Here is a 288,358-nt window from a genome sequence, read left to right on the forward strand (position 1 = left end):
TTAAGCACACATTCAGCCTGCTTGGCTTATCTGACACTTGCATTTGCTCGGGGAGCTGCGGAGAAAGTGTGAGAGCATGCAATATGCTGAGTGCTTCAGGAGTGCTGTGCATTTATGTAAAGTTTCTGATGTGCTGCTCCTTCTCTGACCTGAGGGTTGTAAAACATTCATAGGGAACGGAAGGAGAAAGAGGGTGAGAGAAGATTTAACAGGTCTGGGACATCAAATGCAGCTGATTAGAAAAGCCAAAGATGTAATGGGATTCAGGCCCAGGATATGTGTAGGCACACCATCAGGTTACTCCACAGAGTTAGTAAACCATTTCTTTAGAGCTCCCTTTCATGGTCGTGATGGAACCGGTAAAATACAGTTGATGTTCCAGCTCTTGGAAGTAAATAGCCTATAATGCGTTACTTGAACAGATTCATATGTAGTGCAAAAAAATGTGTAATTAATCCAGATAGAGACAAACGCTTTTAGTTTAAAACACTTTCTCCTATCTTGCCTCTACCTCTTCTCAGCCAGCCTGCCGTCACCCGTGTTTGTGAACTAGATCAGTTAGGCTGTCGGTTCACACTTTCTGCACAGGCGAGCACTATTACGTTTTATTTTTTTTCAGTGAATACGGAAAATGTCTCTGGGCGTTGTCTTGTCTCCTGAAAACCTGCTTGGAAAAAAGCTTACTCAGAACTGGTATCATAGCCATGTTCTTCAATGTACGGTATTCAGAAAAGGCCCAGAAACTTATCCGAAGAATCATTCTGGAAATGACTCTGAGCAAAAATAAAATAAACATATCACACAGATTTTATTTAATGTACAATTGTTGTTGCAACATTGTTTAAACATTAGGTCATTGTAAATATATAACAGATTACAAAAACTGGGCACAAAAAGGTTGCATTTAGACAGGCTGTCATGTGACATGTGCTGGCATGGGCTGCATGTTAACGTTATACACAATTTGGCAAAATTTAAGGAACAGTTCACCTAAAAATGAAAATTCTGTCATCATTTACTCACCCTCAAGTTGTTCCATATCTGTATGAATTTCTTTGTTCTGATGAACACAGAGAAAGATATTTGGAAGAATGCTTGTAACAAAACAGTTCTTGGCCACCATTGACCATATAGCAGGAAAACTTGCTTTATTCTGTCTAACATGAAGATATTTGGAAGAATGCAGGAAAGCAAACAGTTCTGGGGCACTTTTGACTACCATTACAAATTTTCCCACTATATTTTTTCCTACTCATTTAATCTCTCACACTCACAGCTTCTCTCAGCTGCATTGCGTCTGTCCAGGCTGAAAATTAAAGAGCCATGATCAGAATCTACACATGACTGAAGAGTTTCTGATGTTATTGAATTATAGTCCTATACATTTTCTGGGGGGTTCCAAAAGCAAAAGTCACTAGACAGATGAGGCACCATGTTGTCACCTTATTCCTGAGATGCTTTAATCTATAATGCTATATGACATATGCTATTATCACCCTCAGTTCTGCTGCTGGTAGTCTAGGGTTCATTTGTCACTTTACAGAAGCTGTTATAGTGTTGCTAAAAATGTCTGTTCTGATGTTCTTGTGCAGAATCTGCTACCTGTTTCAAACATCTGTGGGCTCCTGTAAATCCTCAGAATTATGTGTCAAGAAAAAATCCAGATATGATCTCTTAAAAGCAACACTTCACAGAAATATAAAAACTCTCATAAATTACTCACCCTGATGCTACCCCAAATATATTTATAACTTACTTCATATGAAATCATTTTACAATAAAACCCGCCATGTTATCTGATATGGATGCCAACATGGCGAAGCTCCAAAAAACACATGCATCCATCATCAAAGTAAATTAAATGATTCCAGTCGGTTAATGTCTGAAGCGAAACTGTATGTTATTGAGAAAAAAGCATTTTGAGGTTTTTAGTGATAAATTTTGTATCCATGGCAACATAATATCAGCACGGTATGTCTCAGTGGTGGTGTGTGTCTAGTATATAAACACAAATATGATAACTAGTCATAGATTGTGACATAGTCATAGATTGTGTGATATATTGTAAAGCAGACAAATGCTTGGTTCCTGTCAGATGCACACAAATTTTTAATCTTTTTGTCATTTAAAATAATTTTACAAACACAGTTAACCATTCCTCTGTTTGTTTTTGTGGGCAAAAGCTTGAATTCGCAGTAACTCCATTCAACACTCAACACGATCAAAAACATTATAAAAGTGTCATAGAAGTCAGGGCTCTTTTATTTCACACTGGTCGTGACTCAAGCCTGTGATGTCAAATGCAAATATACAGCAAATGTGTGTTTAGTCTGAATGAGATAAACATACATGGGTTCATTACCTTCTCGAAGCCATCAGGAGACGCTTGGCTTTCTAGGGCAGCTATAACAGTTCTGTCAACACTGACCCATTTGGATTGCGTTCATTTGTAATTCAGGAAGACAGCTGTGATAGCTTATCTGGTTTCTGCACCATTAATGTGTACAACGAGTGTTAATTACCTGAGATGCAGTATTTATTTTCTAGTGTTTATGCTTCTAGTGTTGTGCAGTGCATAGCATACTGTATTGTAAATCTGCAGTTTTCACAGGTTTTTGCTGTGATGTTGATAGTAATCACTCAGCATACCCAGTTAAAAAGTCACTGGCTGCCACTGTAATAGTATGTCACATAGTGTTCCTCCCAGCTTAAAGTGAGCGAGTTGTGTAAGGACAGTGCTTAAAGCAAAGAAACTAGTGAGACATGAAGACCCAGTCTGGTCATGAGATTTCATCACTTTAAAAAATACACCCCCCACAAGCCCAAAGAGCTTTTCTGTTCTCAAAATCTGTGTGTGTGTTGTGTGTGTGTGAAGTCCAGGTGAACTGGTAAACCAATAATTTTTACCTTGTGGGGACATTTTTGATTCAACTACACGTATGCAAATGTGCGGTCAACTTCATACAAATGTGTAGCCTTGTTAAACACCACTCATTTGCATTTGGCAACATTTTGGTCTGTACATTTTCATTTTTTGTCAAGATGTGTCCCTTGTGTGTCGAATCCATAACCTTTGCACCACTTAAGCAATGCAGACACACACACGCTCACACATAAACTAAACAAGTATGTTGCTAATAAGGAGAGGGTGAGATGTGCATGTGATAAAAGAACAAAGACTGCATAATTCATGTGTGTGGGCAGGTGTGATGTCATTTTCTTGATATTTTTAATGACTAAAAGCCTCACAACCTTACATTAACATTGATGACAAATAAAATGGGTGATGCTTTGTTCTGACACTCACACAGTTAATCCATGATGTGTGCATGCTTAGCATGAGAAGATTTTTTTCAGACTAATGCATATTGATACCCGGCAACAAAAAAACAACAAATAATGTCAATCTTACATTTATAGCCTGAGTGTATTTAAATACTACTTTTTTGCACTCCCAAATGTCCATAATAAAATGTGCATAATAAAAAGTTAAAGTTGAGCAAAAGACACAGCATGAAGAATACAGAATATACAATATAACATGTTATTTTGCATCTTGTTTAGTTTCCCAGAAATTATTCTCAAACTGAAGTGTGCTAATATTTGGCTGGACAGTGAATATCTCTCTTTGAAGTGTGAAAGTGCCATTAAGAGTAAACGGGTCAATAACCCAGCTATAATTATAGTCCTCGGTTAGGACAGATGGGTAAAGCACAGAGGTAACCAAACACTTGGCACTTTAGGGTAAAAATAACACACCTCACTGCAAAACAATGAGTATCTCATCTTTCAAGTGTACTATAACAATCTGATCAAGGATAAGAAATAATACTCAGCTGTCGAATAAACTGTCCAATCTTTTGAATCGCAAGCAGTCACAAGATGACAGACCAGATGGTGTGACGTCCTCCATATAATGTGGTTTTAAGAATATTACATTATCATCTATTTTGATAAGCATGCATCTATTTATTAACTTGTAAATAAATACTAGAATTTTAAACAATAAACTACAATAGGAACAGTTGCCAACTGGAGTACATAGTCCTATAATTTGAATGTGTATGAATAAATAAATACATACATTTACATAGTTCCTTGAAAATGTCATGCTGTAAATGTCAGTAATGCTGCAACTGATCTGTGCAACACTACAGTTGTGAGTGAGTAAGGATTTAGCCAGATAGCCACAATGTAGCATTAACTCAAGATATAATGGCATTACACGACAGGTGGTGTCATGATTCTGCCTCATCATGTCATGTCTTTCTTGGTCTAGTGGTAAGATCATGACAGAGCCTCATGTTTTGTGTGGAGAGAGACATGTTATTGTTGGTTCTGACATAACATGCGCTCTCTCCGGTCTCGTCTTTGGCCCCGCCCCTTCCTCGTTTGGCCTTCCATTAGTGTTTCATTCCCAAAACCTGTCCCTTGTTAATTATCCTTTGCTAGTCTCCCTATTTAATGCCCCATGTGTTTGCTGTCCTGTGCTCGTTCGTTTTGCTTCCATGTCCTGTTTACCTTGCCTCGTGAGTTACCGTGTTGAAATTATACCCTTTCTTGTTGTTGTGTTTATTTAGTCTAGTCCTAGTCGTGTTAAGTTTTATTTAAGTACCTTGTCCTCTTGTTTGTTACCCCATCGTGAGCTTTTGCTTTGTGTTTTTAGTAAAGTCTTTTTGTTGTCCCACCACCGCTGCCTGCAATTGGGTTCTTCCTCCACGTCACTCCCCGGTCGTGACAGGTGGGACAAAGCTCATATAGATGGGAATTTTACTAAGATTGTATACAAGCTTCCCCTCCACACACACACACACAACTGTCTCTCAGCCAAAGTCAATTTCCCTTTGCTCATTTTTGATCCTTTCATTTCTCTCTGTGCCCTCAGCCTCTCCCCTTCAAGGTCATAGTAAAGAACTGTAATGAATATATAATTTGATATATAATGCTGTATAAATCAAAATGATCAAAGTGAAAACAATAATTTGGAAAAAGTCATCTTGCCCACCCTACTTCCCTCCCCTGCATGTGCAGAAAATGTAACAGCTCTTATCTTCTCAGTTGGAGATGGAGATCACAGCATGTTATTACAGTAGATAAATAAAGCAACGGTTTAAGAATGAGGCACCAAAATACTCCCTACATTTGTAAAACCTGGCAGACAGCTTTAACCTTGACAGTAGAGTGCAAAGTAAGCATGACCCGCCGTTAAGAACCATGACGTACTCATCAATGGTATGACTGGCAAAATGTTCAACATTAACTCGTCTGTGTGCCAATCCTAAACAGAAGAGTCTGCTCCTATGCACTGCCCACAGACGTCTTTTCTGCCTTACTGTCATTTAAAAATAATATTAAGCACAATATTAATATAAGTTTTATGAGAGGCCTGTAATTACTGCTTAAAATGTATAAGACATGTGACGTGTCTATTTTTAGTTGGTTTCTAGGAGTTACCATAGAATTCCAGTTTTCCAGTCTCTCTCTCTCTTTTTCATTGTCATAGAGTCCATCAGTAGGGCAGTCGTGGCCTAATGGTTAGAGAGTCGGACTCATGACCAGAAGGTTGCCGGTTCGATTCCCAGGGCCGGCGGGTAACAACTGAGGTGCCCTTGAGCAAGGCACCTTATCCCTACTTGCTCCCCGGGCGCTGCAGTGATAGCTGCCCACTGCTCCCGGGGGTACGTGTGTTCACTACTCTCTGGATGGGTTAAATGCAGAGGTCACATTTCGTTGCCTTGTGCAATGCAATGACATGTGCAATGACAATAAATTGAATCCAAAATCCAAAATCCAAAAAATCCAGTAGTTGCTATGGAGACAGCCCCAGTTATCCCACGCCAAGTATTGTATTCTCCACAACCCTTTAGCAGGTGGGGGTTAGTGGTAGAAACCAGATAAAATTGTCCAGTTACACTGGTTCTGTTATTTCTTTACAGATTTTCCACTTAAAACGTTGAAAAACGGAATTGTACTGTTTTTTACAGCTTCTTTATGTATTTTTTGAAATACGGTGTATAGAAGACATGTGACATGGGTCTATTTTTAGTTGGTTTCTAGGAGTTACCATAGAATTCCAGTTTTCCAGTCTCTCTCTTTTTCTCACACACCCTCTCTCTCTATCTTTTTCATTGTCATAGAGTCCATCAGTAGTTGCTATGGAGACAGCCCCAGTTATCCCACGCCAAGTATTGTATTCTCCACAACCCTTTATCAGGTGGGGGTTTGTGGTAGAAAGCAAATAAATTGTCCAGTTACACTGGTTCTGTTATTTTTTTTACAGATTTTTCACTTAAAATGTTGAAAACAGAATTTTTACTCTTTTTTTTACAGCTTTTTTATGTATTTTTTTTAAAATAAGGTCAAAAACTATAAAATTACAGAACAACATTTACAAGAAAAATGGGGAAAACAATTTAATATATATCCTTATATTTTATAATGTTACAGTATATTTCTATATATTAACAGCTATTTTTTTTTTTTACGGATTTTGTTGTGCTATCAAAAGGTATTCGACTTTGGACACCCCGTATTTAAAATATAACAATTAACACGAAGAAACAAATTATTGATCATATTGATATATGAAGGTGGGCCCATTGCACACTCTTGTAGACACTATATATATTATTCAATTACAGTAATATACAGTCAAATATTTATTTTCTCTTAATGACTAGCATCAAGCAAAACATGTCATCCCATTCTGCTCACCACAGTATACTTTAAACCGGCTGTGAAAAAGTAATGTTAGTCAATTGCTGATCAAGCTCTGTTGTGCATTCCCTGAAAAATACTGCTGTTGTGGGAAAGTGGGATTCTTGGGCTGAAACAAATAGCCTTGTGGATGGATTTATGAATGGAAAACAATAGTCTAGCAGCTGTGTGTGATGCTGGAGATCTAGGTAGTATGTGTCGGCTTTAGTGTTCTCCAGACCGGGTTTTATGTTAGAAGCGTTAAGCTCATGCATATATCTTGTTCTGGATATCTTGATACAGTCAGACTAACTTTAACACTATAAACATTTGCCTGTCCAGATGCGTATTTTTGAGAGATAGGATATATGTGAAGCTTTCATCGCCATAGTGATGGAGGGCTGAGTAAACAGCGGGTCTGCTGACAGGGTACTAGTGACTAATGATGCCAATGAGGTCATTTGGGGAGGAACTAAAATACAATGTGTGTGTGTGTGTGTGTGTGTGTGTGTGCGTGCGTGCGTGCGTGCGTGTGTGTGTGTGTGTGTAGTCTCACTCATATGCAGTGTTTCTCTTCTGAGTGAAAAACTCAGACAGGTGAACCCTGATATCGATGCATAATCAAAAGTGATCGCATTCAGTAAAGTGGTTGTCGACTCAGAACCTGCAAAGCATCTGCTCCTGTGTTGATGTATCACCAATTCTGATACCCTCTGTTGGAGGAAAACTATTGCACACCACACATGCTTTCATATTTGATTATGCATGAGCTACCCCTGCCATTCAGTGTGCCTCTACGTGATGTGGTTTCCATGGTAACCATCGGGACTCAGACCTGAGGTTGGCAACAATAGGATTTTCCATGTGCGTAGTTGGTGTGAAAACAGAATGAAGATTCCACTGCGTCCATCTCGACACATCAAAAGCTGTATGTCAATGCTGGAAAGAAATAAAGGTGAATGACGTTATTGATGTCATTAATATTCCTCTATTACAGTAGTTTGTTCACAATAGAATACACAGTACTGTATATTCTTGTTCACATTTTCTTTCACACATTTTCTGTAAAGGACTAATTCCCCAAAAAATGTCACATTTTAAAACTTATATTTTGGTTTGTTCCTTACATAACTTTAACTGTCTGCAAACAGCAAATATTCCCTATAAGCAGGGAATTGAGCTCATAAAAACAGGGAGTATGATGTAAATCATTATGTTTGTGTTTGCATATTTGATTATTCACAATGTCTCTCTCTTCACTCTTAGATTACCTCACCGCTGACATACGTCACAGACGTCAGCATTCTAACACCAGAGAAAGCTGCCCACCAAGCAAGTGTGAGAAGGTGGGCAAAATTTAGTCAGGGTTGAGTGTTATGTTTCATAGTAAATGTTGTTTTTGGACAACCTCAGCTGCCGGTGACCAAGAGGAAGCTGAGTCGTGATTGAAAAAGGAGTAAGGGCATGTAATATTCATACAGATAAAAACCAAGTGAGAAAGGCACAGTATAATTTTCTCTTCACCCGAGCAGCGTAGCACACCCACAGCCTCCCACAATCTTTATCCTCCGCTTGTTACACCCGTGGAGGACGAGTGGGTATGAAACGTGTGTTTTAGTATGATGAATAATACCCACACCAGCAGTTACTGACTGTTCCTGATTTCCATAGACAACAATGCTGCGCTTTGCATAGAGAGCATGAAAGATTGCCTGCAAGGCACTAAACCATGAAATTGGCCCTGTGGTGCGAGAAGCAGCATCTTTAAAGGACTTTGTATGTGTGTGAGTGTGTGAAGGGGATTGCTGATGCACACACCTGAAAAAAGACACCTTATTATGACTTCAAAAAATAGCTTTCCATTAATGGTACTCTTGTATGCAACTCTTTATTTGTTTTACTTTTCACACAAGTCATCTGCACAAAAAAACATATTGTTGTCTTAGACATTCATAAATTTAATGCAGTTATTGTAGGAAGAAGAAATTACATTCTGTTCAATATGTACTGTATGCATTTACGAATGTATGCTATTAAAATAAGGTTACGTGTAGAAAGATTAAAAAATAAATATAATTTTAAAATCATTAAATAATATTCTACCATCAGGTTTTCACTGGTTCGGTGGCACTGTTGTCCACAATGTTATAATAATACAAACATACACTGTGCCCGCCTCCACTAAAACATGGGAAACTCTGTTTATAGATTGTGGCAAGTCTATAAAAAGTAAAAACGTATTTGCAAATGCAATATTTAACAATATATAGACAAACACTTTTTCTTTACTTATAAGTGTCTTTATTCCATAGTTTCCTTTAGTTTTTTCTATTTACCAATTGTCTACAACCTTTATAAGATAAGTCCATGTCTGGTCTGATCTCAAAAAATTAAAGGGACAGTTCACCTAAAATTAATGAAAGTAATGAAATCATGTTCTTAAATGTTTTGACAACCACAATATTTCTAATGCAAGGTGTTTGTGCTTTTTTCACAACTTTTCGCTATCCTATCCCTCATTCCTTCAGTTACCCAGCCCCACAAGGACCAAAAATCTCACTCCAAGCTGAACTGAAAAGTTGGCAGCCCTGCATGTATCTTGCATGTCTTGTTGAGGAACGTTAAAAGCTCAAACAGCCTCGTGGACACATACGCCATCTACTGTTTATTGTGCAAGACAATGTGTTACGTCATGTAGCATAACTAACATGACTAACATTGCTAATTTACCGGTATAGGTAGATTAATTTGCATTTAAATAACACACGAGCAGAACGACATTTCTGCTCTTTATAAATCGCCTTCATAAATCACACTTAAAAACGTTAGAGATTTTTCATATAAATTAATATGACGATTGAATAATAAGCAATATCGACTGTAATAAACAAAGAAAGTTTTACTAGTAACACTTAAGTTTACAATTACTTTCAGTAAATAAGTTGGCATGGCTGAGTTTCGTTCTCTGACTTTTATTATGAAATATATTTTCGCGGCCATATTGAAAATGTTAACTGCTTGATGAGAGCTAAGAACAGAAACAACTTGTTGTATACATTTTAATCGGCTGATGCTACCATGGACGAATATCTCACTGTGAGTGTGAAACGTTGAGCATGATATTTTTGCCTTTTCTCATAGCGATTTGTTTGGTGAGCAGAGTTGTAGCTGTTGATTTGCCTGTTGGTCTGTGCATTCAGGATGGATACAGTGAGCCATGCGCTCAGTGCGCTGCTGTTGACTGGGGAGTTTCAAACGAGGGACAGTTCTTCTGCAAAAACTGTTACAATGTGACCGAGGTTAGTCTATAGTTTAGCTATATATTAATTGTCATGAGTGTTACACCGCATTACTAGATGCTTACAACATCACTGTACTTGTACTCATATGTACACAATGACAGCGTTTATTAGGTTATTCCATTTGATAAACAAAACGTGTGAAACATCAAATAATAATACAAATAAATCATAATAATACGAATATAATGGCAAACTCCCTAGGCTAACATTTCTTTTATTATTCAAACTGGAAAGTGTGTTTTTGCAACAACAAAAAAACAGATTCAGACATCACACAATTCTTCTTGCACAGATTTAACAAATCACTGTGTCTTTATATTTTCATATGTGAAAAAATTATGTGATTGCTCCTAGAAAATGAGAGAGGTGACGGACGAATTCACCCTTTACATAAAGAACAGCAGGATCTCAAGGATTGCAAAACCCATGAAAACTGAAAAGAGTCAGTCAAAGGCTATGGTCCTTTATTTGCCTGTTGTTTACCTGAGAACTTTCTGTGATGGCTTCTTTTTGTATTTTCAGAATGTGCACGAGAGTGGATGGTCTGTGAGGGTTTTCAGGTCGTTCTGAAATGCCAGGCTGATGCTTTGGTTAGTCTTGGTGTTTGTTTGCAGTTTAAGGTCAGTTGCTTCAATTTGACAGTACAAGAGGTGCTGAGAATAGGACTGCCTGTTTTAAAAATAGTGTCTTTTTTATTCATAGACAGAAGTATTGTGGAATTTCTGGACGAGATACCTACAGAACACCAGGCAAGCTTTCGTCAGCAACCCGATTTCCACTGTGGTAAGTGTAAAAACATTTTTAATGATAAACCATGTATAATAAATAATGATGTCTTCCCCATCTTCTTCAGGATCAAAACTCTGAGTCGGAGAGTGAGACAGAGTCTGTGGTCTGTTCTGAGTATTCATTTTGGAATGGGGCTCCTTCAGAGGCAGGAGAGGTGAAAGACTCAGGTGAAACCTTTCTTCCCTGGTACCTCATTTAAAGCACTGCATTTTATTCACAACCAAACATGTTATTGCCGTAGGCAGCTCCACTGGTGGACGGTCAGGCTCTTTGGATGCTTTGTCATACAGTCACAGGGTAGACAGGAAAACCTATAATGTTATGACCATGCCACGGACACTAGCCCTGTGCTATCTGGCTCTGCTGTGGGTGCGAGAGGCCATCACTCTGGCTGATTTACTGAGGTGTGGAGTACGAACGCTATTTCATAAGTGCTATTAATCGGCAGATATATTTAACCGTTTTTTAGTCAGTTATTATAACAATAGCTCTAAGTTTTCTGTGACATTTTTGAGGATATTTGTATTAGATAAAAGACTATCTTTTGTGATTTTATTGCAGGCTGGTGAAAGAGAGACATGTTCCATACTTAAACATTCATGACAATTTTCCAGAAGATATGAAACTTTTTGGGAGAGATTCTCTAATCTTTCGAGTGGACGTGAGGAAAATTCAATCCATTTCTTTAGTCGTGAATGTTTTAAGGTGTATCTGTTGTGTTCTGATAACTGTGACTTCTGCTGTTTTTCTTCAGTCCATACCTTCATACTCAACGGTCCACAAAGAAGCTGTAGATCTGGCTCAGGTTATGAAATTGCCTGCCTTCCCAATGGTCTCTCAAGATTGCTTGCTCCACCCAATTCCACTTACTGTCCGCTATCTGCTGGAATCCAACCTACCTGGTAAGAAGTGCAATAGTTGAAGCTTATTTATGTGACTTTGAATTATTTTTTTATGAATGTACCCCCATCTAATCCAACCTACCTGGTGGGTTTTCTTGTAGGGTTAATTCAACCTTTTTTTATATAAAGTCACCTAACATCTAAACCCTCTGTTATGCTTTTCATGTTCGTTGTTCTTCAGATGGGCTTCTTGTTTGGGTCCACAAGGTTATAGATGAAGCTTCAATGGGAGATGACTCCTTCCTGACCTTTGACCCTGTCAAGCAGAAGCCTGCTCTCGTATGCTATGACATTCAGGCAGCAGCTGTCATTATTGTCACCATGAAGCTCCTTTTCAAGTTGGATGATCGGGTGGAGTGGTACGTCTCAACAAAGACCAAAAAGATTTATTTTTGTAACTAGAGCGTCACTGAAAATGAAGAATCATCTTTCAAATTTACTAACTTTATTAACTTGTTGCATACATTTCTTGTTGTGTTTTAAGGACTTCATCTGGGAAAGCAGCCAGTGAGAAGAAAAAGAAAGGTCTTAATTTGTGACATTTTGCTATAATATAAACAATATTTAGTTGCATACTTTGATGCGTATCATTTGTAGTTATTTACCTTACGATGTGCTCTTAACAGTGTTCAATGTAGAAAGGTGGTATAAAGTAATGCAGCCTGCCTTTGAGCGAGCTCGACAGAAGATGGAACGAGAAGAAGCCCGGTAGGTTGCGTGAAAGCTCTGACTGAGATGTTTGGCTTTGTGAGTGTTTCATATTGTAAACATGTCGTGGTGGATGTGGTGTCGTTTTTGCTTTTACAGACAACTATGGAAATCCCACAAACCTTTCATCACATCTCTAAAAGACAAGAGTTTGGTTTTCAAAAAGAGACGTAAGCAAATCTGATCAGATGTACACACCTCATGAGTGATGTCATTATCGCAGTATTTCGTATAATGATTTGTGCTTTGTCATCTTCAGGTGTGGTTAATCATCTGCAGCACAGATTTCAGAAGTTAACTGACTCCACTCCAGAACAACAGTGTTTCACCACAACCGCTTTCTCCAGCTTTCACTTCCACTGGGGAAAAGAACAGGGTTCAGACGGTCCCAGTTTGCATCAACACCGGCTGCACTGTACCTTCAAGAAAAAAGGGGTCAAGAGGCTTACCAACCGAAAATACTGGCATACAGTTCTAAGTGTCTGCCCACCGTGAGTCATTGAGTGCTCTTCTGGTATACCAGTTTGACACCATTTCTGTTAAATCTATTGGATGCTGCTTGTGGCACAGAAATTAAACAACAGTGGTTTCATAAATAAGAGTCATAGAAGTGACCATCACAAAGCATTACAAGACCTCTGGTTACAGAGATTAAATTATTGTGTATAAACTATTTCTGATTCTGACTAACCTGATCTTTTGTCCTTGTTTAGTACTTGTAGCAATCATTTCTCAGAAATTGAGGCCAGCCTGCCCAGGATGTACGTGTGGCTCCTTGATCTCTTCTCATTTCTGCTGGGGGTCAGTCAAGCACAAGTCCACAAAGAGGTCCTCAACGTAGAACGATGCTTAATGGAGAGAGAACTTCTGTCTGTGTCTAAAGAGACTCCTTCCCCCAAAAAACGGACAAAAAAACCTAGAAAAATCTAAGGCAGTGGAATTTTTTCTCAAATATACCTTTTTCACAATTTGATCTGTGGCATGATCTGTGATATGACCTTTGTAAGGTTTAAATAATGTAAAGTTTTGTTTTTATTTGGATAATTACCATGTCAGTGAACTGTACTGTATTTATTACCCATTTAGGCCACACCCACACCAGGGGAAAACAATGCAACCCTCTCCATTTCTATTGCGGGAAGCTGCCTCTTTATTTCTGACTTATAACCAGGTGTAAAGAGTACCTGAAAACCATACTTAAGTAAAAGTACATATACCTTGCAGCGAATATTACGCCATTACAAGTTACAAGTCTCCATTCCAAAACGACTTCAGTAAAAGTCTTAGAGTATCTGATTTTGACAGTACTTGAGTATTTTACTCGTACTGAATGTAGGCTCAAAGCAGCACTAGTCGTCAACACTTAAGAGACATGTCAGTGAAAAACAAGAAACAGTTGATTTGTGAGGAGAGAAATCGCATTTATTTTCTTAAATCATAATAAGACTGAACACCTTAAAATTGCAACAAATCATGGTCGACACCATAACCCACGTCTATTACAAACACCCAAGTCTCATTTAAGCTCAAGTAAACCTTCAAAAATGTCTCTTCAATATAACAGATAAATAAAATAATGTTAAGTCAAATTAAAAAGTCAAAGCCTTAATGCTGGTTTTGGCCTCATCGCAAGCAGCAGTCATGTTCTCATTTCACATATAAACTGCCAGCGATTGACAACTACCTGATAATGCACCCGTATTCACATAAAAAGCCATGTTGACAAGTTTTAGTAAGTAAGTGCAAAATCAACAAGATATAGTAGCTTCAATGCCCTGTAAATGGCAATATTAATTATTCTGTAGCAAAAATAAACTGCTGCAAAAAAGATTGGTGCCATGCAAAATGTAATGTGTAATTGCATTAGTCATTACAAATGTAGTGGAGTAAAGAGTACATATGCTTGTTCAAAAATGTAGTCAAGTAGAGAGTGAAAGTTGCTAATGTCTTTAATACTCAGTAGAACCAAGTAGCCAAAAAGATACTTAAGTACAGTAACTAATTACATTTACTCCAATACTTTACACCACAGCTTATAACAAAAAACAGAACGATGTCTAAAAGCTGCTGCGTGATAAGGTGTACAGTAAAGCTAAAAAAAAACAGAACTAAGTTTTATGAGCTACGGAACCAAAAGCCAGACTTTAAGGGGACAATAGTGGATACATGCAATAAGACGTGAAGCATCAGCAGGAAGAATCGGTAAATTGTAGGATCCTGACACACTCCGTATGCCTAACGATACGTGTGCACAGTAAACAGTTTGTCACTTGTGAATCAAATATCCAAACGTCAGTTTTATATATTATGTTTCTGTAAGCTAAGCTCTAAACTGTAACGTTAGCATTTTGACACTGTGCAACTTATTAGAATGTGGATAAAGCAAAAAGCTACGCAGTAACGTTATGTTTGCGAGTGCTAATATAAACAGCTTCTCCAACTACGACAATATGTCGCGCTCCACTTTTGTGTCCTTAAACGCTCGTTTTTTTGGGGTGGACAGCTTATAAAAACGTAGTTCTGTTTTTTTTAGCTTGTTTACTGTACACCTTGTCACAGCAGTTTTAAACATCGTTCAGTTTTTTGTTATAAGTCAGAAATGACAAGGAGGGTTGGAATGTTTTCCCAACAGTGGGAGTGTTTTTTACACAATGACGCGTTGCGCTCTGTCTCTATTCAATGCTTTAAGGTGAAACTGTTAAATTTTCACCATTGCTTGCTGGTGTGAAGCATCAACCTAGCAAAATCACATTAAAGGGAAAAAATCTGTTCTCAATATGTCTTGTTGATATGTGGTGTTGTCATAATTTGTATTTACAATATGATTTGGAGCAATCTTACTTTTTTTGACCAAGTAGTTGCAGAAAATGTAAAAGCTGTAAAAAAACATTTTTTAAAAATAATTGTAACAACATTAGGATTAGATTTTAAAAAAAATGGGGGGGGCATTATTGTGATGTCTGATCGGATATTATGTTCCGCATGTAAATGTAACGTTATGTGATATCTATAAATCACACGAAAAATATTATTATGTAAACAGTACACGTGACTTTAAATTGGTCAATTTGCATTATAAATTATTCAAATAAGGAATATTAACCGTGAAAACCAAAGAAAAGTTTATTAGTAACACTAAAGTTTTCATTAAGTCTCTATTTACATTATTGGCTAGTATGAAGTTCGTCCTCTGGCTTTTATTATGAAAAAAATGTTTTGCCGGCCATATTAAAAAACGTGAACGCTGCTTGATGAAGCTAGCGAAACAAAACTTGATACAAGAACTTTAATCGGCTGATGCTACCATGGACGAATATCTCACTGTGAGTGTGAAACGTTGAGCATGATATTTTTGCTTTTTCTCATAGCGATTTGTTTGGTGAGCAGAGTTGTAGCTGTTGATTTGCCTGTTGGTCTGTGCATGCAGGATGGATACAGTGAGCCATGCGCTCAGTGCGCTGCTGTTGACTGGGGGGTTTCTGTAGAGGAACAATTCTTCTGCAAAAAGTGTCACAATGTGATCGAGGTTTGTCAAATAGTCACATGTGATTAATTGTCATAAGTGTCACACTGCCGCGAATGATTATTTTTAGGGTCTTTCGCAAATCACACACATCACACAGTTAAAAATACGTCTGCACTATGCTGGTTAGACGCTTAGTGCATTTCATTGGATAATGGATGGTAACGTTAACAGTGTACCCACACAGTAATGCAAGTTAAAGACATGATCTTACGTAAAATGTGACCGAAATAATATTACAATGCCAAACTATCTAGGACAACATTTATTATTGATTTATTTTACAATTTTCAAACAGGCCACTCAAGTCATTCACTGAATTGTGAAACTTTTTTTCTAAATGCAACTGATCCAGAGATTGACACACATGAATCAAACAATTCGAGGACAGATTTAACAAATCGCCATGTCTTATCATTAGCCTATATCTTCACATGTGTAAATATGATGTGATTGCTTTTAGAGAACAATAGACATGGTGGGTGAGTGCAGCCTTTACAGCAACCACAGCAAAATCTCATACATCGCAAGACCCAAGAATACTGCAATGGGTCAGTCAAAGCCTTCTGTCCTTTATTTACCTTTGGTTTACCTGAGAACGTTCTGTGATGACTTCTTTTTGTATTTTCAGAATTTCCACAAGACTGGATGGTCTGTGAGGGTTTTCAGTTCGTTCTGAAACAGCAGGCTGATGCTTTGGTTAGTCTTGGTGTTTGTTTGCAGTTTAAGGTCAGTTACTTTCATTTACTAGTTGAAAGTACAGGAGGTGATGAGAAAACGGCGTGTCTCATTTACTGTTTTATTTTACAGACAGATGTAATGTGGAATTTCTGGAAGAGATACCTGCAGAACACCAGGCAAGCTTTCGTCAACAATCCAGTTTCCGCTGCAGGGTTTTCAGCGGTAAATGTAAAAGCATTTTTTGATAAAAATATATAGGAATTTTCGTGTAAGCCACTGCATGTTCACAAAAGTCTTCCCCATCTTCTCCAGGATCTGAACTCTGAGTCTAAGAGTAAGCCAGAGTCTGTGGCCTTTTGTGAGGAGTCATTTCTGATTGGAGCTCCTTCAGAGGCAGAGAAGCCAGCCTCAGGTAAAACCTTTCCTCCCACTGTCAGCAGATACCTTTTTTAAGCAATGCGTTTTGTTTACCATCTAAACATGTTTTTTTCTCCAGGCTGCTCCAATAAAAGACGGTCAGGCTCTTTAGATGCTTCGTTATATGTGAAAGGAAGGAAGAGCCGTAATGTTATGACCATGCCACGGACACTGGCCCTGTGCTATCTGGCTCTGCTGTGGGTGCGAGAGGCCATCACTCTGGCTGATTTACTGAGGTGTGGAGGACATACTCTGTTTTATGTTAAGTGCTGTTTGCTGAATGTTTTTGTCAGTTTCGTGACGACAGAAACTTTCCGTCATGTCATTACCATCATGTTGTTCTAAACATTTCTGCTGTTATTTCTGATTTGTGTTGACATTTTTTGTTGAGACAATTTGAAACCATTTTTTAATGCTTGTTTTATTTTTTTGCAGGCTGGTGAAAGAGAGATGTGTTCCATATTTGAACATTCATGAGTATATTCCGAAAGATATGAGAATATACGGACAAGATTCCAAAATCTTTCGAGTAGATGTGAGGAAAAATCAGTCTGTTTCTTTAGTCGTGAATCAGTGCAGCATGTTTTAAGGCGTTTCTGTAAACGTCTCTGCTGTTTTTCTACAGTCCATACCTTCATACTCAACGGTCCACAAAGAAGCTGTAGAGCTGGCTAAGGTCATTAAATTGCCTGCCTTCCCAACGGTTTCTCAAGATTGCTTGCTCCACCCAATTCCACTTACTGTCCGCTATCTGCTGGAATCCAACCTACCTGGTGGGTTTTCTTGTAGGGTTAATTCAACCTTTTTTTATATAAAGTCACCTAACATCTAAACCCTCTGTTATGCTTTTCATGTTCGTTGTTCTTCAGATGGGCTTCTTGTTTGGGTCCACAAGGTTATAGATGAAGCTTCAATGGGAGATGACTCCTTCCTGACCTTTGACCCTGTCAAGCAGAAGCCTGCTCTCGTATGCTATGACATTCAGGCAGCAGCTGTCATTATTGTCACCATGAAGCTCCTTTTCAAGTTGGATGATCGGGTGGAGTGGTACGTCTCAACAAAGACCAAAAAGATTTATTTTTGTAACTAGAGCGTCACTGAAAATGAAGAATCATCTTTCAAATTTACTAACTTTATTAACTTGTTGCATACATTTCTTGTTGTGTTTTAAGGACTTCATCTTGGAAAGCAGCCAGTGAGAAGAAAAAGAAAGGTCTTAATTTGTGACATTTTGCTATAATTTAAACAATATTTAGTTGCATACTTTGATGCGTATCATTTGTAGTTATTTACCTTACGATGTGCTCTTAACAGTGTTCAATGTAGAAAGGTGGTATAAAGTAATGCAGCCTGCCTTTGAGCGAGCTCGACAGAAGATGGAACGAGAAGAAGCCCGGTAGGTTGCGTGAAAGCTCTGACTGAGATGTTTGGCTTTGTAAATGTTACATACTGTATATTGTAAACTGTATCCCGGTTGATCTATTGGTAAATTATGATTGTAAACACTAAACGGTCTATTTTGAGATCAATTGGACCACATTCAGAGGTAGTGGTAATTGTATGTGACCACAATGCATTAATGTTCTTTTAAAAAAATATTCCACAGAACTTCTTTTTGTCTTTGCATACGTGTTCTTTATTGCCACTTTTTCTACAGTTTCTAAAAACACATCTTTTGCTTTTACAGACAACTATGGAAATCCCACGAACCTTTCATCACATCTCTAAAAGACAAGAGTTTGGTTTTCAAAAAGAGACGTAAGCAAATCTGATCAGATGTACACACCTCATGAGTGATGTCATTATCGCAGTATTTCGTATAATGATTTGTGCTTTGTCATCTTCAGGTGTGGTTAATCATTTGCAGCACAGATTTCAGAAGTTAACTGACTCCACTCCAGAACAACAGTGTTTCACCACAACCGCTTTCTCCAGCTTTCAATTCCACTGGGGAAGAGATGACGGTTCATACGGTCGCAGTTTGCATCAACACCGGCTGAACTGTACCTTTAAGAAAAAAGGGGTCAAGAGGCTTACCAACCGAAAATTCTGGCATACAGTTCTAAGTGTCTGCCCACCGTGAGTCATCGGGTGCTGTTGGGGATACCAGTTTGTTCGACACTAGTTAATTAGATGAAATCCATTAGATTCTGCTTATGTCACATACTTGCATGACTTGAAAAAGTTACATTCAAAAGCATTAGGAAGGCCTTTGGTTACTGTTATTGTGCATGAACTGTTGTTCTTATTCTGACAAGCCTGATCTCTTTTCCTTGTTTAGTACTTGTAGCGATCATTTCTCAGAAATTGAGGCCAGCCTGCCCAGGATGTACGTGTGGCTCCTCGATCTCTTCTCATTTCTGCTGGGGGTCAGTCAAGCACAAGTCCACAAAGAGGTCCTCAACATAGAACGACGCTTCCTGAAGAGAAAACGTCCGCCTGTGCCTAAAAGCACTCAACGTCCGTCTGTGACTAAAAAGACTCCACGTCCGTCTGCGACTAAAAAGACTCCACGTCCGTCTGCGACTAAAAAGACTCCACGTCCGTCTGCAACTAAAAGTACACCACATCAGTCTGCAACTGAAAGGACTCTGCGTCCTCGGAAAATAACAAAAGCGTAATAAAACAGGCATGCTAATGTATTCTCAAATATATATTTGCGAATCATTTCAAGAATTTTATAAGTTGTCTGTAGCCAGTGACATGATGTGTGATATGACCTTTGTAAGGTTCAAATAACATGAAAGTTTTATTTTAATCGGCTAATGAGCATGACATTGAACTGTACTGTATTTCATTTCAGTACAAGTATGTCCTATTTAAAGTTTTTTGATGAAATTGTTAAACTTTCACCTTCCTGATGTGAGCATCAATCTACAAAAATAACATTAAAGGGAACAAAATTAGTTTCTAAAGATACCGAATTGGTGTTTTTTTTGTCATTTTTATAATTTATATTCACAATATGCTTTGGAGCGTCTATGTTTTGCTTAAAAATATCTATCCCATTCGTGTCTCTTGAATGTATGTTGTAGCCAGAGCCATTGAGAGAGAGAGTTACGCCACCGGAAGTTCAAAATTTTTGCGCGTCACGTGATTCATAAAGGCTTCAGATAGTTCCAGGAAATTGTTTTCTCTTTAAATGCTTTATTTCTTTTGCTTTTTATTCATTAAATGACTTGCATCTTTAAATGGGTTAAAAGTTTACATCAGTTGGTCTGTTTAGCCGCAGCTCCATGCGTTACTGTTAACTTCCGGGAACTATTGAAAACCTCCTTGAACCATCAACGTTTGCCAAATTAACGTTTTTCACCGCGGAACTGGGATACTTTCAAACTATTGTTGCGTGTTGTTTTTTATTTTGCTACCGTAGAGTAAAATTTAATTTTAACTAAGCCAAATTGACAAAATAAACAGATCATTTTAAAGCTATCCAATATATAATAAACACATAAAAGTATTTTGAGCATGTAAATTAATTACATGGTCCTAATATGCAGGATGATTTAACACCTAAATACCCTGTCAGACCGTTGAAGCAGTATAAATTAACAGGTAGGCCTATGATGATTTTACAGCGCAAAAAATGGCGGAATATTGATGCGTGCATGCCTGGTAGGACCGGTATAGATGAAATTATTTTGTTTGCTGTTATTCTTAAAGTAAGAAAAGCTGTGCTGATTATTACTACAGTGATTTTAGGAAGAAATTGTGTGTAATGCAAAACGGTGACAGTAAAATATGTATTTTGGATGTAGGAGTTGCATATTTTGGTATTATTGAAGGGCTATAGTTTTGATTTGCCAATCTGGCAACCCTGCACTGGAGTTACCTCAGGATTAGGGTTTGTCTAGTTTTGTTCAGATGTTTTTTCCACAAAATATATGTGACCCTGGACAACAAAACCAGTCTTATGGGTCAATTTTTCGAAATTGAGATTTTTACGTAATCTGAAAGCTGAATAAATAAACTTTCGATAGATATATGAGTTGTTAAAATAAGATAATATCTGGCTGAGATACAACCGTTTAAAACTCAGGAATCTGAGAGTGCAAAAAAATCAAAATATTGAGAAAATTGCCTGTGAAGTTGTTAATCAGGGGCACTGTGGTAGACCATCCACTCACAAAAATTAAGTTTTTATATATTTAAGGTAGGGAATTTACAAAATATCTTCATGGAACATGATCTTTACTTAATATTCTAATGATTTTTGGCATAAAAGAAAAATCGATAATTTTGACCCACACAATGTATTTTTGTCTTTTACTAAAAATGTTCCTGTGCTACTTAAGATTGGTTTTGTGATCCAGGGTCACATATAATATAACAAAATAGGGTGAGTTTTGGTGTGTTTTGTTTTCATCTTGTTTAAAAAGAATGAAAGATTTTCTGCCCTTCCCCTATGAAAACCGTTATTTCTGTTGATGTGGGCAGTAATACAGATGCCTCCAATACACTCTTTAACCTAAAAAACAAAGCAAAACTTTTGTAAATGTTCCAACAATGTGTTTCTTGTAACGGTCTTGGACTAAGAAGTTTAAGTTGGCTTAAAGTGTACTTTTGCTGAAATTCCACCATGAATGGGCCAGAGAGAATCACACATCATCAAACATCAAAATAGCATGAGCACAGGGGCAGGGCTTGTGTGCTGTTATGGGTGTTTCTCTGGAACTATTCCCTAGCCAAACCGCCTGATTGTGTGCATGCAAACACTGTCCACATGTTTCCTGCTAGAAAAACCCTTCCCCACTTTATACACATACATACAAACGTATTGCTTTCAGCGAAATATTTCAGGGCAGATAAACAATTTACCCAGCATGGCTTTCAGGATCATTTCTCCTCTCGTGCATAGAGGGGCTGTCTTCATTTTCCTGGCATGTTTTCTGTTTATCTTGGGTTCTCCAAACTAGCCACACCTCTGCACTTTGCTGTGGTGTCAAATGAAAAATACTCTATGAGAATTGCACTGCAAGCATTTTCATGAATGTGATATCAGCACTGGATTTAACCTTGACTAACTGACCAGGGGTGTTAATACACAAACTATGCATACTGTAGGTATACGTCCAGTATCCAAAATGTAACTGTATTGGAAAGTTATTTTCACAATACTGTTCTCTTTCCCATTATCATCAGTTTCGCTTTTTGATTCTTTTTTTCTCGCCTTAGTTTGTGATCTCATATTCTTTTTCTTAAAACACCTTCAACCCTGTACTTTTATCATGTTATAATTGACATGAAACAACTTTTAAGAGTGAAAAGCCCCTGTTAGAGGGAAAACAATGTGTCCCTTTAGGGTTTGAATGGCAGCAGATATAATTTGGATAACATGCCTGTGACCCACATATTCTGTGCCCTTATATAGCCTTATATTCTGCTTTAACTCTTTTTTTTACCACATCACTGTTAAATATGAATTTCCAATGGATAAATCTTAATCTATATAAGAGTATAACACTAGAGTCATCTTGGAGCCAGATAAGTCTTACTGTACGTTTTAAACTTGTGGAAATGTTTATCATCCAGTCACATTTATAGCATTTATATTAAAACTTTTCTATCTTGTAAAGTTTTTTTAAAGGTAAAATACCAAAAACGGCAATACTCTTGTATTTGTTACTTATACTTACCATTTAAACAGGTGTATGCTTTGATGTTTTTGGGCTGTTTCATATTCAGACCTGTGTGAATAGCTAGAAATATTGTTTTGATATGTTTTCCATATCCTGGTTCATCAACTAAACTTTTATTTATGTAGCTCTTTTTACAATTTTAATTGTTACAAAGCAGCTGTACATGAAAACATGTTAACAATAAGCAATACATTAAATAACATGTAAAAGCCTGTGTGAATGGCTGGGTGTGGAGATGAGCTGTTTGCTTTTACAGTCTGAACCCATGTGACATTGATTAGGCCTCTGAGAATTCATGCGAGTTACGGAAATTGCTGAGTAAGTGTTTGTCATATTCCAGTACAGTATTTACACGCATACGGCACAACACATTTATTGTTAGAAATGAAAATGTAATTTATAATATTAAAAAAGTCATGAAATTTAACAACATTTTGCTTTGTCCTTTTCTAACAGCCCAGATGGAGAAGAATTGGGATACGTAACACGGAAAGCATGTCGCATCTTTATGGTTGAAAGTAAGCCCGTCCTTTTTTGGATGACCTACTTTTGAGGATCCCACCTATCTGAGCACAAGTCATTCGGTTCACAATGCTAAGCCAGCACATATTGGTTCCCCTTTCTCCGAAGTTCTGCCCATGTTTCCACAGGTTTTTTTTCCCTCATCAGCCCAAACATATCACATCTGTCACCCAGCCCTGCCCATAGCCTGTGTGTTTGCTCACCCTGATTGGCCTCTCTTTTTCTCTTCCACACACACAGTCTCCTCTGGCCCAGAGCCTTTAACCCTATACATGGCCTCACTACCCTCCCTAGATTCCTGTTTGAGTTTAAATACCATCTATCAGAAGCTCTGCTTGACCAAAACCCAAGCTATGATAATGACTCTAAAATGATGTTTAGATGTTATTTCTTTTCAGCTGACGCCTACAAGACTGCAAAAATTAATTTTGATGACGTTTTGATGTAGGTCTGAGGTTTTTAAATCCTTTTTAACATCCTCATAAAATCATCTCTTAACTTCACTAATATAAAATTCTCTGCATTTTAATCTGCAAGTTCATTTAGGCCTATCACAAAATAAAACCATGCAAAATACGTATTTTTGTAACAATGTCTCATAAATAAGTTACATATTATTTCAGTAATAATATTTAATATAAAAATATTTCAATAATATTTGCAGTAGCTGAGAAACAAAACCTATATAAATGTATTTGTTCTGCTAAACACAAATGAAGATATTTGGTTATTGACATTCTTACAAATATATTCCTTTGTGTTTAGCAGAACAAATACATTTATGTCGATTAGAACAATCTGAGGGTGAGTAAATGATGACAGAATTTTCATTTTTGTTTTCTTTAATGTAAACAAACATATATGTGATAAATAATGATACACCTTGAAAAACTACTATTTGGCAGCATTTGGTCTTTTTCTTCCATTAACACAGAAGCTGTACCTTTTTCCAGTCTCTGCATTGTTTTGCTAAAATAGAAAAGTGGTCCTTATTTAAATCAAGAACACTCCTGTAGTTTTACATACTACTTCTACAACTTTGAACAGATGCAAATGAAGCTGCTTGTAAATGTTCACGAAAAAGCTTTAACAGAACATGTTTCATTTATACAAAATCCTAAACATAAAATACATTAGATTGTCCACATATGCAGGATTAGGAATCGATTATCAGGCAAAAGCTCACTTTATTATCAGGAAAAAATGAGTAACCTCTTGTGTCTGTGCATAGTCAAACATTAACTGCCTCTGTTTCCATACCAGTTACCTCAAGGATCCCCCTCCTCCACACTAACCCCATATTTGTTTTCCAAGGATGTTGTTCATTTTCTCAAATAACATATTACATCCATGTTTAGATTTAGAGAGGTGTGTGCCTGTTTGTGTGTTCTTTTCAATCTATAGGAAATATATTAGTCAATTATCCAATTAATGTCTATTATTATGAATTTATTTTTTGCTTATTAAGAACATCAACTGTCTGATCAGCCTCAACTACACAAATCACAGACAAAGAAACTGAACCATCTACAGTTTTTTTCCTGAGTATCTGAAGAAGAGGGAGGGATTGATAAAGCCTTTTGTCTGCTCAGCCCTGCTATCCCAGACAGACGAAATCACAGACCTCCTGTAGGGACAAACAATCAGGACATCTATGAAATCTCCCGAACATTTACACCTCTTCTCGCTAATCATTTTAGCTAATTAACGACATATGCATTGAGCATATTGTGCTTTAACATGATAGGAACGTAAAGGTTGATGTATCTACAACAAAGAGATGCAGCACACTCCTAGGCTCCGCCCTGGAATTCTTTGGAGAAAGCTGCTCACTGAGGTTTCCGAGTTCATTTTAGTTCAGCGAAACCAGTGCAGGCACGTGATATAGATGTAATGATTTCCGGACCGCTATTGTGAGAACCCTGTCTTAAATATACATAAAAACTGTATGTCAAAACAAAGGGCAACCTAATGTGTATGCTTTTCTTAAAAAGGATTAGAATGATAGAAAATACATTTCGTCGATATTATTATTTCTCCCCAAAACCGCTGTGGTGTTCGTTCATAGCATAGCAGATATTTTTCTTATCCATTTGTTGGAACAGTTAAAAGCAGCGTCTTTTTGTCATTTAGCGATGTGCCCGTTTCCTCTTTATGCAACAGTCATTTGAGGTAAACGTTCAAAACACGCAAAATAAATCATTCCTTAAAAACAGCAATAGTCGTGTTTATATAATATGTGCACAGTAGTAGTATTGTGGTAGATTTTCGCTTTGTTTTTATTCCAAACAGGCGTTGGCTCACGCATTTCCAGTGTGGATTCGTTGTGCGTCGTCTGAGCGTGCCACACTGTGCTAGCACAGCGATCCAGACGCGTGCGAGTATCTCACGATTCCGTTCGTTCGCCGCGCCGACCTTTCCCCCAGTTCTCGAGCGCCGGGTTCACCGGGTTTACTCTGACACCGCTGACTCCTCCGTAACGCCTCCCAACAGCCACGCACCCTGTTTCCGCCAATCGCTGCGCGATCACGTACTGATCACGCGCTGCTTGCGTTCCCATTGGTTTTTATCCGCTACACCTTTGTTTTTGATTGGTTACATGTTACCACCCGCCAGAGCGCTCTGAATTTTGTTTCTTTTTTCTTCTGTTGTTTTTTTGCGCTTGTGATTCACTCAGCTGAGGTTGGACCTTGCTGTAAAAAAAAGTGGTTAGACTTATGTGTCCAGGGTTTGCTGAGCCGTCGTATCACCCCGTCTTCCCGTTTCGGCTCTGCTTTTGGGAGATTTACGCATGCTGAATTTTGACCCCAGCCGGGTAAGTTTGTAAGCTGTCAAAGTGTTTTTAATAATTGCTCATTTTTAAGTGTTTGCGCAGTGACCCGCTAATGACGTCCGCTCCCTGGTGTTACAAAGTTGCGCCCTATATAACATCATTTTGTACTCATGGTCGTAGTTATACCTGAAATATGACAGTGCTTATTATTGAATGCTTTTTAAACCATGCTGTGTAAATAAAACAGGCTTTAAAGAATTTTACGTCATGATAAGCCATTTGCCGCAATCTTGGTTGTTCATTACCCTCTTGTGCTCTTTGGTGTTGAGCTGCAGTGCTACTCGGGTACAAACTGTTGTCACTGTTTTTTTTTTTGCGACCTTATTTGCCCCTTGAACATACTCTCGTAAGGTGTTCTGCAAAACACAATTCGCCCAATAATAAGAATGATAGAAAACTCATTTGATTGGATTGACCTATGGTCAGTCATTTGAGTGCGTAGTACATTCTTTGTTTTATAACGTTTTGCACATTGTTTAGTGTTCGCTGACCTGTGTGAAGGTCTCAATTACGACAAAAAGAAACCTTACTGAAATATCTTGATGTGTTTAACTATCCATAGACGATACTCTGCATGGCACACTCACATGGCGCTTTGGTTGGCTGCACGTAACTCTTAATTCTATATTTGGCGATGGGAGGTTCCCAGCAGCTCACAGTTAACGCTATGCGAGGGGCTGGGTGGGTGTAGTCGACCAGAAATGGGGCCCATTTCTTCGCTCATGAATGGCAGTAGCTATTTACAGTTCAACACTCGGCAGATGCTTGGCAAACAGTGTTAATCCGTTGATATCGTCACTTGTTTTAGGACACGTCTAGTAGAAATGTATAACAGTTTTTGATGTCAATTGAGAAAATTGTTATTGTAGTTACAGGGACCAGCAGTCTTTTTACCCAATGGCCACATACATTAAGATTAAAAGTGCAGTGTGTGTTTTTATGTTCTGTAGTCCAGTCTTGTGGACATCTGTGAGGTGATGATGGCGAGAAACCGGCATGACAGTGAGAAGTCTTGCTCTTCCACTCTGGAATACAATGACCTGGAGGCTGCAGAGGCTTTGGTATGCATGAGCTCCTGGGTCCAGAGGACGCACAAGCCTCGCCCACTGACGCCCACCTCAGATTCCTGTGATTCTCTCCCATTGCAGACTGAAATCATTGAGTCCCCTAAAGACCTCGTCTCCCTCTCTTCACTGGTGAGTGACTCTGAAAAATACGAATAGAAAAGAATGCATAGTCAAGCATATAAATAAATGCATTTATCCAAAAAGAGGATTTAATAGCTTTTACTTTATTAGAATCTTCAAAACTTACTTTGAACACAATGCACATCTCTTTCACCCAACAGTGCATGACCCCTCCCCATAGCCCAAGCTTCACTGAAACTTCAGGCACAGCAGTTCTCAGTACCTCAGTGGCAGGCTTGGGTCTCAAACCCTTCCTGTCACAGTCCAGGCTTTGCTCACCCTTGACCAACAGGGCAACATGTCACGTCAGCCTGCATCCTCCTACCACAGTTATGCTCAACGCATCTCTAGACCAGCCCATAATCCGCAGAGCCACCAGCGTTATACGACACACTGCTGACAGCTCCGTAGACCACGACATTCCAACACCGACTACGGGGAAAGAAATGCAGTGTTCTAGCGAAAACCCTTTACAGCACACAGAACCTGGTAGCAACCCCACGGCAAATCAGAAAAACTGCAAAAGCCCTCATGATTCTGCAGAAACCGAAAGGACTGCCCCCTCCCCTGACTCCACAGTCCCTGTTATCCCCACATCACTGTCTGCCATCCCGCAGTCCCCCATCGCTAGCCCCCCTGTGCTCTGTCAGGTGTTTCCTGTTAATGGGCAGACTGGAATCATCTCTGCATTTGTTCAGACCCCGGTACAGATGCAGGCGTCTGGCTCGAAGCCCATTCTTCCACAGACTTCCACTCTTTCTCAGCCACTCCTGGTTGGCTCTCCTGTAGCTCAGGGCACTGTGATGTTTGTCGTCCCCCAGTCCCATGTTTCTCAGGCCTCCACCTGTCAGCAAAGTGTAGTTACTCTTGGGAACACTAAGCTTCTGCCCCTGGCTCCTGCTCCGGTCTACATGCCATCGGGTCAGAGCGGCGGAGTGACGCAGTCTGACTTCTCTCGCAGACGGAACTACGTCTGCAACTTCCAAGGATGCAAGAAGACTTACTTTAAAAGTTCCCATCTGAAGGCACATCTAAGAACCCACACAGGTTTGTATTCACTGTTTTCAGGTTACGATGTTATTAAATATTTGCAATAAGCTCGACGGTGGGCAATATCTTTGTGTGTGTGTTTCAGGTGAGAAACCCTTTAGTTGTCATTGGGAAGGCTGTGATAAAAAATTTGCACGCTCAGATGAACTCTCCAGACACCGCCGAACACACACGGGTGAAAAAAAGTTTGTCTGTCCCGTGTGCGACCGCCGCTTCATGCGAAGCGACCACCTGACCAAACATGCCCGGCGTCACATGACAACCAAGAGGTCAGCAACATGGCCTAATGAAGTTCGCGATCTTAACAAAGTGTCTGCGTCCCAGGCGCCATCTTCCCTTCCCCTTAGTGTTCTTCTTCCTTCCTCAAACTAGATTGAGACCACTTGCCTCAGGACAATATCCCACTGTCCATTTACAGGGGAAATACTAGAAAACCAAGGCTGCTACACATCCATGTACATAAAACAAAATGACATTGCACTGGATTTTTATTTTAATCATGGTTGTTTATAAGGGATTCTTGTTTACTTTTGTATAAGTTATGTCTCCCAGTATGTATTTACTCCTTTTGCCAAAGTCTTTGCATCGGTTCATCTGTTACTTATTCTTTACTCTTGTATATTTGTATATAAATATCCCTATCTATATGACTGTAACGTGTATTCAAACTTGCATTTATTGTTGATATATGAATAAATGTTATTGATGTTACTTCTGTTATTTGGACAGTATTCCTGTATGCGAAACTACCTGCAATATTCCATATTATTTAATAATAAACATTTCTAGTATAACTATATAATTTGTTATCTCTATATTTGTGACCTATATATACATATATAAAGAACTTCTAGATAAGAAGAAAACGGAGAAAAATAGACAATGAAATCGTTACACAACCATGTACTGATGACGACACAGTTACACAACACTAGCTCAACATAAATTCTCAACATCGTCACCCCACAGTACCAAGTAACACGACTCCTCCAATCACATCGCGTATTTGTGGAGCGTTTAGGGGCGCGACCAATCAGGGAGGTGACGAGATGTAAATATGGCAACAGCAGTCTGACTGACATCTTTTGGTCTCCGCCCATTTGCCTTACTGACCGATATAAACGAAATAATTCAAACTACTTTCATTGCATTAAAAACGATGTAAAATCCAATATTCTGTCTTCTACTGATGCTTTCCTAAATTAAAATAAATTAAAAGCACTTGACGAAAAGCACTTGACGATTGGATTAATAGGAACATAAATTTCATATGTATACTTACAGAATCATTTTTCGGGTCTAACGGATGTTTTCAAAATGAAAACAATTTCAAATATTCGAAAAAAGCGTTTGTTACGACACGAACACTGTGACGCAACACAATAGCTAACGTACCAAATTGCATTCTTGTACGTGTCCTTAAAGATCAGCAACATTTAACCGCCATGTTCGCGTGGTACCTTAAACTGCTTTTCATTAAAGTAAAAAAACGTATTTTCTGAACTTTTCGTCAATGCGGGAGATTCTCCAGAAGAGCCAGGTTTATTGCTGTTAAAGCGCGCCCTCCTCTGGATTCTCATTGATATTGCAGCCGTTTCCTTTATGCAACAAATATTTTTTACATCAGTTTGGTCTTTTTCAGTTCTCATGGCTGTACGTACTGCTTCTGGCGAGTCAATGTTGCTTGGTCTTTTTGTTGTGGTATTTTGTGCTTAGATTTTTCTTTTTAAAATATTTTTCATAATCAGTCATATAGAGTCAAATAATCATCTCTGAATACATTTTATTGCTAATGAAATGTTCATAAATCGTGTTCTTTTTTTTTTTTACAGATAAATATAGCCTTGTTTCTACGAAGATTTATACATACTATAAAATGTTCGAACAAAATTGTCCAGGCAGTATTATCCTCCTGCCACTAGATATCTCACAAGTATGCAGTTCTCTACTACCGTACTGTGACGTCTTGAGCGCCTGTTTCCTGTCCCGCGTCCTGTAAATGCTGTTGACAAAAGAAGCAAGTAATTTAAACATTTATGCTTATTCTGAAACACGTTTTCAACAGAATTTAAGCGATTGTTTTAATCAATGCTGATTTCAAAATAATCTGTCTTGTAATTAGTCATTCGTGTTCGGTTTTGATGAGCAATTGGCTGATCTTTGTTGTGGTATAAGTTATAAGTTAAACATGGTTAATAAAATGCATATAATCAGAATCGGTCCTTTAAGATATGAACGTCCTTTTTATATAAATGAACGATTTCATTAGCACTAAACTGTATTCAGAGATGATTATTTATTTGACCATATATTTGAAAAATAAATACAAATCTAAACACAAAATACCACAACAAAAAGACCAAGCAAAAAGCAGTACGTAAAGCCATGAGGACTGAAAAAGGCCAAACTGATATAAAAAATATTTGTTGCATAAAAGAAAAGTCTGTAATGTCAATGAGAATCTAGAGGAGGGCGCGCTTTAAAAGCAATAAACCTTGTGGACGAGAGAAACAAGAACAACAACAAAACATTTGGCGCCACGTCAAATAAATGTTTTATGAAGGTAGCAATTTAAAATGCCTTGCTAACGCCTTAGTAAGAATTAATATGTCAGCTGTTTTGTATAACAGTATATGGGTTGACGTTATGTCTTTTATGATCGTTTACTTGAATCTGTGGAAGCCATTGCTTCGTTTCTATTGGTGTTTTGTTGTAAAAAGAATAAAAGCGTCGAGTTGTGCCTGTATTACCAAGATTAACTTTTACCATTACATTTTTATACTTTCACTTGATGTTTAAAGTATTATTTATACAAGAGCAACAGTTATTGTCCTTTTTATACATGTGGCAATGCATTTATTGGCACTAGCACAATATGCTATTTTAAACGTACTTCAGTTCATTCCGAATGGGATTATAAATTAGATTTAGATAAATAGAAAGTGGAAACCAACATGCAAAAGTGTGTTGTACACGGAAGTCTCATAGCAAGTAAACGCAAGTCTTGTTGTTGTGTCTTATTGTAAACGTAAATGTATTTTGTTCAATCTAACTTTAGTGCAAAATATCAACAATACGTTGCTTTTTGTTATTTTCGCGCTTTTTAATCATTTTGTATACTTGTTTGTCGGGTTTTTGTGTTAAATTTCTTTTAGTATGGAGGGTTGCGAACGAACCCAATTGTGTAACATTTTACAACCCCCCCCACCTCACACCTTTAAATTTCCCGCGATCTGGAAACGTGTATAGTCCTCACGTGACGTCTTTTCGCATCCTGATTGGTTCAGCTGACGCAAGAATGAAAAGGGCAAGACAAAGCAGAAGGCTAGCCTTCTCTCCTATTGGGTGATTTTGAGCGCCAAGAAATGAATATAAGAGTCACCGGCACTCGTACTTCGTATTCTTCCCTCCAGCTGGACTGTAGATATTCAAGCTCGTATACTTAATTTATTTGTGTCTTATAATCTTCTTTGATTTTACTTTGTCGTTGCGTCTTAAGTGTAGCTATTTTTTTTGTATATTTTATCAAACACTCATTCACCATGCTGTCTACTCGCTCTCCACTTAAAACCAAGAATGAAAACTCAGTTTCTTCAAAAATGAGTAGCATGTCCTTGGTGGACAAAGAAAACACGGTAAGTGGATACCTATTTACTGACGGATTGCTGTTCAAAGTACATTTCTGAGTCTTTTTACGATTAGATGTTTTTGTTGAAAATGTGAATTTTGCTTCGTCTCCAGCCTCCCAGTCTGAACTCAACCAGAGTCCTGGCGTCCAAAGTCGCGCGTAAAATCTTTGATTCAGAGGTATGTTTGAATTCTCGCGTCACTCCATGTTACTTCAGGATTGATGTCAAACTACATGTAGTATTTTTCTGTATAGACGAGTTATTTCTGGATTTATGTTTTGAAAGCTGCACGTAAAATTTGGCGGATTCAAAGCGCGCCAACTTTGGCTGATTCAGCGTCATTGTGTAACGTTAGGTGTTTATTTCATGTTAACAAGGCAATCTTCCTGAATATCCTCTAGATTTAAATGGGGGTTCGTATCTCTTTGTGGGGTTGCAACAGAGTTTAGTCTATTTTCTTACGTGTTTTGGCGGGTCACTAGCTCGAGCACAGTTGCCCAACCCAAAAACACTTTGCTGTCGATTTAATGCCCAAACATGTTTGCCATGATCGTTGTTATTTAAGTAAACCGAACTATGAGATACGATTTATCAATGTTTTGTTGTACTTTTATCATATCAATTACTGTTTGGTATGGCTCGGCCACCAAATCAGACCTACGAAGACTACAACGGACAGTTCGTAGTGCTGAGAAAATTATTGGTGCTCCTCTGCCCACACTTCAGGACCTGTACGATTCCAGAGTGAAAAACAGGGCAAGAAAAATCATCATTGACTCCACACACCCAGCACACAAACTCTTTGATCTGCTGCCCTCTGGCCGGCGCTTTAGAGCACCAAACACCAGGACTTCCAGACACAGAAGCAGCTTCTTCCCCCAGGCAATCTCCCTCCTAAACAGATAACTGCTCCTTAAGAGCAATATTCCACTTCCACTACTCCTATAGTGTGCACTATAGTGCCTTATTATATCTACATCTTATGTATACATGCATATAACACTACCTCTACTTACTAAATTATCCATTTGCACAAGTGTACATACAATGTTTATTCTACTATATACTACCCTGTACAATGTCTCTTATATGTTATTATCCCCCATTTTCTGTAAAATAGTCTTTATTTTATATATGCACAATTTAGAATCTTTTAGACTGTAAATCGTATTATATTGTATTGTCATTGTGTTGAATGTCTGTACTAGAAGCTTCCAACACCAAAGAAAATTCCTTGTGTGTGCAAGCACACTTGGCAATAAAGCTCTTCTGATTCTGATTCTGATAACGTTAATAGGGAGCGGTCATTGTTTGTCTTGCTGGCGTTTTTTCTGCCCATAGAATCTGAGCTACTGATGTTGACCAAGAGATGAACTAACTTTATTACCGAAAATAAAATGGTATTTTCCATTTAAAATCCAGTCATTGTAAATTGACAAGAAAACATGAGGGAATCTTTATGCGTTTGGCTGATGCTTTTATCCAAAGTGACTTGCATGCTTTACGTGTTAGAATAACACTTTTAGAATATTTAGTGTTTTATTAGAACACGTTTTATTTCAGAAATGCTCAGTTAGCATGTGTTTTTTGTAACCTGTTACGCTTTAGTTTTCCGAACCATATTAAAAGTATTACAATTTTCTCTTAAGGAACAACCAAAAGCCAGTAAAGCAAATGTGGCGGAAGAGCCACTTCTCAAGGAGAACGCCCATCGCTTTGTCATTTTCCCAATTCAGTACCATGACATCTGGCAGATGTACAAAAAGGCAGAGGCCTCTTTCTGGACTGCGGAGGAGGTAAACTTAAAAAATATCATGCTATTTTGAAATATATTTTAGTCTTGGTAAAGACGTCAAATGTGACCTTACAGTTACAGTGTGATAAAATGATTTGTTTTTCCCCAAGGTGGACCTGTCCAAAGATATCCAGCACTGGGACTCTCTGAAAGATGAGGAGAAATATTTCATCTCCCATATTTTGGCTTTCTTTGCTGCAAGTGATGGCATTGTCAACGAAAACTTGGTTAGTTCAGATGCAAATGCATTCCAATTTGTTCAAAAGCTGTTATAAAATAGAAACCCCCCAGGTTCTCATTGCACATCTTCCTCTGTGCTCTAGGTGGAGCGCTTTACTCAGGAAGTCCAGGTGACTGAAGCCCGTTGCTTCTATGGTTTCCAGATCGCCATGGAAAACATTCACTCGGAAATGTACAGTCTGTTGATTGATACCTACATCAAAGTTCCAAAAGAAAGGCGAGTCTTTTGACATGTCCTGTGGGCGATGATGAGTGGCGCAGGGGTACGTACCTCAGCTGATGATGGGAGCTGAGTGCTGACTGCTCAAAGATCAGTGAGCATGTGGTTCGCTGGTTGTAGAGCGTCAGTACGAAACAGACGCCTTGACTGAGCCCTCTAAATGTGTACTTGCCTTAATATGGTGCGTTTCAGTTTTCGGACACTGACTGACCTTTTAAAATGTTTTATTCCTGTAGAGAGTTTCTTTTCAATGCCATTGAGACCATGCCTTGTGTAAAGAAGAAGGCTGACTGGGCACTCAACTGGATTGGAAACAAAAATGCACAATATGGTACGTTGAAGCTGCACTTCCGAATGATTTGATTGACAACTAGTTGGGCTAATGGAAGTCTGTTTACAGGAGAGCGAGTGGTGGCTTTTGCTGCTGTGGAGGGAATCTTCTTTTCTGGCTCTTTTGCTTCTATTTTTTGGTTAAAGAAGAGAGGACTCATGCCTGGACTCACCTTCTCCAATGAGCTTATCAGCAGAGATGAGGTAACTTTCTGAGAATCCCACCTCATGCACAAACCTAAATCGTATCAGCAGACCTGCCAACCTGTACTCATTTTGCGTAGCCGGTACGCATTTTGACCTCAAAGTACGCTGGTACGATTTGTCACTCTAAACTACGCAAAAACCTGATGACGCCTCTACTGCGTTCAGTACTCAAAACAAGCAACAGAAAAAAGAATATGTCCAATCATAGCACTGAGTTCTTCCCCCAAATGGAAAGCGGCGATGATTGACATGTCCTATGGCCTATCGATCAATAAGAAGAGTCAGCAAATCGGCAGAACCACAAAATCCCGCGTGATCCCCTTCCACACACACGTTCTGATGCATTGTTTTAAACGAAGAGTCAAGACGTCTTCTGAGCTCTAAGGTAAACGGATCGGGTGGATGTGGAAAGTTGAAATATTGAATTAGCTTAATCCTATGCAGTCGATGATCTCACGGGCTCATTTGATAACGTGCACTTGCCCGCAAGATGCGCTAACATTATTTCTGATTTATAAATAAGCGCTCACGAAAAGTTACCATGATTTTACCAAGTACCATAGGCGCCGATTGCGCTGGTGGATTCTCGCACTTATATCTGCGAGAGAGCATCAAGTTTTGGTCACATAAAAACGGCGTGCCGGCGCCGTTCTCTTTCAGTAAAGCGAATCCGCGTGACAGCGGAGCGGATTGAATGCGCTCTGCAAAATCGAGCTCTCGATAATTGTCAATAAAATAAAACGTCATATGCAAACTTTTGAGATTAATAATTATAAACGTGAATAAATAAGTAAAGTAGATTATGGCAGGCTGGCAAAAAAATGTAAGTGCATGTGTGCAGCATAGAAAGTTACCAAGAGGTGTTTGTTTGTGCGTGCGCGTGGCTGGAATGGGGACTAACTGCCACATGGAAAACTTTGCTGATGCTCTGCTCAGAAAGGCCAAATCAGCGACCTATGAAACAAAGCAGTCAAGAGCAAGTGCCACTGCAAGTAAATGTGATTGATATACATCAAGGGTATCTCACTGAAGATTATTTACACACACAATATACACAAATGTTTCCTAAATTTAAATACATGTGTTCAATAAGAAAAGTTATTTTCAAAAATGTGACTGATGCTTTTTTCACAACCAATATGTTATATGTTAAAAACCTGTGTTCTGTCTCTTCGGCTGATGGTACTCAAAAAAATATTCCAAGGTTGGCAGGTCTGTATCAGATATGTAGAATAAAATGCTAATTTGGTTTTCATTTTTGTTCATATTAACCAACAGGGGCTTCACTGTGACTTTGCCTGCCTTATGTTCAAGCACTTGGTCAACAAACCCTCAGAAGCAACTGTAAGGAATATCATCACAAACGCAGTTGAAATTGAACAGGTTTGTGTGGTTGCCATAAAATACAGAGATCTATCAATTGTACCATTAACCTAAACGGTTTAAACAAATACTGTAAGTTTCCTTCTAGTAAATGTTTTTTATTTGCCCTGTAGGAGTTCCTGACTGAGGCTCTACCGGTGAAGTTGATCGGCATGAACTGTGACCTGATGAAGCAATACATTGAATTTGTTGCTGACAGACTATTGCTGGAGCTGGGATTCAGCAAGGTAGGGGTTTATTTGGCACTTTGGTGGCTGTCACTATATCAGTAGCCAAAGCATTCACTTAATGCAAAATATGCTAAATAAACCACCGGGAGACTGCATTTATTAGATATTATTTACTAGAATAATCTTGATTGTTCTATAAACACCATGCACTGTGCTGTTTCTTACCTTTTTTGTGTTTTTCTTTTCTCCTGTAAAGCTGCTTTGGAACAATGCACATTGTGAAAAGCGCTATATAAATAAAATTGAATTGAAGTAGCCATATTCGGTTGATGATTCTAGATCTGTGACTTGTTCAGCATTACTCATTACATAAAATGAGGTATTAACCTTCTTAATTGTTTTCTAGATCTACAAGGTTGAGAACCCCTTTGACTTCATGGAGAACATTTCCTTGGAGGGCAAGACCAACTTCTTTGAGAAACGAGTGGGAGAGTACCAGAGGATGGGAGTTATGTCTGGACCTACAGATAACGCTTTCAGACTAGATGCTGATTTTTGAAACTGATCAGTGCTGGAAATGGACACTTTAAGGACTATTGACATGTAAATGGGCTTGGCCCTTACATTTGTACAGTATTCATGTCAGATGAATCTAATTGATTTGTAAGATGATTTTTGTTGGTTTAATAATATTAAAATAGTTTTAGTTTTTGCCCTTTTTAAATAAAGAAAAAAACTTAATGTGCTTGAATCTCTATTCTAACTGGTTGTTTTAAGATCTGTTAAAGTGGGTTCAGCTGTTTTTAAAACACCGCTCCATTGTTGCAGCTCACTTAACAATGGAGTATGTTTTACCTAAAATTTGACAAATGGCATTATTTTAAATGCACACCAAGTCTATAAATAGTTAGTTTCTCACGTCAAACACTTTAAAAAGTCTTAGTATTGCTTGTATGTGGAATTTAGATTCGCACATGGGGACCTCAGTATTTACTAATGCTTTCCTGTTTATGTATTAGATATAATATTATTGTTATGTTACAAAATGTGAATATCATTGAAATCTTGGGCATTGTGCTTTTAGTACAGTGACTCATTTTCTCAATGCACACCTGTAATAAAGAGCAACATTACTGACATGGAAACTTCTGAAGTGCTCAATATATTTATAGGACTCATTATCTGGGGCACTCTTGGTATGGGCTGGGTGACCAACCATTCTCTTAAAAGTGCTTTCAGGACATTGTGAACTTGGTAGTACACTCAAACATGTTTAAAATAAACTGGAACAAAGTTGTGAGAGATTATCCATCCCAAACACTTCAAAATATGCATGGTTACATTTGGTAATGTCAGGTTGCTACTCTGATGTATGGCACAAGTGTCTTTAATTTGCCAATTAAATCTGTACTTCTGAAACGATTATAGACTATTGTGAATATCAAAGTCATCTTATCAAAGCCATTGTGATGTATTAATGATTGACCCGTCCCGGACACAACTACATTACTATTGGTAATATATTTATATGGACATTTTGATTAGTATGCCTGTCAGTGGCCCATCTTTCTAAAGAGTCCTTATCTGACAACAGCTGCTTTTGTCCACACATCCACACACAATAGATCTTGTTAACATACATTATATCACTATGACCGCTCATTGTCACATCAGCACATGACATTGGGTATGAGATATACAAACTACTACACCAAAATAGTGCTAATGTCATACTTTTGTCGTTTGTTTATATTCAAGAAATAACAGAAGATATATATCAACAACATTAATATGCTCTTCTATTTGCGCACATTTTTCCTATAAACTATATTTTAGACATTCTGCTTTATTAAAGGTCTTATGAACACTATAGCAACCATTAGAACAGTTTTAGAAGCAGATATTTGGCTCAGCGTGGCATGGCTTATGCAGGAGAATGTCACTAACAGGTTGATAAACAAACAATTGATCCTAATATAATGAATGTTTAAAAGCTTTTGGGGCTAACAGTTGCCACATTCTGAGTGGGGGATATTGGTAAGTGCAGCTGTCTGAAACAGGCAAATCCTGTGTCCCGTTTGTGTCCTTTTAAGGAATGAGGGCCCTGTAAAATTCTTGTGTTGGTTTCCTTCTTTGTCTGACTGTTATTGTAGACCACCAGGCCTCAGACACAAATCAATTTAAAACTGTAAATGCTAACAGATCACAAATGAATAAATCTAACTTTTACTTTGTTTCGATGGCGCTCTCAAATTCCTTTTGTTTTCTGAAGAGATGATCATTCCCATATCTAACATTATCAATCCAATGAATGCACAATTTTTCTTAGTGTAGTATATGTTATAGTACATACAAGTAACTTAATCACAAAGCAAAGAGTTAGCCATGACCTCATTTTAAGCACTGGTTTCTAGACAGCATCATCATGGCTATAATAAGATGCTAGTATCGCCACAGTACACAAGGGTTCAAGGGAATCCTAAAGGATTGTGTTCTGTAGATACCTATGGGCCTAGTGTGAAAAATATCTAATAATAGCACATCTAACAGTCCTGCTTGAACATTACGGTGCTGAAAAAGGATAACACATAATCCAACTTTGGCACCAACTGACGGTCTATAAGGAAACCCCAGGAATTTGAAAAAGAGATAACAATAGGTTAGGAAATATTATCACGCTGATATCACAGATAGCTTTTAGGATCACAAATAGAACATTATCTCCACCTCTCTGAGATGATAAAACACAAGGTAACAATGAAACCTCCAGGGTGAAATGGTCAACTCCATACTAACAAGACAAATAATTCATGTACTCTACACTATTTAACCCAAAGCACCAAAGTACAGTATTTTCAAACAACAAGAAAAAAATGCTTTGTTTTCTAAGAGTGTTGAGTGAAAGAGATAGGGGGGGTGACAAATAAGGAGTTGGAGCCAGCACTGATGTGCGGCCTGGAGCACCTGTCACTCACCATGACCCTAAAAGGAAAGAAATGAGCCAATCAGAGAACAGCAGTACCGTACAGCATTTCAGAAGAGGGACACAGGCTCTTTCTCACTCCCTTGCTAACACCCCCACACCTCTCAGCTGTCTGGCATACTTTGAGCCCAATCGCATACCAGGGTCCAGGCCATTTGACAAAGGTGGCATTGCTCAGGTCTGGGTCTTGAATGTGACCCCACACATCTAGTGTTGCATCTCATACCTTCTGATTCTTTATGTTATCAAAGAGACTGTATGTGACAATGTAACTACACATATGGCATAATGATCTTTGTCTCTGTGTTTGAGAATTTTTAGGGCTGTCAAACGATTAATCGGGATTAATTGCATCCAGAATAAAAGTTTGTGTCTACATAATATATGTCTGTGCACTGTGCATGTACATTTTGTATTCATAAAAATACACATACATATTTAAGAAAAAAATAATAAAAAATAAACATTTATGTATCATTTCAATTATTGATAAATATAAATACATATAAACATTTCCTAAATATATACACTGTACATGCATGTGAGTTTTTGTGTTTATAAATACAAAACTAATATGCACAATATACAGACATATATTATGTAAACTTTTATTCTGGATGCGATCAATTGTTTTTGACAGCTCTTTTTTTTATTAGATTCCTTTCGGTGTGTGTGATATCAAAAATCCTAGTTACTATTTGAATATATTATTAGAGCAGTTTTGTATATGTAGTGTGTATCCACAAAAAAATTCTTAAAATATTTTGCATCTGCTGTTGTACTTCTGCATCAGTCGCATCTGTGTTGAGTTGAATAATGATGATTCATGATTTAATAGAGGAAGGGTTAACATAACGTTTACTTAGCTACATCCATAGAAAGAGTGAACATGTTTATTATGATTCAATCATTTCATGATCATCTATTTAACTACTTTGTAGTCTCATTACACATAATAACATATAAAAACATTATTTATTAAAAAAAGACATTATCCAATTTGATATAATTCGTCTTACCACCCAACTCTTCAAGCACATCCATAAAATTCAGAACAATGGCAGCACATTTCTGCTGTTTATTTTCGCACCAAAGAGGAACTGTCACCTTCTAAGAAACATCTGTCCATTTTTGTAATTACTTACTATGAGCCATTTTCTAACAGCTTATTTGGTGTTGTGTGAATGCCTGAGCCCGCCCCTGAACCCCAGCGACCCCCACCCAGATCCCTACCATATTTAAGGAGCATCCCTGTCCCATGCTCTTCATCCCAGCGGAAACTCCAGTCTTGTGCTACAACTTGGTGAGTGTATGCTCCTATTATGTCAATGGACTACAGCAAGGAAGAGTGAGATTTGAAGAGCGCTTTGTGCAGTATTAGGATCTATTACTTTACCAACATGAGAAGAAACGTTATTTGGAATTGAAGATTTTTGGGTTATGGGTGCAAATAAAGGATAATTGTACTTAGCAGATTCCACAAAACCACTCTTCTGAGGTGGAATAATTCATATAATGAATGAAAAATGAGTATAGATTGTTTTTGTAGCTTTAGTAAGTAAAATATTTAGTTAAAGATATGTTACAAACATTGTAAAGTACTAAAGGCGGTTAAAAGGGATTAGAAAAGGAGTTAGCCGTAGTAACTTGTACTTGTTTGAAAGTTCTCAAGCGTTTGATGTTCTTTGGATTACAATGTCATTGCCTGGGTTTTAAATGGATCACTTGAAGATCCCGTGATTAAGAAATTCATCAATAGTAATGAAGTGACACATGTTGTCAGCAGATCCCTTACAGTTTTGCAGACAGCTGAGGGGAAGAGCTCTGGGCCTGCTGTCATTTGTCATCAGGCAACTGTGAAATAGCTACAGATAAGCCACTCTGTAGGGGGGCCTCCACAAGAGCTGATGCCTTAAATAGTGTAAAGGGAATCTGCTGTGTCCCTTTTGGCATTTAATCGCTGCATTTGTTACTGCAGGCCGTTGACCAGAGGAACACTGGTGAATTTTGGTTGCAAGTTAAAATAGATTTTACAAACTTTGTGTGCTGCTGCAGTTTTTTGACCAAAATAAACCAAGTGTGGTCCTTGAGGTTACACCACAACTGTATTAAAAGTGTATATTATGTGTAAATAGTTGAATATGTGTGTGTGCATTTGTGTTGAAATTTAAATTGCAAGTTTTACAATGTTACAACCCCACAAAGGTTCTGAAATGGTTCTTTGCAGCAATGCCATAGAATTATTTTATTTATTTATTTATTATTTTAAAGTTCTTAAAAAAACATTTCACCTTTTTGAAAAGTGCAACTGTACAGCAAAACATTCTTACAGCAAAACGCTCTTACCCTGTACAGCAAAACTAATTTCTGTTTTTCTCCTATCAGGACCACCTACACCAGACCAATCATGTGTGACGACGATGAGACTACCGCCCTCGTGTGCGACAACGGTTCCGGTTTGGTCAAGGCTGGATTCGCCGGTGATGATGCTCCCCGTGCTGTCTTTCCCTCTATTGTTGGCAGACCCCGTCACCAGGTCAGCCAAAATATTTCACATATTTGACAATTGCAACATTTTGTAATTTTTCACAATTTTAAGTTGTTTGCTGTAATGTCTGAACCAGTATTGTTTTTACCCTGAAATAGGGTATCATACGCACAACATTTCCCCTAAAATATTAATAATGAATATTTGAAAGCACACTTATATTTTCTTATATTGAATAAATAAACATTAATATTATAAACAATGATGAAAGAACATTTCTAAGAATGCTCTGATTAACCCCGGGCTTCAAAATGTATCTGCAAAATCAGAACAGAGCAAAATATGAAGATAATGAGTTAAAAGAGAGCAAATTCTGAAATTCGTTATGTTGCTACACTTGACTCACACCGTACCTGTTTTTTCCCACAGGGTGTGATGGTGGGTATGGGTCAGAAGGACAGCTACGTCGGAGATGAGGCTCAAAGCAAGAGGGGTATCCTCACTCTGAAGTATCCCATCGAGCACGGCATCATCACCAACTGGGATGACATGGAGAAGGTAGCGATCGAAAAATCCACACATGATGCATAGAGACCACCCACAATGATTCCAAATTAATTCTAAGGTCTTTTATTCAATTCAATTCAATTCGCAAGTAAACCTACATCATCTAGTACGTCCTATCATCTAAGGATTGCATCCCTCTATCTATCTACTCAATTTGAACATTTTCTATAGATCTGGCACCACACTTTCTACAACGAGTTGCGTGTGGCCCCTGAGGAGCACCCCACTCTGCTCACTGAGGCCCCCCTTAACCCCAAAGCCAACAGAGAGAAGATGACACAGGTGAGCTGACTGACCCATTCTTGAGTGTTTGGTCAAGGTTTACTGTTACTGGTGATGAAAAACTGACCTTGTATTTTCCTGTTGCAGATCATGTTTGAGACCTTCAACGTCCCTGCCATGTACGTTGCCATTCAGGCTGTACTGTCCCTGTACGCCTCTGGTCGTACCACCGGTCAGTGTTTGTCAAATCTCTAGAAGCAATATATAACACATAGGCATTCATTTCTCTCTCTCTCTCTCTCTCTCTCTCTCTATATATACAGTAGTATATACAGTATATAGTATGCGAGCAATATTTGACAAACTGGTCAATGTGTAACAGGTATTGTGCTGGATTCTGGTGATGGTGTGACCCACAACGTGCCAATCTACGAGGGTTACGCTCTTCCTCACGCTATCATGCGTTTGGATCTGGCCGGACGTGACTTGACTGACTACCTGATGAAGATCCTGACCGAGCGTGGTTACTCTTTCGTGACCACAGGTGAGTTCTACTACAAGATTTTGAGTTCTATTTTAAACATCTAGTGCATCACATTGACTATATATGTTACATCAAGTTTGAAAACACGAATGATATTCTCTCACCAATAGCTGAACGTGAGATCGTGCGTGACATTAAAGAGAAGCTGTGCTACGTTGCTTTGGACTTTGAGAATGAGATGGCCACTGCTGCCTCTTCCTCCTCCCTGGAGAAATCCTACGAGTTGCCCGACGGCCAGGTCATCACCATTGGCAACGAGCGTTTCCGTTGCCCTGAGACCCTCTTCCAGCCCTCTTTCATTGGTATGTTTTTATTAGTGCTTTTTGTTTGTGATTTCATTACACTTCATGAATTAATCATTACCTTGACTGTAGGTATGGAGTCTGCTGGTATCCATGAGACTGCCTACAACAGCATTATGAAGTGCGACATTGACATCCGTAAGGATCTCTATGCCAACAATGTCCTGTCCGGGGGTACCACCATGTACCCTGGTATCGCTGACCGTATGCAGAAGGAGATCACTGCTTTGGCCCCTAGCACAATGAAAATCAAGGTGAACGTCAAATTCATTCGTGAGCTGTTGTGTTACAGTCCTAAACTCCAACTAAACAATCTTGTCTACTCTGTGTTCTCTAGATCATTGCTCCCCCTGAACGTAAGTACTCTGTCTGGATCGGTGGTTCCATCCTGGCTTCCTTGTCCACCTTCCAGCAGATGTGGATCAGCAAGCAGGAGTATGATGAGGCAGGTCCCTCCATTGTCCACAGGAAGTGCTTCTAAACTCTCAACAACCCCATCGTCTGAATTTATTCTGTGCCCTTTGCTGTATATAGCCTACATGTACCATTGTAATAAAAGTTGTGACGTGCTCTCTGGGATTTGTCTCAGTTTTTGGTGTCCAGACAGATATACTGTAAGGGGTAAAAAGTCCCACAACTATCTATCTATCTATCTATCTATCTATCTATCTATCTATCTATCTATCTATCTATCTATCTATCTATCTATCTATCTATCTATCTATCTATCTATCTATCTATCTATCTATCTATCTATCTATCTATCTATCTATCTATCTATCTATCTATCTATCTATCATTTATATATATATATATATATATACATTTTGTGTGTTGTTACTATTATTCTTCATACTATAATTTATAACACAGATACTGTAGATGCACAACACGAACACCTTGCTGAAAACAACACCACAGAATCTCTAATGTGTTCAAAGGTTATTGTATTGGTTTTAATGGAAACTATGTGATCTCTGTTGCGTTCTGGAAAAAAACATTAAATCATACTGTAATAAGGTTTAAAACACACTACATAAAATAATGTTGTAATGTGTTTGTAAACAACCTATGGTTTATAGCCTATTTGCAATAAAAACCAGAATTTCCAGAATTGATTCCCTTCAGGGATAAATGACGATGACGCAGACAGAATGACCACACAGCTCACTGGAATTAGCATGCAGGTGTTTCAGTTATATAGCCTACTGAAATTTTCACTTGTATTTATTTTCTGTAAATACATTTACTTGTATTTATTTACTGAAATTATAACTTTATTAAGTAATATAACACCGAAACACGGACGTAAAAAAAACATGTTTTAGCAGTGTCACACTACGTCAGCCAATGGTTATTTGTACAGGCAGATGATTCGGGCGCTTGGCAACAGAGCAAATGATGCGTGGAGGAGGACGGCATCTCTGTTGAGCGAGACCATCTCTCAATCCATATTACATGGTAAGTTATCTGTTTTATACGCCGTCATATTTTAAGGCTATATGCCATAACACGCTTGTTTTAGCTTTGCAAAAATACGACTACGATTATCTATTTTTAATGTGCGCATTTCAAATGATGGCCTGTGTTCTTTAGGAAGCCTGTTTACCTGTGACGTACACAACAGCGATCTGTTTTTGTGAGTATGTATTCTCTGTCAACTTTAAATGATACATCAGGATGCGTACGTCACATAAATAAACAGAAGTGTACTTTAAAAAACGTTTTTATATCATTTAGGCTACATCTATTATTTTCTGTTTATCGTTAATGTAGTAAACGTCAACGATGGGTTCAGCACCGAAAATGACACCCACGGTTCTTCTCAGTGTCTTGATAAGCGTGTTGGCCGTGGTTTCTGGTCGCAGTCCACGCACGGCAGATCAGGTGTCCGAGGCTGATCTCCAGCGCCTGCTCCACGGTGTGATGGAGCAGCTGGGCATCGCTCGGCCCAGGGTCGAGTATCCTGCGCACCAGGCCACCAACATAGTGGGTCCTCTTAGCATCCAAGGTACGAGCTTTGTATAAAACCCAGTTTTTTTTATGATTGCACGCTTCATTATACATACATGTTTATTATAAACGTAAATCAATGTTTTGTGTAAATGCAAAAGACTGTAGAATTTACAACATTTATCGAAACACGTAGCGGACCAACAAATATTTGCGATCATCTTAAAAACGGCCCTAAACTGCTTAATTTTATGTTTATGATATCCTGTGTTCAATGGCTTAGACACCACAATGAGGTTGCCTTCACGTTTGTTATTGTACACTTTGTCCACTAGGTGGTGCCCACGAAGGGCTTCAACATCTTGGACCATATGGGAACATCCCTAACATCGTTGCAGAATTAACTGGAGACAATGTTCCCAAAGAGTTCAGTGAGGACCATGGCTATCCCGACCCTCCCAATCCTTGCCCCCTGGGAAAGACTGGTAAGCATCCGAAAGTGCAGAAACTATCAGAATCCACAAATATACAGTGATACAGTTTATTCTAAAAAAAAAACAATCAAAAACTATAGCTGAGCCAGGAGAGCTTACAGATAACAGATCGACTGATTAAAGATGTTTACAGACAGGAATGACTACACAGATGCAACACTAAACTTCAGTGTTGATCTGGATATTCTCAGAAAATGACAATTATTTCTCCATATCAGTCCATATTTCTCAGTTTTTAAAATGTGATATTTTTCTAGCTGTTGATGGATGCATAGAGAACTCTCCAGACACTGCCGAGTTCAGTCGTGAGTTCCAGAAACATCAGCACCTCTTTGATCCAGAGCATGACTACCCTGCCCTAGCGAAGTGGGTGAGTTGGCACAGTGGAACCGACTGGGATTCCCTTAAAACGAATTTAAGTCTCGTTTCATTCAATAAAATGAGCTTTGAAGACACAATTCAGTAAATCAATTGAATTGAATGACATATGAGGTTATTTTAACCAAAGTCATGGTCAAATTTGTTTTATTCATAATAGACAAAAGTATACTAACCAAAACCTATTTCTGTGCATTACCGTCTATGTCATTAATGATTCTACAGTACATCTGTTTAGTTTTTTGTGTACTTATTCATGTCAACAATCTCTTTATCTACAAAGTACATCATAGTTCATTTTGAAGTTTATATAATGTATTACAGTATATTACATTCTGTAATACAGTATACTAATATTGTTTTACTTTTTCAGAACAAAGGGTTGTATGAAAAACTGAAGGGTGGGTCAAAAAGAAGAAAAAGGGTACGTTGTGAACATAACTAGGAATAATGTTCTGTGCCTTCTGGGTGGAATTTATGAGAGGCACATGAATGATAGATAGACCACTGATATTGACATGTATTTTATAGTGAGTATGTCACAAGACCTGCTACTGACTGTGTTTCAGAGCCCAAATCCATATCTGATGGGACAGCGGCTGGATAACGTGGTGGCCAAGAAATCAGTGCCACATTTTCCAGAGGACGATGAAGTTGAAACTGCTACCAGCAATATCAAAACCTGAACATTGTGTTGTTCAGGAATCTGTATAATAAAAATCACTTATCAGTATCACAGTAAAGTTAATATTAGATAATGTGCAACATTCAAATGAATCATGTTATTAAAAGAGCAGGAACGCGTGATTGTAACACAAGTAATTCTTCCCATGGCACAGACTTTGTTGTTCATTTTAATCAAATAAAAATGTATATGTACACGTGCACACGTTTTGAGTTGTGTTTTTAGTATTGTGTTTCACTGTCAATTATCGAAATCACAATACACATTCATATTTATCATGACTTCTCCCTCTTGTGGCAATGGAACATCCCCAAAATGCTGTGAATGATCTTAGGTTTAGGAGGCGTGGACCTCCCCTGGTATTCTGCCCCATCCTCTTAAATGTCAGAGCTCAGAACGTCCATACCTTATTTTGACTCTGAGATCTCGATCATTTGGAACAACTTATATCAACATATATTCTAGTTTACATCATTTCAAATTCTTTAAAGCTACATAGCCTAGCTGCAGTCCATGTGAAGAAATACGAACAAATATTAATCTGAGGTAAGTTTAAACATCTCATATAAAATTATTAATCATATAATAAATCTTAATTTTGCATTTTAAAGTCGTCATATAGACAATTAACTTTAAGTACCTCCAAATGAAAAATGTTAGTCAAAAATGAATAGATATTTAAGAAAATAAACAAACATAATTATAACTTAAACATTCATTTTACTATTAAACCTATTTTAGGCTAATTTTAAATTAGCCTATTGTTTTAATAATAAGTATAATTTGGTAAAAGTTTAAGTTTTCCGTATTTCTTCGTGTGAAAGGATGACTAAAGACGCATTAGCTGTCACTGTCGCGGTCTTGTGGCTGCTCTGCAACCCAGCCAGAATCAGAGGAACCGGGGGATTTCAAGGCGCCATTCCTCACCCAAATAAATACACCCCAAACGAGTCGGAACAGTCGCCGCAGACACCGCAGGGCACTTTCAGGGGAATGGGACCGCCTTCGGTCGGGGACGAGGTGCTGGACTCTAGCCAGGAGGCTTTATACGTAACGGAGCGCCGTTATCTGAAACTCGACTGGTGCAAAACGCAGCCGCTGAAGCAGACGATCAAAGAGGACGGGTGCCAGCCGCGCACCATCATCAACCGCTTCTGTTACGGACAGTGCAACTCATTCTACATACCTCGACACATTTATCAAGAGGACAGCGCCTTCGAGTCGTGCTCGGTGTGCAAGCCGAAGACTTTCACGACCGTCACTTATACCCTCTTTTGTCCGGGCCAGACCTCCAACACCAAGAGGAAGCGAGTGCGACGGGTGAAACAGTGCCGCTGTACCGCTATCGAATTGGATTGAACGCGCTGACGTCATTGCTTTACGTGACCGCGGCTACGGCATTGTCGTTTGTGGAAGTTTCTCCGTAAAACGTGTCCTTTATGTTGGGAATAAAATTTATGCAATTAAATGTACTTAAAATAAATTATAGTACTATAAAAATAGTGACGTGTTAGAAAATGCTTATGTTGTTATTCTCCACTGTGTGGAGCAAGATTTGCAGTTTACTCTGCGGCTTTCTTCGTAATGTGGGAGACATTGTGATACAACCAAAGTATTTTTGAGTCCAGTGCAATTTACACAAAAGTGCAGACATTTATTTTTCATGTTGCAATCAAAACATCTATTGGAATAATGAACATAATTAAAATAAAAATGAGATGTGAAGAAGCAACATAAATGTCTGTATTTTTAAAAAAAGTGTGTGAAAGTAAATAGTACAACTTTCAATGTAACTGTACATGAACATTGCCTTTGGAATATGACTTTTATGTTTAAATATTATCTAATGTATTAAACTTTGTTACTCAACAACTAAAATAAAGTTATTACTTTTTTTAAAGATAACTGTTTAGATTGCCATTTTTTACATGTTCGAATCCTTAACTGTTTATTATGCTAGAACAGGATGCGTTTGTTTTATTTGCAGATTTTATTTTATTTCATGAACATTTCATTTCAGAAATCACGATTCTCATTTCGAACAACAGCAGTGTAATTAATTAACAAAAAATAATAAAAAATCAAGTAAAACATTTTAATAAAAAAAATCTAAATTTTCAAAATTTAAAACATTTAAAACTTTCTAAATGTAATCCACTGTGGGATTACACACAAGACACCAATACAGTCTGAAGAAAAAAATGTCTTATCCTGCCAAAGGATGGGTCAGAGCATGTTGACTGTCCTGGATATAAATATACCTGGCCTTCTTTGGAAAAGGTAAAGAGCATTAGCTGCTGGTCAGACTTGCTTCTTTCATACGCAGTCTCTCTTTCTGTAATTAAAATAAAAACATGTATATCATTATGATGCATCATCCAGTTCTCTTAAGAAACACTATCCTGTTTAACAAGTTTGGTGTCAAAAATGAAGTTTAACAGTTACTATTGTTTGGACTGCAGTGCTTGCATATCTGCCACCTACAGTATCTCACAGAAGTGAGCACACCCCTGACATTTTTGTAAATATTTTATTATATATTTTCATGTGACAACACTGAAGAAATGATACTTTGCTACAATGTAAAGTAGTGAGTGTACAGCTTGTATAAAAGTGTAAATTTGCTGTCCCCTCAAAATAACTCAACTCACAGCCATTAATGTCTAAACCGCTGGCAACAAAAGTGAGTACACCCCTAAGTGAAAATGTCCAAATTGGGCCCAAAGTGTCAATATTTTGTGTGGCCATCATTATTTTCCAGCACTGCCTTAACCCTCTTGGGCATGGAGTTCACCAGAGCTTCACAGGTTTCCACTGGAGTCCTCTTCCACTCCTCCATGACGACATCATGGAGCTGGTGGATGTTAGAGACCTTGCGCTCCTCCATCTTGCATTTGAGGATGCCCCACAGAGGCTCAATAGGGTTTAGGTCTGGAGACACGCTTGGCCAGTCCATCACCTTTACCCTCAGCTTCTTTTGGGGTCGTTATCATGTTGGAATACTGCCCTGCGGCCCAGTCTCCGCAGGGAGGGGATCATGCTCTGCTTCAGTATGTCACAGTGCATGTTGGCATTCATGGTTCCCTCAATGAACTGTAGCTCCCCAGTGCCGGCAGCACTCATGCAGCCCCAGACCATGACACTCCCAACACCATGCTTGACTGTAGGCAAGACACACTTGTCTTTGTACTCCTCACCTGGTTGCCGCCACACATGCTTGACACCATCTGAACCAAATAAGTTTATCTTGGTCTCATCAGACCACAGGACATGGTTCCAGTAATCCATGTCCTTAGTCTGCTTGTCTTCAGCAAACTGTTTGCGGACTTTCTTGTGCATCATCTTTAGAAGTGGCTTCCTTCTGGGACGACAGCCATGCAAACCAATTTGATGCAGTGTGCGGCGTATGGTCTGAGCACTGACAGGCTGACCCCCCACCCCTTCAACCTCTGCAGCAATGCTGGCACCACTCATACGTCTATTTCCCAAAGACAACATATGACGCTGAGCACGTGCACTCAACTTCTTTCGTCGAACATGGCGACGCCTGTTCTGAGTGGAACCTGTCCTGTTAAACCGCTGTATGGTCTTGGCCACCGTGCTGCAGCTCAGTTTCAGGGTCTTGGCAATCTTCTTATTGCCTAGGCCATCTTTATTTAGAGCAACAATTCTTTTTTTCAGATCCTCAGAGAGTTCTTTGCTATGAGGTGCCATGTTGAACTTCCAGTGACCAGTATGAGAGAGTGAGAGCGATAACACCAAATTTAACACACCTGCTCCCCATTCACACCTGAGAACTTGTAACACTAACAAATCACATGACACCAGGGAGGGAAAATGGCTAATTGGGCCCAATTTGGACATTTTCACTTAGGGGTGTACTCACTTTTGTTGCCAGCGGTTTAGACATTTATGGCTGTGTGTTGAGTTATTTTGAGGGGACAGCAAATTTTCACAGTTATACAAGCTGTACACTCACTACTTTATATTGTAGCAAAGTGTAATTTCTTCAGTGTTGTCACATGAAAAGATATAATAAAATATTTACAAAAATGTGAGGGGTGTACTCACTTCTGTGAGATACTGTGTATATAGTGAGAAAATATGAAATTAGTTGTTACCACTCCGTTTGCATGGACCCTTTTGGTCTCAATATTCTTCTCTGCTGTGATGTTGCGCACTGACTGTTTGGCCTCTCTGAGCCTAAAGTCAAGAAAACGTTCAGACTGAATAATGATACTAGCTCTTTTGTTTATCTGAAAGCTGAATTCGATCAAAGTTTTTATGTAACTAAAATGTTTGAATTCCAGCAATGCTGGAACCCACTAAAACAATAATTGGATATGACATTATTTCCTAACTTCCTTCACATCAACTTAGCATTTAAAGTTATTTTGGCGTAAGCATGTTGCTAAACCAACCCCTTACAAACCAACATATATGGAATATACATTAAAATATCAAGCAATGTATTAAATAATAGTACATTTGTGCATATATATGAAGAGTGGCAATTCAAATGTATTATTCAATATATTGCAATACTAAAACATATTAACACACATGCACGCACACACACACACACACACACGCACACACACACACACACACGCACGCACGCACGCACGCACGCGCGCGCACGCACGCACGCACACACACACACGCACACACACATATACAGTGATTTAATATATTGACAATTAGTATATAGGAAAATGTATTTTCTTTGCCGAACTTCAGATGTAAACAGACATAAAAAACCAAACTAAAATATTGGGTGAACTACTTTTTATTCAATACTTTTTTAGTATTCACTGAAATACGAGTTCATATTCAATGTTGTTCATGTTTATTATTTATTATTTATCATCAATCGCTGTTCTTCTGACTTGGTTTGGTTTACTAAATACGTCACGTGAGGCAGAAAATTACGAGATGCAAGACCCTAGACATACTGGTTTGATTAATTCTCACCTCTGTTTTGATATTGTCTTGTTCTCTCTCTTCCATCTGATCTTGAAATCATTACAGAACTCAAACCAAAGTGTGAAAACATGGCCAGGCAGAACCTCTTGGTCCCCAGAACGGGGCTTTATACTTAAGTATTCCACCAGGTGACCAAAGCTGAGGAAGAAAAGATGAATCAAAGAAGGAAGTTGATGGAAACGTACCAGTTTTCCATAACCATTTTATACAAAGGTGATGTGCCTATACCTTTTACGTGCTGATATCACTTGGTGTTCCATAGTAATCACCTCTTTTTGTGCTTTAAAATAAAAATATGTGCATCAACAATTAGGACATTTGCATTTAGATCCTTATAACAAGTAGTAAGTTTGTGCACCGATAGTGCTATTGTCCCAAATTCATTTACATTTACGCATTTGGCAGACGCTTTTATCCAAAGTGACTTACATTGCATTATACTATACATTGTATCGGAGTATGTGCAACCCCCTGGGATCGAACCCATGACCTTGGCGTTGTTAGCGCCATGCTCTAACCACTGAGCTACAGGAAAGCATTCATAATCATGTTCCTGTACACGCCTGTACAACAAAATGTCTTATTTTCACGAAGTCTCCTTCATTGCTAAAGTCTGTCTGATTCCTATCTCTTCGTCTGCCTTCTGAACCTGACCAGCTATCTGTACAGGTAGGGAGTCACAGACACTTATCAGGTCTAACAGATAAGAAAGCACATTTCCTGCAGTCATGAAGAATATCTATGTAGCAATGACAAAAGCTTTCTTTTAAATACAGACATTTTTCATTGATGCTATACATTAATTACCAACAGAATTTTTTTTCTAGGTCTTTATTCTCTTTCTAACATTTTCTATTGCTTGCATCGTCTTATCCAGCCCTGTAGTAAGATATCAGTTTATATCACCTCCAAAACAAAGTAAAGCCAATCTAAACACTAAACAAAAACAACACATTATATATACACACCCACATAACCTAACCAGAACAAACATTTGTTCTGTTGTCTATCATTCATCTACAGAGTCCGATCATCTTACAGAGAAACTAGAGCTTATATCTGAACAATGTAGACAGAAAGGATTGGATGATGAGACAGAGAACATAAATAGAAGACTTACAAACTCTTCTAATGGTAAATTAGGCTAATCTTCACATCATGGCTTACCATTAGCAATAAAACAGTCCATTTTCTCCTTGAAGGGATGCATGTGTTCTTGGGCCGAATTGGTACACACGGTTAGGACATCTTTCTCACAAACTGTGAAAAAAAACCACAATAACACTGGGTTAGATTGATGCTTTTAAGGCCCTGGTCCCTGACCAGAAGCAAATTTCAAAAGCCAACCCAAAGTTTAGACTAGCTTTAAAACAATATTTTATCCAAAAATAAACAGTCCTGCCTTTTTCTGTTATAACTCTCCATCAGCACATACATTTTATGAAGCCAGCATTACAGAGCGAATGATTCATTATAATCACATTTATCATATTTGCAGATGCTTTTCTCTCCAAGGCGTTTACCAAAGTGTATACATGTAACTTACGGTAGTTACGGTAGGTCTCAAAAGCCAAAAAGAACATCAAAACAACACTAAATAGTGAGCTTCCACTCATGTCTCTGGTATTCTGCTATATACAGTACTAATACATAGCCAAGATGATACTTTGCAAGAACACTGTTGATAAAGATGAGTCTCTAAAGGTCATGCTTCAACTTGTTTGTAGAAACAATGGATGAGCCAAGAAAAAAATCCCACCAAAACATTAAAACACTATAAAGTCAAAGTTCCACAGAACTATAACAACAGCAAAATATCGATTTTAGTATGACAATTTCAGTTCAAAATACAATAAACAATTTCTGTTCAATATACAAATGAACAGATTATGTTGTTATTTCTTTTTCTGCAGAACACAATAATATATTTTGAAGAATGTTGGTTACCAAAACAATACTGGCCCCCACTAACTTCCATTGTATGGACAAAAAAGCACTGAGACATTCCTTAATATATCTTATTTTGTGTTCTACTGTAAAAAGAGTCATTGACAGATTTTAAATTAAATAAGGGTGAATAAATAATGACAGCATTTTAATGTTTTGATTGAACTTTCACTTTAAAGGGATAGATGAAAATTCCTGAATTACGCAATCTCAAGTTGTTCCAAACCTGCATACATTTCTTTTTCTGTTAAACACAAAGAAAGATATTTAGAAAAATGTTAGCAACTGAGATTTCTGGGGCACCATTGCCTACCACGATAGAGAAAAACATTTAATGGTAGTCAAAGAAGCCCCAGAACAGTTTTTTTAGCTAAATTCTTCAAAACATCTCATTTTGTGTTCAACAGAACAAAAAAATCAACAATAATTTCTTCCACTAAGGTAGTCAACGGTGCCCCAAAAATCTCAGTTGTTAACATTCTTCCAAATATCTTTCTTTGTGTTCAACCAAACAAAGAAAATTATATAGTTTTGGAACAATTTGAGTAATTCATGACAGAATTTTCATGTTTGGGTCAACTATTCCTTTAAGATTGTTTATTAATGATGAGCTGACTACATGGAAGCATTTTAGAGGATTATAATAATGTCTGGATCACACAGAGAGGCCTACAGTACAAAGCATGTGTGCAATCTGAAAGTAATAAAAAATGATTTCGGCGTAATATTAATGGATTTCCAGAAGTGTTCTCTCATCGTCAACAAGATTTCAAAATTCAAAATGACCTTTCAATTGCTGTATTTATGTGGTGATGCTTTGTGCAAAGCATTTCATGCTTTTCCTAGCGATTGGTGAATGGTGTGTGAATGTTTTTATGCAGGATGTCCTGTCCTGAGAATGAGTTCGCACAAACATCTCAGCAATAAATAAAAGTCACAAGTTTACAAGTGCACGATTAATAACTAATAGTGACATAAAGTTTATAGATGTCTCTAACCTATCCAAGAGCTGCGCAGTCATTCCTCTCTAATTTTCTTGAGAAATCACGTCAAAGAATTTCTGGAAGGAAGGGGAGTTGTTTTTGAGCTGGAAAGGTCAGCGGTTTCCAGATGTCATATCGTGGCCACGGTGCCGATCTGTTCCGAACCCCTGATATGATGCGCACGTACCAAGATTACATAAAATTCTTAACCATTGTGTTAGCTTATGTTTCTAGCCAATAGCAATGTATAAATACTAAAGCATGAGAGTCAAAGGTCATGGAAAGTCTTTTCTCTGGGTAAGATCTGTTCACATGCACCTCCGATATGAAACTTAGATAGCCACTGTGCCACCCGTGGACCAAGCAGCGCTGTTTGTTCACCGCCAGCCCCCCGTCCAATCAGAGGAGGATCAGAGGAGCCAGTCTCCTGCCCCAGTCATAATACACCCTGATGGGAACCCAGGACGCTTGAACACGCTCCATCTGCATCTCGCTTCAGATAAGGTTACACACACTACCGTTGTCATTGAGCATTTGTGTAAACTGTGAAGATGGCTGGCAACGAGGAAACAGTCAATTTAGACATCTACTGTATTTTGATTGAATAATCCTAATTTAAAGCAATTAAATTCTCAAAGATTTGGCTACATCCGTGAAAGTAGCTGAACTCAAATCGTGACTATATTCAGGTCTTCTCAACTGTGCACCGTGGCGAGCCAAACCACAGCCGAAATGATTACAAAGAGATCCAAAAGATGTCTCAAAAGCAAACCAGATGAATCAGCAGTGGAGACTAAAGGCATTAGATGTGCTCCACAACGTTGTCAAAGTTGTCGTTTCACGGGGACGCTCTCTTTCACGTAGGCACGCAGTGACCAATTCAATTACTCCAGCACTTTCTTGTTGTTCAAAACAACACTGCAGACAAACGTGGTCACCCCGAGCATCCAAAACCTCAGCGGGAAACGTACCAAAGACACCAAGATCCAACAGACGCAGCAAAAAAAAAAAAACATCCCGAACAAAAGACGTGGCTCTTTGGGACATGAGGGGAGTTCAAACGGCAAGGGAAAGGGAGAGCGTGATGGGCCAGATTTGCGAGTCTCTCCATCGTGCGATAAGAAAGGCTTGTTGAAAGGTAAAGAATAGAATCTCTGACACACATCTGTAAGGCCACACTGAACTTTGACTGATACAAGTGTAGCGGGAGAACAGAGATGCATCTATGCGGAGATAAAGCCCATCCCATTGCGATAAACCGCTCTTCTCTCAGATTACATAAGCGCACTGCAGCTTGTCGGCCCTCCAACGACATGAGCAACAAAACTGAAGAAGCACACAATGCCAGAAGCATCTGATGGGTAGGATTAAGTCATATCTAAAAGGCGCCAGGGCAGAGTCACTGTGCGTGCACATGCGTACACAAACAGCGGAAAGTCCGTAGGTATATTCAACCTGATCTCATGTGGTTTAATAATGAGTTCTTGCTTACAGATGTTGTAAAATCTTCTGAGAAGTCTGACAGTTCACATGATTCACTGTGATAGTGTCACAGACGGTCGCTGGAGGATTAAAGCCATCCATCCAAACCCATGTAATCTGGCTTGTTTGATGGTGTAGTAAATCATTCACACAGTAAAATCGTTTTTGAAGCCCTTGAGAGAGCTTTCGCTAATTCCTACCTGCCAAGTCTCTGCTTAACCTTCTGAGATCCCTTGAGAGGTCTTCAAACTTCACTTGAGAGGCCAGAAAAACATCTTGAGGTTCAGGCAGAGGAAAGACGCTCTTTTCCGTGCCGGCATTCTGAAGAGAGAGAAACAAGCGTATTGGATAAAGATCTGTGGTCCCTGACATACTTAAACCAGTATGATGGTCATGCTGGTTTACTGTTGCTGTGGTCTTTTTAAAGTGATAGTTCACCCAAAAATAAAAATTCTGTCAGCATTTATTCACCTTCCTGTCATTTCGAACTTGTATGACTTTCTTTCTTTCGCAGAACACAAAATAAGATATTTTGAAGAATGTTGTTAACTGGACCCCATTCACTTGCATTGGTTTTTGAATGAGTGCCAGCGCTGTTCGGTTATCAACTTTCTCCAAAATATCTTCTTTTGTGTTCTGCAGAAGAAAGAAAGTCATACAGGATTGAAATGACAAGAGGGTGAGTAAATGATGACAGAATTTTCGTTTTTGGGTGCACTATGACTTTAACAAGGGTGTGATAAAGTAAGTGGCTTATGAAAGTTTACCTTATCAAAGTGGTGCAGATAGTAGGAAACAACATAGTCCAACAGACTAATTCGATTATCCTGTAGATTCATACAGAAATGTGTTAAAAAGTACATATTATACATAATGCTATCAAAAAGATGAAAATGATATCTAATGAAAGGCATACAGGTGTAAAACAGCCTCGGGAGAAGTCTAACACATTATGCGAAAGAGTATTTGGAGAGTAACTTTACCCTGCTCTTGACATCTTTAAGCTTAGGAAGAATCTCAAGCCCAAAGCCGTCTGCCTGACCTCGAGCTCTACTACCTCCATTCATATAGTTTCCAAGAGCAAGAACCAGTCCCATCACCTCCCTCACACCGTCCTCCTCGGGCAGATGCTGCAAAAATTCAGTACATAAAAGACACATTAGTATTTTTGTCAGTCTTTATAGTGAAAAGAATTTTGATTTTTCAAGCACTTAGATGTTAACTTAACAAATGCCAACTGCTCAAAATGATAGGTTAAGAAGGCCAGCTTTGATACATTATCAAACCATTGATAACACCTGAGATCTGACCCGTAAAATTGCCTTTGTACCTTGCAGACGCGGAGAATAATCTCAGCCTTGTACTGTATGGCGGCAACGGCGTCTGTAAACTTCGACTGAAAAATGAAACAGTGAACTCGACTGGAGAATTCAGGAATCTGGGAGAGTTCATACAGGAACCTGTCAGGACAGATCGATGAAACATCAGAGCAAAAGTGAGTAAGAAATCGGCCTTCATTTGATCTCAAAAACTGAAAAATATACAAGTTGCTAGCTGTTTTCAGGACTAAATGGAAAGAAAACATGAGCTATGCGTTATGCTTCTGGAATATCTCACTGTTCAGGTTTGTCCAGTAGTTTGACCTGCTCCTCGTCCGAGGTTTCATAGTGTTTCTTTATCTTCTCCAACTCTTCAGGCTGGGCTCTCTAAAAGAAACAAACCAGATGAACACATACGACAACTGACCCAAATATACACCCATACACTTACGTAAATGAAAACATTAACAAAACTATAAATTAGGTAATGTTTGTACCTAAAACTGCTAATAAAATACGGTAATATAAACAAGAAGTGACGAATGTTGCAGAATACTTACGTTCTCATACAATGCTTCAATGGCATCCAGGTCAACCACTGAATTGTCCAAAGTCAAAACAGCTATGAGAAAGTATTTAAAACAAGAAATTGACCATAACTGTGAACAAAGTGTATTATTTGTATAGTTAACTATACAACATATAAGCTTATAGAGATATGTGCAACTTTACATCTTTAGCTATTTCTAAGAACTACTATTGCTTAGTAGTTTTATTCCTGTATCCGTATGTGATAATTGTTCCGGATTTAATACATTAGCAAGTGTGGCTCAATTTCCCCAAATCATTGAAAACAGCTGGTACTGTCTTTGCAAAGCTGGGCTGTGATGAATTCAGAAAAGTTTATGCGAAGGTTTCAAACGAATGTGACACGAGTTTATTTAAAAAACAAAGTCCTAATAAGAACTGGTTCCAATCCCATGGCTGAAAGCTCCGTCTCTAGAAATATGCATCATTTTTTAAACATTGTCTCTTGACTCGTCTCACGCTATCCAGACGGCACAAATATGCATCCATTTTCACATGTCTGTTCATTGTTAGCGGAGATAAAATTAATCTGGACAGGCATATCATTGTAATGGAACAAAGAAAACCTCAGCTGACTGGATGATGGAGTATTTCTCATAATGTGTGGAGTTCTTCAAAAGAAGTTTACCTTGCTGGATGTCCTTCATCTCTAGGTGGAGACTTGAGATTAAGATGCCCACTGCCTGTGAGCGCTTACCATCCAGTAACTTAATGACCTGGAAAAGTTCAACAATTCAAAAAATCAATAGCCAATCATATGATTTTATTTTAAAATCAAACATGCACAATAAGCATTCTATACACCATATCAATTAAAGATTCATTCTTGTTTTATTTTTATGTTATGCAATAGAGACAAAATTTGAAACAATAGAAACCTTGGAAAATCCCATACTTTCATTGTGAAATCTGACTGCCAAGATTAACAATGACATGGTCACATAAACAGTAGCAAATGTACTAGAGGGAAGCTGTTCCATACATTTTCAATTATTTCCTATAAATCAATGTAGTTATATAGAAAATAACGGCAATGGCAGCGGCACTTATTAAAATGAAACATCTAATGTATTAAGTTTTATTGTTATTCTGTATAAGCCTGAATGACCAACAGAGAAAAGTAAATAGAGGCATTAATAAATAAATAAATAAATAGTTATCTCTGTATTCCAGCCTTGCATATTTAATTGGAAAGATTGAAAACTGCTCCCTCTAGTGGACATTTCTTAAATCAGTATTTTATGAACGCAGATAAACGCTTGCTTATCTTGAATGGGACATTCATGCCAATCTCATATCACTTTATGCATTATCAGCTGTACCTTCCTGGCTTTGTTTTTCTTCTCGTAGGCTTCTGAGAGGGGCTTTCTTTTGGTGGTCGACGCGGCTTTCGCGAACAGTTCCGCAAACTCATTGGTGTTTATTATCTCTGGCTCCACCAGTGAACTCCACAGCATATTGTTTCTGAGAAAATACAGAAAGATGGAGATGAAGACAGATGTGTTGGGACGTCTTAATTACGGGGTTTTTCCTATTCTTTTGAAATATTGCATAATTTGACTATTTTTGTCCCCTCAAACGTTTTCGCTGATTTTACAGGCACATCAAGATTGAATCTTGAGGTACAGTACAGGCCTCCAACCAAAGCACTTACTAATTGTGGCATTTGTGAAAACCAAAGTAACATTTGTTGTTGCCGGGCAACCGTGTCTTAAAGCAGGGAATGGAAAATCAGCACAAGCTCAATGTGATCTGCAACGATTTCTCTCTCATAAAAATAATTAAGGAGCCGGGGCGACGGCGCGCAGTTAAGATTGACTGGGTTCGGATTTGGTTTGAATAAATGCTCAAAGAGAGAGAAGAAAGCTTTTATGGGGTGTCGAATAACATCGCAACAGCACAGAGGTGGCCGGGGAAAAGAATCCCACAGAAATCCACACCGCCACTAGAGGTCCTGGAAAGACGACTGCTCAGCCTGTGGCTGGCCCCTCATGCAGACAAATGTCTGCAGCGGTCTGTCTTAAACATCCTTTGAGGTCTAACGACTCTACTATGGCAAGCCGAATTAGCTTTTAATCAATCTCAGGATATGAATTTTTGATATCAACAATTAAATTTTTACTAGTAAAAATTATAATTCTTGATATCAAGAATAGAATTTCTACTAGTAACAATTACTATTTTTGATATCAGTAATACAATTTTCACTGGTAAAATTGTGAATTCTTGATATCAACAATGACGTCATCACCAGAGCATGTGAGCGGAGCTGAGCGGTGAGAATTTCCGCTCCCCGCTCACGTGGGTGTTCGCACCCCCCGCTCCACCGCTCAAAGTCGCACCAGACCGCTCCGCTCAATTCCGCTCCCCGCTCAGCTACAATTTCATCCCGCTCCGGTGAAATTGCTCCACGCTCGCTCAAATTAAAAATTCCTCTGCATGCCTAACACCTGCCGTTTTCAACCGAAGCCTTACCCCTCGTTTACACCGCACGCATCTGCGGCACGTTACGGCTCCCACTGCTTCCGGAACTGATCGCGGTCATTCTAGTCTATGCTTCAGCTGCGATCGGTGCCTCGATCATCTTCAGGGGAAGCTGGAATTCAAAATACGTGTTCAGCGCTTCACGTGAACCTATGTGCATCACGCATCATGTCAAAATACTTGCCTGCTGCAGATGCGTCGAAAGGGTTTATGATAAAAGAGACGTTCGCGTTCAGAAGACACTGCATTAACACTTAAATCTGATTACACATGAGACTAAGCAAGTATCTATTAAACGCGAGCGTCTCTTTTATTAAAAACCCTTTCAACACGTCTGCAGCAGGCACGTATTTTGACATGACGCGACACACACATGACTGGCTAAATACATGTTTTCCCGAGCTTTGCATTACTGCTTCCCCTGAAGAGGAGTCACGGATCACCACTGCTATGCTTGTGTTTACACCAGACATCTCTCCTTCACAACGAACGATTTTTGAAGTGTAGGCTGACAGTTTTGTTAATTGTTGAAGGCACAGGTGAATTCTGGGTGGATTTGTGGATGCCCTAGACTCGTGGTGTGAGCGGTATCGGAGCGGAACCGAGACAGAGCGATCGCTCCGGCCTTTGGATAAAAACCCACTCCGCGCTCCGACTATATTTCGCGCGCTCCACTCCCCGCCCGCTCCCTGCTCCGCTCCACTCACATGCTCTGGTCATCACTCGCAGATATGTGTTTTCTTGATATCAAAAATTGAATTTCAACTAGTAAAAAACGTAATTCTTGATATCTGTAATTGCATTTTTACTAGTTAAGTATCACAATAGGCTGCCATTCAAATTCAATTTCTGAAATCAATAATTCATTTCTTGCATGTTAAAAATCTGATTTCAGATATCAGAAATGCAATTCTTACTAGTAAAATAATTTTTTATATCAATAATTGTGTGGTTACTAGTGATAATGTATATTTTTGATATCAACAATTGAATTACTACATGTAAAAATGCCAATTTATGATATCAATAATTACATTTTCACTAGTGACAATGTTAATTCTTGATTTCAACAATGTGATTGTTACTAGTAAGAAAGCCATTTTAGATATCTTCAATTACTCTCAGATTTATTGATATCTGAAATCTATTTCCTGATATCAGAAATACTAAATGCAACATGTTAAAATTAATTTACAGCTATCAAGAATGAGCATATCAACTAGTGAAAATGGAATTCTAGATATCAGGAATTTCCTTTTTTTCTAGTGACAAGTTAATTGTTGATATCAAAACTTAGTTTTTACTAGTAAGAATTGCATTTCTGATATCTTTAACATGTAAGATATTAATTATTGATGTCTGAAATTGAATTTGAATGGCAGTCTATTTTGATATTTAACTAGTAAAAATGCAATTACAGATATCAAGAATTACGTTTTTTACTTGTTGAAATTCAATTTTTGATATCAAGAATACATATTTCTGCGAGTGATTGCCTGATTGTTGATATCAAGAATTCACATTTTTACTAGTGAAAATGTAATTACTGATACCAAAAATAGCAATTGTTACTAGTAGAAATTCTATTCTTGATATCAAAAATTATAATTTTTACTAGTAAAACTTGAATTGTTGATATCAAAAATTCATATCCTGAGATTGATAAAAACTAATTCGGCTTGCCATAGCTGCCTCACTTTTGAGATGCATGTGAGTGTTTCTGAGGAACGTAAAAGGGTCGTTCATCCAAAAATGACAATTTTTTGTGCCCATTTAAACCCTCAGACGCACCAATGCAAACTAACCAATCATCACAGACGACTGTGTCCCGTGACAGCACAGATGTCAACACTTGGTGGTTCAAATACCAATTCCAGGTCTCTCCAAGTTTTTTAAGCATTTGTTATATTTTTAGTGCATGATTTTCCATAGTCAGGTGTGTGCCATTTTCAGTGTCAAATCTATAACGGTCCATATTCCTCATGAATGGGCACATGAAAATGAAAAATAAAGTAAATATTTTATGTTCTGTGAAGAGACATACCTTCTCCATTTGTTGGGTATTATTGCTTCTGGTTTGTGGATCTTAATTCAAATAAATCCTACCAAAATTGTCGTCTCCCCCAAACCGTGTCCTTTTTTGTCACATCCATAATGCATGTTTATTTCCCTTTTTTGAAATAGAAAACTTGTGCATAGACTGATATTATTCTGATTCTGTCAACAAGGGTTTAGTAAAATATAAACAGGTGGTTCAGTATATTGGTAACAAATGAGAGTTAACTCTCTCTGAGAGTTAATATGTCACATCCACAACGCAAAATGTCACATCCATAACGCTGGAATTGCTCATAATATTTCTCCTAAGAAAAACTTTTCAAATCTTACAAATGTCTTCATTAGAATTTAGACGATGTCACAAATTGAGCACAGATTTGCCAAATCCGCAACCAAAATGCACTATTATTGAAGATTTCAAGGTGAACGCAAGCATTTCTCACCAATTTTACCCAAATACAGATTATTTTATCTCTACAATCTACATTAATTTGAAGCATTATATTTATGAGAAATGTCTGAGACAATAACAAGATCAACTTATAAGCACTGGCATTGTTTATATATTATCAATAGGACATTGTTTATATTTAATTAAAATATATAAGGCCATAATACCTGTTTTCTTGGATCTGTATGCGTGTCCAGTACAGTGGTTTCATTGGACAGACCGGCTCCACTGACTGTTTGCGAAGAGTATTGTCTGGCACTTGACTGAGGAAGACAGCGCCTCCTGGAGGGGGAAGGGGGACAGAGTGCAACACTGGTGGTGGCGGTGGCAGACACATCATGTCTGGAGGTGGTGGAGGAGGTGGAGGTATACTTCCTGGCACATCTAGAGGTTGAGCAAGAAGTGGAGATATAGTGGGAGCACAAGGGCCAGGTGGTGTTGGTGGTGGTGGAGGAGGAGGAACCTTGCTGTCCAATTCTAACTGAAGCAATGCAGGTGGGGGAGGCGGAGGAGTAACCATGTTCTCTTTGCCAGTGAAGTTAAGGCTTTTTGTCAAACTGAGATCTGCATTTTTGGACACACTATGTTGGGAGTCAAGTCTTGTGCACTGGGCTCCTTTGACCTCATCAGACTTGATAAATGTCTCACTGTCTGTCTGAATGCAAACAGAGCGAAAGACCCTTGGTCTGATGTGGTCTTCAGTGGACACAGCAACATCCCTGAGATCTTTGTGATGGTCTTTGCATCTCTTTTCTTGTAAGCTTGCGATGGTTGCTCCTAGTTTGGACAGAACCTCTTCATGTTCCTCGTGAGTCCGGAAGAGCTGAAGTTTGAGTTCGGCCTGTGTTCATGTAAAAGTGTCAAATCTCATGTGTTATATTAACATTAATATAAACAACGCTAATATGAAAAATATTTGCATAAGAAAAGAAGCCTTCCTCAAAAACAATGTGTAAAAACTGAGAGATTGTAACATATTTACATGAGCATGTACTGTATTTCTCCCAATGGCCTTCGATTAATGACTTTTGCTTAAATTCTGTGATCATCCTAATCCTAAAGTACTTTTATTTTCAGTTTATTTTTTACTTTCTGATGTCTTAATATTCAACATCATTTTAGTACACAGATAATTATAACATTGCCGAAATTAATCTGATCTGATGAAATACAACATGACAATGACAAAATAATTCAACATGAATGTGAAAAAATGTGCAAAATGAAAAATTTAATTATAATAAAACGGATTGGTTGAAAAATCAAAAGCATTACTAGAGGTGTATTAAATCATGCTTACTAAAATACATATTACTAATTTTGTAAACACGCTCTTAGTAGACACTTCAAGTTCTTTATGAGATAAGCAAGCTGCTGCCATTATGTTTTTGTCATTTTCTGTATTTTTCAGTTGTAAATTGCTGAATTAAAGAATGTTACTGTCAATGTTATTGAGATTCTCACCTCTATTTTCTCCTTCTCTTCGTCAAATTCTCTTTTCTGCTGCAGTAGAGCTGCCTGATGCTCTGAGAACATCAAACAAAGAGATGATTATTTCTGTACATATTTCAAAACCTGTAAACGTGTTCTACCATTAATCCGTTTTCCAAATACGGAAGGTGGATATTTAAATACTGCAGATGCGAAACATTCCAACAGATGGCAGTAGTGTGTTTGTTTGTTCTTTCGAGAAAAACGAAAATAATTTTCTAGATAATTTCCTCATGTGGGAGGGTTGTAGCTGTTATGGTTATATTAACACTTATAAATATGATTTTGAGTGTGTGTTTTGGCTCTCACTAAATCCTTGGTGTTTCGAGTCAGATCCGTGGGCGTGGCTTGTTGGTTTTGACTAAATCTTTGGTGTTTCAAGTCTTACGAAACCTTTACCCTAACCCTAACCTTACTCTAACCATCTAACCACTTCACCTAACCATCTAAACTACCTATGATTCTTAAAATTGACGAAAAAACACGATTGGGTGATGACGTCAGACTCGAAACACCAAGGATTTAGTGAGAGCCGTGTGTTTTGGCGTCTGTTTACTCCACACCCTGTTAACCCTTAAATCAACAGAATATGTGTGATGTAACGTGATGTGTGAGGGTCACGTGTTATTATAAAAAAGAAATATGGATGCAAAACATGTACGTAGTTTCAATATAGCAGGTGGGTCTTTAAAAACTTTTGTGCTGCATTGCTAGGAAAAAGAAAGCATTGTCTTGGAGTGACACATGCAAAACAAACATTATGATGTTGAAAAATATCTTATCATCTGCAGAACTGCCCTTTAGGAATACATTGAGGGTGGAGGTGTATTGGAATATGTTTGGAGAGCATTCTGCCATTAGGTACAAAAGCAAACATTTACACACCGCTTGTTTCTAAATGTACAATGAGGCCTCACCAGTACTGATGGGTCGTTCTTGAACGAATCTTTAATGTGACTCGAGAAGAACGAGTCGTCTCGGGGAGTGATTCGTCCAGTCGCGCATGCGCATTGCGCAACATTCTATGGGTCCTGTGACAAAAGAACGAACGACTCTAACCCGAAGACTCGAGAGGTGAACTAATCAATTCTCTTTCCGGCTCAGACTGCATTGGTTTAGCTTACGAAGCTGTCACGTCGTGAACGAACGAGTCAAACCCGAGGACTTGTCAGATAAGAGGTGTGGTGAGCTAATCATAGACTAAAGACCCAGAAACAATGAATTAATCTTTTCTGTTTCTTACAGCATTATAGTTTTGTATTGTTTGTAATGTGATCAACGTTTGCATAAGTAGTAGATGTGTTAGTAAAGTAACATGTAACATTTTAATTATATTTTGCTTAAATGAACGAAATGAACGATATGACTCGAAAAAAGATTCGTTCATTTTGCTGAACGAGACTCAAAGGTTTTAGTCAGTAAAATGATCCGAACTTCCCATCACTACTCACCAGCTTCTGTGTATTTCAGGCCTATCTTTTCCTCCTTGTCTTTGGGTTTGGGTGGAGGCCAGATGGTCTGAAGTCGCCTTGGTGTGCGTTCCTCACTCACATCAGACTAAAGGGAAGAAAACAGTTACAGTGCAATGTAAAACATATAGACATTCATATACTAGTTTCAAAATCTATAAGCTGTAGGTTTTTAAAAATGACTGAACAAAGTTAATGAACAAAAATTATTACAAAATTCTAACTGGATAAGATGATTTTAAAGCTGTTAACAATTAATGATAAACTACACATTCTACATTAATGTGCCATGTTACTTGCTTGCAAACCCAAACAGTTTTACTTAGCGGTTTTTGGTTATAGTTTTGGGTTTTTGATGATAGTGGTACAGTTAAAGACTTTCAAATAAACTATATTTGGAGGAGATGCTACCAAAACTTCATACTTTGCAATCAGTTCTTTTGTTATCTGGTGACTTTATCGGGCTCCGGTCAAAGAAAGCTCTGAGAGCCTCTTTGTCCTTATTCATCTTCTTTTTTCCAGCGTCCATGTCAATGTGAAGTGAAGTGTCTTTTTTGACGGGTTTAACTGTAAAGAAAGCTTTGAAGGCATCTAAGGCCGTCTCTGCATTTGGAGCTTTGTTCGTTTCCTCAGATGGGGAAATGACTTTCTCCTCTTCGGTTTGACGTTTCTCTGTCCTTTCTTCAGGCTTTTGGCTGACTGGAGACAGCGGAGGACTTGACGTGGTCTCCTTCTTTCTCTTTCCTTCCCCCTTGCTGCTGTTGAAGAATTGGGTAATCTGTTCCAGGAAGTCTCCCTTCACCTCCTTGTTCGACTGATCAGGGCTTTGGGGTTGGTCTGGGGTTTCTTTTTCCTCATGTCCTTCTTTCTTGGTGCCACGCATGCTGGGGAAGAGGAAGGAGAAATGGAGAGGTCTCTCTTTTACTGCGGTGGGGGACAGGACAGATTGGTTGGACTCAGATCCCAGATGAGGTTCTGTGGTCTTCTCAGGAGATGAATCATCTGGGCTTTCGAGCACAGAGGATGTATCTGCATGTTCTATCATTGTCTTTTCTTGTGTTGTTTCTTTATTTTTTATTTTCTCCATCTTTTCGTCTTCTATTTTTTCTTCTGTCTGCACAAGTTTGTCGGTTCGATCCTGCATTTTTATACTCCAGCCTTCTTCTCTCATTCGTCTCTTGCCTTTGACATCATCTCGCATCACCTCTTTCTCTAGCTGATCGGCTGAAGGTACTGGTTCCAGTGGGGCTGAGTCAGAATTTCCTGGTTTGGATATACTGGTAGCCTGTGGTTTAGTGTCAAAGATTTCAGAATCTTTTAAAAACTCACTTCCTCTCATGTCAGATCGTGTATTTTGGATCTCAGTCTTCTGGCTTGGGGTAGAAGAATGGACCTCCACAAAACTCTCCTTCTCTTGGATCTTTCCACCTCCGATACCAGATTCTTCAGAATGATCTTCCACTTGTGTAAGGGTGATAACTACAGTTCTGCTGTTCACAGGTGAGTTTGGAGAAAGAACCTTGTGATCAATGAGATCCTGATCTTCACAATGTGTTGATGTGGTGTGAACGTCCACATTTTTAGATGCCTGCTTATCTAGAGTATCTAAAGTTGTGTGTTGGTTTAAATCAAAAGTTCCAATTACATCTGGAGCAACATCTGCAATATTTTCATCTCCATTCATTTTGCTCATAATGGAAGATGCTTCCTGCTGACTTTGCATTGAAATGTCATTGTTGTCATACGAGGGTGGCTTCAGAGACAAAGAAAATTGTGAAAGATAACTTTTGGTTGTGTCATTTTGCACAGTACCAAATTCACTGCTGATGCTATCCAACCCATATCCATTATTGTCAGATATGTCCTGACTGATTCTGTATTTGCACATATTCCCATCATTACTCGCTGATACAAATTCTTGATCTCTCATGTTGACAGATCCCTCTGTATAGTCACCAAAAACAACCTTTTTAGTATCTGCTGAACCCACTGCTAAATCTTCCATTTGTTTGTACAGACTGCTCACGCTGTAACTGTCCAAGACTTCGCTAAGTGATTTAGACAGGGTGTCAGCCAGTCCATCTGTTACATCCTGGTTAGCTCGGCTTGTTCCTGATATTTTATTGTAATGATCTCTCTGATGTGCAACAGTCAGGTCTAAGTCCAGCTTCTCTTTTTCTGGAGCAGTGTTCATTTCATAAATCGGAATATTTGAGCTGTTTAGGTTGTCCTTAGTCTTCTTGTGTATCTGATCATTTGAATGTGGCGTCGCAAAGTCATCCCACCACCGAGAACAGTCTCCCAAAGAGGAATCTTTTTCAGTCAAAGATTGAAAAGAGGTCAAAGACAGACTATCCTCAGTCAATGTTTGAAGTTCATGTTTTTTATTGTGAGGAAAATTTTCTGTAGATTTTCCAAAAAATGAATTCATGGGATCACCATCCATTTTCTTTCTCCTATTCTGTCTATAAACTGGTATACTCCACAGATTTATACAAACCGAAAGCAAAGGTAAAATTAAAGTCTAGCGTGACAACTAAGATGTCTGTGTTTGCAGTTTAAAAAGCTCAAGGTTATTTCCATATGCCTTTCCAATCACATTCAAGTCGTCCAACTCTAAACAAATTATAATCATGAACTATCTGCCATTAAAATATGATTTTAAATACATTACATTCGGATTCACTGAGACAGCTCCAGATTTCCATGAACTTTTTGGAATGTGTTGCTCTTCAATAAAATTTCCAGAAAAAAGGATGCCAGGAAAATCTGCATGTAAGATTCCCAGAGAAGCTGTTCAGGTTGTCATTGCAGAGGAGCTGAAGGAATGGATAACAAAACTTTCCGTGTTAAACCAGAGAACAATGTTTTTCTCCAAATAGCACCAACTCTTCCCTCCTTTAAAATCTTTAGATTTGCAATGTCCACTCCTAATCCACAGTTCCTATCGAGAGTGAGAGCACACCAAAGTATTGAATCCTGAGATATACAGTGTGTTCTCCGCCTACATTCTGCCACACGATTTCTGGTCACACTCTGTTATCCAGGAGCCATAGGCATCAAGTCAGAACCACACCCAGAAGACACACACAACGCCTTCAAGAGGAACTGTCCCGTCAGAAACTTACTGTGCTTCTGTAGAGCTGGATATGTCCTTCTGTTCACTACAGATCGCCTTAATCACCATTATTAACCTGTTTAACTCCGACCACATGTCTGTGTTGCCAATCTGCTGTACTGTATATCCAATGATGACAACCTTGATCTGAACCTTAAAACCTTGATACAGTCTGACGAAGGCTTTGGCTAGATGTACAAGGAAACAAATGTTTTTAAAATAAAATAAATATATTTATCATTCACCTCACAAGTAGTCCACTTCTCTTCTGACGGCAACTGCCTCTCATTCTCCTCTGTGGAGAATAACACATTTTTTTTTGTTTCTTACCTGTACATCTCTCACAAGTTGCTTTGGATTTGGATTAGGACAAACATATCAGTGGGGAGTAAAATGCATCTATTTTGCTTTTTTATTTAAATACAATCTATTAATAGCAGCATTACAATTTAAGGATTCATTTAGATTTTAATTTGCAACCAACAGTCATATTTTGTAGCTACAGTGCGGTTTAATTCCAATTTGATTGTAAGAGTTATTTCTTGACATAATAAAATAGAAATATTTGAAAATCTACAAGAACCTGTTTATTCCCACCACTATAATAAAAACTAATTGTGTTATAACACTTTGATCTATTTCGGGAATGACACACATTGGACATTGAAATGTACTGCAATTCAAAGGCATAATATCAAGAGAAATTCAGGCCTCTGTTTATCTCCCTTTATGCCACTTCTAAACTATTTTTAAAATTAGTAGTAAAGTAAAGAAAAATTAAATGCCAACAATTAGATACTAGAAGAGAACACATCTCATCAAACAGACAAAATGGAAAACATCTAAACAATTGATTACATCACAGCATAATAGCAACTTTAAAATCAATAAAATCTTTTTGCATTAAATAAACACTCAATTGAGGTTGGCAGTGTGTTACAGCAGAATAGAGCACAACAAATTAAACAACAGTACCCAGGTTTCTCCCCCTGCAGACCAGGAAACAAACAATGAAAACATTGAACAACAACTGATGGACACATATTATTGAATATACAGCAAGATAGCAGGAATGTGTATAAATATAACATTGCTGTATAAAGTTACGTTTGTCTTTGTCCGTGGTGATTAAAAATTAATCACAGACTCTGTTAACAGTTATTAATGCAAAAGTAAAGTCATTAGCTCCATTGTGAGATATTTTTTCGAAAAGTGTGAGAAGCATCATGAGGGAAGTGGTGAGTGATTGCTTTGTCCAGATAACAGATTAACCTACTAGATATTAAAACAGGCATTGTCCTCATTTAAACCTCAGTATATACTCCATCGGCTGTTCCACAGAGCGAGACACTAACGTTAATTCAATAACTCAAACACTGTCACGCACACAACCTGCTGTCACACTATCTAATCTTTTTGTGAACCTTTAATCTCATTTAAAGAGGCTCAGCCTTGATTCAGCTTCAGGATTTCGTTTCCATTAAAGCTAGTTGTTGGGTTGAAACCTCAAACAGCTGTTGATATATGTATTATAACAACACAGTCTCATCTATTAATTCGAGTTTACTGACATGAATTTCCCCCTTTTTTCGTTTCAGTCAAGCACTACTTTTTTCGTGTCACCCAGCACGACTTTCAAATCTAATGTATTTTAATATACGATATCTCTCATACGTATAGAATAGAATAGAATAGAATGAGCTTTATTGGCCAAGTATGTTTCCACATACGAGGAATTTGTTATAGTGACAGAAGCTCCACAGTGCAACAGAAAGACAACAACAGGACAGAACACAGATGATAAAAATAAATAAAAATAATAATAATATACAATAATATAGAAATAGGCAATGTACAAATCAGCAAAAACACAATATACAATATAGACAATTATGTATGTACAGGTCTGATATGTGCAAATTTGGTGAATAAATAATGTAAAATAGAGTTGTGTGTTCCGCGTTTAATGTCAAGTGTTCATAAGATGGATTGCCTGAGGGAAGAAACTGTTCCTGTGTGTGGTCGTTCTGGTGCTCAGTGCTCTGTAGCGTCGACCAGACGGTAACAGTTCAAAAAGGGAGTGTGCTGGGTGTGAGGGGTCCAGAGTGATTTTACCAGCCCTTTTGCTCATTCTGGATGAGTACAGTTCTTGGAGAGTGGGGATGGTTGTACCAATGATACTCTCAGCAGTCCGGACTACCCTCCGTAGTCTTCTGAGATCAGATTTGGTAGCTGAGCTGAACCAGACAGTTATAGAAGTGCAGAGGATGGATTCGATGATGGCAGAGTAGATCTGTTTCAGTAACTCCTGTGGCAGGTTGAACTTCCTCAGCTGGCGAAGGAAGTACAGCCTCTGCTGGGCCTTTTTAACAATAGAGTCAATGTGAGTGTCCCACTTCTGATCCTGAGAAATTGTGGTGCCCAGGAATCTGAATGACTCCACTGCAGTCACAGTGCTGTTCATGATGGTGAGTTTGGGGAGAACAGGGGGCTTTCTCCTGAAGTCCACGATCATCTCTACAGTTTTAAGCGTGTTAAGCTCCAGGTTAAGACTGCACCTGTCATGGTTCTGTCCCACCTTGTCTTGCTTTTCTTGACCTAGTGGCAGAACCATGATAGAATCTCTTGTTTTATGTGGAGAGAGTCAGTTTTGGCATTCCATATACTCCCTCTCTCCGGTGTGGCGTCTCTGTTCCCGCCCTTTCGTCTCCTCGTTATTGTTTGATAATTAGTTCATGTCCTGCACCTGTCCCCTCTTGATTTATCCCCTTTATTATGCCCTTGTGTCTTCTGTCTCGTGCTGGTTCATTGTCGTTTGTCTGGTGAGTGCCTGTTCTGTGTTAGTCTAGTCGAGTGTAGTCATTTGTAGTTCATGTCATGTCATGTTATGTTTATCTTAGTCTTGTTAGATGTATTTAGTCTTAGTCCTGTCCTGTTGGAGATTCCCCTGTTTTGTTTTGTTACCCCCACGTGGGTCTTTGTTTTGTATTTATATTTTATTAAGTGTCTTGTTAACCCCTTATCCGCTGTCTGCGTCTGGGTCCTCTGTACTGTGTCCTTGTTCCCTCACCATTCATGACAGCACCAGACAGCCAGCTCCTTGACCACCTGTCTGTAAGCAGATTCGTCACCGTCCTGAATGAGGCCGATCAGTGTGGTGTCGTCTGCAAACTTCAGGAGCTTGACAGAGAGGTCAATGTATAAATATATATCAATGCAATCTGATGGGAATTCATACCTATTTTACAAGGTGGCTCATTCGTGTGAATTCCTATTTCCTACAATCTCATTGGTATGTTTTGTTATGATTTGACCTTTCCCCTGTGATGTTAGGTTTAGGGGCGCCACTTATCATTGTTTTGCCACCTCGAGAAACTCGCGTTTTTAGCTAAATTAGCCTTTGTGGCTAACCCTATTTAGGGTTTGGGGTGAAGTAAGGTTTCGGTTAGCCACATCCTAAAATATGTATGACTTCTGTTGATATCAGGTTATAAATATATAAATGTAAACACACACGCAGTCTGTGTATTGAAAGTCGTTCTGAGTGACATTAAAAAAAGGTCGTGCTCACTGACACGGAAAAATGTGGATATTCGTGTCCATGAACACAAATTAATAGATTTCAAATTTTGTGTCTTTGCCATGAACTGCCTTGAGACTGGGTTGATTATAAACAATACATGCAGCTGTTAGAGTCCCTACGTCTATAGACCAATTTGGAGTCGACGTCATGGTTACGTCACTGCCAGCTGCGTGCGCATACTGGTTGCAGAAAAACAGTGGAAACAAAGCAGCAATGAGTGAAACGGAGGAGACAACTCCTTCAAAAAAAGTGTTTTTGTGTTGTTGAATGTCAGAATAGGAATGGCAAAAATTATGGTATTATTTCCTATGGAATACCGTTGTTGAATATGCCATTTTAAGCTAAACAAGTCATTAAACGAACAGGCTGGACTGGCGAAATCATCTGGATCTGTGTTTATTTTATTTAAGGTAAGGTTTTCTATAATCTTTCTAAGTCTAACTATTTTGTATACCGTATCCGTGTAATTCTCTAGTCGTTATAAAGGCTATCTCTTCCGGGTTTTTCTGCAACCGAGATGCGCGCGCATCCCGAATGTTTACAAATTTATAATTAGCCTATAGGCGTGGCCGGCGCCAAAGTCACTGGTCGAACTCGGCGCTGCGCAAACCGATCGGCTTTTCACACATAGAAGTACCTGGAGAGCAACGGAAAGCATACGTCTTTAATAAAACATTTTATTTTTGTGCTACGTTAACGATTTATAATCTTATAGATATTGTTCATTTTGAAGTAATTTATAAATTCCCACTAATAAATTTTTTTCAAGAAAACGTCACTTCAGAGTTGTTAATGCAATTACGAACTTAAAACGATCCACGTGTTGTATGACTAAATAAATTACATTTATTTTTGAGCTAAGTTTTTGTTACTTCACACAAAGGATCACCGACAACTGCAGTGTGAACAACCGAATACAGCTCGTTGTATCACTTTAAAACCGCGCGTGTGTAATTTACAGAGATTGAGCATGCGTGTCATCCGAAGTGATGCTTGACGCTGTTTCGACAATAGCTCCTCAGTCTGGTAAAATCTAAGATGCTATGCATTCCAGTCAGCTAACTTTCTGCTGTAATGGGCGTCGCCATGTTTGATATTTACTTTCGTCGCTGTGGTAACAAGTGCTATTTCATGGCTAGAATGTAGGATTTACTACTGCTTTTCATTATTATGCAGACACCATTGAGTATAGTTGTCCGTTCCAAATACTGCTTGTGTAAATAGTTTACAAACACGAAACGAGATACTTTAAATCTTTTTTGTATCAGTCACTCATTTTAAATCCCATTTAAGTCACGTTAAAATTACCCCAAATGGAACAGTAGAATGCTTAATTTACATCGGATTTTAATGTCCATTTAACAAATCCATTAGAAAACTGCCACTTATCATTAAGTGGGGGCAAACACTGAAATCTAAACCTGTCCATAACTCTAAAATCTACATAACTCTAATTCTACATGCCACTGACCCTTTAAAATCACATGGTTGACTTGAAACACAACTATTGCAGCAGACACAGCATGCTTCAGGGCACAGGGTTTAGATCCCAAACACTGTGTCTCAGCTTCTCACTCGTGTTAATCTGTATCAGGACAACCATCACAATTTTCAGGTTGTGCATTCTTGTCCAACTCAGTGAGCATGAACCGCAGGAGTCATAGGGTTCTGCTGTATTCTTAATCCCTCATCAAAGAATTCATACCACACTGCATAAGGCATTGCATAATGCTGCCAAAATTCTTGTTTTAAAAGGTTGAATCCTACTTATGTCCTTTAGGTCCAACTTTTCTGAAAAGGTCTTATATGTGTACGGCGCAAACACGATTTATATAGTATAGATGTGCACAGGGTGTACAAGAAAACCTGTACACTCAGTATCTTGATCTATCTCACCATTGAGTGCAAGCATTTCAGCCAAATTCGTTATTTTTTCTAACCCCCTTTCAGACGTGTGAAGAACCACTGCTGAAATAGAAAGGTTTCATAACAATGTGTAAATCATGCATTTGTTTTTAAAATGAGAATTTCTTGCAGTTAATGTATAGAAGGTTTCAGCAGCAACATAAACAAATGGTATGTGGCCCAATCTTAACTTCCGGTAAACCTCTGCAAAGAATAAATAACTGTTGAGTAGTTTTAATGTAATACAATTAAATTATTAATATAAATTAAATATAAAATGTTATTATAACTGAACACAGACTGCAAGTTACCTTTGGGTAAAATCAGTAAGCAGCAGGTGTTTGTTATAATCTTGAAAACAGACAGGTCACACACCTTTAGGGTTCCATCTGAATCCCTGCTCATTGCGAATTGATACAGATCCATTACAAATGCTCTCGTCTGTGCCGCCCAAAAGATATTTTCCCTCCTGTGTTGTCCTGTTGTAGTCTTCTGCAACCTCTTCAGGCAACAGCTGTATACTATACTGTGGCAGAAGCCTGGAGGTGCATGATAAATGGGATAATGGTTGAGACACACTGACTCTTGTGGTTCTTGAAAGAAATGCACAGCCAGCATCTAAAGAAGCAGAGATGTCTTTCCTCCCTGATTTAACGTTTGTTTGGCTGGCTGAAAAGATACAGGATAAAAGATAAAAGATAGTACAGGACAAAAGCTATTGATACACTTGTTGTTTTTTTCAAATGGGCAACTCTGCACAATGTTGTTTTTCATCTAATGCACAGAATTCCAAAGGGAAAACCTCATCTTGTATATTTTTCTGTGTATCCTGTGTGGGAAAGTAATATTCTGTATGCAAAAACCCACCACTGGTTGAGTCATGCAGTGGTGATTGAATATGATCTCTCAAACCGTCTGAACTGGCACTAATAACTTGATGGATTATGTTCTCTACCTCGACTATCTTGGCTCTCGCTCTGGATAAAGCTTCCTGATGTTCCATAACCCCAAGCCCACACTGTTATGATGGAACCAGGTTTCTTATTTCTGGATTTTCTTGAAGAATATGTTTAGTGGTCTTTATCAGGTCCTGTAGATCATTTTGCATCCCATCTAAACGGATTCCAGCATCTCTAAGGTCATATCCATTAGTCATTATCTGAAAGATCACTTGATGAGTGTTGATCGTCCTCTGAACTCCTTGAAGTCTTGAAGTCAGACTGCTGGAGCAGCACAGACACTCTTTAAATCCCAGTTGTTGAGAAAATCTAAATTCTTGTTCTTCTGTTGATTTCCCATTACAATTTTGGCTTGGCAATAAGTGCACAGAACATGTCCTTTAATGAATGGATCTCAAAATGCCTTGTTTTGTTACTTCATTTGTCTTATCAAGACCCTCACTCTCATCATTGATGGTCCCACCTCTCTAATGCCACAGCCAATCAATGCCTTTGGGTGGAGCCAAAACTATTTTGTTTTAACCTCTGACTAGTTTGTATAGCTAAAGAAAACTGTATGTGCTCATGACAGCCTAGTTACTTATTAAATTTGAGAAAAATAACATTAGTTATATAACAATAACAATAGTTTTTACCTATATATGGCCATGAATTATTACTAGATTTAAATTAAACTTAAGTACATTAACAGGCTGCAAAATAAGGCAAGCCAACACTATTTATAAATTCCGATGTCATGACATAGATACATGCTTATGGAAAAATATCTTTTATGAATAACAACCTCAATAATTGGAATAAAAGTTAGAGTTTAATTCTAACCCAACTGTTACTTGTATTTATTCAACCTGCCTTATGTTTCTGTTCTTGTGTGATTTTTCTTCTGCTGCCTGTGATAGACAATTAATCAGCACTGGCTCTCCTCCAAAACACATTGCAGTTTCGCAAATTTAGTGTGAAATTATAAGATTTGTGAGACAACACTGCAACTCTACAGCAGTGACTGAGTACAATAAAAATCAGTGGTATTTGGAGGATCCTGAATTACACATGAGAAGTCACCTGAGATTATTTAGTTCCCCACCCTACTGACCAATGGACAAGTGAAACCCCTTAGGGTTGATTGGGCCAACTGTTGGATTGTTTTGGCAGTGGACGTGGGTGAGGCCCCTCATGATGTAATGTGTTCCCCACCCTAATTACAATGGATATGGTTGAAACCCCTAAAGGGTTAATGAAGCCCCTTTTTTGTCTAATACAGTTCTTTGCACAGTGCTCTTATTTAGCATTAAAATGTATATATACCCTAACCAGTTGATTGATTGAGGTGGTTTCAGTAAACATCATATTCTGCTCTATATAAACTGTTCACTTTGAAGAAATAAATGAGCGTGTTACAACCACACTTTGTTGTCAGTGTCTCTTGCTCCCAGAGCGCTGCTGAAGACATCTCCCACAACATGCAACCGTAATTGGCTAATAAATATTGAAGGATAATCCCAACACAGAAAGATACGAATGTCAAAATCTTACATCACCCATTTATAAAGGTTAAAATCTCAAAGGGTGCCAATGTATTGGTTCTTAAGTGAGGCAAACAAATGTAACTATATTCATGTTTTATCCATGTGCTTGGAAACATGATCCAGCAGAGGAAATTACTGATCATAACAGCGTGCCAGGACAGGCAGTTGGCACACAAGCCGTGGGAGTTGGGCTTCTTTACAGTAACAAATAGTGAAATTGAACGACGGCTATTCAGAATTGGACGCCAGATGACGCTGTTGCCACAACATATAAACGAGTGTCTCTCACCATGAGCAAAGTCAGGACACTTTTGCCCTGTCAAGTGGTATGTAACTAGAGCACAACGTTTTATATTAAATTTATGAATTAAAACGAGATTTTCCTGTGTTTTACAGTGTATATGCATAAATAACATTAATAAATCAAAGCTCGTGGTCTACAACTTCTAGATCATCTTTAGTCAGGTAAAATGCAATTTTACTGGTTGTCGAACTCGTGTATTAAAGAGTTTGTAAATGAAAAGTTTTTTATATCATGATTTTTAACCATTTAAATGTTTCTAACCGACAGCGCAGAATGCTTGTTGAACCGTTTTAACCCTTTATTTACGCATTTATTTATTTATTTTAGCATCTTGTAGCGTGCAAGGTGATGCAGATAAGATCGTCCTCACGATGGTGCTCCACTGCATATGGAATAAGAAGAGCGTGAGCGCGCTTGTGACACTGAGTGACAGGCGCGCAACAGTGGGCTTGCCCGCGCTCCCCTATATGGCTTTGGATGGAGCTCTATGCTAATATCGGCAGGACAGCAGAAGCGCCTCTCCGCTGCTCGCTGTCAGTGGTGGCTTTCGGAGTCTAGGCAGGCTCTTCTACAGCCATGGCCGAAGGTGGTGAAGGGGAAGATGAAATTCAGTTCTTACGAACTGTAAGTATTAAAACCCTTTTTTTTGCAAAGAAAATCTTTCGTGTCTTTTTGCGCATTCTTGAGGGGTAATTACAATCAAGACTATGCTGAGACATCAAAAATGTTGCCTTGAGTGCCTGTTTTAAAGCAACGATTTATTCCTCATAGCGGTCATTGTGGTTTATTTGCATTATGATTGTGTATAATCAATGTATGTTTCGCTATTAAGAATTATTTCCTTATTTGGAAGTTGCCTCAGGTGCGAGTTTGCGTTCGCGACGCACCTGTGGTCAAAGCTCGTGAAAGAGCTTTGAGAGCAGCAGCCACGTCAGGGTGCAGGTGCAAATTATGGATCTGTCACTGAGTTTTATGTGTATGGTTTGTCCAGTAGATGTAAAACATGTTTAATGAATTGTTGTATTGTTGTGTGAATTGTCGACGCGACTACTACATGAATCTCAGATTGCGCTCGTGCGCTATTTAGTCTGTGTATGTTCATAATATCTTGTCAGATGCGATTACATCTGATACGATCCCCTCACCTTCTTAAGGACTTTTCTATTTCTGTGGTTCGACGCAGATTGGTTACATGCCGTGGCGCATGGCAGTTACCTGTGTAAACGATATGACAGGACAGGATACCGTGGTGTGAATTACCGTCGCAGTTACGTTAGTTAGGAAAATTGAGGCGACCTGTTGTATGGATTGATTGCGTTATTTTTCTCTAATCGTTTGAAATCATAACTCTTTCTGATAATGTTGCCTGACTGGGGTGCTGCAGTGGCACACAGCGTAAATTCTCTGAGGCATGGGAATGGTCCACATTTTATTGGATGCATTTTATTTGACACATTTATGCTGGTGTATTAGCAGTTGTGTAAAATGTTGTATTTTTTTACAGTTACTGGTGAACAACAACAACAAAACAACTAACCAGTTTCAGCTGTGGCACAGTTTACCCAAACTCAAATGCCTTTGTAAATTTAAGCAGGAGCTTCTGTGATTTACGTCGTAATTATTGGTCAAGTGGATCTTGAAAGTGTCTTTCGTCCAAATCCAGATGTAGAGTCGCCAGTATAGTAGCACTAGGTTTATTTGGCTTTTATGTTTTTCTGGAAGCCTTCTGCATTCCCAGGTTTAAATTTAGCCTCTTAAAAGTTAATACTTCCACCACACATGCACACACGGTTCTCAAGCACCGGCTCTATACTTCATTGCGTCAGCTAGTTTAACAAGCCAGACCACTGATGTTTCAACACCAATTTTATTTGCACAGTATCATATTTTAAAGTCAACAACGACAACAACGTGCTAAGATATAAAAAAAATAAGAGATTACCTGGATTAGTATAACATATCCTGGCCTTGATTATCATTAGATTTACGGAAGACATGCTGTGTGAGAACTAAATAGCACGTATGACATTGTTCGTTAATTATATTCATCACTACTGTTTTATAAGCCTTTTTACACCTTTTGTATAATATATTCAACCTCATTTATTATTATCAGATGAATTTTGTCTTTCAATACTATTTTCAAGTAGCAAGTTCTTTGCTACTGTATACATCATATATCATATGAGTACACTCATAGGAGCATGTCATTTCTTATTTGAAACAAGTTTAATAACATTTACATTGATCATTTGGCAGACGCTTTTATCCAAAGCGACTTAAAAGTAGGAGAGCATATAAACATTTTGTCAACATGGTAAACAATACCGTTAGTTTACAATGCCATGCTAGGAGGATTAAAGCTGGAGTAAGCAAGGGAGAGAATGAACAACAAGATTTTTTTCAGACATTCTAAAAGAACTTCTAAAAGAACACATAATCACATAGTTTGGCTCATCTTCATTCAAAGCAGCCTAAAATGGGCTGCTGCTTACCTGTACTGAAGTGTAAGACATGATGGTAGTAGGAGCTGTATGCTGACATATCACAGTTCTACATACATCTTAAATTTCTTACTGAGAAAGTACATTACAGGAAGCAGCATGTCATGATATTGGTCATTAAAACTATGCTGACCATACATTGATTAGATACTGCTCCGAGATATTTCTGCGGCAGATGTAGGTCATCCATTTATGAGTCAGTACAGACACCATGTCTCAGCTGTAAATGTGTAATCAGTAGTTACTGTAGTAGCCATGGCTTCCATGTAATTATAATATTTCCGGTCACATTTTATTTTAAGTCCAATTCTCGCTATTAACAAACCCTTAACGACGACTTTTGCTTCAATTAACTTCTTTTTTGTGCTTATGAATAGTTAGTATGATAGTTGTTAGGTTTAGATATTGGGTAGGATTAGGGATGTAGAATATGGTCATGCAGAATATGTGCTTTATTAGTACTAATAAACAGCCAATATTCTAATAATATGCATGCTAATAAGCAACTTGTTAATAGTGAGAATTGATTCCTGTACTAAAGTGTTATATAGATAGGAGCTTGCACATATCATTGCTGTCCTTTCAAAACCTTGGATGTCCAAACTCACTTTTTCATGAAATGGATAAAACACTACTTTTTCAATGTTTAAATACTTTATCAAAGTTGATAAGCACTTTTTTAATACTTTTCATCGGTTAGACATTTGCAAAACCCAGTGACAAACATAAAGGATGACTAATAATAATGATCTATGGCAAATAATAAAAATGTCAAATTATGTAAGTTCATAAGACAGCAGCGATATATTTTGAAACATTGCAAAGTCAGAGTTTAGAGGGAAGTGAATTAGCTCAGCTGTTACGCTTTATGTTAAATGTTTTACAGTTTTAACACTTATTCTGAAATTTAACAAACTTTTCACAACGTCGTCTACCAAAATCATAGGAAAACGGAAATTGTGCATTATATATTATCAAAGCTGTTAGCCTTCCTATTAGATTGATCTACAATAAAAACAGCAATAATAGCAAGTATGATATTGTACTTTAAGATGCATCTTGCATATCACATTATTGTTGGATAGATAAAGTTTTTTTTACAAACAGACTGAATTGTAGACCAATACAACAGAGAAGTTATTTTGTTAGACATAACTTTGGACTTTTTTTGAGGCCTGATTTTATTTTTCCGGTGCTTCTACTCTATAAGAATGAAATCATTTTTTTTAAATGCCTCAAACAGCCTTCAATTTACACTAGTACAGTATATTTGTAGCCCACCTGTTTGTTTTGACAGCTCTTAGGGGTCTGTATCTTTGATCCGCAATTGAGGTGGAGACAGTGGATATTTTAAAGCTTTTTGTGTTCATCCGCTGTTGCTGTTCCATCACAGGGACTATGCCGAGTGTTGATAGCTCCAGCCAATGTGTAATGAGAGGTCCCCAGGTAAAAAGGTAAACCACAGAGCTTTGGGCCGGAGCCGAGACCGGCGGTACATAAATCGATTGAACTGCTGATGAGTGATGGTCTGTCCTCTGTGAGCTTCATGTGTCAGGTTTAGCTCAACGAGCTTCTTACAGATTAATTAAACCGAGAATGATGTCTCTGCTCTCGCTGCCCTCCAGCATTGGTTTGTCCCGACGGGACATAAGCCATCTGTGGTGAATGACAGCACAACTGCTCAGACCCATGTGTGTTTGTGGAGGTGTTTACGGCACTAACGTTTGTAAAGTATGTTTAGTATATAATTTATTGACAGGATTACATTAGAGCGGCAAATATGCTGAGCTCATTAGCTGCTAGAAAATTCACAAGCAATTAGCTAAACCTCTTCTCAGAACGTCACCACATAGGTTATATGTCTGATATGCATAAGGCCTCCTGGCACCAAGATGGCTAAGGGGGGCGCTGGAGCTGACAGCTTTGTCAAGGGCACACAAGCGTTGGTCCGAACAGGACCCTCAGTATGAGGTTAACCTGGGTCTCTCCCAATGCTCTTTGAACACCACAAGATGGTGAAGTTCGGAGTGCAGACCGAAACTCATCAGTATTTTATTCACTTTCAAAAAAATCTCTGTCTTCCGGGAGACTCTGTATTCCTTTTTTATGGTAAATGGAGGTCAGTCAGGCATGCAGGCTGGCTATTTTTTTGCGTGAGGCTATTTTTTGTAGCAGAATGTGTGCAAAGTAAGTCTATACTGCAGAGTAGTACAATTTGTCATTTGGATGTAGCCTATAGTGGAAGGCACGGTACTATAGCTGTCTTTAAATCTCTCTCTCTCTCTCTCTCTCTCTCTCTCTCATACACGCATAGCCATAAGCTTATTTCCTGACCCAAACGCATTTTTAGCATCAGTCCTTTTAAAACATCACAGCATTGCTTCTGTTGTGTCATTCAAGCACTTGAAACGGTCGCATCTCTGTAAGGATGCTTGACAGCACAGGTGAAATTACTTTTGCATTTTTAATACATTTCCTCCTGATGTCTTCTCATTGTATTTACTCATTGAGTACTCATTGAGTTAATTATCTTGTATGAATGATGTTGCATCTTTAACAACCTTACAAACAACCAACAAAGATGTTCAATATCAGCTGGATGTCAAAGACGAGAGTCACTTACAGTTGTAGCCTTTGGGAGTCTAATATGTCATTTATGTTAAATCAAAATATGTTATAATTGCTCATTCACAGACTGTGGAGCGAGAAACACTCTGGTTTTAATAAATGAATACCCTATTCAAACATGCCTCTGGAAAGAAATTTATTTAAAGTGTAGTTAAATTACAATCATTCATCCATAGTGAGACATACACTGTAAAAAAAATCCCGTAAAAAAACAGATAAAGTACTGGCAGAAAATTACCAGTACATTTTCCTTTATTTTACGGACATTTCCATTAATGCTAAAATGCAAATGAATGCAGTGCAAAATGTAAAATACAGGTAAAACAACTGTAAAAATGAACACGGAAAATTCCTTCATATTAATACAGTATATTGTGCCCTATTTTTATGGCTTTTTTTTAGAGTGTACATAGACTTTTATATAGAACAGTTTAAGTAATTTAAAGAATGCCTCAAGCTCTGTACATCTACATCAGCATTTCTGAGGTTTGTGTAGCCCTAGAGATCTTAAATAGCCTGGAGGTTTGTTTAAAATTGCTGAATTGTGAACAAAAATCACAGTGTTTTTAATACGTGCTACTCTTACCTCAGCAGCTGTCTGTACCAACCCACTCACCCCAGAGCTGAGCGTTAACTTTTTTTGGACATAGCATCGGTGCTACAGAGGTTTAAAGTTTTGTAGCACAGGCCAAACAGTTGTAGCACAAGTATACGTCTGTTATTATCTACACAAGTGCAGGTCATCACATAAATAGACAGGTAACTGAAAAAGGACATTAACATTATACAAATGGATAAATTAGTGCCATATAATTTTTAGTTTTTCACAAATTAGTTTTTTCGTTTTTAATTTTTCGGAGTTCTGCATTTTCAATGCTTTACTATACAGTAGTAAATACATTTGTCCATAAAAATAATGTAGTATACTATAGGAAAACTGCAGTAAAATTTTTGTGTACTAGTATATTTGAACCTTACTATAGTAAATATTAAAGCATACTATAGTGTTTACTACAGGTTATGAATTTACTACAAGTAAATATTTTGTCATCTGGTTGAAATTAACCAGCCTTTTATTTTGACGGGTTGTCGTAACATGTTAAAGTGTGCAACTCATTCACTCATAGACACGCAGAACAAGCAGAGGACATTTAAATAGTAGAATTCTGCTTTTGTGATTCCTTCCATGTTTTCCCACATCGTGCAGATCATAGGGCTCTAGATTAATGGACTCTATGCAGCCGGAAAACAAGTTTTAATTGCAAAAATTAAATAATTACGAAAAATAAATAGTGTTGCGCCATTAGTTAACATCACTCACGAACAAACGCATTTCACACAAACAGGCAGCTCTGTCTAATGCACCTGCCAAACTGTATCGCATGTCGCATACTACACTATTAAATTTAGTCTTAGCACAGACTGTTTTTTTTCGTAGCATGTGCCACACTGTACAGCCCTGCACCCCCATTTATGTTCTGTATTGCATGCCTGTCAACGCCTACTGTTAGTGGTCTGGGTAGTTCACTTGCTTGGAATGTTAAAAATATTATCTTTGAAGAGGCTTGAACTGAAGGGGGTCAATGGTTTTGGCTCATGAATAGGGTCCTTGGTCCAGTTCTGGAAATGCTGCTGTATGAAACCTCAGCTGCAAGTTCAAGGAGAACATATTTGTCCTACAAAACATTATACATTTGGGGAACCTGCAGATTAACCAAATGCTGATATAGAGGTGATAAAGATGGGAGCTCAGAGGATTCAGACGTATCATTATGGTGTCAGATACAGGGATATGAGCCACCTGCTTGGTGAAGGGCAGGAGCTGCTATGAAATTTGATGTATGAAAGTGATATTTCACCCAAAAATGAAAATTCTGTCATCATTTACTTACCCTCTTGTCATTCCAAACCTGTATAGCTATTGCTCTTCTGCAGAACATAAAAGAAGATATTTTGAAGAAAGTTATTAACCGAACAGCCCTGGCTCCCATTCACTTTTATTGTGTGGATACAAAACCAACGCAAGTGAATAGGGGCAAGTTAACAACATTCTTCAAGAAATCTTTTTTGAGTTCTGCAGAAGAACGAAAGTCATACAGGTTTGAAATGTCAAGATGGTGAGTAAATGATGACAGAATTTTTCTTTTTAAGAGAATGAAGGACCCTTGACCTCCAAAAATTCTCTGATTTGTTCAAAACGATTTGTTTTGTTTTCATACTGATCTTAAAAGGATAGTTCACTCCAAAATTAAAATATTTAATAATTTCTTCACCCTCATGTCATTCCAAACCTGTATGACTTTCTTTCTGCAGAACACAAATAAGATATTTTGAAGAATGTTTGTAAGCAAACAAGATTGCCCGCATTCACTTCCATTTGTAAGGGTACAAACTCACTGAGACATAGCTCAAAATATCTTTGTGTTTCACAGATAGCAAGGGCACATATAGGTTTTAAATAACATGAGGGTAAATCAATTATGATGACAATATTTTATTTTTTGCTGAACTATCCCTTTAATGAGCAGTATTTGTCAGCATTGATGAGCAGAACAAATGCTAAAAAACAAAGTAGCACTTATGTTCAGGAACAAGTGGAATCCAGGGTTTTTCCTGGCTCAAAATGAGGCGGAGGTGGTGCCATCCTGATCTTGTACACACGCGTAGGCCTACCGTACCTTTTAGTGGCTTAACCAAAGTGACTTCGAGTTTGACATATTAAAAGTTTTAATAAAATTCGATAAAAATGACGATTATTAAGTTATATAAAACATTCCTTTTATTCAACCAAACAGAAATGTTTTTTATCAAATAAAGCTTTTTTTATAATTTTCAACTAACTTTTCAGCCCACAACAGCCAACTGAATTAACCAGTCTTTCTAAATGAGCAAAGCTCATTCACATCTTGCATTCTCTGTGGTTCATTTTAAATGATTCAAGGATCTCTTATATTCGCTAGTAACTGAAAAGTTCAATAGTTTAAATGAATCGGTTCAAATGAGTCATTCGTGTGCGAGTCGTTCTGAACGCAATGTGCGTTCATACTGGCGAACTCGCTGTGTACAGTATACGCTGATTCAACGATCCAACTGCACAGCTAAAGACATTACAATGATGTGCGTCATGTTAATTTAATAAATTTCAAGAAATTAACACAGGCTGGCTCTTGTTCTGCAACTCTTTTTAGTGCCTCAGTGTGCTGATAACGAAACAGCGCCTCCACTGTGGCGTAATGTCGCAACTGCAGTTACAAATGACAGTCTGATAAATGCACACAGCATTTCTTGTGAAGACTCGCAACATAATTTTGGCGAGAGCCTGAGGCGGCACGACATTTGACGGAGGCGGCCGCTTCCAATTTCTCTATGCAGGAAAAACCCTGGAATCTGCTGTCATGATTCTGTCTTCCTTGTCACGAGTTTTCTAGCTCTGTGGACAGAGTCATTACAGTACCATGTCTTTGGTGATTCTTGTGTTCTGTGTGGAGACACGTGGCCTTTGTTATGACTTTGCGCCACGTGTCCTCCGGTCGCGTCTCTTAGCCCCGCCCTCTTGTTTCTCATAATCTCGCCCTTTGTGTTGATTCCCGTCACCTGCCCGATGTAATCATTCCCTCGTTAGGGTCCCCCTACTTAAAGCCCTCTTGTTTTTTGTCCCATGCTGGTTCGTTTTGTTTGATTGATTCCCTGTTACCTCGTCCGTCTTATTCCTGCACAGTCCTTGTAAAGAAGTAAGCCTGGTTAGTTCCAGTTTTGTTCTTGTTTTTCCCCCTTGCGGCAAGTGTTTATTTTATTGTTATTATTCTACCCTTGGTTCTTTGTTTATTTTCCTGTTTGCCCCTTGTGGGTTTTTGTTTTATAATTAACACAAGGATGGGCAGCACGGAGCGTTCCTGTCAAGCCCATCTTTTTTTGGCCTTTGGCAGAAGGACCCTGAGGTGCGCATTTTCACTAGGGACTTCCTGACAGCCGCGATGGAGATGGAGTTCCCCTCACCCCTTACCACCACCGAAATGCACATTCTTGAGTCCCTGGGCTTCGGTGACATGCTCCGGTACCTTGGCAAATGGGAGTAGCCCAGAACCTCGCCTCAAGCCAGGTCCCCTTCTCCATTGGCGGTGGTCCCAGAGGGTTGTACTCTGGGCATTGTGTCCCTGAAGAGGCGAAGAGGAGATGGAGGGGGGGACGAATCCAGTCCAGCCGGCATCCAGTCCAGCAGGCATCCAGTCCGGTCCAGCCGGCTTCCAGTCCGATCCAGCCGGCATCCAGTCTGGTCCAGCCGGCATCAAGTCTGGTCCAGCTGGCATCAAGTCCGTCCAGCCAGAATCCAGTCCGGTCCAGCCTGCGGTCCAGCCGGCAGTCCGACCTGCAGCCCAGCCTGCAGTCCAGCCGGTCCTCCAGCCAGCAGTCCAGCCTGTCCAGCCGTTGGTCCTGCAGTTGGTCCTGCCGGCGGTTCAGCCGGCTGTCCAGCCGGCAGCCCAACCGGTATTTTCCCAGCCGGTTTTCGGCCCGGTACCGGCATTGGGTGCTGGACACTTTCCCCAGTCTTTCCCAGCCATGTCAAGAATTTCCCGTCCTGTCCCTCCCACACCTTTTCGCTCTAGGAAGCGAGCCCCAGCCCCTCCCAAGCCTCCTCCCCCTATCCTACCAATGCCTAGTGTCCCTAAGTCTGGGCTACCCATTCCCCCCCCTCCCATTAATGTTATTTGTATTCACCCACCCCAACCCCTTTATAGTTTCCTTCATGTTACCCCTCCTTTGTTGTATTGTTTGTCTGTCGTGTTTGTCTTTGTGCCTGTCTGTCTTGTCCCGCTGAGGTTTCTCCCTTGGGGCGGGGGTACTGTCATGATTCTGTCCTCCTTGTCATGAGTTTTCTAGCTGTGTGGACAGAGTCGTGACAGTACCATGTCTTTGGTGCTTCTTGTGTTCTGTGTGGAGACACATGGCCTTTGTTATGACTTTGTGCCACGTGTCCTCCGGTCGCGTCTCTTAGCCCCGCCCTCTTGTTTCTCATAATCTCGCCCTTTGTGTTGATTCCTGTCACCTGCCTGATGTAATCATTCCCTCGTTAGTGTTCCCCTACTTAAAGCCCTCTTGTTTTTTGTCCCGTGCTGGTTCGTTTTGTTTGATTGATTCCCTGTTACCTCATCCGTCTTATTCCTGCCCAGTCCTTGTAAAGAAGTAAGCTTTGTTAGTTCTTGTTTTGCCCCCTTGCGGGAAGTGTTTATTTTATTGTTATTATTCTACCCTTGGTTCCTTGTTTATTTTCCTGTTTGCCCCCTTGTTGGTTTTTGTTTTATAATTAAAGTATTTTTTGTTAACCCTTAACTGTCTGCGTCTGGGTTCTGTACACAACCGTGACATCTGCTCATTTGAGTTGAGATGACTACTAGGGGTGTGACGAGATCTCATGGCACGAGATCTCGTGAGATCTGATTGGTCTCGGGAGAACACAATATCCTCACGCAATTGGCATGATGGGGTGTTGGGCTAGAAATCGCGAGCATTTTAATCGCATATGCTCGCTAAATTTAACCTGTGTGACCTCAAAATATATTTGTGAGCATTTATGTGAGTGCACATTTTGTTGTGAGTGCACATTTTGTTGTGAAATGTTTTAATTACTGTACCAGCACGCTAATAACTGCACAATATATGTGCGTACTGTGAGCTACAGTGACCGGCCCGGTCATTCGACAACGTGATTTTCCATTCTGCAGCGCTACTTTCCCACCATTTTTTCATGTAAACACGTGCTAGACAGACGGATTTCAATGATCGCGCGCGTCTGCATAAGCACGAGTGTTTATGGCGGTTCGCACTGCTAGCAGCGCTTTGGGACTGCGCGGCTGATCAGCTGACTGTACCACATGGACAGTATAGCTATTGCAAGTTCACATTACGTTATTTTAAATACATTCACAGGCAAACCTCTTCAAAAACAGATAATCTGTCTCTTACGTATGTGCAATGTAAGCACAAAACATGATGTGTTTATGTAGTTTTAACTGTTTCTCAGAAGGCTATGAGGGTTCAGTCAGTGGAGGAAGGAGGACTGACATTGTGATATGATCGGTCGCCACCTCTGCTAACACAAGCAGTCGAGCACTATGCAAAAGCATATAGGGAAAACAGCCACAGGTCTTTACTAAAAGCTGCACCTGTTAAGAAAACAAAGCATATCTTTTGTGCAATAACTGCCTGTCAGTTGAGTTTATGACAAAACATTTTGCAATATTTACATATTGTTTATTACTGCATAATAAAATTCTTTAAAATAGAAGTTTAATTTGTTTCATTAAGTACAAGTTGATTTTATAATAACTTTTTTTTTGCATTTTATGTTTTAAGGTGAATAAAATACTATTTTTCCCAATATATTTCATCATTGAGGATATCTTTAAAAAAGTCTAAAAATCTTCTTGTGGGATAAGTGTCTCTTCACACCCCTAATGCTTACACTTTTTGGTAGCTGTATTTGTGTCAAATTAGGCAAAATTTATTAAAACAAATATGCAGCGGGTAGGTCATGTGCAAATTGTTGCAAATAATGACCAAAGCCATTTTCTGTGCAAATTAAGTTTGTCCAATAGATATTACCAGTCTAGTTATTTGACACACAGTACTAAGAAGATGGCGTTTGGAAATACAGGAACATCATTTTCAAATGATTAAACAATTCAACTGGATTTAAATGGATCATGTGCGTACATTTCAAAATAGCATTGTGGGAGGGGCGGTTTGGTATATTCACCTTTCCACCTCTCAAGTTCACGTAAGTGGCAGGGCCGGGTGAGTTGTGAGCATTTATTTGGCACCAGAGCACATCAGGACCTCTCAAGTTACACCTTCTGGAGGCTTCAGGCTGCACACCCACACCTGTTCATGTCCTTAAAGACAGACACAGTGCATGGAGAAGGAGAGGGCATTAGAACCCTCTTTTTGCTCTGTTGCACCTGTGTTTGAACCCTCAGGGATGATAGCTTTAGGGAACGTGTTGGTCTGGTCTGCCCATGTGCCTCAGGTCGGGTTGGCAGAAGGTCAGGCGGTCTTGAGTGTGGAATATGGACAGATTTTGCGAGTTTGCTTGGTTCTTGCCCTTGAGATTTGGAGCAGACCCACCCCACCCATAACCCCCCCCCCCCGTCGTCCTTGCATACGCAACACCCCTATAGATAGACTGTGATTCTGCCTCTTAGCTGTTTTGCAGATGGCACTGCTGCTCTTCCCTGGATCACTTTGCTGCAGATTCACCAGATTCCTTGGCAGGGGATCTAGGTGGGACCTAGCGAGGGGAGAAAGGGAGATCTTTTCTTTTAGATAAACAGTACTTATAATAACTTGGATAATGCTGTACTGAGATAGATGCGTTATATGTCGATGCACTGTGTTGGTACTTAAACACAGACGCATGATTTACTTTACAGATTCTGTGGTTTAGTAAACTAATATCCATTTCAAAGTCTCCAAGTATGCAAGTCTTAACAGCTAACCATAAGATTTTTTTCAGATATAGCAACAACATTTTTATCTGACTTGGTTTTATCAATTTGCAGAAACATAACAGCAACACTGATATCTAGAGGGGGTGTTGTGTGGTTGGATCAAAGCCAACATTAGTAGTTTGGCTTACAAAAAAACCCCAGGAAAGATCCATTTGTAAACTGAAGGTCAGTTATACCTTCATATCGATGATGTCCTTCTGAAACCCTGTATCTCCATATTTCGTGATTTTAATTTATTTTTAGTCACGCTTTATGTTTAACCAATAAAAAGTATAAAAAAAGTGCTATTCAACTTTGTCAACACTATTGAATCATTTAAAAAGTTCAGTGTTTTTTCCATTTCCTGAAAAACAGCGAATTTGGACATCCAGGGTTTTGGAAGGACAGCAGCGGTATATTAGAGTTATTGTTTTTTAATAGTTGAATACAAAACATCTTCAAATTGTCATCGTAACATGCATTTGAAAGATTACAATATGCAGGGCTGTACGTTAACTTTTTTTGCACGTAGTACTGGTGCTAAAGAGGTTTAAAATCCCTGAAGTTGCGATCGTTTTTACTTCTGTATTCTGACACTTTTCAGAATTCAGAATCAAAATTAGTGGCCGTGGCTTGCGTTTTTCACTGCAAATTGAATGGATGTGTAAAAACAGCTGTTGCATTGATTTTGAAATGAAACTGACAGCAGACTGACAGTTGAAGGGGAGGAGTTAACAGATGCGCTGGCCAAACCGTCTAGTTTACGTCATTTGAGATGAATAGTCATTTCAGGACGGAAGTGCATTTTCAAATCTTAATATAATGAGGGTAGATGAATTTTAAAAAGAAAATGACCCACATTGATAGTCTATTTACTATAAATGCTGCAATATTTCATGAAAAAATAAGAATTGTCATTTTTTATTTCACTGGGACTTTAAAGTTTTGTAGCACAGGCCAAACAGCTGTAGCACAAGTATAAAACGTCTGTTATATTAGAAAAAATATACACATAAAAATATTTATGTGTAGTTTATCACATAAATAGGTAGGTAACAGATGAAGGACATTAATGTTACAGTTGGGTAAATTAGGGCCAAATAATTTAGTTTTTCCCAAGTTCCTTTTTCCGTTTTAATTTTTCTGAGTTCTGTGTTTTCCATTCTTTAACTATACAATAATGATATATTTGTCCACATACTGTAGTATACTATTATATTATTTACAATGGTAAAGTTCAGTAAAATTCCTCCTTTTGCAGATACAATGGTGTTTTAGATATATAATTTTATACTATATATTAAACACTAGAGTATACTTATATTTACTAAACTAATATTTATAGTTCAATTTACTGCTAAATAGTATCAATTTACTGATAGAATACTACAATTTATTATAGTAAATATTATAATACAATACAGCGTTTTTAAACTGGATATTCAAGTATACCAGACATTTATTTTGATGGGCCATTGCAAAGAGAGTGTGGTTGACGATATCTTTTCTCTAACAGTGAAATGCTTATGAAATAAACACTCAGATCGGCTCTGGAGATGGAGTTCATGTGTTCATGTCCTCATACAGAGACGCAGACAAGTGCACGAGCGTCACACGCGTGTAGTAATACGTTAAACTGTGCAGCTCATTCACATTCACGCAAAACTAGCAGTGACATAAAGTGACATATTTAAAAAGCCGTATAGTGCCTCCTTGTTTCCACATCGCAGAAATCACAGCGCTCTGAAATCATCTGGACTCAGTGCAGCAGGAAAACAAGTTTTAAACGCAAAAACAACTAAAATAGCGGTGCACCATTGATTTATACCACACACACAAACACACTTCACACAAACAAGTCTAAATCAAGTGTAAAACTGTATCGCACTTGTGCTACACTGGTAAATTTATTAGCACAGACAAATTTTTTCGTAGCTTGTGCGACATACATGTCGCACTGTACAACCCTGATGTGCTATTTGAAACATCTTTGCATCCGGTTTTGAGCTAATCTTTAGACCACTGTTGGCACCACAACAGGGTGCACAAGCCCTTCTGAGCTGTGACATCAAAGGCCAGCAGACTGAGAAAAACATCCCTTTCACATGTTTAACACTCCAAAAAGAGTTACTGAACCTTGCCAATCAGCCGAACCCTAACCTTTTAGGTTATTATCAAATATACTAGGTTTAAAAGTAGTTAAACATGCATCTGATGCTGATTTGGCTTCTGCATTAAAGTAAAAGTTCACCTAAATTAAAATGAAAAATCTGTCATCATTTACTCACCCTCTTGTCATTTTATACCTCTATCACTTTCTTTGTTCCTGGAACACAAAAGAAGATATTTTGAAGAAAGTTGGTAACCGAGCAGTTCCGGCACACTTTCTCTTTTATTGTATGGACACGAAACTAATGGTAGTGAATGGGTGCCAGTTAACATTATCCAAAATTTATTTTGTGTTCTCCGGAAGGAAGAAAGTCATAGGTTTGAAATGACATGAGGTTGAATAAATGATGACAGAATTTTTACTTTTTGGTGAACTATCACTTTAATTTACTCATTGTTACAGCACTTTACTGTCAGAGCAACACTCCTGTTGTTGAGTCTGACAACTCAATTGCGTAACTTGAGGCCAAATATACAAATATATACAGATTATAATGCATTCAGTGTGTATTCAGAAAGCTCTCATCTTATTAACTTCAACTTCCACATGTGGTAAAGTACTGCTATTTCTCTTATAGCAGTGTACTTTAGACCATGGCAACCATCAGTTATGATTAATTCAATACGTGATGTAGCAAACAAGAAATGGACTGATCAGGAAATCAATATATTGAGAGAGAGAGAGAGAGAGAGAGAGAGAAAGAATTTACAGAGATTCATTCTGGATTCTGGTGACATCAGCATCTGCAATCTGTTTTATATATGTGTGTATAATAAAAATGTGATCCAATATTTTTAATTACTTTGAACATTGTTAGGTTTAATGATGCTAATATTACCGTTTTAACAGATATGTTTGTAACAGTTTTAGTTTTAAGCTCTTCACACAACATTGAGTGTACACATCGAGTCATAAATCCAGCTGTTGTAGTGCTTTTGCTTTGCTTATAAAATCAAATCCTTGTTTTTGTGCTTCAGGATGATGAAGTGGTGCTGCAGTGTGTCGCCGCCATCCAGAAGGAGAATCGCAAATTCTGCCTCTCAGCAGAAGGACTAGGCAACCGCCTGTGTTATCTGGAGCCCACATCAGAGGCGAAGGTAATACTCCACGAGAAGCTAATCACAGCTTTAATGTACCTGAACCCCTACAAGAACCACAATGCCGATTGAAGCGGTTTGTGAAAAACAGCTGTATTGTAGTAGATGTGAAAGAGATTAACAAACGCAGTACATGTTTGGCATATTAAATGCTGCTTTAAGGAATACTGTTCTGTATAATAATGAATAAAAGTGCCAAGAAGATCACCTTTTTGTGAAAAGAAAATGTATGGTTAAATATACACGTGGAGTGGGGGAGGTAGAGTTAAAAAGATATTTGCCATTGATATGTCAGACTCTAGAAATACAATAAAGTGAATGGGAATAGAGTCATGTCATAAAACCATGGCAACTGCAATTGATCTTTGTTCTCTGAACCATATTTTCTATGCATAAGAGGCAAGGCAGAAGATGATGTGTGGGCATCTCTGTGGTTAGATACATTGTATCTGGTGGACCATGTAAAAAGGTGGACATATTTTTGGACAGCAGACAACTTATTGTTTTCATATTAAAGTGATGTATGTCAGTACATTAATGCTTATGGATTCACTTACAATGCATGTATGTAATGGATAGAATCACTCTGACCACTCACGTTTGAATGTAAAACTAAAAATGGAAGCACATTATATATGAAATACATCAATAAAGATAATGGATAATAGATATTCAAGGGCATTAAGTTTTCATACTTATTTATGTAAGTCTCAGTGGTCATTAGATAAGATCTGATTTATACATTTTTACACAAATCAGAACTAGACTTAAAGTGACAGTTCACCCAAAAATGAAAATTCTGTCATAATTTTCTTACCCTCTTGTCATTCCAAACCTTTATGACCTTCATTCTTCTAAACAACACGAAAGAAGATATTTTGAAGAATATTGGTAACCAAACAATGGCAGTAACCATTCACTTCTATGGAATAGACCCAAAACCAATGCAATTCAATGGGTACCGCCGTTGTTTGAAAGGAAGTCATACAGGTTTGAAATGACGAGGGTGAGTAAATGATTGTGACGTCACCTTTTCAAAGGTGTACTTTTAAGATTTTTAAAATAATTTCATGTATATATGCTCAAGAACAATATATAAATATAATATAACTGAAATATTATCTGAAAAATTCTGAATGCAGGGCATGTAGCATATGCACTGTTAAACTGCTTGAGTGTCGAATAAGAGCGTTTTTATGTGTTTATAAACTGTCACCACACAACCTAACAGAGAGCTGTAACTCATAACACCTCCACAGAGTGTTGTCTTTATTTTAAAAGGCTACAGAAGACTTTCACTCCGAGGCATCTATCACTCTGGTTAGCACATTCTCCCCACTCGCATTTCACATTAACCTCAGAGGTGAAAGGTCACCGTAACTCACCACTCATTTTTCCACTCAGAGGAAGATCTTAGCAAAGAAAGTGGCATATGAAGCATACTGTATACTCCGTGAAACTCTGTGAGAGTGATTCTAGTGAGTGCTAGTTATTAGAAGGTGATAGAATGTTCACTTTCTCTGGATAGCTGAACCAGACAGTCAAGGGGCTTTAAATAGTGCCCCGATAAACAGATGCAGGATGGGAAATGACTTCTCAAGACCAAGGGTGGAGCTCACCACTTGCTCATGCTAATCCTCGCTGGCCCTCCAAACTAATCCTAATGAATACAAATAAAAGAAACATCTATTAGGTCTAATGAAAGATGGTTTAATACCCCGACCAGTTACATGCTTTTATCTGTAATAAAAAGATAACAAAAAATATATTTTTCTCTGTCTCCTCAGTATTTTCCTCCTGACCTATGCATCTGTAACTTTGTGCTGGAGCAATCGCTCTCAGTGAGGGCTTTGCAGGAGATGCTAGCAGGGCAGAGCGGTGAAGGGGTAAGTTCATACATCACTGCGATTACAGGGTGTTTATACTCGATATATCTCTGCCTTTATCCCTGGGTATATCTTTTTGTTTGTTCGTAGTCACAATCCACGTCAGTAGAAAAAAATAGTGGTGTTAAAAAGCATTCAAGATGTTTATAAAAGCATTATTTGTGAGGGTCTTTTTAACATTCATAAGCAAATCCTTAATTCAGGGTTATGCTTTCTGTTAGTGCCTTATCACAGTATTGTCTAATGGGAGAATGAATCTAAATTAATTTACTACACTACATTTATGTGCATGAACAGAAAAAAACTATTCTTGGCAGAGACCAAATTGTTTTTCAATGCACTTGCTTATGAGCTGCTCTCTGGCAGTATTCAACTCACGTCTACACTGTGTAGCTGGAAAGATATATTGCAATGCTATCCAATCAGCTGTAGCTCCTCTGGATTCTGTATGGCTTTCAGGGTAAGTTATCAAGAATCGTGACATAGAAAAATACTGACAATAGATCATTCATCCCATGTTAATCTCCACTCAAATTCACACTTATAGAGTTGTAGAGGGATAGCTCTGCAAAAAACAAAAGTTCTGTCATTATTTACTCTCCCTCATGTCAATACAAACCTGTGTGACTCTCTTTGCTCTGCGGAACAGCTGGAAAAAGATACTGTTGGTATACTAGAGTATAGGGTTGTCACGGTACCATAAACATGTCTTACGATACTATCCCCGCGATGTATCTCGATACCAAGTAGTATCACGATGCTGTGCCACGTTCATAATTCAAATCTATACAAAAAACATAGATTTAGATGAAACATTTTGTATTTACTACAGTAAACTGTATTATACTTTGCACTAGAATATTTTGTTGAGTTAACTGTAGTAATTGGATAAATTGTAGCAAATACTGTAGTATACTTAAATATTTACTATGGTAAGACTCAAAAACACTAGTATCTATGAATTTTAGTAGTTTACTGTAGTAAATACTAAAGTGCACTAGATCATTTTTCAAGTGGGAACTAATTCAAATGTGGGACAAATTTAATTGATACAGCAGTCTTTATAAAGGGAAATATTAGGCTTACTTTAAATGCAGAACTAAGACGGCCAGTAGGTGGCGTCAATTTTCCACTGAGTTAGTAAATCATTTAACCAACTCGCTCAAAACTCTAATTTGAATTATTATCTCGTCCGAGTCATTAAAAACACACATTAATTTAGGAGATAAACACCGCAAAAAGGCAGATGTAAGTGTTCAAATGAATATTAATGCGCATATGCAACATTACCTACGGTACTACCGTTTCAAAAATAGAGAGGCATCGCGGGTATTTTGAAGCTTTAGCATCGCGATGCTACCGTAGCACCGGTACACCGTGCAACCCTACTAGAGTGTTGGTAACCAAACAACACTGGCTCCCATTTACTTCCATTGTATGGACACAAAACCACAGAGACACTTCACAGAGATATCTTCTTTTGTTATGCAGAAGAAAGAGTCATATACAGGTTTTGCATGACATGGTGATAAATAAATGATGACAGAACCTTTATTTTTGAGTGAACTATCCCTTAAATGCAAATACATGATCTCATGTTCATCTAAATATGTATTTACTAATGAAATACAGGCCATTAGTATAAAAGCATTCTCGTCAATGCTTATGATTGTACCTGTGGCTTTGCATAGGCTAATTACATTGCTCCATGTCACTTATGCTTAAAAATTATATTTTCTGTTTGTTTTGTAATGTTCCAAGTTTTTAATACAGAAATACTGTTTATATTTGCTCATGGGTTGCCTCATCCTTTGACATTACTCAGTTCATTGTTTTGTTGGCTTCACAAAGATACATTTTCAGCATTTATTTCCAGAACGAACATGGAGGATATTTTAATCCCACGCTTATTAAAAACAAGGCTGTTGAAAGTGTGCATTATAAAAATAGCGCGCTTCTGCTAGGGTTGCACGGTGTACCGGTGCTACGGTAGCATCGCGATGCTAAAGCTTCAAAATACCCGCGATGCCTCTCTATTTTTGAAACGGTAGTACCACAGGTAATGTTGCATATGCGCATTAACGTTCATTTGAACACTTACATCTGCCTTTTTGCGGTGTTTATCTCCTAAATGAATGTGTGTTTTGAATGACTTGGACGAGATAATGATTCTAATTAGCGTTTTGAACCAGTTGGTTAAATGATTCAATAACTCAGTGGAAAATTGACGCCGCCTACTGGCCGTCTTAGTTTTGCATTTAAAGTAAGCCTAATATTTCCCTTTATAAAGACTGCTGTATTAATTCAATTTGTCCCACATTTGAATTAGTTCCCACGTGAAAAATGATCTAGTGTACTTTAGTATTTACTACAGTAAACTACTAAAACTCATAGACACTAGTGTTTTTGAGTCTTACCATAGTAAATATTTAAGTATACTACAGTATTTGCTACAATTTATCCAATTACTACAGTTAACACAACAAAATATTCTAGTGCAAAGTATAATACAGTTTACTATAGCAAATACAAAATGTTTCATCTAAATCTGTGTTTTTTGTATAGATTTGAATTATGAACATGGCACAGCATCGTGATACTACTTGGTATCGAGATACTTCAGCTGGTGTAGTATCGTAAGACATGTTTATGGTACCGTGACAACCCTAGCTTCTGCATAATTTGACATCGGTACGCCGGGAAACGTAATGAACTGACTGTTCTGAAGTGGCGATGCTGTTCAAACTGCATTCTTTAATCATATCTGTATCTTTGTTCATCGTTGCAAGAATCCTGAACACGATCAATGGGTACGTTTACAATTTGTTCACCAACAAGTATGCATGAATACAAACTATAAAAAAATACACAAGTTACATCTATTGTATAATTTCCTGTTAATGTTAATGGTTGTCATTTATTTGGGATTAACTAAAGTGTGATTTTTAACTCCTGTCCTGATGTAACCCAACTAAGGTTATATTTAACAAATCTAACCGTCATTTTTAGACTAGTCTCCCCCATCCGTTTTTAGAGCGTAAAAATGTTCCTGTACCCCACAGAAGATAAATGAACTTCTCAAAGTTAGAAAGTCGTGCCCATTTTTTATGCCGCGAATGATGCAAATTCAAAAATAAAGTTTACCAGCTCATGTTGTGCATTGAGCCATTATAACGCTTTGTTCACTTTCCTCTCAGCATGCAAGATATTTTGTGTTTATTTTTTTAACTGCAGCTTTTTGAAATGAGATTGCCAGCATAAATTGGATTGGCTCGCTGCTGTGTGGCTGTTGTGCTAACATTACTGTTTAGGAGAAGCATTATACAGAGCCAAGTACATATATCACTATAAAGATGCCTTTCATAAAGATTTATGGGGTACATTAAATGAGTGCTGTACATTTCATGAATGCAGTGTTTGATAGTCCTTAAAGAAGTAACGGTTGTATTTAGCGGGCGATCACACAGAACGCGCCTTTTCTGTTTGAAAACGCAGTTTTTCCGGTTGGCTTTTTGAAAAAAGCAGCACGCAGCATTTTTTTTATGTTGCTAGGCAACAACCAAACCAGCTGTACTGCCAGTCAAGGAATATAGCGCGAGCTCTCTAGTTGCTGTTAACTGTCATATTAGCAGAAACTTTAAAACAGGTACAAGCAGAGGGTCGGTTAACCCCCGACAGCCAACACAAGTTTCTCCTCCATCATTGCAGTCTCCGGACGTTTCCGTCACCACAGCGGAAGCCCCGCCTCTCCATTCATTCGATTGGACAATGGAAAAAAGGCACATGACGTTAACCGCTTTCCTTTTCAGAGTTGAGTTTTTTCAACTTCAGGCGCTCGGAGCACTCTGTCAAAAACACGAGGTGCGAGGCGCCGGGCGTGCAAAGTAGCGCGCAAAACACTCTCTGCCAACTGAAAACAATTCAATAGAGGCACGTCTACAGCAAAAAACGCGTTCTGTCTGACCGACCCCTTTTATGTTTTTATTTTGTTGATTGTTGGTCATGTGAGATGTGTGTTTCTTCTTGCACTTCTAACATCAAATTTCAGGGGTACCAGTGACGAGGAAATGATCTGGAATGCTGATTCCAGAATGAATGTTTCTTGAATCATGTGTCTTGATTTTTTTCTTACAGTGCTTTTTCTTTCATTTTTTCTTCTTTGCCTCTGCCAGCTTGTTGTTTAGAACAAATGCTCAAACATGTTCTGTTAAAATTCTCAGCTCAAGTTTTGTCCAATGCAATAAATTCCTATGTTACGGATTTACCTGCAAAACTTCCTTTTTACAAGATGACATCTTGACCTTTTCACCTTCATTCCAGAGATTTTGTCACCTTAATCTGATACTGAACAGAGATGTTTAGTAACGTGCCAGGGAGGAAAACACTTTCAGAAACAGTCTTGAAGGTTCAGGTTCTGTAACATGCAGAGCTAAATGTGAAATAAAAGTATCTTTCAACCAAGACAGCAGAAATACTCTCACAGCAACAGCTGGAAACAAGTTTTATCTTGTGTTTTTGTGAAACTCATTTTAGACTGCTATTGATGGTTTAAAGCAACACTTTGTAGTTTTTCAACCTTAAAATAATGTCTCTAAAATAATTTCAGAGGTAGTACACATCTTAACTGGACAAATTCTACTGCCGCTGCTACCTGAGCAGCTTCATAGCGGCTACAACCACACTCTGAAAGTTCTGTGTTCGGGTCGGTATACACAGCCCCGCCCATCCCCTGCCTGCGGAAGAGTGTGACATGGTTTCCAAACAATGTTTCTGCATTAGCCTGTTTCATGAGCTTAGTAAATAAATTCACGTGTATTGCGCTGCCCACAGGGAATCTTACAGTGACATTATTTACGACACTGGTAACAGACAATTGCGCTTATCAACCAAGTGTTGCTTTAAAGGGTGTATGGAAAATATAGGGGCCATACAAAATGGCACTTATTGTTGCCCCTTTACATTTTCTGACATGTTCCATAAATGAATATTTCAGTCTAATCAACACAGTATCACGCCAAAGCGTGTAACGGACACGCCTGTCCACTCGAAAATGTGTGTCAGTGTCACGCTTTGACTCTAGGCGTGAACATGACACGCATGCATGAAAGTGGAGTAACGTTAGCAGAACGGGACGATTTTCTAATGTTTTTATCATTCACGACATGTACTGGGTGTACATGGTATTTTGTGTATGTTTATTACTTTGTGTGCACACTTGAGACGCATTATAGCACGTAACCCAACCCCACCCCTACACCTAAAGCTAACAGTTTGTATATTATAATATAAAACACAACACATAACAGGCAGATACGGTCACATATGCTATTTATTCAAAAAGTGCAATTATTTCAAGCAGTCAGTTTCCAAAGAACAGTGATCCCCTTCTGTGTCCGCAGTAGAAACCGGTTCTGGTTGTGTACAATTTCAAAAATTGCTGCCAGCTTGAATTGTGAAATGGCATTGACTCTCGTGTCTCGTGACTCGTTGCGTCATTACATTCGCTTACGTTGTGAAACGCCATTGGCTGTCCTGCTCCGATTGTGTCACACGCCAAACTTGAGCGTATACGTCACTGCGAACGTTCCTTCCTGGAGCTCGGTCGTTGTTGATTAAAACCTGCTAACTGTTGTGCTCACACAACTGCTATAAGAATCGTAATGCAACGCTAACTGTTAGTAATGTTTTTATACTGTTTTTGCTGCGTGTTTTAATAAATGCCCATGGCTGAATTCTTTTTGCTTGTTGCGTGTTTTTTAATCGTCGGGAGGTGGCTAGGTTTAGGTAGGAGTGGGGTTAAGTGCTCTAAAATATCTATATTTTATATAAAATAACAATTAATATGTATTTTTTAAAGTCGTTTCAGTTTTACAAGTGCAAAGAACTGAGACATTTTCGAGTGGACCGGCGTGTCTGTTTCACGCTTTGGCGTGATACCGGGTTGGTCAACTGCTAAATGCAACTGCTTATTGAACACGAATTGTAGTCAAAGAGCATAGCTGAAACTTTGAGGTTCTACATTATGAATTTCATATTTATCATCTTTTCCCAATGCTCTCAGAGGTTTATAAGACGGGTAAGTATTTTCCTCTATTCTCTTTTATGTTTCATCCCCCTTGATTTCTTGTGGGCTGACTTTTTTCTGTTTTTTTTCTCTTTACCCTCTACATTTCCTCATCTACGGTACAACAACGAAATTTTGTTTGCGTTCAAACATTCTTATAACATCCGTCCAGCATGCACTCTGATCTTGCCATCCTCTATGTTTTCATTTTAAAAGTTATTTTTGAGAGTTAACAGAACAGTGACCTTTCCCCCTAGCATCTCTAAAGTCCTGCCTTAAGTTTGCTAACACCATACCGCTCTCTTCCTCTGTAGGCAGCCCAGGGCGGCGGACATCGGACACTGCTGTATGGTCACGCCATCCTCCTTAGGCATTCCTTCAGTGGAATGGTGAGAATGCACCACACAAATTGAAGCCAATGGGGCGAGGGATTAGACAGCCTGTCACTGCTTACAGCTAACACACATCAATTCTGTGATCAATGAGTAAGTTGGGAACAGATGAAGTGAAAATTCTTCAACATCATGAACGACAACATGACTCATGTTTTAGCGGGATAATTTACATGTTTAAGTTTGGGGTTTGCTGAACTGACCCTCAGTAGGCATTTACCCATGCAGTGCAAGGAAATTACACCTGTTTCTGTTTGCTCGTAGTATCTGACGTGTCTGAAGACTTCCAGGTCTTTAACAGACAAGCTGTCTTTTGATGTTGGATTACAAGAAGTTTCAACTGGTAAGGAGGAACGAAATCTCGCTTAAAATACACAGCTTGCAGTATAATTTATAGGCATCCTTCAGGGCTGTTCCGATATGAAGGGTGGCTGTGATTGACATCTGAACCACAAATAACAGATGCAGTGCTGGGACTGCTTCCCAAGAGATCCAAAATGAAACATAGATATCTTACTATTTTTGTGTATTGTGCCACCTAGTTTAGAGGAACATAAATATCTGAATCAATATCTGAGTTAGCAGAAACCTACAAAATCCTATAGGCTGTATCTTAAAGCTAAAAGATGGCTTTTGCGATTAATAATAAGAATTATAGGTTTAAGGATTATTTCTTTATGGCATGTATTTGAGTTCATCACAGGTTGAATTAAAGGGATAGTTCACCCAAAAATAAAAATTCTGTCATCATTTACTCACCCCTGAGTTGTTCCAAATCTGTATAAATTTCTTTGTTCAGATGAACACAGAGAAAGATATTTGGAAGAATCTTATAAGCAAACAGTTCTTAGACCCCATTGACTACCATAGTAGTAAAAATTATTTTATAATCTTTTTTTTGTTCTGTTGAACACAAAATATATATTTTTGAAGGATGTAGGACAGCAAACATGTTTGGCATGTTTGACTACCATTGTAAGTTTTCCTATTATGGTAGTCAATGGGGTCCAAGAATTGTTTGGTTACAAGCATTCATCCAAATATCTTTCTCTGGGTTCAACCAAACAAAGAAATGTATGCAGAACAACTAGGGAGTGAGAAATTCATTACAGAATTTTCATTTTTGGTGAACTATCCCTTTAATTGGAATGCAGCACATTGATTTACATCCATAGGAAATTAATGAGCTGTCACTTTTTTCCAACCTGCCAGTATCCACTAACTAACTGATCATTTGTGTAAGCACAGGTGAGGCTTGTTGGTGGACAATTCACCCCGCATCCAAGCAGAGGTCAGAAGGTGAGAAGGTCCGCATTGGAGATGACCTCATCTTGGTCAGTGTGTCCTCAGAGAGGTACCTGGTGAGTACCTGATGTATTTTAGGTTAAGATTAATACACCTACATTATCCTTTGTTTCTGAACTCTAATCTCACTCTACTTTAATCCATATTCTTTATATTCTTTGATAGACTTGCACAAAAACTCATATTTAATATTCCCAGATAAACTTTTTAACTGTACGCAGTTCAAAATGTGATAGATAGATTGATGGTCTGTGGTCTGAAGAAGTTCCTATTACCATAGTTTCTCATTATAGTTTAATTTATGTCTGGCGAGATGGTTTTTCCAGATGTGCTGACAGTTAATATACCTCTTGTGAACAGAGGTAGACCATCAGGTTCGATCAAGTAAGCTGTCATGGTGACGTGCTCGGCATGCCGGTGGAAGTCAGAGTTCTCTTACTGTAGATGTGCAGGGAAAACGGAACACTCAGACGGAGAGATAGGGCAAGAAAGGTTTTTATGCCCTACTTACCATCTAGTTTGAGGATTACAATGTTGCTCTTTTGTTCTGACTAGGATAATATCACATCTTTGATCAGCTCATTTGCGCTGTTTTGTCTTGAAACTGGTCGGGAAGCTGCCAGGAAAGTTAGTGTTTGAAGTCAAGAGAAGGCCGTTCGCTGGTTGTGTTTTCTAGACGGTAATCTTTTAAAAACAGATTTGTTACTCAGCTTCCGGACAACACAGACAGGCTGGCAGATTCCAGGCTGTGCCAAGGAGTTGTAGCTCTTTTTCTGCTCTTTTGCTCCATATCAATGTCTCTTTCTCCCTCTAAATCTCTTTTATTCTCTTTCTCCCTTTCAATTCTTCAAGCTAATGCACATATCATTATCACACACATAAAGCACATATCATTAATAAATACATTTTTCTCTCTTCTGTAGCACCTCTCCATCTCTAACGGAAGCATTCAGGTGGATGCTTCTTTCATGCAAACACTGTGGAATGTTCAGCCTACCTGCTCCAGAGCTAACATAGCAGTGGGTGAGTTCACATTTAGTACCTCTAATACTGTGTTTTTCAGTAACGTATGGCTGTTTTTTATCTTGGAGTACTGGCTATAAAAGCACAATTACTGTTTACATCACTATTTCATTCCCTCTCTAGGGTATCTGCTTGGTGGACAAGTGATGCGTCTGTTTCATGGGCACGATGAGAGTCTCACTATACCAGGATCTGACCAAAGTGCAGAGCAACAGAGGTGAGTCTGTCTATCTATAGCCGTGGAAAAAATGAAGAGACCATTCCAAATTTTCATTTAATCAGCATTTCTGGATGTATTGTGGCCAGTCCAGTGTCTGTTGAATTTCAACAAAATCAAACCTCAGGAGTGACAAAGTCATCCAACAGCAATGTGAAAGACTGACAGACACATGAAAACTGTGATAAAAATTGAGGTCATCGCATACTTTTTTTAACTTTTCCTTAATACATGTACAAATATTACTGTTGTATTTCTTAAAAGTGAATATTAATTTGTTTTCTTTGCAGTATTTGAGGTCTGAAAAAATACAGAGCATCTTTTGTTTCTCCAGTTTTCATTTTCTGCAAATAAATGCAAATAGAAACAATATTTTTACTTGAAATCTGGGATAAATATTGTTAGCGGTTCACAGAAGGATACAAAAATGATCCTTTTTATCTATAAATAGTAAATTCAGATCTATATTTCCTGTGTGAGAACAACTTTCTATTCTCATTTGTTCCCACAGAGTGGTAAACTATGAAGCTGGGAAAGGGGGGTCTAAGGCCAGGTCTTTATGGAGACTGGAGCCTCTTCGGATAAGGTGAAATAACACGCACACACACGCTTACCTGCAGACCCTCACACTTCTCTTTCCTTGTCTGCGCACACAAACATACATTCTGGGTCGAAACGGCGATACATTTTTAATGACCCAGACTTGTTGTTCCTCTAGTGTCTTTTTCAATTATGCCCAACGGGGTAGGTGGAAGTCAAGTCAGGATGGAGCATGTCGTATCCATGAATGTGGATAGCAAGATTTTGTTTTTCTTTTTTGTGAAGAAAGCTATCAAATAATGAAGCAATAATATGGTCAACACTTATTTATATATTTGCTAATTGACAGAGCTATACTGTATCTCAATCTAAGCCTCACAGACTCATAGGGGAAACTGGGCTTTTCTCTGAATTGCAGTTGGAGCGGGAGCCACATTAGATGGGGTCAGCCCTTCCGTCTACGCCATCTCTCCACCGGTCACTACCTGGGTCAGACAGAAGATCACGGACTGATATTACTGGATAGAAAGAAGTCTGACACAGCTGCCACTGCCTTCTGCTTTAGGCCAAGCAAGGTCTGATTCACCTTTTAAAGTTGTCTATTGATTAATGTTGTGTTGCAATTTAAAGTGAAATGAATAAGTCAGATCAATGATCTTTAAAGCAGACAGCTATAGCTTGCAGGCAAACAGGCTTTATTAAAGTATACTATAGCCTTGCAATTAAGAGCAAGTAAAAAAACACAGTTTATAGCTTCCATAAAATCTATAAGAAACATGTCATCACACAAACAAGAAATGCAAATTCATTTAAGCTAATTCTCACGGCATTCTCACTGCATGAATTTATCATTACTGTATATTGAAGTTTCATTAGCCCTGCTGTGCTGTAACAAGCGCTTTACAAAGAGGTCATTAAACCCACTGCCCAACTGTCTATTTCATCTCAATAAAGCTTAAACAGCGCCCAAAATGATCGACCGCGACTGTCCCGACTGAACAGATGACAATGAGTTGGCACAGAAATCTCATGACTCACAAATTTGTCTTCCCTTGGTAGGAAAAGGTTGAGTCCGGTCCAAAGCGTGATATAGACGGCATGGGAGTGGCGGAGATCAAATACGGCGATTCCGTCTGTTTCGTCATGCACGTGTCCACGGGACTGTGGCTCTCCTACCAGGCACCCGATGCAAAATCCTCTCGTCTGGGACTGCTGAAGAGAAGGGTGAGCCTTATGTTTTTTTCTAGCGAAACCACACTCGCGCTCATGCTGTTTTTCAAGGCTGAAATTACTAAGCTTCCCCTCCAGGTCACACTTACATCATTCAACTTCAAATAACAGCCATGTCTTTGTAGACATCATGTGACGTCGGTTATGATCCCGTTAAAGATTATGGGGCTCACAGGATGGGCCCAGGCTTAACCGCGGTGGCTGCCGTGTGGAGTGTAGGATATACGAGGCCGTGCTTTAAATGTGATAATGAGGTGGGCATGGCGACAGTGTGTTTTGTGGGAGTGGTCAGGATAACACAGCTCTCTAGAATGCAGCTGAACTCTGGGCTAAAGGCCAAATAAAGCAAAGTCACCTTTACACACAGCTCAAACGGACACGGCCTTCGCTATGGTGACACTTTGTTCCATTTATACTTGGAGAATATTGAAGAGTGCCAAGTCGGCTGGCCAGGTTCGTCCTCTGCCCTTTTCCTGTGAGGACATGGATGCAAGATTGAAGAAAACTCCCACTTTAATTGTAAAAACACTGGTTGTACCCGTGACACCGGGGGTGGGGGGTTTGCTGTGGGGTGGTCGAAGATGCGGCCCTGCGCATGGCGCATTTTACTTTCAGTTTTGAATTAGCAGCAGTTCGGGAACGGCAATTGCTTGAATTAATGGTGGGTTCAATATCTTTCTTAATAAAAACACACAAAACTACAAAAAAGTACATTTGATTATATTAAACACAGACCTTACAAAACGAATAATCACAGCACACATCAAGCAAAAAATAAATAAGAAACAAAAACAAAAAACATTTACGTTAGATAAGTTGCCTATATTAACAAAACGAGTAATCACGGCACACATTGTGCAACAAATAATTCAATAAATAAGAACCGAATAAGAAGGGAATACGAAACGAAAAAAGTTTATGTGAAATAAATAAATAACAAACGAATAAGAAAGGAATACGAAACGAAAAACGTTTATGTTAAATAAATAAATAAGAAACAAATAAGAAAGGAATACAAAATGAAAAACGTTTATGTTAAATAAATGGCAAAGCTTTTGAAATTTAGAACGAAAAGAAAATTCAAACTTAACCGGCTCTTGATGACAAATGCTTACATATTCTACTACATGTTCTTTGCCAGAAAAGCTTCCGCCATCGTCTTGTCAGTCAGCACTTCACTCTCCTCAGATGATGAATAAAGTCTGACTCCTACTGCTGATCTTTGCTGCGACACTTGTTCTGCTTACGCTGAATGCAGCTGCCGCGTTCAGACGCGCAACTGTAGTTTGGTCTTTAACTAAACTTAGTGATTTATTATTATAAAAATTAAAAATGACAGTGGGGGTCGGTGCCTCGGTGGAGTGATGTAATCGGTAGGCGGGTGGATACCGTGTATTACCGGTGACACCAATTATCTCAACAAGCCTAATAGATATTTACATTTATTCATTTGGCAGACGCTTTTATCCAAAGCAACTTACAAGTAGGAGAGCATATAAACATTTTGTCAACACGCTAAACAGTACCGTTAGTTTACAAGTATACATATATATACAGTACTTAAACATTGCAGCCATTTTTGTTGCAGTGAGTGTTTAATTAAGTTTCTGCCGTGTACGCAGGCCGTCCTCTCTCTGGAGGGTCATATGGATGATGGGCTGATTCTGCAGCTCTGTCAGCACGAGGAGTCCCGGGCGGCTCGCATCATTCGGAACACCACTCATCTCTTCACTCAGTTCATCTGGTACAGCTGCCTCAGACTCTCGGGCTCAAACGCAATGAAGCCTCTCCTCACAACTCTGAGTGCTGTGGAAATCAAACATAATGAGTGCATTATTGTGTTTAATATTTTAAAACATTTTAAAATATTGAAGTTTTATGGTGCTCTCAGGGGTCTGGATGATTTGACTGGAGAAAAGGCCTCTGAGGTGAATCTGCCAGTGGTGGAAGTTCTGCAGACGCTCAATGACCTCATCGTTTACTTCCAGCAGCCGGATTCTGAGCTGGAGCACGAGGAGAAACAGAGGCAGCTCAGATCCATCATCAAACGACAAGATCTTTTCAAAGAGGAGGTGAACTAATGTATATTGAAGACCGGTTGCATTTAATTCACTGCTTGCCTTGTTGGACTGGTGATTATAAATGAAAAAAAAAAATAGACATACATGAATATATATGTCTTAATATTAATTTAAAAATCGAGCCTGTCTGGACATTTTCCATGACATCAGTACATTGTGTACTGAATGGAGACATTACAAAAACAACTTAAGTTGGTACTTTAGACATGCCTCAGTGCATGGGAAGAGGGCAAATGGGGCTAAATCACAAAACATACATGTAGTAGGATGATACAAGTCAGTTTAATCTTCTGGTTATTGGTTATCTAATAATAATGTTTTACACTATACTCTTCCTTGCTTGACCGTTTATAATATTATTTTAGGGAATGCTAACTCTGATCTCAATCTGCATTGATCGGCTAAACCTGTACAACAGTGCTGCTGAGTTTGAGGAGTTAGCAGGCGAGGAGGCTGGAGAGGCATGGAAAGACATTCTCAACCTCCTTTATGAGCTTCTGGGTAAGAGCTTTATCATACGTCCTTAACCTTCAGCTGACGGTCCTTGACAGTGACGGAGAGACATGACAGTTATTAGTGGCAGTTAAATAAGAATTCATTTCTCTTTTGTCATCATGTTGTGGACTCTCAACTTGATTTATGGGGGACCAACTTATACTTAGGGAAGGAGAACCTTGTTTGAAGAAGTTACCAAACAATGCAGATTTTGTCATGGCTTACTCAACATCATGTTGTTCCAGAATTTTCTTTTGTGGATTACAAAGAGATAAAAAGTTTTTTTTCTCATACAAAAGCAATAGTATGACTTCTGAAGCTTTTGTTTTTTCAGTCCCTTTCATTGTAGTTGAATGGAAAACAACAGCCAGTATAGGATTTCTTCTTTTCCACAGAAGACAGAAAGTCCTGTGTGTTGCAGACAACATGAGAGTAAATAACAAAGACATTTTCATTAAATGTAAAGTAAACGTACCAGAAATCTTATATGTAGAGGGTTGTATTTTAGGAGCAGGCTAACATTTATGACTTATTTTCATTTTGCTCCATAGCTCATATATTGTTCCCTCTGGTATTTTAAATATTTCTTTATTAAAGTAAAGTATTTTGTGGCTAGGCTTACCTGTTTTTAGTTTTATTTGGTATTCTGACTCGACATTTATCAGAGGCGCTATTGAGACTTGCTTAGAATTTTTACTCACGCCGAGTCACTGAGGTCACTTTCTGCAGAACAGTATGCATGATACAGTAGGCTGGTGACAACAGACACTTTTATGGCTCCATACGGATTCATTTAATGCCTCAGGAAGCATCTTTGCTCATGGGGTTTGGGCTTCAAAACCAGGCAGACAAATCACAGGAGTGTCTCTAATCTCCTTTCAAAGCACCTTTAGCTCTCAGGCTGGATTTGAAAAATTGCTCTCTGAGATAAAAAAAAAGGTTAGATTATTCCTATTTAGTATTTTATTCACACTAAAGATTCAGGTCAGGATAAATTCATTTAGTCAAGTAAACTTTAACAGTAATTTTGCACTCTTCCCATTTTATTTGTTGTTTATTTTGCCATACAAATTAGCCTTAATTATTTACTGTATTAAAAATATTAATAAGTAGTTTTGAATTCTGGTAATATAATTTCTGTTCATCTGCATAATGTATTTGGGAGGCATGTCATTTTTGTTTCCCCAGGAAAGTAAAGGGTTGTAAACAATTACTGTTCGTATGTACACAGTAAAAAACGGTAATTTTTCAGAATTTTCTTTTTTTTACAGTTCTGTCATGTGTTTTTGAAATGTGGTAAAAACATCAAATTACACGAAAAGACTGCAAATTTACAAGAAAAACATGATATTTTACGTGATTTTTATATTTTACGTGATTTTTCTGGTGCCCCATCTGCCAGAAAATGTCCCTTCTTTTACTGGATTTTTTACAGTGTATTATGAATTATAGTGGTGTTTGCAATTTTGTTTAGTCTTATATATGCTGTCTTGTGTTAAATTCTTATGGTTTATGGTTTAAAGTCACCATTTTTAATTTTCTATTTTTTAGCTAATGGAACCAGTTCTTGTTCACACTTGTTCAAGTTATATTTTGAGTTAAAATGAGTATCTTTTATTAATAATAAATTATTATTAATAATAATAATTAATAAGACGTATACTGTAATGTACCTAGTAATATTTTTCTGAAAAATAGATAAATCAGTGTGTTATTGCTGTATGAAAGTTAAAAGGGAATTTGCAGTATTAGACTGTCGTGTATAAGGAATAAAAGTGCTTTATTATATAAAAACAATTTGTTGTAATTGATTTCCGTCTATTAGCTGCTCTGATCCGAGGAAACAGGACCAACTGCACACAGCTCTCTCGCAAGCTGGATTGGCTAGTCAGCAAGCTGGAGCGATTGGAGTCCTCATCAGGTAAACACTGCTATTTGTCAAACGGGACATGTACATTAGCATTAATTACAGAGAGGTTATACATTAACCAGTACGTCTTACATAGCCATAAACTCTGTAATGTCCAATCAGAATCTGCCTAGATCAGTGATTTCAGAAGCTCCACATAACAGCGTTATATGCTGTAAAGTTCATAGCTGGATGTAGATAACTTTCATTGTGAAGTCAATAGCAATTTGCTTGTACAGCGTCTTTTCTGTTATCTGATTATGGTATGGGGTTATCATTCCTTGTGTTTACTGCAATACAATATTAATAATGCTCTTCACAGGCATTTTGGAGGTACTTCATTGTATCCTCATCGAGAGTCCAGAATCTCTTAACATCATCCAGAAGGGCCACATCAAATCCATCATCTCCCTTCTGTACAAGCACGGACGCAACCACAAGGTCAACATTCGCGGTGCTCACAAACACACGCACAGATGAGTGTGGAATATAAACCACTTTCTAGTGCTAATGCCATCTGAAGCCACACATTAGCTTCGTCAGCAGGAAAACAATGACCTGCAGTCACAAATATTGTAAATAAAATATGAAGTGCTAAGAATGCAGTTTTTTCAGATTCAGTTAAATGCAATGCATGTATACAGTGTGCGTCTCTGCAAGTGATATCATGTCTTGTATAAGTCTCAAACCATCTCCTGTTCGAGTAATAGGATTGCTACTATATCTCGAAGGCATCATTCATATTTGGGGATCTTTGCTTGATCGTATAGCTATAAAATGAAGCGAACAAGTGTAAATGCAACCATAGAGTAGGTGTAACAACTGGTGCAGACGTTCAGACATGTTAACAAGGTGCATGTGGCTCTCAGACTCATGCTACTGACTTGAGAATTCCTCTGTCTTATAAAATGTGGGTCATGTAAACTCGTAAACACATCTTTGGGGATGCACAGCATGCTAAGGTATCGATCCCTTCAAAGTATGCACTAGAGCATATGTGGGCAGAAGTGTGCACATTTTCGCATAGGTGAATGTGCAATTAATAGAAAGCATTCTAGAAAATGTTCATGGTATCCCATAATCCCTTGCAGATTCTAGATGTTCTTTGTTCCCTTTGCGTCTGCAATGGTGTGGCTGTGAGAGCCAATCAGAATTTCATCTGTGACCACCTGCTTCCCAGGAGAGACCTGCTGCTCCAAACGCGATTGGTCAATGATGTTCAAAGGTAGACAAACCAACTGTATCACTTTTAAATTATCCTGAGTGGAATTGTTCGTATTTGAGTTAATAAAGTATTTGTATCTTATCTTGCTTTACAGTATGAGACCTAACATCTTCCTGGGCGTGAGTGAGGGCTCAGCCCAGTATAAGAAGTGGTACTTTGAGCTGATCATTGATCAAGTAGACCACTATGTGACCAGTGAGCCCACCCACCTTCGCGTCGGCTGGGCCACCACCAAAGGCTACGCCCCCTATCCTGGGGGTGGAGAGGGTTGGGGAGGAAATGGTGTGGGTGACGATCTTTACTCCTACAGTTTTGATGGGCTTTATCTTTGGTCAGGTACGCTAGCCTGCGCTCTCATCTAAGTAGTAGTTTGGACAGTTTAAAACTTTAATGTTGTTAATTGCATTCCTGATAGGACGAATCCCACGAGCTGTGGCCTCTGTAAACCAGCACCTGCTGAACTCAGACGATGTGGTGAGCTGTTGTCTGGATCTCGGAGCCCCCAGTATGTCTTACCGAATTAACGGCCAGCCAGTGCAAGGCATGTTTGAAGACTTCAACGTAGATGGCTTCTTCTTTCCTGTCGTCAGTTTTTCTGCAGGGGTCAAGTGAGTTTCTCAATATTTCACAATGCAGTCAGGCAGAGGTACAGTTTAACATAAAGAGCAAGCAAGAATATTTTGACTTGAAATATACAAATCATAAAAACATAGAAGGGTTTCCAATCTCCATCATTTTGTATTTGGAATGTGCCAATCTGACACCTGCAGTAAATGTATTGGAGGTAATGTTATGTGGCTGGCACCTTTTCTTTATATCTTCCCCAAAGTACTTTTTGTTCAATCAACAAAGACAGGCCATTACTCACTTGACTACTCGACCAACTCCATACAAATTCAGTAGATTCAGGACATTTTAGACAACTCCGTGGTGCTTATCAGATCAATCAAGAAATCGATTGTGCGGTTAAATGCCTACTTCATGTTTTCTCTCAAGGGTTCGCTTCCTATTGGGTGGTCGCCATGGAGACTTCAAGTTCCTGCCTCCAGCAGGATACGCACCATGTTACGAAGCCCTGCTCCCTAAAGAAAAGATGCGTGTGGAGCCTGTCAAGGAGTATAAGAGAGATCTGGAAGGAGTGAGAGATCTTTTGGGCACTACAGAGTTCCTCTCTCAGGCTTCGTTCATTCCTGTTCCTGTTGACACCAGTCAGGTGAGATGCTATGACTTGAATGTGTCTACATTTTTATCCGTTATGGATCCATCATCTAGTTCTGCAATGGACTTGATTAATCCTTCTCAAACTTTGCATTGTAAATGGTGCATAAATGTTGTTTCTTTGTGATCCAGATCGTCCTGCCTCCACATCTTGAAAACGTGAGGGACAAGTTAGCTGAGAACATCCACGAGCTGTGGGGGATGAACAAAATAGAGCTTGGATGGACATACGGCAAGGTAAATAAACCTTTTAGCAGAGGTCACTGTAAAAAAATTACAGAATCCTAAATTATTAGAATTCCTCAGTCGATGCAAGATTATCTCTTTATGACGTGTTACATACGCTCTGATATCAGGATGATTTCTGCCGTCCAAGTTTAAAGTGGCCGTCACTTCTGCATATCTTATGTTAATCATGAATACTTACAGAATTGTATCGTATAGTCTTTAGTTTGATCACATTTACAAAAGACAGATACAGCTGTACGGTTATTTCCGAAAACATACGGCGCGTGCGGGGGTGGGGGGACGGGTGGTATTGGTGGTTTAGGCTGAACTAAAGCCACCCATTGCTAACAAAATATGTCCAGCATCTTTTAGCACTGGGACTGCGCCATCTATTAGTTTATAAAACATTCATCACCCAAATGCAGTGAACAAACAAACACAGCTGAACTTTGCGAACGTAGTGCTCTCTCTCTCCTGCACACAAGTGAAAGTGACGTGTACTCGTGCTCCTTCTCCTGTTCTCCTTCGTTGACGCATGGGCGTGCTCTTTCATCTCACTCTGGCTGGTTGATGCATGGGCGTGCTTTTCCGGGAGAATTGTCCAATAAGGGACTAAGAAAAGTTGTTACGAAACTGATTATCATGTTCGAAAAAAACATTCCGAAACCTATACGAACGCTGGGGGAGTGTATCGAGCACAGAAATACTACGTCGTACATCCAAGTTGACCATGTCAAGCATGAGAAGACAGCACGTTTAACATTGTAAAGAAGTCAGAATGCATGAAACACCGTTGCACATCCCCTTTAACCACACGAGGAACCCGAAGGAGGATAATTGAAAATGTCAACCTGAATTAAGAATCCTTGACTGCAGTTTAAATGAATTTTTAAGCATCCGAGCACAGGAGAGGGTGCTTTTTAAAAAAATCCGATTTCAGTCCCTTCACTGCTCACCGCAGGAGAGCGACTCCAGTATTGCAGAGCATGGTGGAAAAGCACACGGTGTCCGAGCTTTGCAGTATTACAGTACAATATCAATGAGCAGCGTGCCATCCAAGAGCTCGACAGACTAAATTAATTATGGTTCAGCGCAGCCATTACTCTAGAGGCCAGATCTTATAATTTATTACGGATAAATATTTCACAGGTTCAGCTGTTCACAGATTAATCTGATTTTAATAACTTTGTTGGCTCAGTTGTGCCGTTTTAGCGAGCAGGGTGGGCTTGCAGAACAAGAGGTTGTGTCGCGTAGCCAGATCTATGACTAATTGGGATAAGATTAATATTTTGCGTATTGTTCTGGCCCAGAAACACCCACTTAGACAGGAAGAGACTGTCCTTTGACATGTAAAACAACCAACCACCACAAAGCACAATGTACAGTTTGTTGATGTAATATGTCATTATTTAACTCTTATGGTGCTGTGTGTAATTTTTTGGAGGATCTATTGACAGAAATGCAATATAATATACATACAGTAACTATGTCTTCATATGTGTATAAAGGCTATTGTAAGGCTAAGTTCTATTTATTACCTTAGAATGAGCAATTTCTATCTGAATACATGGCGGGTCCCCTTGCATGGAATTCGCCATGTAGCCCTAAAAGGACAAACTGCTCTACAGAGCACGTTTCGTAAATACTTTATCTCCTTCAGCAAAGAAGCAAAAATGTGCTGACATGTTTGTCCTGTATCAAGCACCGTAGTGCTTCGAAAGGGAGAGGCGGAGTGAAATGTTGGTCTCAAATCGCGACCTCACCACTAGATGCCGCTAAATTTCATACACTGGGCCTTTGAAGTCCTGATTGTATAAGTTCTTTAACTTGTAAGCATGACTTTGTTTCGAAGTAGACTCATAAAAACCCCTTGTGCCCATACAAACAAAAAGGTTGACGTTGGCCAGTCAGATTAAATAAAAAAGAACTTGTTTGAAATATACATTGACGAGCAGATATTGACAAGATATGAATTTGATGAATTTTCAAAATATGAAATATTCAATTCAATTTTATTCATATCGCACTTTTCACAATGAGCATTGTTCCAAAGCAGCTTTACAGGAGAAAATAAGAAAAACAGAAAAACACAGAAAAGGTAAAACACAGCACAGTGCATGGTGTTTATAGAACAAGTAAGATTATTCTAATAAATAATATCTAATAAAAGCAGTCTCCCGGTGAGCAAGCCAACACGGCCCTGTGGCGAGGAACCCAAACTTCAATGATAAATAAATGGAGAAGAAAACCACGGGAGAAACTAGTCTCAGTCGGGAGGGCCAGGTCCACTCTGACGTGTCACAGCTGCACTTGGTGACTTTGATTAAAAGTTACTGAGTAAATATTTATGAAAAATAGGGAGAGCTTATTTGCTGTGATTTAGGAAACTGTTTAGATATAATTTTGTCTTATTTTGTGATCGATATCAGACAACAGAGGAATGTTAGAAGCAGGGAAAATAGTAATGGCATAATGTAACATTTAGTTAGTGCATATAATATTCTCTTGTAAAATATAAACTATGTATTAAAATATAAATGTAAACAACTCTTTCTATACAGAGTTTTACATGTTACATGTTAAATTTACACTGATTTTGTGTTTTTAAGGTTCGAGATGACAACAAGAGGCAGCACCCTTGTCTTGTTGACTTTTCCAAATTACCAGAAACCGAAAAGAATTATAACCTGCAAATGTCAACAGAAACTTTGAAGTAAGTTTTATTGCATCCTGGTTGAAGCTCCTAGGTGTAGAGCTGCATTTTAATTGTGTACAAGCTGTAGTTTGGTCCTTGCTTATTAAAATGTTTACGATAAGTGAGTGTGTGCCATTAAATCTTGATAGACCGTGGCTGTAAATTCATTTTTAATTCACAGTCTCTACACTCAGCAGTACAAGTGTATTTAGATCAGAAACAATAACCGGCTTTACTGACATGTTGAACAGATTTTGTTTTTGATAAATCTTGTGCTGCATTATTTATTCTTGAGACATTTTTTTGTGTGTTTTTAAAAATGTATTGCTTTTATTGATTTGATATGTTGTTTTGTCTCTTTTTCAGGACTCTGCTTACATTGGGCTGTCATGTTGCCCAAGTCAACTTAAATGCTGAAGATGACTTAAAAAGACTCAAGCTCCCTAAGAAGTAAAACCAAATGTTCATGTTGCATCTCATAGTGTGTCTGTTTAGATGAGCCTATTTTATTACACCATTTTTACATAGTAAGATATTCAGGCAATATGAGTTATTTTCATAATTTATTATTCAATCATTAATAATTATAGCTACATGATGACAAATGGATATAAACCTGCACCACTGGATCTTTCTGATGTGAGACTGACACCTGATCAGGAGATTCTAGTTGATAAACTGGCTGAAAATGCTCATAATGTTTGGGCTAAAGATCGCATCAAACAAGGTTGGACCTATGGTATCCAGCAGGTAACAATGTCCTGTTCATCATTCATTAAAATCATATTGGATATGTCTGTTTGCCTGAGGCACGTCAATTAAACTGTATGATTAAACATTTAGATTTAACTACAGTGACCTTTTGAACATCAATTTGCTAACCTGTTCTTATCTTTTTTCTTTTGCCTTAAAAGGATTTAAAAAATCGGCGTAATCCACGGCTGGTGCCATATGCTTTATTAGATGAACGTACTAAGAAATCGAACAGAGACAGCCTTCGGGAGGCCATCCGAACTCTGACTGGATACGGATATTACATAGACCCACCAGATCAAGAGAGTGAGTTATACACAGCAAAAAAACTAAAATAAATAAATATATACGTACGGTATATAATGTATTATTAATAATCAGCATTTTATTTTCGATTTCCAGCAGAAGTCACTGTAACAAATACATAATCTTAAATACCATCATTAGAATTTCTCAGCAGACTTAAAGTCCCAGTGAAATTAAAAATGACAATGCCTATTCTTTCATGAAATGTTGCAGTTTTTATTGTAAATAGTTTATCAATGTGGCTCATTCTTCAAAATCTGAAAATGCACTTCCGTCCTGTAATGACTATCCATCTTAGATTACGTATGTTAGACGGCTTGGGCTGAGCATCCGTTAACTCCTCCACTTCAACTGTCAGTCTGCTGCCAGTTCCATTTCAAAATGCAACGGCTGTTTTTATACATCCAATCAAATCGCAGAGAAAGACGAAAGCCACGCCCTATTTTTCTCAAACTATCGAAACTTCTGTTTCACAGGGACTTTAAGATCATCTCTGTATGATGCATTTATCTTTAATATTTAGATGATTTCTGTCATGCCAGTTAAATTGTTTGCTAGTAAAAATATCCTGAATAAATCTACTGTACTTTAATTTACTTAAATTACTTGATCCTGTTTTAATCTTAAATCTAAATATTTTTAGCAGCACACAAAGTGGAGCAGGGCATTGAGTCCATCCGTCTGTTCCGCGTGGAAATGACGTATGCGGTGAAGACAGGAAAGTGGTATTTTGAGTTTGAGGCTTTGACTGGAGGTGACATGAGAGTGGGATGGGCCCGGCCTGGCTGCAGACCTGATGTGGAACTGGGATTAGATGACCAGGCATTTGTCTTTGATGGCTACAGGGTGATTATTTGCTGTTCCCTTTCAGTCGGTCTCTCGACGTTGTGTTGAGAGACAGACTGGGGTTTGATCTTGAGAACCTATCATCTCCGAGAGGAATTTAAAAACGGCAATGAACTTGGCGAATGGCGCGCGCACGCCAGTCTCCGCCCCATGCATACGGGTATAAAAGGAGATGGCGGCCACAGAGCATCTAAAAGAGTAAATTTCTCACAGTTGCGGGCATGTCTCACAGCTGTGTTCTTGGGTGTCATCCCTGAGTCCGACGGCCATGACACCTGCACTGCATGTTTGGGGCTCAAGCATGCAGAGGCAGGGTTTGTCGATACGACATGTTCCGTATGCGAGAACATTTCAATTAAAGTGTTGCGGTCACGGCTGTCTACGTTCTTTCTGAATGCTGCCACAACCCCGTCTGCTTCCTGAGCGAGTTTGACTGCCGCTTCGGGGAGGTTGACCGCTTCGGCGAGCAGTGGGGTGATTTGGGGGTTCCCATGGATGTCGCTTCGTCAGCATTGGCTTCGCGGACCATCCATGCCCCAGCACGTTCACCTGGCTCGTCCGCGATGGGTTGCGGTGACCTGTCCTATAGCGGGCAGACTCGACAGAAGGATGAGGACGAACTTTCTGTCATTGCATCGGACAGCTACCTCCTGGCATCAGATGCAGAAGACCCCTTGGAGCTCCCACCCCCTGGCGGTAGAGCCCAAGATGAGGTCTACTATGAGATGTCTGCCATGCTTAACCGGGCAGCCAATTCTTGGTTCTTGTGGTCGGAGCCGCCTCGGTTCCAATTTTTCCGGAAGTGCATGCGGAGCTCACGAGGACGTGGAATGCACCGTTCTCGGCGAATTCCGGTTTGACGGGCTCTGGAGCTGTTACTTCCCTGGACGGTGGGGAATAAGGGATATGTAGACGTCCCCCAGGTGGAACGTGCAGTCGCGGTGCATCTTTGCCCGCAGACAGTTGCCACTTGGAGGGGTCAACCAAGGCTCCCTTCCAAGGCTTGTAAGCTCTCTTCTAAACTCGTGTCGAAAGCTTACAGTGTTACGGGTCAAGCTGCTTCCGCCCTCCACGCTATGGCGGTCCTTCAGGTTTTTAAGGCCAAGACTTTGAAAGACCTGGATGATGGGAAGGCTGACCCCGCTCGCATGCACAAGCTGCACACCGCCACTGACCTCGCTCCGAGCGACCACGCTAGTGCCCTGGTCGGACGATGTCCACGTTAGTGGTCTAAGAAAGACATCTGTGGCTCAACCTTGCGCAGATGAGTGACTCTCAGAAGGCCCGCCTTCTTGATGCACCCATCTTGCAAGCTGGGCTGTTTGGTGAAACCGTGGAGGAAGTGTCACAGCAGTTCTCTGAGGTGAAGAAGCAGGCGGAGGCAATAAAACATATCCTGCTCCGCCGCGACCCGGCCACCTATCGGTCGTCGAGGTCCCGAGCATCACCTGCCCGCCAGCAGCCCCGCCTCCCCGCGGTGGCTCTTTTGGCATTGGTGCCCTCCCAGTTGACGGCCCGCCAGAGATGTAGACCCCCGCAGAGGAAGGCTTCTGCCCCCTGTCAATAGTCCGCTAAAAAGACAACTAAGGGGCCCTGACGGGATGAGCCCAGAGAGAGTCCAACATCTGGCCCGACCCCTCCATCCATTCCATCACCGGCGGTCGGAACAGGACGCTTCCTGCCGCGTCTCCACTAAAGCCGGGCCCTTTTCAGGGCCTGGCGCCCACTCAGAGTTTCCTCTCGCTCTGGGTTTTCTTCTCCCTGCAGCACTCTCGACACGACAGTGTCTTGGGCGAGTCCACACTGCGCTGCCTTCCGCAACCTCCACTGGACGTTGCGTTGGCCGGCAACCACAATACCTTTGTGAGGTTTTACAATCTCTGTGTGGATCCAGTGTCAGCCCGTGTCTTACACACTACCAGCAGGTGAGACCAGCGACTGGGTGGGTGTACGCCTGCGAAAGTGCCTTCTTCCCCCTTCGGTGAGTCAGTGCTGATCGTGTGCTCCCTACTCGGGCTCGAGCATCATATCACATGTATTTCTCCCAACTGGTGAGACCATGTTGGTGTCTCCACATGTAACCTCCCCTTGCGGTAGGATGTGGTCTCCATAGCACACTCTTTCAGTGTTCCCTTATGGTACCGGGCGGCTATCTCGCTAAAATAGAGAACAACGCCACTGCCCATGACGGCCGTCGGTACGAGCCTCTCAAAGTATGCTACTAGTTACCGATCCCACTGGAAGATTATGTCTCACGGTAGCTCTCACTTGTGACTCACTAGTCCAGTCATTGTCACTCCGGTTGAGCTCGTGATACGGCTCAGCACCGTGGCGTGTCGTATAGGACCCCAGTCTGTCTCTCAACACAACGTCGAGAGACCGACTGAAAGGGAACATCTCGGTTACTACTGTAACCTTTTTTCCCTGATGGAGTTCTTCCGGCCACAACGCTTCGCCGGCCCGCTGCAGTGACCTGGAGATGTCTCTCAGGTTCCTCAGCCCAAAAAGATGAATGAATCGGCGCCGCCATTCGCCAAGTTCATTGCCGTTTTTAAATTCCTCTCAGAGATGATAGGTTCTCAAGATCAAATCCCAGTCTGTCTTTCAACACAACGTCTCGTTCCCTCCATCAGGGAACAAAGGTTACAGTCATAACAGAGATGTTTTCACATTACTCCGTTTCATGTTTGATTGAAGTGGTACTGTATAAGAAGATATTGAGGACAAATACTATAGTAAAGTGGGGTCCAAAAGGGTAAAAGTTTGGAGACTACTAATATAAATGTAAAGCGCTTTGAGTACCCAGAAAAGCGCTATATAAATGTAATGAATTATTATAAATATTTATTTTTTAATATGGTAATTTGTTCATAATTTGTTTTGGTTCTTTTATGGCAACACGCATTGAGCTGGCATGGACATTAGTATGTGCAACTTTTTTTGTGCCTGTACATCTGACTTTTTGTACTTGATTAGGAACTTAGAAATGGTGCACATCATGCCATAATTTGTCTTTTTTAGAAGATCCTATTCATCCTCACTCAGATTTGAAGTTTTAAATGAAATAAGATCCCAGATGCTCAATGTCACAACTTTTGGACCCCACCATAAAGTCTGCCAATAAAAAGAACCCTTATTTACTAGTAGCATATGACTGGTAAAAGAAAGGTGCATCATTTTATTGATTTTGTTCTAATCAATGAATGGCTCCCAGGGTCGTCGAGTGCATATGGGCAGTCATTTCTTTGGTAGGACATGGAATAAAGGAGATGTGGTGGGCTGTATGATCAATATGGAGGACAAGTCCATGATATTCACCCTAAATGGAGAGATCGTGATCACCAACAAGGGTTCTGAGCTCTGCTTTGCTGATTTTGAAACTGAAGATGGTAAACACACAATAAATAAACATGATGCATATGTAAAATAGACATGATTAAAAAAGTAAATCTGACCTTTCATGCCTTTGAATATTGTTACAAATTGACTTTTATTCTCCATAGGATTCATCCCAGTATGCAGCCTAGGTCTTTCCCAAATTGGTCGCATGAATTTGGGAAAGGACGCTAGTACTTTTAAGTATTACACTATGTGTGGCCTTCAGGAGGGCTTTGAACCCTTCGCCGTCAACATGAATCGAGATGTCACCATGTGGTTCAGCAAACGCCTACCTACGTTTGTTAATGTGCCAGAGGACCATCCCCATATTGAGGTATAGTTTAGTGTTGCAGATTATATTTTTCAAGTTTATCACACCCTTTTGTAGGCAAAATTAATTCCAGCTAAAAAATTATAATTTAACCTGAATTGTGTTCAGGTTACTGGAATAGATGGCACTGTGGACACTCCTCCATGTCTAAAAGTGACCCACAAGACATTCGGCACCCAGACCAGCAATGACGACATGATCTTCTGCCGTCTGAGCATGCCTGTTGAGTTCCATCCTGGTCCTCGGAAAATGGATATAAATGAGGTGATTGAGCAAAGACCGAAGGACGATGGAGGAAAGATTGATTATGGCAGCATTACTAAGGTACAAGAAAGGAAAAAACACAGTATTGAAGTACTTGAGTGGCCTTGAAAACTCTGACCAGTGTTTTTTGTCCTTGTTTGTGTTGTAGTACTTCTACTCTGTGAAAATATTTGCCGGACAGGACCCAGCATCAGTGTGGGTGGGCTGGGTAACACCGGACTATCACTACTACAGCAAAAACTTTAACCTCAGTAAAGTTCGAACTGTTACCGTCACACTGGGCGACGAACGTGGACGTGTTCACGAGAGGTTCACATTATATATTGCGACATTTACACATTGTTCATTTTTCTTAATCAACTTTTCTTTTTTATTTGACTATTTTTGACATCATGTACAGTTTTTTTTATCTTTGTTCATTCAATTTCTTGTCTCTTGTTGTTTCACCTCATTTAGTGTGAGGAGAAGTAATTGTTACATGGTGTGTGCTGGTGATGTTGCCACCGGCTCCACAGGCCGTAGTAACACTGATCTGGAAATCGGATGCTTCATAGATCTGGCCTCAGGACTGGTTTTATTTTTCGCTAATGGCAGAGAGTTACCTACTGCATACCAGGTAACAAAACAGAATTCTATTTTAGAAATCTATTTTAACTTTATATTTGTATATTTTATCTTTCATAAAATACTAGTTTGGTTGAAAAGCATTAATAAGCACTGTTCAGAATCAGAATACAATAGACTAAGCTTCATAGACTTAAACTTCGTATGCTTTATCTTGCACTCTCTTTTAGGTCGAACCTAACGCAAAACTATTTCCCGCTGTGTTTGTTCAACCTACAAGTCCCAATCTCTTCCAGTTTGAGTTTCCCAAAATCCCAGTAAGTCAACACAATTCACATCTAATGTATTAAAGGAGAGGTTTCTTGCTACTTTTACACAAATGTAATATAAATCTTAGGGGTCCACAGAATGTGTCTGTGAAGTTTCACCTCAAAATACACCGCAGATCTTTTATTGTACCATGCCCTAATTTCCCAGTTTTGCATGTGAGGAGAAACGCGCTGTTTTGGTGTGTGTCTCTTTAAGTGCAAATGAGCTGCTAGTCTCCGCCCCCTTTTCACAGAAAACTCAGCCAGGGCTTAGAGCCTGTGCTTCCATCTAGTGATGGGAAGTTCGGATCATTTTACTGACTCGGACCTTTGAGTCTCGTTCAGCAAAATGAACAAATCTTTTTTCGAGTCATATCGTTCATTTCGTTCATTTTAGCAAAATATAATTAAAATGTTACATGTTACTTTCCTAACACATCTACTACTTATGCAAACGTTGATCACATTACAAACAATACAAAACTATAATGCTATAAGAAACAGAAAAGATTAATTCATTGTTTACCTGGGTCTTTAGTCTATGATTAGCTCACCACACCTCTTATCTGACAAGTCCTCGGGTTTGACTCGTTCGTTCACGACGTGACAGCTTCGTAAGCTTTACCAATGCTGTCTGAGCCGGAAAGAGAATTGATTAGTTCACCTCTCGAGTCTTCGGGTTTGAGTCGTTCGTTCATCATGTGACAGCCCCGTACGCTTAACCAATGCAGTCAGAGCCAGTAAGAGAATTGATTAGTTCACCTCTCGAGTCTTCGGGTTTGAGTCGTTCGTTCTTTTGTCACAGGACCCATAGAATGTTGCGCAATGCGCATGCGCGACTGGACGAATCACTCCCCGAGACGACTCGTTCTTCCCGAGTCACATTGACGATTCGTTCAAAATGAACGAATCGTTCAAGAACGACCCATCACTACTTCCATCGACAAAAGCTACTTCAATCACATAAAGTGAACGAGAAACGCTGTTTCTGTCTTTAAACACCAAACACATTGTTTTCTAAAAGCGAACAGACTCCTAACAAATGCGTCATGTTTTCTACGTGCGAAATTACACATGGCAAACCGGTCGCGTGTTTACAGACCATACACACTGCTTTCTATAAGTGAAAGTACCCATGACACACCCATTGCGTGTTTACAGACCATACACACTGCTTTCTATAAGTGAAGATACTCAAGACAAACGCATCGCGTGTTTACAGACCATACACACTGCTTTCTATAAGTGAAGATACTCAAGACAAACGCATCGCGTTTTCTCTAAGTGAAAGTAACGTTACACAGGACAATCCCGTTGCATGTTTACAAGCCATACACATTGCTTTCTTTGCGTGAACGGACAAACGTTTCACAATGACGTTTTACCTACTTTTAAGTTGCCACAGGTCCCTGAGGTCTTACTTAAAAAATAACGGTACTTACAATGTCTTTATTTGCAGCTTTGCCTCGTTCAGTCTGGTGGATTTCCATTGAAAACTAAATAAATCCATTGCTCTCCTGTCAGGCTGGGAACAATGTTCTGTGCAGCTCTGTGCAGCCAACAACAGAACACTTAGCATGCTTTGCTCTGCTTTGCTTACTTTTGCCATGGTGTCGGAACTAATTCACATATGTCCCTTGCGAAAACAAAAATGGCGGCAGCGCCATGGGTGGATGCGTTCAGAAAAGGGGGCGGTAATATTATAATAAGAACGACTACCTACGTCAGAAAGCGAGCAAAATCTGAACGGCTCGTTTTCTCACAGGCTTGCAGAGATAGGCTCACGTAAACAAAGTTACTGGATTGTCATTTTTCACGTTTTCTGAGTTGGTAGATGCACCAGACACCCGATTATAGCACTTAAACATTGAAAAAGTCAGATTTTCATGAAATGTCCCCTTTAAAGTATGTATAGTTTATTCCACTGACCGTGATCCACATTAATACACGAACAGGAAGCCATGCCACTGTCTTCAGCCATCTTTAAGAGTTTACAGAGGAACCCAGAACCCCAGTGTCCCCCACGACTGAATGTGCAGACCATTGTGTCTGTGCTGTGGAGCAGGATGCCCAACACCTTCCTGTCGGTGGAGACAGCGCGGGTGAGCGAGAGGCACGGCTGGGTGGTGCAGTGTCTGGAAACTCTGCAGATGATGGCTGTTCATATCCCAGAGGAGAACAGGTGATGCTCACTACTCATAAAAACAGATGACTGCATGTATACAATGACTGACAATTTAACAATACAGTGAGCGTGACCTTTCTCTTAAATGAAAACCCTCAAAAAACGTTTTCCATTTGCCATGTTAGGTGTATAGACATCATGGAGTTGTCAGAAAACGAGGATCTCCGCCAGTTCCACTATCACACATTAAAGCTATTCTGCGCCCTGTGTGCCCTGGGCAACACCCGCGTAGCTCACGCCCTCTGCAGCCATCTCGACCAATCGCAGCTGCTGTACACCATCGACAACCAATACCTTACTGGTCAGCTCCGTGAAGGCTTCTACGACGTCCTGATCAGCATTCACTTGGAGACAGCTAAAGAGGCCCATCTCATGATGAAGAATGAGTTTATCATCCCCGTTACGGAGGAGACGCGCAGCATTCGTCTTTTTTCTGACTAATCCAAGTGCCACTCTCTCCCCGGAGTGGGTCTGAGCACCTCGATCAGTCCTCGCCTCAACTTTACCCCTCCGTGCTTCATTAACACCAAACGTGAGCAGCCTCTCTTCAGCCCACAGATCCCTCTGGGTATCCTGAAAGAGAAAGCCATCAGCATGCTCACAGAAGCAGTGCATGGCGGTGGTACCCACATACGAGATCCCGTGGGTGGAAGCGTTAAGTATCAGTTCGTTCCGATTCTTAAGGTGATTGGCACTCTGCTTATCATGGATGCCATGACCAGTGATGAGGTGAGGACCATCCTGCTTCTCATCGACCCCAGTGTGTTCGGAGACAGAAAGGAGGAGGAACAGTTGGCGGTGGCGGAACAGGGAGCTGAAAAAGAGGAAGCCAGCAGTAATGAAGAGAAGGCCGTGGAGGCCGGAGAAGAGGAGGGTAAGGAGTCGAAACAGCTCCCCAAAGGTCTTCTGGAGAAGAGCTTGCCTGAACCAGTCAAGCGGCAGGTGAGTGATGCTCTCCAAGTTTGGCAAAGATAGTTTAGCTTGAGTTATTATGTATGTTTTTTTCTGTTGTACAGATGTGTGAGCTACTCCACTATTTCTGCGACTGTGAGTTGAAGCAGCGCATTGAGGCTATCGTGGCCTTCTCCGATGATTTCGTGTCCAAGTTGCAGTACAATCAAAAGTTTCGCTACAATGAGTTGATGCAAGCCCTCAACATGTCGGCTGCTGTCACTGCCAAGAAGACAAGAGAGTTCCGCTCACCCCCTCAAGAACAGGTAAACCTTCTTACGTCCAGAAAAGACCTTTGACTAATGCTTCTTTGCATTTGTGAAGGCCGTCTGTGAAATCCAGGCTAAAGTGTCATAATTATGACATCAAAGTATTAAAGCAGTCATAAGCAAAAAAAGAAAAATACAGTTTGTCGCTGTAAATGATAGATTACGTATATGATTTCCACACATAGTCTGGAATACTAAAATAAATTTATTTAAATACTCAAATTAATTATTTTATTGAAGCCACATTTTACTTTTTTGTGCAAAAAATACAGGAGCTTGGCTTTCATAAAATAGATTTCAATCATGTCCTTACTCAGTCAATAATAGATTTTAACATACATCTGTGTAAATAATTAAAAGACCATTCCAAATTTTCATTTCTAGATGTATTGTGGCCATTCCGGTCCAGTGTTTGTTGAATTTCAACAAAATCAAACCTAAAGGAGTGACATAAGTCATCCAACAGCAATGTGAAAGACAGACAGCATGAAAACTGTAATAAGTTATAACATAAAAAAAGAATAATTTTGAACGTTTCCTAAACACATGTACAAATATTACTGTTGTATTGCTTAAAAGTGAATATGAACTTGTTTTCTTTGCAGTATTTGAGGTCTGAAAAAGTAGGTTAAATAAAACGGTTGCCTAAGGGTTTTACCAACATTGCTGCAGAGTTGTTTGACTTGCTTTTAAGGGTCTTTGCTGTAGTCTGATTAGTGCTTAGTACAGCTGCAGCACTGAGTCAGACTTGACTTTACCCAGAATTCTTCATGTCTACTTTTTTAATTACACTTCTCTATCAGTGTGTGAGAAGATGAATCTTCTGTGCCCACTCAATTATTCTCAGAACTGCTTGTCAAAATCTTCCACGCTGTTTAAAATGCATACCACATCACACTAAGAAAAAAAGCTTTAACATATGTGCTCATTGTGAGCTGATAGTAAACTTGGCTCTCTCTGTAACCAGGGCAACAGAAAGGTCTCTTATAGCCAGTTTCCATTAGAATGGTGCATAAGTCCAGTAAAAGGTTATGCTTATGAAATCTATATTTCATGTCTAGTCATTTGTGACCCTGGACCACAAAACCATGTCATAAGTAGCACAGGTATACTTGTAGCAATAGCCAAAAATACACTGTGTGGGTCAAAATGATTGATTTTTCTTTTATGCCAATAATGATTACGATATTAAGTAAAGATCATGTTCAATGAAGATATTTTGTCAATTTCGTACCATAAATATATAAAAAACTTTATTTTTGTTCGCTGATGCCTGCTCTTTTTGAATTACCCACTCAAGTTTGGTATCTATGTAAAGCTTAGAATTTCCACTTTTGGGTTCATATACTCTCAACAGTGTTATTACAGCGGTGAGCCAATAGAGAGCGTTAAAACAAACCGGTTTCTTCTTAGCAACGGCCTGCTACAGCGTGTCTGATGGACTTCTTTAAAAGCGATTTTCTCAGTATTTTGATTTTTTTGCACTCATTTAGATTCCAGATTCTTTCTTTTTTTTTTTTTATGGAAACACATTGACTTTGTCCCTGCAGATAAACATGCTGCTAAACTTCAGTGCTGGAGATGACTGCACCTGTCCTGAGGAGCTGCAGGATGAGCTTCAAGGCTTTCATGATGATCTGCGGCTACATTGTGGTACACTTATCCATCCTTGCCACTCCCTTCATACTGAGAAAAAAATGTATTATTACAAATCCACACTGACATTCTGTTTATTTCAACAACATCCTGTTCATATTCAGAATTTCAATCAGATTGTAAAAAGCATTTCAATTCAATTCTAAATGGTGCACAAACTCGATTGGTTCACACAAAGAAATGCCAGCGGCAGCACAAAGAAATGGAAGAGGCAGATCAACTGTTTTCATTTTTGTGTGTTTGTGTGTGTGTGCAGGCATCCCTATGGAAGAAGAGGAAGAAGAGCAGGACACATCTCTTAAAGGCCGTCTGATGGCCATCATATACAAGATCAAGGGTCGTCCTCAAAAAACAGAAGAATAACCAACCGAGAAAGAACAAGCTGCTCCTAGTAAGACTCTTCTCATCACCACGTGCTTCAAACGTTTTCTTCGAGACGTATTGCTCCTTCATGTCTTTATTGCTAATAAGCGAGCTGTTTCTGAAAGAAAAAATATTCTTAGGCAACTAGAATAATTTGTTTGGTCCCGAATTTTCTTAAAGATAGATTTCAGAGCTGCAATCTGAACTAAGTCGTTCAAACATGTTTTATTGCATTTCTTAAGCCACACATGATGTAGATATTTCTATTTGCCTATTCGTTTGCCTATTTTTTCCAGCCAAAACTAAGTGAAACCAGTTTTTAAAGGTAATATCTCCAGTATGCCGGGGATATTACCACAGGAAATTACATTAGCAGTGATGGGTGGGCAGGTACACATTAAAATGAATGTAATTTGCAGATGTAGGATAAAAGTGGCAATGCGGCGGGCGCTCTTGCCTGATGAGAGGAGTATGTGATTAGAGCTGCTATTCTGAGAACCGCATGCAGGAGCAATATGCGAACAGAAAATATTAATAGACGTAACTACAGACACTAATGTTTTTAACATACTGAGCACAGACTACAGTATAGCTTTTATATGACTCCATGTAAGATGAGTTATCTATTTTAGAACCTATGTCTGGGAGCTTTATGATGGATTTATAATATGGTAATAATCTCAGCCTCAGATCAAACAAACAGCTTTATATCTTATGCTGCCATATTTTCGGTCTTTTGCAGCAAATCTGAAGGAGCTGATATCTCAGACCATGGTCAGCTGGGCACAGGAATGCAAAATCCAAGACCCGGCGCTGGTTCGCAGCATGTTCAGTCTTTTGAGGAGACAGTACGATGGAGTTGGTGAGCTGCTTAGGGCTTTGAGGAAGAGCTACACCATCAGTGCCAAGTCTGTAGGGGACGCCATCAACCTGCTGGCCTCGCTGGGCCAGATTCGGTCGCTGCTCAGTGTCCGCATGGGGGAAGAGGAGGGCCAGCTCATGATTGACGGCCTGGGGTAAGTCATGAGGTTCAAGAGTCAAGCTTTTATTCTTCATCATAATTTCCTGTTCTGCTGGAAATGGATTGTCATGGTGGTCTACAGTAGGATGGTTTGTGCTATATTTGTTGTTTTTGTGAATCTGTTTTTAATTAAGTCAGTTTTTATGGCTTTTCTTGTGACCTATACATTCTACATACTACAAGGTATTATTTAATTCACTCTCACTCTGTCACCCAGGGACATCATGAACAACAAAGTGTTTTACCAGCATCCAAATTTGATGCGTGTTCTGGGCATGCACGAGACAGTGATGGAGGTCATGGTCAATGTGCTGGGAGGAGACAAGAATAAGGTATGTTGTCATCAGGACAAATGTTATGTGGAATCTAGGGCTGCACGATAAATCACAATTAACTCTAAATTTCGACCTGTCTAGAGCTATTATGATATTGCGAAGTCTGCGGTTATGTTTCATGCACAGTTTGTCCGTGAAGCACGGCTCTGTGATCTGTAGGAAATACTGATCGATAAAATAACAACATAACATACATTTAAAAAACCAACACCCGCCAAACATCATCATTATAAATATACTTTATTGTCATGAAAATACCTGAGGAGGCTTGAAGAACAGCGATTAAAGATGCCATAGGCCTTTCCTGGAACTACAACGTGTGTTATGGTACTTCTTCTGCATTTTGAAATGTTAAAAATCGTAGCTTCATCGGAATGAGATGACATTTGAATTCTTTTGTCATTTTAGCTCTGTGAACACTTAAACATTTTTTGGATATGATTCGTAAATGTCAAAGAGTCACAAAAGAAATAGTCACACTTCTCTCCTTCGTGGTCAAAAATGACTGACATAGGAAATTAATGGGAAATATGAAAAAAATATGAAAACTCAGAGAAACTTTTGGTGGTACAAACTACAAATCAGCCAATGTGCAGAAAAAAAGTGCACAGCAATCAAGGGGTGACACTCTAAAACATCAAGAGTGCAAAATAGTCACCCACCCACGCACACACACACTCAAAAAAATGAACTGGTAAGGCTGCAACAGAGCAAAATTTAAAAATATGTCAAATAAAATCACTAAATGAAATAAAAATACAAAATAGGCTTTCTCTCTCTCTGACACACACATACCCACACACAGGAACCTAGTTACACCATGCCATTACACGTTTTTACTTTTTTTACGGCACTAGATGGCACTAATCTGCTTTTCAAAGATTGGATTTTAACGGCCTGATATCTGTTTTAACATGAAATAATGCACTGATTGAAAAATTATATTTAAAAGTATTTGACAAAATTGTAAAAAAATTAATGTAAAAACATTAATTGTTTTCAATGGGTAGAAACATTTATAATAATCTTAGCATAAATATTAATTAGTACCATCAAATTCTATTAAAATAAGAAATATTTTGAACAAAAATATATTACATACATTTTCCTGAAAAAAGTTACAGGAGCCAAGTGTGACCCCTAAATGAAGAGGCCCAGTGAACTGAACGAAATACAATTAATTGCAAAATATTTGTATAAAGTATTTGATTTATCACTATCCATTCCTTATTTTGTTAGATATCTTAATTATCAAATACTAAGTAACAAAAAGGCTTTCCATGTGTTCCCTTGATAACAAAATTTTCATGTTTGACTGTAATCAAAAAATATCTAAAAGTTGACAAAAAATGGAAAAAGGTTGAAAAAAAACTTATTTGAGATTGTCTAAATGTACATTAAAATCCACAAATCCTAAATCATATCTGAACAGCTAGGGAATTCACAAACTATTCTATAGAGGGCTATACTGGAACCTAGTAGTTACTCCATTACACATGCCACTACACATGTTTTTGCTTTTTTTTTTTACAACCAGAAGGCTCTAATAAAAAAGGATTTTGATAGCCTGGTCTCTGTTTTAACCTAAAAGAATGCATTAATTGAAAAAATTGTTTATTGTTTTCAGTGGGTAAAAATGGGTAATAATTATTGCATAATAATTAGGGCTGTCAAAATTAACGCGTTAATAACACGTTAACGCGAATTCCTTTTAACGGCACTAATTTTATTAATGTGCGATTAACGCAGCGCGCATTTTCTGTTTGACCCTTGGCCTTGCCCGTAGTTTGAGAAAGTAAACGATGCAGCAGCAAACAGAAATGGAGAAATAAATATGTCTTCTGAACGTAAAATTCATGTATAAAACGATGTCTGATGGTTCTGTCGACAAGACTAAAGTGATCTGCATTTATTGTCAATGTGAATTAAGCTATCACCGCAGCACGTCGAGTTTAAAATATCACTTGATGGCGAAGCATACAACTGACGCAGAGAGCTCTCCTCCTCGCGGCAGACCACACTAGATTGTTTTCAGCAGAGTCGGATGGACAACTCCACAAGCAACAGACTCACCACATCGATAGCTATGGGTGGCTACAGCATGTAGGTCAGTTAATGTAGTGGAGGACGAGGGTCTACTTGAAATTATTCGCATCGCATCTAACGATTACACATATGAACTACCTTCGAGAGCCACTGTTACAAGCAAGATTCACGGCTCTTACGAAGAGGAGAAAGCGAAAGTCGAGGAGGCGATAAGACAGCGAAACACGGTTGCGCTCACCAGAGATTACTGGACTTCCCTCAGTAACCATAGCTACCTGGGGGTCACGGCTCATTATTTTGACACACACTGGAAACTACGGTCGTACGCTTTGACCGTCATGAAGACAGACGAGAGGCACTATGCTGACGTTTGCGCTGAGCACTTTCTGCAGGTAGCCAGACAGTGGAATATTGAATTCAAAATTAGCCCACTGACCACCGATAGTGCACACAACATGATTGCCGCGGCCAGGCAGCTTCCGTTCGAGCATATGCCTTGCATTGCACACAGCCTCCACCGAGCTATCACAGTTGCGAAAATGTAAACATGCTTGTGTAAGTAAATAGCTCAGTGCAAAGAAAGAAGTAATGTTTTTTTTCATGTGTTTAATAGACATGTACAAGTTCTTTGAAAAACATCTATGACCTTTGAAACATGTCTAGTCTTCATGCTCTATGTTGAGTATGGTTTCACTAATAAGAAACAATATACATTTGCATAAAGCATCAATATTTGTCCATGCCCATGTTGATTAGAGTATTAAAAACTTGAAAAGTATTAATTTAAGGTACATTTATAACGGATACAAATGTGCGATTAAGTTGCGATTAATCACGAGTTAACTCATTACAATCATGCGATTAATCGCGATTAAATATTTTAATCGATTGACAGCCCTAATAATAATTAATTAGTATCATCAAATTATCTAAAAATGCAAAATAAAAAACATTATTAAACAAAAATGTATTACATTGATTTTCCTGAAAAAAAAGAAGTTACATTTTTAAGGCTTCGGACACTTTTGACCTCGAAGGAGCCAAGTGTGACCCCTAAACGAAGAGTCCCAGAGGGTTAAGAATATATCGCTACCACTCTTAAGGTATAACTTACAGTATGTTTCGACATGTACAGACCCAAACAGAATGGATTTTTTTGTGCTGATATAGGGGTAAATCATGCAATCAAATATGTCCAACATGGTTAAAATGAATAATTAATTGGAACTGAGAGTACTACAAAGCATGTTGCTAAAAGAATACTCGTATTATCCAAAAATGATTTTTTAAAAATGAGCACATGTGGTGTGGAAATGTCTGCAACATTGCAAATGACGTGCGTCCGAATTCTGCGGACACCTGCAGAGCTTTCTGGATAATTCTGCGGGTGCAGAGTTAGTGTGAGGCTTCGCACGTCTAACAGCTTAATACCTCCTCATGCCACCGGGGTGGCAATAAGGCCAAAGCTAAGACAAGAAGACGTGGAACATGTTGCTTCTCATGCCAGTCCTTTTTGGGGTTTGTAAGGAGTCTGGACTCTGAATTAATACCACTGACTACGCCAAACACGAACATTCAGATGGTGGGGCGAAGGGGGATATCCCAGGGTACAGCACAGCTTCTCTCATTTCTGCTTGGCAGCCTCGTTATTGAGCTCTCGCGTCAAGGGACAGAGGTCCCAGACATTTATGGCAGCCAGATACCCCCCGGGTCATTTGTCCCGTTTAAATGAAGTACAAAACATATTTGCTTGTATTTGCGATGGAGTCTATCATCTCACATTTCAGGCTGGATTAGCAGTCTGGTGTGATGTTTTGATGTCTCAAGTGTGGTAAATGACATGTGTACATTTAGCCGACATGCAGGACACACATGCAGGATTCATTTGCAGTGTGAAGGAATTGATCTCCATCTGCTCCGGGAGGTGAAATGAAGGCTGTTTTTAAATCTCAGGAGATCGCCTTTCCCAAAATGGTGGCCAGCTGTTGCCGTTTCCTCTGCTACTTCTGTCGCATCAGCCGTCAGAATCAGAAGGCTATGTTTGACCACTTGAGCTACCTACTTGAGAACAGCAGCGTGGGACTGGGTAACCACGCACACACACGCACGCATACACACACACACACACACACACATGCGCACACACACACACACATGTCTGGTTTATTATCTCCGTGGGGACAGTCCATAGGCGTAATGGCTTTTATACTGTACAAACTGTATATTTTATCCCCTACCCTTAACCCAACCCCTAAACCTAAAGATCATAGAAAACTTTTTGCATTTTTAGATTTTTTTAAAATATTGTTCTGTACAATTTATAAGCTTTTTTGCCCATGGGGACCTCAATTTTGGTCCCCACAGTGACGCGAGTCCCCATGTGTTGGTGTGCATTCAGGTTTAGGTCCCCACCGGGATATAAAAACATACACACACAAACACACACAGTGTTCTTCAGGAACGCAGGTCAGGCAGAGCTGAATTACAGCAAGCTGTTTTGACTGTGAATAATAGCCCACACAGCTGAAAGCACCTGACGCCGCAAGAGACGTTTCCTGTAACTGCACATTAATGAGCAACAGAGAGCCTTCGTATCCCTTTATAGATATCAACCTCAGATCAATGACAGATGAAGATAAGACCTGTGTACCACATTGTCTCTTGGGTTTTGCATTCATGTATGTTAGTATAAAGCAGCAGTTTCACAGCTGTGCAGTTTTATATTGATATATGCAGCACATTTGCTAAAATTGCTGTTGTAAACAGTATAGACATAATTATTTATAGTACATACCACATACAGATTAAATGTAATTGTTTCAAACTCATATATGGTCAATGTTAGCAATAATAAATGTATAATTGTCCAAATGAGGTTTTAAATATTTAGAAAAAAAATCAAAAAATTATAATTAGATTTAATAGTATCAAATCTATCTGCTCTTAAAGGAACAGTTCACCAAAAATTTTAATTCTGTCATCATTTTACAGTTGTTCGAAATCTGTATAAATGTCTTTGTTCTGATGAACACAAAGAAAGATACTTGGAAGAATGGAAGAACCAAACAGTACTTGACCATATAGGAAAATTGCTTAGTAAATTTCTTTGTTCTGTTGAACACAAAAGAAGATATTTTGAAGAATGTTGGAAATCAAACTACCATTGTCATTTTTTCTACTATGGTAGTCAATGGTGGCCAAATGCTATTTGGTTACAAGCATTCTTCCAAATATCTTTCTCTGTGTTCATCGGAACAAAAACATTTATACAGATTTCTAACAATTCGAGGGTGAGTAAATGAAGACAGAATTTTAATTTTTGGGTGAACTGTCCCTTTAAATATGCTAACATTACTTTAGAAAGCTGTGTTTAGTAATACTTTACAATGAGCTCTGATTTGATGAAACTTACACGAAGCTAACATGAACTAACCTTGTACCACATTTATTAATCTATAATAATATAAATAAATATTCAGCATTGATAAATCATTTTACTAATAATTTATCAATCCACATGTTAATTTCACCAATTACTGATACTTGTCAAAACTAAGTACATACTAAGTTGTTAACGTTAGTTAAAGGCATAGTTCACCCATCATTTACTCACCCTCAGGTTGTTCGAAACCTGTATAAATTACTGTACTAAACGTAAAGGAATATATTTGAAAGAATGTGAGTAACCAAACCGATCTCATCCCCCTTTTACTGCCATAGTAGGGTAAATAAATACTGTGGGAGTCAATGGGGGATATGATCTGTTTGGTTACTGACATTCTTCCAAATATCTTCCTTTGTGTCTAGCAGAACAAAGAAATTTGTACAGGTTTGAAATGATAAGAGGTTGAGTAAATGATGACAGAATTGTCATTTTTGGGTGAACTATCCCTTTAATGCACAGTAAACTAACACGAACAATTGGGTTGACATTAACAAAGATTATAAATGTTGAAAAACTACATTCTTCATTGTTAGTTTGTGTTAGCTAATGCATTTAATAATGTTAACAAATACAACCTTATTGTAAAGTGTTACCCTATATACTCAAATAAACCAAGAGACTACAATTACTTCACTGGTTGTGGAAACACTGCCATCTGATGGTGATTGTGTATCTCTTTTGGCCTGCAGTAATTCTAAGTAATGTCGTTTTTCCTTATATCTCACCAGCCTGCCCGACCATGAGAGGCTCCACACCATTGGATGTGGCCGCTTCCTCTGTGATGGACAACAACAGCCTGGCGTTGGCACTAGAAGAACCTGATCTTGAAAAGGTGATCTTTTATGTTAAAAATGAATATAATGACATGGTAGTGTTAAAGGGATAGTCTACCCCAAAATTCTGTCATTTACTCACCCTCAAACTAAATTGTTGTGGGGCACCTTTGATTACCATAATTGTTTCCAAAATATTTTTCCTACTATGGTAGCAATAGTTCCCCAGAACTGGTTGGTTACAAACACTCTTCCAAATATCTTTCTTTGTGTTCATAAAAAAACTAAATTTATACAGATCTGAAACAACTTGGGTGAGTAAATGATGATGAGAGAATTTTTATTTTTGGGTGAACTGTTCCATCACTAAAAAACAAATCTGAAAAACAGCATTACTGTAAAATTGTCAAACACTGTTTGTTTAAATGGTTTCTAAGATCTGTTTTCCCATGTGCATGTTGTCAGGTGGTGACATATCTTGCTGGCTGTGGGTTGCAGAATTGCCCGATGCTCATAGCCAGAGGATACCCAGACATTGGCTGGAACCCAATAGAGGGAGAACGCTATTTGTCTTTCCTCCGCTTTGCTGTCTTTGTCAATGGTTGGTGGAGGCACAATTTTTCCAATAACAATTTTTTGATGGCTCATTTATTCCCTTGGTGTCTTATTGCTTTGGCACGGTTTTCATCTGCCATTATTCAAAGACTTCAGATGTAAACTGCCGTATCTCTTCGTTTGTGCACGCTCTGATCTTCTCAGGTGAAAGTGTTGAGGAGAACGCTAACGTAGTCGTGAAGCTGTTAATCAGACGCCCGGAGTGCTTTGGACCTGCTCTTAGAGGAGAGGGAGGACAAGGTTTGCTTGCTGCCATGAAGGAAGCCATTAAGATCTCAGAAGATCCTGCCTTAGACCTGCCCAAATTACCTGAGGGGGTCACACCCACGTAAGACCAAATTATCCAGGATTTTTTGGTTTTGTTACAGTTCATTTGAAAAGTTAGCAAGAACCCTACATATGGAAATGTCCTACCACACTGTGCTTTGACCTCATGAATGAGCGAGCATGATTTGAATAAGCGAGTACTCTGTTTGTTTTGTTTTGACAGGGTAGGGCAAGATGAAGAGGAGGAGGAGGTCGCACATATGGGCAACTCTATTATGTCCTTCTATTCAGCCCTTATTGATCTTCTGGGCCGCTGTGCACCTGAGATGCATGTGAGCGCTTCTTTACTGCTGGATTTTATCGATTTACAAAAACTGTGACAAAGCTGAAGACAAACTTACTGCTTCTTTGAGTTATACCCTACTGATAAAACGGCAAAACTATTTTCAGCAGGGTGGTGTTGTACATTGTTTGTATATACTGTATCTCATGGAAATGACTTGCTTTGATGTTTATGGGTGCTTATTTACAGCTTATTAACAAAGGCAAAGGTGAAGCATTGCGTATCCGTGCCATTCTGCGGTCTTTGGTGCCCATTAAAGATTTGGTTGGAATCATCAGTATTCCCCTCAAAATGCCAGTCGTGAATAAAGGTTTGTGCTTTGTGCTTGATGTCTTTAAAGCAGTCTTAAAAGGATAGTTTACCCAAAATTGAGAATTTACTCACCCTCAGATTGTTCCAAATCTGTATAATTTTCTTTGTTCTGCTAAACACAAAGGAAGACATGGAGGAATGTCAGTAACCAAACAAATATCATCCCACATTGACTCCCATATGGTAGTAAATGGGGATGAGATCTGTTTGGTCACTGACGTTCTTTCAAATATCTTCCTTTGTGTTTAGCAGAACAAAGACATTTATACAGGTTTGGAACAACCTGAGGGTGAGTAAATGACGTTTAAATTTTGGGTGAACTATCCCTTTAAAAGAACAGGAACAACTAACTGCTGATGTAATTTAGATAACAAACTTTATTTACAAACTATGCACACATCTTAATTTTAAAGAGATCATACTGTACATAGTATAAACGCAAATACTTTGTTCGCCTAGTCTGCTTTAGTTAATTGGGAATGAAACACTTCCTCTTCTTCTACTGTATAAATTAGGCTTTAAAATCATTTCTGAAATCCACTGCAATGCCCATATGATTGATTGGTACTAATCAGTTCAGTGTCATCTTTATCGTACAGCACATGTCTCATCTTCTTGCCTTCTTGTTCTTTTTTCTTTTGGTTTAACTCTTTCGTCCTCTTAGACGGCAGCGTAACCGAACCAGACATGAATGCTAGCTTCTGTCCAGAGCACAAGGGACCCATGGTGCTTTTCCTGGACCGTGTCTATGGTATTGATGACCAAAGCTTCTTGCTGCACCTGCTGGAGGTGGGCTTCCTGCCAGACCTGCGAGCATCAGCCTCCTTGGACTCGGTAGGGAGCACTGCAGAGCAAAAAAGAAATCGCAGGCATCCATTTATTATGCTTTGTTTTGATATTTGAGAGTATTGCATTTGTCATCTAGGAGGAAGGTTTCTCAGAGATTCCTCCAGATTTTTACTATAACCATATGTCTGTAAATTTTTACATTAAATTTTTTTTAAGCAAAAAAATATATAATAAAAATAATAATTAATGCAATAAACCTTAACATTTTTGTAACTAAATTAATACATTTCATGCCATCTGATTCTGAGCATTTTTAGCTTTTTTAAAATGAGAATCAAGTTCTTGCAAACTGAATTCTTGCAAAAGCACACACTGCAAAAAGAACATACTATATAAATATCAAAATGAACTCATTTAACTTCTTTTATTGAAAATAATCGATTATCAATTAATATTTTGTCATGTTTTTGTGTCCACCAGGAGGTGCTCCGATCCACAGAGACGGCGCTGGCCATGAATAGATACATAGGCTCGGCAGTGCTTCCTCTTTTAACGCGCTGTGCTCATCTGTTCGCTCACACAGAGCACTACGCACCTCTCATTGACTCTACGCTGCACACCATTTATCGTCTCTCCAAGGGCCGGTCGCTCACCAAGGCCCAGAGAGATGCTATTGAGGAATGTCTGCTGGCCATCTGCGAGTAAGAACCAATGATGTCAACCTTTGAATTTGATGCTTTAGATTAGGGCTGTTAAACGGTTAATTTGTGATTAATTGTGTCTAGAATAAAAGTTTGCGTTTACATAATATACAGTATGTAAACACAATATGTATATATTATATATTTGTTCCACTGTACTGTACTGTGCATATTAAATTTGTATTTATAAAAACATACAAGTATTTGTATATATTTAAGAAAAATATAAAAATCAATAAATATTTATATATAATTGTAATTATACTGTATATGAATATAATTATATACATTTACAAAATATGAAGAGTTTGGTTTAAAAATGAGATAACAATAATGATATGAGATAATAAAAGTCAAAAATCATGTTTTTTATTATGTTATCATGGTTTTATTGTAGCGATTAATAGTTTAACAGCCCTACTGCAGATAATACTTGGTTAGAGTATGCTGTTATTTAGGTTAGATATCATCTGAAGTCATTTGCGTTTTGTGTAGGCATCTTAGGCCATCAATGCTGCAGCAGCTGTTGCGTCGTCTCGTGTTTGATGTCCCACATCTTACCGAGTACTGCCAGATGCCCATTAAGGTGTGTAAACTGCAAGAGTGACATCATCATCATTATAGAAGATGTTCAGCATGAAGAATGAACATCAAATACACATGCACATGGTAGGGTTGTGCAACGATTAATTGTGATTAATCGCATGCAGAATAAAAGTTTGTGTTTACATAATATGTCTGTCTACTGTGCATATTAATTTTGTATTTATAAAGAAATCGTGTACTTGTAAACAGTATTTAAGAAAAATATAAAAAACAATAAATGTTATATATAATTTAAATTATATAAATATAAATAAATACATGTAAACATTTTCTAAATTTATATATCTGTATGTGTACGTGTACGTGTTTATAAATATAAAATTAATATGCACAGTACACAGACATATATTATGCAAAGACAGACTTTTATTCTGGATGCGATTAATCACGTAAAATATTTATGGACAGTTTTTATGCCATAACTTAATGCAAAAATCAGATGTGGTTCTTTTGTTTGTTATATTGTTATATTGATAATTAGTGGTAAATGTAAGGGTTTTTTACCCATAGGTTATGCATTTTTAAAAGACCCTCAATAATTTATCCAACATTTATAACCTCCGTAGTGTATTTTGACAGCTTTATACACCCTACACACACATGCACAAACACACGAACACACAGCATCTGGCTTACACATTTCGTGATGCAACTTTCACCATGGGTCAATGGTACACATGTGAGCAAGTCATACCTTCTTCACGCTTTCAGCACCCTGTCTCCATGCTGACAGCTGTCTCACTCTATCATAATCACTGTAGAGCAGGTCAATCAGCGGAAGGCCTGGCAGGTCATGAACACTTCTGAAATATTTATCAGACGTGTAACTGGGAGATGTCTTAGATAACCACGGAAAGTATTAAAGTCAAATCTTGCACTATCCAAGTATCATAATAACCACTTTCGGGGTGATGCAGAATGAATTCCTAGTTTGGATGTATTAGCGTGCTTGTTTATTCTTGCAGCTTTTGACCAATCACTACGAGCAGAATTGGAAGTACTACTGTCTGCCAACAGGCCTGGGCAGCTCTGGTATGGCATCAGAGGAGGAACTTCACCTCACTAAGAAACTCTTCTGGGGACTTTTTGATGCTCTTTCTCAGAAGGTAAAACAGAGATCATAAGTACTGTAGAATACCGAATATACTGTAATTAATAAACCCTCAGAAACCCAAGTATTATTTTTATTTTTTACTGGTCCAGAATATTCTTTCTGGGAACTTTGCTGTTTGACTCCGTTGTCTATTTTGCAGAAATACGATGGTGAGCTTTTCAAAATGGCCATGCCGTGTTTGAGCGCCATAGCTGGGGCCATTCCGCCAGACTATGTAGATTCCAGCCCAGGTTCTACGTTGGTTAAACAAGCCTCTGTTGATGCCCAAGGCAACTTTGACCCCCAGCCAATTAACACAGCTAAGTAAGTACCACTAGCCAGTGAACTTTCGTCCCTTTAGTGTGACATCTGTTATATGGAGCTCATGATATACTGCTGCGATTTTTTTTTCAGCATCTCCCTGGCTGAAAAATTAGATTATATTGCAAACAAGTATGCAGCGCATTCCCATGAGAAATGGTCCTCTGAGAAGGTTGGAAGATGTTAAAGCTCCTCTCATTAATCTTTTATAGTGGTACTAGAGTTCAACATTTCCAACTCTTCTTCTGTTGAAAATGACAAAGGGTGACTGCTTGTTTTATCTTGTGTGGTGATAGATCGCTCTTGGCTGGACTGCGGGAGATAAAGTAGACGACAAAGCTAAAACTCACCCGCTTTTAAAACCGTACAAAGCACTGAGTGAAAAAGTAACGTCTTTTACACACATTCCCTTTTTTGTCTTTTACACGTATGCAAGACTTAGCGGTTGAAATGTAATGAATATAAATCTGTCACTTTATATAGGAACGGGAAACATATCGCTACCCAGTGAAAGAGACTCTGAAGAGCATGTTAGCGATGGGATGGAACATTGAGAGGACCAAAGAAGGGGAAGCCATGTTTCAGCAAAGAGAAACCGAAAAACAACGCAAGATATCAGAGTCCTCCCAGGTAACATATATCTAGTTTTGAAGGTTGGATTAAATAGACCAGGACTCAATTTGGATTTATTTAGCACAGTGTCGCCTTTTTCTTTTAACAGGGTGAATTTAAACCAACCCCACAGGATCTGGAGAATGTCATTCTGTCAAGAGAACTACAGGCAAGTGTGAATTAAATCGTGATGTATTGTGCATATCTCATGTGTTGTCTCCTAAACTCTTTTCTCTTTGCGATCATTTCAACAGGCGATGGTCGAAACAGTCGCAGAAAATTACCACAACATTTGGGCGAAGAAGAAGAAAATTGAACTTGACAGTAAAGGTGACACTCTTCTCATAGAAAATGTCTGTTGGCTCAATCTTTTTTTTTACAAGACGCATGGGCATAAGATCAAAGTGTGTTTTCATTGACAGGAGGTGGAAGTCATCCACTGTTAGTACCGTATGATACTCTGACTGCTAAGGAGAAGTTCAGAGATAGAGAGAAAGCCCAGGAACTCTTCAGGTTCCTTCAGACCAATGGATATGCCATCAGCAGGTCGATGCGCTCTCCAACTCATTTCATACTGCAGCTCACTCCCTCAAAATGATTACCTATGACTCATATAGACAGTATTTATGATGTTTTCTGTCTTGCAGAGGTCTGAAGGACATGGAGCAAGATTCATCGTCTATGGAGAAGAGGATTGCCTACAAGTTCCTTAAGAGGCTCCTGAGCTATGTTGATTCTGCACAGGAGTTCATTGCTCATCTTGGTGGGTGGAATTATTTTATGTAAACAATTACATATTGAGATGTTCATTAAAACGTCATGAATTGCATTTGTTTTAAATTTGTGTATTAATGTTCACTGATGTCCAAATCGGTGTGCGGAGCTACAGAGACGTACTGTAGAAGTACTAGGCAATGATCTTCTGTAGTTTTTGTTGCACTATGACATCATACTGAGACAAAATCTTACATGCGTTCTGGCCGCTTGGTCTTAATAAAAGCAGTTTTTGGACTAAGAAATCATGTTTTGAAACTCCACTTCAAAATATCAAGTTGACTCATTTTGTGCCATCTTTGCGTAACATTTGCAGAGGCTATGGCCAGCAGTGGAAAGACTGACAAATCTCCCCACGATCAAGAGATCAAGTTCTTTGCTAAGGTAAAATTGAGTTAAAAGCAGAGACTCATTATATTTCGTGTGATATAGTTATTAAAGGTCTGATCTCTTTCACCATAGATTCTGCTACCCCTCATAGACCAGTACTTCAAGAACCACTGCTTGTACTTCATGTCGTCCCCCAGCATCAACCTGAGCAGCAGTGGTTATGCCTCCAACAAAGAGAAGGAGATGATCACTAGGTGCTGCCCTTATTGAAATCCTCACGCTGTCACTCTAAATGTGATGTTTTAGCTTGTGCTATGCTTATTTTTTATTTGTACATGTCATACTAACTTGACCAATCTATTCTTAGTCTATTCTGTAAACTGGCAGCCCTTGTCAGACACAGGATTTCACTTTTTGGTGAGAATTTCTTTGAGGATTTAGATTCATTTTGCCTGCGGGGCATCTCGGCTCATTGACATCATAATCTCTGCTTTCACAGGAAGTGACTCTTCCACCATGGTGAGCTGCTTACACATCCTGTCCCGCTCATTGGACTTCAGGTAACTGTGGGAAATCTCAGCCAGAGTCATTCGGTTTTTTAAAGAACAGTTCAGCAAAAAAATGTGTTGTTGTAACGGTAGGACTGTGATGAAATCTGGCTCCGAGCTGGTGAAGGCTGGTGTCAGGACATTCTTTGAGAACGCAGCAGAGGACCTGGAGAAGACTCTGGAGAACCTGAAGCTGGGGAAGATGGGCCAGTCCCGCACTCAGATGAAGGGCGTCAGTCAGATCATCAGCTACACGTCAGTGGCTCTGCTGCCCATCCTGACGGTTCTCTTCCAGCATATCACCCAGCATCAGTTTGGAGCCGAACTGCTGTGTGAGTGAGCTGCTCGCTCTGGTTCAGCTGAAGTCAACATGACTTAAAAATCGTATCATTTCTATCAAAAGTGTTGTTTAGACTATACCTGGGTGATAGAGTTCAATATTTTTCTGCATTTTTGTGATTGCATATACAGTATATCTGAGGTCATTTAAAGGCACAGTTCACCCAACAAAAGAAAATCTGTCATCATTTATACACCCTCAACCTGTATCATTCTTTTTTCGTGTGGAACTCAATAAATATATAATTCCATATATTGGAATGACATGCGGCTAAGTAAACGATCAACATTTTTATTTTTTGGTGAAATATATACAGTATATATTATAATTGAAAAAAAATCCTAACAAAAATAATCATGGCATTTTTTTCATACCGCTTTTCACCAAATAAACACTTTAATATTTACTCAATTTGATATACCTGTATATTAGATAAAATTACAATAAGCAAGTTTTAATAAGTTTTTTTACTAAGACAGTAATGTCAATTAAGCACATTGTAACATTACAAAATTCACAATTTTGCTTAGTTTAAATGGGCAGGAAACTTGCTGTGAATATATTCTGAATATTCACTATACACTATCACCAATAGTGTGATAGTGTATAGTGAATTATAATCTTAAATGTTAGATGTATGGATGCGTTGATGTTTTATTTGTGACTTTCTTTTCAAGTATGCAGAATATTTGCTCTGAATGATTGAATTATATGCAATTGTATGTATTTTTCAGTGGATGACATTCAGCTATCCTGTTATCGGATCCTGACCAGCCTCTACTCTCTGGGCACTGGCAAAAACATTTATGTGGAGAAGTAAAGCACTTTATTACTAGGAAAACTTTTTTTTTGTCTGACATTGTGGCTGTTCATTTTGAACTAAGATTGCTATTCTGCCTTTTCACAGACAGCTTCCAGTACTAGGTGAATGTTTGTCTACTTTAGTTGGAGCCATGCCTGTGGCCTTCCTGGAACCTCAATTGAATATGCACAACCCCCAATCTGTTTTCAACTCCAAAACACCAAGAGAAAGAGCAAGTGAGTGTATTTTCCAGAATATGAGACATTAAAAAATCTTCAGAAATGAAAGGTCCAGTGTATGTAATTTAGCGGCATCTAGCGGTGAGGTTGCCAATTGCAACCAATGTTTTACTCCACCTCTCCCTTTCGAAGCACTACGGTGTCTGACACAAAACTAATATGTCGTCACATTTTCGCTTCTTTGCCGAAGGCGATGTATTTGCGAAACACATTCTGTATAGCATTTTTTCATTAAGGGCTACTGTAGAAATGACATGCCGAATTCCATGCAAAGGGACCCACGGTGTATGTAGATAGAAATAGCTCATTCTAAGGTAATAAAAACGTAACGCTTCATTATGTAAGGTCACACCTCTGAAGACATAGTTATGTACACTGCCCGTCCAAAATAAAGTCACACACTCTAATAATTCTTTGGACCACTTTTAGCTTTGATTACGGCACGCATTCGCTGCGGCATCGTTTCGATAAGCTTCTGCAATGTCCAGAATGTCCATTTTTTTCCCGTCCACAGTTGCATTAATTTTTCGCCAAGATTGATATTGATGATGGGAAAGACCAACCGGTGCGCAAAGTCTTCTCCAACACATCCCAAAGATTCTCAATGGGGTTAAGGTCTGGACTCTGTGGTGGCCAATCCATGTGTGAAAATGATGTCTCATCAGAATCAGAATCAGAAAGAGCTTTATTGCCAAGTGTGCTTAGACACACAAGGAATTTGTCTTAGTGACAGAAGCTTCCAGTGCACATACAGGTTAAAAGGCAGAGGTAACAAAACGTAAAAAATAAATATGTGAGAGACAATACACATTTGACAAAAGGACAATATTAGACAAAAGGACAATAGACAGAAATATTGTATGTACAGATGTGCTATATACAAATTATACTGTGTTATATACAAGTTATGCAGGGAATGTGGATAGCTGAATATTATATCAACAACATATGTAAAATAAATATGAGTATATATAGTTGTGTATTGCACGTGTTTTTATTGCACAGTAGAACATTTAACTGTTCACGAGGTAGATGGCCTGAGGGAAGAAACTTTTCCTATGTCTGGCTGTTTTGGTGCTCAGTGCTCTGTAGCGCCGACCAGACGGCAGCAGTTCAAAGAGAAAGTGTGCGGGGTGTGAGGGGTCCAGAGTGATTTTGCGAGTTCTTTTGCTCACTCTGGATGAGTACAGTTCTTGTTGATTGGGGAGGGTTGTGCCAGTGATTCGCTCAACAGTCCGGACTTTCCGTTGTAGTCTTTGGAGGTCAGTTTTTGCAGCTGAGCCGAACCAGACCATTATGGAAGTGCAGAGGACGGATTCAATGACAGCTGAGTAGAACTGTAAGAGCAGCTCCTGTGGCAGGTTGAACTTCCTCAGCTGGCGAAGGAAGTACAACCTCTGCTGGGCCTTTTTGACAATAGAGTCAATGTGAATGTGCCACTTTAGGTCTTGTGAGATGGTGGTGCCCAGGAACCTGAATGACTCTACTGCGGCCACAGTGCTGTTCATGATGGTGAGTGGAGGGAGTGCTGGGGTGTTTCTCCTAAAGTCCACTATCATCTCCACTGTTTTTAAGGTGTTTAGCTTTAGGTTGTTATGACTGCACCAGACAGCCAGCTGCTCAACCTCTCTTCTGTAAGCAGACTCGTCACCTTCCTGGATGAGGCCAATAACTGTAGTGTCGTCTGCGAACTTCAGGAGCTTGACGAGGGGTCAGTAGAGGTGCAGTTGTTGGTGTACAGGAAGAAGAGCAGTGGGGAGAGCACACATCCCTGGGGGGCACTAGTGCTGTTGGATGTGAATTTACCAATTCTAACTAGCTGTTGCCTGTCTGTCAGAAAGCTGGTGATCCATTGACAGACAGAGCTAGGAACAGAGAGCTGGTTTAGTTTGGTCCGGAGGAGGGTTGGGACGATGTGGTTAAATGCTGAATTGAAGTCCACAAACAGGATCCTTGCATAATTCCCTGGTCTGTCCAGATGTTGTAGGGTATAATGCAGTCCCATGTTGACTGCATCATCCACAGACCTGTTTGTTAGGTAAGCAAACTGCAGGGTCCAGTAAAGGTCCTGTGATGTCTTTCAGGTTAGCCAACACCAGTCTTTCAAATGACTTCATGACCACAGATGTTAAGGCAACGGGTCTGTAATCATTAAGTCCTGTGATTTTGGATTTCTTTGGGATGGGAATAATGGTGGAGCATTTGAAGCAGGAAGGGACTTTGCACAGCTCCAGTGATCTGTTGAAGATCTGTGAAAAAATATGGGCCAGCTGGTCAGCACAGGATTTCAGACAGGCTGGAGAAACACCGTCTGGGCCTGGTGCTTTCCTTCTCTTTTGTTTCCTAAAGACCTGACGCACATTATCTTCACTGATCTGAAGTGCAGAAGGGGAGGAGAGGGGGGTAGCTGGAGATGTTGATGGCTGTGTAGAGAGGTGGTCAGTGTGGGGTGTGAGACCGGGGGTTTCAAATCTACAGTAAAACTCATTCAGGTCATCAGCAAGCGGTTGATTTGCCTCAATGCTGGGGAATTGGTGTCTTGTAGTTTGTAATGTCTTTCAGGCCTTTCCACACCGAGACAGGGTCATTTGCTGAAAACTGGTTTTCCAGCTTTTTAGTGTAGCTCTTCTTAGTCACTCTAATTTCCTTTGTCAGTGTGTTCTTGGCATGATTGTACAAGATTCTGTCCCCACTCCTGTAGGCATGCTCCCTGAACCACTCTTTCACAATTTGACCCTGATGAATCCTGGCATTGTCATCTTGGAATAAAAAGAAAGAACCCATTGATGGAATAACCTTGTCATTCAGTATATTTAGGTAGTCAGCTGACCTCATTCTTTGGGCACATAACGTTGCTGAACCTAGACCTCCAATCCAATGGGAGGCTCTTACCTGTTTTCTTAGTTAAATCCAGGTGGTGACTTTTTTGGACGGGCAGTGTACATTATATTGCATTTCTGACAAAAGATTCTCCAAAAAATGACACACTGGATCTTTAATATAATGAAATGGTTCACTTTAAGAAAACTGATTTGCTATCTTAATATTGAATGATTTGCAGTTTTAAGCATGCCAGATACTGTGGAGGAGATGTGTCCTGAGATGCCTGAGCTGGACGGCCTAATGAAGGACATTGGTGAGATATCAGAATCGGGTGCACGATACACAGAGATGCCACATGTCATCGAGGTCATCCTACCCATGCTGTGCAACTACCTGTCATACTGGTGGTCAAAGGGGGCGGATAACACCCCGGATAATATTCCATGCTGCACGACTGTCACATCTGAGCATCTCAGCCTCATCCTGGGCAACATCCTCAAGATACTAAACAACAATCTAGGAATTGATAACGCTCCCTGGATGAAAAGACTTGCAGGTGAGGCTGTTTTCTGGTAATGATTCTTGAACACAGAGTGAATGAAATGATCCTCAAATCTCTTTACATTCTGCCTGCATGTAGTTTACACCCAGCCTATCATTAGCAAGGCTGGTGCCGATCTCTTGAGGGCACACTTCCTGCCTACGCTTGAGAAGCTGAAGAAAAAGACTGTGAAAGTGGTGGCTGAAGAAGAGTTGCTTCGGGCTGAAAGCAGAGCAGAGACACAGGAAGCTGAACTACAGATTCTGGATGAGTTTGCTGTTCTCTGCAGGGATCTGTATGCTTTCTATCCTATGCTCATTCGATATGTGGACAACAACAGGTATTGCTGTAAACAATTTCAGAGACTTTTTTAAAGTAACATCTAAGTGGTTACAAGGTTAAAGTCATTTCTTTTTTAGCACAGAAACAGTTAGAAATGCTTATTAGAAATTTTCTGGAATACACATATAAACATCAGAACAGAAGAGCTTTCCACCACAGCTGTCTTGCTCATCAGATCTTTCTTTTCGTGATCTAGATCCAAATGGCTGAAGAAACCGGATTCCGATTCAACAGAACTTTTCAAAATGGTGTCCGAGATTTTCATCCTTTGGTGTAAATCTCATGTACGTTTTTAGCATTTTAAAAATCATCTCAAGGCATGTTCCAACATTCTTCAAGATTTCCTAAAGTTCTCTATGTGTTTGTTCACAGAACTTTAAAAGGGAAGAGCAAAATTTTGTAGTGCAAAATGAAATCAACAACCTGGCGTTTCTCACTTCGGACAGCAAAACTAAGTTGTCAAAGGTAATGGCACCATTAAAAAATCCCCAGCCGTTCTAAATTATACTCAGACACACTTGATGACCCAATGATGCCAGACAATAAATTAATCTCCTGGGGTTGGAACCACCTGTCATGACCCATTTTTCCTTTTTATTGTACATTCATGTTTTGGCTGGATTATTTCTTCTCTTATTCATAAATAGAGAATCAGTGTAACACAATGTTGTTATGGCCCAGTTTCACAGACAGGATTTATCTTAAACCAGGACTAGGCCTTAGTTAAATTAGGATATTTAAGTATAAAAATGCATTAATTAAAACTATGCTACTGTGAATCTTGAGACAAAACAATAGCACTGACATGTTTTGGATCTGTCATTACAACCTATTTTCAGTTAAAACAGCCCAAATTTCCATTTTAGTCTGGGACTAGGCTTAAGCCTTGTTTGTGAAACCGGGCATATATGTTTTAAATATGTATTTCTGTATTAAACCAGTCTGGAGGTCAGGACCAAGAAAGAAGAGGAAAAAGGAGAAAAGGAGAGTTATACTCCATCCAGACTTCCCTCATTGTAGCGGCTCACAAGAAGATGCTGCCCATTGGCCTGAACATGTGCACTCCAGGAGACCAGGAGCTCATTTCCCTCGCCAAGATCCGTTACAGTCTGGTGAGTACCTTTCTTGTTCTTTTAAAAGGATAGTTCACCCAAAAATGAAAAATCATGCTTCTCTCTTCAACAGAAAGACACAGATGAGGAGGTCAAAGAGCACCTGACAAAGCACCTCCATCTTCTGGAGAAGGTCTGAACCAACCATAATCTAACAAACATGCTGAGATATTAACATTGACTCAATGGTGTTTCTCATGGCATCACAGTCGGAAGATCCAGCGGTGCAGTGGCAGTTAAACCTTTACAAAGATATTGTGGTGAAGAATGAGGGACCTCCAGAAGTACAGCAACCTGTGGATAGAATTCAAGCCATCTCTGCTGCTGTCTACCACCTCGATCAGGTCAAATAAGGCACTTTTATAATATTACTCATCTGTGTACACTTGTCCAGGATGCTGTTTGGAACATCATGTTTAAAACTAGCATTTAAACTGCTCAGTCACCCACACTTAGCACATTTATTTCACTGGCAGGTGGAGCTGCCTCTAAGGAACAAGAAAATGGTGTTTCAAAAGCTGCTGTCAAAGCAACGCAAGCGTGCCGTCGTGGCTTGTTTCCGCATGGCACCACTTTACAATTTACCAAGGTACGTCCTTAGAAGCCGTTGTATTGTGTTTCTTTTGCAATACTTAGCTTTAACATTTACTTTCTTTAAGGACATTTGGTTGGCTTACCAACACCTTCACACACTTCCTGTACTTACCCACATATACTTGAAATTCTCTTATCTAGTCTTTCTTCTTCCAAATGCAGCTCAGTGCATTCTTTACTCTGTTCCCTGTAGTGTCAATATGTTTATACGTAACTCAAAGTGTGCTTATTCATTTTTTTTGGGAATTTCAACCTCGTTTTTCCTTGCTCCTTTCTTCTTCCTCCTAAACCTTTCCCTTTTTGTTGTCTCCATAACACACTTCAGATACAAAAATAATAATTACTTCCTGAATGGCTATCGGTACGTTTGGCTTGAAAAGGTGTACCATACCTCCAGCTTTGATCGACTGTTCTCCATGCTAACGGTAATGTGAGACTAAGAGAAGTCATGTTCCAAACCTCCTCCTTCATTCTCCAAGCTATAGGCTGAGCACAAGCATACCGAGTGCCGCCATTCTGAATGGTCACCTTCCGTTATCACTGGGTCTCTTCACTTTAAGGAGTTTCAGGGTGAGCGGAAAGTTTGTCACCACTACAGTGCCCTCAAAAAGTATTTGGAACCTTAAGCCACACTTTAAGGTGTATGGATATCTTTACATTATATAACAAAATATACAACCTTGTGTCATTAGATATTATGGACTATAGCATAGTTATTGTTTTGGTTTTAGTTTTATTGTACTTTTATAAATATTTTGAATTAGCTTTTTAGTTTTTGTGTTAATTTTCTTGTAATTTTGTTATGTGCTTTTGTCGTTTAATATTTCTTTGTATATTTTTGCTAAGTTTTATTATTTTAAGTTTAATTTATTTTTGTTTAAAAAATGTATTTATTTTCAGTTAATAATTTTATTAGTTTTTTCAGTTTATTGCTAAGGAAACATTTCTAATTTTCGCTTTGTTCAAGTTTTTCAAATAACATTTACACTGATGTTTACACTGAAGAACAACTCGAGTGTCCAAAATACTTTTTGTGACCGCTGTATTGTACATTGAGCACATTGTAAGGTAAGATGACTATAGGGTGTTGAGAATATGGTCATCAAAACATCCTCTTCTAGATTGTACCTCATTAAGGTGACCAGTCAGATAAGGGCCTGGACTGTACATCTTCCTGTCACTCCACAGAATGCACCTCCTTCCCTCATCTACCTCCTCTCCCTCCTCTCCTCTTAACCTCCCTCTCCCCCCCACTCCTCAGGCATCGCTCAATTAATCTCTTCCTCAATGGCTATCAGAGACTTTGGATAGAGACAGAAGAGTACTCTTTTGAGGAGAAGCTAGTGCAGGACCTGGCAGTAAGTACCGGGCTGGCATCAGCATGGCCCCGTGTGCTGTGTGTGCCCGCTGGTGCCCTCTCGGCAGCTGAATGCTCTGTGACCAGCACCGTGCCCGCTCAAGTGCGGGAGCACGTCTCTGCCCGTCTCATGTACTCATCGTGGCCTGTGTTCAGCTCCGCCGGTTGCGTGGCACGCTGCAGACCGACGCGCCGCAGCCAAGGCATGCATGAGTTTCGGCTGAGCCTCAGTCCTCGTCGTCACGCTAGAAAAGCGGTCCGTTTCAGCGTGGTAAGAGGGGCGGACGTTCCCTGTGACGCTCCGCTTTTTTCTTTGGGTGTCGTCTCTTTTCGTAAGTCTCGTATATTGTGAAAGTCGGTGGCATGTTCACCTCATCTAAAGATCATGTCTCGGTGTAGCTTCATGTCGAGCGGCTAGTATGTGAACTAAGAGAGACTTATTTTTAATTAATCCATATGAGCCGGAAATATTTTTAGCACCAGCCAGATATCTTAGCAGACACTAATTTTGAAATTAAAATGTAGAGTAACTGATAATTATTGGTTAATAATTGGGCTCTCATCGTAAAAACCACGTGAAGACACCCTTCGACTGACATTTATATAATTTAAATATGGGGTAACATGCTATTTCATGCATTCTGACTTTCACGTTAAACGCTAACTGTTAAACGTGCTGGCTTCTCATGCTTAACATGGTCAACTTGTTAAAAACCCAGCTGGACGTATGACGTAGTATGTCTGTGCTCCAACTTGTTTCGGAAAGTTTTTTTATAAGTCTAGATCCCTGTTTCGTAACAGAGATCCTATTCCTTTTATTGGGCAATTCTCCCGGAAAAGCACGCCCACGGCAAGGCGAAAGAAATAGCCCCCCATGCGCCAACCATCGAACGATAGGCTGCGCTGTGGGCCTGCAGCTCGTTATTCTTGCGATAGTGAGAGAAGTTGTGTGTTTGTTTGTTCACGGCATTTCAGTGATGGATGTTATATAAACGGTTGATATAACGCTGGATTTGAAGATTGTTTGAAACTGATAGATGGCACGGTCCCAGCCCTAAAAGATTACTGCATGCGGTAATTGAAACTAAGTCATATGTCTGTGTTTTGTTGACAATCGGCATGTACGTGCATAATGTAAAAAACATGAAGGGATTAATGCGATGATGTGTTGTGTGCTCGTGCTGTAGTTCCTCCCCCTGCCTGCCTCCAGCAGCTCGTCTTTTTCCGGAAATAATCGTATAGCTGTATCTCTCTTTATAAATTTGATCAAACTAAATACTCTTCGAAGATACGACTTATGCAGTATAGATACTCAAGATTAATATGAGATTGGTGGAAACTGCGCCCGTTACCCCATCTTTAATCATTTGCGTTACTATACAACAATCTACGCACACTGCTACAAAGCCATATACATTGCTGTTTCTCCATTTAAATTTGCATGTTGACCCTGAGCTGGTCATTGGTCCCTAAACATCTCATGTGTGTAATACATAACACCAGATCCCAGTGACCATGCTCAGAACATTCAAACAAGTGTTTCTCAGCTCAGGCTCAGTGGACATAAAGGATCCAACTTTCTCTTTCAACATTTCAATTTATGCTTTTATTCAAAGCCACTTAAAATGCAAAATCTAAATAATCAGTAAGTGATGGGATTTGAACCTATGACTCTGGCTTGAGCCAAGTCATAGTGCAATAGTTTTCTTTTGTACAAGTGAGTTTTTTAAAAGGGGTTTCACAGTACCTGAACAGAGAGACACTGACCTTGAGTACATCTTCATGTGAAAAACGTGCATGTCTGATGTAAATGTGAAGCTCCTTGTTTCAATAACAAAAAGCAGAGTATTGGAGTATAATGCTAAATGACTGGAATGATATGATTCTGCATAGCGTCATGTTAATTATATAACAGCGTGTAGAAAAGCAAGGTTATGTGATGAGTGTAATGTCTTGGTTTGTGACTCTGTAAAGGGCTGTGCACTATTCAGAATTTAGTTAAGAATGTTTTTAGTCAATTCTTGAATTTGAATTGAATTTGCAACAGGTGCTGAATTACACCGCATCCTAACCAAACGTGATGCAATGCGATTCCTGCGATAAGCAATTTCTGACGTGGTCAGACTTGACTTTGAGCATGCGAAATTCGTTCGGACAGTGGTACAAAAATGGGCGTGAGCGATTCCTCCATTTTTTACATTTCTGTAGCGAGAGGTCACGCTGTGACGTTTTGATCTTCTATTTACTCACGTGACGCGAATTCGCAGGTCAAAGTTCACCAAACTTGAACTTTGCTACGCAGCGAAATGCGAAATATCTTCGGACGGGCTTGTGTTTCCGGTCTGTCGCATGGTTATGAATGGAAGTCAATGGAGCGAAAAGTCAAGTGTGACCGCGGTTTTAGTCTGTCCATACCGAACGGGAAAAAGGAGCGGGACGCAACAATCAATTACAAAACACAGCCAATCAGAACAGTTTTTTTCTGTCCACGCACCCTCTCACGCTGCAGCTGAAGAGAGATGCGTTCTGTTCTCATGACTTCAGTGATGCCTCACCGGACACTATGCTATAATTTCAGAATCTAAACGCATGTAATCTAACGTACTGTATATAGCCTGTCCTTATTCATGTTTGGCGATTAATATTCATGAGATCGTTGTGTGGGCGGAGCTGTCAGCTAAGACGTCTCAGAAATAGAAACCATTTCTAAAATTGCTCGTCGTGCTGGACCCAGCGTGATGCGACACGACAAAAGACAATAGAGCGCTTTAGAACCCATTGTAATTAAAAATGTTGTCCTCACTGGATGCGGTCGCATCCGGTTATGGAATCTAGAATTAAAATGGATTCAAATTCAAATATATATTTTTTACATTTATGCTTCATGTTGTATTCTGAATTGTTCGTAAGCATGTTATCATATACATTTTTTAAAACATTAGATCATATTAAAGCTGCAATTCGTAAAAAAAAATATTGAGCAAATACATAAACAATCAGTGTTCAAAACCGTCTCCTTGCCTTACGTTATTCACAATTGTATAATTTTTTAGTTATTTTTTTGCCTTTGAAAGGCAATCTTTTTTATTATTTCATATTTTTTTTGGCTTAAATGCCCTAATTTATCTCAAATAATAGAACCAAAAAACACGAAAAAGGCTTACAAAATAAAAACCCTAAACAGAACTAATATGGGTAGTTGATAAATAAACCGTAAATGTGACCTTTGGTGTGGCAGCACAAATTTAGAAAAAACTAACTATGAAGATAAATCTCTCTGATACTATTTTATATTAAAAATTATAAAATAATACATTATTAACAGTTTTCTAAATGTTTTCTGTCACACCATAGGATACATGTTTGGTTTATTTGTCAACCATCCATATGTTCTTGTCCTTTTTGTCCTTTTGGCCTCACCAAATTCAATTCAAATTCCAATTCATGAAATTGTCAGTTCTTACATTCTGAATTTCGCCCTATAGAGGTAATAAGGTCTGTGAGCATGGGTTTGTCAATCAAAGTGTGTTTGTACATAAGAAAATGATCAAAGTAAATACCTTTTGGTTATGGCAAAAACAGACCGTTTGAGAGTAAACTGGGGGTCTTTTGTAACATTTGCTGTATTTATAACTTCTGTGGCTCTTCCTACAGAAAACTCCCATGATTGTGGTAGAGGAAGAGGAGGAAGAGGTCGCTGAAGTTCAGCCTGATCCTCTCCATCAGCTCATCCTTCACTTCAGTCACAATGCTCTGACTGAGAGGAGGTGAGATATATTCACACACATCTGCTGTAAAGTGCATAGAAACACATCTTTGTTCATTTTATGATAAAGACTGACTGTTTCATTACATGTGTATTGTTGTAGTTTCCTAGAAGAGGATCCTCTGTATATTGCTTATGCTGATATGATGGCAAAGGTCAGTGTGGTATTTACCAAATCTTGTATTGTAAAGGGACTCACAAATAGTCACAAATTAGCGAAATGGCAGAAAATACATGTTTGACATTATAGAGCTGTGCCGAGAATGAAGAAGAGGAAGAAGAGGGTAAAGAAAAAACGTTTGAGGTATGACTGTAGCTCTACATTTTAGTTAGTATCAGATGTGTTGAGGTTATGCATCAAATGAAAACTAAAAATATCCACTAATATCAAGATGATACTGTATATCAAAGCTGGTGTTATCTTCATTTCGCAGGAAAAGGAAATGGAGAAGCAGAAGATTCTGTACCAGCAGGCCAGACTTCACGCCCGTGGTGCTGCTGAAATGGTCCTACAGATGATCAGTGCCAGTAAATGTACATGTCAGCTCTTTTTTAAGTTTTGATTGGCTTGTTAATCAATGTGGGTGGAGCATTGCTAGATTTTTTTTGATTGAAGGTCGACTTGGTCCAATGGTGACTGGTACCCTTAAACTGGGCATTTCTATTCTGAATGGAGGCAACGTTCTTGTACAGCAGGTAAAGAACTTGACCGGAGCTCGAGACATGTCTGTTGTGTTTCATGGAACATACTGACTTACATTAATGCTTTGTGTTTCATAAGAAAATGCTGAATTATTTGAAAGAAAAGCGAGATGCTGGATTCTTTAAAAGTTTATCTGGATTGATGCAGTCTTGCAGGTGAGTGTGATCACAGTTCTGCACCAATTATCTGTATTGACCAACAATTTTTTAACATAATTGTGTCTATTTCTCTGTGTCTCTGGCAGTGTGCTGGACTTGAATGCATTTGAAAGGCAAAATAAAGCAGAGAGTCTTGGAATGGTTACTGAAGAGGGCTCAGGTAAGCAAAACGTTTATTCTGTATCTTCTGTTTGTTTTAAGGATGATCTGTAATTTTTTTATGGTTTATTCAGTGTATTTGAAAAATATATCTGCAATACATTTTCCCTGGGATTATGTTAATAAAAAAATAAAAAGCTGTCCCATGGTAACGTTTCGAGATGCATTTGATGTTACTTTATTTCACTCTGACAGTAGAAGTTACAGTATTCCCATAATGCAGAACCATCATATCATTCTGTCTGTTTTCGATGTGATGTCTGTAACATTTTGTTTTATCATCCAGTCATTAAAGAGCTTCATCTTGAAAGGTGAAATCAGGTGGCCACAGCGATGCAATGATGCTATGCCACGAAAATAATGAAACGTTTACAGTGATTTCCAACAATAAACATAGTTTTTTAATAAATATAAATGTTGAATCATTTTTATTATTAAAATTAGCATTAAAAATATATTTAACTTTATATTCATACTACACATATCCAGTGTTGGGTGCAACTGGTTACTAAGTAATTAGTTACTGTAATTTAATTACTTTTCCCTTGAAAAAGTAAAGTAAGGGATTACTCTTTTTATTTGATTTAATTACAGTTACTTCTGATGTAATTGAACTAAATACCGTGTAATATATTCATTAGTGGAAATGACATCAAAATTATAAGTCTAACTTTAAAATGTATGCTTCAATATATCCTTCTCACATTTGTATCCTTTGGTCAGTTAATAAGAATAATTTATGTAGTTATTTATTATGTATTTGAATGAACTAAATAAGCCTTTTTACGTCTATCCTTGAATCAATTCTGATCAAGGTTGATGTACTGGATTGCAGAATAGAAAGGAATTAGTAATAAGTAATTAAATACTTTTTGGAGTGAGTAATTTGTACAGTAATCAAAATACACTATTGAAAATGTAATTAGTAACTAGTAATTAATTACTTTTTGGAGAGAGTAATTTGTACAGTAATCAAAATACACTATTGAAAATGTAATTAGTAACTAGTAATTAATTACTTTTTCAGAGTAACTTACCCAACACTGCATATATCCTATTGTTGTATAATGGAGGGGGGGTGCTTAAATTTAATGAAAATATTGTCAAAAGTTGCAAAAAATATTAATATAATCTTAATGTTTCTTACTATAAAATATGTTTTTTATTTTACAAATATGATAAATGTGATACAGAACATGATTGGAAACACTGCATGAGAAATACTGACTTTATACTCACAACTACAAAAATAAAGTCCAGTCTCAATGAATAATATGCTGTATATGCTCTACACAGTATGCTTCTCAGCATCAGATATTTACATTTATACAGTAGATTGCATCTTATTATTAAACCTTATTAAAACACAATACTTACATTCCATGAAACATGTGTCTATATGTAAACACTTGTAACTGCATGTCCTCTCACTTAAAGCTGAATGACTTTTAATTCTTTCTCAAATTCAATCTCTCTCTCCATTTGCTTTTGTCTGCTCTCTTTGTTTGTCCTCCATCATTTTATACTGGATTGCAGTCAACTCGAGTGAGCGGGGTAAATACAGTTTAGCTACTCGTCGATTCGCAACGCTATCCACTGGCATGTCTCCGTTCCTGAAAGCTGCCCGTTCCCCTGCTACTATGAATAACTGTTCACTGGTGCTGGCTTGTAGAGACACAGAACTGCATGCTAAAACACAAAAGAAAGACAGAACTAAGTCAGGCTCATTCCTTTACTAAACTTAATCTGGGAAATTTGGTCTTCCATGTGAAACTGTGTTTAAATACATTAATACATGTTTAAGTGTAGGCTACTGTATGTTCAGCTAAAGATCAAAACACAGCTACAAAATAAGCTATGCTGTGGATCTGGGGCTATTTCACAAGGCTGGTTCCTTACATGACTAACTTTCACATGCGTGACGTTGTGTACAACAGATCTCGCTCACTTTTTATTACTTTTGGTATTAAATGATTAAAATGGCACTAGTATTTTCTTTTGGGATATGATACAATCGTATCTTCAGCACACAATCCTTGTGAAAGTTACTTTGCTAACCCAGCTTCATGAAATTTCTGTGGATTAATCTACAAGCTTTTCTTTTTCCAGTCAGCTCTTGGGATGCGGTTGCGAGCCTTCATTCTAAAGCTCCTCATCCTAAATCAATCAAGCTCCCAAAATACGTGCTAGTCAAACGCTTGCTTGAGACTGATGAAGATCTGTTGAAGTTCTTCAGTTTTAAAGAAAGTAACTACATTTCTCGGTCTTGTTTTAAGGTTCCAAAGTACTGCAAAACGATGAGTTTACAAAGGATCTATTCAGGTTTTTGCAACTCCTTTGCGAGGGCCACAATAATGGTGAGACTTTTAACATTGTGTTCTGTGTTTGATTGAACTAAAAAGCACAGTGTATCCACTTTTACTTGGTTTCACTTCATTTAAATGATTTCTTCTATTTTTATTTTACACATAAGTGTTACAGTATGTACTCGCTCGACTGGTAGAACATACACTTGGAAAGCCAAAGTCAAGCGTGTATAACGTGAATGCACAGTGTCTGACTAATGCATATACTGTATGTGTAATAAATGAAGAGTTTGGTTCCAAAATGAGATTTTTTCAAAAATCATGTTTTTTTATTTTGCATTCCAATTAATATCAATCAAACTGCAGTTGGGTTGTTTTAATTTAAGCCACAATAACTCTAAAAAAAAAAAAATACAGCTAACTAACACAAAAAAACGCAATAAGAACATGTTTTTTTTTTAAACAGAGTTCTCTCATTTTGGAACCAAACTCTTCAAATACATGTAATCAATCAATCATCACTTATATGCTGTAAAAAAAGTTTTAACTTCAATAACATTGGCCTTGCATGTTATTTCAACTTGTATTTTATGTTATATAATATTTCAAATGTTTACATGTTTTTACTTCAAGTCATCCAAATTTGTCAAGCAATTTCAACTTATTTTACTTGAAAAAATGACTGATTGTACTTGAAAATGTAAGGCAGCATTTTTTTCTACAGTGTTATGTACTATTTCTTTACATTTGCAATATTTACACGGAATAAAAAAGCATCCTTTTACCACCATTTTACTACTTTGCACTTGATTATCTTCTCTTATCATTTAATATTTATAATTTAAATGGCCTCAACAGATTTCCAAAACTTCCTACGGACCCAGACAGGAAATACTACTACAGTCAACATCATCATTAGCACTGTGGACTACCTCTTACGTCTACAAGTAACACATGCGCTAAACATATATGTGGATGTATTTATGTGGAATAAACTGAAATACTGAATTATGAGCTTACTACAGTCTGAGGTAAATATAATTTGTTTTCATCACCAGGAATCCATAAGCGATTTCTACTGGTATTACTCTGGGAAAGATGTCATGGACGAGGCTGGACAACATAACTTCTCCAAAGCGTTGGCAGTTGCCAAACAGATCTTTAACTCACTCACCGAGTACATCCAGGTACAGTCATACATGTGCTCTACACTCCTGCTGTACTGTGCATTAGACTTTTATAATACTTGGTTTATTTTCAGGGCCCATGTATTGGGAATCAGCAGAGTTTGGCACACAGCAGGTTGTGGGATGCAGTGGTGGGATTCCTGCATGTTTTTGCCAACATGCAAATGAAACTATCACAGGTAACAACGTAATGACTCTTTGAGACATTAAAGGCTATAAAATGCATTATGTGCCCATAGTCCGTTCACTTTTCTTCACACAGGATTCTAGTCAAATCGAGCTACTAAAGGAACTGATGGATTTGCAGAAGGATATGGTGGTCATGTTGTTATCTCTTCTTGAAGGTAAGTGTTTTTGATCTTCTCCACTTCTCAGCAGAAGAATAGTAGATTCATGAGTGTTTCATTACACAGGTAATGTGGTCAACGGAACAATCGGCAAGCAGATGGTCGACACTTTAGTGGAGTCCTCCAGCAACGTGGAAATGATCCTCAAATTCTTCGACATGTTCCTCAAACTGAAGGACCTAACCACATCAGATAACTTCAAGGAGTACGACCCAGACTGCAAAGGCGTCATATCCAAAAGGGAGTTCCATAAATCGATGGAGAGCCAAAAGCAATACACGCAGTCGGAGATCGAGTTCCTTCTGTCCTGCGTGGAGGCGGATGAGAATGACATGTTCCACTACGAAGAGTTTGTGGAACGTTTCCATGAACCAGCCAAGGACATCGGCTTTAACGTCGCCGTGCTACTCACGAATCTTTCCGAGCACATGCCTCACGACTCACGCCTGTCCACCTTCTTAGACCTGGCTGAAAGTGTGCTCAGCTACTTTGAGCCCTACCTTGGCCGTATCGAGATCATGGGTGGCGCCAAGAGGATCGAAAGGGTTTACTTTGAGATCAGTGAGTCCAGCAGAACCCAGTGGGAGAAGCCTCAGGTCAAAGAGTCTAAACGACAGTTCATCTTCGACGTGGTGAATGAAGGCGGTGAGAGCGAGAAGATGGAGCTCTTCGTAAACTTCTGCGAGGACACCATCTTTGAGATGCAGTTGGCGTCTCAGATTTCCGAGCCGGATGCCGCCGAGCGTCCTGAGGATGATGAAGAAGAGGAGTTGCACAGTCTTCTCGAAGGGTTGTCTGAGGAGGAAGACGTCTCGCTTGAGTCTGCCTCCGCCTTCACCGCGGCATGTGCGTCTGTGAAGAAGAGCGTGTCTAATTTCCGTCAAATGCTGACTTTGAAGACTATGCGCAAACAGTTCAAGAAATTCAGGAAGCTGACCATCCGAGAGATGATTACAGGCTTCTTCTCTTTCTTCTGGATGCTCTTCACTGGGTTCTTCAAAGGCATTTTTGGCATTGTCTTCGGGTTCTTCCATATTATTTGGTCGTCCATGTTTGGAGGGGGGCTTGTAGAGGGGGCTAAAAACATGAAAGTGACTGATATCTTGGGTAACATGCCTGATCCTACACAGTTTGGAATCCATGGTGATGTTTTGGAAGCGGAGAAGATCGAAAGCAATGAGCTGGTGGTGTCGGCAGATATGGTACAGATGACAGGCGCTGGTGGGGAGAAGCTGGAGACCGATGTGATCATGGATCTTCTCAATCCGGCAGGAAAGAAAGAGGGGAAACATGGAGCAGAACCTGGTCTGGGTGATGTCTGTGAGATACTTACTGAGGCTAGCGCTCCTGTCCTGAAAACTCAGGTTTGTATCTATTCTGATAACACTATAACTTTGGACATCTCATCCTGCAGTTTTATGTAGAGTTCTGAGGAAAAATGAAAATGATTTCATCAAGTTTGTTGTTTTTATTACACAGAAGGTAGCTGCAGACAAGCCTGAATCTGAACCGGAGAAAGCAGAGTAGGTTTCACCTTCAGTGGTTTTGAGATATTGTCTTTGATCATGTCCAGATTTTGACATTGAGATGTTTTTAGCACTGAGAACCAAGAGAAAGAGGACAAGGCTAAAGATGAAACAACAGAGGAAACAGCAGCTGCCAAACCAACTCCAAGAGCCAAACGTGGCTCAACAAAAGATGAATCTCCAGCGTTCATGGCCAGCTTCATTGCAGGGCTTGAAGTCTACAAAACCAAAATGCTGGTGCAATACTTTAACCTTTGATATTCACACTTGGTTACAGTTCGTCCTGCAGGAAAATCAAATTGATTTAAATGGTAAAAAACATTTTTTTAACCCCTAAAGTGTGTTTATTTTTCTTTGTAGAATTACCTGGCTCGTAACTTCTACAACCTACGTTTTCTGGCTCTTTTCGTGGCCTTTGCCATCAACTTCATCCTGCTCTTCTATAAGGTTTCTATATAAATATACTCATAAATATATTAATTTTAATTAACAGTGATTTCATTTAAAATGAATTATTTATTCAAAAGCATGTGTTGTTTTTTCTGTGTTCGTTTTATTGTGGTTTATTAATATTTTGTTTTAGCTTCTATTTTATTTTTCGTGTTAATTGTAGTTCATTTTTTTCAACATTCAATATTTTGTTATGTGTGTTTGTCATTTTATTATACATTTTTTATTTTGTTTTATATTGTTATGGGGCGGTTTCCCGAACAGGGATTAGCTTAAACCAGGACTAGGCCTTGGTTAAATTAGGATATTTAAATTGTTTTTAAAAACATACAAAAAACATTACTGGTGGGCATCTTGAGACAATAATGATATATTTTAAGATATGTCAGTGCAAGTTGTTTTCGATTAAGACACCTCTAACGTTTAAGTTAGTTTGGGACTAAGCCTGAGCCCTGTCTGGGAAACCGCCCCTATATGTTTAATTTTATTCTACTTTAAGTTTAGTTTTTATATTCTGTAAATAATTTTTGTGTCTCAAACTTATTTAAGTTTATTGCTAAAATTTAGTTTTTCAAATAATATTTAGGTCGATTTTTTTTAGTTCAATGAACAGAAATGTTTTAATAGCTTTAGTTTTAGCAAACTATACTGTAATAACCTCAATAATAAGTCAACACTCCTCTGACTAGTTTTTTTTTTTTTGCTTTCTAAGGTGACTGGAGACTTTGATGATGAGGAAGAGGAAGGATCCTGGGGTGCTGCAGAAGATGAAGATGATGAAGGAGTGGAATACTTCATTCTTCAGGAGAGCACTGGTTATATGGCGCCCACTTTGACTTTCTTGGCTGTGTTTCACACAGTCATCTCCTTGCTTTGCGTCGTTGGTTATTATTACCTAAAGGTTTACACCCATTACACCTGTAGTTTGTATAAATATATCAAAGCTGTACAACAGTGTTGTTCATTTAACTTTCTTCTCTGCTCGCTGTAGGTTCCCTTAGTTGTTTTTAAGCGTGAGAAAGAGATCGCCAGAAAGCTGGAGTTTGATGGTTTGTATATCACCGAGCAGCCGTCTGATGATGATATCAAAGGACAGTGGGATCGTTTGGTTATTGCAACTCCGTAAGAAACCCTTCAGACATTCTTTTTCATTTCTATTGTATTCATGTAATTCTACATGACCATGAAACTGTGTTTCAGGTCATTCCCTAACAATTACTGGGACAAGTTTGTTAAGAGAAAGGTAAGTGAAGGCTCAGTAAACATGACATGTTATGAAGTGATAGTGCGTCTTTTCATTGGGCTCTTTTTAGGTTATCAATAAATATGGTGACTTGTATGGAGCCGAGCGCATAGCTGAACTTCTGGGTCTGGATAAGAGCGCACTAGACTTCGACCCCACTGAAGAGGCTGTGGTGAAGGAGGCGTCTCTACTGTCCTGGTGAGCTATTGTCACATGAAAGAGCCGGAATATATTAAAAGGGTTATAATACAAAACACTCTTTCAAGAAACTGTTCAAGTAAATGTCGCTGTTTTTTTTAACTTAAAATGTTTGTCAGCAGGGGCGAGCTTCAAATGTCAACACTGTTACCTTGGTTTAGTTTAGGAAAAAAATGGATATTTGTTGAAATATCATTAATAGAATTAAAATGTTTTTCTAATCGACACGTTAAAGTTACGTGACCTTGGGCAACTCAAGTAGGTTTCTATGTCAAAGGAAACAGTAAAATTGTCAACCCTGTTATCAACAGGTATATCACAAAATGTCATCTCATCCAATTATTTTTATACATGGATTTAATGAGCACTTACAATTAAAGGCTTAAAAGAATGTAAAATCACCTTCGAACTGTAGAACCAGATCATGTGGTCATGACTGTTTTGCTTTCAATTACAGGTTGAGCTCTATTGATACCAAGTATCACATCTGGAAGATGGGAGTAGTGCTAACTGACAATGTGAGTATTATGACAATGTGAATTTACAAAGATTGTCCTACAATGATGTAGGACAATGATGTGTTTGACGCTAACATTTTGTGCTTTTATGTCCAGTCTTTCCTCTATCTGATCTGGTACACCACCATGTCTATTCTGGGACATTATAATAACTTCTTCTTCGCCGCTCATTTGCTGGACATCGCCATGGGCTTCAAGACCTTAAGGACTATTTTGTCTTCTGTGACTCACAATGGCAAACAGGCATGTCTCATCCACCAGAGGGCAACCGTAGTTCAGTTTTACCACAAGGCATTATGGCATTTAATTTCAATGGAATACTATCTTTGAACAGTTGGTGTTGACTGTGGGGCTTCTGGCAGTCGTGGTCTATCTGTACACCGTGGTGGCCTTCAACTTCTTCCGCAAGTTCTACAACAAGAGCGAGGATGAGGACCAGCCTGACATGAAGTGTGATGATATGATGACTGTGAGTTTAGCTTCTTTTTTTCTGGGCGGGACCACGTACAGTTCATAGGGCTGACACGTTAATGTCCCTTTTTCAAAAAACATGTGTAGGCTATTCAGTATAAAACATCATAAATACAAAAAAAAACTATTCCATGTGTTTTCCAGTGTTACCTGTTCCACATGTATGTTGGTGTGAGAGCCGGTGGAGGCATCGGCGATGAAATCGTAGACCCGGCCGGTGACCCTTACGAGCTCTACCGCATTCTGTTCGACATCACTTTCTTTTTCTTCGTCATCGTCATTCTGCTGGCCATCATTCAGGGTACTGAGATTTAACATGGCCAATAAAACTCATTATATCAACAAGAGCACCCAACCAACCTCATTGCAAAAACCTTGTTCATTCAAAACACAGCGATCATAATGGTCAGATAAATTGCTTTCATCAATGTTCTCATGAATGCTTTCATTTGCAAACCAGGTTTGATCATTGACGCCTTCGGTGAGTTGAGAGACCAGCAGGAGCAGGTGAACGAAGACATGGAGGTGAGCGTGTGTAGCAACATGTTCTGCTTAATAACACGCAACTAGAAATACAACTATAAGATGTAAATTGTAGGTTGATGTCCTCCAGAAGTGTAAACACTGTCAAAACATCGCTGGTTGTTTGGGTGTCGTGACATGGAAACTGTCTCAACCAAATTTGAACGAGGGTGAAAAGTGTTTGAGAAATCTGTTTAACACTTATTACATTTGGTGATCCTAGAAAATACATAAAGTGAATTATAAGCTAGACGTAATTCATTTTTTATTTTTGTCTAGACAAAATGCTTCATCTGTGGAATCGGGAATGACTACTTCGACAGAACTCCGCATGGCTTTGAAACCCACACCTTACAAGAGCACAATCTGGCCAACTACCTGTGAGTGCACACACCACCGTACTGATATAAACATCTAATATGCTGCTTTAGGGCCTGTTTACACAAAAAAATTACAACTTTAAGATAATGATTAATATATCGGCATATGGAGAATAGTGTTGTTTATAATGTTTGTAAAATAGATTTTGTTTGGTGGTCAAAGTTTTTCATTCATCAATTTTGTTCTTCTTTATCGCTGTTGTTCTAGTGATGATGTGGTCATTCTCTTAAATTTAGAAAATATTTAGTGAAACTAAATAGTGTAAACAGGTTTTAAACGTATAAATTATGACATTCTTTGGATGTCCTAGAATGTTTCCTTTGAGAACTAAACTACAATTCTGAATGTTCCAATACTATTTAACAGATTTTTCTTGATGTATCTGATCAACAAAGATGAGACTGAACACACTGGTCAGGTAATCCACTAAACCAATTAAAAGAGGATAAAAAATAGTTTTGTGGGTGAAAATGCTTTTGAATTTTCTCATATATCCTCCTTTGTATTTTAGGAATCGTACGTTTGGAAGATGTATCAGGAAAGATGCTGGGATTTCTTCCCAGCCGGAGACTGTTTCCGGAAGCAATATGAGGACCAGCTGGGCTAGAGGACATGATGCCTTTTATGAGAGGAATTACAACCGGCACAATATCCACATCATTTTAAGATCGTGTGTTGGTTGGACACAACATCCTCAACTAGCTCTCATCAAATGCTGCTTTCACAATTTATCCTATCAATCAAAACCTCAGCTGCTTCCAACACCAGACATGACAGCAACTCATTGTGATCAAGCCAAAAAATGTGAACTGAAATTACACAAACAACTGTGTTGACACACATTGCCAAATTGGAACACATCATGTTTATCCTTAAATTGACTTTGTTGCCTCACATGCTTCACTCTCACAGATGCACAAGTTGTGAGATGAGATGTTGCCATATGTTTTTGATGAGTTGAATGAATGTCTTGCAAGCAAATATGCACAAGAATACCTTCTTAGTATTCAATGAGTGCCAAACAAGATTTATGCCTGTTTGATCTTAAGAAAAAAAGAAGACTATAATGAATGTGCAATGCCTTCACAGATGGTAATCTGACTGGTGGAATGAGAAATATTACAGATCCTCTACTAGAGCCCACTAGATGTTTCTCAAACATAAAAGTGCCTTATGACAAGAAACTATGCAAACATTTGCTCCTGCTTATGTTTTGTTATTTAGCATTTAGTTGCTCATTTTAGTTAGTTAGTACTTTTAACAAGAACATCATTGCTTTTTTAATGTTTAGTTAAAGTTAAATAACTGAACTCATGTCTGCCTGATCCTACGTGCAGCACAAGTATTAAACAAAATGGGAATCTACATAGAAAGACAAAAAATGTGTTCAATACAAGTCTGTAAACTGCTATTGTATGGCCATTTGTATGTATGTAGAAGCTTTGGTGATTTGCATTTTTTTGGCAGGGGGAAGAAAATAAAGCCAATGCAATAAATCCAAGCTGTCAACAGCTTTTAATCTGACTGCAAATAAATCAGATGATGACTGCATTTGCATATGATGGGTCCTTTATACAGTTGGTATGAAAACTTGCACAACCACATGTAGGACAACACAAAAACGAAACGTTTATTATTCCAGATGACTGATATAGTCTTGTGTCATTAGCCATTATGTAACATGGTGTAAACAATTATTTACATGGTTTAATAACACGTCAGCGTTATGTCAGCATTAGCACATCTGCTTGTTCTATCCATGACAGTGTCAGTCAGCACTGATAGACGTGTCTCTTTATATCACTGGAACAAGACAAGTCAGGAGATCATGCTGTCTAACCAGTCCTCCAGATCTTTCTCTGTCAATTCCGGTCTTGTGGATTTAGCTTCTTTCTCCACTTCTGGCTTTGTGTCCTTCACGTCAACTGTTTCTTCCTTTTTCTCTTCCTTCACAGAAACTGTTGGAGATAAAATTACTTTTTCTACTCTTTTTTTTTTATTTCAACTACAGTCAAGCTACCTTTTTAAAAACCTACACTGCAAGCAACTTACATAGCACGTACAAATAGCAACACCGATGCTACTTAAACTGACAATATGTTATAAAAAAATAAAGCGTTTATTTGGAAAAACTTTTTTTTTTATTTTCAAAAATCATGTTTTTTATTATGTTGTCATTTTTTTATTGTTAGTTAGCTGTATTTTTTGAGTTGTTATTACTTAATCAAAACAACCCAACTGCAGTTTGATTTAAATTACTTGGAATGCATAATAAAAAACATGAGTTATCTGTTTTTGCAAACTCTTCAATAATACAATGTACTTGTACTACAATGAGAATATTTAATTTTGTAACAAACTTAATTTTACAACAATGAATATAACAAAAGATATTAATATTAACAAGATGCGTCACTGCCATTGAAATGAATGGGGAGGAACGCAACGCTCACTATGGCCGCCCTAGCGAAGCTTTGCCCATGCGTAGTATCTAAAGCAATTTATAGTTTTTTAAGCACAATTTGATCATAGGTACAACATCAAACAGTACAGTTTACATCATTTTAAAATTTTAAATATGTCGTTTAATTGGGATTTTAGCCGGCGATTGTAGAAATATCAATTATTCCCCATTCACGTCTTACATTTGAATTACGTAATAACTGCCCGGAGGTGCGTTGCAAACATGGCCGCCGAGTGGCACGACTTCCCTAAACGGACTTTGATTAAACTAAACACACATTTATATAGAAATAAAACCTTTCTGTCTTTCTAAGAGGAGTTTAGGAGCATTTAATGAAATATTTTGCTTCAAGTCTTGCAAGTATTAATGAATCCTAATCTGACTGGTGTGAATTAACCCATTATCTTAAATGAACCTTCCTAACATTACGTATGACACGAAGGACAGAGTTTTATGAGCACATTTATAATGTATGCTAATACCTGTCACTGGGTTGCTTGGAGTCTCATCCATCACAGTTCTGGATTCAACTGAAGCGAGTTCAATAACAGGATTCTGCAAGCTGAGGAGCAGGTCGAGCTCCCTGTCGCCATCATCTGTGGGAGGCTGGATTGTAGTCGAGACTGGGGGAGACGGTGTTGTAACAGGAAGAGACTTTACAGTGCAGTTAACGTCCAGTCCTGAGATCCCGCCCACCTGAGGAGCCTTCAGTCTACCTGCTGGTGCAGAGTCTGTTCTGTGAGGCGCTTTCACAGATGGAAGTTGAGCAGGAGTCACCTGAAACATTAAAAAACTTGCTCATAGCACAAGCGTATCACTTGTCTACATACGTACGTGTGTCATGAATCCCTCAGTGACCAAAAATGAAAGAAAACTCCACATTTATTTGAATAGATTGACTCTTAACTACCTGAACAAGCTCAGCCTCCAGGTTCAGTCGTGTGTGCAGTGGAAGCTCTTCGAGCGACTGAGACAGAGCCGGCAGATCTATAAACAGAGCTGGAATCTGAAGTCAGAATCAATCATGAGAATCCATCAGTGGCAGAGATTTCCTCTAACAAGTCACTATTCGGCTTAAAGGGGTCCACACTTGACCGCTCACTTGTGAAATGACTGATGATGTACCTGGTTTTTTGCCAGCGAGTCCATCTCCCAGTCCTTCTCATCAGAGAACCTGAACTGTGTGTAAGAGTCGCCTAAAACCGATAGAAAGATTGTAGATTTAACAGAGAATAGATAACTCACCCGGAGCTGAAACAGAGTACAGACTCGAAATCACCAAACGCTGTTGTATTCTAGAAACACGTTTTCACAGAGTGGTACATAATGCTAATTATTCTTAATACTTCTTAATGAATTGACTAAATAAACTGTTGTACAAGAAATAAAATGATTTTTAGGAATTTTTTTGTAAGAGCTTGCTGTGAAGCTTATTTTAGTGAAAATCATAGAACATTTTTAGTAAAATCACTTATCAACTATTTTTACCTTTAGGTTCACAGTGTATGAGTTCATACATCTTACACACATTTTTACAACTACAGATAAATGGACAGTTTGAAAATGATGTGCATCAAATTCCCATTATCACAAAAACCTTTAAGGACTAATAAGTAAGAATAAGAAAATAAAATAGTAGATTATATATAGTAATAAATAATATTGAAATATAATAGTATATAAAAAAGTAGAATTGGTTAAATAAATAAAGAGACTTTACAACACAAGTCAAAAATAATAAAAAAATAAAAATAAAAAAATACAATAAGACAAATAAATAAAAAAACAAATAAATAAAAAAAGACTACAACAAAGCTTAGCAATCATTGGAAAGAACAATGCAATATTAGCAAATGTTGCTATATAATTAAATTGGAAAGAAATTAACAAATGCTTATTTTATTTTAAAAAAACTTTGCATAATATAAGCTTACCTGAGATTGTTGTATATTGCTAGAACAATATAAATAAAAAAATGTATGTAAAAATGTCATATTGTATAATTCTGTATACATATTTTGGCTATTACAGACTCGACAAAAAAAACGTTCATCCCAGTCCCTGTATTGTTGTAAAAAGGTCATGACTGTACATATAACAAATGTAAAGAGCATTCAGTTTTTCATATTTTACATTATATTTATTCTTTACACTTTGTGCAGTGAAACATATTGACATTGGCAAGAAAACTACATGATCTTGAAGCTCTTGGCACACCTCTATGGCAGCAGCTGATCATGCGTTTGATGTTGTTTCTCATTGGCACTGATATCAGCGTGAATTCTGAGGCGACAGCAGCGAGTTCAGACAGCTGAAGAAAGCAAGTGTGGCTCCGTCACGCACAGCTGATCAGGCCAGCGTGAGGCCTCATACTCGCTGCCCTCAACATCATTAAACCTCTTTCAACTCGAGACAAACTTGCCAACTGCAGTTGGCCACATTGCCTCTGATTATATAGGGCAGGGTCACAAGGTCAAGTGGATGGATCTGTCTTCAAACGAGAGGATTTGAAAAGGATTTTGGCTTCGACGATGAATATGTAAAGTGTATTGAAGGAGGAACAGTTCACCTAAATATGAAAGTAAGATATTAAGACAAAATCACCTGTTTGTGATTTTATGGGTCTGAAAATTGTATCTATTATTATATGGATCTGAAGCAATATGACAGAATGTTTCTTTTTTGGGGTTCACTATTTCTCCAATATGTAAAATGAACATTTAAGTTGCTGTAGTTATTCGTTTGGTCTATAAACTAAGATGACCTGCCCACTGGATGATAAATGAAATGACATCATACCACACCACACCACAAACAAGATTCCTCTTAAGACTGAACAGACCGCCAAGTACACAACGGCTGATGTCATCAGTGTGGAAAACACTGTCATGAGTGGGCTGTGGACAGGAGATGCCATCCAACCAATTTGATCATGTTTCCTTCACTGGCAGTGACAGTGCCATGGAAACAGCTGCCATAACAATGAGAGAAGGTCCAGTCAGCATCCGAGGCAAGAGCCAGCACTGCATTATTGAGCTAGTAGAGATGCTAATATAAGAAACCAGGTGCATGTGATGTGCTGCTGCGTTGTGTTGTTCCAATTACGATATAGAACAGTACATAGATAAAGTGTATGGAGAGATGAAAGATGAAATGTTTATCATTAAAAGATGATGTTTATCATTATAAATAGTGCAAAAATAAATTAGAACCAAAGCATCAGGAGTTTGCTAAGGCTACAAAATAGAACAGAAGAACAGAAATTGTCATACAACTACTTGAATTTTATGATCATTACAAAATGTATTCATACTAATAAAAAATACTTTTTTGTAGCAGTCTTACCACAAGAGCTATACATGGAAACCATTCGTGAGCACACTTCCTCAAAATCACTGGCTCTATATACACAGTGTATTTATAGAGTTTATGTAGTATTTATTATTATACAGTTTGGCAGCGACTATGCAAAAAAACTGACCACAGAAAGCCATCATTGTCAACTCAGAATTCCAGAGAACTGATAGTGATCACTAGATGCTGTAATGACAAAGTGAACAACAAACAGTTACAGTTTACTGTTGAAACCTGCCATGGACATAATATGTAAAAAAACAAGCATCCTCACTAAAAATGTCAGTTTAAAGCGATAGTTCACCTTACGTTCTGTCATCATTTAGTCACTCTCGTGTCTTTCAAAACCTGTATATGACTCTTTCTTCTGTGGAACACAAAAGAAGATATTTTGAGAAATGTCTCAGTGGTTTTGTGACCATACAATGGAAGTCAATGGAGGTCAATGTTGTTTGGTTCCAACATTCTTTAAATTATCTTCTTTTGTGTTTTATAGGAGAACAAAGTCATACAGGTTTGGAATGATATGAGGGTGAGTAAATGATGAAAGAATTTGCATTTTTCAGTGAACTATCCAAGCAGCAGCACAGTGTCATTCTGTTGCAGTGCTGCTGGCACAATGTGAATGTGGCAGATGTGTCTCTTTCTCTCTGCAGGCTGCATCATTTGACCTGTCCTCTCAATGACTGAGGTCATTCACTCCTCTACTTAGCCTGAGAAACTCAACTGCCCACAGTTCTTTGCTTTTTTTAGAGGCCCTACGAAGCACTGATAGTGCGATGAGCATGAAATGTTGCAAAAGTCATTCAGTGTCATTTAATTGCACTTTTTTCAGGGAGGTTACAGCCCTTAGGAAGAAGTTGCTGATTTTTGTCACGGCTCTCCAGCCAATTAACAAAAAGAAACTATAGAGAACCGAACCATCAAAATAAATCAGCCGATGACTGCAATTAAACATTTCAAGCCCAACATTCAAAACAATAAACACATTAATCAGTAAGAATTAATACAAGCACCCGAAGCAGCTGCCACAGGGCATGACAACAGTTTCCCAATTAGCATCTGGACTTGAGAAGGACAACTTTGTGCATTCAGAAACTACATTTTAAAAGACATTTTGAAAAGTTGTTTTCTATCTGCGAGTGGATATGTAAAAAAACAAACAAGAAGGTCTGTCAGCACAGCAGGTCATTAAAAGTCTAAACTTTCCAAGATAGTAAACAAACACGAGAAATAAGAAAACCAGAAACAGTTTCTGTTTAAATGAATCATGAACTGACTAAAATTATATCTATGAATTTCATCATGCACCATCAACAGTCCAAAAAAGTGACTTATGTACCAAACAGAAATTAAATAAATGCTCTCTCTCTCTCTCTCTCTCTCTCTCTCTCCATTTGCCTTGAAATTTAGAATGCTTTAAAAGCTGTGAACGATTTGGCAAACCCACTGTATTATCTCCTAAATGTACATGTGTCAATGTTTTTCTTTCAATGTTTAAAAAAGGGATGAAAAAAATTCAATTAAATGATGGGTGAGATAAACAAGTGTTTGCTGCGTTCTGACAAACCACTCAAACAAAACGCTACAGCCATTCACGTTAAATCAACAATTATCATTAGACATAGTTTATGAGATCCTAAGGTGCTGTCCATTAGCTCTGCTATGTTGCTGTTTTCTTGACTCTAAACAAACTCCCAACAAGTCCCAACTGCCTTACACTCAACATTACTGCCTGTGAGAGCAGATGTCAATGATGTTGCTTCTCAATGCTATGGTGAATTCAGCATCACGCCCCACTGCAAAAGACCTGCAGGTGGTACAACAAGCCATGATGACCCGAGATGAGCCATCAGAATCTGTGACTCTGGACAAGGAGAAATGGAGGACATCCAGAGATTGACAACCGATCGCCTGGATGAAAACTAATATATATATATATATACATGAAGAGTTTGGTTCCAAAATGAGATAACTTCAAAAATCATGTTTTTTATTATGTTATCATTTTTTTTATTATGGTAGTTAGCTGTATTTTTTATATTAACTGCAGTTTGATTGATATTAATTGGAATGCACAATAAAATACATGATTTTTTAAATATTTTAAAAACGTTAAAAATATCATGTTTTTTATTGTGCCATAATAACTCCAAAAATACAGCTAACTAACACAATAAAAACATGTTTTTTTTGTAAAATTTAAGAAACGGAGTTATCTCATTTTGGAACCAAACTCTTCATATATATACAGTATATACATAAATGTTACAGTTAGCCAAACTTTTGGCATTCTTAGAATGTTTTGTAGGCCAGTTCAGTAAATTAGGCGGGGTGTCCAGGACAAACCCAGCTGTTTCTCTTCAGATTGAAGATACGAAAGGCTTGATCAAGGAGAAAAATGTGACTTGTCTCTTATCTGTGGTGCAGTGCACTGCAGTTGAGATGCTGGGCTGAACTGATCCTCATGTTAACATACAGCTGTGGCGAATCTTAATAAGTGATTTAGACGAGTCAATTATTTCCATAGAGATGAAGGAACAACTCAATGTGCTACTATTCATCAGTGGGAGACGGCTGGCCAATGATAAACACTGAAGTAACACATTTCAGGGAGGAGTGTACACACAGACAACTATGGGGAAAAGCATGTCAACATTTACAAAAGGAGGAGGAAAACCAATTATACAAATTTTAAGTTTGATAAATGCCTGTGATGTAATAGTACATGCTATGGTGTTAAAAGATGTTACATTTAATATTGAATTGATATAATTTAGACATGACACGCCGCCCTAAACTGTATGGAAGATCTGTCAAGAATACATTCTTCCTCAATATCCACCCCTATAAAACAATGAAGTTTCAGGAACAGAGCTGCAGTAACAAAAACAAATTCAAGTTGTTGATAGCACTGGCAAAATGTGTTAAGACCGCATTTAATTTTTATGCAGACCTCGAAATTGAACTTCTGTATGAGCTTAAAAAGCACAATGACATGCGCGAGATAAAACTGCCCAGAACCAAACCTCACTGATGTTAAAAGAGCTTAAAGATCATTTCCCTCTTAACTTAAACGACAGGATTCCCAATCACACAGAGAAATAAACAGCTCTGAATTAATTTCAGAATTCAATGCCCATACACAGAAAAAAATACATCAATTTCCAACCAAATACCAAAGGACTTCATGACCTGAATTTCAACACTGCCCCAAAACTCAACAGACCCATCAGGGTCCATTTCTGGCAGCATTATGAAACAGGTTCAATGGGAACATATTACATTATTCACACTAACCATAATTAAAAGGTATTAATATACAACCTTATTATAAAAACGAGGCACTCGAACCATGAAACTGTAACACATATAGAACAAAAGTTAACACACGAAACTCAGAAGCAGTTAGTTATGGTACAAAAATACACAGAAAGCCAATATTAAACTCAATAAAACAAGCTGTCTTTGTTATTCCCTATTGTTACATTTTTAAAAGTGCACAAACAGTGAAAAACAGCCGCATGCAAATCGCACAGGTGTTTGCGGTAACAAAAGCAGAGAGTAAAGGAGAGCGTGAGAGCGAAGACATGCGTGCGGTCATTAACACCGCAGTTGTTTCTCTAACACATTATAACAGAGATTCAGAGATGACATTGTGACACCGTGTGTGGGTGAAACAACATACCACCCCCGCATCATAATTACTGTCTGCCTTTCATGCAGGAATCACTTCAACACATACACAGTATATGTGCACGATCACAAAACAATCCAATACAGCAGATGGTGAGCGTTTATACACGAGATAGCTGTAGAGTTCTTCTAAAAATACCAAAGCATGCTGGAAAAACATCTGATTTAGGAGCTGCAAGTCAACTTTCCTTTGATAAGACTCAATTTCTATAGTCACTAAATTATGAGAAAGGATTGGTGCAAGCAAAAATGAAAAAATATTTCATCGTTTATTCACCCTCATGTTGTTCCAAACCTGTATGACTTTCTTTCATCTGCAGTACACAAAAGAAGATATTTTGAAGAATGTCGGAAAACCAAACAACACTTGCCCCCATTGACTTCTACTATATGGACACAAAACCACAGAGACATTTATCAAAATATCTTTTTTTGTGTTCCATAGAAGAAAGAATCATATACAGGTTTTGATCAACATGGGGGCGAATAAATGATGACAAAATTTTAATTATGGTTGAACCCTTTAAAAATCAAACAAAAAACTGTGTTTCCTTTATCTCTGTGAAATGTGCAGAGATGACTCGTCAATTGAATTCAAGCGGTTTAGCAATTTCACAAATATGTCATTTGCATACTTAAGTAATTAAAGTCCATGACATATTTTGTGCAAGACAAGACACTTGCAGGGGTATGTGGCCCACCAGGGTGCAGTTATTTTGGAGGGTCCAGCTGGTGAAAGTGCCAGAATCAGGACCACAGGTGAAGAATCAAGGAACTGAGAGGAAGTGTGTGCGGAATGAGAAGTGCCCTACAGGTGCAATGTCATTCATAATGAATTACGAAGCGCCAAAGTTCGGCCAACAGCTAAACATAATTTCGCTCTAATGCACTGCTCTCACATTGAAGAGTAACCCGAGTATACAGATACAAGTCTGTGTCTGCTGGTCATCTGAGACCCAGAGGAGACATACTGTGTTAGGTCAGACGCACAGATGTAGTCCAACACCGCAGAGCTGTCACTCTATATCGATGGCCATGGTTATTAGTCCTCCAGGGTACATGGTTATAGGGCTCATATCCTCCGTTATGATCTCATTATGATCAATAAACTCAGAGGCCTGGAAATCTCACCCAACATGGGAAAGGCTTACATAAGCCCTTTCCAGAAAACCTGTTGGTATAACATAAATGTGTTATTTGGTCTACAACCATGTGACCCGTGACTTTAAGGGAGAGTGTGAGGAAAAATGACCTAGAGTAGTCTATATTCAATCTCCACTGTGAGTATATCAGAAGGTCACAAACACACCTGGACACTACAAACAGATAAACAGGGTTGATAGTGTCATCGCAGAGCTCAAGACTGCACCAATGCACTTTCATGTTTGTACTGTCTATTAAATCTGTGTGCATTGAATGAGTTTCACGGATCACTCAGGCTTCCTCTTTGATGGCCTGTAATTACACTGACGCAGCTGTGAGCGCAGAATGAGAATGATCAAACCACACTTTGGTGGAGATCATCCAAACTTCTTCATATGAAAATGAAGTGTGTCCTCCAGTCTATCTCGAGCTAGAGTAAGTGCAAAATTGCCTAGAGCATGATAAAGGCTGAAGTGTGTCATTTTGTCAGTGGTACTGAGAAATATTTTCTTATATCCGAACATAATGTGCACACAGATATCTACAAAGCATCTAGGCAGATTTTCTCTAAAATTGTAAACACTGTTTCTCTGATACAGAAACATGAGCTCAACCATTGACCTCGGTGTTTGGGACGGGATTACCTGATACACTCTCAGAAGAAAAGTAGAAAAGCTGTCACTGGGACAGAACCATTTCAAAAAGTACACTTTTGCACCTGAAGAGAGCATCTGGTAAATTAAAGGTACATATTGGTACCAAATGTATACATATTTGCACCTTAATGTTTAAATACCTAACCTAAAGTACCTAAATATTAGGAACTTCTGAGAGTGTAGGATTACCATGGGGGTATTTTTTTAATTATTATTTTGCTATTCTGTTTGATGGAACAGCACAGAAATGACACACAAAAAATACAGTGAAAAAGGTCATATTTTTGCAGCTGGGGCACCAGAAAAAAACTAAAAATAATTTTCTATAAAGTAATTTTTAAATTGTATTTATTCATTTTATTTTACTTTATGCTTATTTTTTATTTTTTTATTTTTATTTTTATAGGACAGATGAGGCAATATGGAGGTTTCATTGGACGCACACACTAGCCCTAAATTAACTTTCAGTCTGTGTTTTGCCATCACAATTTATTTTATATTTATATAATATTTTATTGTATATTAATTGTATTAAATGTAATAATACATTTAAAACTACTCAACAGTTATTGATTATTTGCAGAGGTCTACAGGAAGTTAAGTTTGGGCCACATAACGTTTGTTGTTACCACAGATAAAGTTAACCTTCATCTAATGTGAATAACCAAAATGTTACAGAGCCTAATATTTATTCTGATATCCACATTAAAGTGGAGATAACATGCTATGTCATGCATTCTGACTTCTTTACACTGTTAGTTGACGCGCTGGCTTCTCATGCTTAACAGGGTCAACTTGTTAAAAAACGTAGTATTTCTGTGCTTGACACACTCCATCAGCACTCCAATTTGTTTCGGAAAGTTTTTTTAAAAGTCTGGATCCCTGTTTCGTAACAAGGATCCTATTCCTTTTATTGGGCATCGTCCCGGAAAAGCACTGCAAGGCGAAATAAAGAGCCCGCCCACGCTCCAACCGAGACCCGCTTACCATCAAGATTGTCTGCGCTGCAGCTCGTTACTCTTGCGATAGTGAAGTTTAGGTGTGTCTGTTTGTTCACGGCATTTCAGCGATGGATGTTATATAAACGGTGGATGTAACGCTGGATTTGGAGATCGTTTGAAAATGATAGACGGTGCGGTCCTAGTGCAAAAAGATGCTGGGCATGAACTGCACGCGGTAATTGAAACTAAGTCATATGTCTGTTTTTTTGTTGGCAATCGGCGTGTACGTGCATAATGTACAAAACAAGAAGGGATTAATGTGATGATGTGTTGTGAGCTCGTGCTGTAGTTCCTCCCCACTAGTCCCACCTCTACCGGCTCGTGTTTTTCCGGAAATAATCATACAGCTGTATCTCTCTTCTATAAATTTAATCAAACTAAATACTCTTCGAAGATACGACGCATGCAATACTGCTGTATAGGCACTCAAGATTAATATGAGATTGGCAGAAACTGAGTGTGTTACCCGATCTTTATCAGATTTTTATAAACAACTGAAAACAGTAACAGGAAATAGAAAAATTATTCACCGGCACCCTCGCTAAATCGTAATTACTTTTATTTCTAACCAAATCTCCAAATTGTTCTCTGCATTACACCAATAACAAAACACATAACCTACCCACTCACCCAGCTTTTTATTCACAGTTTATCTGTGTCAAAAGACAGTAATTAAAACCTCCATTATCCATCACTCGCATCATACCGCTTTTTACATACCCCCCACTGACTACAGCATGAGTTACCTTCACCCCTTCATTTCTGCTTTAGCTCCTCTTTCTCCTCCCATCCTCAACGTCTGCCTGTTCATTGCCCCAAATCATGACGATCATCCCAGCCCAGTGGGAATGACCTCCTCCAAGCCATTCACATCTGTGTCTGTCAGAGACTCCACACGCAGGAGCACATATTCATCCAGAGAGAACGAGAGAGAGAGAGAGAGAGAGAGAGATATTCAGCATCATCTCTCCCATCATCTCCCATTATTCTCCACAACTGCTGAGGAACACCGACTTCTACACAAGAGAGATTATCTGTTGGTCCTCCACAGGACAATCTAAGATATCACGACAAATGATCTGGACTTTCGTTTTACGACTAGAGACAGAGCTTCGGACTCTTCTGTGAGTCCTAGACAACCATCTAATAACAGCGGAAAGAGTGTTTACCTTAAGGATTACATCATTTAAGATGAATAGACTCGTGACTGGGGATGGTGACAGTTTCCTAGACAAGAAGGTTTGGGATGTGTTCAGTGTGGCAGTCTGACAAAGGCGGATCTGGATGGAGTTCAAGGCTGGGTGAGGAAAACTGTGAGGATTGTATCCATCCTGTCTCTAAGGTAATTAGGGTAATTGCTAATGGGTGATTTAGTTAACTACATGGTCAACATTTTTAGGAAAAACATCATCATTAACCTGATATTCTATAATGATTCGTTACTGTACGGCACTCCTTGTTTCTATTTAAACGGTAAAAATGAAACACTAAAATAAAAAACAGATATTATTTATGGTGAAGTTATTTCAAAGTGAACTCATTCGTGTGGAAAGTAAACAGCAGCACTGAATGATAAAGATGATAATTTAGTTATCAAGTAAACCAGAAAAAAGTCTCATTAAAACACTGAAGATTTATATCATTATTATTTTAGATAACACATGCACTGTTATTTCTTTTCTTGCTAATTAAATGTTGTGGATTTTTTCAATACTGAACCTACAACTGAAACCAGAAGCCAATGCAAAGCTCGTGTGGTTTTGTTTGAAACTGTTAAAATACTTAACCATCTTAAAGGGACCGTTCACCCAAAAATAAACATGGTAGTCAATGGTGGCGAAGAACTGATTGGTTACAAGCATTCTTCCAAATATCTTTCCCTGTAATCCATGGTTTTATCACAACAAGGCTCGATTATTGCAACTCTCTTTATTTGGGGATTAGTCAATCTTCCATAAATTGCCTTCAGATGGTTCAGAATGCTGCTACCAGAGCCCTGACAGGAGTTCGTAAATGAGAGCATATTACTCCTGTTCTTCACTCACTTCATTGGCTACCTGTGCGTTACAGGGTCAATTTTAATGTCCTTTTATTAGTTTTTAAGTCGTTAAATGGGTTATAGCACAGTCTTACCTTTCTGATCTGTTGACAGTCCATCAACCTGCAAGAGCTCTTAGGTCCGCCAATCAGATGCTCTTAGTGGGTCCTAGATCTAGGCTCAAGACTCGGGGAGATCGAGCATTTTCCATAGCTGCTCCAATTACTTCGACTATTTTTAAATCCAGGATAAAAACTTTTTTATTTGATTTGTCTTATAATTAGGGCTGCAGCTATCGATTATTTTAGTAATCGAGTATTCTACTGATTTTCCATCGATTAATCGGGTATTCGGATAATAAATACTTTTTCTTTATTAAAGAGCAATACTAAATATACAAGAGAAAATAAGACAGGTCTCTGAAAATGAACAACTAATTTGTTTCCTTTTTAGATTTTTTTTTGTATTGCTGAATTGCATACATTGCCACATTACATTAAAAATGCAATATAGTACAAATGTATAAATAAGAAACATTAATAAAAATAGAAAGAATAATTTCAAAGGTAAACAACTAACTTCAGCTTATGCATGATGCATTTAGTTTATCTAAATTAGTTTTAGTTTCTTTTTTAATATTAAATAGTAATATATTTGTACACATAAAATACAGAGTTAACCGGACTTTTATTTTGGCAGGTTGTCGGAAGACGCTTATTTTTAAGTATGTCTGTTTCTTCACTCAAACAATAAAATGTTCGTGAAATAAACTCTCAGAGCAATTCTGGAGATGAAGTTCATGTGTTCATATCCTCATAAAGCACAGACGCAGACAAATTCATGAGCATCACGCGTGTAGCACGTTAAACTGTGCAGTTCATTCACTCAGACATGCAGAACAGACAGATGACATGTGTAAATAACAGGATTCGGCGACCACTAGTCCGTATCTAGTTTTATGGACTCGATGCAGCGGGAAAACAAGTTTCACTCACAAAATAGACTAAAACTAAGTAAAATAGCAGTTCACCATTTCAATAAGCTATCACTTATTTATCAGCATGAGAGATACCTGCGAGCGTGTTAACAGACTAAAATGCGTGAGACTTGAGTGCCCTGTAACATGAATAGAGTTTAGCGGGCTGTGCGTCAGTAATAACGGTCCGTGGGGAAACGCAGCGCTCCGTGTGTACTGTAGTTAAATGGATTAAACAAAGCTTCGAGGCAACAAAAATTGCCTCTATGATTTTTTGTATTCGAATTACTGGAGTAACTATAACTACTTATAATACATGATTGTTAATGGAGATGTCTTGTCTTGATGTTCTGTAGCTTTATCTGTGACTTTGTTGTTGTTTTTATTTTTATTATAAGGGTTTTTACATCACATTGGTCATCGGTAGTTGTGTTTAATCGTGCTTTATAAACAAATTGAAATTATTTTGGGCTGAACTGTCCCTTTAACTGAATAACTGTATGCACTTTCAAGTGATATTAAAAGTATCCTTCACACTACCATCCTCTAAAGGAGATCATTATTACCTTATAATGAGATCATAACCTTCATTCTCATCAACGTGTTTTCAAAATAATGTGTGTTTCACTGTCACATAATGTTCTGTTCACACCGCTGTTATTAAGCAGAGGCATTGGTATATGTCACTGGCCCTAGAAACAAGTTCATTAATACAGTTTTATGAATTAAATATTGCTAGCCAAATGTAAAAGAGAGTTTAACAGAAATCTTGGAACGCTGTCTCCTTTTCATATGCCGTTGCTACTAAATGTCAATGAGCAACAACGCCACACTGGTTTATGTGTGTGTGAGAGACATGCAGAGAATTAAATGAGGTTGCAATAAGCTAATGAGGACTTCTTCAATCAAACACTGATATATTGAGAACACATCAAATCTAGTCGACCCTGAGGGTGGCAAACAGGTGCAAGCACCTGCTATGCTGAAGACAGCTTATCAGTTTATGCACCTCTTCCTCTTGTCACTTGTATGAGATCATTAATATGCAGGTGTAACTGCAAGATACAGGATCCCGAACTGTGGATAAGGTTACTGAAGGATTGAAAAGGTTAATAGGGCTGAAATTAGTAGGCAACACCGATGTGAAGGAATGATGTTGAAGTTGTGGTTTTGGTCAGGGTGAGAAAGCTCAAGGGTAAGAGAAGGGTGTAACTCCACTTTGTTTCACTCCCTGGTGAAAACTGAATGACTCTCATCAGTGTGTTACCACCACACGCGCTAATCAGCGTCTGCTGGCAGAATCCTAATGAGATAAAGAACAGTGTGCTGGGTGACAGAGGGGAGGTCATGCAACTCTGAAAGACACAGAGGCAAAGAGAAAGAGCGATTTTATATAGCTGACCTTTAAACTAAATTACTAACTTCCTGCCAAATCAAACAAAACATGTGAAGATCATTTCTCATATTTAAAATTGCAGTCAGCTGCTGGTGCTGAAAAAATTCATGTTACGCCAAAATATAACAACGTCCATTAAAGGCGGGGTGTCCGATTTCTCTTAGCAGTTGTTGATGTTCAAATCACCAAAACAAACACACTCCTACCCCCATCTTTAGCTTTCTTCAGCGCTTGGCTTGGCTAATGTCCGTCCTGTGCACCTTACTGCTGATTGGCAACAAGGTTGTTTTGGTACTCGGCCTGACTCAGTTGTCTAAATCCTAATTCGGAAATCGGTTACCCCGCCTTTAATAACCACCAGCTGCCTTTTGATGTTAGCGTAGTGTAGCAAACTATCTTTTTGATGGAAAAGCTGTCATACACAATTCCCGAACTCATGGATACAATAAATGCTCTGGAGAACAGATACAAATTACACCCACATTCACAGGGGTCAGAGAGTGCAAACCTGATGACTAATGATAAATGTGTGGGGAACAAAACAGAAAAATAAAATAATAGAGATCAAAAAACAAAACAATTTAAGCACTACTATTTTGTTTGGAGTACACCTTATCTTTCACAACAAAACAAAAACATATTTATATGGGATCATCCGGTAAATATGCTTGCACAGTAATGCCTTTATGCTTATTTATATTTAAATATTAATAAATAAAACATTTCACCACTGCCACTAAATACACATAAAGGTTTACCAATACACCACAAGAGGCAGCATAACTCTACTCTGCTTCATGGACATAAAATTAGACGACACAAATAGATCTCAGGAATATCGATGCAGCTTTTGAGGAAACAGATTAGGGAAATGAGAGGCAAATTAAGAAAAATCCCTCAACAGAAAAGTGTAATGAAACCTTACTTTGCAGTTACACAGGATTTAGGCTTATTAAATTCTATTAACAAATACCTTTGTAATGGTTTCTTTTGATTAATTCGGAGTTTGTATTATGGACCAACCCATGAACAACGTACACTTTCTGCATTCATTCACTGACATAAACATAAGAATTGGGCCGTACAAAGAATAAATACATTTGCGCTAATTTAACTTGAATAGACCATGTGACCCAATTCACAGCAGTGATTTAACTTAATTGAATGTACTAAAACTTACGAAAAATCTGTATAATAATAGGTATATTTACCGGTATGGTAAAGTTTTCAATTACGTCTAAATGTATCATTTACATTCAAGCAACTTGATAAACCTTAAGACTTGGTGGTGAGATTTGTGCCATTTGTAAACATGGTAAAAATTCCCATTCCCAATTATTTGTATAGTGCCTTTCTACACCCCATTGCGTATTGTTTCAAAGCACTTTGACAAAAAATGCATAACTATATTGTACAATTAACAACTGTATAATTACGATTTCTACTTTACAATTCAGTAAGAGTATGTAAAAATACATCTGACAAGATGAGTCCCCCATAAATCAGATCCAACCGTGCAACAGATATAGAGCACTGCCATTTACTCTTCCCTTTGTATTTCAATAGCTCACAGCAGGAATGCTAGTTTACAACACCATCATCGTCCTACATTAATTCTGGTTTTGGTCTCCTGCCTGAGCTGTATCAGAGGCACAGTGGGGGAATATGACACAGTTTCAGAGTGGGCAGTAATGTGCAAAATCTTACCAGCTGAACTGAGCAGGACATGATAGTCTGTTCCTCTCTGTGTGGGAACATCTTCATTGGTTTCTTGCCTCTCTGATTGCTCATAACGGTCCCAATTGGACTCAAGCTTTCTCCTAGAGAAGAATGCGTTGTTCTCCTCTTCCGCAGGCTTGTTTTCGTCAGCATGATCTCCATCTTGATTCTGAAGACAAAACAATAACATAAAAACAATAAGACTAATACTAATACTGCACTGACTGATATGCATATTTAAATGCACCGTAAATCATTTTTATAATATTATTTGGCAAATGCATAAATGTAAATTAAATTATATGCAAGATAAACATATTTTAGATGATCTTCTCTATTTTTCCCATAGGTAAAGGAGCAAATCCTTACAACAAAATCTAGGTTTCACCTAAAATACCATCACTCACTACCGCTATGTTATTACTCCAGATTGCTATAGATCATTTCATTTCGACGGTTTTAATTCACTTGATTTACTTATTCTACACTAAAATGAGTTTGCTATTACAGCGGTGGATAATACCAAGTAACTACAAATTTAATGTAACTAGTGACGGTAGCTGTGGTAACCAAGTATTTAGCTGGAAACTATGGTTAGCCTGGTAAGGTACATGTAAATGTGACTTTAGTGAACCATAGCAAGTCATCATCACTCACTCGTCTGAAGTCTGCAGCAGGACCATGATATTGCCCTCTGCCTCTGTGGTCTCTCTTGCCCCTTCCACGATGATGGCCACCTCTTCCGCGACCCCTCTGTTCTCCCGAGCTCCCGGTATCACCTCTTCCGCGACCCCTCTGTTCTCCCGAGCTCCCGGTATCACCTCCTCCTCTTTTCCAATGTCCGCCGCGTCCCCGACTGTGTCTGTTGTCCATAGCTGACTATCAAATTAATAACTAAAGTCGAGAGCATTATAGCGTAACACCACTATGAGTGTTACATTTTAATCTGCCTCCCCGTACGGAGAAACAGTGCAGTAAAGTTCCGCCTGTGGTGAAAGCTGATCACGTTGAAGTAACCCAAAATAATTGCAAAAAGTTTTTAATAAATGTACAAAAAGATTTAAAACCTTTAAACTATTTTTAATTTACAAGTGTTTTAATAGTTCATCTTAAAAATATATTTTTTATGAATGTCCCCCATGTTTTTTGTGATGACCTCACTGAAATTACCACAGCTTTATTGTACATTTACAATTACATTTAGTCATTTAGCAGACGCTTTTATCCAAAGCGACGTACAAAGTAGGGGGGAAACAGTAGAAGCAATTTGTGCAACAAAAGAACAACAATGCATAGGTGCAGTACAACTGGTCTCAGTCAGCCTATCACAGTATACGAAGCTAAGAATTTTGGGGGGGATAGGAAAGTAGAAAAGAAGTAGAAGACTGTACAAATGGGTCAGATGTTGACGGAAGAGATGTGTTTTGTAATATTTTTGTAAAATTGTAATAATCGTTAGAATTCACATTAATTAAATAAATATTAAATAACATAAACAAGTCTTAGGAAAGATTACCATGGTTTTATTATAGTTAAAACATGGTAGTCATGTTTGTTTATTTATTTTTTGGCTGCTTGATGTCCATGTTTTACTACAAATTTAACTATAGTGAGACAATGGTAAATTTGTGGTTATTTGACTACAAATACCATAGTTAAACTATATGGCCACTGGCCCACTGCAGTAAAACCATTGCTATTCTTATAAGTGAAGAAATGCTGCGGAATATAAACCAACTTACCGTGGTAAAAATTAGCAATGTTTTAATGCTTGGTTTACATGTCACATACACGTTTGCATTTATTCGTTTAGCAGATGCTTTTATCCAGTTGTATACAAATGTATACAGTTGACTTTTTCTCATTTATGATGTGTCAATTCTTTTATTCTTTCTTTTCAGAGTATCCTTTATCAACTGATCATGAAGAACACAGTGAAACTTTCATCCAGAGTTTGCTACTAATGGGTTCACGCTGAGAGGATGGATAATATTGTAAATTCAACTGCAGGTGGAAATGTTTCAGCCATGCTGCCTGCTCCGTACAGCCTGCTGGAGGTCATTACTATTGCAACCGTATCAGCTGTAGTGAGCCTCATCACAATAGTGGGCAATGTTTTAGTGATGCTCTCTTTCAAGGTGAACAGCCAACTTAAGACCGTAAACAACTATTATCTACTCAGTTTAGCTTTTGCAGACCTCATCATTGGAGTGTTCTCCATGAACCTGTACACATGCTACATTCTCATGGGATACTGGTCTTTGGGCAACATAGCATGCGATCTGTGGTTGGCACTTGATTACGTTGCAAGTAACGCATCGGTGATGAACTTGCTGGTCATCAGCTTTGATAGATACTTCTCAATAACAAGACCGCTTACCTATAGGGCTAAACGGACCCCGAAACGTGCAGGCATCATGATTGGCTTGGCATGGTTGATATCTTTCATATTGTGGGCGCCACCTATTCTGTGCTGGCAGTATTTTGTCGGTGAGAGGACCGTTTCCCCCGACCAATGCCAAATACAGTTTTTCTCAGAACCCATAATTACATTCGGGACGGCCATAGCAGCTTTTTATATCCCAGTGTCCATCATGACAATTTTGTATTGCAAAATCTACAAAGAAACAGAGAAGCGCACAAAGAATTTGGCAGAACTGCAAGGATACCCATCTTTAGACAGTCACGAAGGACCTAAAGAACGAAAGCCAATACTACGATGCTTCAGCTTTAAAAACAAAAGGGATGGGACTCAAGCATCATGGTCTTCATCCAACCAGAGTTATGTTACAAGGACAACGATGCAATCTGAGGATCTGTGGACAAAGTCACAACAGGTGACCAGCTTAAACAGTTATACATCATCAGAGGATGAGGAGCGCTCCGTCTCGGATGCAACTCCACGAGAATCTTTCAAGAACCAAGAATCTAGAGGAAATAAGAATGGACAACTGGATTGTCATGAAGACAACGTAAGTGACCCTGCAAAACAGTGCTCACAAACAAACAGTAAAAAATGTTTGGCATACAAGTTCAAGCCAATCCTCAGCAATATTACCACTTTTCAATCCAACAATCAGTCTGAGAGAACAAACGCAGATCACCGATACACATCAGAGACACAGGTTCCATCATCCACATCAACCCAACCAGAAGATCCAACCTTGAAAATCCAGATGACAAAACGGAAAAGAATGGTCCTTGTCAAGGAGAAAAAGGCGGCTCAGACGCTCAGTGCGATTCTCCTAGCTTTTATCCTCACGTGGACCCCATACAACATCATGGTTCTCATCTCCACCTTTTGTTCTAACTGCATCCCCGTCTCTCTCTGGCATCTGGGCTACTGGCTCTGCTACGTCAACAGCACAATCAACCCTATGTGCTACGCCCTATGCAACAAGACCTTCCAGAAGACATTTTGGATGCTGATCCTCTGCAAATGGAAAAGGAACAGAGGAGAGGAAAAGCTATACTATCAAAGCCATTAAATACGTATGAATGTAATAATGGCTGAATGTTAAACCAGTTCAAGATGTAATACAATTGTTTTTATATCAATATTTAATTTTAGCTATGGATGTAAAAGAGAAGCTCTTAGAATATTGTTATGCATAGTCCTGTTCATATTCCAGGCTATACTTGTTTTGATAGGTACGGTGTATGTATTGTTCATGTTGCCTGTTTGAAAAATTGTAAAACCTATTAGCAATTTAAACTGAAATTAATTGTGAAATGCCAAAATATTACTATGACAATAAAAAGATGGACTGCGAAGTTGGTTTTGCTTGAAGATACAAACATCTAAAAATCATGTAATGATTTTCTACACTGCATGCATACCAACATACGGATGTTTCTTCCAATTAGGATCACTGGTTGTTATTATTATTACTTTATTATTTAAAATCATCACTTTTGTAAAAATACATTTGAAATGTGTTTCATTGTACCTCTAGTCTGAATGTAATATCCATGAAATGACAGATTCCAGACTTAAACCAATGTGTAGTGAATATTAATATTATGTATTTTAATATTATATATTATGTATGTAATTGACCGATTGTCAAGTTGTCATGTTAAAAATAAACTATTTTATACTAGCTTGGTGCCACAAATTAAAAATGATATCTCAATTATTTGACCATAAACAACAAAATTATACAAATATCACCTGGCTGTTTATTGTTCACATTGTTAAATTAAAAATCTCATTTGTGCTGTGAAAACATGTTTTTTAGACTGTTGCAAAAGTGTTAGAATGAAAGTATCCCAGCTACATAAAACAAGTTGGTTTGGATTTGGCAAGGGTTCCACTTTAAACAGATGTGTACTAAAATTATTGTTTTAACTAATGTCTCCTGTCAAACCACAGCCACTGCATACTCCTTCATTGGCATATTATTATATTAAATGTCTTAAATGTTTATCTCTACCATCTCGCAATATAGGCGTGACGCCAAGAACAACAGACAAACAAGACATTAATGATACAGCCCACCACAATTTATTTTCATTCAGTTAAATAAAGAGTATACTTCATAGCTTAAATCTTATGTATTTATCTTCATTCACAGTCTTGTACAAACATGATATAGTAAATATTTAACCTAGAAGCTTTGTTTCAAGTAATGGTGAAACAGAATTGGGGTCAATGTCACATTGAGTTAGTTTGACAATACACATGGCATCATAGTGAAGACGGCCCCTTATATACTTTTATAGCCCATTCTTCAGAGAGCTCAATTTGAAAAATCCAAGAACACCCGAGCACAAAACTACACATATTACAGGTATTGCATCGAACCACAGGAACCTTTAAAAATCAAACAAAAGCATCAATGTACCCCGTATGTTTATTTTCCATTATTCTCTTATTAGCGCTTCCATTCTTGCTTATATTTAAGTGGAGGTGAAACTGCATTGACCTCAATTCTGGGAAGGAATCATATATCTGTTTGATGAATCTTACAGCAGCAGTAAAAGCATAGACTACCATCATAATGTTAACTGCATAACAAGATATTGAAATGTTTAGCAAAACTGAAAATCCATAAGGGTCCCCACTTGGAATAGGATTCTTGACCAAACAAGGGTAATATTAGTAATTTACTTGCCACTTATTCTACTTTTCAAGTTAAAACAACCATGTAAATTCTAATTAAAAAAGATTATGAATTCATACTGTACTTTTCCTAACCATTATTTAGCACTGGTGTACAGTTTTCAGTGTATCATTATAATGAGCAAAACAATCTGACTATCAAAATGCATCCACACATGACAAATAAGCATGGAAAAATAGGACAGTGCAAACAGTTCTGCTTTGTCAAGCGTATCGGTTGAAAAAGAAACCATTCATATAAAAAATGAAAACCAGTAAAACAGTGTTTATAGAAAACTGTCAGATCCTAAGCACTACCTCCTTTTGGAGGCAACACTTCTGCTACCTTTGTTACTTGCCCCAGATTTACTTGAGCCCTTGGAGAACAATTTTGTCATGAATTCAGATACATCTGGCAATTCTGGGTTAGGATTCAACATATTCATAGACTGCTCCATTTCCTGAAAAGAACAGAAACAAACAAACATGAAATTGCATCAAGTTTAGTCCAGTGGATGAAGCTGCATGTAAACATATAATATGATTGATAATATGACTAGATGTGTTGTGTTTTACCTTTCTCATTTCAGGGTCATTAGTATTTAGAACCTTTGGTAGCAGGACGATGATAAGTAAGGGAAGAACCATCATCATAACCTAAAAACAAGGAGATTACAGTGTTTTAATACCATTATCAAGACCTATAATTTCACGAATGAATCAGACTAAACATACAACATTTTGTGACATACTTGGTTGTTGTACAAGCATGCTGAATAAAAGGAAAGCTTTTTCTATTGTCAGACAGTTGCACAACATTCTTATTGTTTGTGAAAGGCAGTGAAATGCTTCTCATGCAAGTCAACTATGCATTTGTAATATTTAATTTGATTGTAGTTGATTATATTTTAACTAACAAAAAGATGAACAACAAACAAACATAATAAGAAAACATTCACAGAAACAAAAGACTGGATCCTTCGTGTACATACAAATATAAGACAGCAGACATGATCTTACCATTGGATTCATCAGAAAGTCAGTCCACCCCCAGGTCTCCCGTTTCATGAAGTATGTGTGTGGACCATTTGCTCTGATCTGAAGAGGATATGACTGTCGAACAACTTCTGAGGTTTTGATGTAATTCACCAAGCGTGCCCTGTTTTACAATAACACCATGTTTATATAACTTGTACACACACGAAAATAATGCATTTTTGTAGGAAAGAACTTCGAAACACTAGCTACCTCATTTTTCCTTTTGACGTAATATCTACTCGAACAGGTTCAAATCTGAAGGATGGTGAAACGACTTCAACCACGTAAGATCCAGAGGGAACATCGTTCACAGCAAAGCTCCCATCAATCCTACGGGGAAAATGACTACATGTTACGAAAGGGTTTATAACCTTGACCATCCAAAATTATGTATTTACTTTGACCTACAATGAAACCTAAAGATGACATTTAACAAATGACTTAAGAGGGCCAAATGTACACAACTAAGCCAGTGCATCGTTACGGCCATTTTTTTTTAGAATCTACGCATACATACATAGTGGCATTTAAATCAGCGAGCATTGCTGACCAACCCTACAACGAACTGGTGTGATGTTATAAAAGCAACTCACTTCAGAAAGCCAACGTAATCCTCCCCTTCCACCAGGACCCGGGCTGTTGAGATCCAGTCCTGCGTTTTAAAACCGGGGACAATCGCCCGTCCTTCGATTTTAAACCGGTCTCCATTAGAGGCTACTACAGGCCCCGAGTCCAAATCGGAAAAACACCACGACAGCGCAAAGACAGCCTGTAACGCCACATATACGTCTAATAAACGGTTAATGTACCACATCGTGCTTTGCCACACGATATATATGACGTTAAAGGTGCACAAAATATCACTAGGCGTCGATCTTCACCATAGAAATTACCACCCAGTTTAGTAAATGAAAACCGGAAGCCGACGGCAGGAACCGGAATACCATCAGATAATCCACGTGACGCGGAATTTCTCTATGGGCGGGGGTCTGTATATTGACTTTTTGACTACTTGCACTTTATTTATAAGCAAAATGTTTATATATAATTTTAATTAAATGTCTCTTTAAACAGCTGTACTTAAAGGGTTAGGGTTATAACAGTCGCTTTTTCAATTGGGATAGTTTACCCAAAAATGAAAATTCTGTCATCATTTATTCACCCTTTTGTCATTTCAAACCTGTATGACTTTATTTCTTCCGTAGAACACAAAAGAAGATATTTTGAAGTTGGTAACTGAACAACTTTTTGCACTGCACTGGCCCCCATTCACTTGCATTGGTTTTGTGTCCATAAAATACAAGTCAATGAGGTCTAGTGCTGTTCAGTTACCAACTTTCTTCCAAATATCTTCTTTTGTGTTCTTCGGAAGAAAGTAAGTCATAAAGGTTTGAAATGACAAAGTGAGTAAATGATGACAGAATTTTCATTTTTGGGTGAACTAGCCCTTTAAGTATTACTCAGTCTCACAATTGAAAAAAGCGACTGTTACTTTTCATTGATGATGTGTGCGCATATGTGCCTTTTTGGGTTAACAGATCAAATAGAAAATTATGACATGCATACTTGTACATGCATAAAGTTGAAGAGAGGACGACAGATGGTGATTATGTAAATTTATTTGAAAGTTGATTAAAAGAAACAAATCACTATGTACATTACACTCAAATATCGCATTCATGATCAGGCAATGGACAACACAATACTAATAACTTAAAACTCCTGCAATTCAAGTGCATGACTGGAATAACATCTGAAAAAGGAACACATACGCAATCACATCCACACCATGACACAACAAGTGCAACAGCTAAAAGCTCTGCTTGGCACTTTAGTGAGTTGTCTGATTCCAGAGTCTCATGGAGTTGATTATGTGCCCCTAAGCAAGTCCACTTCAATATGAAGCAGTGATTCATGCCCTGCAGGAAGACGTGCTCCTCCAGTGCTGAGATCAGGAGTGTCTGAATTGCTCAGTTCATCTATCCCCAATTTAGGCCTACAACACAGCCTATTGCATTTCAGATCCACTAGCCAAGCTGTTCAACAGAACAGCTTAAAAAAACGCACCAAGAGTATGTAGTGGTTATCTCCTTAGAGTGCTACACTGATACATCAGCGCATTTGTGACAGGTGTGATTCTATGACCTGGGAAGAAAACACATAGGGAAAAATAAAAGATACAGTAAGACTGAATTTGAAAAGCATCTGCAATGGAAGAAAACAAAAACAAGCCCACCTTTGCTGTTTCTCCTGCTGTTCCAGGGACTGAGCTTAAGTGATTCTTTCCCACCCACAGTTCAAGCAGCAATGCTTTCATCGCCTGAACATTCCTGCTGAATACAAAACATTTTCAGTTATTTTCCAGCAAACATTTTAAGATACAGTTAACAGACAACATGCTGTAAAGCTGTCAACACATAAGAATTCTTCAAATATTAAGTCTGGAAAGAAAGAAAATAAAGCACCTGTCATTTGAATTGGCATCATGCATGCTTTTGTTGTTTGTGGAGAGCTCAGGCCACCACTTTTTAATGACAGATTGAACCCAGTGTAAAGCTACAATGAGGTGTCTGCAAAAGGTTTAAAAGATTACGTAAACCTATTGCAATAAGTAGAAAATAAATAAATAAGATAACTGGACAAACTACTTACTCTTCATATTTAGTGTTGAGAATCAGTTTCACTTGTGGTAATAGGTCAACACAACAGCCAATAGAAATGCACGACTTCCCTTCCTGAAGACTACAACGCAAGAAATTAATGTTAACAACGCTTTATGGTAAACACATTTGACCATTTATGGTAAACACATCTTACCTTTTAGTAAGTACAGGCAAACAGTCAACAAGCACACCCATGTCTTGTATTCTGGAAAAAAGTGTGTTAAACAATAAATTACAATTTTATACTTATTAGGTGTAACTGCACTATTTACTTTCAAAGGCTTTAATATGTTCGCATCGTAAGACAAAACAGGCTACATTCATATAGATACATATACATGAACTATTAACAGGTCTTGTTTTTCATAGACATTTCATAGACATTTTTAAAAAAATGTCTAACCTGTTCAAGTATGCCACAAGTTCACTTGCGTTTTTTCGCCAAAGAGTCAAAGCAACATTAAGTCTGAGATTCCTTCCAAAGAGTACATGAGTCATTGCTTCATGGTCCTTTGATAACTGTTCAAGAAATTTTACAAAAGAGTACATTAGACAATATATATTTTGTTAGATTTCATTGGTCATATCAGGGGTTTTATAGTACATACTTTAAATGCTCACAGTTGTGCTTCCACTTCAAGGGATAGTTTACCCAAAAATGAAAACTCTATCATGAATTACTCACCCTCAAGTTCTTCCAAACCTTTATAAATGTCTTTGTTTGGTTGAACACAAAGAAAGATATTTGGAGTAATATTAGCAACTGAGATTTCTGGGGCACCATTGACTACCATAGCAGAAAGAAGTAGTATTGTACAATTTATTTTTTGTTCTGTTGAACAGAAAAGAAGATATTTTAAAGAACTTAGGAAAACAAACAGTTCTGGGGCACCTTTGACAGCCATTTTAATGCTAGTCAATGGTGTCCCAAAAATCGCCGTTGCTAACATTCTTCCAAATATCTTTCTTTGTGTTCAGCAAAATAAAGAAATATAAACAGGTTTGGAACAACTTGAGGGTGAGTAATCCATGACAGAACTTTCATTTTTGGGTGAACTGTTCCTTTCAGTTAACTCACCTCAGTAAAACAATCACTGTGTTTGGAGCCAGCTCCTGCCATTTTTGAGGTCTCTGTTGAGTTCACAGTGAACCCACAGTTATCACTGTAAAGAATAGCCTGCACGTCACTAGAGCAGGTCAGTTCATTCTCTTTGTTTGCCATGTCAGACGTCCTGCCCGTGGTGGGTGATCTCCGACATGCTCCTAATCCCACCCCGCAGTGACGTGTTTTCTTTTTGCTAACAACCACTCGTCTCGCTTTACTGTATTTGTGAACACAACGGCCCACTGGAAATCTGTAGAATGGAGGGTGACAAATGTTGAAGATCGAGGAAATATAAATAAAAAGCCTAAAATTATTTTTTTCCAGTGTGAGCGTGATACAGCATCTGCCTTGTCAATAGGATTGCAATGCCATCTAATATCGTGTTCATACCTCTCTTGATCAGTTTCGTCCTTAAGTAAATAATCCACCTAAACAAAACATAAAAATCATTCCTAAAATATTGAAAATTATGTTTGATTTGATCACACCACCCCCAAGCATACATATGACAATATAACGGGTTTAAATAGCTTCCTCTCATCATGGACTTTCACCCCACTCACCTCCCTCATGTTCTTCTCATCTCCAGAATAAACCATATGTTTGAAAAAATCATGAGGCTGGGCCTGTTTGAGCCTGTGGATTTCTGCATTACTTCCAACATGACTTCCAGTGGCCATAGTAAGAGAATCTAGAAAACAACAGCAAACAAACATTAGCTGACACAGGATGAGCTCATCTTAAAGCAAACAGCAAGGCTCTGTGGTTTGATCAATACAATGATTGTGTTGCTTGTATATCTTCTACACAAATTCTTGATCAACTTGAGTTAACTGATCCTCGGGAAAGCTTTGAAATATTTCACGTTTCTAGCAATGATACAACAGAATCGTAAAGAAAGATGTTATAAATAAATAAACAGACGATATTACACGTGGACTTATTAATGCCTCAAAAACCCGGTTGCGTCGTTACCAACCAGTGACATTTTATATCTCTACTTTCTACAGTATTTCACGTGTTATTCATAACTTAAGGCACTTCATGTCGGTGTATATCATATAAAAAAGACAAACATGCACTCCCCAGACACACAATGCAGCCACACACAAAGAACTTTGCAAATATCAAACAGACATCTTACCGCAAAACACGTCACGCCGAGTCAGGAAAAGCACGATATAAATCGTTTGAATAAAAACCTAACTAATAAACTAACTTAATAATTGAAACTAATATTTGATAAAATGTCCAGACATCTGTCATGCGGAGCTCTAGGCCTCCAATGATGTGACGTTACGGTTAGGGTTCGCCTCTGTTAGCACTCGCGAGCTAATGAAGTAAACTACACTTTTGCAAACAATCAATAATTGATCTTTGACTAAATTGCAAAAGCCAAGTCTAGAGATTAGCCTTCAGTTCAACCGCCCCTTACGTATCAACCCAGGTGATAAACACACACGAGATAGCTAGTTGCAAACAAGTTAGGCTAATCACCTGCTAGCAAACGTTAGCACGTACAAAACATAATTTATGCCAGCGTCGTAGATCTCGAGTGTTTATAAAGCACGTACCATAACATTTTGGAAAGTTGTCTACGCATCCTATGGCACGTTATATATCCAACGGCACGTATGCAAACCAGGAAGAAAGGGAATTTGAGTGTGTTTCAGATGGGAGGAAGGACCATTCAAACAAATACAAAGTTGAAATGCAGGGACACAGTGGGATTGATGAAGCGCTATTGGATCGAGCGACACCCCGCGGCTAATAGTGGAACTGCACTCTTCATTCATGTAGATAAAACGCCTGTGTGCACCGTAAACATTATAGCCAAATTTGAGACACACTCTCCGTGATTCTATCTTGCATTTTGGATTTCTCGTGTATTTCTATGCTTTAAATAACAGCTATATACCCACCACGGCATGTTGTGTAGCAATTCTACAGTTCCAAAATGTGCTGGGTAGGCCTTATTGTTGATCGATTTTTCTTAACTCTTCAACCTCAGGCAAAATATTAGGCAAAAAACAATTGTTTTTTAAATTTAGTTTATTTATCTATACATTTTAAAAATAAAACAAATGCATGGCCACAATATATTATATTTATCTGCTAATGTCAAACAAACATGAGCATTTAATAAGATAATACAAGATATCTAACTTGCAATCAGTCAGATGTCCAAACTAATGATAAGCAAATTTAAAAATGGCTTGGAATATGATTTTACTTAGTAATATCATTCTCTTTGATCATATAGTTAAACATTTTAAGACGTGTTCAAAAGGTGAAAACACCACAAACATGGCATGTAACTGCTGTTTTTTAGAATCATACATTCACTTTGTAATCGGCAATTTAGACACGTCCTTACGCTAAAGTTTACAAACAAAGGCGATGACAGGCACAGCAGAATACATTTACAAATAGTACTGATGTAATCATTCCACATCAAAACATTATTCTTTGGTCATTTTTTTGTAGATGTATAATTTACCTTTGAATAACTATTCTCCCCTTTTCTTGGTCCATCAGTTACACAAATTAGTTTTTTATCCTGGGCTGCAATAGAAATGCTGAAGAAGAAATGTGGTCTTTCATTAGAGTATGTGAAGGTAATTTAGTTGATATAAAATGATTATATCATTTACAGCACTACCACAAGGGGGCTATCTTGGACAGTAGGCTACCCTACTCTTTCCGTGTCTTCTGACAAAGACATCAGTCTCAACTGTTCCGTTTGGACAAAACAAAGGCACATCAAATAATCACTAATCAGCAAATGTGGTTTTGTGGTTTGATTGCACAATTTGTGACGCTACTGGTGTAGACATAATGCACAAAGATTTTCCCACTTACTCTGTGACACAAAAAAGTGAAATACTGTATATTTGGTGAACAACGACATCAGTGTTCGTCTGTGTTCTACAACAATTTCTATGTTAATTTGAAAAATCAATGCCACTTCATGAAGAAAGTGTTATAAGAGACAAACGTTACAACAGTTCAAATAATACAAATCTGCACACTGACGAGGAAACTGAATAAAACAACTGACATTAGACTTCATATTCAGACAGCCACAAAAATTTGCGAACCATTTCCACCAGTCATTTGGGTTACTCAGACATTTGATAATAATAAAAATAATAGTAGTTACTCTATGCGAGAAAAATAGTCTCACCAAGAAAAAAATCTATAAGTAAATATTTTCAACTTGCTCAGGTTTCACTGGAATGAAAATAGCAGACACTTAGAAACTAAAATACATCCTTTACTGAAAAACATATTTTAAAATAGCATTTGACAGATTTAAGCATATATGAGATTAATTTGATGTCCCAATTGTTTATAGCACCACAGATTTGTGAAGTAGGCCTACATTTTTACGACCTTTACAACTTTTAACTTTATTTAAAGTCTGACATGATTCTTCTATATCCACTGATAAATCATCCTTGTATCCAGTTAATTCAAGTTAAATGGTTTAGACATTATCTTAGTTTTTGGGACTATGCCCGGTTTCACAGACAAGGCTTAAAGCTATATTCCCAGACTAAAATGAATTTTGAGCTGTTTTAACTGAAAATAACTTGCCCTGACATAACTTAAAATATATCAGTGCCATTGTTTTGTCTCAAGATGCACATCAGTAATGTTTTTCTAAGGTATTTTAATTAAAAGTGACTTAAATAGCTAAATTAACTAAGGCATAGTCCTGTGGTTTAGGTTAAGCCTTGTCTGTGAAACCGGGCCTATATGTTTTTAATTATATATTTCCTGTCCATGTTAATCCATTTATTGATTTCTAAAACACAAACAGTAAGGAGGAAGCATGTCAGAAAACTTCCAACCACTCAATCTGAATAAAATGAAGAGGACGCAAACACATGTGCCTGAAATCTGAACCTTTGTAAACACTGATACAGACTTCTGGGTCTGCTTTTTCAGATGTTTTTTAAGCGTTTAACAGATGTTAGCCACTTATTACATTTGCAGATGATGACACAATATGTTGTTGAAATCTTTGAAGAATGCTATAACATTTTCAGTCTTTTTCTTTTTGCAAAGTTGAAAACCTAGCTAGTTAAATTTCAACCTACATTTGATATATCATCTATTCAGGCTTGCAATGGGCAAAATCTAACCTTATGAAAACTTACTAGCATGACCAGGCAGCCCTCCATATGTGATGTAACATCTGAGCACAATAAGTAGTAAAAAGGGGAATGTGTTTGACACACAAGGTTACCATCTGTGCTTCTGAAGCTGTCTTTTCCTGTATTCATCTGCTCTCCTCTTCAGAAGACTGCTGAGATCACTGAGGTTTTGCTATGATGACTCTCAATTAGCTTCTGATGACAAAACCTGAAATCAGGCACAAGGGCCTACTTATCCTGTGATATATATTAAAAATATAAAAGACAGGCTGCACCATAACTTTTTATCATACATTTACAGGAAACCAACTAAAGCCAAGAAAAGCAAATAAAAAGGTAACCCGTATTATGTCTTGGGGGGACAACAATGAGGTCCATAGTAATGATTAATCTGAATGAATAAAACACAAGACATCTATTTTTAACGTACAAGACTTTTCCTCGTGTTGAAATGCAGGAATGACATGTTCTGTAATGCTGACAAAAATATCAGTACATCTATCAACTGCCTTTTTTCTTGTCGCCGTGGGAAGGACATTGTTCTGGATAGCACAGACAACTGACAAAAGCTGATTTAGGATCATCATTTTAAGTCTCTGTTGGATGGTTTCCAGAACATCACATGCCCTATAACCACTGGATGGCGATATAAAGCTGCGGAAGGAGAAAATGTATGAAGGCATTGAAGCCTACTATTAAACAACGCTGAATTAATAATCTGTAACATTGTTCTGTGGAGTAATAATATTTATCTGTAGGATATATATATGTTTAAAGGGGCCATCTTAAAATGGGCATGATGTCCCTATTGATCTCAGTATTGTGCATATAAGGATTTTTAGAGAGATCCACCTATACAAATCCTGTGTAAGCCCCATGAATTTTAGCATGAACTAGGTATAACCAGTCATTTTTTTCTCAGCAAACCCTCTGAATATACTATTGTACGTTCCTAACCCCAAAATACACTCTGACCTCTGAACTTAGTAACCTTGTTTGGTTAACCTGACATCTGACTTAGAATGAATGCACTTGTGATATTATGGTCATTTCTCAACCTCAACTGAACCTCATCTAACAAAAAGAATCACAATCATACAGTATTCCTGTGACATAATGGATAGATCATGACGCTAGCAACACCAAGGTCATGGGTTTCATTCCCAGGGAACACACATACTGTATACCTTGAATTAAATGTACAAAAACTGTCTGCCAAATGCATAACTGTATACATTGGAATGCATTTCTGACACTTTGGTGTTCATATTTCAAGCACGTAATTGGTGAGCGGAAACGGCAATATTTACTTCAGCTGGCATCCTGTCTGGCTCAGTTTGTAGACCCCTTGATGCAGTCATTTTCTTTGGATGTTCATATGAATATAGGACTTATGAAGAGTTTATTCAGTGCATATCAGTCCAGAGGGGCAATTGCATGGGTTATCTACTGTATATCCTTATAGCCTGGAGCACCTTTAGACCTCAGGTTTCCAGACAGGAACACACATACAGAGTAATGAACTAGACTAAATACACATTTTAGAGTACTTAAAAATTTTAAGGTATACTGTTAGATTAATCTTTGATGTCATTCCGAAACATCAGATGTCCAAATTCGCTTTTTTCTGGAAATGGACAAAACTCTATACTTTTTAATACATTTTTATTAGTTAGATATTTGCAAAACCCAGTGACAAAGGGTGACTAATAATAATGATTTATGACAAAAAATTAAAATCACAAAATATGGAGATATGTGAGTTTATATGCTCTGTTCTGAAAATGTGGGTTTAAAGTTATCATCAATTTAACTTTTGACAACAGCACAACTTACAACTTTGTTTCCAGCCATTTGAGTTGACCAAAGTGGTCAAGAAAGTTTAATAAACGTCACATTGCATGTTGTGGCAACTTTGCACTGCATGTGACTACTTTGATTTTATTAAATCTGTTTGAAAACATTTGATTTGGTTTAAGAAATGAGTATGTTTACTGTCTCATAGATGGATTGTCTATTTAAATATTTAGGAGGTAAAACAAAGTCATTAAGGAACAAAAGCTTTCAGATGTGCAGTGCAGTGTTGGCTTGCTCACCGGGAGACTGCATTTATTTATTAGATATTATTTGTTAGAATGATCTTGCTTGGTCTATAAACACCATGCACTGTGCTGTGTTTTACCTTTCTGTGTTTTTCTTATTTGCTCCTGTAAAGCTGCTTTGGGACAATGCTCATTGTGAAAAGCGCTATATAAATAAAATTGAAAACAAATTGAGATGTACCGCCTGGCAGGCTCTCCTGTTTTTACCAAGTGGTTGATATCCTTAGGAAAACATCATGTTGACCCTGGGACAACATTTAAATCAACCAATCAGATTTCAGAAATAAGTTTACAGTTCATTTTAAATTTAATCTTCTAACCAGGATTAGGTGCTTCTAGACCATTGTTTTTCACTTATCATTTCCCTGATTTAGGGGTAAGTTATGGTTAGGGTTGGGGTTTGGTGTGGGTTTAGGTCTTATTTATAAAAATCTTGTCCTGAGGTCAACAAAATATGTTGTCCTGAGGACATCAACCACTTGGCAAAATCAGGTTGAGCATCCATGGGATTTTATTTATTTAGACTTATTATGAAGAATGTGGTCTGAAAATGTGTTTGAAAGCCAAAGCGCAGAACTCTAAATGGAAATCACTGTTCACTCCAAAACCATGCAACTCACTGCATGTTTGAATAAATACATTCTACACGTGTTTCCTCCCCAAATATATAGTGGTTACAACTGGACAATACAACTCTGTGTAATGAAATTAAAAGTGCTGGAAAAACACTCAGTTGTTGTGTGTTTCAGCCAGTATTTACTCTGCGTAACATAGCATGAGAAAGGTGACAAGGTTGAGATTCCACATCCTGACAGGCTGGCTGGACTCTCTCCTCTTTACAGGTAAGATGATAGCTAGCGTGTGAGACCGGACTGCAAATTTAGCACTCTTCTGCCAACATGAAGCAGGGAAACTGATGTATTCATCGTGGTGGCCGTGGATGAAAATCTGCAGACTTACATTATTGTTATTATGAAGAAAAAATAAGTTGCTTTGATTAAAAGCGTCTGGTATTAAATTATAAATATTAAAACAGGGGTTTCATATTATGACACGTCAGTGAAATTGAAGATATAGTTCACCCAAAAAATAAAAATTCTGTCATCATTTACTCACCCTCTTGTCATTTCAAACCTTTATGATTTTTTTCTTCCGCCGCAGAACACAGAAGAAGTTATTTTAAAGAAAGTTGGTAACCAAACAATCCTGGCTCCCTTTCACTTGTATAGATACAAAATCAATGCAAGTAAATGGGGGCCAACATTCTTCAAAAATATCTTTATTTGTGTTCTGCAGAAGAAAGAAAGTCATAAAGGTTTGAAATGACAAGAGGGTGAGTAAATGATGACAGAATTTTTATTTTTGGGTGAATCATTTTTAGTTCACAGTCCAATGCATTAATAATTTTTACTCACCTTCTTTCAGTCATGATATAAAAAATGGTCCTGCTCTGTTTCATTTTCTCTCAACACATCTGACTCTGCACTCTGAACGGCAGCAAAAATACAAAAGACGCCTTCTTCACATACATTTATTTCACCAATCTAAACAATGGCGTCCAGCCAAACGACACATATGTCAGCACTTTGAATCCCGCACACATGTGCATGTCTTTTACGCAAGCTGTCCTGTTTTATGTACGGTTTCCCCCGTGTATTGAATCGATAATGTACTGTAGATTTACACAAGATGGGTTAAACACTTTCTGACGCTGGCAAAATTCCTCTGAGCGTTCTGACATCAAACAACTTGGCGTTTTCATGCGGCCAAGCAAGAGTGCGCTTTTTCATAACAAATTGCATTTACCACAAACTTAGGGAAAATAGTTTCCATTTAGATATTTTTTTAACCAATTTTCTCAAGCGTTAGCTCAGTGTATTATAGCCATTTTGTCAAGATATGATTGATAACATGATTGATAATACTAAAAGCTTACTAATGCATCACTTTCAATAATCCATGTCAGGTGGTTAAATGCACACAAACCTTCACCACAGGGCTTTAGGGATTTTTGACACACTCATCTAAAAAGGATCATTCTTTAGGAATTCCATACACACTCAGACCAATAAATCCACAGCAGATTTATAAAGGTCCACCAAAACGTCAACAAATCCCGAGGCCACAGGCTAAGCAATGAGAATCTAACCCCATTGCATCATCAATTCGTTCTTATATGAGGATTCAGGTTCTGATTCACTCTTTGGCACAATACTTATAACTAATGGGAGACAGTGACATAACTGTCATATTTTATATAAAAACCAAACTGACAGAGAGGTAAGAAATCCTCATGTTTATACCTCCAACAGATCCAGAGGTTCAGAGTCACAGCTTTGCAGTATCTTTCAAAGTTCTCGTCCGGCAGACAAACTATGACAATTGAATGTGTCATGCTATCTGAGAAACAGCTAATATTTCAAGCATGAGATTTATCACTTGATCATCACAATTCTGAAAATATTTTGGAAGTTTAGTTTGTCAAAATACATTTTAACAGTCCTGTTGAGTAATTAAATACATTTGTTTGCATGGTATAAATAAAAAAATACATAAATTTTTCCATGCAATAAAATAATTAGTTTAAACACATTTGCTGTAGTCTTCTTGCACAGACTGCTAGATGCAATTTATTTAAAAAAGACACCACCCCTGTTTGGGTGACCTCCACACATGCACCACCATGTGATATACCAGACCATGTGCACCGCTGTGATGTGGATATGATGTTGTTTTTCAAAAATATTGTCCTTAAACAAATTTAGGAACATTATGTATGTGGTCTCAAAGCAAATGGAAAAACAAACCCAGATGTTTAAGAATTATGTTGCATTAGCTCATTTTAATGACTGACTTTATTGATCTGTATTGACAGCCAGTTAAAGGTCCATTGTATGAAATTTTTGGCATCTTGCAGTGAGGGTACGAATTGCAACCGATGGCTCACTCCCCCTCCTCCCCCTCCATTTCGAATGCACTACGGTGGCTGACACAGAACTAAGATGTGACGTTTTGCTTCTTTGCCGAATGAGATAACGTATTTACGAAACGCAGTGATAAAAACATAACGCTTCATTATGTAAGGTCTTTATACACCTCTGAAGACATTGCATTTCTGTCAATAGATCCTCCAAACAGTACAAATTGGACATTAATACTACAGCCTAAATGCAAACAAGCTCCATCAGTTTGGCTTGTGTGAACTATATGTTTACTCTGTTCTTGTGTGTAAAAGCCTGTCACATGTTCTGTGAGAAATTCCACACTACTGTGAAGGTCAAACAAGAACACAGACCAAGCAACTTGATTGTTTGACAGATGAAGAGCTAGTGTTGCTGCTGGTTACTTGACTTTCCATGAACGATTCAGTCGAGTGTGGATGAGTGGATGAATTGTTGCTCACGTAGGGCTCCTCACTGGAATATTTTCAACCGATTAATCTGAAAACAGCTACAAAATCTGCCATTGCAAATGTTTCCCCTGCTTTCAGTCCAAATACGCTCAAAGATACGTTAGAGGGCCAGCCTCCACCTAGCACTGAGACGAATCTTCATTAAACCGCAAATTATCTTCAACCGATGATTCAATAGTGGTCCAATCAAGGCATTTTTCCTTTATATCTGTCATTGAGGTTAATGTGATGGAGGAGGATAGACAGACGGGCTAATGGGAAAATGCTATAATAACAAGATGTCTGAAGCTACTTTGGCAATGTAAACACAGCAACGTGAGTAACGTCATACACTGGGACAAATATTGACAAACACCAAGCTCCCACACACGCTGACAGGGCCAAAAAGGAAGCTACCGACTGCTGGCTGTGTTCATTATGATTACATTCTACTATAAACTTGGACTCTCACACGCTCACGCTCATTGACGCTGGTTCCATCTTGAGCCTCTCATTCACCTGCACATCCATCGCATCCATCGTTGAGCTCTGGTTTTAAAAGCGTGTCATCTCAGTGTATTTATTTCTAGTGAATAATGCCACAAATATGCTCAGAGTGGGATGCTAAAGAGAGGAGATAAAAGAAGGGTTGTTTACAGTACAACCATAGACTGCAGAGTTGACTTATATTGTTGTTTTAAACAGAACAGGTTTTGTTTTCACAGATTCCCGTCTTGCAATCACTGTGTAATATCAAAACAGATGCTACTGCTAACAGGCAGGGTTTTGATCTAGACTTCAAGAGCATTTTTATATTCATATTATTACACGGCTCTCTTGATAACTTGATTTTGATTGGTCAGTTATGTGACATTCAGAGGTAATTTATATTCCGCAATCATCCACTAAAACTGAGAACACACTGCTCACCCGGGTCCCGCAAGTCATATTGACTGGTATTGCTTACTGTATATGATCAATGTATGACTCCGCCATCACTTTCTCAGGTAAGGTTTGAATTTATGATGAATGAGCTACAAAAATATTTAAAATCAATCAATTTTGTCCAATTATTTATGAACGTGGCATGTAATAAGCAGGATAATGCACATCCAAATGGATAGCAAAAACAAGACCTGCTTACTCGTCTGGGTTTATTTTCCATTCAAAAAACAATAAAGATAAAGAGTTTGTGATCAACTTATTATTTAGAGCAATTTAAAATAAGCATGTTATTTGAAATTTAACAGATTACAAGTCCATGCCCTACACAAAACGTATGAGGATTTCTGTGCTAAAATGTAGCAGTGAGATGTTTGTTATAGTCACGTCATGCAGAATCTGCCAAGCTTTGCATCTACACTACATGAATTTAATTTCCTAAGTACGTATGAGCTATGAGGTCATCATTACTGCAACCTAAAATGACGTAAGAAGTTGGCGTGAACAGAGTTTATATCTGTCAATCAAAATGAAAGGCCCTTAATGACATGGAACAGTGTCAAGTAGACCTAAACACAAACACAGTTGTGTAGGAACATTGATGGGAATGATTTCTGCACGCTATGTCCTGATGGCCTGAACCTCAAAGGCATTTTTGTTTCCCATAACAGTTCGGCATGGCCACAAACCCCTGTGGAGTTGCAACCATCTAATGTGGAAAATGTAGAGCGAGCTACTGAACATTAGAATGAAAGAAAGAAACCATTAACTTACATAAAGCAAAGACATTAGATGTAGCTGGTATTTAGATGTAAAATGGTATTTCATGTGTTGGAAAACCCAACACATGAACGCTGAGTTCCAGCCCTTTCCAAAACTGTTTTCATTTTGTTCATACCTTGTATGCAACAAAAGTTATGGTCATCCGAAGTCGGTGGACCGCTATGATTTTCAGAAACTTAATTTGAGAAAAACAGGTTTAAAATTGGCGATAAAAAAGCAATGAAATTAAAAGCACAACAGTCAATTAGGCCTATCACAAGTAAAAGTAATACTTTATTAACAATAATATAAAAACATTCCCTAGTATTGAAAAATGTAAATCCCACCATATGAAAACCATTCAAATAAAGTGAAAATAACGCATAGTGTTAATATGAAAATGGTGGGTACACTTAAAGAATGAGAGCTCTGTCAGGTGCGCTAAAAGCACTGCATCACAACACAAGGAGACTAGCTAACTTTACCCTGAAGAGAACGCAAACTTAGAAAGTAGTGAAGCAAGTTTTCCGTTGTTTATGATGGGCATAGTCTCTGAACTTTTAAACATCCCGTGTATGTGTTGCGGTTGCGTTCCGGAGGCGGCTCACATGACCAGGAGTCCACCGGGGAAAACACCCGCTGCTTCAGGTGTGAGCTCCGCCATCTCACGATAACGTTGAGATGCCTTAGTTTACACAACACAAGTGTACACCTTCATTCCACACGTTATTTGGTTACTTTGATATGTGAACTGTCTTTGTAGTGTTAAGAGAGGGAAAGCTGTGGGCAACTTACTTCACCTCCGCCGGCATGTCCTAAACATCAGGTTGTCACTATCAATCGCTATTGTTCAGAAATAAACAAGCAATTTTAGCCAAGATGCATGTTTTCAGAGATGACAGACAAGATGTTATGGAATAATAATTTAACGAAAACCCAACTGTGACCAAAAATGGACTTTCAACCTTTTTTTTTGATATTCCGGAAAACATCCCAGAGCGACATCCGACGGGTTTTCCCAGATCGTATCACAAAAACTTAGAGGGCCACTGCCATAAACTTGAGGTTGATGAGGTTTTCCCACAAATAATATAAAATACATATAAACAATGATGTAACAAATCTAGAAAAGTGTTCATGTAGCTGTTGGTAGCATTGCATTAGCAGTGGAAAGGTCATGGATTTGATTCCCAAGGAACAGATATCTTGAAGAAAACAGTGTAGACTGAATACATTGCAAGTCCATTTGCAAAAAAGCATCTGCCAAATGCATACAATATATAATGTAAGGACATTAACCAATAAATACTTTCCGAAATCTTGTCAAATGAGGTAGCATTGCTGCATTTTTTTGCTATGTACTGCTTGTGTCTTATTAGCAGCAAAGCCCAAGTTTTTTATTACTACAAGACTGGCAAAATCCTTGACCTTTGACCCCTTTCCTGCAGTCTCTATCCATTAACACTGGGAATTATAAAAACATTCAAAACACGACTGGAATGGAGGGAATCCAGAATGAGGGTTCCTGGCAGTAATACATGTGTCCGATGACAAGCTTGCCAAAAGAACAATTAAGTATCAGGTTTGATAGAAAGTTGGTACATTTAGTCATTTATCAGTACAAAACCAGTGTATGAACATTTTGTTGACACACTGTTATTTCAACCTGTCTTTTATTAACACAGTGCAGTCATTACAGAATTACATCTGAATTTTTGTTTATGATTTGTGTATAAGAGGCATACTTGAATTTCTGAAGCTCTGGCCAAACTTGCCTTCCAGGGGCTTTTGTAGAGACGCAAAGGTAAAAACAAGTACAAACAGTCTGAAGCAGTATCCAGTTCACCTTTATGAAGGTCAGATTCCAAATTCCTCCTGAAGCAGACGTCTCACCCCCACTCCCTGCATTGCAATGATTTGAGCAGATCACTACACACAATAAGTATGTATCATTACATGGAAAGAATGTGTTTTATGCAACTATGCCTTCAATAGTTTAGACTCATTGTCTTGGAAATTTAATTGTAATGAAAAACGTATAACTTCACAATTTATAATCATTTTCAAATGTTATTTGTATTGTTTCCTTCCAGGTTAATCTAGCAGCCATAAAGTTGAACAAGATAAAAGAAACATTTACGCTGAACCATCAATCATTTCTTAAAATTTATTCAAATATCTAATAATAAAAAAAACCCATTATTTAAGCTTTAAAACACATTATATTGGCAAATCTACTTTTTACTCTTTACTTCAGTTTGGTTGTCCAGAGGTCCTCTCAAACATCAAAGATTTATCTACTGTTCTTTCTGGAATATTGCAGATAAAATGTTTGACAGATAATTCCATTCTCTGAGAAATGAATAACAGTCCCATAGCTCTGAGGTAAATTTTCCTGTGGATCATCACTACCCACGCTTTAACATCTGAATATGTCATCTCCCATGTCTGGTACAGACTGAATTTAAACTCCTTGTTTGTTTCATTTTGCTTGTGAGGTTGAGAGGCCTTTAGCAGATGAGGTCACTGGGGAGGGGGGTAAGGTTAGACCCCCTGATAAACGGAAAAGACTCAAAGAACCAATTTGTAAACATAATTTTCCTTGGAAAGAGAAACTTGCCATCTTTCAAAACAATTAAACAACACTTTAAGGCTCGGGAGTCAAATATTTCACGCTAGTATATACATCTCAATGTGCAATATTGCTAACGCAGAAGGAATGGGGTTTGATGTTTGTCGTTAATGAGATGTTACTAAAAAACACTTTGGCCCTTCAGCATCTTTGATTTTAAATGTTTTTCTTTCTATTTATTTTTTATTATAAAGGAAAAAATACTTTAAGAAAGAAATAACATTATCCTATATAATAAATTTTGAATATTTATTTTACATTAAATTCATAATAAATTATACTATCTTAAATTTTTTTTAGAAAATGTTTGCAAAGTTTGCACACAAACTGGAATCTTGTGAAATCTCACAGAATTTGGCCTAAAAATAAAAGAAAACTTCATCATGGGCAAAACATCGGTCACAAAGGCTTTAAAGGTCAAGTGAATGAAATTTAGCAGCATCTAGCAGTGAGGTTGCGAATTGCAGCCAACGGCTCACTCCACCTCTCCCCCTCCCTTTCGAAGCACTACGGTGGCTGACAGGACAAAGATGTCGGCACATTTTCGCTTCTTTGCCGAAGGAGAACATGTTTTTACGAAACGTGCTCTGTAGAGCAGTTTGTCCGTTTAGGTCTACTGTAAAAACAACATGGCGAATTCCATGCAAGGTATGTAGATAGAAATAGCTCATTCTAAGGTCATAAAAACATAACACTTCATTATGTAAGGTCTTTATACACCTCTGAAGACATATTCATGTATATTATGTTGCATTTCTGTCAATAGATTCTACAAAAAAATTACACACAGCATGTTTAAAACACAAACAATACAAGCCGTGGCAACAAACTAACAGTTTCAAATAGGATGCCTCCGTGTGAATAAAAAAACTGATAACATATGTTACTTGGAGATGAGAGAGACGTGTGTATTTGGGTCGTCTTGGAAAACATAAACACCTCTACTCAAATGCTTGGCCAGAAACAACAATGTCATCAAAAGAAATTCCAGAGCTTTACTTCAGAGACAGTAGGAAAGATCTACATGTCAAACCCACACTGTTTATAATCGTACTTATCTTTCACCACACGTCCGAAACTCTGAATTCTCACCAGCTGGAAAACTCCCCTGAGATGCCAGCAATGCGTGTTGTTTGGTAAAGCACGGGATCAAGGAAACTATATTGAGAAGCAAACAGTCTTCCATAAACTTGTTCTTCCTGGAAGCTCGGGCAGTCTTAAGCTTCCTGCCCGAGCTTCCTGGAAGCTCGGGCAGGCTTTGTTAAAAAGGAAACGTGTCGCTTGAAGTCATTGTTCTCTTTCAAGTTGCTTTGGAAACCCATCAATCTATGAACTCATCATCGTGGCCCTCTTGTGTCAGCGCCGAGGAGATTCCACTACAAAGAGTTCCTGCGGGCATCTATGGAGCTTCTCAGTAATTCCATTGCATGAGTTCTCAGTTCAATAGTCCCACCGGCTGTGAGGGCAATGGAATATCGGGATGACCACTGCGAAAACATTGACCTTTATCATAAATCCAAGACAAAAACAATAGAGCGAGTGCCAGTTTATAATGTGCCGAAGGAACAAACCATGAAACAGAGGTTCACCATTCAAAATATCAATCCTTCAAAATGAACAAGAATCATTTTTTATCCAATATTATCATTTCAAAACAGTTTTGAAACAGTAACACAATATTATAATTTTTCTCCTGTTTGATCAGGCATGAAGGAATAGGGTGTTGGGAAACGTAATTTGTTGAGCTCTCTGCTTAGACTGGCTAGGATTCCATGCACAATACCTCTCTCTGTTGGCCCCGGCTCTCCAAAAATAAGCCGTGTCCAGCAGATATGCACTGGGGCCCATCCTGAGTTGCTATATGTTTTTCTTTGATTTTCTTTTGCACGACACAGGTCCACAGATACACCACTGACCTCCTCCAGTAATAAATTAACATTTAAACATATCACCTTTACTGCCAGCCGGGTGGATCAATAGATCTCCATGAGTGACCCTGAGAACAGGGGGACCCACGGGGCCGAAACCTGAATGTGCAACAGTGGGCAGTATTATTTTAGCCGCTGGTTGACTTTTGTGGCCGAGGCTAGACTTGTTAGCCTACAGTTAGTGCCCTTGTGTCAATGATGTGAGTCTCAGTAAGACCCCCCAAACCTATCAGATAACTCCTAGCGTGTTCGCTTTGAGAAATCGTAGTATTGTTACCCACCTGAAGTGATTTGCACAGGGGAGCATCTGATTCCACTCCGAGGTGAAACGTTTGAACTTGGGGCTTGGTTCACATTAATCTCGCTTTTCATATTGAGCAGCATGGAAATGTGTTTGACTAAGCAAATGCAGATGGCTCGGTCGGTTTCTAGGGGTTCATGGTGTACAGAGAAGCACGATGAGACTCATAGTGTGCATCAATTCAGCCCACAGTTATATAACAGACAATTAGCTTGTGGTTTCAGTTTGCCACAGCTTTCATAGGGCATCACTTTAAACCTCTCTCTATCTCTCTCTCTCTCGTCCTGAGGCGGTATCTGTGTTCATATCTCACCAATAACATTCTGGAATCTGTCTCTTTCTTGAATCCTTATCAGTCTTTCAAAGGGCTCCTTGAGATGGAAACATTTGTCTCTGGAATTCTTGAGTTTCGGTTTACGCTACCTTAAGTGCAAACACTGAAAGAGGGCAGATTTGACATGAGACAATCTCACAGGTCTATGGGTTTTCTTGTAAAGTTGAAATAAATGCTCGTATTTATCGCCACTGGTTACAAGTAAAATGAACCACAAGGCCTAAAAGTAGCAGGTGGAGATTTGGGATTCACCAAATGTAAATCTCCTCCCAGATATAGGTCACATAGCTGTACATGTGTAGTTGACAGATACACCGTACATGTGTCCTATGGTGTAACAGCAAAGATTTAGAAAAAAAACTGATAATAATTTATTATTTTATATTATTAGTATTTATAATATAAACCTTTTTTTCTAAATTTTTGCTGTCACACCATAGACATTTACACATTTATTTGTCAACTACCCATATACAGATGGGTAGCAACAGATGAACATGGATGTACTATTCCATCTCGTTATGCATTTCTTCTTGGACCTTTCTTGACATGTTCTTGACTTGTAACATGCTAGTTAAATACAGAGGTTTACATAAATAAATAAAGTGTATTTGGTACTGCAAAGATTTAAGCCGTGTGAGCCATACCATGTATGACAGTAAGTAATGTGTAAACCAACACTGAGAGCTTGACCTCAGACAAAACAAGTCAGAGTGCTTCCATTTTGAGAACTCACACTAAGGTACAACATTTTGGTACTTTCCTCTGTTGCCCTCACTCATGGAACTGTGGATTTGTAAAATCGTAAAATACGCAAGGTGCTGCACGCACAGATTGGAGTTCGTAACTCCAATCTAATCTAGACAAATAATCCAGAAGATTCGGATCAACACACAACTACGACATCACAGGTTGAGTATTATAAAAGATACATGAAGCACATCATTCAACTGATAAATGACAAAACATGGAGGATGGTGGTATCCAACTGCATACAAACTGCCAGAAGTAATGAAACTAATGATTTTGTTAGAAGCTTAAAAATATTATAAAGAGGGTCCATACTAAGGTGACTTTTGGCATCAACTCACAATATTTATCAAAAAGTACAGCATTATAAAAATACCATTCATTTAAAATTTTGCTTATAAACATTTGTCAAAAAGCCATCAGTAAATCCAATTTACCTCTGAAAAGGAAAAAGCGTTTAGTGCAGTTCTAGTAAGCAGCCAACTTGTACAATTTAAACGCTACAATAATCCAATTTTCTGTACTCAAAGAGAGACGTACAAATACACACAATATTCACAAGTTTCTTTTTGAGTACAGAAAATTGAATTATTGTACATGATGCGGCTTGGTTCTGAAAAGGTGTTACTAAAGTGTGTGACACATAAAGTCCCACAGAACATAAAAATGTCACCGCCACGGCGGGCCTGAGGATCGTCAAATCAACAGCCAGAAGATCCCTGGTCGGATCAGATCAGCTGCGGCATTAACACCTCATTCAGCAGCAGAATGGGAGTGGCCGACACCAAAAAGTAAAGGACTCTATGTGAAAGCACACGCGGCTCGTAAACACCATGCCACATACCAATTTAACTAGTCAAAAAGCTGTTAATAGACTTTATGTAGCTGTATCATTCCCACAAAGGAAATCGTAACCACGGTAGGACATACTGATATACTGAAGAAGCCAACAGGAGAGAATTATGTAAGCGTTCCCTGAAAAGAGTTCAGGAAAAACGTGACGTCTGGACTGAAGGCTGATGCTAATGAAATGCAATCATGCATAATTATGGTGCAAAGTATTAATGTGTCTAGGATTTAATAACACTTGATTTTACTTTTTTTGTACTGTACATATGTGTGTATAGTAAGAAACACCCTATTAAACAAGTCATCAACTGGAACAGAACTATTGGACGTGTCCGTCAAAAAGGGACTATCTCCCCTTTCAAAAAACCTGTTTTTTGTGATATTGCTGCTTCAAGATTTCAATTTGGTAATTGGTATGCCATTGATGAAGCCATGGTAGCCATTAATAAAGTCATAAAGCTCACATGGACATTGAGCCATCAGTCTGTTTAACTGTATTTTATTGTAAAATAAATATGCTGAATTGCAGACGGTCCCTTACAAGGAAGTGATGTAATCGGGGCCCTTCCTGTTCCTTGAAGTCATTGTGGAGGTCTCCACACTTTAAGGAAAACATCCAACACTGAGGTCATGGAAAGATCATGATATCATTTTGTGCTTTTTACCTTTTCGCTTTATTTTTTTATATGAACGTATAAAACAACTCAGAGGGCTTTTAAACTTGTTTGGTCAATCTCATAAATCAGTCTTTAATGATGCGTTTCGTAAACTGCATTTGCACTTTATGGTGTCTCTCTGTGCTTGCATTTTGGGATCGTGCTAGAGCCTTTCAGTGCCAATGTTTCCCATTAATACCATGTTTGGAAGTCCTGCTTGGCATGCGGTCATCACTTTTATCAGCCAGATGGGTCAGGACGACTGGCACTCATTCCACTTTGGCACTGTCTGCCTAATCTGAGTCTGAATCTGAGACTGTCCAAAGATGCAGTTGAGCACAATGGGGAGACTTGTTCCCTTCCACACTTTGACCTGAAACCTGCTGGCTGATTAGCTTTTAAGCATATGCTCTCACACACAGCAAAGAGAGTGACGGATGGGTGAAATCAAAGACATGATTCTGCCTTCTTCACAAACTGTGGCATAAATGAAGGTTAGAAGTCACTGCTGAGCAGAACCTTGGCCGACGGTAAAGACATGCTCCTCACAGATCCTCACAGAAATGTAAATCTGTAGTTGTTGGAATCTAAACAAAAAACCCATTCAGTAGAAAATGGACTGTTTTGCAAACATGCAGAATTATGTAGTGGGGTCCAAAAGCCTGAGAATGCTTGTAATTTGTGTTGGTGTGATGGAGTTGAACTGGTTAATGCCACAAATGTACTTGGTGAACTACAAACTGCACAAAAGCTTAAAAATTTTATATACATTTTCTAAAAAAATTCCCAAAATGATAAAACTCTTTATTTTCAATATTATATAAGTCAATAGTATATAAATAAATAATAAGTCAATATTAGTTATACCATGGTCTGTTTGAATACTTGATTCTGATTGGCTGGAAGGTGTGCATTAAAGGTGTGATGAACTGGGCTTGTTTATTGTTTTATACTGTTACATGAGGTCTACTTATGACGTTCACGTGGTTTTTACATTCAAAAACAACAAAATCAATAAGTAATAGGCTATTTTTATAACAAACTACCTCTGAGCTGCTTCAACACTTTTACATTTGATACACTAAATACAATTCAGCACTTATATTTGTTGCCATATTGGGTTTTGTTTTATTTTTTCTGACAATACAAATCTATGAAACCTTTACTTTGTTTGATGTGTTCTACTTTTACCAGAAATTCTTAACAGGCCAATAAAACCCGTAATAAATCGGGTTTTGAGGCCGGCTCGACAAACGCTCGGTTTTAATGGGCGTGCCGCATTGAAGAATTGGAAGTAAATGCCCACTGCTATGATTGGATAGCAGTTTGCTTAGTAAACTTAGTTGGAGCCTTCTGTGAATTTGGTTAGACACGTAACGTTAGGTTACACATTAGCCCTATTTGCACAGGATTAGTATTATCTGGGGACCTCGTGTAATTTATAAATTACCTCCCCACCTCCTTATTTCATGTGGAGCATTGGCACGGGATAAATGAAGCCTGTGATTTTACTCAAATTTACAGACTTATTTCCCGGATGTGATGGCAAGGCTTTGTGTATAGTTTGTATAGCCTATAGTTGTATGGTGTTTAATGATATCCGTACCTGTCAGCATTTGAGACCCCGGACAGGAGATCGTGGGTCTCAAATGTTACGAGAGTTTCCATGATAAATAAACGGGAGACTCCCGGTAACTTATGGATATGACCCAGCACCCGAAATAATACCAAAACATTTCAAAACAGCCTCCATTATTCACAAACGGTGGATAAAACCTTGAAAAATGATATATGAGCCCGCCAAATCACAGAGATGCCGATTCGCACCGGACTAATATTATCACAGGACCTCTGTGTTCGTCAAAATATGGTAGGTAATTTGTGGGGGAATTTTTACTTTACAAATTACAGACATGGCAGATTCGCACATGATTAAGATCACAGACAACCTCTGCCATTATTACAAATGACTAGAGGTCCCCAGGTAATACTAATCCCGTGCGAATAGGGCTCAGGGCATATCAAGCGATCTCTAACAAAGCAATAGTGACGCATAGTACAAAAATGTTGTACTCACATAAGATTGCTGCGCCATTCCTATCGGATCCAATATTGACAGCACAGCACTGCTTTTTAATTTTAGTCTCTCCGCAAATCCAGCGTTGACCTGTGCCTTGTTCAAAAAGGAATCCACGGTAATGTTTTACCTACGTGAGCTGGAACGTCTTTAAAAATAAACTTCAACCACGCATTACTAATGTCGGAATCCGAAGGAAGGTTAAGCAGCGACTGTGTTCTTCCACAACCAGGCACTGACTGCACAATATTTTGCGATCTTTAAAAGCATGTTTATTGCTTGCTCGCTCTATCTGGTTCCGCGCAACTTGTGTTACTTCAGTACTGTCATGCGCAAACCAGTGGGCGGGGCTAGAAAAGTAGTCGTTGATATTCTTCTGTGGAGGCGGTGTTCAACCTATCAATGATAGGTGCATTCCAGGTCCTGGCATTCGCTGGGCCTGGTATCAATAACAGTTGTAATTTCAGTAACAAGGGCATTATCAGTTCTGACACTTACAGGATGTTTGCTTGAAAACGATTCCCTCTTATATAACAAAAGCACTGGTTAAAATTGATGTCTTAATTCATCGCTCCTTTAAAGCAGCACTATATAAAATTTTCTTACAGGTCCCCCCATGTGGTTGATAAGTGCAATTGTCTGTTACCAGTGTCGTAAATAATGTCACTGTATAAGTTTCCCTGTGGGCAGCGCAATACACGTCAATTTGTTTACTAAGATGATGCAACCGGCGAATGCAGAAACATCGTTTGGAAACCATATCGCACTCTTCCGCAGGCAGGGGATGGGCGGGGCAGTGTGTACTGACCCGAACACAGAACTTACAGAGTGTGGTTGTGGCCGCCATAAGGCTGCCCAGGTAGCAGTGGCAGTAGAATTAGTCTGGATAAGAGTTGTTCTACCACTGAAATAAATTTTGAGACATTATTTTAAGGTCGAAAAACTGCAAAGTGTTGCTTTAAAATGTCTCGGTTACGACTGTAACCTCCGTTCCCTGATGGAGGGAACGAAATGTTGTGTTGAGAGACAGACTGGGGTTTGATCTTGAGAACCTATCATCTCCGAGAGGAATTTAAAACACCAATGGGCTTTGGCGAATGGCACACACACACCAGTCCCTGCCCCGTGCATACAGGTATAAAAGAGAGGTGGTGGTGGCCATTCACTCACCCTTTGGGCTGAGGAACCTGAGAGACATCTCCCGGTCGCTGCAGCGGGCTGGCGAAGCATTGTGGCATGAAGACACAACGTCTCGTTCCCTCCATCAGGGAATGGAGGTTACAGTTGTAACCGAGACGTTCCCCTTCAGTCGGTCTCTCGACGTTGTGTTGAGAATTGTGTTGTTTACATGCCACGGCACTGAGCCGTATTACGACCTCAAGCGGAGCGACACTGACTAGACTAGCGAGTCACAAGTGAGCGCTACTGCGAGACGTAACCTTCGAGTGGAATCAGTACTTAGTAGCATACCCTGAGAGGCTCGTACCGACGGCCGTCACGGACGGTGGCGTTCGTCTCTATTAGCGAGACGCCGCCCGGTGCCATAAGGAACCCTGGGGAAACACTGCTCTCCTCATTGAAGAGTGTGTTACGGAGGCCACATCCTACCACAAGGGGAGGTTACATGTGGAGACACCAACATGGTACCAGTACTGGACTTGGTTCCAACAGACCGCTCCGCCCGGTCTGTTACCACAATTGCCAATGCTTAGTGATGAATGGAATGCCTATACTTCGCCCTATGGGGGGAAGTAGGGAGGCTAAAGTAGCGCGCTTGGGCACGTAACCTGGCCGGAGTCTCAGGATAACGTGAGAACTACCGGTCCCGAATTCTAGGCACCCATGGGACACAGAGAATGCCTGGAGATCCCCTACCCTCTTGATGGAAGTGAGTGCCAGCAAGAGTGCCGTATTCATCGTCAGATGAGAAAGACTAGCGTCTCTGAGAGGCTCGAAAGGGGCCGTACAAAGGTCCTGTAGGACCACATTAAGGTCCCAAGAGGGTACGGAGCGCGGTCGAGGTGGATTCACCCTTCTCGCACCCCTAAGGAACCTCATGACCAGGCCATGTTGGCCGAAGGACTTACCCTCCACGAGATCGTGATGAGCGGCAATAGCGGCTAGATACACTTTCAGCGTATCTAGTATCAAGTCTCCTGTAGGAAGGCCAATCGAATCGGATCTCCTGTAGGTTCTCGCAAGGACTTGATCACCTGCTGACTCCAAAGGAGGAGGTGTCGGGCGAGTTGTGACATCTGCCGTGAGCATATGCTGCCTTGGTGATTGATGTATGCCACGGCAGTCGTGCTGTCCGACCGGACCAGCACGTGTTTGTCCTGCACGAGGGGTTGGAACCTCCTCAGTGTCAAGAGGACAGCCAACAACTCTAGGCAGTTGATGTGCCACCGCAGCCGGGGACCCGTCCACTGCCCCGATACTGTATGCCCGTTGCACACGGCACCCCACCCCTGCAGGGAGGCGTCTGTCGTAACCACGACGCACCTCGAACCAAGGGGTGAGGGTGCGAAGGCACTGAGGCGTCACCGTAATGCGCCTGGTGCCGGTGTGCCACGCTCTACAAGGAAGATAACTCTGAAACCAGTGCTGAAGCGGTCGCATTTGCATCAACCCAAGAGGGATAACCCCTGTCGAGGATGCCATGTGCCCCAGGAGCCTCTGAAAATGCGGGACTGCTGATGTCCATCTGAAATGTTTCAGACAGTTCAGCACCGACTGTGCGCTGGAGTCTAGTTCCATACCGAGATAAGAGGAGCTCTGAGCTGGGGAGACCCAGACAGTTTAGGTGCCGGAGCACGAGGTCCCTGTGTGTACACTACACATCTCACGAGTGTGCTAAGATAAGCCAGTCGTCGAGATAGTTGAGTATCCGCACGCCTTGCTCCCTGATGGGAGCTAAGGCAGCCTCTACGAGTTTGGTAAAAACCCGTGGAGACAGGGCCAGACCGAAGGACAGGACCTTGTACTGATACGCTCGTCCCTCGAATGCAAATCGCAGGAACGGCCGGTGTCGAGGGAGGATGGAGACGTGGAAGTACGCGTCCTTCAGGTCGATTGCCACGAACCGACTCCAAGATGCGCTTCTGCGTCAGCATCCTGAACGGCAGCTTGTGTAGGTGCTTGTTCAGGGAGCGCAGATCCAGAATAGGGCGCAGCTCCCCACCTTTCTTGGGCACTGTGAAGTACGGGCTGTAAAACCTGGAAGACATCTCGGTTAGAGGGACGGGTTCAATCGCACCTTTCGCCAGAAGAGCGGCAACCTCGGCCTGAAGCCCAGGAGCGTTCTGCATATTCCATGTCTTTGTGCGCTCCTCATGCACCTCCTGGGCAAGCACGGCCGTCATCTCTGCGTCGCCTCGTCTTGGGCTCGACCGCCAGGGGGCGGGAGCTCCAAGGAGTCTCTGCATCCGATGCCAGGAGGTAGTTGTCCGACGATATGACAGAAAGTTTGTCCCCATCCCGTTGTTGAGTCTGCCCGCTATGGGACGGTACACCACCGCCCATCGGGGACGAGCCAGGTGAGCATGCCGGGGCACGGATGGTCCACGAGCCAAAACTGGTGGAGTGACATCCATGGGATCCCCAATCACCCCCGCCGCTCGCCGAAGTGGTCGACCTCGCAGAAGCGCCAGTCGAACTCGCTCAGAAAGCAGACGGGGTTGCGGCTACATTAACCAACCGTGACCGCAACATCTCGTGCCCGTCGGACTCGGGGATGACTCTGTCATACCCAAAAAAAACAGCTGCGAGACATGCCCAAAGACAGCGCAGACTGTGAGAGGAAATTTGCTCTTTTAGAAATATCTGCGGCTCGCTGCCGAGATGCCCAGGGGAAGTCCGCTACCGAGAGGGAGAAATCCGCTGCTTTGCATTGTAAATCCAGCAGTCTGGAAGAAATCTCGAAGAGATGGAGCGCTTGACATGTACATCATGCAGGTTCCGAAGAACAAAGGATTAGTGAATGGCCACCGCCACCTTCCTTTTATACCCGTATGCATGGGACAGGGACTGGTGTGCGTGTGCCATTCGCCAAAGCCCATTGGCGTTTTAAAGAGAGAGGATAGGTTCTCAAGATCAAACCCCAGTCTGTCTCTCAACACAACGTCGAGAGACCGATTGATGGGGAACTGTTTAATGCACAGGTAGTTCCAGTCAGTTTGATCAACATTTGAAATTAACTGACAAAAATAACTGTCATTTTTACCGGTGTGATCAAAAATTGCACTGTAAACATCAATAACAGCTTTAACTTGGCAAATGACCATGGTATAAGCGGGATAATCCGCGGCTAGCCATGCATTAAAGGATTTTAATGTACTTTGCAGAGGCAACCATGTCGTGCAAGCCATGGATTATTCCTTACTTAAATTGTTTCCTCAGTCTTTTGGACCTCACTGTGTCTGAAAACCATGCAAATATCAACCTTACCATGGAAAATAATGTTTTTACCAAATAGGTTTTAACCAAAAGTTTTAACATACTGATAGCTCAGATGCTCATATTTTGTTTTTTAAATACCTATGTGAGGTCTACACACTTACACAAATACACTTATTCACTACAGTATACCATCACGATCCAACTATCCATCTCTCTATACTTCTATCACACTGCACACATTAATCCAGCACATTAGACTGTCAGCTTGAATCCATTGACTACTGTATCTGTCAACAGGGATTTGCTTACAAAGACAAAGTACTCAATATGACACTCGCATGGAGACTCATCTAAATACCTGAAGAGATAGGACAAGGAGGCAAAACTCTACACAACGTCTGTGGTGGGAGTGGCAGCCACAGATGGCCTTTGGGAGTAAAACTGAGGTGTACAGTACATGTGAAATAATGACCCAAGCTTTTTCAACAGAACAAGATCAGGGGCCGGTTGCATAAACTTCTTAGACTAGTCTTACAAGTTAGTCGTCTAATTTTTTTCTTCAAGACTCGTCATAGCTTCTTTAAATCAGTTACATAAAATGGTAGATTGGTCTAATTGAAATCTGAAAAGTAAGACTGATTGGTTTTAAATAATTGCTAGTCAGTGAGACTAGTTGTTAAGACGCAGTCTTAATTTAGCGGCTAAATTTGTGCAACTGGCCCCAGATGTTGAACTAAATTTTGGGCTTTTGCTGGAATGTATGTGCTTAAGATTGGGGTTTCTTTAAGAGGTTAAAATAACTAAAAGGTGTAAACATGGTTATTTATAACTACAGCTCTACTAAGAATTTAAGAAAACAATTAAAAGAGACATCTAATATTTACAGGTCTGCATTTATGTTTTAATCTGTATGTTTAAATCTCATGTTAAGGCATAATGCATTGCATTATGAACTGGAAAGCTTTTTATAACACACAAATTCCTTCCTGGCAGTACAACCAATCGAAACAGTCACACCCACCAAAGAAGGTATCGCTTACAGATAGCAGATGGGATTTAGTTCTGCCATTTCATGCAGGATTAAACAAGAATATCAATGACACCCTGAACATTGTGTGCCTGCACAAAAAATCTTAATCCTAGGATCATTATCATTGTCACTAGGGAAGATTTCAGGAATGCCCTCTCCCCTGCAGCATATAATGCCCGATTATGGCTGCCCTAAAGTGATGCTCTATGTTCCCCCCTGCAGATCCTATGAGCTTTTGAAGCAAGGCTTCAAAAAGTGGAGAAACATTCCTCCCTCCTTGTTGACTACAATTAGATGAAAAGCGTTCTTTGGGCTATTGGGTCTTAGCACGAATCAAGAGAGACACTCACTGTCTCACAGGGTCAACCGGATTTTCGGACCAGTGCTATGGAAACAAGCGCTGCTGTCACTGAAGAATGAACAAATACTAAAGATTGAGGGTGAAATCTGGATGCCGATATAAAAACAAAACTCCTCGACCGAATTCCCACACTAATCACTAAAATAATTCAAAACCACAGAACTCTGCAATCCAATAACTATGTCTGGCTGTGCACGCTCTGTGTCTTGGACATTAACTCATTATTGCCCAGGAGTTGATGCTTGGAGACTAACTTTAGTGACTGCTGGGCATATATAGACACTCCCACAGAAAATTATGCAAAGAATGAGATAATAATGGGTTTGGTCCACTGGCAACTTGCTGAATGCATTTCTAAGAAAATACCAAGAAATAGCAGCATGAATGAACTGGCACATTACATATTAGCTCAGCTATGCTATCAAAAGTTATTGATTTTTTTAAGTTGCCTATACGCACCAGTTGCCTTAAAATATGTAGTTGCCAAAATAATCAGAAATGAATAAGTTTTGCAAAGCAAAAGTACACAGTGTGCATGTTAGCACTGAGCAGACACTTTTGTTTAAAGCAACATAATGTACAGTGTGTTCAAGGCACACATTTTTTTAGGCCGTGCAGACCGTGGGATCGAACTCATGACCTTAGTGTTGCTATCACATGACTCTAACAATTATAAACCCAAAACATACATTATTCCTATAGCTATTTCCTTCTTGTGACTACTCAAAGGTCTTTGGGAAGTTATAACACGTCTTTTTAAAGCATTCTGTTTTTCAACCTTCCTCACAGTGGCAGGAGTCTTTTGATAGCCGTGTTTGCACAACTGGGCTGTCTTGCGGTGTTGGAGGGTCTTAAAAACCAGACCAGTAAAGGAGAGGAACACAGCTGCAGCTCCTGGACCCCTTACACAACTTCATGCTATGACAAAGATACCTTTATGCAGCAAAGAGAGTGTGTGTGAAGAGCTATAAGGTAAAGTATGTTCAAAAGAAAATATGCGAAGGCGCAAAAGTTTTTATTATAATGTTATATATTAAAAATAATATTAATATTATTATATTAAAAATATTTGAAATTCAGTTTGAAATAGCAAAGCCACAAAGCATGGAGCGGTTAACATCTAAAAAAGAGGCTTAAAAAGTAAAGAATTTTAGATTCTGGTTGAAGATTGTGATTTAAAAAGATGTTTATAATGGACATAGGGAGCGCTGGAAAACAACATCAAGTGTATCAAAATCCAACTCATAATCACTCAGCTTCTGAAGTAGCCACAGAGGTCAAGTTAACATTTTCAGACTTATTGAGAGAGCATTCATTCCCAGAAAAATATTTTTTTTATTCACTGAAATATTGCAAAACACACAGCAGAATAATGAAATTGTAATCCCACAATCAATACCACCATGAACATCCAGAACTCTGTGGCGAGTCCCCCATTGCACAATCAGCGTCACCATGGAAACTAAGGAGGTTAACACAGCACACCTGCCGGTGTTCTGCCAATTTATGCATCCCTATCAAATTTTGCTACCTCCATACAAAACAGGACTAACCCCTCCCCCAACCCAACCCTTACACCTAAATAACCCCTCCCCCAACCCAATCACAACACGAGGGTAGCACAAATTTATGGGTAGCATAAATTGGCAGAACACCGGCCGTCAGCACCCGATCCTCTTCGCCGGCCACCATAAAAGCCGAGAGAACAGAGCTGTTGGCGAGCTTTGTCTCGAAATGACTAGAGAACTAATGTATGTCTCTTTGCTTACAGAACCCGTTCTCCCAAACATCACAAAATAGAGACTGTGTCTGTCCCCCGGATTAGCAAACATAAAATAATGCGTAAACCTCTTGAAAGTAATTTAATAAACGTTAAACAAACTAAACATGAACAAAATACAGATAATCAACTGTTACGACTCGGATTGCTAAATATTAGATCTCTCTCTAATAAAGCACTTTTTGTTAACGATATGATAACAGATCATAAAATAGACATGCTCTGTTTGACAGAAACATGGCTAAAACCAGATGATTATATTGCTTTAAATGAATCTGTCCCCCAAGATTATTATTATAAACACGAGCCTCGTCTAAAAGGCAGAGGGGGAGGTGTCGCAGCACTTTACAATAACTCTCTTAGCATTTCCCAGAAGTCGAACTCTAAATATAATTCTTTTGAAGTCATGGTTCTTCATGTTTCAACACCTAATACTAAAGATAAAACTCTTTTTAAATTGATTCTAGCTATTGTATATAGGCCTCCAGGGCACCACACAGATTTTATTAAAGAATTTGGTGGGTTCTTATCAGAACTAGTACTGGCCGCAGATAGACTCCTTGTCGTTGGTGACTTTAACATCCACGTAGATAACGTTACAGATGCCTTAGGAATGGCTTTCAAAGACACTCTTAACTCCATGGGCATTAGTCAACATGTGTCAGGACCCACTCACCTTCGTAATCATACTTTAGATTTAATACTGTCTTACGGTATAAATGTGGACGACGTTAAAATCCTTCAGCAGAGTGAAGACATTTCGGATCATTATCTGGTATTATGTTTGCTTCACTGGCCTACGGCTGCAAATAAAACTCATTGTTACAAATATGGTAGAACAATAACTTCAACTACCAAAGATGCGTTTCTCGATAATCTGCCCGAATTGTCTCAAATCATGAGAAATAACGTTGAAGATCTTGACATTACCACTGAAAATTTTAATTCCACCTTCTCGGTAACGCTAGACAAAGTTGCTCCACTACGTTTAAAGAAGATTAAAAATGGCAGCCCCACACCGTGGTATAATGAACACACTCAGGCTCTAAAGAAAGCGGCCCGAAAAATGGAGCGCAACTTTAAGAAAACTAAATTAGAGGTATTTCGTACAGCATGGAAGGATAGTATTCGAAAATACAGGAAAGCCCTAAAAACTTCTAGATCCGCCTACTTTTCATCACTAATAGAAGAAAACCAGCACAATCCTAGGTTTTTATTTAACACGGTGGCTAAATTAACAAAAAATAAATCGTCAGTGACTTCTGATCCTGTATATCAGCATAGCAGTGATGAATTTATGAACTACTTCACATATAAAATCCAAGATATTAGAGAAAAAATTATAACAATGCAATCAGAAGTGAAACCCGCTGAACAAACTAACTACAGCGCCCTTAAGGAGAAAATGCAATTATTTTATACCGTAGATCAAGATGAGCTGTCTAAAATTATTAGATCATCTAAATCAACAACATGCATACTAGACCCTATACCTACAAATCTACTGAAAGAGATGCTCCCAGAAATTATAGATCCTCTTCTTGGTATTATTAACTCATCTCTGACATTAGGACATGTGCCTAAAGCATATAAGGTGGCTGTTATAAGGCCCCTTGTCAAAAAACCCCAACTCGACCCTAGAGAACTAAGGAACTACAGGCCTATATCGAATCTACCTTTCATATCTAAAATTCTGGAAAAAGTAGTTTCAACTCAATTATGCTCCTTCCTCCAAAGGAATGACATCAATGAAGAATTCCAGTCTGGATTTAGAGCATGTCACAGTACAGAGACTGCTTTGATCAGAGTTACAAATGATCTGCTATTGGCGTCTGACCGAGGTTGTATCTCGTTATTGGTGCTGCTAGACCTTAGTGCTGCATTCGATACCATTGACCACAGCACACTCCTACATAGACTCGAAAATTATGTCGGCATTAAGGGAATAGCTTTGAAATGGTTTAAATCTTATTTATCCGACCGTTTTCAATTTGTAGCAATAAACAATGAGGTGTCACGCAAATCGCAAGTCCAGTACGGTGTACCACAGGGCTCAGTCTTAGGGCCTCTGCTCTTCGCATTATACATGCTACCTCTAGGAGATATAATAAAGCGACACGGAGTTAGCTTTCACTGTTATGCTGATGATACTCAACTTTATATTTCCTCGAAGCCTCATGAAACACAGCAGTTCCATCGAATAATGGAATGCATAGTCGATATAAAAAACTGGATGAGTAACAACTTTTTATTACTGAACTCGGACAAAACGGAAGTGTTACTTATTGGACCGAAAACTGCTATAAGTAACAACCAAGAATACTGTTTAACTATTGACGGATGTTCCATAAAACCCTCGTCGTCAGCAAAGAATCTTGGCGTTCTATTCGATAGTAATCTGTCATTTGAGAGCCACGTCGCCAACACCTGTAAAATTGCGTTTTTCCATTTTAAGAATATATCTAAACTACGTCATATGCTGTCAATCTCAGATGCAGAGAAGTTAATTCATGCATTCATGACATCAAGACTAGATTACTGTAATGCACTGTTAGGTGGTTGCCCTGCAGGCTTATTACAAAAACTCCAATTGGTCCAAAACGCGGCAGCTCGAGTTCTTACACGTACAAAAAAGTATGAACATATTAGCCCGGTTCTGTCAACCTTGCACTGGTTACCTATAAAGCATCGCGTTAACTTTAAAATCTTGCTTATTACCTATAAAGCCTTACATGGTTTAGCTCCTCAGTACTTGAATGAACTCCTTTTGTATTACAGTCCTTCACGTGCATTACGCTCTCAGGCGTCCTGTCAGTTGGTAATACCTAGAATTTCAAAATCAAGTGCAGGTGGTAGATCCTTTTCCTATCTAGCGCCTAAACTTTGGAATAGTCTTCCCTGCACTGTCCGGGAGGCAGACACACTCTGTCAGTTTAAATCTAGACTAAAGACGCATCTTTTTAATCTTGCATACACTACTCTTCCATAATATAAATCTTCAGAGGGTTTAGGCTGCATTAGTTAGATCAACCGGAACCAAAAACACAACTGATGTACTTGTTGCATCAAAGAGTACAGAACAGTACTCTACTCTCAGCCAGTCTTGTCTCATTGTTCCAAGGTTACCACAGCGAGCAGGATGCAGTTCATGGCCTGACCTGATGGTAGAGCGGAGAATGGGAAGTGGGGACCTGACAAGAGCTGAGATGATAGAGCTGGATAAAGAAGGACGCGGTCTCTTGACATGTCTTCACCACAAAACTTCAAATGCTATTAGATTATTAATGATAATCTTAAACTATAATTTATTTTATTATTAAGTTTATTTATTTTATTTAGCCTTGTTGTGCAAGTTCTCTGGAGCTTGTGCAGAGGCAGCAGCTTTTGCCAGAGGGGAACTGGAATCCCCTGGTTGGGCCTGGGTTCTCCTGAGGTTTTTTTTCTCGATTAGAGTTTTGGGTTCCTCGCCACCGTTTGCATACTGTTTTTGCACTATCTGCCTGACCGGGGGGGCTGCTTTAGAATCTTAAAGTTTTACTTAATTAATATTGCATATAGGAATTTATTATCTGTTATATTTGACCTGTGCTTCTCTCTCCTTTATCCTAAATGTGTGCTCTCACTGAGCGTGTGTGTGTGTGCGTACTTGTCTGTGTACGTACGTGTGTGTGTGTGTGTGTGTGTGTCTGTGTCTGTGTGTGTTGGTGTGTGTGCGTGTTGTGTGTGTGGAGTGTTTTGTGTGTGGGTGTGTCTGTCTTCTGTGTTTTCAACCTTTTCTTGTTTTTGCAGGTACAACTTTGATTGTTTTGCTTGTAGTCAATGTGTCTCATGTACAGCTGCTTTGTAACAATGAAAATTGTAAAAGCGCTATATAAATAAAGTTGAGTTGAGTTGAGAACCGACCGACCGACCACCACCAATACCTACTGACGCACCTACCGACACACCATTCACCGGAGCACCAGACTTTGATCACTTGCCTGTGAATAAACCACCCTCCGGAGCTTGTTACTGCCTTTCTGTGTCTGTTTCGTTGCTCTGTGCTCCACAACTCCCATTAGAAGTAAGGAAAAGTGTTATTTTGCGACCAGCATGTGTTAAGAAAAATAATTAAAATAACTTGCCAGCTCCATTCTCAGGGATTTTATGACACCTGCAGAAGCCTCATTGTTATGCAACTCTAGACAGCACCGAGTGCTTCAAAATAGTGTTAATACTGTACTTTCCTTGAATATAGAGTTGTCTGTCAGTGATGGGCTTTGGAGTATTTCCTTTGTGGCGTAAAATGGCTGTAAATGAAAATGCCCACATTTAGATGACGCATATAAATCAAGTCCACATTTGGCCGAAACTTAGTCGTGCATTAAAATACAAAAGTTATCTTTATACAATTTCTGAACAAATACAGGCTTTAAAAGAATTTCATAGTTCGGTAAAGTGTTTTCTCATAGCGTGGTGTCTTTGACACTGCTAAAAGGTACAATTTTAGTTTCTTTAGCTGTGGAGGTGACCAAAATTACAGTCAGCAAAGCGTCGGTTTGTAGGGTAAAGGGGCAGAGTCAAATTTAGAAGTAATAAAAAATTCCTCATACCTCAGGGAAAACTTTTTTAAAACAATGTAAATGCTTCTGCAATATAACTAGGATAATGTGTTACAGCTATAATTGTTGATGGATCTCTGTCCCCATGACTTTATGACGCATTTAATTAAAATAAAAAACAAACTACAATTCTTCACACGAGACCAAAACACCAAAACGCTACTGGGGTGTTGCCACAAATGGGAGTGATTCTCAGAAGGAATAGCTGCTGTTTATTCTGCTGATGTTAGCCTGACCAGCTGAAGTCATTTGATGGAGTTTCAGTGGCTGCCATGTGGGGAGATGCTGGTTAACTGCAACCGCACAAAAGTCTCATTCTTTGAGTAAGGAGGAGATTCAGGAATGTCCATGAAAGGTATTAGACAGTGAACATGTAAATATTTCCACATCTCTTTAGTTAATCTTGCTGGGGGCATTTTCCTTTCGCTCAAAAACACTCATTTAGAAGGAAATTAATTTTGGCACAACCAATGGCAATGTGCTTTCTGAAAAGGCATCAGGGAACTGGGTTCGACTTGAAGGGGATAGTTCAGCCAAAATTTACAATAGCCGTAATCATTTACAGAATCATCCATACTCATGTTGTTGGACACGTAAAACACATTTGTGTTCTGTGGAAACTGAAAGGAGAAATTCTGAGACGTTGCTGCTTGTTCTTTTTGATGCTATTACAATGCATGAGAGTACACTTACAATAAATGCACCATTAAAGTATCAAGTTTACTGTATATGATTCATAATTCGGTGTTAAGAGAAAACCAAAGATTAAGCTGTTTATCACTGGACTGATTCAATGAGAGCCAGACTGATTTGTTAACAATTATTTCAACAAGTATGTACCCTATGTTTTTTTTTTTTTTTTTTTACTGTGTTTTATGTTTAACTAAAAGTTTAAGTTTAAGTTAAGTTATGAGGGTTCGGAATAACATGAACTCCTTTTTAAGATTTTAAAAGAAGAATAGAGCTCACTTATAGAGATGGACAAATATAGACGAAAGGAAACGGCGATGTGTACAAGAGTGAAGTTCAGACAGATGATTCTGCAGATGGTTTCCAGGTTCTGGGAAAGAGGCCAGTGCAGAGAAACCACTGGTGCGGACAGACAGCAAAGTGTTACATTAAAGAAGGTGGAGGCCACAACGTATGAAAGGTGCTTCATAAAATGTCTAAATCTAGAAGCCCTCATCACTTATTTTTTCATCAGCAGACTTTAATGATGAAGGTGGGAGAGAAGTTTGGGGGCGGAGCCTGGGGTGGGGAGTATCGTCACAGACACTTCTTTATGCGCTTCACACACCGTTGCGCACCTGCAAAGACACACACGGTGTGACAGTGGAAATACGCTGAGAGCTGCAGATAAACACGCAGCCACAGAGTGCCCGTGTTTGGCTGATCGCTGTGCATAGGAAACTGTTTATTGAGCCAATCACTCCTCGTGGATAGAAAACACAAGAGCAGTTCATGAGGCAGGAAAGCAAAAAAGAGCAAATGTTTTCCACTTAAGCACGTGGATTTTTTTACTTAAGAAAAAAAGAAAAAAGAAGGGAAAACACAAAAAACAAATGATTATTCCAATAGAAATTCCCAAGAAATTTAGACTTTTACATGGATATCGACCAACGGACTGCACTGGATTTGAGATTTCTTTGTTCCATTAAAAAAAAAAAATGTGGTCACAAAAATGGTATATCAATTTGCATCTTCTTGCAGAAGAAAGTCAAATGACGACAGATCTAAAATCTATTCTTAAAAACATGAAAAACTGCCACTTTTAAAGAATAAACCGTGTACAACAATAGACAATATAAAACGTCTTTAACGCTACAACATTAAACCACCTGTGTATGCCACAATCATATTTATTTTCTAATCAAATCAATGTACTTGTAGCACTATTGAAAATACACATCAATCCGAAGCAGATTTATAGAAAACAAGGCAACTAAAACTACTGTATATAATGTAAACAATCACTTAAGAACATCACTTTCTGTAGCTTTTAAAGCTTTCAATTGCTTTATTTATGTAAAGTGGAACAAATTGCAGTGATAGTACCGTTTAACTGCTGGCAGCCTGGACATTAATCCACTACTGAATACTGATGAGGATCTTGGCAATAACACAGGCTAGTAGACACCAACACTGCTGAGGGTCTTGGACCAAAAATCGGGGGCTGCAATATTCCGGCCTTTCAGTTTTGTTGATGCCAACTGGTTAAGGGAGGTCCGGATAAAGATTGGGAGACCTCACATGAGGTTTGCGGAAGGAAACACTCACGTATCTATAAGGAAACTATTCATTGCTGCATCATAAAGGTCCGTATGTTCATGGTTTCTCTGAAATCATTTAATGCAAACAACACGATCTGGTGGGTTGTGGAGCGCTCACATCTACTCAAGACAAAACCCAGCTAATGTTTTGACACAAGGTTCAAGAACCATCTTGTGGTTCTCATTCATGACAGACCTAAAAACCTGCTCTTCAGATAAACTCGACCGATGATACCTCTCAAATCAGATTCAATTTATACTTTTCCGTGAACTTTAAAGGAGCTTTTCCAACAACATCATCACCCTTCATTTTTGAGGGAAGACCATAATATACAATAATGACTGGAGTCATAGAAACTCTCAAATGAGGGAAAACACTCCACGAAACACGTGTGGAGAGAACGATCTCACGTGAAGGGAAAAGTACACAGCCACACTACTTTCAGACAGCGTTAGAGCATTGTATTGTATACCTTTCAGAACCACAAGCCCTTTAATATTAAATGAAACTTTAATAAAAACGTCTTTGGTCTTTCGGACGGTAAAGCAAAACACTTTAAAGAAGTACAATTTCTTCCTCATTTACTCGTCCTAAAGTACTTTCAAACCTGCATGACTATCTGCTGTCCAAAGAACACAACACACATTTTAAAGAACATCACAGCCACTCTTTTCCATGTCAGGAAAGTTAAAAAGGAACGAATGTCATAAAAGTACACTATACAGCCATGGCCAAAAATGTCCAACTTTTTACAAATTACATCTTTGCTCTTTTTTAAAAATATTTTACTATGCATTGAAAAGGTTGTATGTTGCATTGGGGTATTTGGAGAGTAAACTGAAGCTTAGCTTTGAGAGGAATTTAAGGAAGCTTGGCAATTTTTTTTACAAAGACAGTTCAGGAGAATGACTACAAAATATTACCACAAGAGAGGGTCAACAAATATTAATAACAGATAAAATTGTAAAATAGTTCATGTCCATTATTTTCTGTGAATAAAATAGATAATGTCCATTATTTCCTGGGATTTTATTTTTCTTTGCATTTTTATTGAATATATTCCAAAATGCTGGTATGTTTATTAAATCATTCTGTCCAATAAATACCCTAAAAGTTTAGTGTTTGTCCATTTTGTCCATACACCTCATATTTTGATAGTTTAATCTAACCTGCCATTTAAGACTATTGTAAAAACTATATACGCAAATACGCCCCCTCTGAAATCACTTTTGGCCACTACTGTATGTCACATATGACATGATTGTGTGAGGAACATTTGTCAAACATCACACAAGACATCACACAGTCTCCCCTGAAACCATGCAAACAAGGGCTTAAAAAAAAACTTAAGGAAACTTCTTCAGAATTTCCTTGAGATATCAGAGCCTGGTTCTGGTCCGTCAACATCAATCAGATCCTGTGGTCAGAGGAGATGAACATTGGAAGCACGTGCAGAAGAACTGCCCGCTGACAGCATTAATTCAGCATGAACCTAATAGGCACTGTCACATATTTGTATCGTGACTTCACAGCATCTTGTCCATGCAAAGCCTCAAATTCTCAGCGGTGGTTCAGAAAAATAAAGATGTTTTCTCAGCTTTGTTGCTAGGTAATCTTTTAATCCACCACAGTGCCAATAAATACTCAACATAGAGAACAGATACAGGCAATAATGGGCAAACAGGTAAAAGAGGTTACCTGTGTCAAAACCACAGTCCTGGATGCTAACTTCATATTGTGTTATTGGAGCCATAAACAAAGTATTGCCTCATTGTAGTTTTTTTTAACTTTGACCTTAGATACGTGGCTAATACTAAATTGTATGACTAACTGTGAGAACATAATGTGATTCCAAGCCCCATCACAGCACAGACCCGAGAACAGAGTTTACTATTCCTCTTGTACAATGTCAGAAAGATGCCGGCTGATTAGAAAATACATTGTGACATTTGGGAATGACAAATAGTGAAGGTATTAGCTTTATAGCGGTTCCAAAAACCAAACTTGAATCCAGCCCTATAGCGTTCCGCCTGAGACGTCACACCACAGACAGCACATGAAAATGGGCGCAAATATGACAAACTAATAGAGGTCGCGAAAAGACAAGAACAGCGTGTGACTGGAGGACTGGGAAGATTTCATTTAGCATGTGGATTCAATTCATCAGATTAACAGTGACTGTAATTACAGCATCAGGAAACTGGATAACTTTTATCATATGCTAAACCATGAGCAAATAACAACTGTGGGGTGTATCTAACCAACAGAATTTAACCAAATTCGTACGCATTGTATGCTTTGTTGATATCTGAATTATACTTTAAATTAATCAAATGAATTTATCTCTTTTTCAAAACATTTTCCTACTATCAATGGTGGCCAAGAACAAGCATTCTTCCAAATATCTTTCTCTGTGTTCGTCAGAACAAAGAAATGTATACAGATTTGGAACAACTTGAGGGTGAGTAAATGAAGACGAATTTTCATCTTTTGGTGAACTGTTCCTTTAATATTTCCAAGACATAAAATCGGCTTTGATCCAGCTTGACTTTTTGGTAGAAGCAAAAATGTACTGAAAGTTCCTTCACAAACAGCTTTGAGAGTGAAAACGTCCTGACCCTGGGTTCTGAGGAAGGGTGTGGCTATGGAAGGATATACAGCAGCACAAGGTGGAATATAATGTGGCCCTTTATGTGGCACATACCAGTGGCTTTAAAGGAACAAGGCAACACAGAACCTCCTATGTAACCCTAGGTTGAAAATGCTGATGTCATTCCTCCACTGGCAAAAAAACTCAGCTTTTGGCATCAGTCATTTTACAGAAAGTTAACTTCTGTCACATCTTATGTGAATTGAGCACAATCAACATTTAACAAAATGATATTAATATACAGTCGAGCTGAAAATGCAATGCCACACTCTGTCTTATGACTTTCAGGCCTGGTGGGATGTTATTTCATGTTGAATTAACGACACTATTCCATGAATTAAGAAATCTGGATCTCCATCATGACCAAACTATGTAGCTTTTGGAGAAAAGTCTGAAAACAAATCTCTTAGGTTGAGTGAAGTCAGATTAAATTAATGACCACCTTGACATTTAATGGCACTCTCTCCTAAAGACTGTGGTGACAATAATGTCACTCGAGGATGCTTAAAACCTGCCGTTTGCAAGGACAGACGCCATACAGAGACATAGGAACGCTCGTTCTGGAGAACCAGATGTATTTCATTGTGACTGGTCGATAAATTTTGGGTGAATACGAAGTCCTTTGGCTGGTTTGGGCATTAGCTTACTCTATTAAAACCTTTTATGTCATTGTAAATCTGTGACTTCCAATTAAAATGATTATCAGTCTAGCTGTGTCTATGTGCGCTAAATAATAAAACATAATAAGATCCTTATAAAACATAATTACTAATTAGAAAAAAGGGAGGGGATGCAATCAGCAAATAACATGGGAACATGCTGCTCAAACAGACGTTCAGAATGAAATGATCCTGGTGTATTAGAGTTTAGAAAGCTCTGCAGTTCATATAAATACTGTGAAATCGATTTTTGATGGTTGAATATGACATCCTGCATGCTATACTCTTCTTTAAATCTAAAATACGTTCTAAATACATTGTGTTGTTTAGGTGACAAACAGATCTCACCTGTAGTCCAATTGAGACCATTCCTCATCCAAATTCACTCGGCAACCTAAAATATAATACAGAACCACAAAAATGTTTATTCTGTTCCTGTTAAACTAAAATACTTGACACACATGGTCTATATAAAGTTCTGTCTACACTTACACATGCACAGCATTTCTTATACACAAATATACACAGCATATTTTCCCATACTTCAACATTTGATATTTTTGGCTAATCGCGGTGACTGCAGTTTTACAACCCTCATGCTAGTTCTAAAGTTTTGTTTAATACGCCGACAAACTATATATTCACAAGAGCTTAAGGTGATGTGGGATGCTTTTATTTAGAATACAGTTTCACAGGAATGTAATGGAGTCTATAAGGGAAGGTGCCCAGAGAAAGCTCACCCCTTCCAATAAAACGTATGTACGGAGGACGGGAGAGTTACTGGAAGTGTGGCAGCGGGAGATGGAAAGTGAAAATGGAGACAGCATTAATGAATGACGGGTACGTGCCAACCACGGCCCGTGTTCAAGTTTGGAGGATACAGCATGGAGAGCAGCTTCTAAAGTTATATGTACAGTCATGAGGACAGAGGGGAGTGTATTGATATAGTATGTCTACTGAGTGTTTTTTGCAAACCTGTTTCAGTCCAAAGGCCCTTTGGTGAAGAGAGAAATAAAGCGGATGGAGCCCCTGTTAGCTTTTGTGTAAAATATAGTTTGGAGTTTTTAATCTGCAATCTGTTGACCATACTATACTGCTTACGCATCTAGAGCACTCTGTAGGGATAAAAGGGAGTGCTCTAGACTGGTTTAAATAATATTTCACAAATCAAATTTTTAGAGTACATATAGGGGATTTTACTTCTGAGGTGGCCTCTCTGTCTTGTGGTGTTCCCCAGGGATCCATTCGGGCTCCTATTCTTTTTTCTCTGTATGTGCTCCCTTTGGGTTCCATCTTCAGGAAACATGGTCTTTCTGTCCATTGTTATGCAGATGGCACCCAAATCTATCTGCCCCTAAACCAGAGTTCAAATGGTCTGGAAGCACTCATGTCTTGCTTGTCTGATGTGAAAGCCTGGTTGTCTTTAATTTTTTTACATTTTAATGAGAGAAAAACATATTGTGTTTGGTCCGTCGGACTCACGTACTCCAAATGTAAATCTTGGCGATTTAACCTCTTCGGTAAAGCCTAGGGTTAAAAATCTGGGTTTTATTTTCGATGATGGATTAAGATTTGATAAACAGATTAACATGGTGGTAAAGTCCTGCTTTTTTCAGCTTCGACTTCATGCTAAAGCAAAACTTATTTTATCCAGTAAAAATGTTGAAAAAGTAATTCATGCTTGTATTACATCTAGATTAGATTACTTTAATTCCCTGTATTTTGGGCTTGGTCAGTCAGCCCTATCCCGTCTGCAGGTAGTTCAAAATTCAAAATAGGCCGTTAACAAGTACCAAAAAACGTGACCAATTTACCCCTGTTTTACGCTCTCTACACTGGCTACCCGTGCGGTATAGAGTTGAATTTAAAATTCCTCTTTTAGTGTTTACTGTTTAAATCTTTAAAGGGTCTGGCCCCTTTTTATCTATCAGACTTACTGACTGAACATCGGCCCATCGTATCTCTTCGGTCATCCAACCAGAGCTTACTATGCATCCCAAAGTATAAGCTAAAATCCAGGGGTGACCGTGCCTTCTCAGCTGCTGCCCCTAGATTGTGGAATGCATTGCCCCTCTGCATTAGATCTGCATCTTCACTATCTACTTTTAAATCCATGCTGAAAACTCACCTGTTTGACTTGGCTTTCTGTAATTGAAACTTTTTACTATGCTGTGTTTATTATTATTGTTCTGTGTTATTAACTGCGCTGTACGGTTTGTTTCTATTTGAATCTGTTTTATTGTGCAGCACAGTGGTCAACCTCGGTTGAGTTAAATAGTGCTATATAAATAAACTTGACATTGACAATCTGTAACCTTTGCCAGTTTATCGCCATTTCTGTTTGAAACATAAAATTGCAGATTAATCTACGTCCTTATATATACATAGGTTCAAGTCAAATGATATCAAACTGAATTCTTCTGTGAGAACACACCTGACAGCTCATATTATAAATCCTTATTACAAGCTACTGTTGTGATTCAGGCTAAAGTAAAGCAAGTTTTGAACACTGATTGTTTATGTACTTGCTTAATAACAGATTTCTGCATATTTAAAAAAAGTTACAGATTGCAGCTTTAAGCCTAGTTTATAATAATATGTGACCCTGGACAACAAAACCAGTCTTATGGGTCAATTTTTCAAAATTGAGATTTTTACATAATCTGAAAGCTGAATAAATAAACTTTCTATAGATATACGAGTTGTTAAAATAGGACAATATCTGGCTGAGATACAACCGTTTAAAACTCTGGAATCTGAGAGTGCAAAAAAATCAAAATATTGAGAGAACTGTCTTTGAAGTTGTTAATCAGGGGCACTGTGGCAGACCATCCACTCACAAAAATAAAGTTTTTATATATTTAAGGTAGGAAATTTACAAAATATCTTCATGGAACATGATCTTTACTTAATATCCTAATGATTTTTGGCATAAAAGAAAAATCGATAATTTTGACCCACACAATGTATTTTTGTCTTTTACTAAAAATGTTCCCGTGCTACTTAAGACTGGTTTTGTGATCCAGGGTCACATATGTGTAAATTAACATCTTTACACACTTTATGGTGATGCATACATTGCACGGGTAATAAAACCATCAATACTGATATACAAAGTCATAAACTTGTATATGTTACATCAAAATTTTACAAATAAAAATCACTTCTATAAAAATGCTTTAGAAAAAAAGTTATTTTCAGTTAAGGCAGCTCAAACATTCATTTTAGTCTGGGACTAGCCTTAAGCTTTGTCTGTGAAACCAGACGTTTTAGCTTTGGTTAAAGTTGAATTATTATCAGTGAATCTCATTTATCACAAAATTAGCCTGAGACCAATTAATGAGTGACAGACGCCCTGCACAGCTGCCAGCTGTTTTCAGGAAAGATTTGCAATAGAGATGAAACAATCATGGAAACATCTTTAAACAGTTGCTGGTTGCAAATAAGCAAAAAAAAAAAACTTGAAAAAAAACTTCATGAAGGAATTCATCATTTAAAATTAATATTTTAATTTCAGACAATAATTATGAGGTTGTGCAAAAAGTTGTAAATAGGAGGCAAGCACAGCTGATACAGTAAATTTGCAAGAGTGTGAAGAATGTGAGCATGTGAGAACTTTATACCTTTGTGGAATTGTTAAGCATCAATGCTGAACACGCAGCCTTTTTACAGCTAAGAGCCTCTATTATCCCCTCACAGGAGTGATGTAAGCAGAACAGTAATTACACAATGAGCTCATAAATTGCAGAGAGAAAGAGTAGCCACTGTTCCATGCCACTGGGCTCCTCACCTATGTCCTGCAACAGAATGTTTGGAATGTCCTCAATCTCCCGATCCGGGGGTCGCCATAGGAACCAGATGGAATCTGTCCAACTGAGAGCAAACAGAGCAGTTATTGTTCCATTATTCATTGATCCATTGACCCCCTACAAACATGCACAGTCACATGTTAACAGTCACACCCAACAATTTGTTTTTGTTTTGGGGAAATGGCTTGTGCAAGCAGCAGCACTGGAGCAGTTAATGACAGCAAGACACATATCACAACCCTGGTAATCATTAACAAGAGTTTGAGACATTAGGATTAAAGGATTAGTACAGAATTATTCATTATGGACAAAGTGACGTGGCCCTTTTAACACAGCCATCTTTGTAAAACCGTCATATATTGGTTAATTCTGAGGAATTATATCAAGAAAGCAATTTAACCATGATATATGAAACAAATGTGCAGGATAGGAGAAAAATGAGCATAGACAGAAATACCACATGCTGAAATGCAGTAATATGCCATTAGATGAAACGCATCATAAGTTCGAGGGTTTAAAACGATCTGTTGAAATGACATTATGCAGACTGGTGACATTGGGAATTTGTATTTATGAGAGTGCTTGGTCCTTTTTCATACTCAAGAAATCAAGCGATGTTGAATTTTTATGATGTGACCAGAGAATTTTATCAGCAGAAAGTTGCTCTGATCGGTGTCAATAGAACAGTGGCCTAAAAAAGGATTCGAACATAAAAATATGACATGTCATTGCATTAGATAAATTATGTGCAAGCAACTGATACTAGACTGCTTCTCAGAGGTCCGGAGAAGCGTAAAAACAAATTTGAGACCAAAAAAACATCATGGCAAACCTGAAAAATTCTTATTTACTATATACTCAAGCTAAATGAATAATTTCTTTATTTACAAGAACAAAATCAAAGACAAAGGAATACACAAACAGTCGCGCAAGTACCAGCTTTTATTGGTCACACGTTAGTTTTCCTATCAAAGGTCATGTTGCTCTGACATCATCTTGACTGGTGGTCCAGGCCTGGAAAAACTTCCTAGACAGCAGACCACATGGCTGCTGATTATCAGAGGAATCCATGACATCACTCTCCGTTTGGGCACACAACTCACTTGTGTGTAAATGACCAACTACTGGCTACGTAATACCTTGAAGTCCTCCTGAAAATTCACAAAATAAATGTAACAATTGCTTTCCTGTGGCTGCTTAATGTACCTCGCAAGTTCAGATGTCACTGTTATCGGGCTGTTTGGGTGGTTTGCGTAGGCCGGGTGGCCTTTACTTTGTGCAGGAACATAAAGAGCATTATTCAGTCAGAAGCTGAATAAGGTAATGGGTGGTCTTCAGTATTTTATTTCTAAAGATTCTGTTTCAGTTGAAGTGTCATTTTTATCTAAATTAAAAACATTCAGGAGCGCCTCGTGTTATTTCCAAGCAACTATCCAGAACATTATCAGCGATTGCGGTATTATACGAAAATAAAGAACGTTCAAAACAATACATGAAAAATATTCTGACCCGCAGTGAATGTGTGACATGTGCAATTCAAATTACAAACAGAAGACATACAAACCGTCTTCTGAAGAAAACATCTGTAGCGACGTTAATGTCATCTAATACATTTAACTTGAGTGGAAAATTAACCATCAGAAATTTATCTTGGAGGACCAGCTTTCTTCTCCTGCCAAACTCCATGTTTTGACATATACAGTAAATGGAATACTCCACACATTAAACCACCAAACAGAAATAAGAGGAATACAATGACAATATGTTTTCACACTTTTGCCACAGATTCCATTTCAACAAAATATAGACATTAATCTTGAAAATTGCGATTACATAATGGTGGCTTCTCTAAACCATCTATCATTGACATTGACAATACGTAAAAGTGTAAGACTATAGTTTATAATTATGATTCATCATTTCAAGTACACAGTGACAATACTATATAACAGAAAGACTTAAAGTAATATAAAGTATTTCATATCTTTCAAAAGCATATAAAAAAGCATTATAAAACCGAAAATAATGGTAAAACTGCAATTTACTGTTTTGTATTTCTCGACACACCTCAGATTTTGAATCAATTTTACTTCTTATTCAAGCACAGGACATCTTATAATAAGCATAGGAAGAATTCAAACATGACATCATCGTTCTAATCTGTCTCAATGGCTGTCAGCCAAACACAAGTGTACACAGTGCTAGTTGGGACAGAAGTTAGGGTCTATTTGAAGATGTCTGTAGTCTAATCAACCACTCACAATTTAATTGCGTGCACAGTTTCCCTAAACTCACAGTTGAACTCAATCAATAAACAAATATAATGTGACCAGATCATCCGCTCAGCTCAGCTCTATGAGTTTAGACACTCGCTCTGTAGATGTTTTGATAAAACAAAAAAGATTTCCCGCAAGGCTTATTTGGCAGAGGTGTAAAACTTTACACTAGTCTGCCTCAACTTCAGAGGGGCAATGATCTTCACCGACCACCCACCATCACACTACACAGACTGGGTCTGACAAGGATTCATTCTTGGGACAGGACGAGGGCGGTTATAGTTCTGTGCGGTCTGAGAAGATCTATTTATGGCTTTCAACTAAGCGTAAAAACGAGCGAGACTGATGTGGTGGTGTGATGTTTCAGAACACATTCCCTCACCTCAGGAATGTAAGGCAAAGGGGCCCGACAATATTTTCGTCACATCTGAAGGTGGCTGGCAAATAAACAAGTGCGTATACTTGGTGTACACCACAACAAACAAATTGTCTGGTTGAGGTCTGCTTTAACATTTTGAACACACTAAGGATAATATAACATATTAAACTTGGAATCAGAGTAACATATATCAGGTTTAAAAATCATTTATCGTATAAATCAGACATTTCAGATCATACAAATTTCACAATCTTACAAAACACTAATGTAAATTGAGAAACTATAAAACACTCGTTATAGGTATTTGTCTGTGGGGTGAAAAGTAATAATGATGCTATGGGTCCACAGGTCCAGGGTGGCCCCTCTCAAACACATTTTTTGTTCATTTAAGTGTTTTTAAAAAGGTAAGGTGTCCAGAGCAATACACAATTAGAGGAGCGTATTAGACTCTAAGTTTGAAAAAAAAAAGCTTTAATCTTAATATCACCAGACTGTATGATGTGAAAGTGCAGACCCCTTCATTGTGCCTTTCATTTGTTAACAGTGCCCAGGAACTATGTTCCCTCCGCTGTCAGCCCAGCCATAAACACAAACATACAGTATCTAAAAAGAAACTATTTTTCTTTCATTCTTACATGTTCAAATTAATCTAATACATAAACATGGACGAGGATAACATCAAATCTTAAATTCAAAGCACAACAATAATCAATCATTCTTTAAAGAGACAACAGCAAATAACGTTAGGAATAAGAGATGCTGATGTCATAGCACAGTGGCTTTTTCATAGTCAAAATAAGACTCTTATATAATATTTGTGTGAAGGAAAATGAAACCTGTCACTCCATATTTAAGGCAGAGCATTAGACATAATTGCTTAACACATGCCACAGAATCCCGAAAACACTGTGACTGTGGCTCTGATTTTGTTTGAAGCTTAGACTGTTTTGTCATACCTTTCAGACTGAAAAGCCACAAAGAATCTCATGGCAGTGCCAAACAGCTTCTGCATGGGTTTATTCACCATAGGCAGATGTGCCGGCACACTGCACGATTCGCCCATGATTTGTATTTACCCCAAAAATGAGATCAGATGTCTCGAGGGGTGTATTTTGATAGCGCTGACATGTCTAGAATGTCTCTGTTTGAATAAAAGTTACACAATGTGCCGTGGTACCCAAGAGGAATTTGTTTTCTGTTCATTTGATTAAAAAAGAGATAAATAACTGCAAAGTTTTGCACGTAGTGAAAATATTTTTGTGAATATATTAAGGCAGGGTGAAAACAGGTAGGATGTGCTACAAAAGATTCTTCACAGCAGATGCCATAGAAGAACTTTTTGGTTTCCCCCAAAAACAATAGGTAAAAGACTTTTGAAAAGAACCATTTATAGTCCTAAGAACCTTTCTTCAATGTAAAGAAACTTTTGTGTTGATCACTTTCTTTTTTTTCATTGGATCCAAAGAACATTTATGTCCCATATCAGATTAAAATGAGTTTATATTTATTTTAAAAGAATATCAATACAGTGATATATGATTATGCTTAAGTTTCCTACCTGTTTTTGCCCTACGTTACACTAAAGTGAAGTCAAAATGTTCACGTTATTGTCTGTATACTGATTTTCCACAATTCTCCATGGAATAATACAGCAACCTTATTTACATAGGAATGTGCTTTGGCCCTCCTTCTAATAATGTTAAGTCAAAGCCATGAATTCAGTTTTCTGCAATGAAAATTCAAGCAATTCTGCGTTTTGTTATGTATAGATTCAGACAAAGTTTGGCAGGAACACAGAGACAGGTAAAATACAAGGCATAATACCAATTGCACCCTGGTATGCGCATAACTGGGTTCGAACAGACATTGTATACCAAAATTCCAGGACTTTCAAGGACTTTTCATACACATTTTTATTTTATTTTCTAGAACTACAGTTATACATAAGATACACCATTTGTTTACATTGGCATTAGTATTTAAATCATTTCAAATAACACTGAACTGATTTTGTAATTACATTATATTATTCAATAATTTTTCAAGTACCTCTTCGTAAATATGGCTGTTTTTAAGGGTTTTCCAGGACTTAAAAAGGCAAATTCAAGCAAATTGTACAAACCCTGGCATAAATCACATTATGCAATACCAAAATAATTTCTTATAAAAAGAAATGCATTAAGAAAATATATCCTCATAAAATTTGTCTCATTTGATGTGCATTGTTCTGACTCAACAAACATGTATGGCTAGACTAAATAAAGGACCTAACGGCAACCCAACAGATCTTAACTTCACTGGATTGTGCTCTGTTTAGGACTTAAGCGTAATTTATGGTCGCGCGTAGGACCTACACCGTAGGCCAGAGGTGGACGAAGTACACAACTTCCTTACTTGAGTGAAAGTACAGATACTACTGGTCAAATATAACTCCACTACAAGTAAAAGTTGTAAAGACAGATTCTTACTTTAGTAAAAGTACAGAAGTACTTGCTTTTAAATGTACTTAAGTATTAAAAGTATATTTCCTTTATGTCAGTTGTGCATTGTTTTATTGTCATATACCTTGTGCCTCTGAAGCACCCTACTGAATACACCGAGTAGCTCACAGTATCAGTTGTATTAAAGGAGTAGTTCACTTCAAAATTTGCCCCCATTGACTTTCCATAGTAGTTTTTATTCCTACTATGGAAAGTCAATGGGGGTAAATTTTGCAGTGAGCAACTCCTTTAAGAGCTTTATATGTTTAGCACATACTGTATATGTTTAGTTTAGATATACAGTAATCCTGCATGATCATTTAGCCTAATTATCCTCATTAGCCCCCTAGGCCTATATGTATTTATGAGCAGTGTTCTTTTATTTTGTATATTCCCTTTACCAGTTTTAGCAGCAATTTACCAGTAAGTAGTAAGGTTCTTGTAAATAGTAAAGTGTAGAAGCCATGTGTTTGTTGGATTTATTACCATTTGTATTACCATAATTTAACTAGAAACATAAACTATAGCTAGTATAATGAAACTATGGTATTTTTAGTTGCTGTGGTTTTACTAAAGATTATTAATTGTAGTATGGTTCCTATATATAGAAAATGGTAAATTTGTGGATACTGTGGTTTTACTGTAAATACCATCCCTGCTGAAAAAAAAAACAATGGATTTTTGAATTAGAATGAGATTTTTAAATTAAATTCCTCTTTGTAGTGTGTTTTGGGTTTTATTCCAATAGGATTTACCATCCCACCAATAGAATCCATCACATACAAGTAGACAACAAGTATCCATAGTACAATTCCCATTATAACCATTAAATCCATTACATTTTATGTTGTATATTGGGCAGGGTTCTATTGTTTTTATTTCAACAGGAATACTTCAACTGTAGTTACTTCAGTAAAAACATCATTCATTTTCCAAATCGCTTTAAATGATATAGCAGCAGATCAGAAGTTAACACGCACGTGTAGCTCAAGGTGTATGTGATGCTTATTTACCGTTTAGCCGTTATGCCGATCATTTTCATGACAATGTTTCTACGATCTTTGACTGATCGTAACCCACAGATGATTACACCACACTTTAACATGTGCCTTTTTCGTCTTTTATTGTTCTATTTGCCTTTTTAGAGCGCTATCAATGGTGTAGCAGCGCCTACGTTTACATTGGTTTAGCGGGGAAGATCCCAGAGTTGCCAGATTTGCATTAAAAAAATCTGCCAAATGGCCATTCAAAGCTTGCCGGAAAACCGCGAGCTTAGAAAAACTGAAATACTTGGCAACAGTAAAAGGTGCTGGAAGATCGCAAGCCAGATAAATTGCGCACACAGGAAAACCCCGCTGCATAGAAACCATTTTCTACTTTTGGACCTTTTTATAAATGTAGTGGAGTAAAAAGTATGATATTTGTCTTTCAAATGTAGTGAAGTTAAAGTACAATTACTCAGAAAAAATAATACTCAAGTAAAGTACAGATACTCAAAAAGTGTACTTAAGTACAGTACTCAGGCAAATTTACTTCGTTACTGTCCACCTCTGCCGTAGGCTGTGCGTAGCCTGACGTGCACCTCTCCAAAAATGTAACAACGCGTCAACTCAATGCGATAACAACGCGTTACCGCGTGATTGGTCTGTTTGAACCCCTCCCTCAGGTCAAAAAACTCTGCGATAGCGTCATGTTTCCCTAATGAATTAACTGAGTAAATTATCTGTATTTAACATCTCAAGCTGCAACAAAAGTGATTGTTTACTTGCTGCTATCACTGCTAATGATTCTCAAACGAGCTGCTTCTTCTTCGGCTCTTGTCTTGGTTACACAAGCAACACGAGAGTGGACACTGATGCCTAGTGGTCATTGCCTGTTGGCACGGACAACGACGCACAAGTATAAAGGAAAACCAGCGCTTTGCCTATGCACGACCATAACTTGCCCTTAAGGAATACTGAGTTAAGCAGAAAATGTAAGTGTGCACATATGAGTCCTATCAGCTGATTAGCCTCAGAAGGTGCCATCAGTCAGAAAAGATTACAGTGGGTTGCGGCTAATTTGCTTTTTTCCTTCACCTTATAAAGCAAGTGACCAGTGAAGTCATGTAGGATTAGATTATTTAAGATATTTCTTTACATAATTGCAAGCCAAAGGTGTACAAGTCATTTGACACACTGAAAAGAAGAAAATCCCTGAACTAATATAGTCATTGGTAGGCCCAGACAATATCTATACATTTTCTGAAAAGATTTTTAAGAAAACTCTGCAGAACGGATTTAAATATGGCAAAAGGAGTTAAACACAAAATCTCAACGTGTCATCAGTATGTAAGCAAATGAATGACAGCAGGGACGTGCACATACATTTTGAGGGGCATGGGCTCAAGTGGAAAAAAGGGCACTTCTCATATTTGTTTTAATTTTTTCCAAACAAAATGTTAAATATATTAAAATAACTTTTTTTAAATCCCTCACACTCACCCAATTGTTTCATGTGGTTTCATTTTCCAACAATGGTCTTCTGTAGAATTCACAAATTTATCACAAGAACAGGCAACAACAAAGGAAATTAAGCCACAATGGGTATGTTTTCTATGCTAAAGTTTCAAGTATATATTTAAGATAAATGACTGCACAAAGGAAAATGACATATTTTCACTAATAATAATGTTATTGGGACACCAACAATGAACTTCACACTGAACTGAAAAAGGCAGTAGGTGCTAATTTGTTATTTTACAGGACAAAAACCTGCAAAAATAATTAAAACACAACAAAAAATGATTGACAAAATACAAAAATACAGCAGCTTAACTAATTATTATTATTATTACTATTATTGTTGCTATAATTACACGTACTGTACCACGCACGCGCACACACACACACTACTGGTGACAAGAACTTTGTTTCACATTTGAGGGAGGGCGGTTTAGATCTATCAGCGCATACACAGCATATAAAATGGATAGTCATTACAGATGAGGAGTCTGACATCAAACTTATCATGTTATTGTTTAAGGCCGGACACTTAATGTACTTTTCAATTTTGAGATGTTGATCTGTTTTGCTTTCATGTCTTCTTTTGCTCTAATGGAAAAGAAATTTCCAAAATACACATAAAGTTGTTTGTTTTAAGCCTTCCTCGTTTGTTTGCTTCTGTAGATTTCTTCTAAATTACCCTGGACAACAAAACCAGTCTTATGGGTCAATTTTTCGAAATTGAGATTTTTACATCATCTGAAATCTGAATAATTAAGCTTTCTATTGATGTATAGGTTGTTAGGATAGGACAATATCTGGCGAAGATACAACCGTTTAAAACTCTGGAATCTGAGGGTGCAGAAAATAAAACAATTGAGAAAATTGCCGTTGAAGTTGTTAATCAGAGGCACTGTAGCAGGCCATCCATTCCCAAAAATAAAGTTTTTATATATTTACGGTTCGAAATTTACAAAATATCCTCATGCAAAATTAGGATACTTAATATCCTAATGAGTTTTGGCATAAAAGAAAAATCGATCATTTTGACCCATACAATGTTTTTTGGCTTTTACTAAAAATGTTCCCGTGCTACTTAAGACTGGTTTTGTGATCCAGGGTCACATATCTGCATATGTAAACATAACATTTCAAGGGAAAAGACTCTTGATGTAAGTCATATGAACTAATAACTGGTGGTATGCTTTAGTTATTTTGTTTATCCTATTCATCAGGGGCGCAACTGCACACTTGGTGAGGGGTATGCGAGATCAGTTTTGGCGCCATCCACCCCCCCGTCCCTAGGCTGTTTTCAATTGAGATGATTGCCAGCTGGGTCAAGCGATCATTGCTCATAGTTGAACGAAGGTATGTTTTTATAAGTTTCAGCTTGCTGAAAGATCTTTCAGCAGAGGCAACTGTCAGTGGCATTGTTAGAAACACTCTTAATGCTACTGTCAAATTTGGGAAAACCTTGTCTAGGTTTTCCTGCAAAATAAAGTTTAGCTTGTTGATAGCTTTTTTGTGCCCTTTGAGAATTCGGCTTGCAGGACAGATTTCGTGAATGATGTCTCTTGAAATGTCATTTGTTGTAAGTGCATACCTCGTTACAGATTCCTCCAGTTCCTCTTCCGTCATGGTTTCCATCTTGATTAAAAAACAAAATTTGTTAGAGACACTGCCAATATTTTTAAATCTGTCACTAAGTTCCTGGATAGCTGTGTCAACAATTACATTAAAAACCCCACACCTAAAATGAGTCTCAGGGTCTTCATCTACATTGTAACTGAAGGTTTCATCATGGAATTGTTTCTGTTTGCGGAGTCGTTTTCTCCTGAACTCTGTGCTTGAATTAAATTCCGCAGCCATGCTGCGCGCTATGGATAAGGATTTTTTAAGCCCCTCCTTTCTGTATTGAACCAAGAAGTCTTTCAGTGAACTGACCAGCAAAATGGCTGTGTCCAAAGACACATCTGCTGCTTGTAGTGCCTTGCTTACATGTGTAATTTCAGCCAAAATATCATACCAAATGATCAGACAGACTAGAAATTCCATGCGCACAATTTCTTCAGAGAGTGATTTAGCCTCTGATGCAATTTTACCATCTTTAGCTAGTTTTTCAAGCTTTTCCAAAGCATCAAGAGACAGAATCCAGCTTTGCTTCCCACCTAGTGTCACTCAGTGGCTTCAATGTAATTTCAATAAATTCTTTTAGAATATTCCATCTTTTGACTGATGATGAGAAGATTGTGTACAATCTCTGAAGAGTGCCGAAGAAAGTCAAACATTCTCTGTTTGAGGATGCTACATCACATAAAAGCAGATTAAGGCTGTGGCTACAAGGAATGAATAATGCCTCAGGGTTTTTTTCTAGAATTAATGCTTGGACACCTTTTTGAATCCCTCTCATGTTGGAGCCATTGTCATAGCTCTGCCCACGACAATTAACTAACTCGAGTCCTAAGTTCTTTTCAATTACTTCAATCAGTGTCTCTGCTAAGCCTTGACCAGTTGTGTCCTTTACAGCAGTGAAGTCAACAAACGATTCCTGTACACTTGCTTTTTTACTTTCATCTGTGTGAATATATCTTATTATAACAGAGGCCTGCTCTTGTTTTGAGATGTCAGGAGTGCAGTCAAATTCAACGGCAAAATATTTTGCTTCTTTGATGCGTGCACAGATTTTTCTGACAATGCAATCAGATATAGACTGCAAAAACTCATTCTGGGTACACCGTGACAGGTATGAGATTGTTTTTTTTGGAAGATATTTCTCTTACATGGTCTGCCATTGTGACATCATAATGTGCTAGTAGCTCAATTAGGCCAAGGAAATTGCCATTTTTAGGGTTCCCTAATTGTTCTCTCTTCCCTCTCAGTGGCAAGTTTCTTTCGGCTAAAAAAAGAATGCAGTCAATTACTCTGTTCAAAACACTTTTCCATCGTGACTTTACTGCAGCAATCACCTTTTGCAGTTCACTGTCTATTGTTTTTCCTAATTGCAAGCGTGTTGCCAATTCTTTCCACGAAAGGTAAGCATCTATATGATTGTTACTTGTTTCATGATGCTGTAGGGTTTTTGAAAGACACTGCCAGTTGTTGTATCCCAAATCAAGCCGCTTGTCACAAGCTTTGACTCTGCAAAGCAATACACTTTATTTGCCTTCTTGGAATACAACAACCAGTCTCGCTCAATTCTCTCCCCATTTGACAATAAACGATAACAATAGGCCTTAGAAACCGCCTGTTACTCTTTTCTGATCTAGGGTATGGCCCATCAGGACATTTCAAAGGCCCTCTCTCAGTCAGTTTTTGCCTTAAAGTGTCACAAATTTGATGGGGTGCAGCCGGCCAGTCTGATGGGTCTTCTGAGTAAAGTCTTTCCTCCTCTACATCTTTTTCTACATCCTCTGCTACATCCTCTGCTGCGTTCTCTCCTACATCCTCTGCTATGTTCTCTTCAACATCCTCTGCTGTGTTCTCTCCTACATCCTCTGCTGTGTTCTCTCCAACATCCTCTGCTGTGTTCTCTCCAACATCCTCTGCTGTGTTCTCTCCAACATCCTCTGCTGTGTTCTCTCCTACATCCTCTGCTGTGTTCTCTCCAACATCCTCTGCTGTGTTCTCTCCAACATCCTCTGCTGTGTTCTCTCCAACATCCTCTGCTGTGTTCTCTCCTACATCCTCTGCTGTGTTCTCTCCAACATCCTCTGCTGTGTTCTCTCCAACATCCTCTGCTGTGTTCTCTCCAACATCCTCTGCTGTGTTCTCTCCTACATCCTCTGCTGTGTTCTCTCCAACATCCTCTGCTGTGTTCTCTCCAACATCCTCTGCTGTGTTCTCTCCAACATCCTCTGCTGTGTTCTCTCCTACATCCTCTGCTGTGTTCTCTCCAACATCCTCTGCTGTGTTCTCTCCAACATCCTCTGCTGTGTTCTCTCCAACATCCTCTGCTGTGTTCTCTCCTACATCCTCTGCTGTGTTCTCTCCAACATCCTCTGCTGTGTTCTCTCCTACATCCTCTGCTGTGTTCTCTGCTACATCCTCTGCTGTGTTCTCTCCAACATCCTCTGCTGTGTTCTCTCCAACGTCCTCTGCTGTGTTCTCTGCTACATCCTCTGCTGTGTTCTCTCCAACATCCTCTGCTGCGTTCTCTGCTACATCCTCTGCTGCGTTCTCTGCTACATCTTCTGAGGCATCTACACATTTCTATAAACTTGATTTTTGAAAGACAAATCAATACCTAAGTCTACAATACACTTATACCTAACATCATTTATAATGTCCTGTGTAACCAGTCTTACCTGTTCTTTTCAACTGCTCTACACTCTTTGTCTCGGTGCTCTTCATCTTCATGGCTAGACGCACCAGACCTTTCGCAAAGTATGTAGGCTACCTTTAATCGGAAATATTCTGCAATACTCTAATCTGCAAATGTTCTTCATATTTTAGTCATAATATTGGGTGTTGCCCACTCCTACCTGTTCTCTTCACCTGCCCTAACATTATCCACCATCTTGTTGTTGTCCTCTCCATCTTCATGGCTGAGCAAACAAACCATTATCTTAGAGTTATACATTCTACAATGTTGACTTTCAGTATGAAACTTACTATACTATGAAAGTGTAGTAAACACTAATATAAAAATAAAATGTTAACACTGTTTACACTTTTAAAAGTTTGATAAGCTTTATTAAACCATTAACAACTAAAACATATCATAAATCATGCCTTTAAGACATGCATTTTTTATTAACAACAGTGTAAGAAGCAAAATAACGATTTTATTTGTTAAACAGTACATTATTAATTTAACTATGTATGCACTCCTATTTTCAATAGAAACAGAAGCTGAAAAATCGGCTTCCAATGAAAAATTCTTAATGAATTGTTACGCCTCCATCACAAGCAGGCAGGTCAATGACTTATGAATATTTAAATAATATCTGGATGAAGTAATTACTCGCATTACATTGGTATGCGTTTTCATGCGTTGAACATATCAAAATAACGCGAGAGTGAAATGAGGGCAGTTTTTTAGGATGGCTCATGCGAAACGTATTGAAGTTATAGGTCGATCGGTCTGTGCAGGGCTCAGACACAAGCTAACGTTAGCCCGTCTCATTTTGAAGGCGTCCTCCCGAAGATGTATTTTTCGGCCACATAAGTTATCAATGTTGTCTCGTTTCAGAAAAGCAACCATTATAAAACAAACATTCATTCTCCATGTGGTGTAATCCCTGTTATTTCTTTTTTATTTTGAAATGTAAGGATTACATCTCTTGAAATGAGACTGCGTTCTTTGCCTGTGCGTGATAGTGGGAGCTGGGGGCTCAAGTAACGTTAACAGTTTTAAAAACCTTCTCAGACTCTACCGAATGTAAATATGAAGCTCATTCATACTTTTTATTTGATAAGATACATAGATGTGTGGAGGTGAACTGATATTAATGTTAATCTATCTGCCCTTTCAGGCAGCGTTAAATGCAGAGTAAATAACAGAGATTTACAGAGATAAAAATTATATATTAAACATACCAATCGATATATTCATCCAACTGGACATTGTTGTCCTCATTTTATTCACTTGTTTTTCATTTTCTCTTTTTCTGTTCTGCGTGCCAGACCGTTTCTTTGCTCGATCCATTTTGGTCATGTGACTATCACAGAGTGAGCGGTTGACAACTCGATTAAATAAAATATTATTTGGAACTCGTTTAAAATGCTATACAAACATTAAATCAAAACGTTTTATATGATTACTTGTATCGTTTTATTTTTCTTTATAATACATTAAAATATATACATATATATATATTAAGAATATTTTGGCACGATGGCGCCCCCTTGCGCGGCCGGCGCCCCTATGCACTGCATATAATGCATACCCCCTTTTTGCGCCCCTGCTATTCATCTTAATTGCCTGATGTATGCAAGTTAGCACATTTTAATTACTTAATGCCTGGTTTACATAGCAATGAGGCAATTCTGATAACGTTATTAATTTGACTGTGTTCAGCTGTCGTTTCTCCATCAAGTTAGCATGTATGCCAATGATATACTGCCTTAGCGAAACTTTAGCTTACTCATTAGCTCATAAGTGATGGATGTTAGCAAAACAATAGTTGCATGCAGTTTGTCTTTTGGATAATTAGGTGTGAATTCGAAAGCACATGTAGCTAGTCTGTTCATCACCACTCACCTCCACACCAAGACAAACGCTACTGGAAAGGAGGGAGGGCTTCACTTCTGTGGCTCTCTGCCTGTTGTGCCAAACGTGCTACACACACAGCTGTGTTGCGCGTGCGCGCTATGTGCGGCTGCACGCCTGCGTGGATACGCGAATGGGAGAAAGGCATCGGAACTCTCAACATTTCCCGACCTGACCTGACATTTTCTAAGTTTGACAAGGAAAGCCGTGCGCAAACAGAAACACATACGCGTGCACATTCATATATCCATTTATAAAAAACACACACAAAAAGGGCACTTTCTCAAGAGGAAGAAAATGGGCCTGGCCTTAAGCCCTCAAAGCCCCATCCCCTTTGCACGTGCCTGAATGACAGACATTTTAACTTTGCTGAAACCAGGTGCTAATTCTGTGTGGGCTGACACAGGAAAGATGTCTTTGTGTCCAAAAATTCTAAAATTTGAGTCGTCTAAAATGTAGTCCTAGCAAAGGCATTCTTAATAACTGCTAACATACTGGGACATTTTACATAATAGTGGATTAGGCTGTAGTTAAGTGATACAAAAGATAAAAAGATGCAGATATACATTTCCCATTCCCTGCTCATCCATCATTAATTTCCAAGACAATAAAAACTCCTGCACCTATTATAGTATTATCTTTATGATAACCCTACGATAGTTTTACAGTTATATATCGAATAACATAATAGTTGGGGTGGTGAATGCAGATGGGTGGGGTAGATAGTTTGGAGAACTATTTCTGACACTCAGGCCTTAGGTCAATTCTTATTCAATTCCCAGCAGCAAATATGAAAACAGCAAAATGAGACTATGAGGAACTTCTTTCAGATTCACAGACACAATGTAAGTCCTTGGATCATGAAATAAGTTCCCCTGTGTCTCTAAACAAGACTTTGCCACCTAAACGAATTCACATTAGATGAAATACACTACAATTAAAATATTAAAATATTATTTGAAAACCGCAAATCTGTTAATTTACTGAAGAATATTATGAGAAAATGAGACGTAAACAACATTAGACATAATAGCATCGTTCGTTTCCCACAAACTATGTGTGCTTCCTTTGGATGACAACCTAAGCTTTTGAATCATTTGAAAGCTAAAACGCCACAGCAGATAAGAACGTCACGCGTGTGAAGCTCAGAGGAGGCAGCGTGACAGGTTCAGGAAGGATGTCAGCTCAAGACTTATCTTATAGAGCTAAACATTCCTGCCTTATTTAATATCTGCCACACCATTAAGCACAGCCCCGAGTTCCCAGTCATAACAGACAACTGCACGCGCCGTAACGTTTTGTTTACGATGAGAACATTAGGGAGTGCGTGTAGACGTTCGCGTGTCAGAGTGCAGATGTTAATTCAGGGCCTGAGTTCCAGGTATGACAGAAATAAGAAAATACTTGTACCTGCCCTGTACAATCAACCAAAATCATCCTAAAGGTAATGCATGGTAATTTCTTACATTTACAGTTCCTTTTAACAATTTATAAAAACATCTGTATGGTCGGTATGCATAAAGATTTTTCGCAAATCATCTTAAAATCATACTTGAATGAGAGTGCGCACTCCTACACAATGCCCATAAATATCCATAATGCAATATAAAGTCCATGCAAAGTTATTGATTCATGATATGCAGTTGACAAAATGTCCTTTTTCACCGTATTTCTAACCATATTGTATTTGCAGAATGGCTTATTATTAAAGTGTTAATGTAAAAACGAATGTAGATATAATTTACTGATAATTTTAGGGCGCAATTATAGAATAATGTTTATATGTAAATGTTTTTATAGAGTTTTCTTCATTTAGGTGAAGAAAAAGTGGTCTGTGGCGGAGGAGACAGATGCATGTTTCTAGCAGGATAAAGGTTTAAAATCTAATGCTGGTAATCTTGCATTTCAGGCTGCTTAAATCAAGCACACACAATTTTATGTTTGCTTTATTTATTTTTTTCTCTTTCAGATATGTCATAGGCAGGCAGTGGTTTTCAGCCCCCACAAACCGGCCTGGAACCTGCCACACAAAGTCAGGCAACCTCGAGCTGTGACCCAGTGAGCGTCTTCCACCCCATCGAACATCGCAGACCGCACAAATAACAAAAAACATCAAAGCATGCATGTTTTATGTTTTCATTGAAATGCATCACCTTGCAAATAGGTAAACTTACCCATTGCTTGTAACTGATTATTGTAAGTTTTTAAATGTTTTATCTTAGAAGTAGCCTAAAAGTTCATAAAAGTTTTTTTTAAACAAAAGCACCCGTTAACCTTGTAATTTCAAACAATTAAATGATCATGTAATTAGACTAGAAAAGAAAATACTTATTAATGTAATGAAACTAAGAAATCGCATCGGTATTTGTTATACTAAACGAAAAAAACCCTCTAATCTTTCTATTTGACATTATTAAGTTTCAGTTATCAAAAGGGTAAAGTGTACACAGACCTTCACCCTATCTCAAAACTTGCTTACACGAACTGAGACCTGTCGAACTGAGATTTGATCATTGCAACCGCTCACTTCTATATTGATAAATGCCAAGTTTTGCGTGGAAATGACCGTACGCCCAGTTTTCGGTCGTACGCTCGTTTCATAAATGAGGCCCTATGGGTTTATTTTAATGGGTTTTTGGTAAATCGCCCGAAATAAGGTCTGTGGTAAACAAAACCTCTAAATATTTTCACGTTTTATTCTATGACATAAAACACACAAATTATAACCTGCTTGTGATTTTTTTAAAGCCTTACTGCGTGTTAAAAACGGTGGTTGCTAACAGCTAAATGCGACTACTTCCTTTGGATGGGAAGTTAGAGATCATCGTGCATAAAGCTCACAAATAATGCAACATGCAAACAATGCAATCTCTTAAAACGTAGATGCAATTTCATTCACAGAGTAATTACTTACAAGGGAACACATATTTAATAAAGTTTGAAAGAGTTGTCGGAGGCTTGGTGGTGGTGACGTTGATATCGAGCGACCTTAAGTGTAGTCTGTTTATAGCATCGTGTTAGCTTTTTGCTTCTGCCGATCGTATTTCGGCTTCAAAAGTAACAAATGTTTTGTTAATTTGTAAAGATGATCTTGATAGACAAAACGTGTAAACATCATAAACCTTTATTAATCACAGAGCTTATTTTTTGCGATCTTTCAAAAGTGTATGGGAAAAATGCATAGGCTTTCGGTGGAGGGAACCAGCGCGGTGCTTACTTCCAGGTTAGCCTACAAAAATACATCATCTCTGAGCCTCTCCATATGATCAAGCATGTGTTTTATCAATGAGGCCCCTGAAGCATAAACAGATGTCTCATCTTACTCGTGTGATTGACAAGATAATTGAGCACATCTTGTAATAAAACAAAAATGCTTAACACTGTTCACTTCCATCCCAGAACAATTTATTGAACGGCTTACCTGCACCATGACGCACCACTGCCTTACATTGACAGGGGAAAGGGGTGGGTCCTGTGTGTTTGACAGAGGTGAAGGCATGTGTCAGCCTGGTTTGACTTCAGTGTTTCTGACAAGCAAGCTTGTCGAGTGTTTGTTGCTGGAGTAACAGTGTTGTGAGAACTGGTATGCTGAAGCTCTCCCGGTCTGCACAGTAAGGGGGAGCAAGAACAGATAAACAGGGTAAGCCATGCCAAATTACAAATCATTAACTCGAATTAGAAAGATGCAATGTTTTCTTTTCCATTTTGCCCGTAATGGACACAAGTGAGTCTAAACAAAAATGACAACTCGCGCAACTAATTGAAAGTGGAACACATTTTTCCAATCCAATGCATTATTCCAATAAGTGTTGTGTTTTCCAAGTCTTAGGGAAGGAAGATGGGAGATTTTATTGCTGGGGGAGTGCAGAATTCACAGACGTGGTGCTGACAGTCTATCTCACCCTGGCTATTTTTTGGCTTGCATCCCAGACGAAGGTCTTGGTGAGCTCTCAACTTCTGTCATGGAGTCACCAGGACAAAAACAGCGCCGGTTTGTCTGCACCCATCCTCTCAACCTTTCCCAAGAGTATCAGACACACGCTCTCTCTGTCTCAGAGACATACATACAAAACAAATGACAACATTTCATTAGCACCTCTAGTTCAAAGCAAAGATGTGAGATCCGTGTTCACCTTTCCAGCGTTAGATCACTGGTTCGGGTGTGAGGAGGATGCCGAAGGGAACAGCTGTATTGGCAAACTTTGTCTTTTCTGTCCTTCATCCATTTATATAGGCTTGTAAAAGCACAAAATTGGTTAAATAACTTTTCGGCACCTTTGATTAGAAAATAAAAAATAAATAAATATTGATAGTTGGGTTGTCAATTCATTCCATTTACAATTTTTTGTTGATCAAATACATCTATTTTGTCTCTATACTTGCCCAAAAATAACTTTGAAAATTTGTTCAGTACATTAAAGATGATGTTTTCCTTATGTCGGTCCCGGGTAGAGGCAACGTATATGGCGCTATGTCTCCCACAATTCACTCCCCACTCTCCATTTCAGAAAAATTACAATATAAATGTCACAAAATGCAGCCCTATGCCTGAAATACAACCACTGATATACACTAAGGCCCAATCCCAATTCTATTTTCTACCCCTTCGCCTACCCCTCGCCCCTTGAAACAAAGTGGCAAGGGGAAGGGCTACAAATTTTCCGCCGCTAAGAAATGGGACACCACTACTATATGGAGCGATTTTAGTCTCATTAATTATTCACACATAAAACACGATTGTACACTTGCGTAGCCAGTTTCACATGCATAAAACCTAATTCACGTGCACAAATTATATATGTACATTCACAAAAAACAATTCACGTGTGTAAAATAAAATTATATTCTCATAAAATATGTTTCACAAACGCTTAAAACAATTCACAGACGTACAACTGTGCACAAATATTTTGAAAGTTTAAAATGTACAAGTTTATCATTGAATGTGAATGTGCAAATCGTCACTCACGTGTGAATCGCCCTGTATTTTGAGACTCTCTTGGCAGCGCTGTCCCTCCCACTTGAGTTTTCATCCTCAGATTCAACCTTACCATCCAACCAGTCATAATCGTGGAGAGCACAGAACTCAAGGAGCACTTGTGTTAGCACTAAAGGCTCGTTTGTACAGCTTCGCTAATCTACTCTCTGAGCTGTGATGCTGTATTAAAACATAATACAGCCACGCAATAAATCTGTTTTTATTAACTTATTTTGTAGAAAAAAAGTATGAAATAGTGAATGAACATGACCACTTAAAACTACACAACCAGCAGTCACTTCCACTGAACTGCTAAAATCCGTCTGGGTAACAAACTGTGCCTGAGCAGAGGTTATACTTCCTCCGTCAATTGAGGAAGTTCAACCTACCACAGGAGCTACTGACCCAGTTCTACTCAGTGGTCATCGAATCTGTTCTGTGCACTTCAATTACTGTTTGGTATGGCTCGGCCACCAAATCAGACCTACGAAGACTACAACGGACAGTTCGTAGTGCTGAGAAAATTATTGGTGCTCCTCTGCCCACACTTCAGGACCTGTACGATTCCAGAGTGAAAAACAGGGCAAGAAAAATCATCATTGACTCCACACACCCAGCACACAAACTCTTTGATCTGCTGCCCTCTGGCCGGCGCTTTAGAGCACCAAACACCAGGACTTCCAGACACAGAAGCAGCTTCTTCCCCCAGGCAATCTCCCTCCTAAACAGATAACTGCTCCTTAAGAGCAATATTCCACTTCCACTACTCCTATAGTGTGCACTATAGTGCCTTATTATATCTACATCTTATGTATACATGTATATAACACTACCTCTACTTACTAAATTATCCATTTGCACAAGTGTACATACAATCTGTTAATATGTTTATTCTACTATATACTACCCTGTACAATGTCTCTTATATGTTATTATCCCCCATTTTCTGTAAAATAGTCTTTATTTTATATATGCACAATTTAGAATCTTTTAGACTGTAAATCGTATTATATTGTATTGTCATTGTGTTGAATGTCTGTACTAGAAGCTTCCAACACCAAAGAAAATTCCTTGTGTGTGCAAGCACACTTGGCAATAAAGCTCTTCTGATTCTGATTCTGATTCTGATTCTGATAGATGAGATGTGTTCATGTTTGTAGGTCCATACAATGTATGTTTTAAATGAACAAGGGCAAACAAGGACAATAAATGACTAGTTCTTGGAAACATTGTTTTGTGTGGGCGCATAGATTTGTAGCTAGCTGCCTTTTGGAAAATATCTCGCTTAAGGGGGCTGAAAAATCACTAAATTGGCAACACAGGAAGTAAGTCAAACTGCGCAAAAGGTGCGCAGAGCCATTTTCCTTGAGTCCTGTGCTCTCTGCGTTTATGATTGGTTGAATGGTAAGGTTGAATCTGATTGGCTAAAGAGTACGACAACCCACGTGGGAGGGGTTGCACTGCCAGGAGAGTCTTAAAAAACACACACATCCAAGGCGATTCACACGTGAGTGACGATTTACACATTCACATAACACAGTAAACGTGTACATTTTAAACTTTCGAAATATTTGTGCACATATTTGTCGTACGTTTGCGAAACGTACTTTATGAGAAAATAGTTTTGTTTTACGCACGTGAATTGCTTTTTGTAAATGTATATTTATACTTTGTGCACGTAAATGAGGTTTTATTCATGTGAAACTGTTTACGCATGTGTGTATCTTGTTTTATGCGTGAATAATTAATGAGACTAAAATCGCTCCATACAACACTGTTATACATCATCATTGATGCTAGCTCGTTACGTCAGAGGACATATACCCGATGCACCGGGTATATGACATAAAAATATATTTTCTAATATCGTGCAATCAGTGCTGTCCGCTAGCAAACTTTTGCGATTTTTTTGCAAACGTTAAAATAACATCACCGTAAATACAAACACAAGATTGAATGTAACATACATAAAATGAAAAATTGTCACAAAAATCCTTACTAATGGCAAAAATGACTTACATTTATGGGTCTCCTTGCTCGAGTGAGCAGCCATTTTGGAAATTTCTCTTAGCCCTTCGTTTGAAGTGAGGTCCCAAAAATCTTCGTTTGAAGGGCTATCTGGCCCTTCCCCTTAGCCCTACCCCTCCAACCATAAGAGAATTGAGACACCCCTACCCCTTCACGTGAACGCGCCAAACGGAGGGGTAGGGGAAAGTGTAGGGGTAAAGGGTAGAATTGGGATTGGGCCTAACAGTTTCATGTACAGTAAGATTAAAAATATATCTTCAAGCAAAAACAACCGCAGAAAAAATGAAGAGACCATTCCAAATTTTCATTTAATCAGCATTTCTAGATGTATTGTGGCCATTCCAGTCCAGTCCAAAGTCATCCAACAGCAATGTGAAAGACTGACAGCATCACAAGACACATGAAAACTGTGATAAAAATTAAGGTTATTCCATAAAAATGTATTTTTGCACTTTTCCTAAATGGATGTACAAATTTTACTGTTGTATTGCTTAAAAGTGAATATGAACTTGTTGAACTTTGTATGAACTTGTTATGAACCTTCTTTGCTGTATTTGAAGTCTTAAGAAATACAGAGCATCTTTTTTCTTATTTTGACCCGTTTCTTCAGTTTTCATTTTTTGCAAATAAATGCAAATAAAAACAATATTTTTATTTAAAGTTTGGAAGCAATATTGTTAGTAGAAACAAACATGACAATTTTATCTTATTTTTTACCTTAATTTTTACCTAATTGAAACACATACCTATAAATAATACATTCAGAAAACTGAAACTTGTCTTTCTTTTTTCTGTATACTATTTTTGGAGATGTGTGTAGTGGTGAGGGATCATCTTATATGTCGCCCAGAAACATATTTGAGGGTTCTTCCATCCCCAAGATCACAAAGCGCTGAGTAACAAGCATAAAAGAGGACAAAAGGTGGAGAAAGAGGAACCTCTGCTGATAAGTCTTATGTCTCCAATTCTCTATTTGCCATTTATCAATACAGATCCAACTGTTTGAATGGCATAAAAAAGACAAGTTTTTACTTATTTTAATTCAGGTATCTGATGACATTAGACGAAGGACATGTAAATCTCTTCTGAGGAAAACGTGGGAGCCTGTTCCACAGAAAAGCTCCACATACCTTTTTGTTTCCTGGAAAAAGGACCATCATTATTGACAGGTACACCTCTTTGGCAACAATGCATCCACAGGCCTAACTCTATAAAGGCAGCTATAATGATCTTAAAAAGAAACACAAACTTGTGGTTAGAGAAGCTGTAACAGGTAGAGACAAGAAAAGCTTTATGTGATCTGCCTGAATAAATTGGTAATAGGAGCAGGTAACATTAAAAAGTTCTGGGTCTGTCCCAAAATAAATATTACAGAATAGATTAAAAATTTAAAACAAAAAATAACATAAAACAGGTTAACTTATTCATGTTGTTGCAATCCGTTTGCGCAGCCTGTGCCTCACAATAAAAAATGATCATTATAGTTTTTGTTTAACTCACCCCCTGTATCTCTGAATATGCACCAGGTGGTACGGTACTAATCTAACTTTGGAACGTAATGGTTTGGAACTCCAAACCAAGCCTAAGGGGCTTGGAACTCCAAGCCCCTTAGGCTTGCTGGCTGGCCTAGTAGATGTAGGACTTTTACTGCAAAAGGATATGGCCTTGTAAGAGAGGTTTATATGCAAACCTCAGACCTTTACAACAGGACCAGGAAACCAGATCAAACTCACGCCTGACTGACCCACACTTAAGCAAACCTCAACAGGGGGTAAAATTGGTGTAATAATTATTTTGAGCTCTCCAACATTGCCATTAAATTTGCATTATATCAAGAATACTGGTTGCTTGCCCTTTAACTTTTCATTCGAAGTGAATGTTTACTACCTTTCTTAAAGGTAAACTCCAAAATATAAAAATGCAAGTTGAGCGTCTTTTTATACATGAATTAGAGCTTACTGTAGCATTGTACAGTACTCTCCTGGTGCACTTCTGAAAGTTTACGAAATGTATTTTATGGGTTTAAAATGACAGTTTCTCTATCCTGGGAAAACAGAAACAAAACACAATATAGAAAACCAGGCTAATCAAGCATATTTACAGGGTCCTTAAATATAATAGATCTGTAATAGATCTGAACTGTGATTTTAGCTCGGACAATGTATAAAATGGGATATACTAACATGTCTTATAAAATGTCATGTCACAAAAGAATGCCAAGATGTCAGACAAAACCTAGCTCAAAGCAGTGTCTGTCACCACAATAGCTACCTATTGAAGTCATCATAAAAACAAAATGAACATTTCATATTTTAACAATTTTATATTTTTATGTAATATGATTTATCCGTGATGTCATAATTTTACAATTCATGTGCCATCTTTAATCAAAGTCAGAAACTTCCCCTCACTTTAAAAACAACATCTCCGCATGACATATGTCTGTGCCTGAGGGCGAGACTAAATTTACTGTCCAATAGCCAGACTTTCACCTATCAACAAACCAATTAATTTCCAAATGATGAAATCAAGCATTTTTTTCTCAATCCAGGAGGCATTACACTCTACAATACGTCACAATTTGGATAAAAACACCAAGGCAACTTTTTTTCATGGAGATTTTAAACCCAAAATACACATTACATAAATCATTTACACACAACATAAATTGTATAAAATCATTTCCCTCAACAAGAAGGGTGGGATTTGTCTTTCACTAAGTGGAGTAAACCATTTTCTGTGCTGTAAATCCAAGCAGTGGTTTAGACAGGCAGGTATGGTAATAAGGTACAACACAAACACATGGCTGCTATTACAACTTTGATCCATACTGTACAGACAGGTGCCACTTTCAACCATGTGAATTTGCAATTGGGGCACTGAGCGGTGAGTTCAAAAGCTTCTATAGGAAAAGCTGTGGAAAAAACGAAGTCTGTAGTAAGTTCCTAGTTGAAAACTACCATAGAGTTTACAACCACCCAAACAATACCTGCTATTCAGATGAATGTGGTCACGCACAGAAAAGTGCATATATATTGGAATAAACAAAAAAATACTGTTTTGGTAATGCAACATACTAAGAAAATTTTAACTAATCATAAGAATAAATCATTAGGTTTCTGGCAAAGAGGAACATCACTGCCCTGCTCTTCTCTACAGAATGCACATGTGTTCCACATGACTTCTGAGCATTAAAGGTGGGATGGTTGATTTGGAAAGGTGCTATCTTTAGCCTGCTAGCACTGAAATTATAATCCCACCCTCTATGCGATTCGCCGTCCAAAGCCACGCTTCCTCCTCCAAACACATGAATGTATTTAGTAAATCCACATAACGAATTACAAACTAAATCCATTAAATTCTTCTCGAAGCATGTACATACCTGTCCAAAAGAAAGAGAGCAACCATGGTATCGTCTCTCAGACCTTTTGCCTGCCGGAGCTGTCTCCATCGTGTAGTAGCTGAACCAATGTTAACTGGAGTTTATCGAGACGTTTTTTTCGTCACTGCTTTTTTAAAAACTGACTTTCGTTTTGTAGATTTACTTGTTGTCGGTTCCGCAGGAAAGTTTGGTTGTTGATTGTCTGGCATTCTCCCTACATTGACACAGCGGACGTGAGCGTGATGATGACGTATGATGTCTGCGTGAACAGGGTGCGCAGTGGTATGCAAAATACATTGGCTGAAAATGTACACATGACCAGTCACAGCGTTCAGCCAGAATGTTTTGATTGGGCGAACGTTTTTTGGTCCTACGCCTTTCACAGACGATATATAATTATAAAAATAATATTTGACCACTATATTTCTTTGATTGCTATCAGGATGTAAAGAGATTTCCAACCAACATGACACCCTCCCTGCCTTTAACTGTCACTGCATAACATGTCAGTTTGTCTTCTTCAGAAATATCAGCCCTCCTAGGAAATACTACAATTTCCATTAAACACAGCCAAGTGTCCATCATGGATTTATGGTCTATAATGGCATACTGGAGCTTAGATCTTCAAACAGACGCTATTCCTGCCTGCGTGAGTTAAAGACCCAATAAAACTGCCAGTCTGGGGTATTGCAGGTCGAAGACTTATATAAGCACTCTCCAAAGAACACACAGTAAGCCATTTTCATCTCCATTGGAAGCACGTAACATGTGGAAGCTCACGGTACTGCTATCAGACTTACTTGCACAAACTGTGATGTTGTGATTCCTGAAAACTGCGATAAACATTAAAATGTCAACACCCAGAACCACTACTGAATTTTTCCTAATTATCTGCGTGCCTGACACAGCCTGAACACAGGTAACACGGATCCAGACACAAACAATCTGCTGACAGACACGAGTAATATTAGCGATGTGTTGGTGCCTGTGTTTTGTAATGTATGGAAAGGAGTTTCATGACAACACCTTGCACCTGTTGCAGATAGCCTGTAATATTCTCAGATTGAAAGAAAACTGTTGGAAAATCATACAATGTGATTCAATCTATACTTTTATTTTTATCCGTATGTGTTTTCGGGTATCAGACCCATGACACTTGCACTGATAATGCAATGCTCTACCAATAAAACTACTTGAAAACTGTGGATATGTTTTTTGCACAGAAAAAAACTATTATTCAACACTATAAACTCCAACAGCATGACCATCAGTAGCTCTGCATTGCCTCGCACCCTCCTCCCCACCAGACAAGGGTGACTGAATAAGGGGCGTGTGGTCAGGTGAACTGTTAAGATAATTGCACCTTTCTTCTAAGAGTGCAGCCTGCTGAACAAGATATCCTCAAGACTCATATCTACACCTGCACGTCTGGATCTACCGCCCAACCTAAACTTCACCGTCATGTTCTGATGAACGAGGTGGAGTCACTGATAACAGTGTGGAAGTCATATAAATGCTTTTAAAAGCTGTATTTTCTACTGGATCCAAAAACTGCACGTGGTTACATAATAAGGTGCATGTGTGGAGTGTCACCAAACAGAATACAGATCTGTCCTGAGATTAATAAAAAAAACCTCCTAATTGATCTGCAACCTTACTAAATCAACAAACTGCTAAGAGTCAAAACAGGACAAATAAGATTTTCTTCCAACAAGAAGTAATTCTTCTGGACCGTATCCAATCTCTAAAATACATTTGCATCTATAGCCATAGCAGTTTTATCGAGAGCCAAAGCAAACACACAAAAAGAAAATTGCTACCGTATACATGTTTGGGTAATTTGCAGTTATATACAGCAGAATGACTTTCAGCACGTCCTACAAGATACTTGAGAAGCACTTGCCAAAGCTTTGAAGAGAATTAAACAAGAATTCATTCCAAATAAAAAGACTTTATATAAATGTGAAAAAAGCCCCGCAAGTAAGGCACCTTTGAACTAGAGATGTGTAAAACCACAACATTTTATAACTGACTAGTGAATAGTTGAAATGACTACTGGATACCCGCAATAATATAAATCTAATACAAAACTAATGACTCTTATGTATTGTTTCAAAGCAACAATGTAAACAAACGTTACTGCGCATGCGCGCTTTTGTGGCCCGAACTTAACTTCCGGTACACATCGGCAAAGAATAGAGTCCCTGCAGATTATTTCTGATAAAAAGCAAAAGAAACAACAAGTAAATTACATTAGCTATGTATGTAAGTATGTATAGCCAGTATTATTTTGGGTTACCAGTAAAAGAACAGTTACTTGGCTAAACTTAAATGCGACAAAGTTACATTAAAACTATTCAACAACTTGTTTATTTAATACAATTGTTATACAATAAAATATTACTATAAATTAAATTAAACATAAATAGTTATATTAATAGCCACTGTAGTGACTAGATCAACAAACACAGACCGGAAGTAAACTTCAGGCTGTGCGTCTGATGAACCCGTAAATCTCTTCCTTTCAATACACATTTGGACATGGTTGTTTAAGTTTACTCAGCTCAGTTTAGTTCATCATACATTAAGTATTTGATTAGAGATAACATATTTCTGTTATGTGGAACCACTGTCCATAATTGAATTAAATTAGTTTAAGAATCATTTTTTTCAGTGTATCGATGGATGTTCTTGAACTCCATTTATCAAGAACGGGAGAAGGGAGGGTATAACTTGTTTGAGAAAAAAAACACCAAATCACTTATGAGATCCCTGGCACGTGAATAAGACAACAGTACCATTAACGTCTGGAAACATGCCCTTGGAAAGGATAAGGGAAGAGAAAAAAGTTAACGCAAAAATTATGTTGAATATTGTAATAGAACGTTCTTAAGTATCATGTGCCAGTACTAGGGTTGGTTTTATGTAACTTTGTTTAAGTGGGAACATGCAGATGAACTGAACTCAAAAGATGAGAACTTTCTGTTCATACAACAAAGTGATGACAGTGGTAGAGCATTCACGCATTCATGCCGTTCACACATTTAAAACAATTAGATGCATTACACAGTAGCAAAACAAGTGGCATGAGGCGTGAGGCGAAATCATTAGTCTTCATCCATATTTGTCACCATTTTGATTTTGATCAGATCACACCAGCACTGTTGAAAAGCACATTCCTCTTCTCCACTGTTGAACTGAGGAGCCGCTCTCTACGATTAGTCCAAAGCCTTCTGTTATTAACTTTATCAGTGCTGAGGCTGCCACTGAAATATTTAGCCTCTCAATGCCCTCAAGGGACAATTGTGAGATAGCATCTGGACCTAATTAACCCTGTGCTGAAAGCAGCGACATAAGTGTTCCTGGCTCAGCTTAGGTATGTTCGAAAAGCAGAAATACAACCGATCAAAATCTTGTCAATCATTTTACTGTGATGCAACAGCTAGTATAAAAACATTCCCTTTTCCAGATGACATCTGTTATGCAGTTTTCTGGACACTTGAACCAACGATAATCAAAGCAGACAATCACAGTTCAGTTTACGTTTGTGGATGTTGAGCCTTTATTTGTCCAGCACATATCCAACTGCTTGAGACAATTACCCAAGCACAAATGTTTTGCACTGAGCTGTTTAATAGACAGAGACACATAACCTTCTGACTTCCACTCTTCCAGATGTCCACATCAACGTCTCTTCTCCTTATTAGTCATGACAAAATGTGTTGGCTTTGAAAACAGACCTATGAACAAACTGTGGATCAATTAAAATCTTTAAGCAAACACTGACCACTTTAGCAAGCTCATGCAGTGACCCTTGACCTCATTATCATGACCACATCATGATCTTCTAATGTGTACTGAATAGCTGGGGTGTGGTAAGAGTGCTGGCAGTATCTGGCTAACATCATGCTCAATTAAAATCCTGTCACAATGTCTGCGGTGTTCAGGTTTGAACACATCTACACAAGCTGCTAAAGATTTTACCTGTCACCCCCTCACGTACAACCTGACAACAGAAGTGCACAAAGGTGTGGTGCGGAGTGCTTACTATAGTACAGTACAGCCAGTGATGTCCATGACCTTAACTAGAGTGGGATTCTTTTCAAGAAAGCATACAGAATACATCCTCCTCATATGAACCCTATATAGGACAAAATAAAACAGATCAAAACATGTAGCTAAGATGCTTTTTTGTTTGTTTTGTTTTGTTTTGTTTTGTTTTGTTTAAATGACTGAGCAATTTACTTTAGTAACTGACACCATAGCGATGTGGATGCAGCATCATGCATCCTCCAGGAAGTGACCCATGACCCACTTTATATAAAATGAATCCGATTTTTAAATGCATGTCATGATTTTAAGATTTTTTTTAAAACAACAATTTCATTATTTTAGGGTCAAACTTTTTAGGACAAAATTACTGAGTGCACCTTCATGTTTATTTATCCATTAAAACCTAAAGCTGTCATCTGCTTGCTCAGTAAAAATTCAAGGACCCTTAACTGTGTGTATGCAAGTGTGGCTAGGGTTGTGTCTAATGTCCTCTTGAGCACACAATGTGTGGAACGTCAGGGACACAGGAAATTCCTTTGAATTAGAACAAGAATTTGCTGTCAATTTCACAGTCAATATTAAAAACAGGAAAGGAACCATAGCTTGTTTCTTGACGTTTATGGACCCCATGTGGTGCTGGCTGATTAGATATTTTGTTTTACGGTTGACCTGTACACACTAAACCACAGCCATAAACAACTGTTTTGCCACAGAATTTTATTCTTAAGTGTAAATTGGTCAATCTAAAAATGTTCCCTGTGAATAATACATTTTTAACAACAGACTTTTGATGCAATAACAAGCAACAGTGGCGTGCACAGACCGCTGCTGGGGCAGGGGCCGAAGGACCAAAAGGGCACTTAAAAATAAAGTACTACTGTAACGTATATATTAACAAGTGTTTTTTTACAAGTGTATTTTTTTGCTTTTGTTTTACAAATCAAACCAAAAGAGGCAGATAAAAATAATATATATTTAAAAATAAAGAAATTGCATTTTTTGTTTACTGAACAAAACAGAACAAAACAGGGTAATTATGTTGATTTTGTGTAAATTTTGTTAATATTTTATGGCTGTATATATAGATAAAAGTGCTAAGTGTCATGAAATCAAAAATATTTAATGCCATTCGTTAGAATGTTCACTTTTCCCAAAACATACAACTTAAGTTAACAGCATTAACAACTGTTAGAAATTAACCTTCCATCAAAGGCTAATATTTTCACCGGAACTGATTTGCCAACTTGCCAAAATAAAGACATCCCATAGTTGAGCGCGCAGCTCCGTAATCAACCTCCACCTACTGCCCCACGCAAATTTGATCATAAAAAAAATATTTTGTGTTTATTTGTTTCATTGCGATGGTAAAAAGGTATTGTTATCTTGTTACATTTTAATTAATATAACTATTTTCAGTATGACCAAAAGGGCACTGTCACGCAATTCGGCGAGGAAGAACCCAGATGCAGACAGCGGCAGTGAAGGGGTTAACAAAGACTTTTATTTACAAAACAACAAAGGGAACAAAACAAAACACCCACGACGGGGAAAACTGAACTGAGAATAATATATATATATATATATATATATATATATATATATAAAAGGATAAACACAACAACTTCCCTCAAGGGGGCAAAAACGAGAACTAAATAATAAACAAACTAACAAGCATGACACGGCAGAAACAACACGAGAAACTCACAGTGCAAAAAGACAGGGACCGTTGACCATATACAATACACCAGCACAGGACAAAGAAACATGAGGACATTTATAGGAGAAGACAAACGAGGGATAATGACACAGGGCAGGTGGGAAACATTAGACACGGCAGGGAGGCAATACACAAAACGAGAGGGGCGGGGCCAATGACGAGACACGAGAAAACACATGAGAAGTAAAAAACATAAACAACTCATGGCTTTCTCACATAAAACCTAAGGGCTCCGTCCCGATCCTGCCACACGACTAGAAATACAGAACCAGGAAGGCAGGACCGTGACAGGCACATTTATATTTTGACAAAAGGTGCCGGGGCATGTGTCCCCCTGGCCCCTCCCCTGTTCACACCACTGACAAGCAATACAGTTGTGAGCAAAATGAACATGACAATGCAGCCCATTGGGAAACCTGATAACCCCCCTGAGGTTTGTAGGTTTTTGTAAAAAAGATTAAAATAGGAGGAAAAGTAAAGAGTCAAAGAACAAGAAAACTTAATTAAAATCTCATTCCTCACATAACTGACCCTACTAGAAAATTCAGTCTCAATGGCCGTGGTATCGGAATCCAGTCTGGTTTTTACCTTATTATGTAAGTTAGCACCTGGCCATAAGTATTTGAATAATGCACAGGTTTACCAGCCGGGGCAGCTTACTGGCTGTCATCATGGTTACAATATGCCAATGATGAGTTGAATGGATGGATGACTTCTGAATTTACAGGCAAGAGTTTATGATGTAGTGTTAAAAAATGTTTTGTTTGTTTTGTACAGTCAAAGCCCTTGTGATGTTTAGATATAGATTTATGCATTTGGCAGACACTTCTATCCAAAGCGATTTACATTGGATTTTACTATGCATTGTTTCTGAGTGTAATCCCTGGGATCGAACCCATGACCTTGGTGTTGCTAACGCCATACTCTAACCCCTGAGCTACAGGAAAACAATAGTTGTACCCTATAGGTTTATGCTGGACTTTTTTATTAATTACGTAGCCTTTTCTGTGCATGTTTAGAAACTCATAACAAACCTATTTAAATAATTCAATATGTAAATAATCTACAGTAAATACTTTTGACTTTATTATTAAATTGTGTAAAATACAACCTGATCTCACAGGACGTCATGTCTATTTTAAAAAGTGGCTAATTCGTATTGATTAACTATGTTAACCGTACAAAAACGTGCGATTATTAGAAAATAGCAATACTGAACAGTCAGTAGCAAATCACACTAAAACATACAAATAAGAATTCCTACGAATAAGCCACCACATAAAGTAGTTACGAATTTACGTGAGATTGTGTTGGTAAAATAGTAATGATAACGTATAACGAGGTATGTCCAAACATTAGACCTGAAATGTACAAAAATGTATAGACCATTTTGAAAGACATGGTCCTGAAGAACTGTTTCAGTTTTTTAACACTGCACTAATACTTTAACAGAATACAACCAACATAACATTTATAACCAAATCAAAATGTAAAGCGTTAAACGTCAAATTTTATTTACTTATTTATTAAGATTGTATTATATATGTAAGAATAAATAAATAAATAAATAAAAACTGAAACTGGAAGTGCTTCTGGACCAGTGTTTACATTTTGAGAAGTGGTCTATATATTTTAAAAACAAACAGTTAGAATGTACAGTAGTGTTTAAATTCAAGTGTCACAATGCCACGCAGATAAAAACATGACTTTCCTTTTATAGGCACAAGTCTTTTCACAGGAAGTGAATAAAACCGATTTGCGTTTGTTCTCTTCATCGCTAATCATGCAAAGTAAGGCTGCACGCATCCGCTCCTTACCAAACTCCAGTGCTTACTGCAACGTTATAATACTCATTAAGTTTAAACTCTAAATCAGCTCAGCATAATCTTATCATCAAAAGTTGTGACTGGCAGATGACCCAATAGCATAATGAATGAATGAATTCCACATCCAGCTTAACCGTTTGAGAGAGAAAAACATAGGCTCGTTTGGTGGGACCTCCCAGCACTTTTCATTGAAATGATCCTAGAAAAAAGGGCTCCTCCATTCCAGAAGTGTTATGTAACATCTGTGCTGCTACAGTGCCGGGTCTTGTGCGCAGCAGGCTTCAGTTTATTTTAACAAGCTCCCGTCTGAGGGTCCTGATTGGCACGACACAATAACAGTGGCCTGCAAAAGTCAATCGGCTGTTGGTTGTGATGTTTCCATTCAGATTGTCTGTTTTCGAACTTTTTATTGTTCATGCATGCAAATGATGGCTAATTATACACAGTACTAGAACGTATTTTAAATACAAATTTGTTTATTATATTGTGCTCATGTGAATAAATGGGAATTGGGAGATTCTGACTGATTGGACCGACATAATATTTAGGGCGCTTACTGTACAACACATCCTTATAAATCACACATGTGGGAATTAAATGCAAGGAATGCTGTATTTTCAATACTGTACTTTTCGGCACAAAACCATATTTAATCTAAATCCCTCTTATATCCCGGAACAAGCAAAGCAGATCAGCCGGAACAGTGAGCAGGGCTGCCATAATCATTCTCAATATTTCAAACAAAGTCTCAAATATGAACTTCATCAGACAGAGAACAGAGGAGAGAAGGTCACAGGATCTTACTAGCATCAAAACAAGCTTTTGAAGTGTTGAGAGCATCTTACAGCATCAGACCATCTACATACAGAGAGCTGTGTGCGTGACCAGTGTTGTGCAAGTTACTTCCAAACTGTAATACATTACAGATTACTTGTTACTGTTATTTAAAAGTAATCATTTACCTTACAATATTACTGTCTCAGAATTGTAATACGTTACATGACTCCTGTATTACTTTTGAGTTACTTTCACCAAAATAACTACAGAAGTAGAACTTAACATTCTAAAATAAGTCTTTGAATTTTTGTATTTTCAAAATACAAAATACTTTTTGCCAATCAACCTCTTTAGACTGCTGATTTCTTGAATTAACAAGGCTATACACAAATACATACAAAAAAAACTAGATTAAATGCATTTAAATACAAAATACTATTACAAAATAATAGTATTTTGTATTTCAAATGGATGTATTTGAAACACTGCCCATCCATGCAGTCTAATAAGGAAGTTGATTGGCAAAAACTATTTCAGTTTGAAAATACAAAATACTAAGATTAAACACATTTAAACACAAAATACAATTAATTTTTTTCAAAGGTATTTAAATACAAAATAGTCCCATCCCATCACTGAACTAGATTACATAGAATTCTAGCTAGTCATCATGTAAACGTTAGCATACCTTGTCATTGCTGCTGGTCACAGGGATCTTGCTAACTAGCTTCCTGAAAGCAGCCCAATGACCCCTCAAAACCCGTGCAAAGGGAATGAAAACTAGCCCAATTATTTTCTGGTGTCAAATCAAAGTTAACAACTGCCAAAAAAGGTTTCTATTGCTATATTTACTTATCTGAATGGTTTCCTAGGTATTGTATATATTTTTTGTTCTGATGAACTCAAAATATGTTTTGGGGGCTTTAGGAAAACAAACAATTCTGGGTCACCTTTGACTACCATTATATATTTTTCTGCAATGGTAGTCAATGATGCCAAAGAATTTTTAGTTGCTAACATTCTACCAATTTGTGTTCAACCGAACAAGGAAATTTACACAGGTTTGGAACAACTAGAGGGTGAGTAATCCATAACAGAATCTTCGTTTTTGGGTGGAGTGTCCCTTTAAAAAAGATCCCATGTGTGCTCGAGGCCACGCACGGAAATGGATGAGAAACGTGCTTTCACTTCGTAAGACATGCAAAAACTTGCTCAAGAAATAAGCATGGTTAAATTTATTGCATATAATGTGTACAAGCACATCAATGTTTTAGTTGTTCTAGACTGCGTATAGCTGCTCAAACGTGATATTTGGCAGCAGGTAGAATCAACTGTTGTACACTCACGCGTGATTTCTTTCATTGTGCAATGTGACATGCACCTTAGTACGAAACATCGGTAAAAGCATAATTCGGATGCATTGTCTAATACCACCGCTATATTTTCCTCTTTGGTTGAGCTGAGCTGCCACGTCCCTCCCTGTACTGTAGCCTGCCTGTCAGAAACTCGTTCCCCACACTTTTGAGAACGGGCCGGTCCTGGAGTTGCCAGGTATTCATCTGACTATGAATACACATTAAGAATCTCATCAATTAAGATTTATCCTTAGAATATAAATAAACATTTTGGCGGCCGCAGTACATTATGAAAGTATCCCAAAAACCTGCAACCCGCGGCTCCATAATTTTTCCCGCAACTGCATTTTCAAATAGCCCAATTGTGCGGTAGTACCGCGACCCTGGCAACACTGAGGCTAGGGCTTACAGCGAACCGGGCGGGGCCAATAGCCTCGGACCTCGAGCTCAGAGGCTAAAATCATGCCACGTTACAATACAAAATACAAAGTTCCACCAGCCAGAGGGAGGTGAATGACACCACAAGCGTCTATTCACGAACAGGAAATAGAACTTACTTGATTTGGATTTTTGATTTGTTAATGACTCTCGGGCGAAACGTTTGTTGTAACGCAAACATTACTGAACATGTACCGAGTAAAATATTACTGAAAATTGATTAGTAATGCCTTACAATACTGCGTTACAGCAAAAAGTAATGCGTTACTGTAATGCATTATTTTTGTAACGCATTACTCCCAACACTGTGCGTGACCCTTAGTTTTATCCAACGTTCATCAGAACCAGTTGATGGGTCACCTGTACTTTCCCCGCACTGGCTTGGGTTACACCTGCTTGCACATCCCAACAAGTCTCAGAACTTCAATTGCTCCGAGGGTCTTATTGTTCTTTGTGTGTGGAAAGCCAAGATTGCTAAACAAAATAGAGGTTGGGAATTCCTATGTTTCTAATTTATCATGCAAGTCTATTCAGTGTTACTCAAACAAAAATACCTTTCACACTCCAACCTGGAAGATCGATAAGATTTCTCACTTCTCTGTCTGTATGTATGGCAATGACACCCACCTTCAAAAGCTCATATCAAAACTTTTGTGTATTTTAACTACATCCAGAAAGCGAACAGATGGAGGTCATTATTTCATAGAGCATAAATCTGCTCAGGTTTGTACAGCTAACATGAGATGTTTTGGAAGAGCGTTCTGTTATATCATCTTACATGGTTACTGATCTGTCATTTTATGACATTTTTAGATCTTCGCAGGGACAACGAATGAGCTCTGAGCTCTTTAAAACAGCATGTGATCTTCCACAGGCCTTTGAGAGGAGGGTTGGTTTGTGGAACCCCACTGGCTCCAGGTCACATCTATTCAGCATGAGGCTGGAGGTCAAGAAAGGAGGATTCGCTTTTCATGGTTGGTGCACAAGGAATTCTACGCATACCTATTCCACGATTACGCTACTTTACAAAAATAAAAAGACAGTTAAAAGCAATGTGGATTATTTACGTACACAGATGAAAATAATTGCCATTGCAAACACACATGGACTCTCAAACACTCACATTTGTTTGTTCAACCTTAAATTATCATCTGCTGCCTTGTTGGCTTGACTGTTGTATTTTACGTGGCATGAAGAGGCCTCTGGCTTGACTATTGCAACTTGACTATTGCAATACAAAAAACACCTGAAAGTCAGTGAAAAGATATTCATGAGTACCTCTAAATAGAAAATAGACCAGTCCTTATAAACCTAAGTCTCCAGAAATGCCCCCATGACACTGAGTTTCATCCTATGCATGAGGCCGAGGCCAAACCCCAGCCTGGGGCACTAACACACCCATACTCCCAAATATTATTTCCTTTCAGTGTGGTTGAGTGCAAGCGGAACATTCCAGACTTCCAGACTAGAAGGTGAGAGCACAAACAGTAAACACACCGTGTCACATGTTCTTGCTTCTTCCTGTCTACCATCTCTATTTTCATTTGACTTTGCCCTGGACCAGCAAGCGAACAGAGAACCACCTCCACCAGCAGCAGTTGGAACTCTCCAACTGCCTACCCGACCAATCTCTTGATGCTCATCGAGCACTGATACAACAGTTCTATGTGTAAACAGTTTTTAGATGTCTGTTAAATGAAACAGAAATTCAGAATAACTCTCAATCAACCACCTATCCTCTCACCTATCCGATTAGTGTTTTAAGAATGGCATTCCTTTCCTTGAGCCCTCGCTGACCTTCTTGTGTCAGACGTAAATCATGGAAAATATATTATCAGACGCTAATTTCTACTGGCTTCCTGTTATTTGGAACATTCCATGAACAAGCTTTGACTGTATCGGCACTGCTAATGAGGCTACGGCACGTTCTACCATCCTTTTGAAGTTAATGATGTTGAAAAATGCTGACAAATAATACAAGCATTGTTGCTTTACAGACAATGACTGTAGGAGAAACACAATGGACAAATGATAAAGATAAGTACATAAATTTAGAAACAATGTATCCATTACACACAAAGATCCATTAGTTATTAATACAGTATACAGAAAAACAGATATAGGGGGATTTTAGATAACTGAGATTTTTTTGTAGCTCCAATTACTTTAGAGAAGACACATAAATTAAATTTAGTTTGGTAAAGAAATCACACATTTCCTGAGCATGCATTGTTTATTATTTTATGGTTTTGTTTACCAATTTAAGTATTTAAGCATAATCCTGTAGATCAATTTCGTAATTCATTAACAGTAGTATAATTCCATAGGGTCTGTTCATTTAATAGTACATTAAAGGGAAAGTTCCCCCCAAAATAACAAAAAAATTCTTGCATCATGTACTCACCCTCATGTCATTCAAAACCTTTATAACTTTTATTTTTTTCTGTGGAACACAAAAGACGATATTTTAAGAAATGTCCATACTACTAAAGTCAATGGGGGCCTATGTTGTTTGGTTACTAACGTTCTTGAAAATACATCCCTTAGCATTGTGCAGAAGAAAGAGAATTGTAGAAATTTGGAATGACATGAGGGTGAGTAAATGATCAAATAATTTGCATTTCTGGACAAACTATCCTTTTAAATTGCTTTGTAAATTTCTATAAAAAGCATCTGTTAAATGGCAAATTTAATAATCACCTTATGCTCGGGCCGAATTCTCCCCTTCCGACAATCCTAGGTAAAGTCCTGATGATCTTAAACGGCTCTAAAGATTATCTTATCAGATTTCCCTGTGTTGTGGTGTGTGTTAAGAGTGAATGAACCTGATCGGAAGAACATTGCAAATCGTAAATATTCAATATGTTGAATATTTACGATCAGAAATACTGATGTGTGGGGGAAACCCAGAGGACAAACGCACAAGAACTCTGTCGATTGTCACGTGGAACAAAACAACACCCAATCAGAATGCCAACTCACAGAAGCATAAGAACCGTAGTCATGACTTTAACTAAACCCCTTATCTCTCAATTTTCTATCAAAAGCATTACAAACACTATCATCGCAATTAAGAATAATAAAAAAACAGGCTATTTGTAAGTGATGGTAGTGGTAGGAGTCCGTGTGTCCTGATGCTTTAAGGTAGAACAGAAAAAATAGGTCCAGTGGAGTTAGTGGAGCATGCAGTGATGACTCTTTCAGGTGATAATGTCAGCAGCTATTTTTTACAAAACGGTATTGATATTCTTTTTTAATTACTGTGAAGACATAAATACAACAATATTGGAGTTGCAATAAAATTATATCTAGTGCTGTGCCACCTTAAATGCTTTAGACGACGCTGCTTGAGCAACTTCTCAACGATAAATAATATTTTTTAAATCACATAAAAAGTTATATGTACACATTTGTTTATATTGAACACATAATAAACGTAGCCTACAGTGAAATAATAAAAAACGTATTCTGAAATCTCGAGAGAATTTGCGAGATTTCTTGTGATCACAGTCAGGACTCTGTTTGAAAATCTGTTTGTGTGTGGTGTGCTGTCTTCGTGACATCACGGCGCACCACACATTATAAGAGCAAAACGATTAAATCTAGGATTTTTTCTCCTCATGTTTGTGTCTCTCACAGTTTAAAACTCTTATAAGATTTTAAAAGAATCTTTGGCCCCAGCTTTAGTGATGCCTTCTGCTCATATCATGGCTCTCCTTTCAAAACCTTGTTTGTCCAAACTCACTGTTTTTCAGGAAATCGAAAACATTGTTTATTAAATGATTAAATACTGTGTTGTCAAAAATAAAAATCACAAAATATGGAGGTACAAGGCTTCAGGAGGACAGCGACAATATATGGAACAATGATTCATTAAATGGTGGGAGGAAATGTTGCACATATGGACGATAAGATTATCTACTGGAACTCCCATTTTTTTAACCATTCAAGATTAACACCCAGGAACAAAATGCTGATGCGGTATAAGCCACAGTATCTATAAACTAAATGAAACCGTTTAGCCATTTGGTTTGGATAAATGTGCTTCAACCTAAATGTACTGTATTATAGCCTGCAGTGTCCACGGTTCTGCCAGTCTTAGAAATCTAGCACTTTAAGGCATGTAAAATCTAACATATGACACTTTCATCTGATGTCTTGTGGTCTGCTTCTGAGATCATATGTATGTTCTTTGTGAAGGAAACCTCTTTCACTTCTGAGTTTCAGCCTCCCATTGGGCCTTTAGAGACTTTAATCAGAAGCTGTTTAGCCAGAGCCACAGAGAGCCTCTCTCATTCACAATGTCAGTAATGGATTTTGTAATCGCATGAATGGGAGAAAGAGAGAGACTAAACACGCACACACAAATACCCTGAAGGTTTACTGAAACTGCATCACTTCTAACTAATGGCGAACTGAGTTTAAGAAAACAGTGCAGACAGCTGTAATCTGACCGGTAAGAAAGCTGTTCTGTCTGGCCATGTGCCTCTGGTTTAAATTACTCAAGGGCAAAAATCTTAGCCACTTAAAGAAACAGTTCACAGAAAATGAAAATGCCTTCATTTACTAACCCTCAAGTTGTTCCAAATCTGTATAAATTTCTTTGTTCTGACGAACACAGAGAAAGATATTTGGTAGAATCTTATAAGCAAACAGTTCTTGGCCACCATTGACTACCATAGGAAAAATTACTTTATAAATTAATTTGTTCTGTTGAACACGCAAAATAAGATATTTTGAAGAATGTAGGACAGCAAACAGTTCTGGGGCACTTCTGACATTGTAATTTTTCCTGTTTGGTTACAAACATTCTTCCAAATATCTTTCTCTGTGTTCATCTGAACAAAGAAATTTATACAGATTTGGAACAATTTGAGGATGAGAAAATGACGTCCACTTATTCAATGTCCTATCCAAGAATTCTGTCTTCTGTGCCAATAATCCATAACTTTGAAAGTTATCTTGAACCCAAATGGGCTGAATGTTCACTAGCTAAGAACTTGGACCAAATGCTGAAACTACATATTCTAATTAAAACCACCACATAACATTGTTATGAGTTGTTGGTGACTTTGTCAATTATACAATTCGTAGATATTTGTTTAGCTATTTTTAATCAGCCAATCAACTCACAGACCACTTGAAATCCTTCGGACCGGTCTGAGATCCGCTGCTTTATATGGACTTATAAAGCACATACTGTACAAACAACATTGCTTTACTTTTCATATTCCAACATGTCTTTACAAATTTTAATGGAATGTAAGTACATTACTGGCTATCTGCAGTTACTTACAGATGTGAGAAGTGACACGTGAGGATTTTGCTGGGAAGACTGATTAGTCAGTGTGCGATCATGTTCAGGTGAAAGAGAACCTGCCAACACCATGTCTTATCACACTTATGGTCATTAATGTGGGTTGGATCACTGCTGGTAATATTTTTATTTTTTTGCGTGAACTACATTTCTCTTAATTCTTCTGTAACACAGGATATAATTTAGTTCTTTACATCTATCCAGGTCAATGATCGATTACATATATCTGGCTTCTCAGGAACTGAATCTTTTTCAAAGGCAGGCACAAACAATTAATCATCAACAGGCTGCTCCTTACATCTGTTCTGTCAAACGTTACTTCATATGACAAAAATGTATATCAGGGATGCCTTGGGGTGCTGTCATGATGTGTTCTGTGATGCGTCCCGCGGTGGAGTATTCCTGGCACACAGTAGTAAAATTAATCATTTAGTCTGTGAAAATAGCCATGAAAATACCTTGTGGCGCACCACATGGGTTCATACCGGAGTCACACTCCCCCCTCCAGTGATGTGCACTATAGCCCCCTCTCACCTGGGAACCTCCATCTTCCCCATCTTTGTTGTGCTCTTTTCAAATGCTTATATAACTTAATGATAAATACGATTCACAATAAATCTCTTTTGCTTGCTTGCGCCCACATGCAGACAGTAACAACAGTGCTAGATACGAATATATCCAGCTTAATTTTAGCACAAAAGCCAATTTAGCTAGGGGCAAAACCCCAAAACCTCAAACAGAGTAAAGCAAACAAGCCTAAAGTCATACTCAGGCGTGGATTCACTTGCTCAATAAAACCACTGAAACGTCACAGCTGACTTGCCCACACTGGTAGTAATGTTGATGATGGGAATGACTAATGTATTTACATAGTTCTTTCTGATATGCGAAGTTATCTGATCACTCATCACTGATATTAGCCTGTTTCTGATTTACCCAGAGAACCTGCGAGTTTCTCTTTATGATCCGAAGCAGGTTAGAGCCGGTGGTCCTTCAGTCTTGACAAGATGCTTAATTCTGCTTGACCCCACTGGAGTTCTTCCATCAAGGAAATAGCTGAACGGCAAAGATAAATACTCACTGTTAAGGGTCAGTGGTGAAGTATTTTGATGAGAAATGATCATACAAAACATTAGAAGTGATGTAAGTTCAGGTTCAACAGGTTTGGGTGAACTGTAGTCTTTTAATGCACTGGCACAAAAGTTGTGCATGGTTTAGTAGTGATCCGTGTTAATCCTTATGCAAATGGTAAATGTTTGAAACATTTTGTATAAAACATTGTTTTAAGCTTTCCATTCTTTTCTTTAATAGCTTTCCATTCAAATTGCTTTATAATTTTACAATAACCATAAAACTTAGCACTCAAAACAATGGTGTATTTAAAAGAAAAATCTTGGAAGTGCCAAAGGCATGTGGTCGGTAGTATGCATAGTAACCAAATGAGAAAATCATTACCCAGCCAGCATCTACGTACACCATCTGACTAGCAGTTTTTCCTTTCAGTGTTATTCCCAACACACCTGACTTCAATCCAAAGCATCTGGCAGTCAACTCACCTGCAGTCTAAGGAGGCAGTGATTGGTGAACAGGTGGGATGGAGGTTATTCCCAGCAACCTTACAGAGTCAAAAAGCACCCATCTTAAAGCCTTTGTCTAGTCACACAGTAAAATTCACCTTTAGACACGAATGAACTCAGACACCAGACATTCCTAAAATTCCATTCTTACCTATGCCAGTTGATACTGTTTTGGTGTCTAAAGTCAACCATATTATTTTTGCTTGTCTTCGCTATTTCTTGCAAAACATTCTTCTGGGTTATCCATCTTATATCCATTGACTTTCATCTGCCTATCTGTATGCAAAAGCACATAACAATAGAGGCTCTCATTTGCAAAGAAAGACACATGTGCACCACATGTTCAGTTCAGCATCAGAGCTACTCTACAGTGTCTAATCACTTCCTAAACAAGCTCAAACAGAGATTTTGGCTGTTAATACTATGTAAATATTAGTCTTCCCCTAAACAGACTATGCATTCCAGCAGGCTTTTCACATCAGTTGTAAAGGAAGAAACTTACGGTAATACTGTGACCCTCATGTCGTGACTAAAAAGTCATTCGACACTCCCATGCTCTAGTTTATATTGTAAGCTTTAAAAATTACAGCATAAAATATTATAAAAGTCGTTCATAGGTTTGTTTGAAGGGTAAACGTCTTCTGGTCAGGTACATGACAGAATCCTAAAATACTTACGTTACAGGATTCCAGAAATCAGCTTTGTGTGTCTTGGAGGTGCGACATATTTTCTGCATAGTCAGAGTACTTATCTACTTTAGGTGTGAGTGACAGTTTTAATGGCATCATGTGTACATTGGCAGAACAGCAAACAATCCCGTCATGAACAGCAGGGGAAGAACCCAATTATTGCAGGCAGCGGGGAATGAAGGGGTTAACAAGGACTTTATTTAACAAAAGATAAAACACAAAACAAGAACCCACGTGGGGGTAAAACAGTAACAAAGGATAAACAGGAACATAAACTGACTAGACTAAACTAAACTAACAAAGATTTAGTACAACACTAGACAAAACTACAATGAACTAACACTAACTAGACTTACTGAACGGGCACGGGCCAGGTAACAAACCAGCACAAGGCACAGAGGTATAAACAGAGACAGCAAACACAATGACCGACACAGGACAATGAAACATGAGGACTATTTAAAGGGGAGCAAATCAAGAGGGAACAGGTGCGGGACATGAACTAATTAACAACCAATAACAAGGGATACAAAAGGGCGGGAACACAGACAAGGACCGGAGAGAGTATCGAAGGCCGAAAGGGTCAAAATGACTCTCTCCACACATAACAAGGGATCCTGCCGTGATTCTGCTACAAGATCAAGAAAGACATGACAAGATGAGGCAGAATCACGACACAATCCTTAATCACTAAAGCGGTTAGCATAACAGTACAGTACGACATCTTGTGGCCTAGTGATGCAGTGACAAATGTCTGTGCAACCTGGCTACATAATGCAGTTTCCTCTACTTTTTTCAGTTGGAGTGATTTATTGTGGCAGCCGTGCTTGACAGGAAATGTAATGTTTTAAAAAAGCGCAATGGTGTGTTTTAGTTAATATCAAACGCCGCAAACTACTTTCCTTAGATCATAACAAACTGATATAAAGCTTGTTAATCGACGTCACGCCGCTTTGAATGTTGCACCATCTTGGGAGGATCGCTGCTAGTGTGTTATTGTTTTGTTTTTCTTGTTTGATTAGGAAATGCTGCAATAGCATTACGCAGAGTAGTTCAGGAAAAGCCCCTGGTTCTTTCACTTTCGATATCTATATATATCATTCAAAACAAGTAACGGTACATATCAAATCAACAATAGCAGCGGTGTATGGTCTTCCCAAGACGGTGGCGCCACTGCAACATGCAACATAGGGCCTGACGTCAGCTTCACATTCTCTATAGGCGTGCTCGACTTCATACGGCACTGCGCAGACCTCCACTATCAAGGTACCGCGAGAGCTATTGTAGAGCAGACTACTCTGTAGGCTTTACATTTGCTATTGCGTTATAGTGATGTCATACGTCGATCGAACTGCGCAGGGCTGCACGAAAACCAGCTCGCTTTTGATAAGAAGTTAAAGCATGCTGATGATGACACATTCACAAAGAATACAGAAGAAAAGGGAACCAATAAAAACACGATTTAACCCTTCATTAAAAAACTAAAATAAATAAAACAAACTGTAACAAATATTATGCAACAAATTAGCAATATGAGAAGGATTTGATTAATGTAAATGTGAATATTTTAAAATCCATTATAAACATCTAGTTCATCTTGTAGATTTCAGAAGTGTAAAACCTCACTAATACTATTTATAGCTCCAAATAATGGCTTCTGCAATTCGCTTACAAATCATTCCCTGTGAAGCAACTATCCGACTTTAAATTCTCTAAGCTAATTGAGTAATTGTGGTAAATATTTGCATACAACAATAAAAAATAAACCACCAACTCAGAATTGCAAACTATTAAAAAAACTAAACAAATAGTAAGTTAAACACCACCGAACGATCTTGGGTGAAAAGAAACCCTGCAGATGTAGCTGATGAGAGCCAGGTGACCGGTCCTAGTCACATGCCACCCAAGGATTCAGTTAAAGTTTGTTAGTCACAACCCGGTTGCATTTAATATTGGAAACACGCCTCTGACCCACACCATCGATCCAGCAGATCATGTGCTGTTAGACGCTAGGAGAAGAGAACGGTATAATCCAGCTATGCCGACACCATGCGACCACACCCGAGTTAATAGCACTGGTCTGCCGATATGATCCACGGCATGATCGAGCAACCAGTTTTTCCCTCTCCGCTTCCAAGAACAGGCACTGAATCATGATAGCGAGGCCGGCTATATATCCACCTCAGAGCAGACGAACAGCCAGCAACGCAGACAGAAAAGTTAGACACGCCTCACAGCCCACCGTAACGTCCCTTGCACGTGGACCTGTACAAAACACAGCACACGCAAGGCATAGCTTTAGCCAGCCAAAATAGCTAACAATAACATGTGGTTAGAAATCCATCAATCCAACATACCTGTAGTGTGACTCACAATGCGCAGAAACTGCTGTGCAATAAACACATTTTCACAGCAACAGCAATTGTTAAAGACCCGCAAGGATCCTCAGTCCACCCCTTCAAGAGGAACAAACCCATGAACCCTGCATGTTAAGCTCAAACGCACCACAATACGCTACTGGCAACAGCTCCTACCTTACAACCGTTCACGAGCTCCACCCCATCGGAAATTATGTTCGTACTTCTCTCACGCAGAAGGACGCCCACATTTATTTATACTACAATATGAGTGCAATTAAGTTGAACATTCCCCCTCCTATCAATAAATTATGTCAGCAATAGCCAGTACTGCTGAAGTCTATCCCCCCCCGTTTGTCATCGTCGTCCCGACGTTGGATCATCATACAGGCATGACCCCAAAAAGACCCTAATTCCATTCCAACAGAGCACTGATTGCATTAGTCCCACACACCAGATGATCCGGGGCTCTTACCTCTCCGGCCCCTACCGATCGTGGTAGGTGATACACATTGGAATGCTGACCCGCCCCTGCTCTTCCTGTTCTACATAGGCCCAGCCCAAGAGAACCAACCTGTTCTGGGGAAGGGGGACTCAGGACAGGCAATGGTTCCATGCTGGTCTCCGATACTACTTCAGACCCTTCCACAAAGGAGGCATTGGCAGGTGCCACTCCCGATGGAGATATGTCTGCAGCGGTTCCCACCCCAGCTTCCAATGGAGCTTCAGACACCACATAAGTCAAATCCTCACCTTCCCATTCTACCCCCACTTCTGAGGGCACCGGCGACTCAACCAAACTTTCCATGAGATCAACTGATTCTACCTCCCTTTGAACTTGGGGCTTCAATGCAGAACGATGGACATGTCAAACCCGACTTATCGGAGCCACCACATACACAGAACTCGGCCGGGCGGCCGAGGGGCTTTAACTACCTGATATACAGTAGAACTCCACAAATCATGGATCTTGTGGTGACCTCGGACCCCATAGTCTCACAAGTAGACCAACTGGCCCTCTCTCAACGGGAGTTCCTTTACACGTTCGTCATATCCAGCCTTATGACGGCTTGCCACCATCTGCAGCCGTTCTCGAGCCCCATCAATGGCAACCTGCAACCATGCCTGGTGCTCCTCGATCCACCTATGTACTCTACCTGCCACAGGCTCTTGTATCTGGCCCAGTAAGAAGTCTATAGGTCTATCTGGGTTCTTGCCCAAACATTAAAAAGAAGGGAGACTCCTCAGTGGCCTGGTGGGGGGTGGTATTGTAACAAAACAAAACAAGATGCCCAATCCCTCTTTCTCTCTGTGGGTAAGGATCGCAGCAAGTTGTATAAGGTCCGATTTAACCTTTCACACTGGCCATTACCAGCCGGATGATATAGAGTGCCGCGAGACCTACCCACCTTATAGAGAGTACAAAACTGATGAATCGAATTGGACTCAATATTTCGGCCCTGGTCCGGATGGATACGCCCAGGAACCCCACACTTAAAAAAACACTCCTCCACCAAGACACGGGCCAAAGTCCCGGCCTGTTGATCCCAGGAGGGAATGGCCACAGTAAATTTGCTGAACACATTGGTCATTACCAACACGTTCTCCTGCCCAGCTTGGGATGGCTCCAATACTGTAAAGTCGATAGCTACAATCTCATTCGGGCAGGAGGCCAACAAATGCCCCACGTAGCTTCGAGCAACTGGTGCAACATCCTTAGCTTGCTGACACCGCTCACACTCCTGAACCCATCGGGCCACATCAGCTGACATGCCGGGCCAATAGCACCGCTGTCGTGCCAGTTCCAGGGTGCGTTTAACACCCTGATGTCCATGTTGCTGGTGTAATGATGTTAACACCTCAGGTTGCAATTTTACTGGCACTACTACCTGAAGCACCACTTCCCCACCATCAGGACGAAATGTCCTGCGATACAACAAAGGGCTTGCTCCACCAACCGATTCCATTGTCGAAGGAACATAATCATGGGCTTAGGCAAAAGTCGTCGCTCTTGCAGCCCTGGGCGTTGTCCCTGCCGCCAAAACTTCAAGATTTCCCCTATAACTGGGTCTATCTCCTTTAAAGCAATCATATCAAGGGGCAAACAACCGGGTAAAGCCTGCACTGCATTTAATATGGTCACCGGTGCTGGTTCTATGCTCACGGCTCGCTTCAGCAATTCTGGTACTACCACCCCAAAGGGATCACTACCATTCATCTGTTGCCCCGCAGGATGCATCAGCATTCTGGTTAGTCCTACCCGCCCGGTACTGAATCTCAAAGTCAAATGGGGCCAATTCGGCAGCCCACCTCTGCTCTGCAGCACCAACTTAGCTGTAGCCAGATTTAATGGGTTGTTATCAGTACGTACCGTGCACTTGTGCCCTAGCGGATATTCTCTGAATTTCTCAACCATGGCCCACTTAAGGGCCAGGACCTCAAGTCGCATAGAGCAGTATGTGGCAGTGTTGCGCTCAGCAGGCCAAAGGTTATGACTAGCATAGGCAACAGGTCTAACCTTCCCATCAACCTCCTGTGGTAGCACCGCCCCCAAGCCTGAGTGGCTAGCATCAATTTCGAGTATAAATGGTTGCATGAAATTTGCATATGCCAACACTGGTGCAGTTGTAAGCTTGCGTTTTAAAATCTGAAATACTTCCTCGCACTGTGGGGACCACTCAACAGCCAACTCCTGATTACGCCTACCTGGTTTCACTCGAGTTAACTCAGCCACTATTTTGTGTAACGGGGCTGCTAATCTGGCGACCCCCTCCTCCACAAAACGCCTATAATAACTGACAAACCACAAGAAAGTTCGCAGTTCAGACACCGTCCTAGGACAAGGCCATTGCGCCACGACGTCGACCTTACTTGGGTCAGTTGCTGCTCCCTGGGCCGAAATTACATGCCCTAAATACCGTACCCTCTCAAGAAAAAAAGCACATTTTCCCAGCTTTACTTTAAGACCTTCAGCTTTCAAGCGACCCAGCACCATCCAAAGTCTCGCTAGATGTTGTTGTACCGATGAGGAAAACACAATAATGTTGTCAAGATATAGCAAGACAGATTGGTGCCGCTGGTCACCAAAAAGCCGCTCCATCAAACGCGAATGTGCTTGGTGCATTGCATAGAACAAAGGGCATTCGATTCCATTCAAATAACCCAAAGGGTGTGCAAAAGGCAGTCTTGGTGCAGTCAGGTTCAGAGACAGGAACTTGATTATACCCACTGGCCAGATCTAATGTAAAAAACCAGTGGGCACCTGTCAAGGAATCCAACATTTCCTCCATAGGCTACCATCCTTCTTCTTCACCAACACGATCGGAGAAGTGGTAATGTGTAATTGTTTTGGTGTGCTTGTTGAATTAACGTCCAACATTGTTTTCAAATAAAGGTTTATATTGTCTTTTCTACTCAATCCCTGTTTGATACCTGACTCAGCCGTAAACCAACCTGTGGGCCTCGATTTATGTGACTGGTATTTCCCCGGACATATGTTCCGGGGTGGCGTAGTCGGTAACAGGGCAGCAGCCCATCAGAGTTTGGGTCTGTTTACCCATGAGCAAGTGTGTGAAGAGTGATTAGTCCTTTCACACTGTAAATGCCACATATACAACAAACATGAGGTTCTAGAGTTGTCCAGCGTGTTTTATGGCCAAGTGACAAATTCTACGTATAAAAAAAACAGGAAATTCTTATTGTTTGCGGGGAATTCCATATAATGGAAGATTATTTAGAAAGTTAGGTGTTTGCATAAAACTCTCAGACCTCAGCAGGCATAGCTTAGGCAGGCACAAATGGCTATTTTTACAGTCCAATTTCAAAACCCAGCGATGACTAGAATACATTTCCTAATATTGCATAGTTTTTTTCATAAAAACAAAATGTCCGGTTTTATTCGATCTCAGATATTCTTAATACTACTTACATCAGAGTACTTAAAGAAATGTACCTTTAAACAGTTTTTTTAACATCTGTTCTTACGTTAATTTAAAACAGGTTTATTAATAGACTGTACCCATTATTTTAACCAAATGGAACTTTAGCGTTGCTCGGTCTAAATGCTAAAACAATGTTGCTGCTTCACATTGTTTTGTTATTGTATACTGGCAATACCATCATTTCATTGCATATTTGTTTATTATGGAGGCTAATAAAAACTGTTATCAGGCTAATAAGGTTTTTTAAACAATATTTTATCTATTACAATCCTCAAAACAATATCAGTCTTGCTCAAACAAATGTACATTTGTGTGTCCGACCTTGACTGCTTTTGTGCTGCGACACCCAAGAAAACATAACCTCTGTGACTCTGCACTGTGGGAGAGCAGAGAAAGGCACCCCATACACATTTATGACCCCATTAATGGTCTTAATGGATGTCCAGACTTCCATATAAAGCAATAATTTGGCATATTTCCACTTGCTCCCACAGCAACAAAATGAAATTAATTTGTGGCTAAAGAGTTTTGGTGGAATGGTCCCAATTTGTTACGGAAAAGGCCGGTCTGCGATTATGGACAGATGATAGGATTATGTAATCCGGAAATCCAGCCAGTCAATCCTGCCAACAGTTTTAAGGGTCTGGCTCAAGAAAATAAAAGATGAGAAGATGTTTAAACTATGCATATTTTAAAAATTTAACAATTAAAAAATAAAAAGTAAAAAATGTAAGGTTTGATAAGACAGAAACACAAGTAAACACAGTATGAGAATAACATGTAACAATGAATGCAAATATTTTTGGTCCCAAAACATTTGGTTATTAAAAATATATTTATCTTTTTATTGAATATTGATGGAGTAACATACACTGCCTGGTCAAAAAATTATCACACTCTCCAATATTTAATTCTCATTTGACATATAGCATTGCTTTTTGTTGTATATAGGTATTTTAAGTAAACAAATAATCATGTTTCAACCGTATGTCTCCTGTTGTCTACCAGCCAGCATATCTTTTTTCCTGCTGTTTTTCAAAGGGAAGTGAGTCAGGAGTATTTTTCAGAATCCAGTCAGATAAAAGATAGTTCACATGCACTGACATCTTGTGCTATGACTTGCTAACAGAACATTGAACCATAAAGAGGTGGAGGCTCAGCAAAGTACAACAAACAATGTTTAAAATGTGGATTTGTTGTACTTTGCTGACAAAGTACAACAAATGTTTATCTAAGCTCCCATGTGTTTATCTAAACTCTGTGACGTTTTTATCAAAATGTTTTGCATTATGATTCAGATTATGTTCACATAATAATCACTTAGCAACTGCAATGTCCGGTTGCATTCTGGGAATATAAAGTTAGTCGTGCACTATTGACCAATCAGATGACAAGCATTATCCTCTGCATAACTTCAGACTAAGAATATCCAGAGCGCTTCAGTGAAAATTCATTCTTAAAGGTAAGAGTCTTATAAATGAAGTGATAAAATGTGGCTGACATGCAATGCCAAAATGACTGTGTCAGGTAAACCATAGCTGCACAACCCCAAATGAGACATTTTGCATTGGACAGCATGATAAAGGATCCTAGTACACTGTGTGACATGTCCATGAAGACATGGAAAAATGCCAAGTTTATGTGCTTGGCAAGGTCAGATTACAGGCACATTCTTGCTTAAGAATTATTACAGTCGTAAAACACTCTAATTTATTACAGCTTTGTGTTCTTGAACAAGACGCATTCCATTGATGCGTATCCTAGAAATGAAGGTAACACATAGAATGGACACCTCCTGGATACTATTCTATTCCATATAATATATACTGTATACAGAGAGAGAGAGAGCGAGAGAGAGAGAGAGAGAGAGAGAGAGAGAGAGAGAGAGAGAGAGAGAGATTTGGTTTAAGGCAACAATATGTAGTGCATTGCAGTACTAATGCTGTGTATTGTGAATTTTGGTGTGACATTTCGTTTAAAATATGTGCACGGTCATCTGCTTATTGTGAAACATTTTGAAAGCAGCAGACATGTCTGTTTTCTGCACAATAAATCAATTAAGTGAATGAAAACAAGATTTTTCCAGCCAAGTGCACAGCTGAAGAGAGGCAGCGTTATGTCACACCACCCAATGAAACCCGCTAATGACATCCACTGGAAATGAACCGTAAGACCAACAATGCGTGAATGCATTCATATGCCGCCATGTGATGCAAAGGCTGCAAAGAGTTAGTGTCGCATGACTATAACACCAAAGCATGAAACATGAATGGGTGGATTTGAACTGATCTCATCTCATCTCAAAATATGTTATAGTAATTGAAAATGTTTGTCACATTTCCGAAGCACACAGGGAAATCTGCAAGACACCTCTGTATTCTTCTATTGTAATTCGAATGAAAAGAATATGTTAAATTATTATTAAACTTAGTGTTTGGGAATATGACCTTGTTGACCCCACAGTCCGCCAAGTTAGGAATGACCCCAGTGACTTGTGTTTGCCTAACCTACATATCGAAAATGTGTCAAAGGCAAGATATGTTTTACGGTATGGTGTATGGTGACAGAATTCCGAAGAAGTAAATGATCTCAGTAGTCACTGCATGGGACTTACTGATAAATGTGTCTTGGTGTCTATTCTAATGGTATTCTCTGTTTGCAGACAAAACGTCTTGGTTACGGATGTAACCTCAGTTCCCTGATGGAGGGAACGAGACGTTGTGTCGAGCCGACAGATGGGGTTCGCTCTTGAGAACCTACAAACTTCTGACTAGTTTAGAAAAGGCCAATGAAATTGGTGAATGAAATTTGCATGCCGGACTCCGCCCCCGGATATCCGGGTACAAAAGGGAGACGGCGTGCTGCATTCATTCACCTTTTTGTCTGAGGAGCCTGAGCATCCCTCAACCGCTGCGGCGGGCAGCCGGCGTTGTGGCAAGAAGGACACAACGTCTCGTTCCCTCCATCAGGGAACTGAGGTTACATCCGTAACCAAGATGTTCCCTTTCTGTCGGTCTCTCGACGTTGTGTCGAGCTGACAGATGGTGTTCTTATGGAAAACGCCACAGCACTGTGCCGCGTCACAATCTCTAGCGGAGCGACGCGGACTGGCCTGGGCGAGTCAGACGTGAGCGCTAGCGCGAAATTGTAACCGTCCAGTGGAGAGGTAGGGGGTCCCAGAGCTTTTTGGAAAAAGGTAGGAAGCCCCTGCCACCGACCGTCACGAGCGGAGGCCTTGATTCTCTAACAGCGAGAAGCCGCCCGTAAGGGCCACTGGGTAAGCATTATTCCCCCCTGGGGGAAAAACGCTACAGAGAGCACCATCCTACCATAGGGAGGAATTAGTGCAGACACCACATGGTCTCACCATTAGGGGAGAACGCATGGGAAAACGTGCGGACTGAAGGAGTTAACCGCAAGGTGGAGGTCCACCTAGGGAGGTTATGGGTTGCCGAGGTGGGAACCATTCATGAGGATACATCAGACGGAACCTCCCACGGGTGGGGGGGGGGTTACCACGTCTGGAGCACTAGGTCCGGTTAGAGCTATGTGGTAGATAACTCAACTGTTCCCCGGCCTAAGGAGGCAGGGCTGCTCTGCCCAGCCTGCCCCCAGGAGGGTGCTAGTGATGGATGGAATGCCTGTTCTTTACCCAGTGGGGAAAGAAGGGAGGCGTAATAGCCGCTGATCCCCCTAGAGGAAGGGGGAAGGGCTTTTGCAGGCGTACTCCCTACCGGCTGCCGGTCCTACACGTTGCCCTGCAGGACGCGGGCTGACACCGGTTCCTCGCGTAGGTATTAGAACCTCGTGAAGGTGTTGGGCTTAGCCCAACCCGCAGCTCTGCAGATGTCTGCTAGAGAGGCGCCCTGAGCCAGTGCCCATGAGGAGTGTGCCTCACTCCTAATGGGCAGGGGCGATCTTGAGATCGGAATGCCGTAGCGCCGGCATCCACGATCCAGTGCGTCACCTCTGTTTGGAGACAGCCCTTCCCTTCTGCTGACCTCCAGAACAGACAAGAGCTGCTCAGAGCTTCTGAAGCTCTGCGTGCGGTCCAAGTAGAGGCGCAACGCGCGTACTGGACACAAAATGGATGGGGTTGGGTCTTTCTCCCCAGTGGGGAGCGCCTGCAGGTTCACCACCTGGTCTCTAGGGGGAGTGGTGGGAACTTAGCCGGGCCGGGGTCTCAGGATAACGTGAGAATCACCGGGCCAGAGTTCTAGGC

General features: G+C 38.7%; 13 protein-coding genes, 3 long non-coding RNA genes and 1 other non-coding gene across 27 annotated transcripts; 11 read left to right on the top strand and 6 right to left on the bottom strand.

Moving 5' to 3' along the window:
* The first annotated feature begins 9,687 nt into the window (after positions 1-9,687).
* LOC130565783 (TATA box-binding protein-associated factor RNA polymerase I subunit B-like) lies at positions 9,688-15,162 on the top strand. Of its 2 annotated transcripts, XM_057352849.1 has the most exons (15): positions 9,688-9,792; positions 9,897-9,995; positions 10,353-10,440; positions 10,521-10,618; positions 10,701-10,781; positions 10,852-10,954; positions 11,029-11,191; positions 11,349-11,448; positions 11,542-11,689; positions 11,871-12,048; positions 12,174-12,214; positions 12,316-12,397; positions 12,497-12,567; positions 12,657-12,888; positions 13,111-15,162. In XM_057352849.1, the coding sequence occupies exons 1-15, from the start codon at positions 9,775-9,777 to the stop codon at positions 13,325-13,327; spliced, it is 1,719 nt and encodes a 572-aa protein (XP_057208832.1). In that variant the 5' UTR covers positions 9,688-9,774; the 3' UTR covers positions 13,328-15,162. The 2 variants fall into 2 exon arrangements, with proteins under 2 accessions (XP_057208832.1, XP_057208833.1); XM_057352850.1 differs by lacking the exon at positions 10,353-10,440 and having other exon boundaries at positions 9,776-9,792.
* Positions 15,163-15,576: 414 nt separating this feature from the next.
* LOC130565877 (TATA box-binding protein-associated factor RNA polymerase I subunit B-like) lies at positions 15,577-20,152 on the top strand. Of its 2 annotated transcripts, none has more exons than XM_057353000.1 (15): positions 15,577-15,720; positions 15,825-15,923; positions 16,384-16,471; positions 16,552-16,649; positions 16,731-16,823; positions 16,914-17,013; positions 17,098-17,254; positions 17,454-17,553; positions 17,644-17,791; positions 17,888-18,065; positions 18,191-18,231; positions 18,333-18,414; positions 18,706-18,776; positions 18,866-19,097; positions 19,300-20,152. In XM_057353000.1, the coding sequence occupies exons 1-15, from the start codon at positions 15,703-15,705 to the stop codon at positions 19,637-19,639; spliced, it is 1,845 nt and encodes a 614-aa protein (XP_057208983.1). In that variant the 5' UTR covers positions 15,577-15,702; the 3' UTR covers positions 19,640-20,152. The 2 variants fall into 2 exon arrangements, with proteins under 2 accessions (XP_057208983.1, XP_057208982.1); XM_057352999.1 differs by having other exon boundaries at positions 15,578-15,720; positions 16,731-16,829; positions 19,300-20,149.
* Positions 20,153-25,764: 5,612 nt separating this feature from the next.
* On the top strand, positions 25,765-29,039 carry klf11a (Kruppel like factor 11a). Its single transcript, XM_057352857.1, has 4 exons — positions 25,765-25,994; positions 26,963-27,208; positions 27,361-28,246; positions 28,335-29,039. Exons 1-4 carry the CDS (start codon positions 25,971-25,973, stop codon positions 28,619-28,621), a joined length of 1,443 nt encoding a protein of 480 aa, XP_057208840.1. The 5' UTR covers positions 25,765-25,970; the 3' UTR covers positions 28,622-29,039.
* Positions 29,040-30,193: 1,154 nt separating this feature from the next.
* Positions 30,194-37,666, top strand: LOC130566292 (ribonucleoside-diphosphate reductase subunit M2). 3 transcript variants are annotated; one of them, XM_057353690.1, is made up of 11 exons: positions 30,204-30,270; positions 31,825-31,884; positions 31,991-32,056; positions 33,528-33,674; positions 33,784-33,900; positions 33,997-34,130; positions 34,370-34,464; positions 34,534-34,667; positions 35,949-36,053; positions 36,167-36,280; positions 36,630-37,666. In XM_057353690.1, exons 2-11 carry the CDS (start codon positions 31,849-31,851, stop codon positions 36,780-36,782), a joined length of 1,101 nt encoding a protein of 366 aa, XP_057209673.1. In that variant the 5' UTR covers positions 30,204-30,270; positions 31,825-31,848; the 3' UTR covers positions 36,783-37,666. The 3 variants fall into 3 exon arrangements, with proteins under 3 accessions (XP_057209671.1, XP_057209673.1, XP_057209672.1); XM_057353689.1 differs by having other exon boundaries at positions 30,208-30,266; XM_057353688.1 differs by having other exon boundaries at positions 30,194-31,884.
* On the top strand, positions 34,153-34,289 carry LOC130566469 (small nucleolar RNA SNORD94). The gene has a single exon (XR_008964479.1). It is a non-coding gene; the product is annotated as a small nucleolar RNA SNORD94 (small nucleolar RNA).
* Positions 37,667-40,456: 2,790 nt separating the features above from the next.
* Positions 40,457-43,900, top strand: actc1a (actin alpha cardiac muscle 1a). Of its 2 annotated transcripts, XM_057352291.1 has the most exons (9): positions 40,457-40,509; positions 41,592-41,742; positions 42,124-42,252; positions 42,433-42,543; positions 42,631-42,715; positions 42,866-43,027; positions 43,138-43,329; positions 43,402-43,583; positions 43,667-43,900. In XM_057352291.1, exons 2-9 carry the CDS (start codon positions 41,614-41,616, stop codon positions 43,808-43,810), a joined length of 1,134 nt encoding a protein of 377 aa, XP_057208274.1. In that variant the 5' UTR covers positions 40,457-40,509; positions 41,592-41,613; the 3' UTR covers positions 43,811-43,900. The 2 variants fall into 2 exon arrangements, with proteins under 2 accessions (XP_057208274.1, XP_057208273.1); XM_057352290.1 differs by having other exon boundaries at positions 43,138-43,583.
* Positions 43,901-44,684: 784 nt separating this feature from the next.
* Positions 44,685-47,039, top strand: LOC130565944 (neuroendocrine protein 7B2). Of its 4 annotated transcripts, none has more exons than XM_057353110.1 (7): positions 44,685-44,790; positions 44,926-44,972; positions 45,106-45,340; positions 45,618-45,767; positions 46,034-46,146; positions 46,528-46,578; positions 46,724-47,039. In XM_057353110.1, the coding sequence occupies exons 3-7, from the start codon at positions 45,118-45,120 to the stop codon at positions 46,838-46,840; spliced, it is 654 nt and encodes a 217-aa protein (XP_057209093.1). In that variant the 5' UTR covers positions 44,685-44,790; positions 44,926-44,972; positions 45,106-45,117; the 3' UTR covers positions 46,841-47,039. The 4 variants fall into 4 exon arrangements, with proteins under 4 accessions (XP_057209093.1, XP_057209091.1, XP_057209094.1 ...); XM_057353108.1 differs by having other exon boundaries at positions 44,686-44,790; positions 44,926-44,968; XM_057353111.1 differs by having other exon boundaries at positions 44,704-44,790; positions 44,930-44,968.
* A 96-nt stretch (positions 47,040-47,135) lies between these two features.
* Positions 47,136-48,218, top strand: grem1a (gremlin 1a, DAN family BMP antagonist). The gene is made up of 2 exons (XM_057353782.1): positions 47,136-47,385; positions 47,664-48,218. Exon 2 carries the CDS (start codon positions 47,665-47,667, stop codon positions 48,196-48,198), a length of 534 nt encoding a protein of 177 aa, XP_057209765.1. The 5' UTR covers positions 47,136-47,385; position 47,664; the 3' UTR covers positions 48,199-48,218.
* Positions 48,219-49,064: 846 nt separating this feature from the next.
* Positions 49,065-69,195, bottom strand: fmn1 (formin 1). Of its 2 annotated transcripts, XM_057353780.1 has the most exons (17): positions 66,522-69,195; positions 66,080-66,185; positions 64,602-64,663; positions 63,305-63,978; positions 59,467-59,608; positions 58,773-58,860; positions 58,117-58,178; positions 57,855-57,943; positions 57,568-57,697; positions 57,221-57,367; positions 57,005-57,064; positions 56,438-56,558; positions 52,993-53,085; positions 52,054-52,105; positions 51,814-51,963; positions 50,961-51,042; positions 49,068-49,174 (listed from the first exon to the last, which is right to left on the bottom strand). In XM_057353780.1, the coding sequence occupies exons 1-17, from the start codon at positions 68,541-68,543 to the stop codon at positions 49,130-49,132; spliced, it is 4,125 nt and encodes a 1,374-aa protein (XP_057209763.1). In that variant the 5' UTR covers positions 68,544-69,195; the 3' UTR covers positions 49,068-49,129. The 2 variants fall into 2 exon arrangements, with proteins under 2 accessions (XP_057209764.1, XP_057209763.1); XM_057353781.1 differs by lacking the exon at positions 50,961-51,042 and having other exon boundaries at positions 49,065-49,174.
* Positions 69,196-77,956: 8,761 nt separating this feature from the next.
* On the top strand, positions 77,957-166,575 carry ryr3 (ryanodine receptor 3). Its single transcript, XM_057353495.1, is given in 103 exon segments — positions 77,957-78,116; positions 93,256-93,375; positions 95,163-95,261; positions 98,051-98,071; positions 101,640-101,714; positions 101,982-102,060; positions 102,966-103,078; positions 103,946-104,045; positions 104,169-104,262; positions 104,774-104,848; positions 105,221-105,377; positions 105,862-106,026; positions 107,655-107,776; positions 107,924-108,104; positions 108,479-108,614; positions 110,434-110,529; positions 110,840-110,958; positions 111,609-111,742; positions 111,837-112,078; positions 112,158-112,350; positions 112,739-112,955; positions 113,093-113,197; positions 115,798-115,901; positions 116,250-116,333; positions 116,474-116,633; positions 116,798-116,942; positions 117,586-117,788; positions 121,003-121,177; positions 121,292-121,500; positions 121,606-121,821; positions 121,910-122,070; positions 122,218-122,377; positions 122,556-122,642; positions 124,589-124,815; positions 124,944-125,760; positions 125,835-126,035; positions 127,589-127,691; positions 127,951-128,085; positions 128,800-129,073; positions 129,296-129,410; positions 133,413-133,545; positions 135,633-135,736; positions 136,143-136,278; positions 136,437-136,620; positions 136,783-136,891; positions 137,092-137,212; positions 137,879-138,048; positions 138,484-138,704; positions 139,200-139,290; positions 140,276-140,416; positions 140,564-140,727; positions 140,818-140,896; positions 141,021-141,110; positions 141,208-141,354; positions 141,446-141,505; positions 141,591-141,666; positions 141,759-141,882; positions 141,984-142,099; positions 142,427-142,494; positions 142,573-142,694; positions 142,808-142,857; positions 142,940-143,000; positions 143,082-143,320; positions 144,063-144,144; positions 144,236-144,366; positions 147,431-147,748; positions 147,833-148,073; positions 148,272-148,359; positions 148,448-148,540; positions 149,017-149,187; positions 149,261-149,320; positions 149,397-149,531; positions 149,664-149,776; positions 151,043-151,409; positions 154,793-154,905; positions 155,008-155,059; positions 155,155-155,208; positions 155,339-155,438; positions 155,521-155,600; positions 155,686-155,762; positions 155,852-155,925; positions 157,461-157,478; positions 158,201-158,281; positions 159,089-159,177; positions 159,289-159,417; positions 159,492-159,596; positions 159,680-159,761; positions 159,831-161,128; positions 161,244-161,287; positions 161,362-161,527; positions 161,651-161,737; positions 162,453-162,641; positions 162,732-162,862; positions 162,941-162,983; positions 163,054-163,181; positions 163,639-163,699; positions 163,796-163,942; positions 164,034-164,168; positions 164,315-164,471; positions 164,631-164,695; positions 164,972-165,072; positions 165,440-165,491; positions 165,585-166,575. Coding segments are annotated over 103 exon segments (14,826 nt in total). The 5' UTR covers positions 77,957-78,068; the 3' UTR covers positions 165,681-166,575.
* Positions 104,870-107,080, bottom strand: LOC130566206 (uncharacterized). The gene is made up of 3 exons (XR_008964439.1): positions 106,122-107,080; positions 105,841-106,014; positions 104,870-105,287 (listed from the first exon to the last, which is right to left on the bottom strand). It is a non-coding gene; the product is annotated as an uncharacterized LOC130566206 (long non-coding RNA).
* Positions 166,576-166,677: 102 nt separating the features above from the next.
* Positions 166,678-184,479, bottom strand: aven (apoptosis, caspase activation inhibitor). Its single transcript, XM_057353497.1, has 6 exons — positions 184,174-184,479; positions 183,505-183,685; positions 168,663-168,733; positions 168,448-168,543; positions 168,020-168,314; positions 166,678-167,031 (listed from the first exon to the last, which is right to left on the bottom strand). The coding sequence occupies exons 1-6, from the start codon at positions 184,387-184,389 to the stop codon at positions 166,892-166,894; spliced, it is 999 nt and encodes a 332-aa protein (XP_057209480.1). The 5' UTR covers positions 184,390-184,479; the 3' UTR covers positions 166,678-166,891.
* chrm5b (cholinergic receptor, muscarinic 5b) lies at positions 173,030-187,517 on the top strand. Its single transcript, XM_057353496.1, has 2 exons — positions 173,030-178,729; positions 185,418-187,517. Exon 2 carries the CDS (start codon positions 185,499-185,501, stop codon positions 187,002-187,004), a length of 1,506 nt encoding a protein of 501 aa, XP_057209479.1. The 5' UTR covers positions 173,030-178,729; positions 185,418-185,498; the 3' UTR covers positions 187,005-187,517.
* Positions 187,518-188,000: 483 nt separating this feature from the next.
* On the bottom strand, positions 188,001-190,610 carry emc7b (ER membrane protein complex subunit 7b). Its single transcript, XM_057352946.1, has 5 exons — positions 190,252-190,610; positions 189,869-189,988; positions 189,641-189,779; positions 189,197-189,277; positions 188,001-189,081 (listed from the first exon to the last, which is right to left on the bottom strand). The coding sequence occupies exons 1-5, from the start codon at positions 190,470-190,472 to the stop codon at positions 188,935-188,937; spliced, it is 708 nt and encodes a 235-aa protein (XP_057208929.1). The 5' UTR covers positions 190,473-190,610; the 3' UTR covers positions 188,001-188,934.
* A 526-nt stretch (positions 190,611-191,136) lies between these two features.
* katnbl1 (katanin p80 subunit B-like 1) lies at positions 191,137-195,137 on the bottom strand. Of its 2 annotated transcripts, none has more exons than XM_057353047.1 (10): positions 195,001-195,137; positions 193,990-194,117; positions 193,817-193,854; positions 193,400-193,676; positions 192,725-192,840; positions 192,476-192,526; positions 192,311-192,400; positions 192,124-192,228; positions 191,895-191,991; positions 191,137-191,803 (listed from the first exon to the last, which is right to left on the bottom strand). In XM_057353047.1, exons 2-10 carry the CDS (start codon positions 194,104-194,106, stop codon positions 191,771-191,773), a joined length of 924 nt encoding a protein of 307 aa, XP_057209030.1. In that variant the 5' UTR covers positions 194,107-194,117; positions 195,001-195,137; the 3' UTR covers positions 191,137-191,770. The 2 variants fall into 2 exon arrangements, with proteins under 2 accessions (XP_057209030.1, XP_057209031.1); XM_057353048.1 differs by having other exon boundaries at positions 191,138-191,803; positions 191,895-191,988.
* A 49,787-nt stretch (positions 195,138-244,924) lies between these two features.
* On the bottom strand, positions 244,925-254,398 carry LOC130565373 (uncharacterized). Its single transcript, XR_008964359.1, has 3 exons — positions 253,604-254,398; positions 253,123-253,305; positions 244,925-245,137 (listed from the first exon to the last, which is right to left on the bottom strand). It is a non-coding gene; the product is annotated as an uncharacterized LOC130565373 (long non-coding RNA).
* Positions 251,045-251,917, top strand: LOC130565374 (uncharacterized). The gene is made up of 3 exons (XR_008964360.1): positions 251,045-251,145; positions 251,518-251,575; positions 251,671-251,917. It is a non-coding gene; the product is annotated as an uncharacterized LOC130565374 (long non-coding RNA).
* Positions 254,399-288,358: the final 33,960 nt, after the last annotated feature.

Source organism: Triplophysa rosa, linkage group LG15, assembly GCF_024868665.1.
Source record: "Triplophysa rosa linkage group LG15, Trosa_1v2, whole genome shotgun sequence".
NCBI classification, from domain to species: domain Eukaryota; kingdom Metazoa; phylum Chordata; class Actinopteri; order Cypriniformes; family Nemacheilidae; genus Triplophysa; species Triplophysa rosa.

Coding starts and splice junctions, on each gene's coding strand:
- LOC130565783 (XM_057352849.1), top strand. Junction 12,215..12,315: donor CAGTGAGAAGAAAAAGAAAG/GTCTTAATTTGT, acceptor TGCTCTTAACAG/TGTTCAATGTAGAAAGGTGG. Junction 12,568..12,656: donor TTTGGTTTTCAAAAAGAGAC/GTAAGCAAATCT, acceptor TGTCATCTTCAG/GTGTGGTTAATCATCTGCAG.
- LOC130565877 (XM_057352999.1), top strand. Junction 16,650..16,730: donor GTGTTTGTTTGCAGTTTAAG/GTCAGTTACTTT, acceptor TTTATTTTACAG/ACAGATGTAATGTGGAATTT. Junction 18,415..18,705: donor ATGGAACGAGAAGAAGCCCG/GTAGGTTGCGTG, acceptor TTGCTTTTACAG/ACAACTATGGAAATCCCACG.
- klf11a (XM_057352857.1), top strand. CDS start 25,971: ATGCTGAATTTTGACCCCAGCCGG. Junction 25,995..26,962: donor TGAATTTTGACCCCAGCCGG/GTAAGTTTGTAA, acceptor TATGTTCTGTAG/TCCAGTCTTGTGGACATCTG. Junction 28,247..28,334: donor ACATCTAAGAACCCACACAG/GTTTGTATTCAC, acceptor TGTGTGTTTCAG/GTGAGAAACCCTTTAGTTGT.
- LOC130566292 (XM_057353688.1), top strand. CDS start 31,792: ATGCTGTCTACTCGCTCTCCACTTAAAACCAAGAATGAAAACTCAGTT. Junction 32,057..33,527: donor GTAAAATCTTTGATTCAGAG/GTATGTTTGAAT, acceptor TTTTCTCTTAAG/GAACAACCAAAAGCCAGTAA. Junction 36,054..36,166: donor ACGCAGTTGAAATTGAACAG/GTTTGTGTGGTT, acceptor TTTGCCCTGTAG/GAGTTCCTGACTGAGGCTCT.
- actc1a (XM_057352290.1), top strand. CDS start 41,614: ATGTGTGACGACGATGAGACTACCGCCCTCGTGTGCGACAACGGTTCC. Junction 41,743..42,123: donor TTGGCAGACCCCGTCACCAG/GTCAGCCAAAAT, acceptor TTTTTCCCACAG/GGTGTGATGGTGGGTATGGG. Junction 42,544..42,630: donor ACAGAGAGAAGATGACACAG/GTGAGCTGACTG, acceptor TTCCTGTTGCAG/ATCATGTTTGAGACCTTCAA.
- LOC130565944 (XM_057353110.1), top strand. CDS start 45,118: ATGGGTTCAGCACCGAAAATGACACCCACGGTTCTTCTCAGTGTCTTG. Junction 45,341..45,617: donor GGGTCCTCTTAGCATCCAAG/GTACGAGCTTTG, acceptor TTTGTCCACTAG/GTGGTGCCCACGAAGGGCTT. Junction 46,147..46,527: donor ACCCTGCCCTAGCGAAGTGG/GTGAGTTGGCAC, acceptor TTACTTTTTCAG/AACAAAGGGTTGTATGAAAA.
- grem1a (XM_057353782.1), top strand. CDS start 47,665: ATGACTAAAGACGCATTAGCTGTCACTGTCGCGGTCTTGTGGCTGCTC.
- fmn1 (XM_057353780.1), bottom strand. CDS start 68,543: ATGGATGGTGATCCCATGAATTCATTTTTTGGAAAATCTACAGAAAAT. Junction 57,944..58,116: donor TTGAAGCATTGTATGAGAAC/GTAAGTATTCTG, acceptor TGTTTCTTTTAG/AGAGCCCAGCCTGAAGAGTT. Junction 52,106..52,992: donor GGACTGTTTTATTGCTAATG/GTAAGCCATGAT, acceptor TTTATTTTAAAG/CACAAAAAGAGGTGATTACT.
- aven (XM_057353497.1), bottom strand. CDS start 184,389: ATGGACAACAGACACAGTCGGGGACGCGGCGGACATTGGAAAAGAGGA. Junction 168,315..168,447: donor TGGAGGCTGAGCTTGTTCAG/GTAGTTAAGAGT, acceptor TTAATGTTTCAG/GTGACTCCTGCTCAACTTCC. Junction 167,032..168,019: donor TCCAAGCAACCCAGTGACAG/GTATTAGCATAC, acceptor TATCTCCAACAG/TTTCTGTGAAGGAAGAGAAA.
- chrm5b (XM_057353496.1), top strand. CDS start 185,499: ATGGATAATATTGTAAATTCAACTGCAGGTGGAAATGTTTCAGCCATG.
- emc7b (XM_057352946.1), bottom strand. CDS start 190,472: ATGTGGTACATTAACCGTTTATTAGACGTATATGTGGCGTTACAGGCT. Junction 189,780..189,868: donor ACGTCAAAAGGAAAAATGAG/GTAGCTAGTGTT, acceptor ATTGTAAAACAG/GGCACGCTTGGTGAATTACA. Junction 189,278..189,640: donor ACTTTCTGATGAATCCAATG/GTAAGATCATGT, acceptor CCTTGTTTTTAG/GTTATGATGATGGTTCTTCC.
- katnbl1 (XM_057353047.1), bottom strand. CDS start 194,106: ATGGCCACTGGAAGTCATGTTGGAAGTAATGCAGAAATCCACAGGCTC. Junction 193,677..193,816: donor GACGAAACTGATCAAGAGAG/GTATGAACACGA, acceptor TCCATTCTACAG/ATTTCCAGTGGGCCGTTGTG. Junction 192,841..193,399: donor ACAGTGATTGTTTTACTGAG/GTGAGTTAACTG, acceptor TTTCTTGAACAG/TTATCAAAGGACCATGAAGC.